Source organism: Notolabrus celidotus, chromosome 12 (assembly GCF_009762535.1).
Source record: "Notolabrus celidotus isolate fNotCel1 chromosome 12, fNotCel1.pri, whole genome shotgun sequence".
Taxonomy (NCBI): domain Eukaryota; kingdom Metazoa; phylum Chordata; class Actinopteri; order Labriformes; family Labridae; genus Notolabrus; species Notolabrus celidotus.
Genome location: NC_048283.1, coordinates 24,820,685 through 25,072,584, shown reverse-complemented (window position 1 = coordinate 25,072,584; position 251,900 = coordinate 24,820,685). Strand labels below are relative to the sequence as shown.

General features: G+C 41.7%; 5 protein-coding genes and 1 long non-coding RNA gene across 13 annotated transcripts; 3 read left to right on the top strand and 3 right to left on the bottom strand.

The window, feature by feature from the left end:
* Positions 1 to 28,535: 28,535 nt before the first annotated feature.
* Positions 28,536 to 48,494, bottom strand: pomgnt2 (protein O-linked mannose N-acetylglucosaminyltransferase 2 (beta 1,4-)). The gene is made up of 2 exons (XM_034698260.1): positions 48,155 to 48,494; positions 28,536 to 33,731 (listed from the first exon to the last, which is right to left on the bottom strand). Exon 2 carries the CDS (start codon positions 33,641 to 33,643, stop codon positions 31,904 to 31,906), a length of 1,740 nt encoding a protein of 579 aa, XP_034554151.1. The 5' UTR covers positions 33,644 to 33,731; positions 48,155 to 48,494; the 3' UTR covers positions 28,536 to 31,903.
* Positions 48,495 to 52,618: 4,124 nt separating this feature from the next.
* snrka (SNF related kinase a) lies at positions 52,619 to 95,216 on the top strand. 3 transcript variants are annotated; one of them, XM_034697357.1, is made up of 8 exons: positions 52,619 to 52,795; positions 54,391 to 55,104; positions 72,879 to 73,020; positions 82,058 to 82,270; positions 86,306 to 86,440; positions 89,914 to 90,115; positions 90,619 to 90,728; positions 90,811 to 95,216. In XM_034697357.1, exons 2-8 carry the CDS (start codon positions 54,516 to 54,518, stop codon positions 92,000 to 92,002), a joined length of 2,583 nt encoding a protein of 860 aa, XP_034553248.1. In that variant the 5' UTR covers positions 52,619 to 52,795; positions 54,391 to 54,515; the 3' UTR covers positions 92,003 to 95,216. The 3 variants fall into 3 exon arrangements, with proteins under 3 accessions (XP_034553248.1, XP_034553247.1, XP_034553246.1); XM_034697356.1 differs by having other exon boundaries at positions 52,619 to 52,856; XM_034697355.1 differs by having other exon boundaries at positions 52,619 to 52,867.
* Positions 95,217 to 97,397: 2,181 nt separating this feature from the next.
* Positions 97,398 to 146,924, bottom strand: ano10a (anoctamin 10a). 3 transcript variants are annotated; one of them, XM_034697365.1, is made up of 15 exons: positions 146,826 to 146,922; positions 145,457 to 145,514; positions 143,485 to 143,645; positions 143,207 to 143,404; positions 141,641 to 141,775; positions 138,970 to 139,089; positions 138,596 to 138,780; positions 137,595 to 137,979; positions 124,551 to 124,606; positions 124,362 to 124,436; positions 122,422 to 122,610; positions 122,145 to 122,336; positions 121,438 to 121,566; positions 105,424 to 105,540; positions 97,398 to 99,104 (listed from the first exon to the last, which is right to left on the bottom strand). In XM_034697365.1, the coding sequence occupies exons 3-15, from the start codon at positions 143,618 to 143,620 to the stop codon at positions 99,063 to 99,065; spliced, it is 1,959 nt and encodes a 652-aa protein (XP_034553256.1). In that variant the 5' UTR covers positions 143,621 to 143,645; positions 145,457 to 145,514; positions 146,826 to 146,922; the 3' UTR covers positions 97,398 to 99,062. The 3 variants fall into 3 exon arrangements, with proteins under 3 accessions (XP_034553256.1, XP_034553257.1, XP_034553258.1); XM_034697366.1 differs by lacking the exon at positions 146,826 to 146,922 and having other exon boundaries at positions 145,457 to 145,631; XM_034697367.1 differs by lacking the exons at positions 97,398 to 99,104; positions 105,424 to 105,540 and adding an exon at positions 112,263 to 112,476 and having other exon boundaries at positions 146,826 to 146,924.
* Positions 130,192 to 132,977, bottom strand: LOC117822564 (GRIP and coiled-coil domain-containing protein 2-like). The gene has a single exon (XM_034697364.1). The coding sequence runs from the start codon at positions 132,572 to 132,574 to the stop codon at positions 130,280 to 130,282; it is 2,295 nt and encodes a 764-aa protein (XP_034553255.1). The 5' UTR covers positions 132,575 to 132,977; the 3' UTR covers positions 130,192 to 130,279.
* A 1,053-nt stretch (positions 146,925 to 147,977) lies between the features above and the next one.
* On the top strand, positions 147,978 to 161,457 carry abhd5a (abhydrolase domain containing 5a). Of its 4 annotated transcripts, none has more exons than XM_034696904.1 (9): positions 147,978 to 148,188; positions 148,710 to 148,790; positions 151,613 to 151,698; positions 151,798 to 152,173; positions 154,278 to 154,432; positions 154,527 to 154,638; positions 154,802 to 154,988; positions 156,605 to 156,701; positions 160,747 to 161,457. In XM_034696904.1, the coding sequence occupies exons 1-8, from the start codon at positions 148,157 to 148,159 to the stop codon at positions 156,692 to 156,694; spliced, it is 1,119 nt and encodes a 372-aa protein (XP_034552795.1). In that variant the 5' UTR covers positions 147,978 to 148,156; the 3' UTR covers positions 156,695 to 156,701; positions 160,747 to 161,457. The 4 variants fall into 4 exon arrangements, with proteins under 4 accessions (XP_034552795.1, XP_034552794.1, XP_034552793.1 ...); XM_034696903.1 differs by having other exon boundaries at positions 160,717 to 161,457; XM_034696905.1 differs by lacking the exon at positions 160,747 to 161,457 and adding an exon at positions 148,331 to 148,370 and having other exon boundaries at positions 148,127 to 148,188; positions 156,605 to 156,842.
* Positions 161,458 to 237,113: 75,656 nt separating this feature from the next.
* LOC117823332 lies at positions 237,114 to 238,627 on the top strand. The gene is made up of 2 exons (XR_004633369.1): positions 237,114 to 237,191; positions 238,355 to 238,627. It is a non-coding gene; the product is annotated as an uncharacterized LOC117823332 (long non-coding RNA).
* Positions 238,628 to 251,900: the final 13,273 nt, after the last annotated feature.

Sequence of the window (251,900 nt, the reverse complement as noted above, 5' to 3'; positions counted from 1 at the left end):
GCTCTAATTTCTCAACTTAGACTCGAGCAGTGATGACTCACTCCTTGACTCGGACTCGGACATTGCAAGACTCTGACTTATTTATTATTAGAAACTATTTCATTGGTTTCTTATTGGTACAAGGCCCTTATCGTTTATTTAGTCTCAAGCTGAGGCTTGCACATGTGTTCACCTGCATGTGACGTCAGTGCAAATTGCAAAAAAGAAACAAGCTCAAACTTTGACCCACATCTGTCCAGAATGCAGACAGAAATGTAGGTGAGACGCAAAAGTTATGGCCAAATTCCACCATATCGGTTCGTTCTGGCTGCGTCTCTGATCTGGCAGTTCAGAGTCCTCCAGAGCGGATACACAAGACTTCTACTTTTCCCAGATTTTGCACGACGCATCAATCTCAACAGAGCAGATGGAGCGGGACAGGAAGTCAGGCACAAAAAAAATATGAAAACATCCGGTTAATTTTCAGAATAAAACACTCTGTGTTATCACCAGATTGTATTTCACTTAAATACAACAACAAACCGTCACGATGAGCGGAGCCAGGCCTGGAGTCAACAGGTCAGAGGTTTTCAGAGGACCATAAAGACAACATGGATGAGGAGAGTAGGAGGAGAATCCTTGATTCAGTGATTGCTGCGTGAAAACCTCGGTCACATGACTCCAGCTGTCTGGCAGTCCTGCTCCGTGCTGCGTTCTGAAAGCGCAACCGGTGGGTGTTTGCGGATGAGCCGGACCGCAGCGTATCAGAGACGGATCTGGTGTGAGTCCAGTGAGACCCTGATGTCAGTGTTAGCCCGCCTACTGTAATGTTAGTGACAAAAAGTGACTCAACCACTGGGTCCAAGATGTTTGGTTGGAAACTATGCTGCTAAATATCGGGCATGTTGAATGCATTTTCAAGTTTATTAAGAAGAAGTGAGATGCACCTTTACACACGACACACAGTGCTGTAACGTCACCAATAACGTAAGTCTCCAGACAGGCTGACAGGATCAGTCTGAATCTAATGTCAATAAATGAAACGTGTTTTCTGAAAATCCAAAAGGTCTCTCACAGTCAGTCCAGGTTCATACTGTTCATAGTTTAAAGTGAAAAAGAGCTCGTCTTTTTAATTAATATTAACAACAAGTAGTCACCATGGATTTGGTGAAAAAGCTGCAAATAAACCACTCATAAGAAAGCCTCCTGTGTCTGTCTGTGCTTGGAGGGAAAGCTAAGTGCAGTGTTAGCTGATAGCCTTCTCCAGCTTTGTCCTCTTTTCCACTTTTGGTCCCATCGGTCCACGAAGGTAAACCAAAGGCCTCAAACACAAGTCACAAGATCAGTGTGTGATCTTACTATAGCTTCGTAATCTTCATTTACACAGTTAATGAGCCAGTGCTGTATTTAGCTTTGCATCATTGCAGACGCTACAGTCCTCGTTGTACTTGTCGTAGAATGGATTCCAGGTCCTGAAAAGATATGACGCATGTCTTCCCCCCACATCTCTCTCAATCTGTGCGTTCAAATAAATGCAAAAGTAATCCGAAAGAGTATAAATGTAAAGTCTAAATCACAGAGACTGCAATGAGAAATCGTCTGTAAGAAAGAAAAGTAAAAGTTGTTTGATTAAGTAAATGTTGTCTCAGTTATTTAAATGTTTTCTCACACTAACGCTGTAAAATATTTGAGTTCATTTGCACATTTCTCCGTGAGTGCATACATCAGAGAGAGAGGACAGAGAGAGAGAGCAGAGGAGACAGAGAAAGATAGATGGCAAACATAAACAGCCACTCATCCATGACTCATCCATAACAGCTATCATCATGGAGCATTATGGTGAAGGTCATTATCTGGCGCAGAGCGGAAAGAATGGACTATTGTAAGAGGCAGAGCAGCCACAGGTCTGTGCTGCAGCCTCATGTGAGTCACAGGCCGGCTCTCTGAGAAGCCATGAGGATCTGTTTCCTGCCTTATTAGGATTAATGCAAACTCTGAATGAGCATTGTTTTTAACCTGCTGACTACACCAAAGACTCATTTATATGATTGATATATAAACAACCTGACTCTTACTCATCTTACAAATTGCATGCTGTGCTAAAGTAATAGATCACTTTATACGTGCAGCTGATGTAAACATTACTCTGATGCATCTGTTGGTTTGTGGACTGCGGTTTTGAAGCCTCAGAGTTAATATTCAGACCTTTTAAAACATGAAGGTTGTTATGTGCTCCTCTCAGCCTCATTGCAGACTGTGATTGTGCTCACTCCAATCAGGGGCAGAGTACAAAGAGCAGGAGGGTGCACGGTGACGCCACTTTGCTCAAGTGCTCACTCTTTTGCTAGAAGGGTTGTGTTTCCTGAGCTTTGTAGTATTTTTGTAAATCAGAAAGGTAGATTGGCCTCTCTAAGGGGTGTAATTTTCCTTTGTTTGGCTCTCTTACTGATCTTCCGGCTGTGTAAGATGCTTGATTCTGATTGGTCAAAACCCCTTGACTATGGTTATTAACTTTCACTAACATGATCAACACCAGAGACAAAATGATCACACATCATGTCAAATCAATCAACGGAAAAGAGTTCAGGCACATTTTGCTTCTGCTTGTTGACACCATATGACCGTAAGGTGAGGTAAAACCATTAGCTTCCGTTAGCATCACAACAAGGTGGCTAAAACGTTAGCTTCGGTTAGCATGCTAAATCGACAGGCTACGGATGTTTTCATATTAGATCCCGTCCAGTAATATGTTCAAGGAGCGGAGCAGGTGAGAGAAACTTTAGTTTAGCGATCTCTACACAGAAAATTAACCCATGAGCGATGGTGATGATAGCAGCAAGGTTCAAAGTTGTGACATTTGTTTATCTTTAAAGGTGTGTGAACCGCAGAGCTCAGAGAAGGAGAGCTTAATGAGGACAGTTTTTAGTTCCATCGCTGTGGATCCCTGGGACTATTTTTAAAAACTGTGTACATCAATCAATTAAAATAAATAGAATAATCTTTAAATTCACTTTTTTTGACGACGTGTTTGTTTGTTAGGTTAGTAGTATATCCCATAACTACCTGCTAACCATACGCTATCCCTTACTTGTTGCTCCTCTCAACCTCTCGCCAATTTTTGGGGAAAGTAACAAAGGTGTTCAAGTATGATTCAAATACAACCAGACTTGTTTTGCAACCACCTGACAGAAATCTATTTTAAGGCACTTTCAAATGGGTTTAAATTTGAAGACAAGACGCTCCAGTCCACGTCTTATAGTCTGCAAGGAAGGTCACAAAAGGGAGGACGTGGAACAGACGCCCTGCACATGTGTTTGCTGTAAATGTGGCTGAGAAATACATAAAGACCCTCCTGATATGTGAGCTGTGAACCGTTTGGTTAACCTCTGTTTGGACCTGCTGGCAGTGAGAGGCATGACACATCACTATATATAGAAACGGCCCATCTTCTGGATGATGTCTGGTTTTCTTTTGTAGGTTACAGAGACTTTGGTCTGACTAAGTAGAGAAGGGGAGAGATAGAAGAGAGAAAAACTCTTTGTTGAGACCTTGATGGAGAAACAGAATGTGGACTATCACACTTTGGCATCAGTTTTTATTTATCTCTTCACACAAATCCCCGAAATACAGCCCACAGGTGTTACTGACAGTCTAAGAGGACAGGAGGGGGAATAAGTGCAGCTCGGGGAGAAGAGTAGCAGTGAAGGAGATCTATTTAAACTCTGCAGGCTGCATTTCTTCTTCTGCAGGTGTATCATCACATCATCAATGCACTTCAAAGACAGAGAGCTGTATGGTGGGGTTTTTTGAATAGTTGTGTACTGCACTGACTGACTTCTCATCTGGTTTTTGGCTCCACAAACAGTAGTCAGTCTCACAGAGGACCTAAACACTCTTCTCAACGTCTGCTCCATTTGTTTCCCTGGTAACATGAAGAACTCAGTTACCTGTTGCTGCTTCTTTCAACATTTGGACACAGCGAAAATAAAATACTGAGTTTGTACTGTAACATGAAGAGATGGCATTACAGAATGTATGCAACTTGCTGATAACTGGTTTTATGAAGAGAGGAGGTCAGCAAACATATGTCCTCCGGCACTAATTATTCCTCCTTTCCACAACCCATACTCATCCCTCCTTTCCTCGACCCCTAATTATCCCTCCTTTTCTTGACCCCTATTGATCCATCCTAACCTTGATCCTTACTTATCCCTCCTTTCCTCGGCCTCTACTTATCCCTCCTTTCCTCTGCCCCTACTTATCCCTGCTTTCCTTGACCCCTAATCATCCCTCCTTTCCTCAACCTGTAGTCATCCCTACTTACCTCGACCCCTACTAATCCATACTACCCATGACCCCTACTCATCCCCCCTTTCCTCGACCCCTACTCATCCCTCCTTTCCTCAACCCCTCATCATCCCTTCTTTCCTCTGTCCCTCCTCAGCCCTCCTTTCCTTGACCCCTTCTCATCCCTCCTTTCCTTGAACCCTACTCATTCCTGATTTCCTCAACCTCTACTTATCCCTCCTTTCCTTGACCTCTGCTCATCCCCACTTTCCTTGACCCCTATTTATTCCTCCTTTCCTCAACCCCTCCTCATCCTCCTTCCTTGATCCCTACTTATCCCTCCTTTCCTTGTCCCCTATTATCCCTCCTAACCTCAACTCCTACTCATTCCTCCTTTCCTCAACCCCTACTCATCCCATCCCCCTTTACCAAATTCAAAAAACGTCCAAACTGGCGAGGAACCTTTTCTGGTTGCAGGTAGAGTACCTTCTCTTTCATCTGTCATCTCCTTGGACATGTTTTGTGCTGCAGTAGAAATGCAAGATATTTTGTGATTGCATGCTAAACTTGGTACTCAATACTTGGTACTTTATTTAATGAAACATGCTTCTCTGCCATCCATTCATCCATCCATCCATTATCTATACCACATTTTCCCATTCAGGGTCACGGGGGGGGGGGGGGGGGGGGGGGGGCTGGAGTCAAGCCCAGCTTTCATTTGGCTAGAGGTGGGTGAACCATGTAGAGACAAACAACCATTCATACAATCACCTATGGATAATTCAGAGTGTGGATTCACCTGGAAAGCATATTTTTGGACTGCTGGAATAAGCTGGAGAGAACCCACGCATGCACAGGAAGAACATGCAAACTCCAGCCAAGCAAGGGATTCGAACCAGGAGGCTAACCCAGCCTGCAGCTTTGCTTTCCTCCTGAATATCCTCTAAAAATGATATTTTCCTGCGCTGCTTCTGCGTATGTCACACTTTTAAAAGTCAATCCTTTAATAGATCAACCTTTAAAAGGGGCCTAACTAAAATCCATGATGACACAAGGTCTTTGATTCTCCTCCTGAATACAAATGACAGTTAAACACGCTTCAGCAACACAGACATCTCATTTAAAAGATAATGTTACTACGATATAATGCAGTCTACATGTTTAGTTAAATAGATCTCTTTGTCATCATCTCACCTCTCTGCTCATAATAAATGTTTAAAGGCCTGAGTGTTTGAACTGTCTTAGTTACATTATTAATCATGTTTCTTCTTCTGTGTCTGCAAACAAACAGATTAAGTTCACAGCAGTGTGAATGTATTATTACACGTTGCGTCCAATCAAAGCTGCAGAATAAACTAGACTTCATTCAGAGAACCCAGCTCCACAGCCAGCATCTTCATCTTCATATGAACCCGCTCTCTGTCTCCACGATTACCGCTCCATTCATGCATCACGCTCTCGGCTGTAGTGATGACTGCTGCAAGCCGCCAGCCATTAACAGAATATTTACACACTCTCTGCTCGCGCCCATCAGCTAATAATGATGTTCTCGCAGCAGGCGACAGCACGCCATAAATAAAGGCCGCTGCAGAAAGCTCAGCTGCTCTCCAACTTCTAACCACAGAGCGGGGAAAGTGGATCAGAGGTAGGTCAGCGCCTCAAGCCTTTGCTGTTCTCTTTCTTCTTTAACACCCTGATATCTGTTCTCTTTCTCCTCTCTTATCTGTTTTCCTTTCAGCTTTTCTAAGCTCCGCGTTCCGAGCACTAAGTCCTGATGTTGGATGTGACTGCTCCACTCGCAGTATCTGAGACTGTGACGGGGCACAAGCTAACAAGTTTTGATTCAAGGCTTTAACGCCACATGTCCTTCTCTGACTGTTACAGTCTTTTTTACAACTTTCATTACAATGTGGAAAATGATGGAGCGCACGGGGAAGCTGCTCCAGTCACACAGTTTATTTTGTCTACTCACAACATATACCGCTCACAGTACGGCCTTGAAGCCTCTTTTTCAGCCGCTGTTTGTGCAGAGTAATAAATGACAAAGTCGATACAGAAACAGGGAAATGCACATTCATGCAGGGAATCAGTGATGATAGAAAAATATGAAGTAGTTCTTAAAACACTGTATTGTAAAAGCTCATAGTTTTAATATAATCTTAGTCATCTATACAGTGAGCTGCATCCTGAACAAAGGTGCAGTCAATATGTCATGTATGTTTAAAATGCAGATAGAGGTGTTTTATTGCATTATCGTGTTTTAACCAGAAGATGGTGCTCAAAGAAGAGAGTGAGAATGTCGAGTTTAGCAGCGTCACTTCATACAAATGTTGTCTTACATTAGTTTGTAATCATGCATTCAAAGAACACAGCAATACACTTACTAAACACCTGTAGTTGAGCACTGGTCTGGTTTGAACAGACTAGGGGTGTAACGATTCATCTACTACATTGTTGTATTGATTTATATTCCTATGATCCGACTACATCGATCAGTGCTCAGTGCTGGCCTTCTGGACGACATATATCGATCTAACATCGTTTTAAAAGGCAATAAATCGATTGTATTGACACTAAGAAATAACACATTGGATTTAAGCACGGCAGACTTTATATGGATGTGTTTTTTTTGCACTTTTAATGATAAAGACATTAAACATTACTCAATTCAGGCTGCCTGTCTGTGACATCATCACCACGCGCCAGCAGACAACAAAACATAGCATGGCGGATGGCAGAGGAGAAGCCGGCGAGCGAGAAATTATCAAGCCACCATTGCAGTCCAGTGTGTGGAAACACTTTGGCTTTTGCAAAGACGGAGATGTTCTAAATAAATCGCTCGCTGTTTGCAGGATATGTAAAGGTCAAGTAAAGTACCATGGCAACAACACAAATCTATCCAACCACCTACTAAGGCGTCATGGGATTTCACACAACGCCAACCGTCCAGGCACCTCTTGCAGCATTCAGCTGCAGCAGCAGTGCAAGGTAACATCAGCTCTGCAGAAGCCTCAGGCCTCGGCAGCCTTACAAGAAACAACAGGAATCTAGGACTGTCCAGTATCAAGGTATTTATTTTACAGTCACACTGGTTGAATTTTTGGCTTAAAAGTTACTGAATCGATTTGAAGTCACGGAATCGTTTCGGATCATATCGTTCTAAATGAAACAATATCGTCCTTTAATTGTATCGGCAACCACGAAACATGATACGAATTGAATCATTGTTAAAAAGAATCGTCACACCCCTAGAACAGACTATTCAGTTTGACGACACAAGTGACCAGCAGAGGGGAGTGATGTGAGTCTCTGCATATTGGTTGTGGACAGTGGATCCAGCTAACGCTTGAGCAGAGCTAATGTGACATCACCACGACATACCAAAGCAGTATAATTTGCTCAGTTTGGATCATTGTATTAAATCCTTGTGCCTTAAACTGGTTCTTAAATGTTTGCAAAACTTAGCACCAGAAATGTTGTGCAAATCTGTCACAGGACAACATAGCAGGAACACCCAGAGTGGTGACGGTATATTTGTTGTAGATATTCACCCTTTGGACTTCTTTTATTTTATACCACAGTTGTTATTGTATGCATGTTATTCTTTTTATTCCTGATATCTTTCTTTCTTCTTTTAACAAACTAAAAGCTGAACTAGGGACAAGAGATGGAAGCTAGCAACAGCTATAATCTCTATAGGAAGCATCAGTTACTACAGCTGTTTGAACAGGCAGAACTATGTCATTTTCACTGTCCCCATAAATTAAATTATATAATTATGAAATTAATAAATTGACTTGCACGGTCGGTCTGTTAATGGTGTTGTCACATGGTATCGCAAGCAGAGTCGTTGACCTAGTTCCTGAGAGTCGTTCAGGTCGTCAGTCATCTGTAGGTCGTTGGGGTCACATGATCATGTTAGCTCTTTTTTCAAGAGTATTTTTTTTTTGTGTACAAGATTTGCTCTAACAATGTCAGCTGTGGCCTATTGGGCTGTTCATATCACATGCCACAGAGTCTCCATACAGTTATCTTATAGCTGTGCAAACCAACAACTTCACAGTTTTAAGGTCTCCTGTATCTGAATGCTGTTAGCTCAAAAGTTAGAACACTTTCATGTACACATTTGGGGTAAATCCATCTGAGACAGTGTTTATGGAAAGCATGGACATGGTCGTCAGAAGACGAGGTATGAAAACTTAAAAAGGTCTTCACTGTTCTGTAAACTAATTTAAAAACCACTCCTCAGAAAAGAACCCCATGCTGCAAACATGCAGACCTGCTCCTCTGTTTAAAGCTCAGTCTTTAGATGACGGTGCTTTGGAGCAGATTAAAATCAAGACTAGAAACAGCGAGGACTAGAATACTAAATCTGTACATAATGTTAATTTTCTCAGCCCACACTTCTCCTCCTTGGTTACAGAGAGCATTAACTGTGGTGCTGTGGCAGACTGGGAGCCAGACAAAAAGAAAACCGGTTAAAGACTTCAGCTGCTTCCTGTCTCAAATTGAGTCAGCCTCCACCCATGAGCCTCAGCCTGTTCTCACTATGTGGGACATCACCACAATGCAGCATTAAAGCTATAAAAAATAATACTTGGGCTGGAAGAGGAGGAATGTGGTTTTCATTCTGCACAAAAAAAACAATTCACTGACATGAATGTCTAATCTTTATCCTCTCACACAGCTCTCACACACACAGTGTGTGTAACAGCTTTATCTGGGACTGAAGCACTGCAGTATGGATTCTCTCCTCCGACGTTCAGGTGAGCACACAGTGTGGTCCTTTGATACGACGCTGCTGCTGCTGCTACTGCTGCTGTGAAGATTCATGTGGAGTTGACTGCTGCTCTTCCTCTGCAGCTCCCTGTCAGGTCTTTACAGGTGAGCGACATGACGGGAGCTGACACATTAGCCCCCCACCTCGCTACGCATTAACCACATGCTGGCCTGCAGGGCAGACAGCAGAAGCTGACCTACAGCCTGCTGAATTACATTGGGTTCATGTGTGTCTGTGGTTGCTCTATTAAGTGCTGCACAGTTCAGACTCAGAGCAGCACAGACAGAATTACAGTACAGTATTTGAGTCAAAAATCATCTCAGTAATGCTTTCATTAAATAGAATACATGTCAATGCAACAATGTCAGAGGCCCTTAACTTAAAGATGTATGAATGTAGGTGCAATGTTAGTATTAAGTTTTATTGTCAAGGCCCTGAAGTGCAGTTAAAAATAATGAATATTTAATCAAATTAAATTCAAAAACTTTATGTCATACTTTAAGTCTATATACAAGACAAAAGAACATGATATGAGATTTTTAAAAAGCACATGAAATAATATATTCTTTTATTACTTTATTGTATTTTTTTTTCCATATTTTGCATTAACATTAAATTAAAATGACATAATAATGATAATAATTTAATGACACATACTCAAAACAACCAAATAAAACTAAGATGACAGAAAATAATAATAAACATAAATAGAATATTAAGTAATTAATTGATTTAAACATTTAAATAAAATAATATTACATTTTTTTATTTTAATTTTAAATAATCATACTTCACATTATCTATAAAAAAAGATATACACATAAGAAAAAATATACATAATAAAATAATTACCATGAAAAAAAAGATTATGCCAGTGTCCTTGTGTGTGTATTTTCATCCGTATTTCCCAACTCTATAGAGTTTCCTGTTTTATTTTGTAGTTCTCGCTCCCTGTGTGTCTGATTGAATTGACTTCCTGCCCTTGTGTGTTTCCCTCAGCTTTGATTACCCTCATAAGTTTCACTTGTGTCCTGTATCACACCTGTGTCTGATTACCTTGTGTGTATTTCTGTGTTGCCTCCTCTCTGTGTCAGTTCATTGAGACAGCTAGCATCACCTGCTAACTGCACCGAGGATCTATTATAAGGATGGTTTGAGTCTCAATGTTCATGCTACTTCTCTGTTACTTCATTTGCTTCATTTTCTTTGTGAAATAAATAAATACGGGAGTAAAATTATGTAACTTTTAACACATAATGCTGAATGATAATAGACGCACATTCACTCATCACTGTGAAATAAACTCTTGCCCTTCATCTAAACTGATGCCATTAGCAGAAACCTGCCTAAACAATCACATCCTTTGCTGTTTGGGAAAGCAGCCATGAAGTTCAAGCTCCTTAACGTGTCATTTGTTCCTGTCATGAGATCCTGAAAGGAGAGCAGATCACAGTCCTGAGTGGTATTAATAATGAAAAAAGCTCTCCTCCTGTGGAAAGCAGGCGGCTGAGTGACATGAAATCGCTTTGGCTCCTCTGGTCCAGTCTCAGAGTCCTGGCTATTGTTGCTTGAAGAGCTGCCAACCAGGTTGGCACAGCTGATGCTCCTGACTCCTGCACTGATCCTGTGTCTGCAGCATGGCAGCCTGTCAGCCTCTGACTTCACTGTTTCCTTAAAGCTGCTGATCCTGTGCCAGAGCAGCAGGTTATTATTCCACTTCTGCCCTCAGCACAGTGACATGCAGTCCAAACACTGAGGTCAGTGGGTGGATTATTTATTTATTTGTTCATCAGGTAGAATAAGCTTTGATAAGGCTTGATAAAAGTATGGATGACCAAAAAAAGAGTCTGAAAAAGAAGAAAGCCTAACATGTACACATTCCCTCTAAAAGTTTATCAAATCACATTCTCTCTCTCTCTCTCTCTCTCTCTCTCTCTCTCTCTCTCTCTCTCTCTCTCTTTGTGTGCAGTTATCATTAGAGAAAAGGAGACAAGATGTCAGAGCTCCCATCCTTTGGAACAACATCCCCAGGAGAACAGATTGGCCACTTCTTTATCTTCTTTTAAAATCACATTTCTATTGATGTGTCTTTACAGGAGATGTCATCTGAGCGTGTTTTAATCAAGAGGTTTTTATTCTTTTTCAGACTGTATCAAGCGAAGGATTTTATAATTGTATTCTATACTCGCATTTTATATTTCTCATTTTTTCATTGTTTTAATCCTTTAGTTTTTGTTGTTTTTATTCTTTCAACATTATTTTATTTCCTTTAATTTGTGCATTTTTTCCATTAGTGCAGCTTTGGATATCCTCTATCACTCCATCCTCCTCACCCGCCTTCAATCCTCCCTCGGTATCACTGGCACCGCCCTTTCCTGATTTAAATCTTACCTCTCTGACCGCCACCAGTTTATCAGCATAAACAACCTGAAGTCACGCACAGCCCCCCTCTGTCATTGTGTCCCCCAGGGTTCGGTGCTTGGTCCCCTCCTCTTCATCATCTACATGCTCCCCCTAGGTCACATTATACGCCGCCATGGCCTCCATTTCCATTGTTATGCCGACGACATCCAGCTTTACATTTCAACCACATCCATCACCGCTGCTTCCCACACCACCCTCACAAACTGCCTCACTGATATAAACTCCTGGATGCAAGCTAATTTCCTTAAACTCAATTGCAATGAATCAGAAATTCTTCTCATGGGCCCAAAATCCATCACTTCCACTTCTCACTCACCACTGACGAATCCACTGTTTCAACATCATCATTTTCGACCAGTCACTCAACTCTGAACATCACATCAACAATATTTCAAAAACTGCATTCTTCCACCTCAAAAACATCGCCCATCTCCACCCCTCCCTCTCCTTCACTGCTGCTGAAACACTCATCTACGCCTTCATCACCTCAAGACTTGATTATTGCAATAGCATACTACAGTTCACCCAACACTCTCCTCAAAAAATTACAATAGATACAAAACTCAGCTGCACGCCTCCTCACTCACTCCCGCCCCAGAGACCACATCACCCCAGTCCTCCATTGGCTTCCCATCATACAGTACAAGATCCTCCTCATCAGCTACAAAGCCCTCCATAATCTAGCTGCCTCCTACCTCACCGACCTTCTGCAGCCACACAATCCCACCCGCAACCTCCACTCCACCAATGCCAACCTCCTCACCCATCTCACCAAACCCAAGCACTGAACCTGGGGGGACAGGGGCTTCTCTTTCGCTGGCCCAACCCTCTGAAACTCTCTTCCCCAACACCTCAGCACCTCAGACCCTCTCCCTCACTCACCACATTCAAATCCGGACTCAAAACCCACCTATTTAGAAAGGCTTTAATTGATTGATTTATTTTATTTTATTTTAATTTTTTTGCTTTGTTTTCGTTTGCTTATATATATTGATTAATGTATGGCCTTTATTGTCTTTTAGTTTCTTTCTCATTTTTAACGCACTTTGTAACCCTCTTTTGAAAAGTACTTTATAAAAAAGATTATTATTATTAATATCATTATTAATAGAAAGAAGTGGAAAACAGCACAGAAAGTAGTGAGGGATTTTAAATGAACAAGGAGCTGATTGAAAGCGATGTCTATCAAATTGAAGGAAACAGACCTGGAGGAAACACAAACCACAACACGGTGTGAGCTCTGTCAGAGTTACAGGACTAGAGGAGTGAGAAGAAAACGCCCACAGAAAAGTTACAGGAAGAGGACCTTAAAGAAAAGAGAAACGCTAATGTTTAGACTTTCATTAAGGTCAATGAAACTTAGGGGCAGCTGTGGCTCAGTGTTGTGGGCTCGATCCCAGGTCCTGCAGTGCACATACCAGACTGTCCTTGGTCAAGACACTGAACCCCAAAGTGCCCTGCTGGCTGTGCCAAAGGTGGGAGGATGGGATTAATTAATACTGATGGCAGCCTCTAACATGAGTGTGTGAATGTGGTGTGAACAGGTGAAGGTGGGATATAATGTAAGAGTGCTTTGAGTGGTCAGATGACCATATATATATATATAGTCCATTTATTGTTTTTAACAGTAAAGCAGTATAATGTTAGGACCTTAAAGTGTGGAAAATATTAATTTGGTCAGCAAGAAAGCCAAAAAGAACACTGTTGCAATGGAAACACTACAAATAATCAAGTTAAGGGACATTTTTGAAATTGCATAATCAGTAAAATCCTCCATAAATTGACACCTGGTGTCAACTTGTTTGTATCTTTCGGTGGTAGCTGGTTATAAGACAGTTGATGTAGAGTGGGATTGCATCAGGGTCTCGCCGCCACCTGTCAGGATTCTATGTCACATAACTATCCACTAACTGTATCATAAATTATCTGCACTTATTACCCAGCTTTCTTCCTGATTTATCCGGTTGTGTAAGATGCTTGATTCTGATTGGTCAAACCCCCTTGACAATGGTTATTAACTTTCACTAACATGAGCAACACCAGAGGCAAACTGATCACACGTCATGTCAAATCAATCCACGGAAAAGAGTTCTGGCACATTTAGCTTCTTCTTGTTGACACCATAGACCGTACGGTGAGGTAAAACCGTTAGCTCCCATTAGCATCAAAACAATGTGGCTTAAACGTAAGCTTTGATTAGCAAGCTAAATCGGCATGCTACGGATACTCTCAGAGTGGATCCTGTCCAGCAATATTATCAATGAGTGGAGCAGGTGAGAGAAACTTTAGGTTACCGATCTCTACATAAAAACTTAAATCATGAGCGGTGGTGATGATAGCAGCAGGGTTCAAAGTTGTGACATTTGCCTCTTTTATTTTTAAAGGTGTGTGAACTGCAGAACTCAGAGACGAAGGAGAGCTGAATGAGGAGAGTTTCATGTTAAATCCACCACAACAGGCAGATAAGATGTGTCTGTATTTTAAGTCAGTAGCTGGTAATAAGCGGTGTCTTGTCTCACCCTGTCAGGACTCTATTTCCCATAACTACCTCCTAAGATAGTGGATATATTTGTGTCCTAGAAGCACATTGCTTTGAGCTTCATGCTGAAAATGAAAATCATATCAATACCACATTGTTCACTGTACATGCAGCACTTCCTCTGGATTATGTGGGTTAGATCGTTAGCTCTGATTCACCAAGAGTCTTTCAGTTACAGATTTATTTATGATGAAATTAACAGAAACCCCTCTGTTAGTCAGCGGCTCCATGTAAAATCTAAAAGCAATCAGCTGACCCTCTGATGATGTATGTGCCCCATTAAAGAGAGCGTGGGTATAATGAGTATTGTGTTTTTTTTACTTTTATTAATTTAGGTCACAGTTAGCAGTTGAATTATTCTATTGGTGCTCTAAATCAGTCCAAACTCTCCTCAGCTGGCTGCAGGCTGCAAACATTACAGAGGATCTACACAGGGATAAAACGGGGGAACTCACATGTACTACATACATCTCTGTGATGTGATTTATGAGCTTTGCTGTTCACTGGAATCTCTTCTGCAGCACGCCTCGCTCACTCACTCCTGACACACAGACACCTGCTGCACTCAGCGCCTCTCACCTGAGCAGCCCGGTTTGTCCTTAAGGAGTTTTTAGATCAAGATGAACTTAAAGTGTTTCAAAGAGGACTCTTCTTTTCCTTCAGCCTGAGGTCAGAAAGAGTAACAGCTGTGAGCGCTCTGTGAGGCTGCAGCTCAGAGGAACGGAGGAGAAGCAGATCACTGCTGCTCTTATGTGGCTCTGGTTTATGTTTCAATGACAAAAAGGAGCTGCTGCTCTCAACTGCGTTCGGTTTCAAACTATATTCCCTTTATTTTAATTTTTCACTATTTTGCCAACGGCAAAAAGCACGCCCTGATCCTAAACACTGTGTTCAACAACGTCTCCTTAGTTTTCACAGAACAGACTCTGAGATCCTCTGCAGCTGTTTTATCTAAATGAGAAAATTAGCAGCTTTTTTCACGATGCACCGGTGTCGTACTCGAGTCCAGGACTTGGACTCTGCACTTAGACTCGAGCACTGACTGCTAAGGACATGTATTGATAAAATACATGCCTAGTTCCAGGTCTAGGTCTAGTTTCCTTTTTAGTTCGAGTAGTCCTGACCAATCACATACCAACAGGTCTTCCCAACACATGTTATCCCCAGACTCTTTCCAAACAGAGCAGGTCTTGACTGTACTCTATGTTCTGTTATTAACAAGACCCAACATCAAGACAGGATAAGATCCAGTCTCATCAAAAAATAAAATGTGTTTTCTGCACATCCAAAAGATCCCATGCAGTCAGCAGGGTCATGAAGTGAACCCATTGGAGTGAGACAGCGGTCCACTTCATAAATCCTCAGGTAAGGGGGCTCGACCTGGAGATTGGACCCTGACTGGACCCTGGTTTCATCATACGACAACAAAGCTGCTTTGCAACAACACTATGTAACTCCCTCCCAGAGTCTGTATGGGATACAAAGCCTGTACTGCTAATATTTCTTGAATTCTTAACAATCTTGCATCATGCCATCCACCTATGCTGGAGCGTTTCTTTGTTTGCCAAACACAGAAAAAGTCAGACAGAGACTTGAGACAGTTCTGTTGACTTCTGCTCTGCTGCTCTTTAAATGTTTTCAAAAGGTGAGGTTATCTGAGTTATTGAAGGATGGAACGTCTGAATGTGTCCATGAAGCTTCGCCTGAGAGATGTATATATCTCAGCCTGTCGATCACATCAGCTCTGCTAAGAGCCGGTTTCACCCCCAGAGAGTGAACACCATGTTTCTCTCCTGCAAGGACACACACAGTCTCAGGCACTATTAGAGGAAACAAGAGGGTACTTAGAGGAGTTTGTTTGTTGTTGTGCTGAAACACAAAAGCTGCTGACTGGTTCGAAATGACTCTGCTGTAAAGAAAACTATAAAAACCCTCGACTACCCCAAGAGGCTCATCGTACAGGAGATGTAAACACATGCTGCAGACACAATTTCATAGAGAGATGTGAACAGGGGAAGAAGAGAGTTACTGCAAAGACAAAATATGTATTTGTCAGTGTTTTTAGTGTTAGAAGAAAAAGCAAAACAAACTGAGACGACATTCTCCAGAGTGTTTTGAGGAGGGGTTTAGGTTTTCAGTGTGGTACAGGGTCTAGTTCTATTAGTATAGTTCATGGAGTCCTGACCAATCACATACCAGCAGGTCGTCATGTATGAAAGAAAAGCAGTTTGTGTGGAGAGCAAAAGCAGGCAGGATGCAAATACTAATCCGAGTTTCAGTTTCTGACTCTCTGGGTTCAATCGATCAATCTTTATAAAGCGTCAAATCACAACAAATGTTATCCTCAGACTTTTTCAAAACATAGCAGGTCTAGACCGTACCCTATGTTCTATTATTAACAAAGACCCAACATCAAGCAGGATAAGATCCAGTCCCATCTTACACACAGGACTCAGTCTGATCTCATCTTAATCCACCATGAGCAGAGACCTTAGCAGCATTTAGCAATTTACAGTGGCAAGGACAAACTTCCTTTAACAGGCAGAAACCTCCAGCAGGACCAGACTCATGTTAGACACACATCTGCTGAGACCGTGTTGGAGAGAGGGATAGAGGGAGATGAAGAGAGAGAGATGATAGTGGAGAGACGGATAGTAGTAGTTATAACAGCTGGAGTCTGGCACGTCCACAGCAGCAGAGCTTCAGAGGAACCTACGAGACAAGGGAGCTCAGTGACTCCAAGGTCTATGGTTAGTGACTTTAATGGGACAGGAAGAGTTAAAGTAAGAGACAGGCAGACAGAGGAGAGAGAGTGAAAGACAGGATCCTGGTGTGTCAGTTCCCCCAGCAGTTTAAGCCTATAGCAGCATAACTAAGAGCTGGTCCAAGCCTGAGCCAACTCTAAACTATAAGCTTTATCAAAAAAGGAAAGTTTGAAGCCTACTCTTAAAAGCAGAGAGGGTGTCTGCCTCCCGGACCCTGACTAGTAGATGATTCCAAAGGAGAGGTGCCTGATAACTGAAGGTTCTACCTCCCATACAACTTTTAGAGACTTTAGCTACGATGAGCAGGCCTGCATGCTGGGAGCGTAGTGTTCTAGAGGGGTAATAGGGCACTATGATCTCTTTAAGATACAAATGCATCAGAAATGATTGACTCCATCTCCGTTTAACAAACTAACATGACGCTGATTGGTTCTGAGACTGATGTTTGTGCAGTTTAAGGTGCAAAATCAGCTCATGTTCATCTTTTCATGAGCATACTACATTCACACATCAGCCATTTCCCTCTGATGTCACATAGGGGATGGCAAGCTCAAATGCTGTCAACAATAGAATTACTTTTAGCTTTGCACAGAGACAGTGTCTGATTTAAGACAACAGCTAAAATCAGACACTGACAAATCAACACTTCTGTATGTATTTGATGACAAGATATAATATTAAAAACCTCATATTTCCATCCCTACATGTAAGCAAATGTATTATGAAACTATGCAAGTTACTGAGAGCTTATTATTATGTTGTTTCACCTTGAAATATAGTGCAGTGTCTGATTTAACTTGACCATTTAAGTGTCATTTAAGATGGGTTTGTATTTTGTGAAATCAAATGTTGGAATCTATATTTATAGGACCTACAAACTGAAACCTAGCAGTGCGACTAAGCCACTCACCCTGAATGTGCTCTCCAGAAAAAGGGCCATGGTGTGAATGCAGTGTCTTAGCAATTTTGCTATGTGACATAAATGTATGCACAAAATGGCATGATAGTCCATTTAAAGTTGTTGAGATGTTTTATTTCCGCCAATCAGAGGCATCAGTGGAGCTGCACGCCGTGAGCTCAGCTTAAATGTCAGAGCTCGATTTATGAAACGTCTTTAGGCTGGGATGCCGAGGACCAGTCTGCTCTGAAGAAGCATCTTATACTCCTCTTACAGTTTTTGACATTTCTTTTGCAGTCAGCCAAATGATTTTATGCACGGAGTATACTGAGGTAATACATTTGTCTGCCCACCCAGAGGTGTGTTTGCAGTGTTTTCCAGTCCGCAGGGAGACCTGAAAAACTGACCACATTTCAAGCACATGATTGTGTGTGAGGATGTGACTCAATCTTGTGTAACATTAAGAGAAGCACAGCTGAGTGAGGATTTATAATTTATAGTAAAATATTCAAGCAGAGCAGGTAAGACTCAGAGGTGAATATTCATAGCTGTGAACTGTAAGCTCTTATAAATCCTGTATTTATTTTAAAGATATTACTCAGACTCATTGTCCTACAATACTTCAGCACTTATTGCATGGACTAATCTCTCTTTTATTAATCATTCCATCAGTCTAAGCCAGGGTTTAAAGATTTATTAATCATCAACATCATTTAAGAGAGCTTTATCGCCCTCCCCGCCTGGCGGAGTTCATTCCCGGCCCTCTCGATTGTTTTTTGAGCTTCTTGGCGTCTTCATTCTTAAAGGAAAACATGAACACCATCCCCAGGGAACCTTTACCCTGCGCTCCCCTGCTTCTGATGGAAGAGTATGGAGATGTCAGCGCTGTGTGTGTGTGTGTGTGTGTGTGTGTGTGTGTGTGTGTGTGTGTGTGTGTGTGTGTGTGTGTGTGTGTGTGTTTGTGGATGAGGTAATGGTACACCACCTCATACCTTATTAATGCTGATGTCTCCGCACTGGCTCCCTGGGCTCAGAGGGTAAAATGTAGAGATGGATGGAGATTGCTCGCAGTGGATGCAGGAGAGTGGAGAGAAGAAAACAGGAAAGAGAAGTGGTGGCTGAATAACAACAGGAAACAAAACAGCAGAGAAGAGAAGAGAAGGAACATAGAAGAGGAAGAGAGGCAGGGCAGCTTTTCTCTGCAGCCATCCATCCTCATGAAGAGGTGAAGCCGGAGCTCGTTAGAAGCTGTCTCATTAACTACTGAACACACACATCCTCCCTCAGGTGCATCGCTAACAATGATGAGCAGCATATCACCATTATAACTCTCTCTCTCTCTCTCTTTCTCTCTCTCTCTCTCACACACACAGACACACACACACACACACACACAGGTACACACTGTCACAGCAGTAATGAGCGCAGGGATCTGTGTGTTCTCTAATTCTCATGCAGAGCTGAGGAATATGTGGGAAATAAAATGACAAAGCACCTCCATCTGTCTGCTCCAGAAAACCGCCTGATGAGCCGGTCAGACAACACAACACATTCATCACTTTGTTTCGTGACGTCATCGCTGCAGCTCCGGTGTGTGTGTGTGTGTGTGTGTGTGTGTGTGTGTGTGTGTTTGGTCCGAGTGGCACAGTGTCACAGGTCTTGGAGATGCCGTGTGGGCCTGACATGGAGAGGGAGAAGAGCTCACCGGATCGATCCTGTGATATTTCTCTTCTGTGTGCAATGATTCTCTGCTGGTGCACAGGCTGACAACGTGATGCAGTTTCTGAGAAGGTGACATGCACGAATGTTTGCTTTGCAGGTCGTTGATAGGCATCACTTCTGTTTCATGACCAGCTACAAGCTCAGAACTCTTCAAATCAGCATCTTCTGCAACACAGGTTAACAAAATGATCATGAAAGCTTGTGCATTTGCAGCATTTGGGAGTTTATGAATGACAGACAGTAGCTGGGACAGCTGGGGCTGTGTGCACAATGTTCACTGGTTCCTGCTGAGCTGTTAAAATAACAGAACAAACAAAGACTGCAGACTCTGAACCCTTGCAGTTTCCACTTTAACTTAAAGCATGAAGTACAGTTCAATCAGGAGCGACAAGAATTTGGAGAATGAAATGTTATCTGTTACAACTTGACAGAAGATCTTTGGCGTAGCGTAGGATGCCTGATCTTGGCAGCACAACTGCCTCTGACTTTTCGGAAACCAGGTGGAGATGAGTAAGTGGACGGGCGCACACATCAATAGTGAGAAGGAACTAGCTGGAGAGAGGGAGAGAGTCCTATTTAAAGAGACAGCAGAGAAGTGACAGGCTGACACTCAGGACGTGCCACCGTGCTATTGGAGGAGAAGCTAACATGGGACTTCCATCAGATCTATGTCTGGTCCGTCTCCAATCCACTGCGGTCCGGCTCCGTGCTCTCTCATCCGTCAACACCCACTGGTTGCGTTTTCAGAACGCAGCACAGAGCAGGAACGCTGGACAGCTGGAGTCATGTGACCGAGGTTTTCCCCGCTGCATTCACTGAATCAGGGATTGTCCTCTTCATCTCCTCGTCCATGTTGTCTTTATGGTCCTCTGAAAACCTCTGACCTGTTGACTCCAGGCCTGACTCCGCTCTAAATGACATTTTGTTGTCATAGTTAAGTTAAAATGGATCTAACGATAACGATATAGTGTTTGATTCTGAAAATTAAATTAATGTTTCATTTTGTTTTGCTCCATCTGCTCTGTTGAGATTGTTGCGTCGTGCTCTAGCATCAGGCAAAAATAGAAGTCTTGCGTATCTGATCCGCTGCGTTCCGACCTACTGGATCAGAGACGCAGCCGGAACGCGACGGAGTGGAGCCAGTGGGGGTTAACAGGATGACTAGAAAGAAACCTATCAGATCCAGTGCTGTGACGCATCGGAGACGGACCGGACACGGATCTGGTGGAATTTGGTCTTTAGAATGCCAGAGCATGCAGCTGGAAGAGGGTGAGCTAATGAGCAAGGCGGAGGAGAGTTAAACTACTTTTGCTGTGATTGCAGGTAGAGTCTTCCTGTCTGAACTTTAGAGCTTTATAAGTAGCTGACAGCACCAAAAAGCGTTAATGTGCCTTTCAAATGTGATCACTTCCTGTAGATCTTTACGATTAAGAGTGAAGGATAAGTTTTCCACTACAGGTAAACACAGAGAGGAGTTTAATATTATATCAAAGTGTGTGTAGTAAAGGGAGATGAAGTGGTGGCTAAAGCTCAAGCACTGAGCTACATGGTCTAAAGTAAAAGCAGCAAAGCACTTGGTACTCAGACAGAGTAACAGCAACAGAAGAAGAAGTAGGAGGAAAGACAAGTGTTCATGATCACACAGGTAGTATCAGAGTTAGCGGGAGTAACTTTGTTGTTAATGTATCTGCTATGCAGCTGCTTTATAACTAACAGCACAAGTTAGAACAAATCTCCATGTTTTTTGACATGCTTCGAGCTCAGTCCTTCAAACGTAATCTGATGAGAATAAAGCCAACAGATGGGATCAAATCTTTGTTTGTTTAATAGAAAACAAAACATGATTACCAAAGTGGATAAATTAAAATAACCCAATCTTGGTTTTATCTGGATAAAACCTCCTTTTGATGTTGTTGAAGGCTTTTCAGTGGGATTAGGATAACTCTGATCCAAGAGAACAGGATTATTCTGATACCAGCAGAGGGTTGGATTCAGGCTGGATTACAGAAACAAAATGTAGTAAAAGTGTGGAATTTAACTTGAAATTTTATTGCTCCATAAATCTCAACTGTACAAAAACAATGGATCATTTTCACACAAACTGAGGGTCCATAAAGGAATACTGTACTCTTTATCGACTGTTTGAATGAACTCAAACATCAAACAATGTAACCCGTCATCACAAGAACCCAAATTCAGAAAGAAGAACCCATGTTAGTCTTGTATTTCATGGTTCTGTTGTCTACTCTTCTTTGGTTCCCTTGCCTTCCCTGATGTTACCTGTTTTATTTTGTAAATGCTTTCTCCTTGTGGACTGACTTCCTGTGTTTCCCCCTCCTGTTAGCTAGATTAGTTTTTCCCTGAGTCTCGTTGTCACACCTGTGATTGATTTCCCTTTGTTCTTCTTGTGGATCTTCTGTTGGACATTTTAATTTATTTCTTTATCTCATGTATGTTTTAGTTCCAGTGCTTTTATATCTGTTGTTCTAGAACTTTTATAACTACATAGTATTTTATTAGTCTGCAGTTTGGTCCTCACTTTTGTGTTTTTCCTCAAGCTGTGACATTTATCTGAATCCTTAAACCGAAAAATATCCCACATTCCTCCACATCACCTGTTATCCACATGATTCTTTTCGTGGGAGCACATCTGTGTCTTTAGAAGGAAATTAAAGACCTTCATTTTTAATCTGGCTTTTTACTCTGAACGATTTACAGGTTTAGTCAAAGATTTTATTTACTTTAAAATATATATATATATTTTTGCTTTATTTAAATTTTACAAATTCTATTTATTTAAACATTTTACTCTATAGATTTTTTATTCTTATTATTTATTTTTATTCTATGTTATTATTTTTATCAACGGTTGCTTTCCATTTGTTCTTCTTATTATTTTTTTTTTACTTTTGTTGTGAAGCATTTTGGGCTGCATGCTTCTGTGTAAGACTATATAATATGTTATAGTCTTTATATGTTCAGATTCTGTTAAACTTTCATAGTTCATATTTCCATCTTGCCTCAGTGGAGGAGCTGTGACGTTTGATCACCTGTAATGTGAGAGATAACAGTGATAGACTTTATTCTGCAGGTTCTGTTGGTGTGATACGTTTTAAAAATAGTCATGTTCTGATGACAATTCTCCTGTTTCATGTTAATAGCAAGCGGCAACCTCCGGTCTAAAAATATGAGTCAATGCGGAAGTGTTAAAAGCTGCAGTTCATCGAGGATCCGCTTGAGGCTGGCTCTGGAAGTACCGGAAGTCACATACACATGAATGGGAAAAAGACGATCTTTGCAGCAGAAATAAACATGTTTACAGCCTGGTACAAAAGATGAGTGTAGTCTGAATAGCTAATTTCTTGATGTCCTCTCACTGTGAGGGGGGTGAATTTCTTTCCAACGTGGCAATTTCGAAGATATTGAGATTACGAGTCTTCCAATGAGAGGCACAGCTGCCTGCGGGAACACTGTAGCTGTTGGCTAGGAGGCTCAAAGCCTGCCTCTTTACGTCACACTGGTTCGACAGAAGCAATATGGCTGCGGCTGCCGATTGGCTTCAAAACAGCGTTCAGAAACAGATGGGTGACGTCACGGATACTATGTCCATGTTTTATACAGTCTACGGTTAATACTGAGAAAACTTTTGTTATTCCGCCGCTAGCATCAACAGAAACTCTTTAGCATGAACTTTAAACACTCCCTGCTCTGCCCAATCCCCCAAAGTCACCTTAACCTTTTAACACAGATCAAAGAGGGCCAACGAAAAATACAGAGCGAGACACCAGAAAGCTTAAGTCACAGTTCAAAGCACTGATGTGTGTGTGAGCACAAGAGAAAGAGTGAGCGAGGGAGAGATACAAAGAGTGATGAGGTAAGGAATGGAGAGTCAATGAGGCACAACCCTGACTTCAAACACATACAGATTAGCCTTACACCCCCCTCACAGCGGCACGGTGCTCCTGTGAGGAGTCAGAAACACAGTAATGAGTCCTCGCTCTCTTCTCGGTACGTCGTGAAGCTCTGCAGCAGCAGCATTGTGTGAATACAAAGCTCAGAGAAAAGCTCTGCTCACATAGAGTAGGTCACCGCTGAGAGCCGCTCAGGCCTGATTCGTTCTGATGTGAACATTTGTACCAATCATGAGAACAAGATAAATAATGGTGAGAAAAGAGAGAGGAGCAGGATTATCAGCAGTGTCCATGAGGAGGTCAACACAACAGCTGCTCTTCACTCGATGCTAACGAAACAAGCTGTGATCGTTGTGAGGGTTAGACCTTCTCCTGCTGTTACTTATTAGAATCAGAGCGCGTTTTATACATGGACACCTGAAAATTAAATACAATCAGAATCAGAATCAGAATCAGCTTTATTGGCCAGGTATGCTTGAACACACAAGGAATTTGACTTAGGTAAACTGTGCTCTCTTTGTACAAGGCATAAGAATAAGACATACAAAATAAAAAAAATTTAAAATGTAATAACAATAACATCAGCTATAAATACAAAAGAAAAACAAATAGGCATGACTAATATGTACAGACTAAAATAGTATGATAATAGTGCAGTGGTGAGTAGCAGAGGTAATTTTTAGATTTAAAAAATTGTAGTTAAACAATAAAATAAATAGAAATATGGAATTCTGCTTGGAGAATTGTTGCATTGTATATCTACATGTATATTTACAGAGAGTATTTATCTGACAGGTATGACACTGTTATGGTTTAGTGTTCATCAGAGTGACAGCCTGGGGGAAGAAACTGTTCTTATGGCGGGTTGTTTTGGCGCACAGTGATCTGTAGCGCCTGCCAGAGGGGAGGAGTTTGAAGAATTTGTGTCCAGGGTGTGAGGGGTCAGCGGTGATGCTACCTGCCCGTTTCTGGATGGGGGGCAGGTCGACACCTGAAATACTTCAGCCTGCTCTGAAATCTACAAGAAGTGATTGTCTCAGGTGGAAGAACATGATGCTGCTGTAGTCATAGATATCCAAGTCACTATAGCTGTGTCCCATTCTGCAGACTCTGACAAATCCATCCTACTTTTCCCGGCCTGCAAGGATACATGGGCTGCATCCTTCACAGCTCAACATATCCTGTGATTCTTTGCGTGCTAATTCAACTGAGACAACAGACTCTGAGCAGCAGAATAATCCACTGGTAATCATTCACATTTGGCTTACACTCAATGGAAAAGCTAGTGCCACCTCAAAACTTGAAAAGATCTTCAATTGATGGTGATGGCGGTGGTTCAGTCACGTGACTAAGTAGCTAGTTAGCCAGACAGCTATGTGACACAAGTTTAAGGGCAGGTACAGTTCAGTTTAACGAACAAATTCCACCAGAGCCGTGTCCGGTCCGTCTCCAATCCCTCACATCACTGGATCTGATCGGTTTCTATTCTAGTCAATGTATTAACTTCCACTGGATCCACTCCGTTGCGTTCCGGCTGTGTCTCTGATCCGGAAAGTTGGAGTCCTCCGGATCAGATACGCAAGACTTCTATTTTTGCCGGATGCCGGAACACAACGCATCAATCTCAACCAAGCAGATGGAGCGGGACAGGAAGTCAGGCTCCAAAACAAAATGAAAACATCCGGTTCATTTTCAGAATAAAACACTCTGTGTTATCACCAGATCGTATTTCACTTAACTACAACAACAAACCGTCATGATGAGCGGAGCCAGGCCTGGAGCCATCAGGTCAGAGGTTTTCAGAGGACCATAAAGACAACATGGATGAGGAGAGGAGGAGGAGAATCCTTGATTCAGTAATTTATGCAGGAAAACCTTGGTCACATGACTCCAGCTGTCTGGAAGTCCTGCTCTATGCTTGGCTCTGAAAACACAACCTGTTGAGTTTTGACGGACGAGAGAGCACAGAGCTAGGACACTGATCTGGTGGAAGTCCCGTGTGAGCGATCTAAGCACCCTACCAAATATGCATCCCTCGATGTATCCTACACCTGAATTGAAACACAGCTTGCGATAATCTGACACAATGAAGCCAGTATTGTCTCTATGCTGCGTATCTTTGAACATATTCACAGGGTTAACAAAAGTACAGAAAAGAACACCCTGGCGAGCAGAAAACAGCATGAGGCAGCCTTATTTGGCGCATGATGTTTGCAATGTAAGGTGTCATTCTTGCAGACATTTTAAAAAGACGTGCAGATCAAAAGTATGTTTGCATTTACTACTTAATGTCCTGCATTCTGTTGAAGATTTATGTGACCACGAGTTGCTTTTCTTATGTTTGTTTCTTCCTTGTTTTGTATCTTGATTTTTATTTCCTGTATTTTTTGGTAGTCCTTTGCCTTGTGTGCCTTGTTTACGTAACGTTCATAAGACCACTCCTCCCTTTTTTCTCTGCTGTTTTCATCAAATGTGACTGACTTCTCTCTGCACACTGATATGATCACAGCTATTCCTCCAGAGTCTGTGATTGCAGCTGCATGCCTACCTAGTGACGGTCTACTATCAAGAAACAACAGACCATCTGTATGAAATGTTGCTTCGTAACAACCAATCAGAATCAAGCACTGAACACAGCCATGTAATAAAACAACTTGCAGATGTGACAGCTGTTTTCATCACACTTTTATATTCCAGGTCTGTTTCTTTCTGGCTCTATCTCTCTCTTCCTGCAGCCCACAGGACTTCTGCAGGGTCAGGTGTCTGATGTGATCTGAGGGGAAAGATGTCTCGAATCCACTCGTGCTCTGTGAATGAAGATAAAGAGTGATTTAGGTTTGAACGAATGGTGCATGGCGAGGATGCATTACCGTCAGACAGAAGGAGAGGGGAGAGAAATATCAATCAGGTAAGGGGCCTAATTCAACGTTTATAGATCTGTTGTTTCAGAGATTAGCATCCGATCCCTCTAAAGCTTTTAGGGAACCGTTCAGTTTATAGTAATCCTGTAATAGTCTGTATATGTTTATCACCCTGTGGTAAAATATAAGAACACTACAATAAAAAGAAGCAGAAGAATTCACAGCCTGTCCCAGCCGCTGCGTGAACAGCAGAGCTAATGAAACACTGATGGAGAGCAGAGGAGAGAAAACAGGTTCATTTCATGTAATTTCAGCACTAACGATGATAAATAGACTCTGGAGAGTTAGTCAAATATTCAGCTCCTGCAAAGAAAATGAGAGCGGAGAAATCATTCCTGAGGCTTCTGAAAACACAACAACACTCCTGTCAGGTGTAAAACAATTCATCTGAGGCCCACATCCACTGAACACTGTTCACCTCTTTAAAGTCACTCACATTTAACTCCTTACCCACAGTGTAATAAATGTGGCTGATTTATGCTCCTCTACCGCACCCACACACACACACACACACACACACACACACACACACACACACACACACACACGGTCCATTACACAGCGGTCCATCTCTGGGTGCTGCTGTGGGCTGCCTCTGTTCCTGCTCCAGGGAAGGCCACTGTCACTTAGCCCTGCGCTGCCCATCTGCACCTGTCAGGCAGCATCTCGTCTCTGCGGTTAAGCTGGCAGAAAATAGCCCCGGGAGCAGAGAGCAGCGTGGGAACTGAGGAGAGAGGCTGACCGGGAAAGTCTGCCCATCGTCCTGGAGACCTGATATCTCCCTGTGAGCCGATGCTGTCGGCTTGTTCTCACTGAAGCATCTTCTCGTGCACCTCTGACAAAATATAGACACACGTTATATAAGATGAGCTCCCTGTATACACGGATTGGGGCCTAAATGAGGACTGTCCTGCCTGAATAGTATGGAAACTTTACATTTAGTCACAAATATGAACACCTTTAAACTTAAAAAAATATTTTTAATTTATTTTAATTAAATTGTATTCATCTATTTTTATTTTATTCTTTATATAAATCATTTCTTTTCTTTTCTATTTTTTGCACTATTATTCTTGTACTACTCTTGCTACAATGTCTGTGTTGCAGCAAACATCATAAAGAGAGGTCTGCAGTTTTGTGTCCCGAATGTAAAGCCTCTGGTAACCCAAACTGAACTTTAATCCATTTTTGAAATATGATCGGTTACGTTTTTGATAACTTTCTAATGCTAGGATAGGCGGGGTTAAGTTGGATATTTATTAAATAAATATCCAACCAAGCAGAAATGAAACACTGAGTCACGCCCATACATGTTCAATAAAACTACTCTGCTCCTGCTCAGACCGTCTCATGACATCTCAACCAGCTCTCCTCAGTGTTACCTTAGCTGTAATTCTTCTATTTTCCTACCTGCAGTGATTTGGGGAAACTTTGGGACATGGTTGAGTTGAGCCACGGCCGAGTAGCTACAGCAGTCTTGCATATGCTCCACTTATTTCCCCAGGACCGCTTTACTAACTTTCCCCAGGACCAGTTCACTAACTTTCCCCAGGACCAGTTCACTAACTTTCCCCAGGACCGGTTCACTAACTTTCCCCAGGACCAGTTCACTAACTTTCCCCAGGACCGCTTTACTAACTTTCCCCAGGACCGCTTTACTAACTTTCCCCAGGACCGCTTTACTAACTTTCCCCAGGACCGGTTCACTAACTTTCCCCAGGACCGGTTCACTAACTTTCCCCAGGACCGCTTTACTAACTTTCCCCAGGACCAGTTCCCTAACTTTCCCCAGTACCAGTTCACTAACTTTCCCCAGGACCAGTTCACTAACTTTCCCCAGGACCGGTTCACCAACTTTCTCTGAACAGCTCAGACTTTAGACAAACAGCTCCGTCTGACACCCACAGCCGAGCTCCTCTGCGTGCACATACTACACTTCAGCCTCCACTGCTCCGGGCGTACCATGGTCCTCAATGCCCGGGGATTACAAAGTGATAAAACTAATAAATGATACAAGTCCTGGCTCTGGAGTATTTTGTAACTCAGCACTCAGAGACCATTTGAAATTAATAATTTTCCAGAAACTTTAAGGTACAACCAAAAGGTCGAGGAACTTAATAATGAAATATAAACAGGTGCATAGACATGATTTTTTTATGCCTGTGAAGAACTAGTATGTGCTTTTATTTTGCAATGTGCCTCATTTAAGAAATGTAAACTATTAGTCACGTGTCTGCAGGCGGGACAGTAATAATGTTTCATTCTTAGGGATTTAAGTCATGTCACAAAATGTTCAGAGACAAGCGTTTATTGTAAGAAATAAGCTTCTTTATTCAATCACAGGTACTGAAAAAGAAACAAACTCTTGGCTAATGTAGAAAACAGACTCTCGATTCACTCAGCACACACAGGAGGACATCTCGCACGTATCTAAACCAACAATACAAACACACACATTTCTAAACCATTGCGTCTTTCACACAGCAAATAATCTCTTGAACATGCTTTGACAAACAGAACTGCATCTGAGAACTTCAGGGGAATAATGTCAGCGTGTGAAGACATGTAGGAGGATGTTTGGCAAAAGAAAAGAGAAGGATCGTCTAAGTCCAAATGGTTACAGAGATTCTCATAAAGGACATGACATCATCAAATTAAGGTTGGTGGCAGTGTTTTGTTTCACCCATAAACCGTCTGCTGCTACATCTCATCTCCCACGCACTGAAACCTCCAATTCAAATTCAGAGTCTAAAAGGGAACACAATTCTAGATACTAAGGAGCAGCACTTCATAACAAATGAGGCGACTCAGACAAAGTGAGCCGGCAATGAAACTTGTGTTTATTTTTTATTAAATGAATAACGGAGCAGGAGGAGAGGAGTAACTATCCGAGATTAAACAAAATTTTGAAAGCTCGTTGCAGAAAGTAAATGGGTTAATAAAACAGTAAGGCCCCCCTCCCCTTCATCCAGTTCATCATATCTGTGAGTGATATGCTGACAGATCATCTCAGCCACAATAAAGTGCAACTCTGGAGCAAACTGCACTGATGGGGCTTGTGATGTAGTTAAAAATCTGACATGGTCATAATTGCACAGAACATGTTGAACAGGTAATTTTCTCTTCATGATAGAAACACGAAGGTTCTCCTAATATGGAAACTAGTCTTTATTCCCTCATAATGCCCATGTCTCGATCATATTCAAATATTTGCTGTAATTTAGGTTTAAAGGTCATAATCAAAGGCTAAATCTTATACGAGGTGGAGCACAGCAGGCATAATGCACGGCAGCAGTGTCTGATGTGCAAAAGTGGGAAGCTTAAAAACTTTTCTGTCTTTTCTTGCAAATTTTTGACTTTATATATCTCACAAATTTGTGCTTTTTTTCTCAAATATTTGTGAGTTTACTCTTAGATAATTACTCTTCTTCTCTGGCTTAATTTCTTTAAAATTATTGCTAATGGGGTGCTGTTGGCCTTGCGGTCTAAGCTTGCCCCATATACAGTGGCTATAGTTCTTATCACAGAAGTCGCTGGTTCGAATCCCGGCTGTGACCGTGTCCTGCATGTCTTCCCCCGCTCTCTGCTTCCCACGTTTCCTGTCTCTCTTAAGCTGTCCTATTCATAAAGGGAAAAATGTAACTTAAATAAAATAAATTTTATATATACACATTTTTTTTTTAATGAATGGCCCTAATAATCCATCGTGGCTTTTTCCACAAAAGTGCCTAAGAGCTGGTTCCTTTAGGCTTCAGCCTGGCATATAGCTGCTAACTACCTACCTAACTTTCTAACATTTGAAGACTGGCAGGGAGATAACACGGTGACTTTGCATAAAACAAGTGTACAATCAACTCAGTGCAGCACATACGACTCACATGGGGCCTTTAAAAACACTACTCTTCAAACTAAGCTTATGTTGACACTTTCTGCAGTCTCATAACACTCTCACTTCTGAAATCAACATCAGACTCATTACATGCACACACTGCCTTCTTAAAGTGACAGGCTGGGACAGTGACAATAAAGATACGCCTGACAGGAAAAGTCAGGGTGCAGATTTGAGGCTTTTTTTTAATCTCTAACAAGCCAAATAATGAAACTAAACGCTAATGCTTGATCGGCTACACACATATATCTATTCTTTCAATTAAGAATTCAGAATAAGACTCTCCTGACCAGATACTAAGACTGGAAACTGTTTCTAACGTAACAAATTCACTCTACAGAAAATTACAATTAATACAGACGTAATTAGTGCCAATTAGAGAACAACAATTTCCTAGTGCAGTAAAATTAATGTGACGTATCTGTGGTTGCTGAAAAACACTTGTGTCTATTTCAAAATGCTCGTTAAAGGCACAGTGAGGAGTTTTCATGTGTTGATTCTGGCGCCCCCTTTGGATGAAACTGGTAGTGTTTTTTAAGCCCAATGACTACAGAATTTATTTTTAATCCTACTTTTCTTAAGTGTTGTTTTGTAGCTACGTCAAAGTGTGAAATGTAACATAACAAGGACTAAACTTTGTGAACTCTGACGTACCGGTTTGACGTTAGCCGTCACAGCCCGTGTCTTGATGTGAGCTCCTGTGTGTCGATAAATGACTGAATAATGTAAATATGCACACGGTCCAACTCTTTAGTCCTCAAAGAGAGGTGAAGCATAAACATTAAATCCTGTTCATAGACATTTAGCTCTTTTAGCTAGCAATGCACGGAGTTTCTCCGTCTGAAACGTCAACAGTTCATCTGTTTGATAATCCTGCTCCAGTATCAGCCATAAGGACCAAACATATCTGAAGAAGAAACTCCTCCTGCTTGATTACTTACTTCTCACTGACAAACTTTACCAAAAGAGCTCGAAACAGAGTCACTTAACGGGTGTACGAATATCGACATCTATCATGTAGGTCATAAAGAGACTAAAGAGACTCCTCACAGTACCTTAAATCACTCTGTAGTTTCATAATCTAAAAGTTTAGTGAGTATGGCGTTCATAAAACTCTTCCTTGACACATTTTTTTGTACGATACGTGAAATTCTAAGTAACATAAGAAGAATGACGTGATGGCATGAATGATGGTTGGCTGAAATCATGATGACAGAGTTGCTTTGGTTTTGGCTGGGTTCTGCAGAAAGAGGCGAATGTAGGTGAACTGAGCCACACGGGGAATCACACTCACACGGCAGACAAGTCAAAAAACATAAAAAAATCTTGCTATTCTAAAATCTCTCTTGCTCTCCACAGAAAAGCTATATTGCATACTGTAAAAGGTAAAGAACCAGTGTTCTGACTAAGACTAAAAAAACTTTATATATTATTCTGCACATAAATAAATCTGTGGATTTGAATTCTTGTAGACGGTTTAGCTCTCTCTTTCTTTGTAGGACAGGAAATATACTTAGTGAAAGTTCAGACCCTGTGCTTCAAGTGTTTTGCAGTTACTCCATGGCCAAACAAAAACCTCTCCATCAGAGTTCAGCAGCTCGTTCTCAGACTGGGGAGGTGTGCCACATCACCTCTCGCTGGACTTATTAAGCTTTACATGTTAATAATCTGGAACAGGCATGACTCCACTTCTCTGCACAGCAACCCAGACCAGCAGATGTTTGCTCTAGGTCCTGCACATGAGAACGTCTGCGAAAGGTCCCAGGAGGTTCTTGTTGAAGATGCATCTCACCCACACCAGGTAGGTGGTGAAGGGCTTGATGTTTTCTGAAAAGGTGTAGTTCGTTGGGGAAGGATATAAGGCATATAGGTGTTCTCTCCCTGCTCCTGGATCCACACTTCATACTTCACCTCCCTCACCTTCAGATACTTCAGATTCCAGGGGATCTGCCAGGAGACGGTGAGTTTAGCCTCGTGGCTGGTTTGCACTGAGGTCTGACACTGCGGTTCTCTGACCCGGCCCGGATGGACTACGCTTGCTGGTTTTGACTTTTTCATGCTGGGCTTGGTCTTCATTCCTTCTTTGAGGACTTCCAAGAAAGAGGGAATGTCCACCAGAGTGTCCTGGTAGATCCGGAAGAGCCACTCTGGGTTTCGGCAGCACAGGTGCCGTGGGACGTCTTTGCTGGTGAGTATCCGCTCCTGCTCCTCTTTGTCCAGCTGAGTGATGCCGCCTTGCTCCCACGGTCTGTCCGGGTGGGTGACGGTGTTCTCCTCCTTCGTGTTACTCCAGGAGATGTAGTGCAGGTCCATGCCTGGGAGGGAGGCGAGGGTTTTATAGGGAGTGTACTGCTCCGGGTTCACAGCAAACGGGAAGAGCTCCACGACGGTCGCTCGTCTGGGGAGAAAGAGTGAGGTGACGAGCTGAGCTCCATGCATGCTGACTAACATGGAAGCCCCACTGATCACCTGGACGATGCTGGGGAAAGACTGATCCTCCAGAGACACAGTGACCACCCTCATCTGAAACTCCTGAGCAAGCACCATGATCAGCTCCGCTTCGTTCAGGATCAGCCTCGTAGTTGAACGACTAAATACGACAATGTACTCGTCCTTTTTCTCCTTCTCATCTTCAGTGCTCGCTCCTTCCTTCTCTACCTCCTCCACCCCGGTGATGTTCATCTTCTCCATCAGGAACTTGCCAAACTGCCGGATCTCATTCCCAGACACCAACATGTTGGCTTTGGGTCCCTGCGGCTGGACGAACCCGTACTGGTACCAGGTGGTCATTTTGGACAGGCCGATGTAGGACTTGGTGAAACACATGAGCTTCCCAAAGTTCCTCAGCTGTTCTTTGAGGAGAGGCTGCTTGCTGCTGAGAAGTCTGTAGAGGTCGAAGTGAGGGCCTTCACTCCAGCCCTCCATGAAAACCAAACGCGCCTCATCGTCTAAGTCTGAATACTGCTGCATGGTGTAGTAGGCGGGGAGCAGGTCATCATGGAACACGTGCATCAGGTTGTCTGGATTAAACCGGTTAAATATCAGAGTTACATCTGGAACAAATACAGGCTTAGGCATAAACTTAAGAGTAGCAGCTGGGAGCTCTAAGAAGTTGAAGTACTGCGTGTTGTGGTCCTCTACGGAGGACAAGTCCAGCAGGGCGGGCTGGAAGCGCCTCGCCCCGAGGTTAGGCAGCATGACAGAAGAGTTAGAGTGGAAGAACACAAACTCTTCCGCCTCTGAGCTGTAGCAGAGGTAGTCGAAGCGGCAGATGCGGTCGGTGTGCATCTTTCCAGTGCAGACCATGCGGGTGCCGTGCTCCTGGAGAGCCTGCAGGGCGACATGATAGTCGATACGAGCCTGAGAAAGCTCCTGGGACTGCCGTGTCATGTGCAGCTCCTCCTCTAGCAGGGCAGTGTGCTCACTCAGCTTGGAGTACTTCCAAAGGAGCGCCGCAACGACAGAGACGAGCAGCCCGTTTAGGAGCGCACCCACGCTCATCCTGCAGCCTGCCACAGACGCACGCATCACTGCTGCAGCCCAGGACACACCTCCCGACTCCAACTGGCCTCCGACCTCAGACGGAGGCGACGAGACATCCACCACCGAGAAACAACTGTGGGCGGGGAGAAAGGAAGATGGAGAGAAAAATAATCATAAAGCAAACCTCAGAAATGTAAAGCCCTCATTACAAGCAGAGACAAAACACAACACTGCTATAATTAACAAATCAATAGTCGAGCCTATAACGCTGCGGTGCTCTTTATGTAAGCGGTACAATGTGGTGATACATCAGAGCAGGTTTCAGCTCTCACCTTTGGGAATGATAGCTGGTGGTTGTTTACCTTAGCGAGCAAATAAGACATTTTCCTAACCTTACATCTCCTGTCGCCCTCCCTGGATGTGTCGAGACAAATTACACTGTGAGGAGGAGAAAGGAACAAGAGCATTGCTCTAAACTCATCTGCATACTGAGAGAACAAGTGAGTCATTGAGGGACTCTAAATCAACCAACGGTTAACGGCCAGCAGCTGCCTGCAAACACGAGACAACTAGCATGCTAAATACCCATCTGAGGGCTAACTTACTTACCACGCAACTAAGGTTTCATGTTAATTAATTACTTGACAGCAACATGAAGTGTGCTTAGAATTCAGCATGCAGCTACACCCAGCTGAGAGGAGGAAGAGGGATGAGGGTTTTTTTCTGTGCTCGAGAGAAAACAGGATTTAGGGAGCCGGTCTTTGAAGCCGGCCTTCTGGCAGAAAGTAATCTAAATCAGATTTAACTCATCCAGAACAGGCATCTTAGTGAACAACGACACTGCAGCGCTAAATATTCATAAAAGCTGACACAAGCAACACAAGACTCAAGAGGAGACCGGTGGAACTCATGACTCTGTTTTACTATTATTCCTCATGACTCATGTTTAGGATTTACTCCTCTGTTTTCCTAACATATGCTCGTTCTCTCCTGGTGACACGGTCACTCTCTGTGATTAAAAAAGAGGAAACACAGAAGAGAGTCTGCACACTGAGTTAGTCCCTGCATCCTCTATCTGTGTCATGTAGGTTTTTTGGTAACAGCCCTTTCCTTTAGAAGATTAAGGGCGGCTCCTGAGTCTCCTCACCGAGTTCACTTTTCCCACTTGGTCGCAGATTAGGATCCATTCTTTCGCTCAGTGAAGGAAATACTGAACATGTCTCATCACTTCAGACACAAGTCAATACTGTGTTGAGATTTCATGAGAGAGATTAGCTCTCAGTGTGATTGTCAACAAAATAAAAGAGGAGAAGAAGAAGTTGTCACTGTTTCTATTTGACATTTGATGATGCACTTCAGCTCTATTGGCTGCAGGCGACGCAAATTATTGATCACACGAAGTCCCTCCAAGTGTTCAGTCTTTACTGGAAATATGCAGAAGGGAAATAGTGATCTGAAACATGTGAGCATTATATTATAAAACAATTCGTATATGCATGTATCAGTCCATCACTTTTCAGCTTCACTATCATCAGAATGAACGATGCACCGGTTTGAAAAGTTGCAAGATTTTGGGTGATTTTATTTTCTTGCAAAATCAAGATCAAGAACCCGAAATGAATCTCGAGGAGCAGTGAAAACCCAGCAAGGATAATATGTAGTTTTGAAGCACAGATGCATCTCATTTCAAGAAAAATAGAAGCTGGTCATGAGGATTACTCAGAAAAGATTTGTCCTCACATTCTCAAAAATTCATCTGCAGCTCGTCACGGCAGTAAACAAGCTGATGTTATTCTTCATGACAAAATGTCACGGACAGCGGATGTGAATCAAAGCAGCACAGACACCGTAAGCTGCAGCATCGCCTTGATGCTGACGCAGCACGCAGAATAAAGTGAAATGAATTGTGAAGAGTAAACTGTCAGTGAGACTAACATTAGGGCTGCATCCTGCATGCTCCCTCACTCCACAAGGACAAGGGCAGCGAAAGGTTAACAGTGCCAGCAGTGCTGCTTAAATCCTCTCACTGCACACTGGATCCCACGGGGACACATACCAATGCCCTCTGCAGTTTGCCCGAGCCGAGCAACCCAAAGCTTCAAAATGTCAAAGCCACTGCAAGAGACCACAGCACGCACTAAACGCCCTCATTTACATCGGCACATTCAACGGGTCCAAACACAGACCTGGACACGGGGAGCTGTTTCTGCTGTTTAAAAACATGCAGGTTCAAATCAACCTGAAGGAGACCACTTTTCTCCATTTGTGTGTGTGTGTGTGTGTGTGTGTGTGTGTGTGTGTGTGTGTGTGTGTGTGTGTCTGTGTGCACAAACACACACGTGTATCCGTATCCAGTCATTTAAACTGACCTTGAAGACAAGTGGCTGTCGCACTTGTCTGCTCGCTCCCTCACACTGCTGTTGTAGCTCGTCAGCAGTGTGAGGGAGCGAGCAGAGAAACTGCCTGGGAATAAAAAATTTCAAATTAAGAAAAGGTCACAGCAGTTCCAAAAATAATCAGATGTGAGATGAGATCTATCTCCTGAGCTCTGCTAACACCAGGGAATGCTCTCATATCCATATCCAATTTCCAAGTGTGTACGCTGTTAAATGACCCACTGATATTGTGTCCACTTCTCCCCGTTCTGACTCGTCTTTCGCTTCCATTTCATGTGTGATGGAGGTCCGCTCCCTCTGTGTGTGACCTACAGTCTGTGAGACAGAAGTGGAAGAAGACTTCACGATCCAGGGAGGCAGCGCAATGCATCACACTTAACCGACACACCGCTGGAGGGACGAATGGCACCACAACATGCAATAATGAAGAAAAGGCTTTGCACATCAACTTCAAGGGACAGGTGCGTAGGAGAGAAGTGAGAAAAAGCTCAAACAATTTGAGTTGCAAGAATCCCGCACACTGTCCACCTTGCAAATACAAAGTATAATGGCAACGTTTCATTAACAGTCCATTTCTGTGGCAGTCACATTAACTGGCACCGGGACAAGGTGCTGCTAGTAGCGGCCACTGACAGCGTCTGTCTCGATCTTTATGTCGGTGTTTCTGTGGTGTGGCGTGGCATGGCTGGCGTGGCGTGGCGTGGCGTGGCGTGGCGTGGCGTGGCGTGGCATGGCATGGCGTGGCATGGCGTGTGTTTACGTTTCACAGCCATGCTCAGTCTCTGGAAATACGTGTGTAGTAGTGTGAGATTCAGAAACAGAGAAAATCGCTGCGACTGTCCCTAATGTTTTCTTCTTCTTTTGCTATTTAATGCAGGTACCATTCTTCTTCTTCTGTTACTTAATGAGGTTAGAAAACACCTTTAAGACGCTCTGTAGCCACCGTCCGGCAGGAACAGCGCATTACAACCAGGCACCGGTAAAAACTATGAAAAAATGTACTTTTAAAATGAAAAAATATTCGGAGTAACTTCGATGAACGAGTGAACGAATATTCTAAAATCATTGCCTATCCCAAGATTTATCCATTATCTTGACCACTTATCCCGTCTTTGGATCACGGAGGACTGGCACCAATCCCAGAATACTTTGGGCGGAAGGCAGGGTACACCCTGGACAGGTCGCCAACCTATCACAGGGCAAACATGGAGAGACAGACAACAATTCAACAAATCAACAAATCTTACACACACTCACACCTAGGGGCAATTTAGAGTGATCAATGAACCTGATGAGCACACGTTGGACTGTGGGAGGAAGCCGGAGTATCCGGAGAGAACCCACGCATGCAAGGGGAGAACATGCAAACTCTACATAGAAAGGCGCCTGCCCAACCTGGGACTCAACCAGAAACCTTCTTGCATACCCCTTTTAGACAAACGCGAACCGGGTTGTATTTCTGGGCTTGTGCTCTCGCTGTTTCGGAGCTGGTTGAAGTCGCGAACCAACACGGCACCTGTTTGTTTTTCCGCCCACTCGAGCCCGTGGAAGAGGCACGTCATGACGTCAGATTCCTCGGCCGACCACTGCTTTGCCTTGGCTGCAGGAAAATGGTGGAAACACGTATGGTTTGTGTTTTTGATCACAGCAACCCTGCCCCTCGCCCCTGACGGGCTGTTCGCAGTTCTGGACAAGCAAGAGTTGGAGCCGCTCTGGAACCGTTTTTCCCAGCCTGGAGCCGGTTCACTCACAGTCGAAACGTGAAAAACGGTTTTCAATTGAGTGCCGGCTCCGAACCGGCCCTGAAACTGCCTTGGTCGAAAAGGGGAAACTGTGAGGCAATAGTGCTACCCACTGCACCACCATGCAGCCCGTTTTAAAGTTAAATTGATGGTCAGTGCTTTATTCACTTAATAACACGTTAACCTTGCATCATGAAAAACATTCTGCTCCAAAATAAAGGCCCTTCATTCAGGATCTAGGTCTGCCAGAACAACAGCTGTACGTTCCAGTAACAACAGCACTCTCAGCCCCCTCTTAGCCCAGTTACATCAACATCTGACTTTGTACTGACGATCATTTCCTAACAGGCTAATAATTACAAGAGATTTAATAAATGCATGGGCTTTGGGTTCTCAAAGGATGATGTCACCATGATGAAATTCATGCGCTGCTTTTGACACTAATTTTCTCGACGTTCAAATAAAGATTCAAAGCTGAGCACCCTCACTGCTGCACGACGCTGTGGCACACACACACATACACACACAAACAGGTTGATCTGGGCAGCATTTAAGGCCAGCAGGCAAGAGAGAAAACAGCACCTTTCTCAGCCACTCACCTCTGCATATGGATTTCACTGCCCATGAAAACTTGAGGCAGGAAGCTTACAAGTAGAAAACTTTCCCTTCAGCGGTCTGAGAGCATGCACAGACAGCTTTCATACATTCATGAATACTTACAATTAGTTTCAGCTTCTTTCATAGATTTAAACCTTGGAGCACAAAGTAGATCTGTCTGACCTTAAATATGAAATTAAGCACACAGATCATTTTATGCTCAAGGTTCGAGGTATCACAAAAGGATGCTGCAAATAAAGGTAAGAATCGAAGCAGGTGAACCTGAGTTACAGGCTGACACTACATAATTGCATCACATGAAAAATATTGAAAGAGCATCGCTTTTGATAGCCTTGTCTGTCTTGTAAACTTGGTCCTTATTTGTGAATATTCTGATAACTCTTACGGCCAAGGTCAACCAGATCCGTGTCCGGTCCATCTCTGATCCATCAAAGCACCGGATCTGATAGGTTTCTATTCTAGTCAATGTGTTAACTTCAACTGGATCAACTTAGTTGCTTCCGGCTGTCACAGGACCTCCACCAGATCTGCATCCGGTCCGTCTCCAATCCGCTGCAGTCTGGCTCTGTGCTCTCTCGTCCACCAACACCCACCGGTTGTGTTTTCAGCACGGAGCAGGACCACCAGACAGCTGGAGTCATGTGACAAAGGTTTTCCCGCTGTAATTACTGAAACAAGGATTCTCCTCTCCTCATCTATGTTGTCTTTATGGTCCTCTGAAAACCTCTGACCTGTTGACTCCAGGCCTGGCTCCGCTCATCATGACGGTTTGTTGTTGTAGTTAAGTGAAATACAATCTGGTGAGAACACAGAGTGTTTTATTCTGAAAATTAGCCGGATGTTTTCATTTTGTTTTGGTGCCTGACTTCCTGTCAGGCACCAAAATGCCTGATCTCTGTTGAGATCAAGCGGCAACCTCCGGTCTAAAAATATGAGTCAATGCGGAAGTGTTAAAAGCTGCAGTTCATCGAGAATCCGCTTGAGGCTGACTCCGGAAGTACCAGAAGTCACATACACATGAATGGGAAAAAGACGATCTTTACAGCAGAAATAAACATGTTTACAGCCTGGTACAAAAGACGAGTGTAGTCTGAATAGCTCATTTTTCGATGTGCTCTCACTGTGAGGGGGGTGAATTTTTTTCTAACACGGCAATTTCGAAGATATTGAGATTACTAGTCTTCAAATGAGAGGCACAGCTGCCTGCAGGAACACTGTAGCTGTTGGCTAGGAGACTCAAACTCCGCCTCTTTACGTCACACTGGCTTGACAGAAGCAATATGGCTCCCGCCGACGACTGGTCTCAAAACAGCGTTCAGAAACAGATGGGTGACGTCACGGATACTACGTCCATATTTTATACAGTCTATGGTTGAGATTGATGCGTCGTGCTCTGGCATCCGGCAAAAATATTAGTCTTGCGTATCTGATCCGGAGGGCTCCGACCTGCCAGATCAGAGACGCAGCTGGAACACAATGGAGTGGATCCAGAGGAAGTTAATACATTGACTAGAATAGAAACAGAATCAGCTCCAGTGCTGTGACGGATCGGAGACGGACTGGACACTGATCTGGTGGAATTTGGCAGTGTGTCTCTGATCCGGCCCTCCGAACTTCTATTTTAGCCGAATCCCGGTTTTCAGAGGACCATAAAGACAACATGGATGATGAGCGGAGGGGGAGAATCCTTGATTCAGTTTTCTCCGAGGGAAAACCTAGGTCACATGACTCCAGCTGTCCGGTGGTCCTGCTCCGTGCAAGCAGATCTGAGATGACCTCATGAGGTTTAATCAGAGTTACATAGGTGTCTTTCTGCATCCTTATAGGCCAGAAAGCAGCTTAATTTTCCTCTAAAACCGAGTTAACCCTTCTTTCCTGGTCCCCGTTTTCAATCTTTCACCATTCCTATACATCACTCTACAGTCCAAACATGTTTCATTGCATTTATTCAAATGTCAGACGTGAGGCCTTCAAGATTTAACAATGCAACACATGACAGTAAGACTTATCTCCCTCCTCCACATGGTGCACCTGAGTCTTCGTTGTGAGGCCTGTGTCACATGACTGGCTGGTGCAGCAGCAAGCTGAAGAAGCTGGGTGACGTGGCGTTGAGTCACGGGGCTGATGGGGGAACAAGTTAACTGGAAAGTCAAACGCACACACACACGCCAGCTGAAGCATCCAAACATGGTCATAACTCTGAGGTAAACACACACAAGAGTCCGTCAGTGAGCAACAAGGTAAAGACTATTAAATGTATCTTGCAGATGCTCATTCATTACACAGAATAGCTTCATGAGTGAATGGTGGAGGCAGCAGAAGAGCAGCGTTCTGTGAGGGCTACTTCAGGGTCACGATTCAATAAAACTCTCTCAAGTGCAAGCTCTCCTTTTGGACTTCAGGAGAAAGTCCACTGACCTGTAACTGTCGTGTTCCTTCACCCGTTTAATTCGTCATCATCTTCAATAAAAATCCCTTTAAGAGCATCACTCCCCCGCCTAAACTGTCTGTCACTGCTCTCTCCGCGCTGCCTTCCAGGCTGACACTGAAGCTCCAGCTTCCCCAGTGTTACTGGTTAGCATATCTGTTTGCTCTGGAGATGATAAGCACCCCGATGATGTGGTGGAAAGCGGCGCAGGGCAGCACAGAGAGTCTAATGCATTTTAATGAGAATCCTGGAAAGCCGAAGTGAGGGAGGGGAGCGGTGGCAGCCCATTCAGGCCCCCAGTGTTCATCATTTCTTGCAAATAACCATCCCCCTCTTTGGAGTTAATCTTCCCTCTTTCTCCACGTTTCTTTGCTGCATGTCTACCCTTCCACATCACCTTGGAGAGCCCTGCATGCCTGGTCACTAGAAGAACCAGGCAGGGAATTAGAGTCGTCCTTCTCCCTCCTGCTCTCTACCTGCTTTTCTTTTCACGGCTGCCTGATTGTTGATCTCTCCTGGCCGGGATGATGTGTCCTTATTCTTTGTCATCTTTATTCCTGGACCAAATGTGGCCTGTCAGGTTGGATCAAGCCGCCTGGAGCTCAGTGTGGCACTTTGGAGAATTAATGGCCCTGCAGCCATTATCGTGCAATACAAAGATAAGTCTCATGCCCCTCTCTCTCACTTAGCATTGCTTTCTCAGACATGTTCAGGCAGACATACACGCAAACACACACGCACGCAAGGTTCTGTTAAATGAATTTAGTGCAATACCATCCAGTCTAGCTGTGGAAGCTTAGCTGTCTTCTCTGTAATGAGTGGCAGTGAGTGTCAGAGAATGCCCCTAGTCTTTGTTAGACACATCGCATGTCTGACGACTCGCCTGAACCAAAGTGAGACTGATTACTCCTCTGATTGATCGCCCGCTACTTTATAACTTTTTCATCCTTTTCTATATCATTCTCCAACACCGGCCTGCTACGCCTCCTGAAATACAGCTCTCCCAGAGCATACAAGACTCTCTCCTCTCCCAGCGGATACAGGAGGAACTCAGGCTGATGTGGACGACCTGCAGACCAAGTGAAAGGGACACAATGAGAACACAAAGCTGGATGTGATGTTATCTTGAAGGTGTTTTCTAAATGCTAAAGCTTTCGGGTTGCTTCCACCGCTGCTGTCCATTTTGGAAACATTCGTAAACTGAGAGTTTGAGATTTTCACCTCATCAAACTTCATTTGGGACTCAGTGCCCAGAACAAAACCTCCTGCAGAGCATCCTCTGGTGTATGACTACTGTTACGTTTCAAACTAGCAGTGAAAATAGAACTTATTTTTATAAACAGTCTGCAGCAGATATAGTCAGATGATACCTTCCCTCAGCTGTACAGAGATGCTGCTTGAGGTTGCAGTAACTTTAGACTGACATCCTATTTCCACTAGATCCGTGTCCGGTCCGTCTCCGATTCGTCACAGCACCAGATCTGATAGGTTTCTATTCTAGTCAATGTGTTAACTTCCACTGGATCTGCTCATCAAATACGCAAGACTCCTATTTTTGCTGGATGCCGGAGCACGACGCATCAATCTGAACAGAGCAGATGGAGTGGGACAGGAAGTCAGGCACCAAAACAAAATGAAAACATCCGGTTAATTTTCAGAATAAAACACTCTGTGTTATCACCAGATTGTATTTCACTTAACTACAACAGCAAACCGTCATGATGAGCGGAGCCAGGCCTGGAGTCAACAGGTCAGAGGTTTTCAGATGATCATAAAGACAACATGGATGAGGAGAGGAGGAGGAGAATCATTGATTCAGTAATTATGGCGGTAAAACCTCGGTCACATGACTCCAGTTGTCGGCGGTCCTGCTCCGTGCTGAAAACACAACCGGGGGGTGTTGAGAAAGCAGGCACACCTCTAAATCCATTGTGAACCCTTCTTTCCTGTTCCCTGTTTCACCTTTCCTATCCATCATTATATGGTCTAAACATTGCATTAGTCACATGTCAGTAAGGCCTTAAAGATTTAACAATGCAACACATGACTTGACAAACCCTGGTCATCCTTTGTCCTCAAATGTAGAGTGATGTATTTGTATCTTCGGGAGCTTGGGAACAATCTTTGTTGGGGGCACTTGTTTTGCTCGGTGGTTGTATCATGCAGCCGGTGTACGGAGGCTAGAGTACTCGAAGCTCGGGTTCAGTTCTGACCTGCAGACCTTTAGAGAAAACAATTATAATTGGACCCTCGGACTGAGCTTGGGAAAGTTTCTAGAATTAAGTATGCAAACCACGAGTCAGACCACCAGGGCAAAGCAGGGTTTCTGAGGTGTACATCGATAACTAAACACCACAAATAAAGAAAACCTCCTTCCCTGCAGAGGAGGCTGAATAGATCTTAACTTATCTGGATGAAGCCTCTAAAAAGCAGCGTCTCCTGATCTTGCCACATTAGACAGGCTAAATAAAATATTGAGTCAGTTGGAAACCTGAATCTTTCGACGGTGTAAGTGCCTAAAAGCCTGCGAACCTCCTCACTGAAACATTACTGTGCAAGAATATAATTCGCTACAGCTCAGAGACTATCTTAGAAATCAACTTTACACAAGCACTGAATCGCTCTCTGACTTCTTAATAGAGTCTAAACCTGATAAGGATTTTAGTCCAGAGCCTGACAGTAATGGATCTGCAACAGACGAACAAATGAAGATTTATTCTCATGTTTAAAGGTAAGGTTGGTGACAATCATCACCATGAGTGGATTTAAGAGAACAGCTGTGTGGTGTGGAAGTTACCTGACCTGTGTAATTACTAGTTTGTTTTTTTAACGCTCCCTGTCCCATTAAAGTCACTAACCATAGACCTTTCTGGAATCCCTGAGCTCCCTTGTCTTGTAGGTTCCTCTGGATCTCTGCTGTAGACGGCCTGCTGCTGTGGACGTGCCAGACTCCATCTGTTATAACTACTACTACCCATCTCACCACCATCATCTCTCTCTCTCTTCATCTCCCTCTATCCCTCTCTCCAACTCAGTCTAATCAGATGTGTGTCCTGACATGAGTCTGGTCCTGCTGGAGGTTTCTGCCTGTTAAAGAAAGTTTGTCCTTGCCACTGTAACTTGCTAAATGCTCTGCTCATGGTGGATTAAGATGAGATCAGACTGAGTCCTGTCTGTAAAATGGGACTGGATCTTATCCTGTCTTGATGTTGGGTCATAAAAGGCAGAGAAAACATGGACAGCAATTTACAAATAAAATGATAACTAAGAGCAGCCTGTTGAGGTCACGTAGGAACAGACACAGCCCAGGACGACAACATTCTGTGATTAGATGAACCTCTTTCAGTTCCTTATTGAGGTCAACGTGCCAGAAATGCTGCCGTGCATTTGTTCAACATGTTGCTAAAGATTTAAGATGCAAGCAGCTTCTTTGAAAAGGCATTTCACAGTTTATAATTGTCATTGAGACATAGACGTGCACCTTTGTACAGTATGTTTGGATATCTTCTCATTCTAAGCTGTTTTTAACAACACACTGCAGCCCATACAGCGTGCGACTTCATCTACAGCGACACTTTTGAGAAGCCACGCGGCTCGGCTCTGCTCAGCAGGTAGCTGATGTGGAAATACATGAAAATCAGTTCCTTTAGAGTCACGACTCCCAGCGTATACTTTCCCCCCCTGAAAACGCAGGAGTATTCACAGAGGGTTCCCATGCAGACTCATCTTTTCCTGCACAAGTCAGCGTTTCAGTTTTGCGAAAAGTTGCAACGGACTGCTTTGAATTATTCCCAAAGACAAGAGCAGGAATGCAGATCAAAGTGAGGGAATAATGGGGAGAGCTCCTGGTGCATAGCATGAGACCCTGTTGAACGTCTCCACACAAAGCAGACATAAAAGAGGGCAGGGGAAACAAAGAAAGACAAACGTCAAATCCTGTGATGGGGAAAGAAGGTGTGAACAATATCACGTCTTCTTTTTCTATTTCTACTTCTGTCTCAGAACTTCATCATCAACATCGTCTGATGATTGTTTTGTCTCTGAAGGTGTCTGACAGTATTTTTAGTCCCTCAAAGCAGTCAGCTGATATTCACCCATCTGTTCGCTGGTCATTGTCGACGCTCTGACTGCAACCCAAGACACAAGAGTTCAGCATGTGATGCAAAGCTTCATTTCCATCTGATGAAGGCTAATCGATGCATTTTGGCCAATATGCTCCGTCATCTTTGCTCTTCTGTTTCCCCAAGCATCTTCAAATGAGATTGATCAGAACTCGATCCAGATCACCAAAAGAATTGAGAACACCTCTGACACCAATAACTTGTAGATTCTGCTTTGATTCACAGATATCTGATATAAAGACGGACAGGAGAACTCTGCAACGTCTGTAAACAGAATCCTTTTGAATGAGGCCTGAATTTTGAACCTCATTCAACACCAGGGAACTGACATGATGCACTTTAACTTAAATATTCTCTCTTCTGGTTGTTTCTGAGTACAACAGACTCACAGGATCACAAATACCAACAATAATATTCTGAAAGATAATCCGAAACTCCTGGGATGTGAAAAACATCTGAACTGGAGTAGAGGAACTGCAGTAACACATATATAACATTTATTATTACCACATATCTTCCACGGCAGTTGTTGCATTATCGCAGTGCAAACGAGGAGACCTGTAGTCAAACTCTCCAGTTTCAGTGCAGCATGCTGCAGATTATAATTAGGGATGATCATTTCAACGAAAACACTATCTGATAGGCACTGCTAACTATTGCAGACTATTCAAATATTTCCCCATTTTCTCTGCAATGTGAGGAGAGAGACTGTTCCGACATGCAGATATGAACATACGTATACATATGGATTGGATTATGATCTAGATTTCTACTTTTACCTCTAAACTTTGCACTGAACCTCATTTTTCAGGTATTTTTTCATAGACAGAACTCACTGTCGCTGCACAAGTCTGCGTTTTTCCTCCGCTTCTGAATCTCACACAGCCGCGCACATTTTACTGACAACTGGCACTGATGCTTTCCTTATATTATTAGTAGGGATGCACCAAAAATGAAAATTTTTGGACGAACCGAAAATGAGGGAAACCAAGAAACACCGAAAGAAACTATATGCCAGTTATAAGTACCATTGCATTTATGGCTGACTGTGTACTAACCTCACTAAAATCAAGGATCTCGTTGAACATATCAGACAACGAGGGTGTATGCCCCTCATCTGGTTCAGAGAGACCAGTCTTTTTTTCTGCGCTCTGTTCCCCCTTCTCCTGCGCTGTGCGCTTCTCCGTCTCCAAGCGGGTTCTCCGCATCCATCGTGGCCTGGATCATTTCTCAGTGAAACGTGTGCTGACAGACTCTAAGAGTGTACTTTTCATTGTTTTCACTCTGTGGTCCGCTCAACCTCTTTGCTTAGAAGATGCTTTAATGCTGCAGTTAAAGGAAGAACGGATGCAGACATGTTGGCCCTTATCCAGACAAGCGCATGCTGGCGTCATCAGAACATTCTGTTTCGGCCGTGTTGTTCCGGTGATAAAAGTATTTCGTCTGAAAACCGAAATGACACTTTTGGGCCATTTACGGTGGCCAAATTTTCGGTGCATCCATAGTTTATTAGAATCTTTAAATGTTAATATGGAAGTTTTTTGTTATATAGTAGCAAAAGAGAACAGCTTTAAGATGCCCTGCAACTCAGAAACCTTTTAAAAGAATACATTTTAAAGATGAGATTATAGTCACATGATCTATTCGATTGTATTTATTATTAAACGAGTATTCAGATATCACGACTCGACTAAGATATATTTTTGCACCTCTTTGCCTTTATTAATAGGACAGCTGTAGAGAGACAGAAAGCGTGAGGAGCACAGAGTGCTGCAAATTTTCACGGCTGGGAGTCAAACCGTGGAGACTAGGACTACAGCCTCTGTACACGGGCGCATGCTTAGACCACTAGGCCAATATGATGCTAACTTTCACAGTTGTCCCTCCACTTTTCTTCCTCTCTGTATTTGTCTTGTTTGCTGCTAATCTGCAATCAAGCCAAATACTCTGTCTGCAGGGTATAAGCCTGGCTCAGTCCTCCACTCATCACCAGATCGTTCGTTTACCGTGGTCCTCAGCTCAGGCCCTCTTTTAATGTGTTTTTATGAAATCCTTTCCCTTGAAAGAATCGAATCTCGTGTCTCCCTGGGACCAGATCTCCAGGACCACAAACAGCCACTCACCATCCATAAAGCACTGGACTGGACTCTACCTGTTGCAAGTTAAACCTTATTAAAACCGTTTTCAAGACTTCCTCCTCGCCTCCATTTGTGTCTGAACTGTGGGTCCTACTCTGGATTAAATACTAGAAAGCTGCAGGCACATAAATGAGCTTCAGTGAGGCAAGTGCTTCTACTTTAACTTCATTCACTCAGCGCTGATTGGAAGATTTGGTTTTAACCCAAGTACATTATTTAAATTAAATATCCACAGATAAAGTCCTTAAACTGGTGCACATGCAGTTTGTGGAAGAATAAATATTCATGCCCTCAAACACAGATCACTGTTGTCCATAATGATGTTTACTTTGAATAATTAATGACTGGAGGTCAGTTTTAAATCTTCATGTTGTAAACCAACCCATCACCTGTAGTGCTAAACACACACTGGTCAATGCATTTTAGGAAGGCACACGCGGTCCAGGGTGCAAGATTGAGATTTTGGTTTACCATTGTGCAAAAATACAATGGAGATAAGACAAAAATAACCCTGAACACTAAATCCAGACTAATCACAAACATTCATATTTTAATTGTTTTACTCACATGCACTGTCAGACTGTAATCTGGTCTATCAAAAAAGCTACCTGCAGATGTTTTTCTTCTGTTAGATTATGATTCCTTCACATCCTCTGCCTTAAATTGAACAAATACAGGAATAAAAACACACTAACATCTGCTTCTTTATGTTTTTTGGTCATGCACATTCATGCATATTTATAATGCATTCACAGCCATCCAAATACATTTTGGGACACTAGAAATGTAGGTTTCTGGGAGCAGCTCTGTTATGAAATATTCATTCATTCAATTGTTAATTAGATGGGAGTAGGCTATATTTTAAATAGTATTTTTAGAGAGCAGTATTAAAGCATCAAGGGAGATTTGTTGCATGAAAGAGTGTAATTTTTCAACACCGTTTGCTGTATTTATTTAGGTTTAACACACATCTATGTGCAGAGATTCAGCTGTCTGTCAGCTGGACACACTCCTCTGTGAGATGGACCCACAACAGCCCTGTGACAGTCACAATAATACCCATGCAGCCTGTTTTAGTTCTACATAAATCATCATGTGTGGAGAGGTTCTTACCTCAGGTCTCAGTGGAAATGTTGCTTTTGTCTCTGACGACAGTTGAAAGGTTAGCTCATCTCGGCAGCATCAGTGTGTCTCAGTAACGAGCCAGCCTTTAGCAGAGACGGTCCTGCACGGGAACACGAGACATGTAGTGGGAACGAAAAGCTCAACTCGGACGAAAACCGAGACTACTAGAGGAAAACAACGGCGGGTTCAGTCATTACATTCCCCGACACACCGCCGGGGCTGTTTGGGGTTGTTTACCAGCTAGCCTAGCTCTCAGTAAGCAGAGACAGAGAGCAGCTGCCTGGATACCGACTCCACTCTGCTGCTGTGTCAAGTCTCCACCTACCGCCGAGGGAAATCCCGCGCTCAGATCTCGCGATGACACTCGACCTCTCTAATTGTAACGTTTGCCATTGATAATTATTACATCCAGGGGATATTACTATGGAAGCAAATAGGTACCAAAATTAAAATGAAAAGGCAAATTAGAAAATCAAATTGCATTAACAGGAATTCTTATCAATTTTCCAAATGTAGGTGCATTATGTGACTATTATTATTACACTATATAATAATCAATAAATTATTTAACTATGATAATATTATTACACAGACGTAAAAGATACATGAAGAGCAGTTATTTATGGAACACAAAATATTACAATGTAATGAAATGCTTTTTTTAATGCTTCTTCTCAATGATGTCAAAATAAATATAATAATTATCAAAATAATAATAATACATATTGATTTTTGATAATAAAAAATCAAAATTAATAATGATGATAATAAAAGTAAACATAATCTTAATAATAATAACAATTATTTTAATATATATGTAATAATAACAATTATTATAATTATATTTATTTTGATAATACAAACATAATCATAATAATTATGTGATGGCAATTATATTATTATTATTTATTATTATTATTATATTATTATTATTATTATTATTTGTATTGATCATCTATTGGCAATATATTTAATATTATAAATTACTGATACCGGTTAACCTAAAGAAAATTAGAGTGGATGCATCTGTATCATGTTTAACTCATTTTAAATGACAAAAAACGTTTGCATATATCTCTAAACAGTGTTGCATTTAACCTCTTCCCAGCTTTTAATTTAATCATGCAGAACAAAAAAAAAATGTAAGTCTTCAGTACATTTCTAAAAGCATTGTTGAATGAGACTTGTAAATAAAACAAAATCCTCATCATCAAACCTTCCTAGGTGCCATAATGAACCCTCAATAGTTCCTGGTTCTGAAATTCCTTGTGAATTAAAATGGGGCTCAATAAATGTATATGAAATGTATATGTGTAGAGTTTCTCTCCACCATATTCCTCTGTATCCCTGGATGAGTTAACAATAACTCCTTTGTGGAGACAGTTTGTATGAGTGCAGAGTGGTGACATCAAAACCAAGCAACACTCCCATCTTGAGTCTGAAAAAAGAAAGCAAGGAACACTGCCAACAGTGGACCGTTCTGATATTCAAATCATATCTTCATTTATAGCATGTTGCATAAATCCCAGATCACTCTGTCTTGTTTGTTTATTGCTTGTTTTACAGCATTTCTTTTAAGTCTCTGAGTGGTATAGGATCTAACTGCTTTATTTTTTCAGTTTAAAGCACCTGCAGTTCTAACATCACTCCCAGTCATGTATTCTTTCTTTTTTTCTTTACATAACCGGATCTACTTTGTTTGCACTACAAAAACTTGACTGGTGGCATTATTGTTGGCTTTTTGCATGACTTTTTTGATATTGTAAATCAATGTGTGCGTGTTCTACTTCTACTTTATGCTTTCGGACACAGAATATATCATATCCTTAAAGGTAGCTAAACATTTGAAATATATCAGCCTATGGGAGTGCTGTACATTGCAGTCTCCTTCCTTGAAAAAATCGTATTATATTCTTTAATGGAGGCAGTTTGTACTGTCAGATACCTTAGCTGTATTCTTGTTTTTGCAACAGGAAAGCAAAAAATGCCTTCTACGTAATATTTTAAGAGTATGGGCCTCAGTAACAAGACTTTCTTTGTTGATTATTTATCATGTCATGCAAAAACTGAACACACAGAAGCTGCTGTGAGAAAAGGAATTAGCTACAGGGGAGCCTTAAACTAAAATAGTGTGTATTTGTGCAGGAGCATGAGTTTCTGTAGCTGTGACACAGTTACACAGTTTTGGTTACATTAATCTATAAGAAGAGTAAACACTCCGGGTTCAGTTAGAGGCCAAGACAGATTCTTTTATTATTTAGTCCATCACTAGATGTCACTGCACACCTTTTCTAAGAACACGGTCCGAACCTAACAGGAAATGAATGCATCGACTAAAACATGCTAGGTGAGTCTTGTGGTATGAAACGTACATTTTAAATGATTATCTTTACATCCAGTGCTCTAATGCTGTAGATTAGAATTCAAATACAGTGTATGCGGGTGATGCTTGCACGTGAATCTACGCATGTCTCAAAACTCTCCATCTTTAAACATGAATACAGGATCTTCATACCTTACCAATCATAATTCTTTGGTTGGTTTTATGTGACAGATTATTTCCTCCAGCATTCCCAATCAAAAGCATTGTTTGACGTCAGAGCTGAATGCGGTTGGTGATGCTCTTATGCTGCCTTCAAGGATCCTCGTAACTTTGGAGCTCCCGTACTGTATCCAAAACATTTCAGTGGCTTTGTATGCTTTCAAATATGAGACACAAAACATCAAAGTAAAACATGATCAGATATTTGGCTAATACAAAGAAAAGCAAAGTTAGCAAAAATAAACATTGAAAAACATGAAATAGAAATTAGAATATATATAAACATTATGTCAATCATGAAACCACACAAAATGTGCTTGTGTTACTTTGTTTTGCTTGTACAAATATTTAAAAAATGTCTTTTCTTCGCAAAATACAATTATATGACTCTGAAATGAAGCCAGTGTAATGAAATGATAAATAATATAATACTATTTTTCTTCAACCAGCACATCTTTGTATAATTGTATAAAGAAGTCAAGGGACAGCTCCAACACAGGTGTGCAATTGTTTCAGTAAGATATGATGTGAACGATCTATTAATTCCACAGCTGGAAAATGTACAGTTCTAACAGCAGCAAAGAATCACAAAATTAGATAGTAAAACAGACAACACAGTGTGCAGATAATTGAAATAATTTGGGCAAAGGATAAACTAACTTACAAAGAATAGTTGCACACAGTGCAACAAAAAAGATGAAATGTAATTTATTGCACATGAGTGATAAGAGGGATTATTTATCGACCACCTTTGAGTGTTTCTGAACTGGACAGCTGCAGGAAGGTAGGACTTGTTGTCTGTCTCCTTCACACACCTCAAGTGGATCAGTCTGTCGCTGATGGAGCTTCCCAGTGTTGTCACACCATGCAGAGTGAGGCAAACATTCTCCATGAGAGATGATAGCTTTGCCATAATCCTCCTGGGCTGAGTAGGTAGCACAGCCTTCATTATAATTCTGTTCTTTTCTTCAGCGCGATGTAGCTGCTCCAGCTGATTACTCCATAAAGTATGATGCCACTATTGAGTCATAAAATGTCCTCTGGAGTGCTCCTTGCACACCAAAGGACCTCAGTCTCCTCAGCAGATGGAGTCTGCTTGGGTCTTTCTTGTTTTGTCCTACAGTAAAAAGTCTAGCAAAAATAATGAAAAGTCTACAGACAGAGTATAGTATCAATGTCCTATCTTGTATTTTGAAAATAATGCTTTGCTGGATAACATCAATGTAGAAGTTTGAATCAGAAAACACAAAGCTTGTATTTCTGTCATGGTTGGCCTACTCATCATGACATATGTAATGTATAGAGTTTCACATTTAAAGTTTGTTTTATTTTTGGTTTGGTCCATAATCCATTCAAAATGTTCGATGCACATCTCACCAAGTTCACTATTGTCGGCATAATCTAACACATTTGGTAAACTAAATAGTCAAAAACATTTTAAAAGAAGTAAAATACAAGAAGGCTTTACAAAACATAACTAACTTAAATAGTATTGTGTTTTTGCAAAACTAACTACAATCAAATAAAATTATAAGGGTATTATGTTCAGTTTCCATCATCCTCAATCGATTTCATGCATACAATATTATACAGTAGATAATATAATATGCTATTTCTTTTCTGTCTGTAGTGGGTGGTAGTTTTTTTGTATATGCCCCTGAAAAGTATCCAACTTAAAAACCTAAACTAGAGCCATTCAAAACAAACTTAAACTTGGCATTAATGAAAAACTATACTCAACTAACAATAACAATCAATTCAAACTAAAGTGAAACTGAAAAACAAGTAAGAATCAAAACTAATGAAAAAATTCAGTGCATTCTAATGTTTAAATAATGACTCACTTGTTAAATGTCTTACTGTAATAACTGGGAAATTGTGATCGTCTTGTAAAATCCCGACCAGTTCCTCGGTCCATGAACGCAGCATTACAGCCCCACTCCTCGGCTGGGAGGAGAGCAGCGAGTCCGATTAGGACTGCCGCTACCGACGATGCGAAGCCTCGTTTTGCGGATGAACTCAAGGCATAGGCACCTCCTGAGTGCCGCGGTCACTTCGAAGAGGTCTCACTACCATAATTTACTGAGGTAACTGCAGTGAGCTTCGTTAGAGATCACCGGAAGGACCCAGGGACTCGGTAAAGACCAGGTACAGACCAGGTAAAGACCAGACTCGAGGAGGAGCTGGAGAGGAACTTTAGCTTGATGCTAACTCATGCTAGTTGTTGGAGGTTTAAACATTAACCGAGTGTTTGTTCGGTTATAGCTCCGAGAGGTGGCTGGTTAGAACAGTTTAATTCATAGTGATCTGTTGGGTGGTTTAGTTAGTAACATGTAATTTATATCGGTTATTAAAGGCGGTAGTAAAGGTTTGTGTATCAATCAATGAACACGGTGCTAGCCTCCGGGAGGCTAACAGGAGTAGTTTGTGCTGCCGCTGGGCCCAGTGTGCCTCCGACCTGTGAACTAGTCTGTGAAATTAAGCTGTGTGAGCAGAGCAGCAGCACATACATACAACATGGGATCAGCTACAGCTCTATGGAAGTTTACACGGTACTGTTTCTATTGTAGCAGCATGAGGCGGCACATCAGGAGAGAGTAGCTAACAGAGCTGCAGCATTCCTGTCACAACAAGCACAGCGAGCACAACGCCTCTGGGTGCAAACAGGAGACATGTGTGTAATGTTTTCATTGCTTGTTAACATAAATACTATTATAATCTAAATTATAAGTGTCTTAAAGCAGCAACGTGCTCTAGGGGGCGGGGGGGGGGAGGGAGGTCTGGTGTGGTAGATTTTACAAGGATTCAAGATTCAAGAAAGCTTTATTGCCAAGACAGTAAGGACACAACAAGACAGTAAGGACACAACAAGACAGTAAGGAGACAACAAGACAGTAAGGACACAACAAGACAGTAAGGAGACAGTAAGGGCACAACAAGGCAGTAAGGACAATACATATATAAACCTAAACACAAATCCAGAAGTTCAAAATAAAAATAATATCTGTACAAATAGGTATAGAAGTACTTAAAAGACATGAAATAAGTTAAATCAGCCTAAGCCAGAGTGCACATGTAGAAGATGAATATAATAATAAAATATGTTATAGAATAAATAACAATATTGCACATGGATATTGAGGTATTTGCACCAGAAATCAAAGATTGCACATGTATGTGAAATATCACAGGAGTCTTTAGTGGTTTACAGTGTGATTGTTCATTAGGGATACGGCCTGAGGGAAGAAGCTGCTTCAGTGCCGGGATGTTCTAGTGCTCAGAGTTCTGAAGCACCGACCGGAGGGCAGCAGGTCAAAGAGGTGGTGACCTGGGTGAGAGGGGTCTGTGAGGATTCTCCCCACCCTTTTCCTCATCCCCGAGGAGTACAGGTTCTGGAGGGAGGGCAGGGGGGTGCCGATGATCCTCTCAGCATTCCTGACTGTCCGTTGCAGTCTCCTCGTGTCTGATTTGGTAGCAGAACTGAACCAGACAGTGAGGGAAGAGCACAGGACAGACACAATGTCTGCAGAGTAGAACTGTTTCACAGCTCCTGTGGAAGGTTGAACTTCTAAGGATGCTAACATAGGAGATGTTTGAAATGATTTTGATTAATATTTTTCATACTCATAGTAATGTAGCATTTCAGTGCAACTAGTAATCATGTGTCTCCTCTCTCATTCAGGACGCTGGAGCCATGGGTTTCTCCCTCAGTCTTCGATGAATTAAGCTAAGCTGGACCCACGCAAATCAGACAACCTGCCCCGGCCCAAAGTGGGGGCTCCCCTGACCCCATCACCCTCTCCAGCGATGGCAGGCTTCAAGCGGGGCTACGATGGCAAGATTGCCGGCCTGTACGATCTGGATAAGACGCTGGGCCGTGGCCACTTCGCTGTGGTGAAGCTGGCTCGCCACGTCTTCACTGGTGAGAAAGTAGCGGTGAAGGTGATTGATAAGACTAAGCTGGACACTGTAGCCACAGGCCACCTTTTCCAGGAAGTCCGCTGCATGAAGCTGGTCCAGCACCCAAACATTGTGCGCTTGTATGAAGTTATAGACACTCAGACGAAGCTCTACCTCATCTTGGAGCTCGGCGATGGAGGGGACATGTTCGACTACATCATGAAACACGAGGAGGGTCTGAATGAAGAGCTGGCAAAGAAATATTTCGCTCAGATTGTGCATGCTATCTCCTACTGCCATCGGCTGCATGTTGTGCACAGGGACCTCAAACCTGAGAATGTGGTTTTCTTCGAGAAACAAGGACTGGTCAAACTCACCGACTTTGGATTCAGTAACAAGTTTCAGCCGGGGAAGAAGCTGACGACCAGTTGTGGTTCTCTGGCGTACTCTGCGCCTGAAATCCTGCTGGGTGATGAGTATGACGCTCCAGCTGTAGGTATGTAAAGAATTTCACTGAGTAGTGATGCTAAAGTGATGACATGTGTCACACTAATGATGAGAAAATGCCAAGTATTTACAGGGAAGAACAAACAGGCAGGATGTGGGTTAGATCTGTGATTCAGCTCAATTCTCGGAATCCGGTGCGTTCACATAGATGCGCCTGCTTTTGTGTCCTCCATACATGATCCGAACAATGTTTCCATTTTCCTTAAAGTGCATATGCCACAGAACAAGACATCTCTTTTAAAGTCACATTAAACCCAGCTCCGGCACAGTGGAGCACTGAGGTTGGCAAAGTGGCTAGCACCTGTTTCACACATTTTTGTCTCACCTTGCTGTAACACCTTTCTTGTTAGTGTGCTCATGGAGCCCGGACACGTGTTCACCGCAGCCTGCTTTGCCACGAATCGTACGCCGGGGCTGAATCTGCACGTTAGGACTGGCTGTAAATGTCAAACTGTGTGTTCGAGGAGCAGCATTTGACACTGATCATTTTGTAGGCCATGTGCTACAAGGTCAGCTACTAGTACTGATGTCTGTGGGTGTCCCATTGCACTAAATTAACTGGCTCATTGATTTTCTATGAGGGCCGACAGAGTGCAGGCAGGCAGATTGTGTGTCCGTCCATGACTGATATGATATCTTTCACATCAGGTGGCTTCAGTGATGGCAAAGACATGGGACCAAGGCGACACCTGAGTTTGATGATGACATGTGCTCAGTTAAGGAAGTGGGGTTGTTGGTGTGTGTGTAGGGAGTATGTGTGTAGAGAATGCTTTCGAAGGCAGTCGACTAGGTACTATTTCCTTCCTCTTTTTTTTAGTCACGGTTCTCACAAACTTAAGAGCTGTGGCGGATGCATTAAGGAAGCTGTGGTCACTTTCTCAAACTCAAACATTATCTCTCATCCTGAGAACATTGATATGGTATTTATTTAAAGCTAGGGTTTGTAGCCATGGAAAACTAGCATAAATTTGAATGTAGCATTTCCTCAGGACACATCATTTGTGTTTCTACGTCAACTCATGTCTCACTCAGCGGTGAGAAAACACCAAAACATTCTCATAGTGAAAGTTAAAAACACAAACAAACATGAAATGTACGCGCAGGAGGTGAGCAGAACGGCAGGATGGGATTTGATTGGTTTCATATTTTGGCTCCTGATGGCAGGGAATGGTTGGTGTTTTCCCAGGTTTACTCCGGCTGTAGATAGCAGCTTTTTTTCGCTCTTTTTTAAGAACACATTATGTATTGATTACCATCGGGACATAAAGATAATTTTAACCAGTATAACAAAAAGTGTATCTAAATCTGACTACTAACCCCAGCTCTGGCAGTAAAATAAGATCCTGATCAACATTTATAGTAAAATTGTCACGTTATCACAACATGACGGATACCTGAAGAAAGACGAGACTAGTTCTCAGTCAATCAATACACTGATTCTAAAGTTACATATTGTAGCTTCAAAGCTCTCGGACATCAAATCAACAGGTTCAAAGAATTTCACAGCTCATCATGAATTCAACAAAACCCCACAAGGCACGTAGTTATTGCCATACAGAATGCTAAATTAGCATGATACATTGAATCTAACATGCTAACAACAACAACAACAATATTCAGCGCAACTCACCGTGCAGTCTTACTGCAGACTCAAGGCAAGGAAGAGGGGATAAGCCGGCGGACTTCTATAGGTAAGTGTGAGGATAGCTAAGGCACACTGTAGCATTACACGCTGTATGTGGTGCTGCGAGCATGGTGATTGGCACGGCACCGGATCTGCTTTTCTATTCTAGTCCATGTGTTAACTGCCACTGGATCCGCTCCATTGCGTTCCAGCTGCGTCTCTGATCCAGCAGGTCGGATGCTGGAGCACGACGCATCAATCTCAACAAACAGCCATGATCAGCGGAGCCAGGCCTGGAGTCAACAGGTCAGAGGTTTTCAGAGGACCATAAAGACAACATGGATGAGGAGAGGAGGAGGAGAATTCTTGATTCAGTGATTACTGTGGGAAAACCTCGGTCACATGACTCCAGCTGTCCAGTGGTCTTGCCCTGTTCTGCCTTCTGAAAACGCAACCAGTGGGTTTTGATGGACGAGAGAGCACAGAGCCTGACCGCGGTGGATCAGAGACGGACTGGACACGGATCTGGTGGAGGTCCCGGGTTAGAGATGTGTGTTGCCTGTGTTGGTGCTTGTGATGCTGTGGTCACGGCCAATAGCCTTTTATGAGCGTAATGAGGTGTTTTGCACGACCTCCAAAAGAAAGACTCCTGTGAAGTGAAGCTACACTTGAGTTCAAACAGAGGTGCAACTTAATCTCTTGCACAACTTCAAACTACATTACTTGACATTTTTTTATATGCATGACAGCAGAGCCAGAATAAACTGCAGTGCAATGAGTGCTGAGGGTGATGCGATGCACCAGCTGATAGTGAAGAGAGGTCTAAGCTTGTATTAAGAGCTTTGTGCAGCATGTGTGCTTTAGGCTCACTTTCGCAGATGGAAAGCCCTTAAATTACCAAATCCTCCCTCTGAACAAGTAGCCATGCAGAGCTGTCTGGCAGGGCATGGCATCTGTACCAGAGTGCATCAGTGTGTCTCTGGAGAGCAGTCAGAGTGGCTCTTAATTGCAGCCCTGGTTACTCTTGGCTGCTGCCAGAAGATGAGAAGAACAGTTAATCCATGCGATTGTTTGGACCAGGACAGAGGGGTGCTCTGCTAAGCTAGATAAATGAGTTAGGAGGTGTGTTGTGAGTTAAGCCAAAGTTTTTAACTTCAGGACGGTGGCTCTTTCACTTAGATGACTTCCCTTATACCTTATGTGTCAATACCTGCGTGTTGTAAAGCCTATGTTTACTTTATTTTATTACCATAAGAGTGTATCCAGAGGAAACTGGAGGGATGGAGCTATAACTGTTATATAATCGTACCTTGTGCAGCTATTTACACTTGCTAATCTGTCCATGGTCATTTCTATTTTAATAAGCCTTTTCTCAGCTCCACGATATGTTTCAATGACTGCTGTTAGAAAGTTAACCCCAAGTGTAATACAGAGCTAACAGTTCATTAGCACAACCACTATGGATGTGAGAGGATGTGTGCTGCACTTTAAAAGGTTCTGCCCCTCTTGTGCTCTCTCGCCGGTCAACGCTCACCGGTTGCGTTTCCAGCACAGAGCAGGACCGCCGGACAGCTGGAGTCATGTGACCGAGGTTTTCCCCTCAGTAATCACTGAATCAAGGATTCTCCTCATCTTCTCCTCATCCATGTTGTCTTTATGGTCCTCTGAAAACCTCTGACCTGTTGACTCCAGGCCTGGCTCTGCTCATCATGACGGTTTGTTGTTGTAGTTAAGTGAAATATGATCTGGTGATAACACAGAGTGTTTTATTCTGAAAATTAACCGGATGTTTTCATTGTGTTTTGGTGCCTGACTTCCTGTCCCACTCCATCTGCTCTGTTGAGACTGAAGCGTCATGCATCTTGCAAAAATATAAGTCTTTTGGGTGCTGGTGGCCTAGTGGTCTAAGCACCCCACATACAGAGGCTATAGTCCTCGTCGCAGAGGTCACCGGTTCGACTCCCGGCCGCGACCATTTCCTGCATGTCTTGCCCCACTCACTACTCCCCACGTTTCCTGTCTCTCTTCAGCTGTCCTTTGTAATAAAGGCAAGAGTCCCAAAAAAGAACTTTAAAGAACTAGAAGTCTTGTGTATCTGATCCGGAGGGCTCCGACCTGCTGGATCAGAGATGCAACCGTAACGCAACAGAGCAGATCCAGAGGAACCTTGACTAGAATAGAAACCTATCAGATCTGTTGCAGTGACAGATCTGGTGGAATTAGTCTATATGATTGAGTCTGATGCACACAAACACATTCTCCTCTTGTAGTTAGTGAATGTAGCACACTGACCCACTACACCTCTTCCCTCCTTACTCATCTCTCAGCTGAGTTCAGCTCCAGGCCTCTGGCGTTTAATAATGACTGACCAGTACGGGAACGTGCGCATGCAGGCACACTGAGGCATACACAGTCTAATGCAGCTGTTATCCAGTCACTCACTGTTGCGTAACTCAGAGTCCCAGACTAACTGATTGACGGTGTGTAGGATTGGTATTTGGATGGACTGGTTCATCAGGTAGGATGACATTCAGCGGCTGGATGAAGCCACACAGTGCAGATCTGTTCATGTAGCATTATTTCCTATGTCTTTACTTGCACAGATATTTGGCTTTCTTAATGTACTTATTGTTAGGGGGGTCACAAATTAAGATAAAGCTTGTGCCATACAGTTATTGTATTGCAAGGGCCAAATATTAATACCTTAAGTCAACAATAATACGGCGCTTTAACAGATTTCCCTTCTAATTTGACTCCCAGCGTCACTTCATGACTCTTTGTTTTGGTGCTTTTACCTTAATCCTGCACTATACCTGTCAGGGCATTATGTGTTCCTCTATCAATCAGGTATCATGATGCATATGATCATGACAATTATCACAGAGTTGTTGTTCCATGATGAAATTGAGACGTTACGTTGATTGTACCAGCGGGACAGGTACGGAACAGATTTGCAGTAGCGATGTTGCTGTCACATATCTATCTTTGGTAAAGTGTTCTGTACTGTACAATGTCCATTTTAACAGATCAGCTGGTCAGTTTGGGGGTCCAAAGATGAGACATGATGTGGCAATCATCTGAGGTAACTGTATTGATCCAAAACAAAGGAAGAACTCTTTAGTGTGAGACGAGCCGAAAGAGAAAGAGAACACACTTTGTTTTAAGATGTTTTTTATATCTATGAAGCGTTATCTTTCCAGATGGTTGGGTACAGAAGTGCTCTTCAGCAAGTGTTAAAGCTGATTTGGCAAAAATCCTCCTTTAGATAACATGATCACTGCACAGGCAGTTGTCTCTGTGATGCACATGGGGTGTTAATGCCACATGTAACTGAGGCCAATATCTCCAGATGAACATGTTAACTCTGTAATATGACCAGTACACTCTTTGTTTTCATTTGGGAGAAGTCTAAGACGCAGCTTATACTTAGCATTACAGTCTGATGTGGGTGATCAGACGTCAGGTGACAACTTTAATTAACTCCAGGTATGAATGCTCGTCAATGCCTGCTGGGACTTGATCCATCCTGAGGTGGTCTGGAATTAATCCACATTGGTCTGGCAGTGTGTACGCTCATTTGTGCTAGGCCACATTAAGGACCGTTCAATCTCCCTGTGTGCAAAGTAACCAACTACCGGCTTCACATTGAAACACAAAAACTGAACTGATAAGTCCATCCCAAGTCCAGAAACACCATCATGGGGTAAGTCCGGCGTACATTAGCATTAAGCAAATTTTTTGTCAGACCCTGGAGCCCCATTGAGCATGAAGAGTCTTGGTGACTCCATCTTTTGAGGAACAAAGCTTGAAAATAGATGTCATTCATTGGTTCTGTCTCTTTGAACTCCATGCTGCTGGACTGTGATCATGAATGAATTATGATGGATGCTGATGGATCTTCATTTTGCACCCTGGTGTATAATTGTAGATATCGACTTCCTTTCATCTTCATAGAGTCCGAGGATGTCTGTAGTCAATCATTGTATCATTAGAGAGTAAAGCGATGGCTGCCAAACCTCTTTAATGCCTGTCATACCAGAGATGTTTGAACGTCAGAGTAGTCGAACTTTGTCTAAAAATACAAACTGTTTTTATTTTATCTCCTATCTCCGAGTGTGTGAAAGCAAGGTGTGAAGGTTACGGACAAGACAAAACATGGACCAAGGAGGTGTGTGATACCTGTGCACGTTACAGAGAGCTCACACTCGTCAAACAAACTGGAGCTTGGAGGTGAAACATGCTAGAACACGGAACAGGTTGCCTTGTGTTAGTAGAAAGCACCTCATTCTCTTCGCCTCATACACCTCCTTTACAGACATTTTTCAAGTCTGGAAGCTACGGCGAGACTACGGCCGTTCTTAACAACACAGGCATCTTTTAAAAGGTCTACACGTCTCAGACTCTGATTGGATGAACCAATTAACTTTCCATGCATAAACTTTTACTACCATTGTTAATGTTGGACCCAGAGAAGTGTTCAGGGTCTTTTAGTAGCTAAAATTTAAGGATAGAAAGTTCAGTCATTATCAGAAGGCTGCAGGGTTAAAACTGTGTGAGAAATTTTATTATTTTTAAATCAATAAAATCATAAAAAATCTATATTTGTGAAAATGTATTGCTTCATTATGTAAGTAGTTGTGGAGTTAGTGCAACAATGTATTGTGAGCTGGTTTTGAAAGTGAAAGATTGTCTTCAGGATGAGGCAAGACCCCCTAATGGTGTTAGATTCCTGCTAACCCTGTCAGGTTTCATTCTACTGTTACAACCTGCTCACTATTCACAATCTCTGATGTCAGATATAGATAAACTTGGAAGTGAAATGGTGAAAAAGGAATGGGACCTCAGTGGTTTTAGTGTTGAGTCAAGCGGCAACATCCAGTCTTAAAATATGAAGCTGATGCGGAATTGTTAGAAACTGCAGTTCATCGAGCGTCCACTAGAGGCACACACTGTACAGGCGGTTGATTGTTTGTAACTTGTTATTTTCGAAGGTATTAAACTTATGAGTTTTGCCAAAATAAGGGCACTTGATTGACAGGCGGGAACACTGTAGCTGTTAGCGAAAAGGCTAAAGGCCCGCCTCTGTACCTCACATTAGCTCAGACGAAGTTAGGTTGAGTTCAGCATTTCCAATATGGCACCGCCAATGATCGGCTTCTAAACAGCATTCAGGATACTGCATCCATATTTTTATACAGTCTATGGTTGAAACGAAATCTGGTTTAACCGTCCTGATATGGTCCAGTCCTTCAACACAGTCCCCTATTACTGGAACTGTGGCTGCTGTCATTTCAAGCTGCTTTCCTGCTTAATCAGAGCAAAACGCCTGAATGCAGAGTAGCAGAGGAAAAGATGCCAAGTGACAAATCCCACAGTCGCTAATTAAAGCATCATGGTGCCGCTGTAACACGGAGAGGAGGATGAGGAGGAGGAGGATGTGCTGGAGAAAGCAAATTAATGTGTTTTGGATTTTGAAAACAGGAGATTGAAACATTGCGGTGGTCTGAGGTGGAGTTCTGTTGCTCTGAGGAGTTTTTGATGGAGAATCTAGAGAAACTAGAGAGAGAAAGGGGGAAGGGAAGCAGAAGAGGAAAGAGGCTGTGTTACTGTTTCCTCTTGCAGCATTGTTTGTTGAGACAGAGATTGGAATGAAGGAGGACGATGCTGCTTTCCTCCTTTTTTTTTAACTCTGTATTTAAATCATCCCTGCTCTGATCATAAATTCTCCACTTAAATGTAAATGTTACAGTGGACCCCTGACTGCCAGCCTGTGCTCGGCATGTTGACACATATATCGATGTGCACGGCTGCCTTATTGTGTACCAATCTGTATGTGTGGACAGATTCGCCAGAGGGCCTGACAGAAGCACGTTTCAGTCTCTTAGCAACGAGTCGGCCAGGTGCGAGGTAGTACGCCTGTAGCCCTCGGGGGTCTCTGCCTCTGCTCTCTCCTCCTATCCATTTCTGGCACCGGCCTTACTTACCAGATATCTACCAACTGGAGAGAGAGTTAAACAATGCAAAGGTGATTTAAGATGACTAAATAAGAGATGAATGCAAAGTGAGTAGTACTAACCCCCTGAGGTTATTAAGTAAAGTATGTATGTGCTTTGTGCATGTGAGGAAGTGTATTATATGTCCTGGGTCAAGCTTCCTGACCTGCAATAAATGATGCATATTTATACATTTCAAAGTAAAAGCATAAAACTGCAAACGGAGCATGAAGTATATTTCATCTCTTTTCAGTCTTAAATCTGTCAGAATGAGATTTTAGATAGTTCACCAGTTCACACGCTCTCACCAGAGACTTCCACCACATCCTTGTCCGTTTTGGTGCCTGAAGTCTTGGGGCGCAGGTGGCCTAGCGGTCTAAGCGCCCTACGTACAGAGGCTGCAGTCCTTGTTGCAGGGGTTGCCGGCTCGATCCCCGGCTGGTTGACCATTTCCTGCATGTCTTCCTCTGCTCTCTGCTCCCCACATTTCCTGTCTCTCTTCAGTTGTCCTATCAAATAAAGGCAAAAAGGCCAAAAATATAACTTAAAAAAAAATAAAAATAGAAGTCTTGCGTATCTGGACTCCGACCTGCCAGATCAGACGCAGCCACAACGCAACAGAGCGGATCCAGTTGAAGTTAACACATTGACTAGAATAGAAACCTATCAAATCCGGTGCTGTGACGGATCAGGGACAAACTGGACTGGTGGAATTTGGCATGTGATAACCTGTGAGGCAATTCTCAGAATAAGATTTAAAAATGTTGTTGATTAAATAATTTATTGATAAGTTACCTTATAAAAGCACTGTTTAGTGACACAAGAGTGAGGGATTTTGGTCTCTTTCTTATGCACAGCAGATGAGCCACCCTCAGCCATCATGCTAATGGAAGACAACATGAGGCCAGAGATGCCTGCGAGAGAGCTGCTCTTTATTCTGAGGATCTGGCTCACATCCATATTCAGTAACAGAATGCTCTCAGTGCTGATCATGGAAAACTAGCTCACTTCTCCTCTCACTCACTCACTTTCTCTTCCATTGTCTCAATCACTCAAACACTTCTATATATACACACACATTATATAATATTGTGCTGAAACACATCCTTCTCTAATCAGTGAGACGCTGACGTGCTGTCTGCATCAGTGCAAACGGGCCGCTCCTGGATGCCAGGGCTCTTTTCAGCATCTGTTGCTCTTTCTCTAGCTGGCAGGATGAGGAGGAGAAATATGCCCCAGTGATACAATTAACATTTGTAAATACACTGGAAAAAATACCCACAAGCCACTGCAAAAGTGGAGCTGTAACTTTCTGCATGCTGGAAACCTTAGTCAGTCAGTGATGGGAGGATTTGGCTTTTGTTCCTGCCCTCTTGTATGTTGAGGTCAGGTTTGGTCTGCGTTTACCAGTTTACCTTTTGCACGCTGTCTCTTCCAGCAAGTCTAGTTTTCGATTGACTACTTTGTCAACTACAGATACTACTAATGGAAAACAGCATGACAAGCACCTTGAAAATAACACGGGACCAGACCTGTGTCCGATCTGTCTTCGATACGCCTGGCGGACAGCTGGAGTCATGTGACCGAGGTTTTCCCACTGTAATTACTGAATTAAGGATTCTCCTCCTCCTCTCCTCGTCCATGTTGTCTTTATGGTCCTCTGAAAACCTCTGACCCGTTGACTCCAGGCCTGACTCCGCTCATCATGGCGGTTTGTTGAGATTGATGCATCGTGCTCCGGCATCCGGTAAGAATAGAAATTGGTAAATGAATAAGACTGAAACAAGAAAGAAGATGGTGATCAATAAAACTACTTTTAAATAAAATCTAATCTATACAGTAAATTCAGTAAAATAAGTAAGAGTAGAAAGCAAAATAAAAAATACTTTAAAGTAAAGAAAAATCTGATAAATACAGGAAATAAATAGAAAATTAAAAAAATATATGTAACAAATATAAATTATAACAAGAGGGCCTTCGCTGACCTTGTCGGTGCTCGGGCCCTGATAATGCAGTCCAGGGCTAAAAAGAAATGACTCCAAATTAAAAGCCAGATTAAAAGGGTAAGTCTATGTTTGAGTAGTTTGTGTCAACAGTAGAACAACTCCAATTTGCCAACTCTATGAATTAAAGAAAACACCCTCAAACATTTTATGGCCTCAAGTCGACTAAAACATCAAAGACTCAACCTTGGTATTTTGAAGAACAGACTAAGTGCTCCAAACTCGCTTTGAAAGCAGAGATGTGCTGAATGAAGATTCAGACAAACCAGCAGAGGAGAGCAAAGTGCTCTACAGGCTGAGAACAGTAACAAGCAAAGCCTTTGGAAGAAGGGAGTCTGTCTTTCCAACAATCAGACCAGAAGAGAAAAGACTTTAAAACACTAACTCAGTGTTTGATGTTTGCCCTGTGTTACACTGTCTGGCATCATGCTGCCCTCCGTCTCTCTCTCGGCTCTCAGCTTCCATCAGAATCAGTTTTGGGGGTTGTGTTCACATACTGAAGAAGCCGTGTGTCACTGTGTCCTGTCTGCGAACGGAAGTCGCAAGAATACGGTCCTGAAAAAAGTTCTGTCTCAGTTTAGTTTCTCTCTCTCACCAACTCATGTTCCCTTTCTCCGTCTCTTGCGCTCTATTCTTTTAAACTTGCTGGGTAGTAAGTTATATAATATTGTTTAAGAGAATAAAATTAAACAAAACGTCTGGTAACATGTTCTAACTTACTTCATTTACTATTTTATTATGAAATGTATAGTGACAGATCAAGATTGAGAACCAGAGTCAAAGGCAAAGAAATGTATAATAAGTGAAAATCTTAAAAACAAAAAATATATTGAACTAAATAGTAAGTAATGATAATATTTAAATTAAACAAAATACATCAAAATAAAAATATGTAAAGCAATAATTAAATGAAAAATAAAAAATACATTGAAATAAAATAATTAATTATAATATTTAAAAATGAAAATGAAAAAATATATATTTTTAAGTAAAAAATAGAAAATACATCAAGAGAAAAATAAGTAATATTTATATAGAAAACAAAAAAGTAATAATATTAAAATAAAGAAAAAAATAATTGAAATAAAATTTAGTGATAATATTTTTAAAAAATACATAAAAAAAGATATGAATAATATATTAATAGAAAATAAAAATACATTAAAATAAAAATAATACAATAAAATTAATTAAGGATAAAAAATGAATCAGAATAAATAAATAAACTAATAAAGAAGGAGACAAACAGACAGACATGGGGGGTAACTTTGGCATAAGCTTGCATACTTTAGAATTCTTCTAACTAGTTTGATTTCAAAATCAAAAACACATTATTCAACGTAGCAGAGGTTTTGATTTGAACAGACGCAGTTGGCACATTTCTGCAGAACAAGCTGTCCAGAGTAGCAACATGTATTATAGATGGCAGTGCAGGAACTCACAATATAAGACGCAAAGTTATTGATAGTGCACAGTAATACATCGTGGCTTCTTTTATGAATGAATCTAAAACAGTGTGTTGATAAGACTAAATATCCAGAGTTTTTAGGTTGGGTAATACTCATGTTAAAGTAACCATGTGCTCTGTAAAGCAGGACAGCTGTCTCTTACATGTGGTGTATAGGTGGATCTGCTGCAGGTCTGAATGTGACAGAGAGAGATCTTAAGCACATCTACAGCTGTCACCCACAGAGCTCTCTCCTCTCAGTCTGCCTGCCTGCCTGACAGAACAGCTTCTGTTGATGTTTCTGAGGGTCCTGAAGAATGTCTGAGAGCTCTCCTGGTCGACAGGTCTGCACATGTTGGTGACAGACTGTTGAACTGTTGCTAATTATTGTTTGTTTGCTATAACCTTTTCTTATCGGTGAAAAGTCAGATCAGAATGGCTGCAACAATCGAGCACTACTTCCTGTTGACATAGATTTGATGTCATGGCAAAACATCCCAAATAGAAAATTCACATTACTGGTTCACTAATAAGATTAACTCCCTCTGCAGTGCTGCTTTGCTTTACTTTTAGCTTTTCTGGTCATGGAGCCTTTAAACTAGTGTTCTCATGACTCTATTTTGATTTAGTGTTTCGTCGCACATCTGTTTGATCCACCAAATGGGAGCGGTGTAGCGCTCTCTGCTGCTTTTTCCTGTTTACACTTGCTTTCTATTTTTGACAGCGCTGCTTTGGTCTGTGTGGGAATACACTGGTTTTAGTGGTGGGTGTGTTCATGCTGGATAAAGAACCAGAAGATTAAACACCCTACTTCTACTACTACTACTACTACTACTACTACTAAACATATCTTTGATAATACCTTAAACAAACGCTTGAAAGGCCTGGTGATTTGGTGAACAGTGCTGCATTCATGTGGTGCTTTTGTGGGCCTAACACTACATGTCAGCGTTCACTCGTTCACACATATTTTCACACACTGAGGGCGGAAGCTGCTGTACAGACTGCCAGGCTTTTAATCAGAATTGAATGTAATTTATCTGTATTTTTCCCAGTCTGTCTCTCTTGATTACTTCACTGATATATGAGAATATTTGCACATTGAATGATTTTAAAAGTACAGCTGAAACATGTTTCTATGCTCCTCATGTTCACTTTCACAGTTATACATAGAAGGATTCACGAGGCTCTACCCTGCATTAGTTCCTGTCTGACGCAGCTTGTGCCAGAACTAAACAAACAAAGAAGTTTGTCTTTCAGACAGCACTGTTATTGATATTAGCAAGCCCCCATCTTTTTCATGGAGCACTTTGTGTTAAAAGAAAGCACGCTTGAGTGCTGTTTAATGGTGATTGTCGCCGTAAGAGATCTGAATGAGGCTAAGGCCACCACACAATCCATCTGATATAAACTTAAACCTTTTTAGGGAGTGAGGATTGTTTGTTACTTTTGCAGTATAAATGGGTATTTCATGACAAAACGTTATTCGATAATCACTGGCGATTATTCGTGATCGAGTGGGATGAGGTGATGCTAGTAGCGAGTACTTGCAGCATCTGCCTCGGCCTTTATGTTGGTGTTTCTGTGACGCAGCAGCGTGCCATATATGTTCACTTTTTACAGCCGAGCCATGCTCAGTCTCTACAAATATCTCAGTTTCTGAATCTGACACGTTCCATTGACTGACTTTGATGTTTTGGACTTATTTTGCAGTTTAATGCAGTTAGCATTCTTCTTCTTCTGTTGTATAATGCAGTTAGCAAACAGCCTTAAGACGCTCCGTACCCACCGTCTGGCGGGAAAACCGTATTACAAACGTGAAAACGATGTAGATAGTACTTTAAAAAAGAGACAATATTTGCATTGACTCTTCAATTTTTAATAAGTGAACAAATATTCGAGCTTTCAAAATCATGTCCCATCCCTATTTTTCAGGAGTCGTGTAAAACGTCCATATGGAGAGAAACCATGAGACACATATGTCAACATGTATACCTTAGACTGATAAGCAAAAGATTTATGACAACTATGCCTCTTTTTTTTTTTTTAAAGTTATCTTTTTGGGCTTTTACACCTTTATTTATAGAGGAGAGGACAGTGGATAGTGTAGGAAACTGGGAGAGAGTGGGGGAATGACATGCGGAAAGGAGGCTGCAGGCTGGATTCGAACCTGGGCCACCTGCTACATGGGGGAGCAACTTAACCGGTAGGCCAAGTCCACACCCAACTAAGCCTCTTTTGTTAATCTTCATAAATATATTATATTTGCTAAAAAGCGAGACAACTGGTTGTAAACAAGATTTCTTTTTGTGATCCAATTTTTACTTTATTAATATGTATATACAGGTTGATACAAATGGTAGTTACAAGCAATATATTGAACAACGCAAGCAGCAACAGCTTGCGCCATGTACCCTGGCTGTTGAGAGTTCAAGGCACACAATATCTAAGTACATTAAAGGTGACATATCACGCTTTTTTCATCAATATATATTGGTCTAAGAGGTCCCCAAAACATGTCTTTAAAGTTTATGCTCAAAAAAACACTTTGAAATCAGATTTTGGCATGCCTGAAAAGCCCTCTTCTTTAGTCCTCCTCAGAGCACTGTTTTCTCTCTGACCACGCCCCCTCAGGAAGTGGATGTGCCTCGGCTCTCCAGCACATTGATCTAATGTTTACATGTTGGCTGAACATACACGGCTGCTCAGAGATCACGTTACTTCAACCCTCTGAATCTGATCCTGACGGAGAGGCGCCTGTAGCAGGACCTTTCTGAACGATTGGTCACAGATTTAGTGTTTCTTGTTGTTTTATTTATCAGTATGTAGACGTGTGTCTTGGTACACAGCTACGAACATGTAGCTATGTGGCTATGCTAACTAGCGCTAGCACTTATCCATGATAAATAAAAATCATCCACTAGATCTTCAAATCTGCAGACGTGGGAGTAAAACCGACCTTTGTGTTTATTAAGACAGCCTACAACTAGCATGCCTCCCTCCTAAGCTCCTTGTTAGCACACATTTGTGCAGGTAATGAAAAACGGGGGAGGGATTCAGTATTATTTTATACAGTCTATGGGCTGAACGAGCTCCGAGCTCTGACTCCGTGACAGACTGGATATCGTTGTTACGTAACAAAAACATGGAAGTCTGAAACGGCTCGTTTCACACACATTTACAGAAAGGTGTAGAAATCAGAACAGGGGCAGAATGGATTTTTTTCATTCTCGGGGGGTTTGTAGACATGCCAGGGACACATATTTCAGGTAGAGAACAAAACATGTGAGCTAAACAAGATTTCTGAACTTCAACATTATTCTCTAAGTTGTGAGTTTGACACTCGACAAATAGAAGTGCACAAAACATAAAGCCATGGCCAGGATATCTTAAATCAGTAGTCTAGATGTTCACTTACATTACTACAGCATGTCTGCAACGTCTTGAAAATGACTAAAAGTCATTAAATCAATCAAGTCCCAGTTACGAATAATCACAGAACAGATGCCAGGGACTATCGAATACTATTTTGGCTTCAGATGCCCATTCTTACTGTACAGGTCCATCCTCGGTTCAGCCACACTGGGTTTGAACTATCTGGTGAGTCTAGAAATGTCTTTAGCCGGTCATAAGCACTTGTATCAATCAATCAAAACCAAAACATTGAAGATATAGAGCTCAGACTTCAACCTTGAGCATAATTCAGAGCCAGTCTTCAGAGAGTCAGCACCTGTATGTCCACCCAGAACATCAAGTACATCATTTATGAGACTGCAGGTCTAATTTTATCAAGTGTTGCAGCTGAAACACGCACACACTCAGCTGCAGCAGCCTCCAAGTGAGGCGGAGGCAGAGCCTGATCTATGTTTGTCAACACATCGCAGCATCCTAATTGTTACACTAAGCAGCCAGGTGTACAGCGATGTCATGCTGTGTAACCTTTCTCTGCAGCCGTAATTAAGAAGGGAGAGGAGACATCCATGCATGCTGGAGGGAATCTCTCCAAAATATTCTGGATGAGCCTCCAGAAAATGTTGTTATGATTGCAGGTGTTTCTTAAACGGAGGTAGGGAGATAGTGACTGCACTGATGTATCTTTCATTCAGGCAATCATTAGCTAATTTTGTGGCCCCTGAAACACACTTAGCTTCAGTGTTACTAATGCCTTTCACTTTTGCCTCCATTCAGAGCAGATGCCCTCTGGATGTCAGACAGAAAACAAAATCATCCTCCCCGTGCTCTGCTTGTGGAAACTGTGCTTTCATAAGATGAGCCAAACCTGTGTGGACCTCGGCTTGGCTCAGCTGCTTCTTTATGCATGCAGTGTCCAGTGTTTATAGTGCCTTGTTATTTCACTCCTGCTGAGTGAATGTAAGAAAATGCAATTGGTTTAAAACATGCCTCAGGGACGGTCGTCTGCTCCTCTGCACCAGGCATGATATAGCAGGGACCTTGACCCTGGTGGCAGGATGAGAGAGACCATCACAGCCAGAAAAGAGCAAGAGTAGTAGGAGAAATTGTTCTTCTTTTAATTCAGGACTGTTGGCATTAGAGCATCAACCACGTTTAGATTAAGGTCTGAAATGAAAATGTTATTTCTTTAATCGCGTGTCCTAATTAAGCTGCTGGAGCATCTTGCTAAATGGAAATCCCAAAAACTCCAGTCCAGCCCCTCCTGCTCAGTCGTCTCTAATCAAACACGGCAGGCGAAGGCCTTCAATGCTGATACCAACACAGCAAAGTTGGGCCTAATATAAGACTTGCTTCATTTACAATGCATCTGATAGCTAACTTGGGGCGCTGCCTGTGGCTAAAAGCATTTTATAATCATGTGAAAGTCTTTATCTGCCCCCCAATTCAACTATTAAAAAAGTTTTCACAGTTAGTTTTTTTTTTTTACTATCTGGCACTTTCTCGTGCATCATCAGAGCTCCATTCTGCCAACCCATTAAGTATTGAGGGCATCTGAGCTGTAGAGCTTAATTAGAAAGTTACTTAAAAATCCTCATCATGGTAATTACTTCAGGGCTGCCAATATTTGACTGGAGCTGCTGTGATGTCTTTTTCCTCCCAGCCAGAGTCCGTTGGCTCTGCCTCTCAACTGATCAAGGGAGTGAGGATAGAAATCTTCAAATGTAGTCACAAATAGGACATGTATCCGTTCTCCTTTAAAAGACGTGCTTATGTGTGAGTGTTTAAGAGATAATGACAGCACAAACTGTACTAGTATGAAGGGGTTTCTGGATTTTTCAGACTGTGTGGTGTGGACCTCAAACCCTCTAGGAGGTAAAGTCAAATGTATCTAGAATCAACTCATTCATGACAGAGAAAAATATTGAAGTGATGTTTTACATTCAGCGAGTGATTGATGAGTGACGAATGTCCAGTTGATGAGAAGCTCTGGTGGCTGACAGTGTTTGGTGCTAAGAGCGCTGACGTGTTCAACCCTTGCGCTTGACTTCTTCAGTCGGGACTCTGATGCACGTCTTACTTTTACAATCATTTAAGCGTCCATATGATGTGACTTTAATAGTTGTGTGAATGTGTGGTGAATATCGGAAATGCTGAACCCAACTGCTGTCGAGCTAGTGTGAGGTAAAGAGGCAGGCTTTGAGCCTCCTCGCTAACAGCTACAGTGTTATACGCCCTTATTTTGGCAAAACTTGAAAATAAGCTATTCAGACCTAAACTGTTTTTTGAACCAGGCTGTAAACATGTTTATTTCTGCTGGAAAGATTGTCCTCTTTGAATGGGTGTGTATGTGGTTTCCCATACTTCTAGAGCCAGCCTCAAGTGGACACTTGAGGAACTGCAATTTTTTTTAAATTCTGCATTGGCTTTACTCCTCGTGTCCAGAGGTTGCCGCTTGGTTTCAGTAGATCAACACATCATATTTTCTTCTCCAGTTTCTGATGAACAGCTCACATCCAAGCTGCAGACAGTTGTACCTGCTGCGTCTGAGTTCACTGTCACTGTTTGTGTGAGATCAGCTCTGAATCAGATGTATTTGAGGGTACCGGCCGGTAACTGATCACAGCTGAACGGGCTGAAAATCGTCTCTTCCGAAACGCAAATACTCCACCCTTCCTTTGTATTAAGCCCTTCTCCTTTCCAGCTGTTTCTAAGACCTTATGAAGAAAGCAGGATTGGTTGAAATGCCATGAGAGAAAGAAGAAAAGAGGACAGGAAGGAACTTACTTTACTGTAGGACTTTTACTCTCCACTTCTCTGTTGTTAATAAACCGACTCTGAGTACATCCTGCTTCCCACGAATGTCTCGTGGTTTTCATTCATGACATCTTTTCCATCCTTGTCATCCCTTCTTTAGACGAAAGGAAAACATAGCAGGGGAGAAGCCTTGAAGGAAATATCATTTGTGGAATGAGATGTCTTTCCCTCTCAGGCATGACATGAGCTGATATCAATTAGTGATGACATCTTTACAGTGATGAGCTGTCAGTGCACTTTAAGTTCTCTGCTGCATTGATCGTTATCTCAGTCTACGTTCAATCAGATTATAAATTCTACAGACCAGAGGATAGGAGAGTATCCTCCCCAATGTTTCCTAATATCTGTTTCTTTTCTTGCAGCGGGGTGTGGTCACAGATCATTCATAATGTCATATTAAAAACAGAAGAATAAATTGTTTTTTTGCACGTGGATTTGAGAGTGCTCTGTGTGTTCCCTCTCTCTCAGATATCTGGAGTCTCGGTGTGATCCTGTTCATGTTGGTGTGCGGCCAGCCCCCCTTCCAGGAGGCTAACGACAGCGAGACCCTCACCATGATCATGGACTGTAAATACACTGTACCGGCCCACGTCTCCAGCGCCTGCAAAGAGTGAGTAACACACACACACATACACACACACACACACACACACACACACACACACACACACACACACACACACACACACACACACACACACACACACACACACACACACACACACACACACACACACAGCGTCCATACAGAGCTGCTTTGTCTGCTCTGTTGATGATGGACACTGAGAAAACACCAAAAACACTTCAGGGATTTCATCTTACTATAAGTTCCTTCTCTGTTTGGACTTTCCTATTCTGCCCCACACACCACTCTGTCCCCTTTCTGCATCGGTTGGCTTATCTCTGTTTTCTTCCTCCCACTTACTGTATGTGTGTTTTGGCAAACAGCCAATCACATTAGGCTGACATAACTGTCGTCTGCAGCCGAGGGCAATGACCTACAACCGTACTGTAGGAGCTGCAGCAGGGCCCTGGTTACAGTGTAGTTAAGCCACATTTGACCAGATTTGCTGTGAAGCCACCTCGCGCTCTACACCCACCACTCTGTAAAGGACATTTGATACGAGGGGGGCTGGGGAACAGAAGGTAGAGCTTGTCATTTACTATTTAGTAGGTCTGGGGGTTGACCCCGGGTTCCTCAAAGAGTGAGAGGGCAGGACACTGAAGCCAGAATTATTGACGTCTACCACACAAGGAAAAAAATGGACAGAGAGAAACTGCTCCTTAAGGTAGCGTTGTTGCAGAAAAAATATAATCTAAGACAAAGACAGAATAATAAATCATGTTGTTATAATAATAATAATAATAATAATAATAATAATAATAATAATAATAATAATAATAATGATAATAATTGATCAGATTTGTATAGCACCTTTCATGGTACTCAAGGTCGCTTTACCGAAAAAAAAAAGAAAGAAAGAAAAGCAAATAAATAAAACAGAACATTGTTGTATTGATATTTATATTTAAGACATTTATATTTACGTTTTTACAGCCAAATTAAAATATAGGGAGCATTTCAGACGTGGTTTGCCTGAGTTATGGTGGAAACAAACTTTGACATATAAAAATTCACAACTTAAATAAAAATAAATATTCAGAATTTTCTGCCACCCTTATGTACCCCATTCTTTCTTTATTTGAAGAATAAAAACATAAAAATAATATTTAATTATCTAATTTATTGAATGGCTACCTTTGAATTAAAAAAAGTGTTATAATTCTGTATGAAATATGACTTATAAAAACAATTCGGACTTAATGTAACAACAAAGTGCATCATGAATGTAACTGTGTGAAAATACAAACCAAGGAGACGAATTTTACATGTATTCCTCTGCTCCAGTCAGACTCCTTTTCTGAATTATCTGCGTAGTGCAGAGTCAGCCACACAGCAGCAGCCTCTCTGATTTATTCCAGGCCCTGCAGACCAGTTTGCTCCAGTAGCAGGCAGAGACCAAAACCCTTCAAGCACTTTGAGCGGCCCAGTTGCAGAGCAGTACAGTCCACACTAACAACAAGTAAGACGGTAAAGCACAGAATTTAGAAGTTGCGTCATTGCATGTGTGTTATAAATGACACTCTTAATTTTGTGCAAATTTATTCTGCACCAAATCAATTCATGATGCACTGAAGGATTACCTCTGCAAGAATTAATCAGAAAAATATTAATGATGGTAGTTTTTTTATTTTTTTAAGTCAGACCTAATCTGTTTCACAGAGGCCTTTTCTGTCTCAGGTTAATCACAGAGACTGTACGCTGTCCTCTGTTAACCTCTTTGATTACATTTTTCTTGAGTGTCAGAGCAGTGAAGGTGTAGTTTTACAACATGCATAGCTCTGAAGAGACTGGCAAAGACTAAAACTTTATAGAATGTGGATTGTTCTGATTTTGACACAAGTTACAGACAGCAACTATGAAGTTTGAGTGCACGCTGCTGAACCAGCTACATGATAACACTCTGAATCCATATGAACGATGAATGATCTGTGAAAAAGTTTGTATTTATGTTCATATCTGCATGCCAAATATTTGCTTTCTAATGTTGGCAGACAGATTACTGACGATGAATGGGTTCCATTGGCAAAAGTAGTAGCACCAGAGCCACGGTGCTCAAGACGATGTGAAGGCCAAATCTTTGTTTCCACTTCGACTGCACATCAGGGTATTTTTAGACACAGGAAATAAACCCTTATCTCCTTTGAGTCGAAGGAGAGATCTGACTAGATTGAAGTGTTAAGCTGAAGCAGCTGTGAGCAATCTGATGGGCTCTGACTTCAGAGCAGAGGAGCCATTTGTCACATGCTGTCTCCCAACTAGCTTGTATTTTTACCATGACAGTAACTGGTGCACCATCCACCCATATCACAATTTAGAATTTACAACCAGCATCTGCAGAGCCTCTTCTCCCCTAAAGGATTCATGGAGCTTCATCAAGTTCTCTTAAGATTTTCAATCAAAGAAATACCTGTGCAAGACTGGAAGAATCAAGCATATCAAAGTGATTATGTTTAGATAGGGTCATGAAAAACAAGAGGTTTGAATGATGTCACATCAAAATGGAAGCCAAGATAAATCATCTGGATAACTCATGTAAAGGTTGAGATTAAGCAGCAACCTCCTGTCTTAAAATATGGAGCCAATATGAGAGTGCTAAAAACTGCAGTTCCTCGAGTGTCCACTAGAGGCTGGCTACAGAAACACCAGAAACCACATACACACCAATACAAAGAGACAAGCTTTACAGCAGAAATAAACATGTTTACAGCCTGGTTCAAAAAACAGTTTAGGTCTGAATAGCTCATTTCTCTATCAGCACACTGTAGGGAGGTGAATTTTTTTGGAACTCTGTATTTTCGAAGATATTAAACTTACGAGTTAGTGCCCAAATATGGGAATGACTGACCTGATTGACCTGTAGCTGTTAGTGAAAAGGCTAAAGGCCCGCCTCTTTACCTCACACTAGCTTGACAGAACTTATTTTGAGTTCAGCATTTCCAATATGGCCACTGCCAACGATTGGCTTCAAAACAGTGCTTCAGGTACCAATGGGTGACGTCACAGATACTACGTCCATTTATTATACAGTCTATAATGCAACAAAAATAGTAAGTGGTGAATGCACAATGAAAATTAGCCTCTTTAATCTGCTATGTTTACATGACGGACCTTGGTGTTGGTGTTAAAGGATTCTTCAGTTTTTTTAAGTGGTATGGTATGAGATACTTATCAATAGTCAGCATCTTACCAACAGAGGAAAGCAGCCAGCACCGTCCATGTTTTGAGAAGCTGCTTGATTGCCAAGCTAACATTTGTCTCATTTCAAATGGAGCTGCAGCAAAAGAGAAAATGCATTCTGTTAATGGGCAACATATTTGCATTCTCCATTAATGTGCATTGTAACATCATCACAGGTGACAAACTGGTGTTTCAATGTTTGGGAGTAAGCACGGAGGTCACTGGAGGAACTCATGTTGGTTCAGTTGCATCTTCTCTCAGCATTGCTTATTGAGGAGCCGAGCTGGTACTCTGCCTTGCGTAGAAGAGCTGTGAAGAACAGAAACTGAAGACAGGCAAATAATGAAGAATTCTTTTTTGACTTTTCAAGATTTCCCTGAGAACAAAGCAAGGTTTGGTTGGCACAGGAGATTGAATGAAATGTACAGGAGGTGGAACAAAGGAACAAGGTCATGAAGAGTGAAAGGCGAAGGGTTAAAATGACTTGAAAGTTGAAGGAGTTCAAACCCTCCTTTGTTTGAGTCACACAGAGAAACCGGAGATCCAGAGACAGTGATACATCTCAAGACTTTATGAAATAGGTACAACATTGAGGCTCATTGACTCTTTCTTTTCAAACCTGTCTAATTTTTTCAGATTTACAGTTATCTAGTATTCATCCTATGCACTGTCTCTGAGGTATAACCTGTAGCACAAAGGCCCTTATCTAACGCATAAAGGTTTCTGTTTCAGAATAAAAAGGGAAAAGGAGTGAACATAACATGTTAATACAACAAAAACAAACTGAACCATATCACCAGAACTGTGACGTCTCTACCGTCTCCCTTGCTGAGTGTGGTCACAGCCAGAGAACTGCAGGTGAAACATAGCATTTTTGTGAAAAGGTTACAGGGGCAGGTTTCTTGAGTCTTCTACAGTACGTAATTCTACCTAACAGACTCTTTTGGTTTGAAGTTGGCTCAGTTTCAGACAAGTTCTAGATTTGCTGGGTTCGCCTTTCATGCTTGCTTCCTCCAGAAAGGTCCACAGTTGTGTACGCAGGCTGGGTCAACACACACTTCCCTGTCTCTTCATGTAGTTCGAGCTGTGCCTTGCGTGTGTGTGTCTGTGTGTGGTTGTATCCTTCTCTCTGCTCCCTGTTGACTCATCAAATTGCATTTACAGGACTCCCCTCATTAATTATTCAGCAGCTTGCTCACCCTGCTCTTTTGAGGCTTCATTTGTTTTTGTCATCCTTGATTTTAATTTTTGGGGCTCAGACATGATGTAAAATGTTTGTATTACACCCACCTTCTCTCACAGCCTCATCAGCACATGCACACAGACACAAACAGCAGCTCTTTCCATTGTTACAGTTTGACCTGTGAATGATGATCGCGTGGACTGAACCACTCAGAACGCCATGTTCCTGCATTTCATGTCACTACTGAGTGCATTCACACAAACACTCAACTCTCTGCTCTCTATTTGCATTAAACACATTACTGACTGAGATTCAGTCTTTCCATCGCCAGCTGATTTCTACGATTTGAATTTAGAAAACGTCCTCGGTTCTGTGCCTGACTTCTGCGTTGGTGGGATCCCTCACACACACACACATGAGGACACACTGTGTGTTTGGAGTGTGTGAACAAGCTGGTGTGTGAGTGTGTACAGTACAGCCTCTCTTTATTGATCCCCAGAGAACAAGAGAGAGAGGGAGAGGACAAGGGACAGCCATTTGTGGAGAAGGAAGTGTTTGTTAGAGTACCGCGTACACTGCGAGCTGAAGAGGGCTTCCCTTTGTGTTCGTGCTGCACCACCAGTGGGCCGACGGACGCCTGACACGTTACAGAGGCGCCAAGAGTGTGATGCATTGCACTTTTCATGGCCACACATAAGATATTCACGTGTTTACTTAGGTTTATTACACATTAACATGCTTTAAGTATGTGATTGTAAGTGGTCGGTGGGTGCCATATTGGAAATGCTGACTCAACCTAACTTCATCTGAGCTAGTGTGAGGTAAAGAGGCAGGCTTTTAGCCTTTATGATAACAGCTCAAGCGGCAACCTCTGGTCCCAAAATATGAAGGCTGCAGAAACATCGGAAACCACACACACACCAATTCAAAAAAATTGATTTGATTTTTTGATTTGAAAGTGTTTATTTAGACCATGTAAAAAAAACACAAAACGATATTTGCAGCAGAAATAAACATGTTTACAGCCTGGTTCAAAAAACATCTTGGGTCCAGGTAATTTCTCTATCGGCGCACACTGTAGGGGGCATCAATTTTTTTTCTAATACAACAGTTTTGAAGATATTAAGATTAAGAGTTTTGCCCAAAAAAGGACATGACTGACTTGACTGACAGGCTGGAACACATGGCTGTTGGCTAGGAGGCTCAAATTCCGCCCCTTTACCTCACGCTAAGTTTGGTTGAGTTCAGCATTACCAATATGACTCCCGCTGACGATTGGCTTCAAAACAGCGCTCAGGAACAGATGGGTGACATCATGGATACTACGACCATTATTTATATAGTCTATGTAACAGCTACAGGATGCCCGCCTGTCAATCAAGTCAGCCATGCCCATATTTTGGGAAAACTTGTAAGTTTAAAATCTTCAAAAATAACGAGTCATAAAAATATCCACCACCTGTTCAGTGTGTGCTGATAGAGAAATGAGCTATTCAGACCTAAACTGTTTTTTGAACCAGGCTGTAAACATGTTTATTTCTGCTGTCGTCTTCTTTGAATTGGTTTGTATTTGGTTTCTGGTTCTGCAGCCAGCCTAGTGGACACTCAATGAACTGCAGATTTTAGAACTTACGTTGCTTTAATTTCATTCCTGCTAATTCTCAATGACCATTGCTAGCTCTGGCAGGCTAACTGTAATCACATCAATGTTAGGAAGGAGTTTGGTAAGCATGACGTTGGTTTGTCTACTGTGGGAAAACCAAGAAAAGAGACGGAAACAACAGAGAAACCCACATTTAGGATGGAACACAAAGTAAACACTTATATAAACGCTGTAATGGATACCGACGTGTTTGAGGACTGATTCATGGAAAATAAACTCCAACAGACTCAGACGGTGACCAAGCAGAAGAACACTGATTCATGTGATCCTCTCCACCTTGTTTTTACTCCACCGTCAGTGGAAATGTTCAGAATAATGTGAGTAATAACAGCTAAGTTAGCTCACTTACAGAAGACCTCACACTGTGACTGTAACAGAGTATTTCCAGCAGTGAAATCATCTCATATAAGAGTAATGATGGAGTGACTAGACATGTAGTAGGACGGATAATGTGTGACACCTGCTGGGTCAGGTCTTTGGGTTCCATTCCACCAACTACCCGCTCATTATACATGATCACTTATGTAAACTATATGATTGATACAAGGATACATCTATGCAACTCTTTGATGATGTCTGCATGGTTATTAACCAACAAACCTGCTCAGCTCTCAGTGTGCCATCATTATGCAGAGAGTCTGGCCTTCCCTGCTGCCTCTATCTCCTCTCCACTGCTGGTTCTGGTCCTCAGGGAGCCGGGCTAGCTCTGACTAATCCCCAGCATGACTGTCAGTCAGCAGAGCACTGTTCTGCCCAGCCTGTTAGTGTGTAGCAGTCATTCCATAGTCTGCTCACACTTAGCTAAAACACACTCGGGGATTGGATGGAGTGGGAAAAAATGGATAGCGTAGAGCCAACGTGAAACACACAGAGATTCAGGGAGTGTGTGTGTGTGTGTGTGTGTGTGTGTGTGTGTGTGTGTGTGTGTGTGTGAGTGTGCGTGTGCGTGTGCGTGTGTGTATTGTGTGTGTGTGTGTGTGTGTGTGTGTGTGTGTGTGTGTGTCATCATTTAGAAACAGTACATTTTATTTGAAGCGACTATCCTATGCATGTGTCCCTTTTTAAGCCCATCATGTAGTCTGCACATGTCATACCACAGCATAATCCATACCCGTCTCCCTTTATATGCAGATGGCTGAGATGTCTTGCTCCTGCACATTTGATGATGCATTTCTCTGGTATTTATTTTAGCCTTTTAGATTTCACATCCCCCCTAATCCTGGGAAATTGCAATCTCAGCTTTCAACAGTGACATTTGTGAGGAATTTAAGCTGCGAGCTGACCCGCCGTAATTTGCGTCCTCTGCCCCCGTCAAAGCAGATGTATGGTACAGCCTGTGATTGTGCATTACACAACATATTTTCAATGCCTCCTTTTTTTTGCTTTTAACAACAAAATAGGTTTGATTGCTCTCCAACAGAGAGTCCTGAAACACAACACAACAAAGGATGTGTCCACTTAGGGAGATTTAGAGCAGATTCACAGAGCCTCTCGCAAATGACTGTCTGGACTGTAGACAAGTTTCATCTTCTCATATCAGTCAGGGTGTTTAGTATAGATGTCCCAAACATCGTCAGGATCAGTATGAGAGATGATCCATAAACTTAAAGCTGATCAAAATCTGATCCTTTCTTTACTCTCTTGTGTCAGCTGTCCACTCCGGAATTCTCACCTTTCACAAATCCGATGTGAAGCATGTCTCACTCTTATCGAAAAATGGACGTAGTATCCGTGACGTCACCCATCTGTTTCTGAAGCACTGTTTTGAAGTCGATCGTCGGTGGGTGCCATATTGGAAATGTTGAACTCGACCTAAATTTGTCCGAGCTAGTGTGAGGTAAAGAGGCAGGCCTTTAGCCTTTTCACTAACAGCTACAGGGGGCCTGCCTGTCAATCAAGTCAGCCACGCCCTTATTTAGGCAAACCTCGTAAGTTTAATATTTTCAAAAGTAATGAGATATAAATAAAGTCACCCCCCGTACAGTGTGCTGATAGAGAAATAAGCTATTCAGACCTAAACAGTTTTTTTAACCAGGCTGTAAACATGTTTACTTCTGCTGTAAAGATCGTCTTCTTTGAATGGGTGTGTATGTGGTTTCTGGTGTTTCTGCAGCCAGCCTCTAGTGGACACTCGAGGAACTGCATTTTTTAGCACTTCTGCATAGGATTCATATTTCAACACTGGAGGTTGCCGCTTGGTTAGAGCTCACTACTGATTCTTTTGCTGTGAGTGATCCTCCTGCTGGGTGCCTCACTCTCAAGTGGCCGTGCATAATTGTTATTCTCTCATGGTGGGCTGGTTTTCTGTGGTCCGGCCAACTTTCCCCTTCATTTTATTTTTGTTAAACTGTAGAGATGTGGCTGTTATAAAATACTGTGTGTTCTCTTAAAAATAAAGTGCAAATCTAAACTCTGAATTCCTGATTTGTTCTCTCCTGCTGCATCATATATCGTCTTTACAGCAGCAGGTTATAAACAGTCACAGTGAAGCAACACCTGACAATTCACCCTGAAACAACCTGAAGCGTATTTATTTTTCAACAAATAAGGCCCTGAGATGAAAAACATCAGATATACAAGCCTTGTTATCAGACTCCAAAACCGAAATAATTTAAAGCGACAATGCAGCACTTGTGGGGCAGCAGTGGTGTTAGGGAGTGTAGGGTCACACCAGTCACTCATCAATTGTCCTGACAACACGAGGCCTGACGGGTCTGTTCCCTCAGGGCTAAAGAGGTCAGGTGGTGGAGCAGGTGGAAACCTGGGAAGCACCATGAATGCAGACAGTGTCATCGAAACCAGCTTCATTTATTAGACCTCCTGTCATTCATGTAACCTTTTCTGAATTAGAGCGAGGAGTACATTCAGTTTGTAACAGTTTTTTAGGCTCCTCAGGCTTCTCAGTCAAACCACTTCTAAGTGTTGTGAAGTAATAACCGTTTGTTGTTTCTCTTTTTCCCCGTCCTCTCCCTCCCCTCCTTTCTCCTCACGGCCATCAGTCTGATAGATCGAATGCTTCAGAGGGATCCCAAGCGACGGGCCTCCCTAGAAGAGATCGAGACCCACGCCTGGCTGCAAGGAGTCGACCCGTCTCCGGCCACCAAATACAACACTCCCCTGGTCTCCCACAAGAATCTGTCAGAGGAGGAGCACAACAGCATCATCCAGCGCATGGTGCTCGGAGATATTGCGGACCGAGAGACCATTGTTGAGTAAGTTTTACTGCATTTATCTTTCTCTGTACAATAAACACTGGAGTACAGAGTGTTGTGCACAGGTATGTTTCTGCAGTCCTCAGGTCGAAACTAAGAGTCCATGTGGCATCCCTATTAGTTTTCTAAAGCCGACAAAATTTCAATGTATGTATCTTATTAAATGCCAAAAAACCTCTGTGTCTGAGGACATAAACAAGAATAGTCTGCGTTGTGTCAGAGCTTTGTGAGCTGTAGGTGTGACAGAGCCGAGCAGAGCAGAGACACACAGCCTTTCAGGATGAAGTGCAAACATGTTAGTGTGGAGGTTTGGACCTTTTTACCTCTAGAGCGTAAGACTGTGAAAAAATCAGAAAGTAACATCCTATTTCCCAGTGTCACTGCTTTGTTTTTATTGGCCATGCTTGTTGGACCATTACTGCGTCCTCTCTCTTTGGCTTACAGCAGCTTTAAGTCAAATATAAGCTTTCGTATATATTTTTTTGTAAACATATGGTTTATTGATTTTCATATTTTACATGGTATTCACAAAATGTATCAAAACATACAGAAAACACAAGGACCCCCCCCCCCCAATGTTGGCAGAATATTACACACATACAAAAAATAAATAAATAAATAAGAGTAATGCTTAAATTGTAGTTAATTGTTGAGTACATTTTCAGAAAATTCCAGACAAAACCTTAAAATAAATAAAATGACATAAAAAAAATAATAATAATAAGACAAGCAAAAAAAAGTATAAATACAAAATATAAATATACTGGCTCACATCTGAGTTTAGCTTTTGCAGTTTTAATGCAATCAGATAAAAAAATCATGTAGACTGTATTATTTCAAAGCCTTAATTTTAAAGCAGAGTCTCAGTCTTTGTTAAAAAGAGAATACAGCAGAACCTTTCCGCTTTGAAAACATCAAAATGTTGACATTTCATTCATTCATTTATAAATTTGCCTTTGAATTGTCTTTAGTTGAAGCACTACATACTTAAATATAATCTGAGACTTGTTTTGTAACGTGTGAACCTGCTGTGCTGTTGCTTAGTGCTGCTTTATTGGATCGCTTTGGAATCTTCACTTCAAATATCTTACCGCACAAAAAGCAAGCTAGCTTTTCTGCATATTTGCATACTTACATTTTAATTTCACCAAAAACATGTGAAACTTGTTTCAGTATTTAAGCATCCTGCATAATCTCTTTAATTGTTTGCATGCATGATTAAAGATCAAATCTATATGGCTGCACAGTTTTTGCAAGTTTGTTTTTTTGCAGGATATGCAAGAGCTCCATATTAATTATCTTATTCTGAGAGCAGTAAACACTCTTTAATGTGTTATCATACCCATGCATCTTCACTGCTAATCAACACAAACATATTTTAAAGTGTTTTTAAATCTTCCGCACAAAACCACCGAACAGAATTAATCTACTAATTAAGCTGTAAAAAAAAGAGATCTATATGCAAGTACCACGATCGTAGTCATACTTGTTTCAGTCTGTGCCTCATAAAATGTGAGTGAACCTGTTTCTCTTTTCCTTCCTCATACTTTCATGTGAGGAGACATAAAAGAAAAACACTTACACACCTCTGAAGCGTGCTAACAAACGTCTCATCTTCTCCCTGCAGCCACGAGAGAAACCCGGTGTGCTGCTACACGCTGAGAAAGAGCAAATAAAAGAGGGAACATCTGTTAAATTCAGAGTCATGATTTCTAGTTCACACTTGTTTCACGTTCACCTTTATCTTTCTTTATTGGATCCAAACACACGCACACACACACGTGAACACTTTGAACACTGGTACTCTCCATTTGCTCCTTTCACACCTCTCTCTTCCGTTCAGAGTTACAAAACCACGACACATCCGCCATGATGTATCTGTGTGCATATCAAATTGTGTGTGCTTGCATACTGACAGATGGCCTTACATGAGTGCCTCCTCTATAGAAGCTGTGATGCAGTGTGTGTAAGCTCAGAAGATAACAGTATGGAGAGATTGTAATGTCAGAGTGTGTTTGACATTGGGGTGGGTGATATACCAGTTTACTTACTGTCCCTGGTATCAGATTGCTAAAGTGATAAACACAGAGATTAGTTTTTGTGCACAAACTTGCAGACACACCAGCCCATCCTCATTTTTAACATTTATACGAGACCCGTTTTCCTCATATCCTCTTTGCAAACGTTAAAGTTGCAGTTTGCAGGAGTGTGTGATTGAGAGCTCAGCCTCTGTGGTATGCAGGTCTGGATCTGTGCTTATCTAAATACTGTGGTTAGCCGATAGACATCTCAAACCTGTCTACCGCATGTCGACTGTTGTCACAACTTGCAGGACAAGTCTGACTTTTAAACCTGTAGTAGAACAGTTCTGTGTTGATCCTCAGCAGCTCTTCTCTATCACTGTTTGTGTTTTCAACCTACCTGTGCTGCTGCTGAAACATGTCCAACATTTTAGCTGTGTTTAAATCACTTTCACTCCCTTCTTCCATTCAGAGTCTGATCAAGTTGAGACACATTATTTTATAATGACTTAAATTTACCCCAGGATAAAGTCATTTGTTTGCATGTATTGGATAGGAAAGCTGGAGAGAGACAGGAAACGTGGGGAGAGGAGAGTGGGGGGGAAGACATGCAGTAAATGGTAGAGGCCGGGAGTCGAACCTGCGACTGCTGGGACAAGGGTTTGACTCCCTCTATAGCCTCTGTATATGACGCACACTTAGATCGCTATGCCAACTGTGCCCAACTACATGTTTTTTTTTATAAGTTAAAGTCATCAAAGTTTGAGGAGCTACTCAAAAAGTTGAGTTGTCGATCACTAGAAAAATTCACGACTTCCTTCAGTTTAGTAAATAGCTTCGGCCATTTTTTAAAAACTGCCACAAATTTGTTGGATCCAGCTTCTTAATGTGATGACTTCCTGCTTTTCTCATCTGTTTTTTAATAAATTAAGTACAGTGTTGCCATAAAACCTAACAATTGATGACTCCCTCTTAAGCAGAAATTTAAAATTCTGTGAAGAATGTCAAATTGGTTTGCATCATGAGGCTAACACTAGAGGAGCTAGCACAACCAGCCTTCAGTCCTCCACATGCCTCTGCTGGTTCCTCATTGCTCTGGTGGAGTGGTTATATTCTAGATTAACCAGACACAGCCTACATACAAATTTATCTCCATTTACTAGATCAACATACTGACAAACCGCCTTTTCCAATCTGCTGATTCTGGTGCCTGCTAATGAGGATGATGACATTGAATCACTTAGTCCACTACACGTGTGCATCCCAAGTCTCAGCACTGTCTGCAGCACATTGAATTAGTTGACAGTGCATGATAAAGTTTAGTAGTTACCTGTCCTTTGAGTCATTTGAAGAGTCATTACGTTAAAAAAAGTCTGTTTGCATTCTAGTCCAAATTGAATTTGGGTGATCATTGGATGTACACATTTTAAAATCAAGAGCAGCATCAGTCTCATAAATCCCTCCACAGGTTGGGCTGTTTTTTTCACCCTTTTTTATATTGTTTTGAAAAGAAAACTTTATTTAAAGAGCGCCAAATCCCAACAAATGTTATCTGCAAACTCTTTCCAAACAGAGCAGGTCTAGACCGTACTCTATGTTCTATTATTAACAAAGACCCAACATCAAGGCCGGATGAGATCCAGTCCCATTTTACAGACAGGACTCAGTCTGATCTCATCTTAATCCACCATGAGCAGAGCACTTTGCAGCATTTAGCAAGTTACAGTGGCAAGGACAAACTTCCTTTAACAGACAGAAACCTCCTACAGGACCAGACTGATGTTAGACACACATCTGCTGAGACCGTGTTGGAGAGAGGGATAGAGGGAGATGAAGAGAGGGGGAGATGATAGTAGCAGGTCGTCTACAGCATGGCTGGTAAACAAAATCATCTCGTCCTGAGGATTTAGATGTTTTTATTAACGTGACATTTTTTGTTTATTCCTTTACATACGTCTTCAGTAAAATATGCTCTCCCTTTTTTAATGTTTATTCTGTGACTGTGTTGTTTCAGAGCCCTGGAGACCAACAAATACAACCACATCACAGCCACGTACTACCTGCTAGCTGAGCGGATCCTGAGGGAGAAGCAGGAGAAGGAAGTCCAGACCCGCTCCTCCAGCCCGAGCAACATCAAGGCCCACTTCAGGTAAAAACACCACCCTGCAGCAATAACAAGACGCGGTGACACAGCATGAAAAGATAATAGTTATGTGCTGTGGCCTGTGCAGAATCATTTTCTAAAGCAGAGCGTGAGTAAGAAATATCACTGCTCATCATTATAATGACTATCTGAGTCATAATGTGAGCGGAGGAGAAGAGGGTAATTGACCTCCCTCGCTCCACTGGCTCACACTGCTGCCTGTCTCTATCCACTTTGCATAGTTTAGCTAACGTTACCCAAGACTGTGCTGCATCTGTAAAGGTTGCATTTCCATTTCTGGGTTCACTTGGTTTCAGGAGGAGGGAAGGAGAGAGGAGAGGAAGCACTTTGCACCTTAAACATTTACAGTATTTAAAAATTAAGACGTGTAAGGTGTGTTTAGCCTCGCTGTATTCGTGTTAGCTTGACTCATTTGTTTTTATTTGCATTTGCGAAGCACAGCCAGAGAATATAAGGTGGGAAAACAACTCAGAATTTCATGGCGCCTTACCAGGAACTGCATCTGGTTTAATTTTACTGCTGCCTCCATCGTCTCAACACTACAATTCCTCTGATGGCCACTGAGATTCTGTTTATCAGAGCACCTGTCCATCATTTAGTTTCAGCATGTTGCACTTTTCAGAAGAAGAGGGACAGAGAAAGGCTTAAATATGTAGGACATCAGGATGCAGATTCGTCAGTGGTGTGTGTCTGACTGTCTGCAGGAAGAAGGAAGCAAGAGTCGAGTTAAAACCAGTCCTAGATGATGCAATTCAAAAACAACAGGTGAACCCATTGGTATGCACATTTCTTGCTAGTTTGCATATCTGTAGGATTTGAATCTGTGCATTCATCTTGTATTTAATTCTGCAGGATGAAAATGTAGTTTCTCTTGTACCTTAAATCCTCGCCCACTGGAATACTTTAAATTCTTCCCTCTCCAAAAGGTGAAAGTGACAAAAATTTGACTCCACTCCCTGAAGAAAAATCCTCCTTCATCCCTTTAGCTGCTGAAGTATTTCCTCTTTGATTCTCTGCCAACATTCTCCTCTTATAAGGAAGAGGAGAGCTGGACAGTGCACAGACATAAAAGGGAGGAGCGATGGAGGAGAGGAACAAATAAGGAAAGAGAGAAGCGAGGAGGACAGCTGGCTCGGCTCCCTCTACATTTCTCCCTCTGCTCTACGGAGGATGTTTTTACTCCAAGAAACTCTCCAAAGGAGCCAAAAAGAAGCATCATGGCAAACATTTTTAAGAGCCAAGGTTTATTTTTATTCTCGTAACCCTTCAGGAACAGAAGGGCTTGAGATATTAATTCAGCTGATATTAAAGGAAGCAGTCAGTGAAGGCAGCATGCTTTTGCTCCTCTCAGATATAAGAGGAAACATGTACGCTGGTATCCTCAGGCCTGCATGATCGCACCGTTGAAAAGTCTGAGTGATCGTGGCCGTGGCCTTCTCCTCTCTCCTCACGCTCCTCCTCTCTGCTCCCTCTGTGTCGGAGCAGCAGCCTCAGAATCCTCCTCTGAGCTGTGATCCACGTCCAGGAGATAGCGACTAATGTGTTTAAGAGAGACCTCTGCTCATTGGCTCACACTGACCCACATAGCGGGGGCTGTTTCATTACCAGGACAAAACACACATCCCCAAACCCGGATCATTCATAGGCTAGATAAAATTATGCTTAAACACAGGTTGTATGTACAGAGAGGAAGGCCTCTGTCAGATAGATTAAATGCAACTGTATATGTGTGTTTTGGCACTATCAAATAGAAACACACTATTATGAACTACTTTCTAATCACTGCTGGTGTGCTTAGTTTGATTTTGATGATTTAAAAGCTGAAGAAGAAGGATATATTTAGTCTCCCAGGTGTTTGTACGCAACATGCTCTGATGCAGACGTTAGCTGGAGTCAGCAGAGCAGTCATGTATGTGTGAAGCTAACAGCCGTGCCTCTCAGGTGATTGATATTTAACTGATTCCTGTGAGCAGTCAGGAGAGCGCTCAGGCTCGTTTTCACGTGTGGTTTAAACAGATCCGAAATTGATGATGTCATTATGGTTAATTCACTACATCACGTTCAGGACACTCAAGTGGTAGCCATCATAAATCAGGTTCTCCTGCAGAAGGTACGAGTCAGTGAATACAGGCAGAGCTGCAGAGTTTTTTAGAGTCAGCTGTGAAGATGTTGATCTTTAGTATAAGACCGGTATAGCCCAAGCAGCAACCTCGGGTCCTAAAATATGAAGCCCATGCGGAAGTGTTAAAAGTTGCAGTTCATCGAGCGTCCACTAGAGGCTGTCTGCAGAAACACCAGAAACCACATACACACCCATTCAAAGAAGATGATCTTTACAGCAAAAATAAACATGTTTACAGCCTGGTTCAAAAACTGTTTAGGTCTGAATAGCTCAATTATCTATCAGCACACTCTGTACGGGGGTGACTTTATTTATAACTCCTTATTTTGGAAGTTATTAAACTTACGAGTTTTGCCCAAATAAGGGCATGGATGACTTGATTGACAGGTGGGCACCCTGTAGCTGTTAGCGAAAGGGCTAAAGGCCCGCCTCTTTACCTCACACTAGCTCGACAGACGTTAGGTTGTGTTCAGCATTTCCAATATGGCTCCCGCTGACGATTGGTTTCAAAACAGCGCTTCCGAAACAGATGGGTGAAGTCACGGAGACTACATCCATTTATTATACAGTCCATGCACCACGTGATCACAGCCGAGAGTCAAACCTGTGACCAGGATGTTGAGGACAGTGAGATCTTTGTGTTTGTAACCTGTTGTGATTTCCTCCACTTCTTCTTCCTTCATAGTGCGTCACTCACAGATTGAACTGTCGCTGTGATGAGTCTCACGTTAGGTAACACACTTTGAATAATGCTGGTCTGTCAGCTCCTGGGTTTCAGTGTCTGTCCACTGAGTGTCTTCTGGTGAGCGAGGTCTGGGCCGACTGTGTTTAACCCGTGAATCATTTACTGTCAGTGAACAGAGGAGCTGTGTTTTAGCTAACAATAAAAACACATTGTGCAGCAGCAGCAGTGTGAGACAATGACGGATCCAAATGCTGAGTAACAGTCGGTATAATATCCTGAAATCAGAATCCCGGAGATGTAGTTGATGAAGTTAAGAGTCACAATAAATACAGTAGAAGACTTTTCTTCAGAGAGGTTGATTTATTCCTGCTTAATGGGTCAGAGGCAAATCGTAAAACATTTCCATATTTCAGTGGAGTAACTTTATGCAGCATCTTTGAAGTTGTGTGTAATCTCCCTCCCCTCTCCTCCCAAAGAGGCTATATCTGTCTGCATAATTCACCATGTGTAAATCAGGGAGGACATTTTTACAAGCTGATAAGGTCACAAGTTACTTGAGGAGAGAAGACACTGACTGCGAGTCTCACGTTGAAAAGTGAGCAGGTTTTGAATGAGTGCAGCGTTAAACCCCTCTCTGTGTTATCTCTGCAGGCAGTCATGGCCGACCAGAGTGGACATGCATCAGGACATAGAGGACAGTCTGGCAGCCTCCTCTATCTCCCACGCTGGAGGCCCACAGTCCCCGGCCCGCAGCGCAGAGAACCTGCTCAACGGACACCGCTCCAAAGGCCTGATGGAGCTGGGCAGGAGGGAGGAGATGACAGTGACCGACTCTGCAGGAGCGCCTCCACAGGTACACTCATCCTCATCACACCTGCGCGCTCTCTCTCTCCACTGCCACACTGAAATAAATCTGTCTCAGTTTGTTTCATGATTATGAAATCCTGAATGTACTGGATGGTTTTATTCCAACGCCTGGAGCTCATCTTTTTTGGATTATTTATGTCTCCACACGGGAGTCGCCCGTAGCTCGGAGCAGATTGTTTTCATGTTGTTTGACTATCAATCCGTTACATCTTAGTGACACCTGGAGGGATTCTTTTATCTGCTTTATTTGTATCTTTTATCAGTTTATAAAGGGATGTCATCAACAATCAATTTGGGAACAACTTCCCCTCAAGACCCCCGTTTTTTTCTCTGAAGAAGAGGTCGATTGACAATCACACGCTCTGAGAGAGAGAGAGAGAGAGATGTTCTCAGATGTTTTAACCCTCCTGTAAAGGATGTAAAATGCAACCTGACTGTTGAAGGTAAAGAACTCAGAGAGTATTCAAGGTTTCTTATCTTTCATTCCAGGGAGCCTGTGCAGCTGCCTCAGGTCCTGCTCCTGGGTCCAGTTCTGGGTCCATCAGGGCTCCACCGCCACAAGCCTCAGCTTCAACAAAGCAGCGAACCTGCCTGTTCAGGTCAGATTCGCTGATGTTCAGTTGAAGACATCCGTCATGGTGTCGTTGTTCTGTGATTAAATAAAGTTTCATGTGTTTACAGAGTGGAGGAAGACGAGGAGGAGGAGGACGAGCAGGACCCGTCCCCCCTCTCCACTCAGGTGATCCTGCGCCGTAAGCCTCCTTCCATCACCAACCGCCTTACCTCCAGGAAGAGCGCCCCGGTGCTCAACCAGATCTTCGAAGAGGAGGGGGAGTCAGACGATGACTTTGATATGGACGAGGGTTTGCCGCCAAAGCTCTCCCGACTGAAGATGAACATGGCCGGGAACACCGGCAACCTGAGCGCCGCGGCCGGCTCCTCCTCTTCCCCCGGGTCCACGCAGAAACGCTACCACCGCCGCAAGAGCCAGGGGAGGGGGTCGTCATGTTCCAGCTCAGAGACGAGCGACGACGACTCAGAAAGCCACCGCAGGCGTCTGGATAAAGACTCGGGGTTCGGGTACGGCTGGAACAGAAGGGACAGCAGCGAGGGGCCGCCGGGCAGCTCAGGGGGCAATGGGGGAGGCAGCAGCTCAGGCCCGAGTAAACCTCCAGGAGAGGGAGGGGGGGGCTCTGGACCGGACACGGGGAGTCCTCCAGGGGACGAGAATGGAGGAGGGGGTGGTGGTGGTGGAGGGGGGAGTGGGGGAGGCGGAGGGGGTAGTAAAGGTCAAGACAGCCCCTCCAGTTGTTGTAACAACAGTAGCACCACTAACCCCGCCCTCAACTCCATGTCCCGCTCGTCCCGCACCGCCAGCCGCAGCACCGAGCTGGTGGAGAGTCTGAAACTCATGAGTCTGTGCCTCAGCTCTCAGCTGCAGCACCACCGTGGGGGGCGGGGTGGTCGAGGCGGAGGCGGAGGAGGAGGAGCAGGAGGAGGAGGAGGAGGGGGAGGGGGGAAGTTTATCATTGACCCTAACAGCATCTCAGGAGGGAGCGTTAAAATCCAGGAGAAGTCCGCCTGGAGGATGTGCATCGGCTCCAATGGGAGCCTGGACACCATCACCCTCCCCACCACCAACCTGCCTCGAACCCACTCCGCCCCGCACCATCAACGCAAAACACCAACTCACGGCCCCTCTGGTCCGCCAGGCGGCAGGGACGCTCACAGCAACCTGAGTGCTTTGAAAAACGGCGTGCTTCAACTACCTCTGTGTGAGAAGACCATCTCCGTCAACATCCAGCGGGGCGGGGGCTCCAGGGACGGACTGCTCTGTACCTCGGCCCCCGCCAGCTGCTGCCAGGTCATCTGAGGCTCCAATTAGCTGTACACCAACTTCCTCCACCTCCCCCATATCCACATCATCACTTTGACCCTCTGTGTTCTTCTTTGTGTGTTTATCTGCAGCAGGTTTCTGACCTCATGTCGCAGCTTGATCAGCACACCTGCCTCCTGCTGCTGCCTCCGCTCCACTCCACCTCACCTTCACTTTAACTCTGCTTTCTTTGCTTTGCACACGTCATCCTAACCCCGACTCCCCTTCAAAGAAGTGCGTCTGATATGTTTTACTTTCATAATCAATCTGCTGTTTTAAAAACATATTACACTGATTTGAGCGGTGGTAGCAGACGTTAGAAGGTTCAACTGAGAGAATAAAAAATCTGAATGTTTCAAGATTAACAATTAATGAAGGAGAGAAAACTTTGGAGGAAGAGAAACAAACATTTAGTAGACCAAAAAAAAGTTAAAAATTTACAAAAATTCTAAAAAAATTAGAGAACACTACAAAAATATTAGTTTTTTTAGGTTCAGGAATAGTTTTTAAAAGTTTTTTATTTTTATTATAATCTTTATAAATCTTGATTTTGAACGCAAACTCTGAAGTTTTCATTCTAAAATTATAAATTAAAGAGCCCATCACAGATTCATCAGTCTTAGCTGTAACAGACGACACTCAGGCTGATTCCTTAGAGCTGTTTTCACCCTGCGTCCAGCAGAGTGGCTCTAACTCCAGATTTAGACACTCTTCAGAATCTGTCGCTTCTTTATTATGACGTTAAAAATTGTCTCCAGCCTCCTTATTTGTGCAAAATTGGTGCAAACATGTACAAAGTCTGTTTTTATTACAGCTCTAAAACTCTCATATTTGCAGCCGTTTTGTAATCAGTGACTTTTTACTCCTTATAGTTAATAACCTTGTCAGCCACATGTAGCATCAGTTATTCTTTTCCTTATCTTTGGAGTATTTCTGCTAGAGTGCTGAAATATTTTAGTATTGTAAAATTCTTGCTCAGCTCTTCAATGAATCCTTTAATTAAAAAAGCAGATTACAAAGTGCTTTACATGGGCAACAAAATTCAATTAATTCTATTAAGTCATAAAATTTCACTAAAATAACTTTAAAGGAATAAAATATTTTTTAAAACTGTTAAATTCAAATAAAATAAAATTAAAGTTGTCCCTAATATTTTTGGAGTGGCTCTAACTCCAGAATAAGACTCTCTAGAATTGTTTATTACAATGTTTGTTCATAAGATATTTAAAAAACAGCCTCCTTATTTGTGCAAAATTGGTGCAAACACTTAAGTTATATTTTTTTATTACAACTTACTTATGTTTGCAGTCATGTAGTGATCAATGACTTTTTTTCCTTTAAATTAATAACAGAATCGGCGAACGTAGACTCCAAAAGATCCCACAGCACCAAAGTTATCGCTTCCCTTCTCTTGTAAAGTTCTGACTCAGCTCTTGAAGGACAAAAACAGGTTACAAAGTGTTTTTACATGGGCAAGAAACTAAAGCCAGACAGTCATAAAATCACAAACGGCAAAATAAAGAAATAAAAAAATATTTTAAAGTCATAAAATCCCCCAAATAACTCAAAATTATTATTATTACTTTTTGTTTTAACTTTTAAATTCAAATTAAACTAAATTAAAGTTGTCCGTAATATTTTTGGTCACTTTAATTCCATTTGTTTTGGACTCAACATGACATTAACTCTTGAAACATCAGATGTTTTACTCACTCGGTCATCCTCGGAGGTGGTTGGTTCCAGTGCGGAGAGCTATAAGTGCTGCCACTCTAAAACGCCATGAGGTCAGTGTGTGTCCTGCAGCAGACAGAAGGAGGGCAGAGAAGCTCTCCATACTAACACTCCCACCACGCTTCCCCCTCTCACCTCCGCTCTGTGTCTGAATCTTTGACCACTTTTCATCATTTGGACTCCCGTCTGAACTCCGTGTTGCTCTCAGACAATCTGTTTCATGTTGTTTTACACTTTTTAAGATAATTTCTACTCATGTGGATTCAGTTTTTTTGTACTAACTGCAGCATCGATCTGTTCTCTGTCAAAACCCTTTAAATTTAAAAAGTGTCTTTTTTGAGGCATCGCATTAGAAACGGGACAGGACCTGATGTTTTATCAAAGTGTGTGTGTGTGCGTGTGTGTGTGTGCTCCTCAGAAAACAGGTGTCACTATTTATACTGTAGCAACACAATGCTAACCCCCTACAGGTTGAATACGTTACTGCTGACCATGTATTTAAAGCGTTATTTTTTTACTCATAACTCAGCGTTTTCGTCACATCTTCAGTATCCAAATGGTTCGTTCTGATTTTAACCTCCGCCGGCTTCTTGACAACAAACCTGCACCCACACGTCACCCAAAGCTCTCTGCACGTGTGGGTGCAGCGTGGCGACTCATGTATGTAGTATGAGTATGTATATATGGGATGTGGAAGAGTAAAAGTTTATTTTTAAAACTTGTACATTTCTTTGAGCGACCTGCTGTTTGGAACAAAGACAGCGGCGTCTGTGGAGCTCACATGAAAACAAAGCTTTTAAACGGCTGGCCAAGAGAGAACGACTGAACGAGACGACGGAGGGAAACTCTTTAAGGGCATTGGCAATAAGCTATATGTGTGTTGCAGCTATCTGTACAGAACTTTCTTTTTTTTCTTTCTTTTTGTAATGAATCCTTTTAACGGCCATATTGGACTGAAAAGAAAAAAAGGAAAGCTATGTTTTAAATATTTTTCCTCTTCGGTTGTCGTCTGAGTGTTCTTTTAAAAACTGTACATACTGATGTAAATATGGTGCTCTTTCTCTAGAACAGCCGAGTGAACCCTTTGGTGCATAGCTGTACAGTAATAGCCTTATAATAATAATAATAATAATAGTAATACTGTATGGGTGTCTCAGCTAAAAATACGCCGTGAGAGAAAAACAACACGGCTCTCTTCATACTGTCGGGTCTCTTTGACTGTCGTCTTACTCAGCTGTATCCAGGTGAATGACGTGCATGTGTTTCAATGTTTGACATTCAGTGACACGCAGGAAAGAGAGAGAGAGTCAGCCACAGAAATGTTACTGGACCAAAAAAACATCAGGAGAAGAAGAAAAAAAAGAGGAGGAGATGAAACTGACAGAGATATTCAGTGTATTATTCTGTAGTTGATACCTGTTGTCAGAAGTTACATATAGCTATGGTAATATCCAAAAATAAAATGTGGAGTACTGTCGCACATGTGGAGTCTTCATTTCTCGCTTCTATTCCTTTCTTGGTTCGACCTCCTGAAGCCGGTGAGATGGATGATACAATTTAATTGGATATCACTGCATTAAAAACAGACATGACTCTGTAGTGGAAGTCACTGCATTAAAAACAGGCATGACTCTGTAGTGGAAGTCACTGCATTAAATACAGACATGACTCTAGTGGAAGTCACTGCATTAAATACAGACATGACACTGTAGTGGAAGTCACTGCATTAAAAACAGGCATGACTCTGTAGTGGAAGTCACTGCATTAAAAACAGGCATGACTCTGTAGTGGAAGTCACTGCATTAAATACAGACATGACTCTGTAGTGGAAGTCACTGCATTAAATACAGACATGACACTGTAGTGGAAGTCACTGCATTAAAAACAGACATGACTGTAGTGGAAGTCACTGCATTAAAAACAGACATGACTAGTGGAAGTCACTGCATTAAAAACAGACATGACACTAGTGGAAGTCACTGCATTAAAAACAGACATGACTGTAGTGGAAGTCACTGCATTAAAAACAGGCATGACTCTGTAGTGGAAGTCACTGCATTAAAAACAGGCATGACTGTAGTGGAAGTCACTGCATTAAATACAGACATGACTCTGTAGTGGAAGTCACTGCATTAAATACAGACATGACACTGTAGTGGAAGTCACTGCATTAAAAACAGACATGACTGTAGTGGAAGTCACTGCATTAAAAACAGACATGACTAGTGGAAGTCACTGCATTAAAAACAGACATGACACTGTAGTGGAAGTCACTGCATTAAAAACAGACATGACTGTAGTGGAAGTCACTGCATTAAAAACAGACATGACTCTGTAGTGGAAGTCACTGCATTAAAAACAGACATGACTGTAGTGGAAGTCACTGCATTAAAAACAGACATGACTCTGTAGTGGAAGTCACTGCATTAAAAACAGACATGACTCTGTAGTGGAAGTCACTGCATTAAAAACAGACATGACTGTAGTGGAAGTCACTGCATTAAAAAAAGACATGACTGTAGTGGAAGTCACTGCATTAAAAACAGACATGACTGTAGTGGAAGTCACTGCATTAAAAACAGACATGACTCTGTAGTGGAAGTCACTGCATTAAAAACAGACATGACTGTAGTGGAAGTCACTGCATTAAAAACAGACATGACTCTGTAGTGGAAGTCACTGCATTAAAAACAGACATGACTCTGTAGTGGAAGTCACTGCATTAAAAACAGACATGACTGTAGTGGAAGTCACTGCATTAAAAACAGACATGACTGTAGTGGAAGTCACTGCATGTACTCATGACTTACAAAAACCATAGTCTGAACACAGTTGTCTGCAGCTTTCATAAAGTCAGTTTAAAACTGAACCATGGAAAGAGGAAAACATATGAACATGATACAGAACCACAGAGACTTCTCTGGACCTGAGCTTGTTGAAGATGAGCGAGAGGAGCGGGACCACCCGGCTTGTCATCAGCTCACAGTTCAAAGCCAGCATCCCTGATTGTATGGGGATCATAAGAGTCCATGACATGGTCAGCTTAAACATCTGTGAAGGCTGCATTAATGCTGAACAATATATACAGGTTTAAGAGCAACATATGCTGCCATCCAGACACTGACGTCTTCAGGAAGACTACATATTTCAACTACACAACACCAAACCACATTCTGCACGTGTTACAACAGGATGGCTCTGTAGTAGAAGAGTCCAGGTGCTGAACTGGCCTGCCTGCAGTCCTGACTCGTCATCTATGTCACCTTAATTTGTCACAACTTTTTAAAAGTGGTGTTGTAGAAATAGTTAAACAATGAACTGAGGGACGCTTAAATTTGGCAGTGCTCAGCACGGTAAGCCTTGGTGTCGTCACTTCACACCTGCAGCTTTAAAGCAGTACATTCAGGAGATAGTAGGCCATGTGGGTCAGAAACCCGAGGCTGGGATCCAGCTCTCTCAAGGTGTTGAAACGCTGTGACTTGTGATTTACAGGTTATACGACACTGAGGAGGTTCTACTTTATGTTTGGCACACTCAGCGAGCAGCTCCGACTCTCCGGAGCAGATGACACGCTGGGAGTTTAGTCCAAGTTGATCTTTTGATGAACTCACCTCGACTTTAACACACTTATATATAAAAAAGAAAACAGCAGGACACACACTTAATTTATTTATATATTTATTCACGCTACAGAGAGCCTCTTAGGTTCCAATCTACTTTATTCTTCATGACAGTCTCGTACAGTCGTGTGCATACAGAGGACTTTCTTTGAAGAGCATATAAAAACAAATATTCAGAAAGGCTTTGCATTTAAAGGCACAGGGGGTGTAACGAGTGCTTGGTTTAACTTCAAGTCAAGCTGAAGAAGCTAACAGATAATGTTACAAGTTATATGATAAAACCCTGTGTGTGAGACATGCTGAGACAAGACAGCCAAATGGTCTTCATCTCCTTTTAATGGAAAAGCAGAGAATCAAATGATTTCAACCTCAGCCGAACACTTATGAGATTTAATCACCTCGCAATACTTTCATCTTTAATATTTCACTTTGAAAACCATATATTTAGATGTTTTACTTAGGTTACGCTCTGATGATCATGTGATCCAGGAAAGAGTCTCTCCTTGGTAGCCCGTTTGCTTTCTTTTGATTGGATCACTTGGTTTGTATCCATTCTTAGAGGTTTAAAGTAACTTGAAGGGTCAGAAAAATGTCTGTCAAATCAGATTTCGATTAGAGGCTTCTTTCTCAAAACATCTGTATACGCCTTCACGATCCATGAATAATTACCACTAAAGGACTCATGATTAAAAAACAGTCTCCCAGCTCAGCTCACAGCCCTTCCTGACAACATGTGTCCACCGCAAACATGAACCCTTTGCATATTTTGAGTCTGCAACTGCGCCGTAATGCAGCTCACACGTTTATATTGTCATATTGATCCTTCAGCGGGGCAACACTGGAGTCAGAGTGTGATTTCACACTGCATACGTGATCCTGTCTTTTGCTGGCAGAAGGATAGGACGAGTCAGTCCCACCATGGTGCCTACGTGACATGATATGCATGAAGAGGAAAAGAGGCGTCTGTGGAAACTTCCAAAGATATGGTTTTCAAAGTAAAACACCATACTGTACGGATCATTACGGCCGCTATTTGTTTCATACTTGGAGTGCATAATCTGCGTCTGGTTACAAGCAGCTTAAATACTGAACAGCAGTCAGTGTAGGTTGACTTATCGTCATTTAAGTCAGAGTTGTTGGAAGAAGTCTTTGGTTAAGTTTGTTTATAGTGTGAGAGCTCAATAAAACTATTATTATTGGTGGACAAACCCTTAAAATTTGCATAATCCCAATCCAACACAGTACTGAGAGAACCTGATCCAAAGTGACAACAGTGGCTAAAGAAAAGAGGGAACTTCTCCGGGAACAGTCCCAGATATTTGGTACAGTATACTAGATCATGATACAGCATTCAAACGTGATTCAAACTAGAAAATCTATCCCATTTAACCCCACCAAGAATCCCAAACCCTGAAATAAAACCTCATTACAGTACAACTCGTTTAAAGACCATCACAACACACTCGGTGCGAGTCGTGTCTGGAACTTGGTCTGCTCCTCAGCTCAGTGAACGCTCTCCTCTTCGGTGATTCAGGGGGAAATGTTGCAGATAAAAGGCGTAAAGCTCGGCCCTTCATTCTCCAAAAATAACACCTGGTTTCTTGTTAATACATACATGTGATCGGGTGTCAGTGGAGGTGTAAACAAAAGTGTGATGCATTGAAGTCGCGGCGGTACGTCAGAATCTGTAGCTCCTCCTCTCCTCCTCACTGCTCGGTCTTGCTGAGCTCCGAAGCTTCAAGCATTTTCTGCAACACACAGAGAGAGAGAGAGAGAGAGAGAGAGAGAGAGAGAGAGAGAGAGAGAGAGAGAGAGAGAGAGAGAGAGAGAGAGAGAGAGGGAGAGGGAGAGGGAGAGAGAGACATGTGGATTTATTCTCTACAGGAAGGAGCAGTGTGTGCGTGTGTGTGTGTGTGACTTAAATAAATAAGGTAGAAGCTGCTGCAATCCATCCTGATTTTCCTGGAGCAGGGCTGGGCTGCACCAACACAGATCAGAGTTATGTTCCAATCAGAGCTCAGTGAAAGTGGGTTTAATATAAACTCTGCCAGAAACATAAAAAACTGAAAATTAAACATCTATGTTCAGAAAATAAAAGTTTAATGCGGAAACGAACTCTGGAATAATAATAAATTCACATTTGCCGAACATTTAGCGTGCTTTTTTACTTTTCACTCCCTTTCTGAGATGTTTTAGTGTCTTCTTTGCATTTCTTGAAAGCAACTACCAACATATTTCTCATCTTCTCATCTTATGAAATTATCACAAAACTTCAATTATTAGCCCCGGGCTTTATTTGATCCACTCTATAAACGCACCCGGCCTTTATTTGGGATAGGCCTCTATAAGAGGAAGGCTTTTAATAATTTTAGAACAAACTTTTGCCCAGCAATGACATGCTTTCTGTTGTTATTTCAGCCTTTATTTACATCTTCAAAGTCAGCACAAGAAGTGAAGTCCTCCCTGTTCCTCCTGTCACTAACAAGGTTTGTCACTAACGTGGCAGGACTCACCTGTCTGCAGAAACTGTAGCCTAGCTTGCGTGCTGTTTCTCCCTGAGGTTTCTCATTACAGGGGAGGAGCTGAGCGGCCTCTGTTACGGCTAGTACAATTACTAGTGACATAAAATTCATACAACCCCACTTCAAAAACACTGAAATGTCTCTGTAAGAATCCCATCTGAGAAATAAAGCCCTGAGAGGAGGAGACAGCAGAGCGAGGGGAACAAAACACCAATGAAAGTCCACACGTCTTTGAGCTTTGAACATTCCATTAATGGTAAGTTGAGGTAAACACAGAGTATTCTAATTACTGTATGTTCAGTCGATGTAGTACTCCTGACATCTTCGCTGTGCGTGGACCGATGTAAACAACTCCAGCAGTAAATCGTCGACACCTCCAGCTAACGCTAGCTTAGTCATAATGTCTGTTTTCATAGCCAGACACCTTCATCCTGAAGTTCTGGTGATAAAGTGTTCTTAGGTAAGTTAAGGAGAAGGTTAATATTTAGTGTCGAGACTTGAGATTGAACTTTTGGGAGGGAGAGACGTTTTTACACGTCTGAATGTCACTATGCTCCTTTTTCCCTCCAGGCTGTTGCAGTGGTCACGTGACTGAAAGCTATGAATTCCTTCTTTCCGGCGCTCTGCAGTCGTCTTTTATTTTCCATCTTTCTTGGACAGGAGTTCAAGTTTAGCTTTATGTTTCCTCTCCCTCTTTAAAGTCAATGGAAAAATATCTTTCTGTAGTTTTCTCTGTGCAGCATGGTGATCAGTAAACATGACATGCTGCAAAAAACATATGTATGTATACAGGCTTCTATTTGAGACCTGCTACTAATAGAGACCCAGCCTCTGATTGGCTCTGAAGTTTTACAGTGCTTAAATAACTCTGACACCAAACTTATTTACTGATATTTAGGACCAGAACCAGAATCATCAGGTTTGCTATTGAATAAAAAACACCTGATCGCTTTATGTAGAGAAAAAGCATCGTAGAGACTCTGGACAGTCTGTTGTGGTTAGAGTCCAGCTGAGACTCACAGTCGGATCACGGTATTGTGGGTCAAAGGCCGCTCAGTCCTCTCCTCAGGACACCACAGAGGTTGTGTAAACAGCTCCTCTATGTCCGCTGTTACCTTCTCCTCTCTGTGAACTCGAATGACATGCAGTCTGGAGCAGTGAGGGGTGCAGATGTTTGAGGCTGCAGGGTCTGGACAGTCTCCTGCAGAAGGAGTCTGTCAGGGACTAAGGAGGACCGGTCCTGTGGCTCACACAGGACACGTACGGCGACAGCAGACAGGTTTTGTTTGTATCTCTCTGCTGACAGCTCGCAGCTCGGAGAGGATCACGGGTCATCAGGAGCAGGACAGCAGAGCTCAACGCCTTCCATGCGGGCTGGAGTTACAGAGTAAGCAAAAACCTGATCCTGAGACCCAGATCGGATCTTTCCACAGCTGTCAAAACAGCACAAGTCTGTGTGCTGGGATTTTTCCACAAGGTCAGACAGGAGCAGAGTATAAGACAGAGTCCTCTGTGTTCACCGTGCTGCTCCAGCAGCTTCATAAATCACAGTCTTGACTTTGAAGACGCCCCCCTCGCTGGATGCTGATCTTGGCAGAGACGCTTTTTAATCAATTAGTTCCTTCATGCTTCTGGCAAAGCGGGCAAATTGGAAGTTATTAAAGTTTCTGATCCACAGACTGATTCAGGGCGGGCGGATTTGTGCTGACGCAGCCATTCAGCTTCAGCTCAGAGCAAAGAGGTAACACACAGACCGACTCTCCGAGAACACCAGGGGGCTTTAAAATCCTCCCATCGACAGGCAGGAGGACCGGATCCTTCCTCCAGAGCCGGATCCAGAAAATTAATGAGCGTAGATGTCAGGACGGTTAACCACAGCATGGTTTTAATTCGTCTTTAGACTGTTTGACACACACGTTAGAAAAACAGAGGCGAGACCACGGACAGGTGAGTCAATCACCTCGAATATCTTACAGTGTCACCTGTCAGTGGATGGGCAAGTCAACATTTTGTCCTTGAAGCCAATAAAATAGGTGATTGTGAGGATGCAAGTGACTTTGAAAAGAACCAAACTGACAACTGGGTCAGAGCATCTTCAAACTGCAGCTCTAGTGGGATGTTCCGGTCTGCAGGGGTCAGCTGTGACCAAAAGTGATCAAAGGAAGGAAAAACTAGTGAACCAGCAACAGAGCCATGGGCAGCCAAGACTCACTGATGTGCACAGGGTGTGAAGGCTGACCCCTGCCCTAAATCAGCTGTAAGGGGTGCAGAGCGTCAGAACTGGACCGCAGAGCGTCAGAACTGGACCGCAGAGCGTCAGAACTGGACCGCAGAGCGTCAGAACTGGACTGCAGAGCGTCAGAACTGGACCACAGAGCGTCAGAACTGGACCACAGAGCGATCAAGGAAGATGATCTGGAGGAACTCAACAAGTCCAGCATCTGTGGGATGAGCCACACAGCCAAGCCCAATCCATGGAGGCCCCACTTCACAGCTTCAGGGACTTAAAGGATCTGCTTCAGCACCTTGGCCTCCAGTGACGTCAGGTGCATAACTTCTTTAAGTTAAAAAAACAACAACAGAGAATGAGACCCCAGCTTAGCCAGGCCCCTCGAGCCACTGCAGAGCTCAGGTTACGGCACACCTGAGGCATCCTGCAGTATCTTCATCATGTTTCTTGACCTTTTTAAAAAAACAGAATATCAGCTGAACACAAAGACGTCACAACAATGAGAGGAAAAGAGTTTAAAGACGTGGCTATCATCTCTCTTTGTGAAGAGGAGCTGCTTTCATCAGTCATCAGACACTCGTACAAGTTGTGCAGCCGTACGTCTTTTCTAGGAAACACCCTGGCCTCTGTGCGGCATAGCTCGTGTTAACTACTTGGACATCCTTTTAAATGTCTGCTCTTGGACGACACCAAATGGAAAGTTGTCATCTGTTCTTCAGCGTCTCTAATGAAGTCAGGGCGGAGGTATGACATGAACGTGTGCCGTTGTGCTGTGACTGATCCAATCAGATGGCTCTGCAGAGGAAAGGGATTTGTAGCGGCCCAGGTTCAGCCAAGAAGGTCACTGATCAAGTGTCTCCTGCGGGAACGTGAGATCTCTGCACAAGTTTCCCCCTCCAATCTTAATCCTCCACGCTCTGCTGCGACTCTCTGCGTCTGCATTTCATTCAGCTGCATTAATGATCTTTAATACAACACAGGGGGAGAGGGCGACTTGTTGCATTTCAATCTAACACTCTGCTCTTATTTGCAAATGTCAGGAGGAGATGATACCTCACATAATCATTCAATCCCTCCACGCTCTTGTAGTTGCAGGTTGTCACACCTCATGCATGTTAAACAGATCTCCTGAATCCTGATCACATCCATCAAACCTGTTTTTCTGCACCTTCATAAATGTCATTAATCATATATGTGATGATCTGATGAGGCAGAGAAGTCGTCTTGTAATCAGTGAATCAAATTTAAACACTCAAGCTAGTCTCAGTTATTGTGTGCATGCATTAATGCTTTGTAGCGCTGAGTTAGTTTAAATGTCTCTGCAACAATCTGGTTATGTCATTTCCTCTTTACGTGATAACTACAGGAAGTGTTGAGCGATCGCTTCAGATTCACAGCAGAGTGAGAGGATGAAAACAAAGAGTCACAGCCGCCGTCTTTACACCCTTACTGGGGTTTTAGGTGTTGTCATGCTGACTCAAACAAAGCTTTGTGATGTTGAACTTTCTTAGCACAACCATCTGTTTGATGAGTTCGATGAGGTCATGCTGACTGTTAAATCCCAGAGAGCTGATTTTAATCTTTGTTATGACTGAGGATAAAGAACGATCTCCACGTTTCACCACAAAGTTAGATAAGAGACTCAGAAACAAACACTGCAGTTAGGATGAGGTGTCAGCGTTATGAACATAACTGTTATCAGTGACACACCAAACCGGTGTCCAAAGAGCTACTCACCCTGCATGGAGCTCTCTCTGCAGAACGTAGAGACAACAGAACAACACCGATCAAAACAAACACTGGATATTAAAATAGTGAGCTCTCTGGGTGTTTTAAAAAGTACACTTAAGTTTTTAATCTGGCTTTTAATTTGGAGTAATTTCTTTTTAGCCCAGGACTAAATTACAACCTTTATTACCATTGTTTCAGCATGCTTTTTATTTTTTATTTTAATCAATGTAAGTTTATGTTGTTTATTTTTTATTCTATTTTATTTGACTTAAATATAAATTATTTTATCCTATTGATTTTATTATAATTATTCTATCTTATCTTTTTGGTATTCATGTATCTGATTTGATTTGATTTATTTTATTGTTGGGATTTTATTTTATTTCTCTTTTCTATATATATATAAATGTATATACACAAGAAATGTATATGTACATAATATATATATGATTTTATATGATTGATTTTGTTGTAATAATTTTAATTTATATTTCTGGGATTTATCAGATTTCATTTGAATGATTTTATTCTTAATATTGTGTTATTATTTTGATTTTATTGTAATAATTGTATTTTCCATGTATGATTTTATTTTATCTATATTGTTTTTATTTTATTTTTTCTGGTATTTATCTGATTTAATTTTATTGTAATCATTTTATTTTCTATCTATCTGATTTTGTTTCATTTATTCCATTTTAATTATTTTGTTTTATTGTTCTGATACTTATCTTTTGTGAAGCACTCGGGGCTGCATGCTTGAATGTATGAAAGGTGTTATATAAATTAAAATGAGTTGAGAGATAGAGCTTCATCGTACAGCTTGTTGTATGCAAACTGCAGTTTCACCCTACAGAAGAGCATGTTAAAGATTGCAAAGTCCACGCTCAGCCTCTCTCTCGTGAAAGTAGACGTGATGATTCACGCGCTGTGCAGCAAAAGAAGTCTGTCAACAATAAGACCACGAGAGACAAACGATGAACTAAAGCCAAACAGCTCATCAGAGGAGCACTCAGCTCTGTCAGCCCACATCAAACAAATGGCTGCGGTGCTGAGAGAGCTAATGCTTTACTGCGGAGCCAGCCATATCAATACTATTAACATAACGCACAGCATTCATCTTCAGCAAAGTGGTCTGGGACAGACATCAGGAGCTCATTCTTAATGCTAAATGGGAAGCTATAGAACAGCAGAAGTAATGGACACATGCATGAGACCTGCACTCTCTGTGCTGTGCAGTGTGTGTGTGTGTGTGGCATGGGGGGGTTTGGTTAGGGAGGTGCAGCATCAACAAGCCCAGAAAGTACAATGTCCCTATATGCATATTTGTGTGTATAAAGATGTGTATGTTAACATGACATAATCTAGAGCTAGATTATATTAGCATTTTCCAAGTTTTGGGCTTCCTGCTATTATTATATATTTTTTAATGTGGGCCTAAATGGCGACAGATGAAACAGGAAGATGCAGCACTTTCCAAAACTCTGACTTTTTTGCTGTCAATGCTATTTCAATAAGTCAGAAAACGAAGTTGAGTTGCTTCTTCCCTCTGCCGATACAATCCAAGAACTCTCCAAGTTTTACCTTTTTCTTGAGTGCCTCCAGGGATTCAAACTCGAGGCGGGCCAGTTTGATCTGGATGTGTTTGGGGACATCCGGGATGAGGAAGGTCAGGATGAACTTGACGGCCAACAGCACGTGCTGAAATCACAAACAAAGAAACACAACAGGGATTAAATCCTTCAGAGTCTGTTTGATTTCATCTTTTATTTCGTTTTAGGAAACACAGGAAGGGGAACATGCTTTGAAAGAGAGATCAACGTAACTTGATTATGTTTTATGAGCTGGTGTCCTTCAAACAGAGCTCCAGACGGACTCTGTACGACCGGGTTTGAAGGTGAACGAGGACGAGACATAAATCAGTGACTCTGCACCGTTATAACAAAAATGACTGTATATTTAAAGTCCACTTTTAATAAACATCACTGTCAGAATCTGTCGTCGATATCAAAGATCAGCTGTTCACTAAAACACAGCTTCAGGAGTTGAGTGCATTTGGGGTACATTTTTCCTGCACCCCAAAAAACTACTATATCTTGTATTGAAGAGGAACAAATGGACAGGTACAGCTTACAATGAGAGTCAATGGCCAGAAGGCCAGAAATATGAGACCAATCAAATACTGTAGACACAGAACGAGTGCTGGGCGATATTAAAAAAGATGTTATCATGATAACATTTTTCATACTAATCGACATCAAAAATTTTCGAATTAAATATCAAATCATTCTTTCATATCATCTTAAAGGCAGATTTTTTTCTCCTGAGTGAAAGTTGAAGAAACAAGATGGTTTATTAGCTTGTATCTGGGATTTAGTTGCTTAGTTACCAGCCAAAATATCTTAACTAATGAAGTGTAGTGGCCTTTCTTGTCAAGCATGTTTTCACTCTGCTCTGAGCTGGTAGGTTCAGCGTTTTCTTCAGTCTCGCTGTAACTCCCCGCCTACCTCTCACCCTGCGACATGATAATCGTTCCATGCTGACTTCTGTTTAATGTTGGGTGGGAACTAGTGTTTAAGACACACTAGTGTCCCCCTTTGCAGTGGTTGGGCAGTGTAATTACAGCTTTGAATATATCAAGGATCTATTGAACATTTATTATATTTATAGTGAGAACAATAATATCACGATAATTATCGTTCTCATTTTATCGTCCAGCCCTACATAGAACATTTTGAATTCACATCTTTATTGCAGATTTTACATTTTACTCACTCACTATCAATATCAATGTACGACCTTAAGTCCCCCAAAAAGTTGGAAAGCTGCGTAAAATATTCACAAAAACAGATTTATATGATTTTTAAATCCTTTATCCTTTAATCCAAAATAGTGCGATGCCAACATATCAAATGTTGAACCTAAAAGATTATTAGAGTAAGATTAAAAGAGTAATATTGAAATCACTATCCTCTTGCTAATAGTGCAGTTTACCTATTACCCAAATGTTGCATAGTTTAGTTTAGTTTAGTTTTTTTAGTTTAGTTTATTTATCATTCATCGTGTCGAGCACCTTAAGGTGCCCAGCCCATATGGACTTACAAGACACTACAAAAACAAAACAAAATAGGAGCAACAACATAAGAAAAAAGAAAAAAAGAAGAGCAGTTACAATACTGCACATGTCCAACAATGACCTAAAGTAATTCAAAAGCACAGTGGCACACTTCAGACAATTGGCAGTGACAACAACTAAATCAGACAGAGCGTGCTCCTACACTGCTGAACGGCATTTAACACAAACTGAGCAAACTGAAACACTTTGTGAGTAAACAGGTACTGAAGTCGATATTCATCAGACATGGAAAACAAATCAGGACAGTTTTCTGATATTTTGTTGAAAAGGAGGCACCTGAGATCATGATATGAAGGACAGTAGAATAAAAAGTGCATTTAATTTTCAACTTCCTCCAGATCACACAAAGAACACTTTCTCTCTTCCTCTGGAAACGAGTGGAAGCGACCTGTTTCTAATGCCAGAGGAAGGATGCCACATCTCAGCTGAGCACAGACAGAGCTCTGAGCTCTGGTTAGGTTAAGAGTGACGTAAAGCTCCGGATGAAAAAATATTTTGAACAGACAATATGTTCTTAGTTAGGGCTTACACAGGACTTTTTTCTAACCATTTGTGTTTGTAAGTGTCAAATAGTTTTGTTTTAATCTGTCTCACACTACAAGTTAACTTGTTTCTAGAAATATATTGGAGACCTACCTTATCAAATATTTTCTCAAGCTCCGAGGTCCAGGTGTAGCTGTTAGAGTAATCCCAGTAGAACATTTGTTTAGTTAGCTGGTTGTCTAAAATACATATTGTGAAATGTATCAAAATTTTACATTCTTTTTGGAAATCATGGATGCTATGTTCTCTGCTCTAAAGTGGATCATGTGAAATGCACCCTGTTTGTTTTACACCATATTGTTTATTCATTTACATACAAAATATATTAATTAGGTTAGATGCCAACTAATAGCCCAGAAACCTTTTAGATCTGAGCTATTACCCAGAAGTCTTTGTTCCTCTTAGCCTCCCTTCTCAGGTTATCCCAAACAGCTGACTTGTACACACAAGAACCAGCAGAGTGTGTTTCCCCATGACTTGCATGTATGCACACACACCTGTGCCTGTCTATCTGGAGCACAGCCAGCTGCTATCACCTCTCTGATTCACTACCTTTCTGCTCATCACAGTAATGGAGTCTGGTGAGCTACAGAAGGAACAAATGATGTGAGAGAGAGCAGATAAAGGGCACACCGCTCCACAGAAAGCAGCTCCAGGCTGATTGAACAAAGTCGTTTGGATAAGATGAACGATCAGGATGTTCTGCTGGAGATATGTTCAGGGCAAATATTTCCTCCAACCAGACAAGCTACGATTACGAACGCTAATGTTATTATTAGCTGCCATCAGTCTATATGAAGCCCCGTTCACACGTGCACGAACTTCAGGTAAAGAGTCACGGTCAGCTGATGTGTGGATGCAGCAGGTTGTAGGAGTAGGAGGAGTTAGACTCTAAAAGTAGTATGGGAGGTAGAACCTTCAGTTATCAGGCCCCTCTCCTTTGAAACCATCTACCAGTCAGGGCCCAGGAGGCAGACACCCTCTCTACTTTTAAGAGTAGGCTTCAAACTGTCCTTTTTGATTATAGTTAAAGCTGGATCAGGCTTGGACCAGCTCTTAGTTATGCTGCTATAGGCTTAGACTGCCAGGGTGAACTGGCACACTGACACACTGGGATCCTATCTCACCCCCTTCCCCCCAACCCCCTCATCACTTACTTTAACTTTAACTGTCCCATTGAAAGTTACTTCGTCTTGAAGCAATCTACAGTGATGCCATAACAGTCCAGACTTTATGTAAAACCAGAACCCTCCCTCTAAAAACCCCAGGTCTCTCTTTGAATAAGCACAAACTGAAGTTTCGTCCTTCCCGTCAGCACAGCAGCTCCTCTAATTAACAAGCAGAGAAACCCTTGATCTTACCGACTTGTCATATTGATTGAAAGTGCACAATAAACTCTGCAGCCTTTAGTTGATTGCTTATGCAGTTCTGGGCTAATTTATATTTCTGAGTGCTGGGCAACACAAGGTCAGGTGGAGAGCGAGAGGACGCCCGGTGAAGACTGGAGGGACGATGTGACTTTGGATGTTTTTGTTCTTTTCAAGGTCCGAGTATAAATTGAGTTGTGGCTGACGAAGTGAAGGTGATCAGACTTCAGATTGAAAGGTTTGTCATCACCTGAGAAGCACTCTGCTCTTCAAATACATTTAAAGTTAAATTAAAAATCCTTTATATTGTTCTCTGATTTAGTAGCTAATAGAAAGACATTTTTGCCACAGTGTCAACAGGCATACGTAAAATGTGCTTGACACCTTTACAAGGATTGATTTGATATTTTAACAACTATCTTGAAATAACAGAGCGCTGCCGTGTCGAGCTCTTAACACAGCCGTGTGTTAAAACAGGAATAATAATCTCGATGCTTTAAGGACGCTGCTGCAACTGCTTCCTCTCTGTTCAGTATTCAGCACTTATTTCTGTTTCCATGGCACCCCTTCACTGTTAATTGGAAAATTAGCATTTCAGTCTAACTGATGAGGAACTACTAATTCTGCCTTTTTATGTGTGATCTGACACAAGCAGAATAAGTCATTAAAGCAGAGAATCTCTGGCACAGAATTAACACCAAAGTCAGGCTTCCCTTTCCTGAATACGGCGGAGGTAATGAAGCCGACGTGCTGAGAGAGGAGAGTCAGCGGGGCGCAGCAAAATAAGAGTAAATCCTCTGAGAGATGATGGAGTTTTGAAGCTCATCATGGTTAAACTCGTGTTTTCTATCCTGAGATTTCACCGGGATACGATCTGGACTTCATCAACATTCGGTCGACAAAGTTCTGTTTCTGCTGAGACGACAGGTTTTTCTCAGTCGACACAACATGCAGGCCTGTAGAGAGATCTCATGCAGTTGATGGTCTCTGCATAGACAAAGTGTGTCCAGCAAAAATGAGCCTTCCTGCATGCACAATCCAATAGATTAGTCTGTAAACAACTAATGTGATTTCTACTAATATCCATTTTTACAGAAGGTAGGAACCCTCTGTCTCTGGTCAGGTGTCCCAGCCATACGGAAAAACAGTATCTGAGGTGATAAGTTGCTGCTGAAGTCACACTTGGGTGTTTGTTTTCAGAAACATCTTCCAACATAGCAGACAATGAAGTCGGACTTCCACCAGATTCGTGTCTAGTCCGTCTCGATCAAGCTCTGTGCTCTCGAGCAGGACCTCCGGACAGCTGGAGTGATGTGACCGAGGTTTTCCCGCAGTAATTACTGAATCAAGGGTGTTCCTCCTCCTCTCCTCATCCATGTTGTCTTTATGGTCCTCTGAAAACCTCTGACCTGTTGACTCAAGGCCTGATAACACAGAGTGTTTTATTCTGAAAATGAACCGGATGTTCTCATTTTGTTTTGGTGCCTGACTTCCTGTCCCGCTCCATCTGCTCTGTTGAGATTGATGCGTCGTCCTTCGTCATCCGTCAAAAATAGAAGTCTTGTGTATCTGATCTGGAGGGCTCCGACCTGCCGGATCAGAGCTGGAACGCAACGGAGCGGATCCAGTGGAAGTTGAAACATTGACTAGAATAGAAACCTATCAGATCCGGTGCCGTGATGGACCGACATGGAGCTTTTTATGAGAGACAAAAGGACTGAGAGTTCAACTAGCAAAAATGACTTTGATTCATCAGACATGGTAATCATCAGTGGATCAATGAGGTCATCCAGGTGCAGCCTCTCAGTGGTCTCTACAGTGATTCTGATTCTTAAGATTTGGTCAGAAATTTCTGAGAAAACTCTGCCTGAGTCTAAGTGGACATCCACATCAGAATGATGACATTTCCTGGATGATTTTTTAAAACAGTATGTTCATTGGAAAAATCATGAGTACATGCATTGTCTCCTCCGTAATATCTGTTGTTATAAGCAGAATTAGGAGCGTGGCTAATTTGACTGACAGTTGGGCTGGTTGTGGCTGTTCACCAGGAGGATCTGCCATGGCTTCAACTCCACGTCTTTGCTTGATTAATTTTGCTAAATCCATCTTTAGGCATCATAACACCTCTCCAGAAACCACCAGGTGATATCAATGAGACTATGTCTGTTTAACACAGTCTCTAGTTTCTCCACCAGCTAATACCTGCAGAGTCAGAGAGTTATGTGACATAAGGTGAGGTTGAAAGATTAGCCTGTCTGGTACACTGAGTTCCAGACCCACAGTAAGATGTGCGTTAGGTTCGTTTAGTGGTGAGACCTGGTCTGGTGCTTCTGCAGCTGCTAGTGGGTGAATTTTAATCTGGTTATCTGAAAAACGTTGTAATGAGATTACTCTGCAGTGGGCTGCTGGAGACAGATTGACAAACCCACATGGAAGTGGTCTCCTTCAGAACAACATGCAGCTACACTATTATTTAACACTGTTAGTCCACTGTTAATGGACACCAGGGTAAAGTTTCTTTATCGAAAGTGCTGCTCGTGCATGTAGAGCAGGGGTTCCCAAAGTGTGAGTCGCGACACCCTGGGGGGTTGCGAGACACAAATGGGGGGTCGTGAGATGTCTTCCAGAATTTTTTTTTGACCCATTATAGTAAAAAAATATCGACAAAAATAGTAACTAAACTTGAAATAAAACCTTGAAAATAGAAAATGTAATGAGTTTTCTAACTTTCTTTTTGCCAGATGACTCCTAAGTTTAGGGTTAGTGAACAGCTAATTATCAAAAGCATCAGTAGCAGTAGGTTAATTCATAACGGCACAACAAACACAGCCACATGCTCATAGAGGTAGGCTCATTTTATGCAGACCAGCTAAATGAAGCCACATTAAATCACTTAGAGGGACATTGGGGGTCACAAGACTTTGGCACCAATATTTTGGGGGTCGCAGATTACAAAGTTTAGAAACCCCTGATGTAGAGGAAAAGGTCAGCACAGACCATAGACTGTATAAAATATGGACTTAGTATCCGTGACGTCACCCATCTGTTTCTGAAGCGCTGTTTTGAGGCCAATCAGTGGCGGCAATCATATTGGAAATGTTGAACTCAACATAACTGCTGTTGATTGAGTGTGAGGTAAAGAGGCGGGCTTTGAGCCTCCTAGCCAACAGCTACAGTGTTCCTGCCTGTCAATCAAGTCACCTGTGCCTCTCGTAATGGAAAACTCGTAATCTTAATATCTTAGAAATTGCTGTGTTATGAAAAAATTCACCCCCCGTACAGTGTGCCAATCTGGAAATGAGTTATGCAGACTACAATAGTTTTTTGTACCAGGCTGTAAACATGTTTATTTCTGCTGTAAAGTATCGGCTTGTGATGTGCAACTTTGTCCATAGGGGTGCCAAGAGAGACACAAACTGAAAGTTCCTCACAGGAGCGTTAAGAACCGGAAAGCAGTGGATCAGAGATGGACCGGATACGGATCTGGTGGAAGTCTGATGTCATTTTTTCTTGCCCTGATGGACAAACTCCAAAGAGGACACCTCGGCTGTTTTTTAAAGGCTCATCTCTGGAACATAAAATCTGACCCTAAAGACGAGAAATTCATCATTAAATACAATATTTTGTGGTTTTGTTGAATGGAAAAAGCTTTCTCTCAAATCACAGACAAACCCTTCACTCTACGGCTCGGTCTGGATCATGTCCATGTTCATTTTGGGTCTCTGTGAGCAGACACAGTTCACTGTCTCTGCTCTGTTGTTGTGCTGTAATGAAATGAGTAGATTATAGCAGACAGACCCATGACTCTGAGAGAAAGTCTCTGTCTGTTTCTGTAGCAGGCTGGCCGGTTGCCTGGTTACTGCTCACTGATGTGTGTAAGCCCTGTACAGTAATTACCCAGGTATCATAGCACTGCTGCTGGAAAGCGACGTGGCGCTGCCCTCCCTCTCTGCTGCCCACCTCCAGCACAACCCCATAACCGAGATAAGAGCGAGGGGCTGAATGATTTGATTTAACCCTCGCCTGTTTGAACCGGCTGTCTGTCTGTAAATAATTGAGATTAAAACAACAGCAGAGATAAAGACGAACCTCGAATCTAAAGACGTTGAATGACACAGCACACGTGTTTTTATCTGACTCTTTGTGGAGCAGAACAGCGTCCGAGGTCCTGTACTTTAAATGCATGCTCTCTCCAGGCCGTTAACAGCCTCAGATAAAAAGTGCCCGTCCAGCAGCGATATATTGGACACTGTGTCAATAAGCGACATCTGTGTGTATTGTGTGTAGCTCTCCTTTGGCACAGTAAACATTATACAACGCTGCTCTCATTATTCTTGTTGTCCCATCTCGTTTATAGCCTGCTTGCCCTGTTCTAGGAAATGTGCCGGATGGAAGCAGAGAGGAACGTGCTCAGATGTACAATCAGCTGGTGACTCAGGTTCATCATACACACACCTTCTCTCTCTCTCTCTCTCTCTCTCTCTCTCTCTCTCTCTCTCTCTCTCTCTCTCTCTCTCTCTCTCTCTCTCTCTCTCTCTCTCTCTCTCTCTCTCTCTCTCTCTCTCTCTCTCTCTCTCTCTCTCTCTCTCTCTCTCTCTCTCTCTCTCTCTCTCTCTCTCTCTCTCTCTCTCTCTACTGCTCCTCAAACTATCACTCCTCCTCTGGGCTCTTTGCTTCTGATCCTTCGTTCTGATTCACAGACTGAGCATTAGCAGTCACTTTGAATTCACCAGTTTGTTTGTGGCTGCACAATAAATCAGATTTGTTCCCTTAAATGGAATCTAAAATCCTTCTTTTGACCTCCAAAGCTCTTAATGGTCAGACACCTCGTAGTGCCCTATTACCCCTCTAGAACACTACACTACCAACATGCAGGCCTGCTCATTGACCTAAAGTCTCTAAAAGTAGTTTGGGAGGTAGAGCCTTCAGTTTTCAGGCCCCTCTCCTTTGGAATCATATACCAGTCAGGGTCCAGGAGGCAGACACCCTCTCCACGTTTAAGAGTAGGCTTCAAACTTTCCTTTTTGATAAAGCTTATAGTTAGAGCTGGCTCAGGCTTGGACCAGCTCTTAGTTATTCTACTATAAGCTTAGACTGACACCCTGAGATCCTATCTTTCCCTCTCTCCTCTCTCTTCCTGTCCCATTATAGTCACTAACCATAAACCTTTCTGGAGTCCCTGAGCTCCCATGTCTCGTAGGTTCCTCTGCTGCTGTGGACGTGCCAGACTCCAGCTGCTATAAGTATTACTATCTATCTCACCACTATTATCTCTCTCTCTTCATCTCCCTCTATCCCTCTCTCCAACACTCAGCAGATGTGTGTCTAACATGAGTCTGGTCCTGCTGGAGGTTTCTGCCTGTTAAAGGAAGTTTGTCCTTGCCGCTATTACTTGCTCAATGCTGCAAAGTGCTCTGCTCATGGTGGATTAAGATGAGATCAGACTGAGTCCTGTCTGTAAGATGGGACTGGATCTGATCCTGTCTTGTTGTTGGGTCTTTGTTAATAATAGAACATACAGTACGGTCTAGACCTGCTCTGTTTGGAAAGATTCTGAGGATAAAGTTTTATTGGGATTTGGCGCTGTACAGACAAAAAATGATGCAAAAATTCAAGCTTTCTCACTCAGCAGCATGAATTTAACCTTTAAGATCAACGCCTGAGTGTAACAGTTTTGCTGTCACATCATTTTTATGCACTTAAATGAAGTTAACACTAATTATCAGCCATTCCTTATCACATTTGAGCTAACTTAGAGGTGAAGAAACTACGTTTTGATCTCTAAATCATGAGGAGCAGCTGATAGATACAGAAACTGTAAGTTCAGTCAGATATCTCATGTTGGTTTTCTGCAACAACACAACATTGTGTGAGTTTGTCGGGGCAAAAACCTTATCTTTGCAGATGTATTTTATATGCAGACATTAAAGGAGTGATACTACAATATCTTGAACCTCTTAGCTGAAGCCTGCAGGGAGAAGCTGATGAAGTGGTGGAGCTGAAAGTATGAGCACACAACTAATGCAGGTCTGGGTTAGCAATGACAGAGCAGAGGGAGAGGCTGGGAGACTTGCAGCTTCAATAAACCACCAAACTTGGAGGATGCATCTGTCTGGTGATCGTGAGAAGGACGCATGGCAAGCGTGAAATCAATGCAGCTTGAGTTGGCTACCTAAAGGCATTGCTTTATTAGAGCTAAATGCTCTAATTTGCTTTTTTATGGATGAATCCTGTGTTATTATGTCTCCTAATCTGGTGCACACAGCACTGCAGGAGCTGCATCTGTCAACAGAGCTGTCAGTTATGTCACTACATTCATCTAAGAGCATCAAATAAATAATTATAACCAAACTTCATAAGGTTAGCATGAAAATAATTCACTTTAATGAAAGGAAATATGTTTAAGAACAACTTGTACTTTAATATTTACATCTGATTGATGTCCCCTCTGTTAGCATGGAGGCCTTTATGACCTCTCCTGCAGCCAGCCAGAGAGGGAGCTTTAAATGATTTGGCCTGACTTCTGGGGAGCTGCCATGTCGTCCATAAACAGTCTATGAGCAGAGCACATAGAAAGGTCCAGGATGCCATGGCAGGATGGATCACAGACCCACAAAGCCACACAGAAAAGAGAGAGTAATATCCGAACACACGCTGTGAGCTGCCCTCATTTCTCCGTGCTCACCAGTGCTCCACCTTACCTCCACTACTTATTCAGGTGAAAGGGGCAGAGTATAAGTCACAGAGAGAAAAATCAGCCCCAGGGCCAGTGTGCAGACTATAAAAAGTCATGTTCACTTCCTCTCTGCCCAGGAGACAGTCTGAAGGAGGCAGGGATGGATGAGAGGTGGCATGCGCCCTGTTAGCACCACAGAGCAGGACTCCTACCATCCACTCAGCTGAGGTTTTAATCAACAAGACTAAAAGCCTGCAGCTCTGCTCACAGCTCCCAGAAACATGAGACAAAAACCAAACAATACGGGCCACGTGTTGGGAGGAATATTGATGATTCAGTTAATTCAGCAGCCTTACTGGCACTGAGGTTACAAACATAAAGTTTGTCCTGAGGACGGCACTAAAAGTCAGAATGAGAAAAAAAAAAATTACCCCCTGCGATCATAAACAGGCTCGGTAAATCTAGTGAAAACCGGCCTCTTGAAGGTAATACTGAGTCCTAAAACCCAGAGCAAAGACAGATTACAGGACATGCTAATGACAGAGGAATGACACGTCTCTTTAGTCTCTTATGTTGCCTTTATATGACCTTTTATCTGCATTTACAGACCCAACAACTACGAGAGAAGATATCTGCTAAGACAGAGACTCCAGATAGGTTTATAAGAGATCTGAAAACGATGTTTTAGCTTCAGTATGTTCAGATAACAAGTTAGTTAAGTGCTCTGGATCTGTAACAAATTAAAGGTGACATATCATGCAAAATCGACCTTTTAATGGTTCTCTACCTGAAATATGTGTCCCTGGCATGTCTATAAACCCCCCGAAAATGAAAAAAATCCATTCTGCCCCTGTTCTGATTTCTCCACCTTTCTATAAATGTGTGCTGAAACGAGCCGTTTCAGTTTTCAGTGTTTTTCATGGAAAAGTGCTGGCGCTAGTTAGCATAGCCACATAGCTACATGTTCATTGCTGTGTACCAAGACCAGTCCCTCCAGGATTTCCCGGGATTTTTTTATGATTGTTGCAGCCCAAAAAGCCTGATTTTGCGACAGCTTTTTGAAAAAATTGCGGTGAAAGTTGCGATTTTTTTTTTTTGTTCTTTTCCCCCACATTCTTGATGTGGCCACTGTGACTGTATTTTGATTCTGTGGATTCACAGAAAAATGCCATGAAAGGGCTGTATTGCACATTTACGACAGTCCCTGAATGCACCTCGCAGCGACAGAGACACTTGACAGGCAGTTCACGGCACTCTGAAATGAATCTTTGATGACTATGAGTTGATCAAAACTTACTAAATGTGTCTGATGTATCACCAAACTGGATTAAATCAAACTGTAGACATGGAGCTTTTTACGGTGATGGCGGCAACAACGTCAAACCTCAAATAATAATCCCCCGGTTGTGTCTTTGTCACTAACGCACACCGGGGGTAAAAATCATCAATGTCGATGAGACAGATGCATGGAGGAGGGAGAGCTGGTTCATAAAGCACACCTGCTGCAGGTAGGTGACCAAGCGAACACTGAGCCCCTCAATCTATAAATAACAATGTTGTCATCGTCACTTGTCCCGCCTGCTGTCCCCTCTTTTCATCCATTCTCTGTGTGTGTTTTGCTGTTCAAAAGTGACGATCAAGTGAGGACTTACGTTTATGTTCCAAGGAAGTGAAATTGATGACAAAACCAATGACGTGCAGGGGCTGAGATTAAGGTAATTGGTCAAAGTTGCGAGAAAGTTGCGGTGATTGTATAAAATTGCAAGGCCGCAAAAAAATCGCGCTGATTGGTTGAATTCGCGTTGATAGTTGCGATCGCGAAAACGCAACTTCCTGGTGTTGTGACCAATCAGAAAGGTCCTGCTGCAGGCACCTCTCCGTCAGGATCAGATTCTGGATCAGATTCAGAGGGTTGAAGAAACGCGGGTCTGTGAGCAGCCGTGTATATTCAGCCAACATGTAAACATTAGATCAACCATGCTGGACAGCCGAGGCCACATCCACTTCCTGAGGGGGCGTGGTCAGAGAGCTCATTCTCAAGGCACAGACACAGAAAACAGTCTGTTCTGAGCAGGGCTGAAAAAGAGGGGTTTACAGGCATACCAAAATCTGATTTCAAAGTGTTTTTTTGAGCATAAACTTCAAAGACATGATTTGGGGACCTCTTAGACCAATATATTTTGATGAAAAAGAGCATAATATGTCACCTTTAATACAAACCAAGCTGAGAGTTTACCTCTGTGATACCTCTAGATTGGTATTTGTTGCTGTGTCTACGTGAGTGTCTTGAAGCTAGCAGCAGTCATATGTTGTTCAAGGTAGCGATATTACTGAGATATTAATGGATGATACTTTTCTACAGCAAACAGGCTTGAAACAGGTTCACTGCACACTTTTTAAAATCATATGTAAGGACCCAAACAGAGAAAAATACTATATTTGCACATCAGAACAAACAATAAATGACCCAGGTGTGCATACGTGATGAAAACATATCCCATGTTTAAAAGCTGTCCTGCATATCTTGCAAGTTGCTTCATAATGTTTGCCTCTTCTCTTGTCTTCTTCTAATAAGCTGCTATAAAAGCCATAGCTGTCATATAAACACACAAATCCACCAAAAAGAATATTAAACATTCATATGGTGCTATCCAGACGGTGTAGGTTTGACAATGTCAAATTAAGCGGCAACCTCTGGCTGTGAGAAATGAAGTAGTGCGGAAGTGTTAAAAACTGCAGTTCACCAAGTGTCCACTAGAGGATGTCTGCAGAAACACAGGAAACCACATACACACCCATTCAAAAATCTCTAAAGCAGAAATAAACATGATTACAGCTTGTTACAAAAAACTGTTTAGGTCTGAAGAGCTCATTTCTCTATAGGGGTATTATTTTTTTTAGAACTTGTTATATTTTAAAATATTAAGATTACGAATTTTGCATAATTAGAGGCACAGCTGAGTTGACCGACAGGCGGGAACCCTGTAGCTGTAAGCAAAGAGGCTAAAGGCCCGCCTCTTTACCTCACACTAGCTCGACAGAAGTTAGGTTGAGTCAGCATTTCCAATATGGCATTCACCAGCAATAGGCTTCAAAACGCTACTTAAGAAACAAATGAGTGACGTCACGGAGACTACGTTCATTTATTATACAGTCTATGATTAAAATTCAAGACCTCATGTGTAAAAATAGGACCTTTTTTTTACCTTCAAATTTTCTTAATCTAATGTATAACTTTTTAAGTTTTCCAAAGATCCAAGGGAACCGCTCCCCTTGGAGGTACTTCACTTTTTTTTATCAACTTTGGCGCCCCCTGTGGACAAAGTGCAAACTGCAGAGTGCAGAGGGAGATTTGTAATCAGTGTTTCCTAATCTCATTTGACAGTCAAGTGCATCACTTATGAAGGATAGCTGATATGGAACTTGTGGAAAAATGTTGCAGTTTTCCGACACCTACCCAACGCATGTGGTTTCAGACGTTGAAAATAACGATATAGAAAGAGTCGCTCCTCTTGTTTGAGGTATTGGTTGCTTTTTAAAGTCATATACAGACATCATTATTGATTTCAATGTGTTTCAAAACTAGCAAAAACTCCTTAGAGGAGCTTTAAACACATAATATGTTACAAAATGGGTCGACCATCCCGCCGCTCGTCGCCACCACTGCAGGTACAGACTCACTCTGTGGGAAACACTGGAGTCCTCATCGTAGGGCAGGGCTCGAGCTGAGAGTGAAAAAGACCCTCCAGTGAAGTAACAAGCTGTGAACCGCTATCGATAAAACACAAGAACACTGTCATCAAGCCGGCGGCTGCCACAGGGGAGTGTGTCGACTTTCTTTAAAGAGGCCTCCAGGGAGGCAGTGAGAAGATGAGGACCAGCTGAAGTCACTTGGTTGTTGATAATTACCGGGAAATGAGGATTTATATCTCTGAAACCGACAATAACAACAGAATAATGATGAAGAAATGCAGATGTGGGTTCAAGGGAGAGTATTCGGGTCTTATAGAGAGAGAGAGGATCATATCTCTCACTGAAGGAAGGTTTGATCAGTTTATCCCGCTGGCTGCTGAAGAAGAGAAATCACACACACTGGATTCTTTCCCACAAACAGAACAGGAGTTTATCATTCAGCTCTGTGTGAGCAGACCACGCGTTCAATCAGCCATGCAGACGATCAATATGACCCAGATTCTGCTTCAGCATCAGCAGAGACCCACCGCACAGCGAGGTACAGTACAGCTTTATGGAGTGTTTTACAGTCTGAGACAATAACTAGATGGTTAGAGCAATCATCCCTCAGGAGCTTGTTAAAGCAACACTAACATGCAAATGTTTGCTCTATGAATGTCCTAAAGAAGCCTCTGCACGCCGCATCACCCCTGTGTTCTGAGCAGCTACTCCGTTTCTCTGTTTGTGCTGTTATTTTCAGCTTTTTCTCTGGAGGCATGGTGTGTATGTGTGTGTTTGCACGCTGTGTTTTTGTCTGTATTCATGCCGTCTGAGTAGAACACAGAGCAAAGGGGGGCAGGATGATGCTAATGTTAATAGAGGACTCAGGAGGAGAATAATCTGGAGGGAAATTGTTGGATTTAACACAAACACAGAAGCTCAAACAATCATGAGCTGACAGGAATACACACGCCGCAAAAAACTACTTCTGCACATTGAATCTCTCTCTCTCTTTCTCTACCCCCTATAGTCTTTCATCCATTCTCTCCATCTCTCTCCTCCCCAGCCTCTCTGTCTCTCTCCATTAGTCACAGATCTCTGTGGATCTGGTTTGGACTCTAGCTCCATCTAGTGAGGGAAAATCCTCATCAGACAATCAACAACTGGAGTGTGGCTTTGGACAAACTATTTATACAGAAGCTTCTGAATTTGATGTAAACACTGCAGACTTTATAATAAAGGGACTTTGTTTCAGTGACATCACCCATTAGTTGAAGAGGAAGGGTTTTAAATGCTGACTCAACCTGATTTCTCACGAACCTGGAAGCTGAAAAAGAAGTGGAGCTGACCAGGCAAACAGCTACATCATGCTGCCTGTCAGTCAACTAAGCCACACCCCCTTTTTATGCAAATGAATGCACACCTCTCTGCTGTAACTTCTTTAAAAGAGGTGAACTAGAAAAACAAATTTACCCCATACAGCTTGTACGAATAAATAAATAAATATGCTGTTAAGATGTTTAATTTTGCAGTAAGAATCTGCATTTTAATATGAGTGTTAATGGGAATTCCTCCGCTTTGGAGCCAGCCCCTAGTGGACCCTTGAGGTACTGTAATTTTTTACACTTCACATTGGGTTTTTGTAGGTTGCTGTATGATAACAACTCATTCTCAGGTCAACTAGAAGCCCTGGCATAATAAAGTAAGACTGTACCCGACTCATATTCCCATCATCAGCACCATGCATAAAAAATGTGCAGCACTACATCTTTCTCGAGTTAGCCAGTTATGTAATGTCCTGTTTGTGTCATATGAGAGCTTTAAACAGAGGATCTGTCATACTCTATTTTTTACTGTTGCTGTTTTCATTTACTCCTGAAACTTTATGATTTAACAGAATTTCTTTTTTTGCATTCTTTCAAAATAAAAGCATGTGTATTATAAAGAGTAGGAGGAGGAAATCTCTCTAAGGCTTGAACACAAACAGGATTACTTAAAACCTCAAAAGAAGTGTTAAAAAATAATACCCAGCATCAGGAATCATACTCTCTTGTGCGCTCATAGAAAAACTGCTCCTTACAGGCTGGTTGTCCGGACTCCCAGACCAATATATTAATATCAATCCATATAAAATCAATCACAGCAGAAGGATAACTGAGCACAGTGAGCACCACACTACAGCCCTCTGTCATGTGACTCACCTCAATGGCCACTGTCCAGAAAATAAGCTGCTCCTCTGAACCCTGGAAGTAGGTCTTGACTTGTGGAGACATGCCGATCAGCGCACAGTTGGTCACAACGGCTATCACACTCATGGCCTCAAAGGCGAGCTGGACACACACACAGATAGACACACACACACACACACACACATACAGAAAACAGTCAATGATTTCACAGATAATGCAATCTGTTTATAATAAATAAAATAAATTAAAATACCTTAAAATAAAATAAATTAAAATGAAATAATATAAATTACAATAATTTAAAATAAGTTAAAATTAAATAAATTAAAATACCTTAAAATAAAATATAATAGTATAACTTAAAATAAGTTCAAATTAAATTAAATAATGTAAATTGAAATAAGTTAAAATAAGATAAGTTAAAATAAAACAAAAATAAAATAAATTGAAATAAGTTCAGATAAAATATTATAATTAAATAAGTGAAAAAATAAGGATAATTAAGGATATTAAAAAAATAATAATTAACTGTATCCTTTTGCACCACTCTCTTTATTTTATTCTGACAGGTATCGCTCAGAGGGACACTCAGACCCCTCAACTCCTCTGTCCTCACGTCTCCTCCTAACCTCTTCTCACAGGGTTAGGAAAGGAGGCTAGGAAAGGGCTGAATAAAGTACAAACTGAAAAATGACACAGCATCTTTTTGTGTGTCTCACCTGCCAGACTCCTATGTTTGCTGCCGGCTCAGAGAAGGGTCGTTTGAACACACGACACATCTTGAAAGCATCCGAGTAAACCTCAGTGATGTTGTTCAACACCACGAGGACGGCAGCCAGAGGGTAGACGCAGGAGAACAGGCTGACGTAACCGAACAGCAGGAACAGCTCCAGGTAGTCGTCAAATGTGCCCTGAGAGAAAGAAACAGAGAGACGTGGATTTACACACACACACATGATGCTTTTATCTGAGGTCCAGGTCCGACCATGAACTCACCAGGTACGTGCTCATGTCAGCCTCCAGTCGGACTTGATCCACCACAGGAAGCTCTTTGTCCTCCAGAGTTTTTCTCTTCTGGACTTTGCGCATCATCTTCTTGTTGCGTCTCCTCTGGAGCCAGTACGGCAGGAAGGCCTCCATGAACTGGTTCAGGATCTGACTGGTGATCAACAGAGTGGCCAGACTCTGGACGCAAGACAAGAAGAGAGTGAGAGGGAGACGACCAAAGAAGGAGATCTTTTTATAAAGATTTATTTTTATTCAACCTGATGCTGTTGGCTATTGATTTAACTTCGGCTTCAGAAGGGCTTTGAAGAGAGAAATGTAACCACTGATCTTCAATAAAATATATTAAATTAAAGGCACAGTGAGGAGTTTTCTTGTGTTGATTCTGTCGCCCCATTTGGATGAAACCTGCCGTGTTTTCTGGTATAAGGACTACATTTCCCAGAAGTACCGTCACCTACTGTGGTAAAGATGTTGCTCTTTAAGCATTCATTTGTTCTGCACAGATCTTCTTTTTAATCCTACTTTTCTTTGTTCAAGACAACTTTTATCAGGATGCAAAGTGATGAGGTAATGTGTTGATTTGTAGCTACATCAGATTATGAACTGTATCGTAACAAATACAACTCATTTAAGGTGAGCAGACGTACCAGTTAAACGTTACCGGTATCATGATGTGAGCTATGTCCCAATAAATGTCTGAATAATGTAAATAAGCCCACAGTATAGCTCTTTAATCCTCAAAGAGAAGTGAAACATTCACATGCTAGCATAAACATTAAATCCTGTTCATAGACATGTAGCTCTTTAAGCTAGCAAAGCCCTGGTTGTAGAGTTTCTCCGTCTGAAACTTCAACAGAAACTCCTCCTGCTTGATAATATTGATCCTATTGTTGCTTAGCGCCGCCTGAGTGGCTGCTTGTTGCAGCAGCTCTCTCTTCGTTGTTCTTTTTTTAACCTTTTTTTATATCGGTTTACTTATCTTTGTATTTGGAGCCTGTCATGACCTTTAATGACTCATTTGTTGGCCATCAACACCAAACTGGCTACGTTTGCAGTGGTGTTTTTGCTATTTTTGTTCCTGTCTGTGTTCGGAGATCCTGCGTGTTTCCATGGTAACATTGTTTATATACGAGATCAGCTGTTAGCTGCCCGTAGCATGTTGATGCTAAATGATGCTAGGGCCCATGTTCCCTGCGAGCTGAGAAGAAGGAGGCAAGGACGACGTGCTGGTACTGAGGTGCAAGCTAAAAAAGACGACATCGACCTGTCCTTCCACCCACCGTTATGGGGAATGTAAGATCTATCTACGATAAGGTGGACGAGCTAACCCAGGACCAGAGGGAATACTGGCAAAGTAGCATCATGCTAACAGAGCTAACACAGGGCACGAACGCCACATTGGAAGGATTTCACCTGCTGTGGGCGGACAGGATACAAGAGAGCAAGACTGAACCAGCTGGTGAAGAGGCCAGCTCAGTCCTGGACCCTGTGGAGGTGGTGGCTGACAGGAGAACCATGGCTTATCTGTTGTCTTTGATGAACATTTATATATATTCATATATTCTTGTTGAAATTCTTGTACTGTACACCTTTTTGTTTGCTGCTGTAACTCCATGAATTGCCCTGTTGTTGGACGAATAAAGGAGTATCTTATCTTATCTTACTTCTGTCAAACTTTAACAGCAGAGCTCGAAACAGAGATACTTTAGGGGAAGGGACGAATATCAAATCGTCCTTTTGTTGCAGAAAATCCGACCTGAACACAGCTTGTAAAAGTCCAAAAGTCTAAGTCACTAAAAACTCCTCACAGGGCCTTTTACGAAAAGGTCTAAGTATGTAACGATGCTTTCTGTAATTGTATCGGACACTTCAAATAACCTTCTTCTTAAATCGGGGAAGGTGAATTGGTGCTATGAGAGCAAGCCTACCTGTCTGAGCAGCACCATGTCCTGCATGACGAAGGCGATGTAGAACAGTGAGGCGAAACAGTTGAAGAAGTTGAACTATAGGAGAAAATATTGAGAAAACGATGGTAAACCAGGCTTCGGTACGAGAAGCTTCAGTGTGATCACTGAAGGATGAAAAAGGCAAGAAACATGAACATGACTCATACTCACGACTAATACTTTGAGGACCAGGTGGTTCTGATATGAAGACTCCAGTCTGTGATTCTCTGAAGACACAGAGGAGACAAATGAGCTGCAGAGATCTCAACGTCAAAGATGCATTCATGTGGATTCTCATAATCAGAGAAAGGAGTATCTGACTGGATTAAATTAACATGAAAACACTAACAATGGAAAGACTTTGGATGACATTCAGAGAATGAATGTTTTTTTTCCTGCAGTCCAGGTGTTTGCAGGTTTCCCTTATCAAACCACTCGACAGTTTGGGAGTAGCTTGAGCTGGAGGGACGTTTCAGCCGAACAGGTAGAACCAAACTTACAGGCATACCAAAATCTGATTTCAAAGTATTTTTTTGAGCAATCAACATTAAAGACATGTTTTGTGGACCTCTTAGACCAATATATTTTGATGAAAAAGAGCATAATATGTCACCTTTAACACCCCAGAAAGTGTTTATTGATTTAAGTGTTTAATCAGTTATTTTTTAACCTCTGATTTAAATTGAACTACTCAGTTTGAAAAGACCTCAAGAAAATAACAGATCAAATTGTACTAGATTGTAAGCTTCTTTCAAGGATTTGAATATATATATTTTTGTATATATGTATCAGTAATTTGGTGTTTTATTTTTTACATAATTTAGTTTCCAGCACAAATGGTCCCATAAATATTCACTAGAATGCAAGGAATTAAGAGTAAGGTGCTCAAAATTTCAGATTACAGAATAAAAAAATGCAGAAATCCATGTATAAAGAAATCATTTGTATTCCAAGAATATAATTCTTAATTTGTTTATTTTTTTTTTATTGATTTGTTTTAGGGCTATTTGAATTTAATCAAATATTTTGGGGCGATGGTAGGGCTGGGGTCTCACTCCTGGTTCTTCTGTCTCTGCTCCTTGTATTGGCGGCGACTGTGAGGAGTCATAAACTTCTTAAACCTCCTCCACAAAGAGACTTTCTCCATCTCGGGTCTTGACTCTACGATCTCGGGTGTTTCCTTGACCATCTCCGGGGTTGTCTGGATGTTTTCAGATGTCTCCTCGACCATGGCTGGAGCGTCTCCTTCGGCGTTGACCTGGATTGTATCTAATGTCAGGGAGGGCTCTGCCTTCTCCTCACACATCAGCGCCTTTATTTCCTCATGGAGACCCTCCACCTCTTGCTTTAGCACCTGGCTGACTTGCTCCTGATCTTCTAGTTTGGAGGCCAGCTTGAGGCAGCTTCTGGTCTTTTCTGTGAGCTGGTTCTTCAAGTGCTCCATCTGCTCTCTGTTTGTCTTCTCTATGCTGAAGGTCTCACTTTGCTGGTCCATGAGCTCCTGCTTCAGGGAGTCTTGTTCTCTCTTAAACCTTTCAATCAGCTTCCGGTCTTTGATGGACATTTCCTCAAGCTGATTCATGACCTCCTCCTTTTGTGTCTGGAGGCTGTCAGCCCTCAACATCTCAGCGTGCAGCCTGTTGTTTTGTTTTGAAAGGATATCTCGGAGCTCTTCAGTCTTGCTGTTATTTTCAGACTCCCCTGATGCTCTACTGAAGACCTCTTCCTGCAGGGCCTTCACCTTCAACTCCAGGGAAAGTTTCTGCTCCTCCAGCTCCTCAACCTGCTCTAGGTCTTGGTTGGCTACCTCTTCAAGCGTACACCAAAATTTCTCCAGTTCTTTGTGGAGGGTCTCATTTAATCCCTTTTCAATCTGCAGCTGGTTGTCTTTAAGTTCAACACTATCTTGAAGCTGTTGAATATTGTTTGGAAGAATTGTTTCCTCTGATGCTTTACTTAACACCTCTTCCTGCAGGGCCTTCACCTTCTCCTCCAGGGAAAGTTTCTCTGCCTTCAGTGTCTCAACCTGCTTCGGGTCTTGGCTGGCTACCTCTTCAAGCTTACACCTTAATGTTTCCTTTTCTTTTTGGAGGGTGTCAGCCCTGAGCCTTTCAGCCTGCAGCTGGTTGTTTTTACGTTCAACACTAGCTTGAAGCTTTTGAATCTCGTCTGTATTATCTGTTTCCTCTGATGCTTTACTCAACACCTCTTCCTGCAGGGCCTTCACCTTCTCTTCCAGGGAAAGTTTCTCTGCCTTCAGTGTCTCAACCTGGCTTGGGTCTTGGCTGGCTACCTCTTGAATGTTACATCTAAATGTCTCATTTTCTTTTTGGAGGGTGTCAGCCCTCAGCCTTTCAGCCTGCAGCTGATTGTTTTTATGTTCAACACTAGCTTGAAGCTTTTGAATCTTGTCTGTATTATCTGTTTCTTCTGATGCAATAGTCCAGACTTCTTCCTGCAGGGCCTTCACCTTCTCTTCCAGGGAAACTTTCTCTGCTTTCAATGTCTCAACCTGGTTTGGGTCTTGGCTGGCTTCCTCTTTAGGCATACACCTAAAATTATACAGTTCTTGTTGGAGGGTGTGGGTCCTGAACCTTTCAGCTCGCAGCTGCTTGTTAAGAGATGCAATGATATTTTGGAGTTCGTGCATCTTGGCAGCTTTTTTCGTTGCCTTAATGGTGGATTTATATGGAATTTTTGTCCATTGTCCAACCTCTTCAGAAGTAACTCCAGCCAGGTCTGAAGTACCATTCTCATCAGGGACCTCCTCGTCCTCCTCCACGTTGATTGGTTCTTCGGTTGGATCCCACATATAGAGCCTCAGCTTCTTCTTCATCTCTACCATCTCCGTCTTCATCGCCTTCTTTTCCTTCTCCTGAGCCCTCAGCTCCTTCTCTAAAGCCTCCATCTGCAGAGTGGTGGTGAGGTTTCTGCTTACTGCCTCATTCAGCAGGACCTCCATCTCCTCATTTGGTGCTTCTTTCTCTTTTGGTGCTTCTTTCTCTTTTGGTGCTTCTTTCTCAACTCTCGGGGTATTATCAGGCTCTGTGCCAGCCGGGAGTTGTGCGAGCTTTCTGTTTTGTGCAGAAATTACACCTAAGAGCTCCTCTTTGGTCTTCAGCGAGTAATAAAACATATCCTGTGGTACGCAGTAGGAAGGATTAAGGTGTTTTAGTTCTTCACTCATCCTCTTGATCTGCCTGTCACACTCGCTGTGAACCTCATCCACTGATGTGTCCCTGACGCTGGGTTTAGGTGGCACTGCTTTCTTCTTCATCTCTCTCTCCTTTATCAGAAGCAAGTCCAGTTCCTCAATGCGTTTTTTGAGACCTGCCTCCACCTCCCATCTTGGAGGGGGTCTCTGATATCCTGGGTTGTGGGCAGGATGGTTGTGGGGATGCTGGTGGCCTCCTTCACCCTTTTGGTAAAAGGTCCGGTGGTAGTGAACCGGGTGGCCTTTCTCCCCCCTTTGATAAGGCATCTTAGCTCCTGGCTGAGTGGGGCGCTGGATGCCGCTGTTGTTGCTTGTATTCGACATAGTGTTAACCTTCACCTTGTTGTCCATTACTAATCTGGGTAGAGTTAGTGTCTCGGATGTTGACAAGTTTGAAGTTAAAATAGTCTGCGTGCTGCGTGCTGCTGCTGATCACTGACTGTGTAAATAGTCTGTGTGCTGGGTGCTGCGATCACTGACTGTGTCTGGTATACATGGTTTACAGCTTGGTCAGTTATGACATCATAGTCCAATTCTACTACATTCTGCCTTTGATCTTGCTCAAGAGTTCCTGGCTTTGTGACTCACTTGTCATTTGTTTACTTTCAAACTATTCACTGGCGGCCATTTTGTTTATGAAAAGTTAGCACTTTTAATAAAAAAAATGGCCGCCACAGCACAAACATCAGAAATCAGAAATACTTTATTTATCCTTGGGGGGGGGGGGGGGGGGGGATTCAGTTGTTGCAGAATGCTCTCATACACATTATGAAAAGTCAAAATATCAATAGAAAGAAGGAATAAAATAAGATATAAATACGAATAAAATAATACAAATTGGATTAATAGTAAGTACAATATATTATAATATATATAATATATTTTAAACGTGCAATAATACTTCATCTCAGTTCATCCTTCTCTTCTTACGTGTGCAATACGTCTTTCTTCCCATCTTCCCAGTTCTGTTCTGTACATTGTTTATACCTAGGCTACAAGTCTGTGCACATTTTTCAACCCGTCATTGGTTTTGGAAATATTTGTAAATTTACTTATTTAGTTGTGTATATACGTTGTGTATATATTAGAGGTGTGAAAAAATATCGATACAGCAATATATCGCAATACTTTGGCCTTTGCTATAATATCGATATTTCAACTCTTAATATCGATTTTTTGCTAAATTAAAAATTCTTATTTTAGCCAAGTTGGAACTAAAACACAACTTCAGTATTTCAAAAACAATAAAGTGTAAAAGTTGTTTTCAATCAAATAGTTTTGATTTAATTTGTCCTTTCCATTTTGAGTAATATTGTGTCATTTACATATACACCATCTCTATTTTTTTCTTAGTTAACTGTGTAGAATATCGCAAAATATCATATCATGATATATCGTGATACTATCGTATCGTGACCCAAGTATCGTGATGCGTATCGTATCATGAGGTTCTTACCAATACTCACCCCTAGTATATATGTTGTGCATATATGTTGTAAGATATGCTTATTTTTACTTCTTTAGTTTTAATTGCTTATAACTTTTTAATAATTTCTATTTTATAGGCTCTTGTTTGCTTTATACTGTTTTGCACTGTCTACTTTGCTGCTGTAACACTTAAATGTCCCCGTTGTGGGACAAATAAAGGATATCTTATCTTATATACAGAAGCGCAGAATAGTTAGAGTTTGCTATGTACAAAAGCACTGGGAATGAAGGTATTATAGACAGGATGTTGAAGTGGCAGGGATATTGCACGGTGTATTGCACGGTTATTGCACATTGATATAGTTCTGTCATCAGAGAGAGGCGTTGTACAGTCTGATAGAATAGAATAGAATACTTTATTAGCTCATCTCCCATATGTCAACTCATCTCCCATTGGCTAGAGAGTTATGAACGTCAATGATGCATTCATGTGGATTCTCATAATCAGAGAAAGGAGTATCTGACTGGATTAAATTAACATGAAAACACTAACAATGGAAAGACTTTGGATGACATTCAGAGAATTAATGTTTTTTTTCCTGCAGTCCAGGTGTTTGCAGGTTTCCCTTATCAAACCACTCGACAGTTTGGGAGTAGCTTGAGCTGGAGGGACGTTTCAGCCGAACAGGTAGAACCAAACTTACAGGCATACCAAAATCTGATTTCAAAGTATTTTTTTGAGCAATCAACATTAAAGACATGTTTTGGGGACCTCTTAGACCAATATATTTTGATGAAAAAGAGCATAATATGTCACCTTTAACACCCCAGAAAGTGTTTATTGATTTAAGTGTTTAATCAGTTATTTTTTAACCTCTGATTTAAATTGAACTTCTCAGTTTGAAAAAGACCTCAAGAAAAATAACAGATCAAATTGTACTAGATTGTAAGCTTCTTTCAGGGATTTGAATATATATATTTTTGTATATATGTATCAGTAATTTGGTGTTTTATTTTTTACATAATTTAATTTCCAGCACAAATGGTCCCATAAATATTCACTAGAATGCAAGGAATTAAGAGTAAGGTGCTCAAAATTTCAGATTACAGAATAAAAAAATGCAGAAATCCATGTATAAAGAAATCATTTGTATTCCAAGAATATAATTCTTAATTTGTTTATTTTTTTTTTTATTGATTTGTTTTAGGGCTATTTGAATTTAATCAAATATTTTGGGGCGATGGTATGGCTGGGGTCTCACTCCTGGTTCTTCTGTCTGTGCTCCTTGTATTGGCGGCGACTGTGAGGAGTCATAAACTTCTTAAACCTCCTCCACAAAGAGACTTTCTCCATCTCGGGTCTTGACTCTACGATCTCGGGTGTTTCCTTGACCATCTCCGGGGTTGTCTGGATGTTTTCAGATGTCTCCTCGACCATGGCTGGAGCGTCTCCTTCGGCGTTGACCTGGATTGTATCTAATGTCAGGGAGGGCTCTGCCTTCTCCTCACACATCAGCGCCTTTATTTCCTCATGGAGACCCTCCACCTCTTGCTTTAGCACCTGGCTGACTTGCTCCTGATCTTCTAGTTTGGAGGCCAGCTTGAGGCAGCTTCTGGTCTTTTCTGTGAGCTGGTTCTTCAAGTGCTCCATCTGCTCTCTGTTTGTCTTCTCTATGCTGAAGGTCTCACTTTGCTGGTCCATGAGCTCCTGCTTCAGGGAGTCTTGTTCTCTCTTAAACCTTTCAATCAGCTTCCGGTCTTTGATGGACATTTCCTCAAGCTGATTCATGACCTCTTCCTTTTGTGTCTGGAGGCTGTCAGCCCTCAACATCTCAGCCTGCAGCCTGTTGTTTTGTTTTGAAAGGATATCTCGGAGCTCTTCAGTCTTGCTGTTATTTTCAGACTCCCCTGATGCTCTACTGAAGACCTCTTCCTGCAGGGCCTTCACCTTCAACTCCAGGGAAAGTTTCTGCTCCTCCAGCTCCTCAACCTGCTCTAGGTCTTGGTTGGCTACCTCTTCAAGCGTACACCAAAATTTCTCCAGTTCTTTGTGGAGGGTCTCATTTAATCCCTTTTCAATCTGCAGCTGGTTGTCTTTAAGTTCAACACTATCTTGAAGCTGTTGAATATTGTTTGGAAGAATTGTTTCCTCTGATGCTTTACTTAACACCTCTTCCTGCAGGGCCTTCACCTTCTCCTCCAGGGAAAGTTTCTCTGCCTTCAGTGTCTCAACGTGCTTCGGGTCTTGGCTGGCTACCTCTTCAAGCTTACACCTTAATGTTTCCTTTTCTTTTTGGAGGGTGTCAGCCCTGAGCCTTTCAGCCTGCAGCTGGTTGTTTTTACGTTCAACACTAGCTTGAAGCTTTTGAATCTCGTCTGTATTATCTGTTTCCTCTGATGCTTTACTCAACACCTCTTCCTGCAGGGCCTTCACCTTCTCTTCCAGGGAAAGTTTCTCTGCCTTCAGTGTCTCAACCTGGCTTGGGTCTTGGCTGGCTACCTCTTGAATGTTACATCTAAATGTCTCATTTTCTTTTTGGAGGGTGTCAGCCCTCAGCCTTTCAGCCTGCAGCTGATTGTTTTTATGTTCAACACTAGCTTGAAGCTTTTGAATCTTGTCTGTATTATCTGTTTCTTCTGATGCAATAGTCCAGACCTCTTCCTGCAGGGCCTTCACCTTCTCTTCCAGGGAAACTTTCTCTGCTTTCAATGTCTCAACCTGGTTTGGGTCTTGGCTGGCTTCCTCTTTAGGCATACACCTAAAATTATACAGTTCTTGTTGGAGGGTGTGGGTCCTGAACCTTTCAGCTCGCAGCTGCTTGTTAAGAGATGCAATGATATTTTGGAGTTCGTGCATCTTGGCAGCTTTTTTCGTTGCCTTAATGGTGGATTTATATGGAATTTTTGTCCATTGTCCAACCTCTTCAGAAGTAACTCCAGCCAGGTCTGAAGTACCATTCTCATCAGGGACCTCCTCGTCCTCCTCCACGTTGATTGGTTCTTCGGTTGGATCCCACATATAGAGCCTCAGCTTCTTCTTCATCTCTACCATCTCCGTCTTCATCGCCTTCTTTTCCTCCTCATGAGCCCTCAGCTCCTTCTCTAAGGCCTCCATCTGCAGAGTGGTGGTGAGGTTTCTGCTTACTGCCTCATTCAGCAGGACCTCCATCTCCTCATTTGGTGCTTCTTTCTCTTTTGGTGCTTCTTTCTCTTTTGGTGCTTCTTTCTCAACTCTCGGGGTATTATCAGGCTCTGCGCCAGCCGAGAGTTGTGCGAGCTTTCTGTTTTGTGCAGAAATTACACCTAAGAGCTCCTCTTTGGTCTTCAGCGAGTAATAAAACATATCCTGTGGTACGCAGTAGGAAGGATTAAGGTGTTTTAGTTCTTCACTCATCCTCTTGATCTGCCTGTCACACTCGCTGTGAACCTCATCCACTGATGTGTCCCTGACGCTGGGTTTAGGTGGCACTGCTTTCTTCTTCATCTCTCTCTCCTTTATCAGAAGCAAGTCCAGTTCCTCAATGCGTTTTTGAGACCTGCCTCCACCTCCCATCTTGGAGGGGGTCTCTGATATCCTGGATTTTGGGCAGGATGGTTGTGGGGATGCTGGTGGCCTCCTTCACCCTTTTGGTAAAAGGTCCGGTGGTAGTGAACCGGGTGGCCTTTCTCCCCCCTTTGATAAGGCATCTTAGCTCCTGGCTGAGTGGGGCGCTGGATGCCGCTGTTGTTGCTAGCATTCGACATAGTGTTAACCTTCACCTTGTTTTCCATTACTAATCTGGGTAGAGTTAGTGTCTCAGATGTTGACAAGTTTGAAGTTAAAATAGTCTGCGTGCTGCGTGCTGCGATCACTGACTGTGTAAATAGTCTGTGTGCTGGGTGCTGCGATCACTGACTGTGTCTGGTATACATGGTTTACAGCTTGGTCAGTTATGACATCATAGTCCAATTCTACTACATTCTGCCTTTGATCTTGCTCAAGAGTTCCTGGCTTTGTGACTCACTTGTCATTTGTTTACTTTCAAACTATTCACTGGCGGCCATTTTGTTTATGAAAAGTTAGCACTTTTAATAAACAAAATGGCCGCCACAGCACAAACATCAGAAATCAGAAATACTTTATTTATCCTTGGGGGGGGGGGGGGGGGGGGGGGGGGATTCAGTTGTTGCAGAATGCTCTCATACACATTATGAAAAGTCAAAATATCAATAGAAAGAAGGAATAAAATAAGATATAAATACGAATAAAATAATACAAATTGGATTAATAGTAAGTACAATATATTATAATATATATAATATATTTTAAACGTGCAATAAATACTTCATCTCAGTTCATCCTTCTCTTCTTACGTGTGCAATACGTCTTTCTTCCCATCTTCCCAGTTCTGTTCTGTACATTGTTTATACCTAGGCTACAAGTCTGTGCACATTTTTCAACCCGTCATTGGTTTTGGAAATATTTGTAAATTTACTTATTTAGTTGTGTATATACGTTGTGTATATATTAGAGGTGTGAAAAAATATCGATACAGCAATATATCGCAATACTTTGGCCTTTGCTATAATATCGATATTTCAAATCTTAATATCGATTTTTTGCTAAATTAAAAATTCTTATTTTAGCCAAGTTGGAACTAAAACACAACTTCAGTATTTCAAAAACAATAAAGTGTAAAAGTTGTTTTCAATCAAATAGTTTTGATTTAATTTGTCCTTTCCATTTTGAGTAATATTGTGTCATTTACATATACACCATCTCTATTTTTTTCTTAGTTAACTGTGTAGAATATCGCAAAATATCATATCATGATATATCGTGATACTATCGTATCGTGACCCAAGTATCGTGATGCGTATCGTATCATGAGGTTCTTACCAATACTCACCCCTAGTATATATGTTGTGCATATATGTTGTAAGATATGCTTATTTTTACTTCTTTAGTTTTAATTGATTAGAACTTTTTAATAATTTCTATTTTATAGGCTCTTGTTTGCTTTATACTGTTTTGCACTGTCTACTTTGCTGCTGTAACACTTAAATGTCCCCGTTGTGGGACAAATAAAGGATATCTTATCTTATATACAGAAGCGCAGAATAGTTAGAGTTTGCTATGTACAAAAGCACTGGGAATGAAGGTATTATAGACAGGATGTTGAAGTGGCAGGGATATTGCACAGTGTATTGCACGGTTATTGCACATTGATATAGTTCTGTCATCAGAGAGAGGCGTTGTACAGTCTGATAGAATAGAATAGAATACTTTATTAGCTCATCTCCCATATGTCAACTCATCTCCCATTGGCTAGAGAGTTATGAAGCCTGAAGCCTGATCTATACTTCTGCGTCAAATCGATGGCATAGCCTACGCCGGGGGTCCATGTAGCTCCCGTACCTACGCAGAGGCCTACACACGTAGCTGACGTGCACCTCCTCCAAAATGTAACTACGCGTAGAATCGACATGGACTGCAAGCCCTGTGATTGGTCCGCTCGGCGGCATTGTGTTTCCCCCATTTATATCACTTCCGGGATCCCGGATATCGGCCGCACATCGGCCGTGTATTTCATCTCCTCCTCTCTATTCTTCATGTTATCATGTCTGTATGATAAACAGCAACATGTATCAGCTGTAGATTATCATAACACGCTCTGAATCGCTGAGGAAAAGTAAACAGAGATCGTAGCGGGGCCAGAAATTTGTAACAGGTATAATATTACAGACATTTTATTAGTAATGCATTATATATATCAACGTCCTGGAGAGCCAAGGCCACATCCACTTCCAGAGGGGGCGTGGTCAGAGAGCTCATTCACATTTAAAGGCACAGACACAGAAAACAGCCTCTTCTGAGCAGGGCTGAAAAAGAGGGGTTTACAGCAGGGCTCTAAATTAACACCCGCCAACCTGCCAAATGCAGGTGAAAATTAATTTTGGCAGGTATTAAAAATAACTCACTAGCCAGCTTGGCCGGTGATAAATGAGGCACTACACCATCTATTTCGCGGAACGTGGGAGCGTGATTTCTATGGGAACACAACCGTCGAGGCTTCCGTACTTGGGAGGTCGGTGCGGTTTCATCTACACTGGGTTGGAAAAGTACAAACGAGATGTAAACCGAATTAAACTTTTAGCGTTTGAAATAGGTTGGGTTTGTTTTTTTAGAAAGATGATTGATGACAGGACTTACCCTGAAGACGATTGTTTTACTCCTGATTATTTTATTGAATGGATAGCGTTTGTGTGTGTGTGTGTGTGTGTGTGTGTGTGTGTGTGTGTGTGTGTGTGTGTGTGTGTGTGTGTGTGTGTGTGTGTGTGTGTGTGTGTGTAAGTGTGGGAGTGTGGGAGTGTGGGAGGGTCGGAGTGTGTGTGTGTGTGAATGTGGGAGGGTCGGAGTGTGTGTGTGTGTGGCAGCTGACCATTTAAGAACGTAGAACATTCATTCACATGAGATCAAAACCTGTCGGTACGTCTGGAGTTATTAATAACTAATGTAACACTCCGGTTTGCCCCGTGCGTAATTGTGCACAAGCCATTTCTTGCCCAGGCTGCGTGTTACAAAAGTTGATTGAAAACAATTGGTAGGTTAAACAGTGTGCGGTGTACGATACTGAATATTTTCCATCATCTGCATCTGACACAGGCGCAGGTTCGTCTGTGCCCCCTGCGCCCTGACAAAGACCTGGCTGATACGTGCTGCCGCTCCCCTCTTAGAGTACACAGAGACAGTTTCAGGCTGGGGTCTCCAGCGCAGCTTGTTTTGAGAGCGGCCACATGTTTGTTTGTTTTTATAGCGATCTTTAGGTCTGACATTTTCCCCCTGAATGTAAAGAATTGCTTTTATTAAGGCCCCTAAAAGTTTCATATCACGGATCAATAAGTTTGTTTTTAATCAAAGGATTTTTAAATCAAATGTTTTAACTTCAGCTGGAGTTCAGATTTCAAACCCACGTTGTTGACTGCTGCAGTGATTTCATCCAGACATGTTTTTTCTGATGGGAAAATGGAACTGATTTAGATGGGGGCTCTGAGTCAGAGACCGAAGACAGTTCGGAGAGCTCTGACGATGTTTAGCCTTTATATACTGTTCATATTTAAGCATTTCACAGTATCCCCCTCATAATTAGTATTTATACATAATGTATAGAAAATACATAATTTTGTGCATTATCTGCACTAAACCATGTAGAAAGTTGTAAAATATTTCCATTTTTGTATATTCAGGATCACATTAAGATAAATGGTCAAATTTCTAGCTAAAAATAAGTTTTTATGTTTTTCTTCTTTTTATGTACAAAAAATTTGGTCAAATTAGACCCTGAATAGTATGTAAGGGAGGGTTAATGAGTAATGAAATGTTAGGATAATTTTTGGATGTACTGAAGTTTCATTTTATACTTTTAATTGGACATACATTCCCAACTTCAGCTTAAGATTCATTTAAAGCTTTAGTTAGTAAAATTATCAAATTAATTCAGTGGCTCTAATAATCTGTATTTTTGCATGGAAAAAACAATTGGCTAGTGGAAAATCTGATTGGCTGGTATCTTTAGAAACTTACCAGCCACATTGGCTGGTGATCAGAAAAGGTAATTTAGAGCCCTGCATCACATACAGGAAAGTCAAGGATATGTCAGTCAAGCATTGGCTGTGCATGCTCACATGGACTTAAAGAGATCTCGTGACCAGGATAACTGAGAGAATATGCACAGTCAGGTTTAAAACACACACACCTCAGGCTGAATCTAAATATCATACTAAGACTGAGATCTTTCTGCAGCAGCCTGCGTTTGATAGCTGCATCTCATTCTCTTCCTTTCCCAGAAACATGTGCCTATGAGGGCTGGTTGTCTCCTTCAGTGGCTTCTCATGACTGCTTATTAAGACTCTGTAATGTCATTGAAATGTTGCTTTGATCCCAGGCTGCAGCTGAACACTGGGCCTCTTTCACCAACAGTTTCCACAAATGTTTCAAGGAGATTCTGAAGTTTTCTTATCTGGAGTTTGTTCTCAGCTAAGAAGAAGATTTATGAACACTAAGAACAAACTTATAAATGTTTGAGTGTTGATATTTGAGGGCAAAATGATCAATGATTGTGTTTTCCTTGATTTGGCACCTTTTTATTATCAAATGACTATTTATTGAAATGTTTATAGGTTTAAATTTCAGCATTCCTGACTGCACTCTACTTCTGTTTTTAACCCTATGTGATTTCTGAATACGTGCACACAGTCCTGCAATCCCATGACAATTTATGGGCATTTGAGGAAAGCTTACATACGTTGATTACATTAAACAAGCACAAGTTTTACCTTACAAAAACATGGCTTTCATCATCCTGCAGGCTTATTCTGCCTTCACTTCACTTAGGAACTACACAATGATGTTAAAAAGTGTCAGAGTGAGCAGCTACATGTATTTAAATTATGACACGTTTAGTTCATCAACTTGCTGATGGTCTGGTTTTCTCTTGGGGGTCATAAAGAGGCCTTTGCAGTAACTTCAGTCTGATTCATAACCAGCTTCAAACTTACAGATGAGTGTAGATTATATAACAATCACTACTCACCCCACTCAGTGAGATACTCAGCAGCGTATCTGTAGATGATGTTCATAATCTCAATGACCACGGCGTAGATGATACTCGGGATGTACAACAGAATCTCCGTCCAGAACGTGGGCTCCTCGTCGTGGATCTTCAGTGCCCACCCCTCCATCAGGAAGTAGATCATCATGACGTAGAGGGAGAGGTAGAGGCAGAGAAGGACGAAGGGCAGAGACACGAGGTAGACTCTTAGCTGCCGCTTGACGTTGGGGTAGAGCGGCTCCTCGCGGCCTGTCACGGGGTTGAACCCGAGGACGCCGTGGAAACCAGGCCGAGGTTCTTCGAAGGCCTTCTTCCTGCTCAGCGTGCCCCACTGGTAGGCGAGCGTGGCACTGCAGCGCTTCCATAACTGGAGGAGGAAAGTTTCAGCTTATCAGTTACTCAGATTTTACTACACAGTTACGTTTTCAAACTCCAATACAGAAAGCTCTGATGCTGCACTATCACTGGTCTATCTTTAATCTGTATTCAACCTGTTGACACTTTGGTGAAAATGTTAGAATAGAATGGGATAGAATGGAACGTAACGGAATACATCAAAACAGAACGGAACGGAACAGATCAAAGCAGAATGAAACCCAACAGATCAAAGCAGAACGGAATATAATATAATAGAATGCTTCTGATTGGTCAAGACCCCAGAACAATGGTGATTATTCTCAACATCGAAAGTGATGCTTGAGACAACTTGATCACACATCAAATAAATTAGTCTGTCTCATTACCCCTCTGCCTGTTGACACTGTGGTTAAAAAACAGCTTAAACCAGAAGAGGTAGTGATAACAGCAACAAAGTTCAAAGCTGAGACATTTGACTAATTTATGTTTAAATGTGTGTCAACGTCAAAGCTCTGAGGTGAAGGAGAGCTGCAGAGTAATGCGTCTGAAATTTGCATATTGTGAATTCTGTTTCGTAACTTTTTGAACCTTATTTGTTTAGCAGCAGGTTTAGTCACTGTTCATACCTCCAGGATAACGGTGCACCACACCAAGTTGAACGCTGCAAAGATGACATATTTGTCGTAGTCCTCCCAGTCGAACAGGTAGTAAGGCACTCCAACGAGAGCCATCGGCATCAGTGCAAAGGTGAAGTACTCCAGGAAGCCAAAGTAGAGGGCCTGACCCTCGCCAAAGTAGTGCCTGATGTCATCTGGGGGTTAGAGAACAGAGAAGGTAGTTGGACTATTAAATGAAAAGCACTCATTTGGAAGTGACAGGTACTTGAGCATATGGAGGGAGGGACAGCAAAAAGCTCCCACTGTAACGTGGACTATGTGCTTATCTCAGAGGGATGTCAGGAGAAAGACAAAGACAGATAATTTGTGCTTCTTCCACTCACCGAGCGGCTGCAGTGACAACTTCATCTTATTATACCAGGAGAACGAAAGTCTCTTGAGTTCTTCCTTTTCATGGAGGGGAAATATTTGGAACAGGATTCCTTTGGACTGCAGTCTGCGAACTAGGAAGAAAATAAAAACAAAATGTTAAGACATCATTTTTATTTTTGCTTTTCATGTTTTCAAACGCTGTAAAGCACTTTGAATTGCATTTGATTTGTATGAAAGGTGATATATAAATAAGCTCACGCTGGCCATGGTGGAGAAAACACTGATACAGGACGTAGTTTGGAGAAGCTGAGGTCTGAGTTATGTTGAAGATGTTTCACTGACTTTTGATTGACGTGAAAACAGCCCTGCAGCACGATTATCTCTCACTTCTGTTTGTCTGAACTTTCCCCACTGAATAAACATACGGCTTAATTTTTACACAATGCACTGTCTATAGCAATAATCCCCATTGTCTCACACAGAGGGACTAAACAGCAGCACATGAAAGCTCTATCACTTCATCTGCAGATACTTGAGTGCATCATTTGTCCAAAATGATTACATTCTGCTTTAACACGATTTGTCAGAATCCGGCGTTGAATAGAGGAACCGTATCTCCTGCTTGTTACTTCATTGCCTCCTTATCGCACTTTGAGAATATTTCTCTGCATTTGCATATTGATTGTTTCCATACGGCTGCCACAGAGAGAGAGAGAGAGAGAGAGAGAGAGAGAGAGAGAGAGAGAGAGAGAGAGAGAGAGAGAGAGAGAGAGAGAGAGAGAGAGAGAGAGAGAGAGAGAGAGAGAGAGAGAGAGAGAGGAAGGTACAGAGGCGTTGCTGTGTTCAGGGGAGGGGCTGTGCTGCCTTATTATATTATTAATGTTAGAATATGATTACTACTAAATAATGTCTATCGCAGAGAGGAGGAAAATTAAATGTGACAAAGCAGCAAAAGTATCAAACTGATGACAAAACCAGTAAATTTAGAATTGATTACGTCAGTTGTAACATCCAGTTATATTTATTACTGACTTTCTATTGTTTACAGTTAATTGGTTGCAGTTTGTTTAACAAACAATCATTACAATGATTAATTGGTTCATATATACTCGGCAGCTTTGGCGACAGAGACTAAAGTGGTTAATTCAGAGCAGCATTCAAAGTTTATTTTCATTCTCAATTGATTTATCTCGTTCAACTATTCATAGTTTAGTGAAAGTGAAAATAACTAACAGATTAAACATCTTTAAGTTTCTTCTTCTGTCAGTTAGACAGACAATAAAGGAGCAGAGCCCGGCGGATGGAGTAAAGTTGTAAGAATCTACATCCCGGACGAGCTCCCAATGTAGGGGGAAACCGGAGTGCAACAAAAATGAGCCCCCTTCCTCATTTGCAACGTGTCAGTGGTAGATTTTTGTTTGCTTTTGAGTGAGGACCTGTTTTTGATAGTGTTTATACCGTGTTAACTAAAGCAGTCCTTACAAAGAGGTAAGGAAAAGTTGCCTTTTTCTTTTGTGTGTTTGTTTTCTCCCGAGGTGTTCCCAGACAAGGTAAAAATTAACTCCTCAAAAGAAGTTTGGAAACGTTATTTCAGTCAATTATTTCTGTCCTTATTTTTTTTTATATATATATATATATATATATATAAAAAAATGTATTTCTATGTTCCCTTTTTCTTGTATTGTGTTATTTTGTTTTGGTTGTTTTGAGTTTGGGTTACTTTATTGTTATGTCATTTTTCATTGAATGTACGGGAAAATATGGAAAACAAATGCAACGCACTTGAAAGTACATTGGTTTGGAAAGTTGAAATTGTTTTCCATGCAATAAAGTAATTATTTATCTCCTTTAATAATACCAGTAGGTGTTTTGTTATATACCCTTGGAAAGCCTGTTTAGTCACCTGTACAAGGAGGTACAACTTGCAACGATCGTGCATTTGTGAAATGAACAACACAGCTAAACGTGTGGGTAGCACCTCCCAAAAAATGTGCCAAAATCCCCTGCAATATTCTCCTGTTGGTGTTCATGAAGGATGGTCCAGAGTGACCTACGTTAGAGGAGGTAATACAGGAAGCAACAAAGCTCTTTTCCTTACGTTTGGAGGATTCAAACAGGTCTTATCACAGCCGACACTCAACATTTTTGGGTTGTTTTACTCAGTCAAGAACCTTAATTTCCAAACAGGACTTGCAGAATGTCATGCAGAGTACAGGAGTTGTTGGTCTACCTCTTCCTTGTGGGTTTAGTTTGTGCTGTTGTGTGACTTTGTTGTTCTTAAACGTTCATTTAGACCAAATACATTATCATTTTTAAAACACATTAACACAAAATGACCAACTGATCAATGCAGTGGTACACGAGCAACTCCTGTTATCTCTGTTCATCTATTGAGTCTTGTTTGCCTCACACCACTTCAAGTAATGATGCTGTTTCTGATCAGAAAAGAAGAGTAAGCATCTTTGTTATAATATATTCAATTTAAGTTAAAAATCTGAACACGTGAGGGACTCAGGTTCAGGATTTTGTGTCACAGCTTCAGGATGAGGCAGTGGAAGTGCCCTTTAATGCTGAGGTATTCAAACTGCATATATGGTGAGTAGTTATAATTATGGTCTGACTGATTAGGGACCTGTTTGCATTGTCTAATCCAGTAACTTAAATTAAATAACAAACACTCACCAATGGATTTCCCGGGGTAGAGCTTGGCCGAGGTGTGTCCGGGTACATGCGTCTCATCTTTGGCTCTTAGAGTGTCCAGCTCGTGTTTGATGATGGACTGACACTCGGCCATACTGAGGAAGTCGTCTCCATCCCCTGCAGAGAAAACACACAGACGACATTTACAACAAGTAGTGTTACAGAGCACCTTATTCACCTTTACAGTCATCACTTCAAACCTATGAGTTACTCACATTCTGTCTCTTTAATATCTGCTCTTTGCTTTTTTAATGACAGTAAACAGAGCATTGTAGGAGAATAAACATGGCAGGCTGTGCAGTTTGAAAAGTCTTAACTTGTCAGCAAGTTTTTCAAGAGCCAAACCATCCATAGAGGTCTCCAGCTCTCCAAAACAAACACACCGGTTAACAAAACCAGTTGAAGAACTGAAGAAAGAAGCTTAAATATCCCTGTTGATATTTTTTGGGTTGTTGTTGTAAGGTTGAGGCTGAAATGTGCATCACTCTTGTTACATTTCTGACATGCAAAAGCTGTCAAATGAGAGTTGAGGTGGAGTATAATATTTTAAATTAAATAATCTATAAAAGTAAATCTAGAACAAAGGTTCCCAAAGTGTAAGTCAGGACCTCTGGTGGGTCTCAAGACACAAAATGGGGTCGTTAGATGTCTTTCAGAAATTCTTTTTTTTTTTAATTATCTAAAAATGTACGTTTTACCCATTATAGTAGAAAATATCTACAAAAATAGTAGCTAAATTTTAAATAAAACCTTGAAATAGAGAATGCAATGAGTTTACTGCCTTTCTTTTTGCCAGACTCCTAAGTTTAGGGTTAGTATGCAGTTAATTATCAAAAGCATCAGTAGCAGTAGGTTAATTCATAACGGCACAGGAAACACAGACACATGCTCATGTAGGTAGGCTAATTTTCTGCAGACCACCTAAATGAAGCCACATTAAATCACTTTGAGAGACAGTGGGGTCACAAGACTTTGGCACCAATATCTTCGGGGTCGAGGGCTGAAAAGTTTGGGAACCCCTGAGCTAGAACACTGATAATACTGGACTCACACAAAGTGTTTTACAACCTGTACTCATCCCTGCAAAGTGTCACACTGAGAGCTACAGAGCAGGTTAAAAAGCAACAAGAGGAGAGTTCTCTAGAAAAATCCTCCACAGGCATGCGCAGGACAAGAAGAGACACACTGCTTTATCCCCGGGGGGAAGTTTCTCAGATACTAAAACAGGTATTTTCACCTGGCCTTCATGCAGCCCCCACCTGAAGCCTTCTCAAACCTCCACTCTCTCACTCCAGGGTTTTCGGAGTAAAATGAAACACCTCAGGGTCAAATACAGACCCAGCTTTAAAGGCTAGAAAGGGTTAATTAGTCCCTGAATTTAATGCAGACTTTTACTGTTTTATATCTGTTTGATTCTTTTATTTTCTGTCTCATTTAAAACACTTTTTGTCCAACAAAACAATAAGTAATTGTCGTAGTAAGTCAGCAGATCGGAGGTATGTAGAGAGAAGTTGTGGGGTTGGTTTGAGAGAGGTCTCTGGACTCTACCTTTAAAGTCTTTGAAGTTGTTTTTGTTGGCCAAGGTGAAGCCTCTCATAGATCCATCGTTGTACTCCTTAAAGAAGCCGGTCTCCTCAGCACCAGCGAGCAGCCTCTGCCACGAAGCCCCCACCAGGAACACGTTGGGGTTCTCCTTCTCTTCAGAGTCCACTCCAGGGCCCATCTGCTCCACCAGCAGCTCCGCACCTACATCAGAAGAAACAACACTGAATGTAACAGCAGAAAAAGAGGGGACAGGTGAAGATGATCCACAATGAAGATCACACCTCCATTCTGCTGTTTGTCTCTGATCCTGCTCAGCAGCCATGCCACGGTCTCCTCAGCGGTGTCAGAGGCCAGCTCCACCACCACCAGAGGACAGAACCTGCAGCCGCTGCTGTCGACTGACGCCTCCGGCAGCATCTTCTCCTCTCACAGGCCTCCTGGACTACAAACATTGAAAGATGAGGATCTAATTTAACATTTGTAGAGATATAACAGCTGTGACACAAACATGAAACTTTGTACAGGTGTGATTAGAGATGAATATTCAAACGTAATGCTCCTGCACTTTTTTTCTGCAGGAATTCAAAAATCAAAACACACTTTTGATTGATTTAAAGAAAAAGATACACTGCCCGTCCAAAAAAAAGTTGCACACTTTAATATTTTGTTGGACCGCCTTTAGCTTTGAGTACGGCACGCATTCGCTGTGTCATCATTTCAATAAGCCTCTGCAATGTCACAACATTTATTTCCATCCAGAGTTGCATTCATTCTTCACCAAGATCTGTTATGATGGGAGAGTCGTTGCACAAATTTTTCTCCAGCACATCCCAAAGAGTCTCAATGGAGCTGAGGTCTGGACTCTGTGGTGGCCAATCCATGTGTGAGAATGAAGTCTCATGCTCCCTTAAGCACTCACTCATAATGAGAGCCGATGAATCCTGGCATTATCATCTTGAAATATGCCCATTCTAATACATCAGGTAAGAAACACCTTCAGTATACTCAGGTAGTCAGCTGACCTCATTCTTTGGGCGCATAACGTTGTTGACCCTAAACCCGACCAACTGCAGCAACCCCAGATCATAACACCGCCCCCACAGGCTTGTACAGGAGAAACTAGGCATGCTGGGTGCATCACTTCATTCGCCTCTCTTCTTACCTTGATGCACCATCACTCTGGAACAGGGTCAATCTGGATTTGTCAGACCACATGACCTCCTTCCACTGCTCCAGGGTCCAATCTTTATGCTCCCTAGAAAATCGCCTGAGATGTTTTCTTTGCTTGATGCAGGCCAATAATTTGACCTTTCTGAAACAGATTGACATCCTCTCCATGTCCTCTGACATGGTTGTTTAAGAAATGAGAAGCTACTCACCGCATCAGCTAGAGATAGTTAAGTTGTTGCTAGCTGAAATATATTCATCGCTGCAGTAATTATCTAATGGAAGGCTCTTACCCACTTGCTTTGGTAAATCCAAGTGGCAACTTTTTTTTTGGACAGGCAGTGTATTTAGAACAGTTGTATCGCTATTTGTTGTTTATTTTTCAGATTTTTTTTTAATGCATTGATGGCGACTGGATCCAAAAAGTTGCAAATATAACGTGTGGTTATGAAATAATAGAGAACGTTATGTTTCTGAAGATGCAAACATGCACATTTAGCTTGCTTTTTTAAAAATGAATTCTGGTTTTAAGAGAGGAAATCTCACTGAACAGAAAATTCCTGCTAGTTTGCAGAAATAAAGATTATTTATTAATCTAAGAAACTAAAATCTGCAGTTTTAGCCCCACATTTAGCAGATTTAATCCTTCGTTTGGACAAACTTTGGAACTTGGGGGCGCTAATGTGCTGAAATAGTGTCAGAGATCATCCTGAAGTCTGCATGAAGGGAATCAAAGATTCATTTGTGAAGAGCGGAGAGTGAGTCAAAGCTTTGTGACCCAGGGAAAGTAAAGTAAACACAGAGGCTTACACTAACAAGCTGCTTGAAGTGTAGAGTATAGGTCTGCGGCAACAAGGTGAATGAGTCTGCCTCACATATATTAATTTAGAGGGCAGCAGCCTCCTGATACAGTCTACTGACAGAAACAGCTGATCGACCATCTTGGCCAGCTCACAGGGAGGGAGGGGTCTCAGCAGGAGCGATGTTGTGAGGTGTACCAGAGGCTTTAGAGCAGACTGCCACACACTAATCTGTAGGGCTGCCGACCGCCTCGGATCTTACCCCCCAGGTCAGCCCGGTACTCACCCAGATCCGAGTCTCCTGTGTGTCTGCTGCGGCCGCGCGGTGGGGGGTGGGAGCCGATCTGAGGAAGGTCAGATCAGAGAGTTATCGACATGTCTGTGAAGTTAGGAATCTGACTGCAGCTGCACGGCGGAGGACTTTATGCTCCACGTCAGGAAGCGGCCCTCAGCTGTCACACCCACTGACGTCACACTCCTGCTCTGGACCTCTGAGCCAATCACTGCTGCGCGCACACGCTTCTAATATTATTATTATTATGAATGGATTAAACCACAGTCAGACCTTTTGTCTTTACTTTTTTTAAATTATTTTATTTTTAAGAATATCGCCTTATGGAATTAAGTGAAAGTTTCGATATAAGAGCTGTAAAAAACAAACAAACAAAATTAAATCAGATACATGCTTATTTTTTGTCATTTAATTTTTCTGTTTTTGTTAAGCAACACCGATCGACTTTACTTTCCCTGACTCGTTTCAAATAAGATATCGATCAATCATTTAATCGAAGGGAATGACTTTAGGACTCACACAAGTTTATCTTCCATCCAAAAAAACAATGCTTTAAATGTATGATACATCTAAGCCCTTATTTGACAGTCGTTGTCTTGTCTTGTTAAAAGATTCTAAATATAACAATTAAAAAAATACTCCAATGAGATAGGATATCAATGCATTTGTTGTGTAGATATATATTATATTATATTATCTTAATTCACACTTATATTGTATCTTGTCCTGATTATTGCAATGCAAAAAGAAAGAAACGTAAACAAAACTCTTCTCTAGTGTCTGAGCACAAAATTAAGGGCCCAAACTGAAGTTTTATTCACATTAGTGGCAATTAAATTAAAAAAAGTATCATTACTGTCATCATTAGTTTCAATTTTGGACTAAAAGAGACCAAATGTTTTTTTCTTTTTGTGGCTAAATTGAGCATATGATTTTCCAGATAGACCACAGTGTACTTTATAACCAAATTAAGATATAAATTAATTCAATTTAATTGAAAAAAAATAGCAATATTTGACCTTTTCTCATGTTTTGTGCAATGATCCACGTCTGAAGTTTGTCGTTTGAGACTACTTTATTCAACTACTAACTCTTAGCAATCATTGCCTTTATTTATTGATATTTAAAAACTGAAACTTGTAAAAAAAAAAAAAGACAGTTTGAATCTTAAGCAAACATTTCTATGTCTTAATGTTGTTAATGACTCATCAGTGCCATCGTAACCTCAGATTGGGCTTTAAGTGAGAACATAACATTAGAGCTCATTCACAGAGCTGTCAGGTTAAACAGAATCACTCTGTATCTCTGATTTGAAGCATGAAGTATTCGCAAAAGATACCATTGATGTAGTTTGGCTACTTACCAAAGCTCTCTCCAGCTGAGGAGCAGCAGTGTTTAGGTATCTGACAGCGAAACTACTTCCGCATTTCTTAACGTCCTGTAGCTGGGTGGGCTTGTTTTGTGTGTGAATGAGCCGTCATGGGCGGGGACTAAAACGTAATGCAGTTATTATCGCTTACGAAAACTAAAAAACTAATGAAAAATCAAAATGTATGTTTTTACAGAAATAGATTAAGAACAAAAAATGTGCTAACACTGCAGTGTTTTAAAAAAACACACAACTAAATTAAGTAAAATGAAATCAAACGTCTTCAACTTTCACTTTTATCTAATTATTTCATACATATATGTTTTATTTTTTATAGGTGATTGTGATTGTTTATTTTTAGTTTTTGAGTATATTTATTTTCGAAATTCTGAATGTTTTTATTATTTTCAATACACAATATTTTTCAGATCATTGTGGGGTCTCCCTGTAACAGGTAGACAATATTTAAAAATTAGTTGTTCAATCTTAAAAAAGAAAAATAGGAATTGGAAGTAAATCAGAAACCTTAACTAAACCATAAAACCGGAATTAAAGACGAGTTGAGGACAGCTTAGATAATATAATAACATGGGAAAAATAGTAATAATAATAATAATAATAATAATAATAATAATAATAATGATAATAATAATAATGATAATAATAATAACAACAATAATAGCAATAATAATAGTAATAATAGTAGTAATACCAATTATTATAAATATTATTTTTATTATCAAGATAAGATAAGATAATACTTTACAGGTCCCCGGAGGGAAATTGGGTCGTTGTAGCAACACAGACAAAAGCACAAATCAAGATATAAAGAAATATATAGACATACATTTAGATTAGTAAAACAAATAATAGAATACAATGATAATAATAATAATAATAATAATAATAATAATAATAATAATAATAATAATAATAATAGTAATTTAAAGTATATACAAATGTTACACATTTTGTAATTAGTTGTAGTTACAGGTAGTAGGCCAATATTATTCTGGGTATGTAATATGACTGTATGACGGTCACTGTTAGATTATATTATTGGTTTTACTATTGTTGTTATATTTCTTAAATCCCTATTTCTAATTTTTTTTTTTTTTTTTTTTTTAAAAGATCGCAAACTGAAAACAGAATGAAAATAAAAATCATTAATAAATTCCAAGCTGTTAAAACTTGGATTAATCTTCAGGCACCGCTCACTGGAGCTGCACTGAAATAAAATCAAACCCCCTTTCTTCCTGTCGCTTCGACGTCAGAGTCCCTGCTGTCACGTGACTGGAGTAGTTTCTCAGAGGTGTTGTTCCAGTATGGCCGAGCAAGCGGTGACAGGAGACAGAGGGTGAGTGTTTTCTCTTATTTCTACCTTTATTATAAACTTTGATCTTATTATCAAAGTCAAGTCTGAATGTCAGGAACATGTTGGTGTATAAATGAAACTGTGTGACTCCTTCTAACAGCTGTGTGTTGTTGTCAAACTTTAGCTGAGTTAGAGAAGTTACCCAAAGTCAGACACTTCACTAGGTAAGATAAATAAGTGAAAAAAGTGTCCCTTTAATGGCCTGTTTACATAGCACTGAGGGAGGAGTGTGTTTTTATATAGGAGAGGTCACTTTTCTGTGCTTTAACCTCTTTTGATGTAAGGTCAAATAAGATAAACTTCCATATAATGTGAATTAAAAACATTATTTGAAACTATACAGTTGATTTATCCTTTTATTCATGTCTTTAAAGTGTCAATTTCCCCTGAGAGAATAAATAAAGTAGTTGAATTGAGCCTCAGATCAGTGATAGTCTGTGCAGTAAACACTCAGTTGTTCTTTGCCCTCACACACCCTCTGTTTCGCTTTGCTCTGGCTGCAGGGTGGTGCACAGATTGCTGTCTGTTGTTGGTGCTGACGGTGTGGTGGACAGCATGTGGGGATACGTGGACACCACAATGAGGTGGGTGTGTTTATGTACTCACATTACACCTTGATTCAGCAGAGTGCGTAAGATGAGTGAGGCAGGACGGTCAGATTTACTGGACTTCTTTCTGCACCGCTGCTCTGATATTCAACCTGAGTACACCTGCAGCCCTCAGCGTGCAGAGAAGAGGCGTTATGGTGAAGGGACATGTTGCATCCTGCAGACAAACTTGTGAAGTCAAAGCTCTTGTGAGAAACTCTTGGGTTGTTTCACATTTTGCAAACTCTGTGGACATTAATGTCTCTGCTCCTTTCACCCTAACTACATGGAAATAATAATATATGATTATAGATTCTAGGTTTTGGTTGATGAAGAAGATCTAGAAATGCTTTGTGAAGGTTTTGAAACTTTCTTTGTTTTGTTCACATTATTAGAACTTCGACTGGAGCTTCAGTAAAACCTCTTTAATATGGAAAACCTAAAGCATCAGACAAACAGATAAACATGTTGTGATGACATTTTAAGAGTTTTAATCATATTGAGTTTATTATGCGATACCATCATACAGAGATTATTTAGGCTTAGATAAACATCAGCATGTCTAATGAGATGACGCGTGTGAAGATAAGCGAACAGTCGATGCAGATACAGTCATGATGAAGACATCAATATGACAGCGTGGTGATTGATGTGAAGATTAGAGTAGTGCAGTTTCGGTTCATGGTTTCTAAAAGCAGTGTCCTTAAACTTTTTTGTACCAACGATGGACACCAATTTTTAATATTTTGTCACCTATCTGATCAGGACTTTCAGATGTTAAGTACAGAACTTTCACTGACTCCATGACCATGATACTTTGACATTCTTTCAGTGTTATTTATGTATGAGGTTAAAGGGATATTTTAGTTTCTTTGAAGTGGGGTGGTTTGAGTTTTATGTCACTTGTAATCGTACTAGCCACAATGGATGCTGCTCATCTCGGCCCCTTTAATGAGAAACTTTAAGAATGGATATTTAACACAGGCTCTAATAGGTTTTCCATGGCTTTTGGAGCCAGCCTCTAGTGGACACTGGAGGAACTGCAGTTTTTTGAACTTCTTTGGCTTCATTTTTTCATAAACAGAGGTGATCCCAGTTTTTCCCTTCATCACACTTTTCTAAATTCCTTTTATTCTCCAGTCTTTACGTCTTTTGTCGATGTATGGCCCTGTCTGACATTGTTTTCTTTTAAAAGGTTATTTCAGGGCGCTGGTGGCCTATCGGTCTTAGCGGCCCACATGCAGAGGCTACAGTCCTCGAGGTTGCTGGTTCGACTCCCAACTCCCCACATTTCCTGTCCTATCAAATAAAGACATACAAGTCCAAAAATATAAAAAATAAAGGGAAATTTCAATAATTTTGAAGTGGGGTTGTATGAGTTTTATGTCACTAGTAATTGTACTATCCACAACTGATGCCACTCAGCTTGGCCCATTTAATGAGAAACTGCAGGGAGAAACTGCACCAAACTAGGCTACAGTTTCAGCAGACCGGGTCAGTTCTGCCACTAACTTAGCTAATTTTAAATGACTCTGACCCAAGCACTCGTCTTGGTTTAGGTGTATGCTGAACTGGGAAGAGCACGTCTGTGTTGCATCTGCAAATAACTCCAGTGCTCTCCTCTCTTCATTGGTTGCCCGTTCATGCCAGAGCAGATTTCAAAGTGCTGCTATTAACTTATAAAATAATAAATGTCACTGCAACCTCATATCTGACTGACCTCGTGGACTCATATGTGCCTGCTCGGGCACTTCGTTCTCAGGGGACTGGCTTTCTTAGTGTTCCCAAGGTCAGAAAGAAGACGGTCGGTGAGCCGGTGTTTTCTGTGGCATGGCTTGCGTGCTGTTTCTCATTAAAGGGGCCGAGCTGAGCGACATCCGTTGTGGCCCATAAAAGTACAAGTGACATAAAACTCAAACAAACCCACTTCAAAAACATTGAAATATCCCTTTAATAGAAAACAATGGCTGACAGGGATGTGCATAGACAAAATACGTAAAGACTGAAGGAGAAAACTTATTCAGAAAAGTGTGATGAGTAGGAAAACTGGGTTTAGCCATGCAGAGGTGCAAAAAACTGCAGTTCCTCCGGTGTGCACTAGAGGCTGACTCCAAAAGCCAAGGAAACCCCATTAGCGCCTGTATTAAATGTGCATTCTTGCTGCAGTCTTTAACATGTTAAAATAAATTGATGTAGTCTCCGTGTCGTTTTCTAAATGTGAAAAAAGGAAGATGTTTGACTTTTCCATAACTCCTTCTTTTGATAATATTAAAATGAGAAGTTGTGCATTTTAGTAGCGGGGCTCATTGACTCACAGGTGGTTTGTTGTAGTTGTGTACCTTGGAGCTTTGCCTCAACTTCACCTCTTTGCTTGCTTCTTGAGAAAAGAGAGACAACATTTCTTTTTTAGATATCACTCAAATTTTTTTCTGTACGATCTGTGAGTTTATTTTTATGGAGTGTCACAATCTTTTGACATTTTCACACGTATTAAAACTGTTTCCTTTCACAGTTTTGCAGCCTGATTATATTTTTACCACATTGGTCTCATCTTCAGTCCCTTTAATCACATTACGTCACCGTCTGTACAGTAAGGAAAGTACTGTCTGAACAGCTGATGCAGAGGTCATCACATGTGACGCTCTTAGGGCGCTCCTTATGCTATTTTTAACGCACTTTAGCTTAAAGTGTACATTGATTTGTTCTTGTATCTCTGTCTGCATCCCTGAAGCATGTCACCACCCTGCACTGACACCTTCTGTAGATCAGAAACTGTAACATTGAGATGATGCTCTGGTTTGGTTTTTCTGTCTGTGCAGGTGGTGCTGGATCCCTAACTGGCTGCCGTCATGGTGTCCCACCTCTCAGGTCCAGCTGCAGACTGCAGAGGACAAGATGCTGCGCTGTAAGCTAACATGTGACGCTCTGACTTTTGGAGCTTTGTTGCCTCGTTGTTGTTTATCTTCACATTCCTCTTTTTTCCTCGTCTTACTTTCTTCCCCAGGTGTCGACAGCATTTTCTCCAAACACTACACCCCCATCTCTAACGAGAACCACCTGTGGACCCTGACCCTGAGCAGTGACCACGTCAAACACAAAACCCCCATCGTTCTCCTGCACGGGTTTGGAGGTGGAGTGGGTCTTTGGGCTCAGAACCTGGAGGCGCTCTCTCAGCGTGGACCAGTCTATGCTGTGGACCTGCTGGGCTTCGGGCAGAGCAGCAGGCCTCAGTTCTCCAAGGACACCCAGGAGGCAGAGGAGCAGTTCGTGGAGTCCATAGAGCAGTGGAGGGCTGAAACAGGTCTGGAGTCCATGATACTGCTGGGACACAACCTGGGCGGATACCTGGCTGTGTCATACTCGATTAAATATCCACACAGGTGGGTGCAGTTTATGTGGTTTACCTTTTCTTACCGCCAAGAAACATGGATAAAGTCCAAATATTCGCTAAGTGGACTTTCTAACGGACAGAGAGATGTGCAGGATCTTTTTTGCTCAGGTCTATTTAATTAGATTAATTTTAAGTGGAGAGAATTGTGCACCAATCAGAGGAGCTCATTATTCTACATTTAATCAGACATGTAGAAGTCAGAAGTGATCAAATGTCAGCTTTAAAAAGTTGAAACAAGAATAAATAAGGGATGCATTAAGGTTCAAAATTAACGCTCTTTTGCTATTTTGTCCCTTTTGTGACACCTTAGTCAAGTTACCACAGTGTCTTCCTGCTTCCTGCTGCTTCCATTAAGGACAATAATGACACTACTACACTTTTAATCACAGTAGTGTAGTCGTGACAAAAATGTCACGACTACATTGAGTTTGAAAAAGCACCTACGAGGGAAGCATACAGGTACAGCAGAGACCCAAAACAGAGCAAAAAGGGAATCAAAATATAATTAATCTTAAATAAACAGATTTAAATAAATATTTGTGTTGCTCTGATGTGTAAATGAATTAATGAATCGCTGCCCCCCGGTGGTCAGAAGGCATATTACAGCAGGCACAACCTGCTGTATTAAATATTTAATCAGATTAAATTGTAGTGCATAAAATGGATTGAGCCAGTAAGTAAGGGGGTTTCATCAAGACCTGAAATAAAAAATCATAACGGTTAATACTGAAGAGAACAAAGAGTGAGGAGAACAGCGTCTGGACCTAGGGGTGTTTTGAATAATGAGACGACCCTTTCAGTGTTAACATGTCTGCAGCATTAAATGCCAGCATGTGTACTGGATACAGCTGTGGCAGAGCGCCTGTAGGTGCATGCAGCATGTGATAACAGTAGTGTCCTCTAAGCCTCTCTCCTCCCACAAGACTCTATCTCTCCTGAATCATCTCCTCTTGCTGCGTCTCTCAGCTTCCAGTGGGCACCGAGCTCTCCCCAAAGGAACGTCTGATAAAACGTCCTCAATCCCTTATCGCCCTCCTTCATCACGGATGCTAAAAAAATCCCTTTCTTTCTCCTCTTATTGTTATCTCACTGTTCTAAACGGCCTTTGAGTTAAAACATAAGATGCAGTTATTCACAGACATATTGTATGTCTTTGTTTAAGCTGAACTGTGCTTATTGTTCAAGTTGCCTGAAGAGAAAGTTTACACTTCAAAATAACAGATTACATACTGAGGAACTCAGTGTAATGTCAGACCATGTGATGCAGTCAGCATTGATTTTGGACCTCTGTTTTGTGTCCTCATTATAACCCAATGAGAGGAAGGTGAGGACTTGTCTTTTTTTACAAGCATAAACAAGCAGTGGCACCCTGAGCACCAGAGACCAAATGTAAAGTAAACACAATACAATTATAAAAATAGAAAATAAAAAGAAATAACAAATTAATTAATACATTAATAATAATAATAATAATAATAATAATAATGAGAGAAATTGAAAATGATTAAAGATAAAACAAAATACTACTACTACTACCACGAATAATCATAATAATAATAATCATAATCATAATCATAATCATAATCATAACAAAATAAGAATAAAATAAGAATAAAATAATAATAATAGTACAAATAATAATAATAATAGTACAAATAAGAGAAATGGAAAATATTTTTTTTAATTATTATTAAAATCAATGTTAATAATAGCAATAAGATACATGAAAATTAAATTCTGATAGATAAAAATAAACAAAATAATAATAATATAAATAATAATAAAATAAAATTAATTAATTAAAATAAAGATAAATGTAAAAAGTGATTCAGACAGCTTAAATTTGTTTTCTTTTGCAATAACTTTATTAGTTTGTTTAGGTGCAGGCACCAGAAGCAGTTAATGAGGAGGTCATTGTCTGGGCAAAAATAATTTGTCAGTGTTGTCTTCTGCTGCAAAAGACACAAAGCTGCAATGCGATGGTCATGCTTGCTGAGGCATGCGCTGCTTTGTCTTCTGGGAGCAACCATGCCATGTCATGTATTCTTCTTAAAAACTGAATATGTATTTACTTGTGTCTTTGTTCTGTACAGAGTGAAGCACATACTGCTGGTGGAGCCCTGGGGTTTTCCAGAGCGACCCAACACAGTGGAGGCAGACCGTCCCATCCCCGTGTGGATCAAAGCTTTAGGTGCCATGTTCAGTCCCTTCAACCCTCTGGCTGGCCTTAGAGTAGTCGGACCGCTCGGTAAGATCTGAGTCATTAGGTTTAAGATAAATAATAATCATTTCTTGATGGCAACTTGCATGTTTTTGACTCCTGAGTTTTCGTCCCCCTGTAGGTCCCACCCTGGTTCAGACCCTGAGACCCGACTTCAAGAAGAAATTCTCCTCCATGTTCAGTGACAACACAGTGTCTGAGTACATCTACCACCTGAACGTACAAACCCCCAGGTCTGTCTCTGTTTCCCTGTCGAGCCTCATTACTGCTGCTTACGTTCATAATTACCACAGAAACAATTAACTCATTCCGTTTGTTTCAGTCGTTTGAGAGAATTACCTCCTAATGCTACACCGTCAGTGTTCCCTGAGGTCGTTGTTCTTCTGTGTGTTTCAGTGGAGAAACAGCTTTTAAGAGTATGACCGTTCCCTACGGCTGGGCAAAGAGGCCAATGCTGCAGAGGATGGACAAGCTTCAATCTGAGATCCCCATCACCATCATCTACGGATCCCGATCCAGTATAGACAGCAACTCAGGCAGCACCATCAAAGAGATGAGGCCGAGCTCTCATGTGGAGATCATAGTAAGTTCATGAGTCGTTTTTAAAGTCTGAACTTGACATTAAAACACACAAACAGCTCAACACGTTCTTACTACGACTGTACAATTTGACCAAATGTAAGACTTATGTCAGCTAGGAGGCGTGAGGTAGCTGCAGCTCAGCTCCCGGCCCCCCAAAGCTCAGCTGAAGAGTGTTTAGCAAACTCTGAGTTTTCACATCAGATTGTTCTTTTCTGTGTTTGTTTACCAGTTTCAAGTATCAGGTAACTTTCTCTCAAGGGGAAGAAGGTGGCGGTAGCTCAGCTTGCAGCCCCCGAAGCTTAGCTGAAGACTGTTCAGCAGAATCTGAGTTATAACATAAATCGATTGTTCTGTGTTCTTTTTACTAGTTTTAATAACCAGGTAATTTTCTGTTAAGGAAGAGAAGCTGGCAGTAGCTCAGCTCGCAGCCTCCCAAAACTTGTTTGAATAGCACTTCATAGACTAAGTTTTAATACCAATTGTTCTATTTCAGGTATTCTTACTGATTTAGTTACCAGGTTATTTTCTTTTATGGAGAAGGAGAAAGAACAAGCTAGCAGCAGCTCAACTCACAGCCCTCAAAGCTTGGCTGAAGAGTGTTAAGCAGACTGAGTTTTAAGATTAAATTGATATATTCTGTGTTTTATTTACAAGTTTCAAGTACCAAGTCATTTTCTCTCAAAGGGAAGAAGGTGGCAGCAGCTCAGCTTGCAGCCTGCACAGCTTGTTTAGCTGACTCTAGTTATAAGATTAAATTGTTCTACTATGTGTTTTCTTTTACTAGTTTTAGTTACTAGGTGTTTTCTTTCAAGGGGAAGTAGAAAGAAGAAGCTACCAACAGCTCAGCTCGCAGCCCCTAATATCCTGTGTCTGCAGGAGAGAGAGATTTGATCAGTTTCGCCCAGTTTGTTTGAGGAGGAGCGGACCTCTGCTTATTATTCAGCTCTGGTTAAAAACCTTTGGAACGATGCACACTGAACGAACCGCAAAACAAGTGAAGCACTTTTCAGCAAGCTGCAGCTCAGCTAGCAGCTTGGTGCTACGTGTCATAACCCAGATTTTTACTATTAAGCAGATTATTTTAGTGTAGCTCTGACATTAAGGTCTCTGCTGACCCTGAACTGTTGTTTTTGGTTCTCATCTCATGATAGTTCTTCTTTGCCACTCAATAAGATTTGTTGTCGGTGGCAGTCTTAATAAAGGCCGGGTCAGTCACTGTTAGCAGGTTTTGGGAGCTAATGAATTACAGTTTTTGGCGTCACAGATATTTCACAATAGAGGATGTATTACAGACATTTCAGTTATCTCTATCTGTATCAAAACAACTTGGTGTATTACTGATTCCATGAACAGCTACTTCCCTACAGTAAGAAAAATCGTTTCATCATACAGAGACTCACTACTTTATTAATAAAGGTAAGCTGCAGCTTTTTGATATCAGATAGCATCAAGAGATGTTTTAACATGAAACTTTTCACTCCAACTTATAAAAGCAGTAAAGCAGAGACACAACTCTCTGCAGGAAAATCTATACTGTCTCTTAAAGCCTCTCTTTGAATACTGCCTCCTGGTTTAATCACCCACTTCCCTTCCTGTCCTCCATCTCCTGCTCTGCAGACGATACGTGGAGCCGGACACTATGTGTACGCTGACCAGCCTGAGGACTTCAACCACAGAGTTGTGCAAGTGTGTGAAAAGTTTGACTGAAGCAGAAGTGAGTCTGGTTACTGAACTCTGGGAAAAGGGGGAGCAAGATGAACATAGATCACTTTTACCGCCAGTGTGGAAACACAGGATCCCACTTCCTCATGCAGGGATGAGAGCTATTTGCACATAAAGACATTTAAAAGGAGCAGTTATGTGACTGTCATCATGTTATTTCACCACTGAGTTATTTTCCACTGAGTTAGTGAACACACGCTGACGTTATCAACGAGTCCCCTGCTAAATGCTCAATGACCAGCATTCTGTGGGCCTGTATCACATGCTCCTTTTACATTATACTGTGCAGCGCACACATACAGTAGGTGGTACCGCAGCCTCTTCGTCACTTGATTGAAGCATTAGTTATACTGAATTCTCTCACAATCGCCTCTCTCAAGTGCAGTGAAGAAAGAAGGCATTTGAAAACACTCTGCTTGACGCAAAACCACAAAGTGTTCAGTGAGACGAACGCAGCCTTTCAAAGTCCAACTAATTAAACTAATTCAAGAAGTGTCCCTTATATCATGTCAGAGGAGCTTGGATGTAAACAAACCTCTCTGTTAGGAGGACTCAACATTAAGGGCAGTAATTCATCACATGAAACAGTGATATCATATTGAGGCTCACTGTAACAGAATCAGTGTCATGAGTTCAGTCTCTCATGTGCTGAGCTGTTTGTGGTTTTCCATATGATACAGACAGGAAGTGTTCTGAATCAGCAGCTGTCGATTGATCTGCACCTCTTTTTAGAGTCTGACCTCTGTGCCTCTTTGATATCTAACATTTGTTTTAAATGCATAAATTAAATAGATACTTAAGGTGCATTTCAACCAAGAGTTCCGGGGTCTTTTAGCCAGAAGTACTTTACCCAGAACTAAAAGGTTTCCCTTAGCCCCCATTGTTGTCTGCGTTTCAACCACGGGCTGAAGTCCTGGGTAGATTATGCAAATCAGGTCAGTGACTATGGAGAAAAAAACTAGTAAATGCACTACACCACCAGACCAGTAGAGGGCAGTAAAACAAAGACGAATGCCATTCATCACAGATGACACCTGGCGCTGTTTTAGATGGTGCTATATTTCATCACAGATGGATTCACTGAATAAACACGTGAGAGGAGATAAGCGCGAGCAGCAAAGACGTTTCAACACGACTTTAAAATCGTTTTTAACGCAAGAAGCCTTGGCAGAGATCAGCCTGTGTTTTGATTTAAACAGCGACCCTGTTAACTGCCGACTTTCAGCTGGATGCATCCCTCATAAACGTCTTTAGACAATCATTAATTATCTGATGAGGATATTTTGAAATCTTAATAGAAATTAAACTAGTTTGCATTCCCAGGAACTCCCTCTGTGTTTCAACAGCTTTGTAAACTCCACAAACACTGACATGTTCAGCTGAAGGTCTCCAGTTTACAGGGTCACTTTTAAAACCGGAACACCAGGAGAGACGCATTTGCAGCTGGCTGAGAGAAGACTACTGTTACAAGCTGCTAAATCAAGAGAATCACAGCTTCTTCTTCTTTTGAAAAGTTCACACATACAAAAAAGATAGAACAAATAAAAACTAATGAAAGAAAGAGAAATCAAGTGAATCACAGATGTGTGTGATGTTAATGTGGACAGCAGGCAGAATAAAAACACTGGGGTTAATCTACCAATCAGACACGTTCAGCATTGCAGGCCCTGCCCCCCGAAAGTCCCAGGACCTTTGAAAAGTACTACCCCCCCAAGCAGGGGCTTTTTAGGGGGGAGATTATCTACCCCTGAACTAAATTTAGACCCTGGATCCACAGGTCGAAACGCACGTAGTTCCGGGGTAAAGTTCCTCCGGAGAAAAAACACCTTTAGATACTTAATTGAATGTTTGCAGCAGCCTCAATCACAGTCAGTACTCTGCATCAGCACTGAACATGAGAATATTTAAGTACATAAAGACACTAAAAATGTCTCTAAAACACACAAATGTTACATGAAATATATTAAAAGTGTCACAGTTTGCATATGAATGCATAATTAAATTATTTGTGGAAGCCTGGTATGTATAGGTATTTATAGTTTCTATGTCAACATAGTCTTTGTTTTCCTATGACTCACACGCAGCACACTGAGTGCTTGTGTGACGTTCTTTCAGCACACAGAGATCTCCTCAGCTGTGCCTGTCCTACAGTGTTCTGGTAAAAATATTCATCCTTGTCTAATGGGGATGCATCATTGTGTGAGGTATTTACCCTGCTAACAGACCTCTCCAATCCATAAATATTGTGCCATGAGCTGATATGTTTTTGTCACGTTGCATCGCTTTAGAGCAGGCAGGCTAGGAGGGCAGAAGAAGTCACCTGTTGGACGAACTGATGTGTTTTAATGGTGAAAGAAAATGTTGTTAGTGTGAAAGCTGAGAAAGATCAGAGACATGCAGTTTTTAGAACAAATTTTAGTGACATGTGAAGAGGAGAGACTTCTACCAACAATTAAAACACATCAAATCTCATAGCTCATCTCTGATTTTCACACTCAGTGCATCTCTTTTATTTATTTATTCATGTCACCATTTTCTCTTCCAAACCTTTAACACAGCAAGACACCTCTCAGGTAGAAAAGACAAAAAAATTATGGTCCTCCATTCTCAAACTGTGATCTAAATCCATCTATCTCCTGTGTTAATAACTTAAACATTTAAATACATTTTTTCCAGCTTATTTTTCAAATTTTGGCTTTTTTTCACCTGTGAAACATGCAGGGATCAGAAGGTGGAACATTATAAAATATATATTACCAGTCAAAATTTTGGACACACCTTCTCATTCAATGTTTTTTATTTATTTTAATTATTTGAAACACTGTAGATTAATACTGAAGACATAAAAACTATGAAAGAATATATATTGAATTATTAAATTCACACAAAAGTGTTAAACAAAGCAGAATATGTTTTATATTTTAGATTCTGTAAAGTAGACCCCTTTTTCCTTCATGACAGCTTTGCACACTCTTGGTATTCCCTCAGTCTGCTTCATGAAGTGGTCTCCTGGAATGGTTTCTAATTAACATGAGCCTTGTCAAGAGTTCATTTGTAGAAGGACTTGCCTTCTTAATGTGTTTGAGACCATCAGTTGTGTTGTTCAGAGGCAGGGTTAGTACACAATGGATAGTCCTATTTGACTACTGTTGTAGTCCAGATTATGGCAAAACCAGATTATTTCATAGTTTTGATGTCTTCAGGATTAATCTACAATGTTGAAGATAATCAAAATACATAAAAACCATTGAACGAGAAGGTGTGTCCAAAGTTTTGACTGGTAGTGTATGTTTTGGATCTTTGTTTTGATTTGTTTTGATTTGATTTAAAGTGATGTCTTTTTTCAAACATGTGAAAAAATTATAATAGCAAAATAGTTCAAGTAAAAATGAAAAAATGAACGAACAAACAAAATCAATTAATTTTTTTCAGCAAGTACGGACACATTTTAATTTACAACATTTTATTCAATAATTTCTGTTGTTGCATGAGTTAAAAAAAATATGTAAGGAAATAAAGAAGATGCTGACAACAGCTATTTTCACTACCTGTTAAGTGATACGTTTAGTTGGATTTGTTGTGTTTTTGTTCTTGCCTTTCCTGCCTCTCTGTCAAGGAAGAGAAGAGAAAAAAATATTTAGAGGCATTGTGGAGTTTTGGTTTGGCACCAATATAGTGTGCACTTATTTTACTTATGACGTCAATCTTTACTGTTGTCTGTAGGAGTAGCAGTATTATCAGATTCAGTAATCGGCACAACTTCCAGCTGAGCAGGGGGCTGGATGTCTTCTGTAATTTGTGTTATTAGAATCAGATTTTAACTTTGGATGCAGATTTACGACAGACCTTGACACCAAGCTGCGTGTAAAGATGTGTGGGTGATTCTGTAGCTTGCTCTGCACTCTGAACTTAAAGTCATCATCTCTTTATCTCTGCTTCATTGATTCTTGTTGTTGCTTTATAAAAACGTCTCCAATCATTTAAGGACAGAGCAAACCGAATCACAGTTTGTCTCTTTACCCCTGAATGGATTACAGAAAGGCCGACCAGGCACAGCACCGGATCCAAAAAGGAGCTTTTGCTTAAAGTGGTTGGTGACATTTCTCATTGGAAGGTTCATAAAGAGGTGCAAAACAACCCTAACCCTCGAAGGATAGACGCTAAACAACTGCAGAGAGGCGGAACGCTGCCACAAGAGGAGTAAACGATGCACAGAATGACCACAAAGAAACACAAAGAGACGCAGAACCACCAGCAGAAGACACAAATGTCTACAAACAATGCAAATGTGATGTAGTCTCTGGTGAAGAGGGTGTGGGGACCTTTTACATGCAGCGTCTCGGGGCTCGTCGTCTTGTAATGCCTTTGCCTTGAAGTCTGCAGAAGGAGAACTTCAGTGTAATTTAAAATAATCTACCTATCAGAGGAACCGGCAGCAAGCTGATCTCATTCCTCTACCTCCTCTGGTGCTATTTTAAAGATACTATACATCGTATTTGATTTCCATACCCGAGTGCTCTAATGTGATCTGTGTTTATGATATGAAAGGCAGAAACAGAGTTTAAGAAGGCTGGAGGGATGCATGAGGACTGAGGACTGCTTGCAAAGATTTATAGGGAAATGTTTCTGTATTTTGTTCTTGTGTTAGTCGCTTCATTCAGACGACTGTAGATTTGTTGAATATTGTTTTCTTCCCCACATGTTTCCATATTTCAAAATGCAAACACAATAAATGTTTGTTGTAGTATCTTCCCTCTCCTCTCTGTCCTTCATCACACGCGTGATGCTGCTCGAGCTGTGTTTGCATCATACGTCTAATCTGCAGCTCAACGCTCAGACTCTCCTCTCCTCTTATTTTGCTTTTTCATTTTAATGGACTAAGAGAAATCAATATTGTTACTTCAGCTCTCCTTATCATTTCAGAGCTGTCACGCTGAGAGAAATGAGCCCTGCATGCTTGTGCCTGCAGTTCTCCCCCTCTGCCACCAGAGGGCACTCACATGTAGATGGGAAAGTGATGCCATCTGTAAATCCTCTCTTTTGCTCTGATATCTTTGCTGAGTTCCACCTTTTTATGTAATTTGCAGTGAGAGCTGTCTGAGTCAAACATGTCATATGAGATTTGTTTGCACATTGCTGGTAACCTAAAGGGTATCTGAGGACAGCACAGCGCTCACTGCTCCGGCACAGTCAGCGGGAGACGTACCAAGGATGTTTCCATCCTGAGATCCGGCCTCAACATTAACACAGATATCGATTGTAAAAGACATCCTATCTGTTTTTATTCCCTCTGCTCTTTGATCGATGCAGAGGAAATATGCAAACTCATGGGAAAGTATTTCCGAGTCATGTGGAGCCTGCAGGGACATTATGTTCAACTCAGCTGTTTGGAGAATGATGGAGAAAGGTCTGATGAGGTCTCCTCTCTGCAGCTGTTGATTGGAAACAATTTAACTCTCATCATTTAATGCAAAGACTAAATCAGAACTTTATATTTATATCAGAATCACACATCATACACGGCTTATACTCACATGTGGACATTTGTCGCCTCACTTGACCGCTTAGCTCAGGAAAAGCTCACTAACTCTCCAAGAGCAGCTGAACTCTCAAACCTCCTTCATGTTAAACATCTCAATTCTCAGCCAGATATCAGCGACTGATCATACGACATGATAGTGTTTGTTTTGATCACTCACTTAGAATCATTGTTTGTGTACAAAAAGAAAAAGACTGAGACATTCTCTGCTGACAAAAATGGAGATGGAATAAACAACAGCAACCTCCCTTCATCGCAGCATCTCAACAAACCAGGTCTCAGAGGTTTGACATGTTGCTTCTACTTCTCCCTGCAGTGTGATCTGAACTTGTCCAGCTTTAGATTCAAAGAGATCTGAAATGTCACATCTGTGCGGATATTTGTTTTACGTGCAGCCTGCATCAAGAAGTTTTTGGTGACAAATAGAGGAGGATGACAGAATACAACTTTAACAAACAGGGAGAAGTGTAGAAAATTCTAACAATACAATCAAAAAAATAATAAATGCAAATGAAACAGAATAAAATGGAGAAACATTTGAGCAATAAATCTTTGTTATAGAGATTTAAAAAATGAAAAAAAAAAAAAAGCATTAAAGGAGGATAAAAGGGTTTATCAGTCAGGGTCCGGGAGGCAGACCCCCTCTCTACCTTTCAGAGTAGGCTTCAAACTTTCCATTTTGATCAAGCTTATAGTTCGAGCTGTCTCAGGCTTGGACCAGCTCTTAATTATGCTGGCTATTGGCTTAGACTGACACACTAGGACCCTATGCCTCTCCTCTGCCTGTCTCTTACTTTAACTCTCCCTGTCCCATTAAAGTTACTAACCATAGACCTTTCTGGAGTCCCTGAGCTCCCTTGTCTCGTAGGTTCCTCTGCTGCTGTGGACGTGCCTCCAGCTCCAGCTACAACCACTACATCTTGACAATTTGATGCACAACTTGTTCAAAATTAATGCATTATGTTACAGTGAAGAGTTCAAGCCCCAATGCTAAGCTAGGTTAACCTCCTGACCCCCCTGCAGGATTTTTTTATGCACGTTTGCATTCATCTGGGGTCCGTTTTGTGATATTACAGCCACCGTATTGACTCCAATATAAGACAATCCTTATTAGGTATTGGCCAAGACTTTAATGTATGCTACATAGAAACAAATGTATGATGCTCAGCTCCTTTGACAGTTCCTACTGATGAAAATTAGGTTGTAGCTCCCTGTATATCATCTCTCTCTCTCTCTCTCTCTCTCTCTCTCTCTCTCTTTATCAATTTCAATTCAATTCAATTCAAAGGGCTTTATTAGCATGGAAAACATACGTAATCATTGCTAAAGCTTAAAAAGAAATAAAACACAAAATGACAAACAATTACAGAATAATAAGATTAAATGTTAAACTAACAGAGCTGTATAGAAGAAAGAAAATATATGAATAATAATCTTTATCTCCGTCTATCCCTCTCTCCAACACGGTCTCAGCAGATGTGTGTCTAACATGAGTCTGGTTCTGCTGGAGGTTTCTGCCTGTTAAAGGAAGTTTGTCCTTGCCACTGTAACTTGCTAAATGTTGCAAAGTGCTCTGCTCATGGTGGATTAAGATGAGATCAGACTGAGTCCTGTCTGTAAAATGGGACTGGATCTTATCCTGTCTTGATGTTGGGTCTTTGTTAATAATAGAACATAGAGTACGGTCTAGACCTGCTCTGTTTGGAAAGAGTATTCAGATAATGTTTGTTGGGATTTGGCGATATATAAATAAAGATTGATTGATTAAAATAACAAATCAATAAATAATCAAAGAAATACATTGAAATTAATTAGTTAAATACAATGAAAAGCAAGTCTGTAAAAGTGAGTTTTAAGAAGAGACTTATAAGATGTCTCTGACTGCATCAGAGGAGACATGAGCTCAATATAAAGTTTAGAAATCAAGTTATATTAGTGTTTAGCTCATGCATTGCTTTCCAGTACTTCTGCATCTTTAAGCATCCCCAAAAATATGAAGACAGTTTCTGGATTTCTGAGTTGTGTAACGCCCTCTTTAAAGCTCTGAGAACACCTCACACATTAAAGAAAAGTGGAGAAAAGAAGCAGGACTAAAGCTGTCAGGGGAGGCACTGCAGGAGATCTGCAGTGTTTAATGGTCTTCAGCTGACTCCAGGGACTGTGGGAACATTACTGGAAAGCTATCATCAGGTGCTGTAAGACACTATATTGAGAAAAATACAGGGAAACATCATGTTGAGAGAGTGAGGCTCACTGGAGGCAAATCATTTATATACATACCGGGACTTTTATACTGAAATGGCATTCAAAATACGGTCAAGGGGGTCTCTATGTGGGTCAAAGAGGGGGCATGAAAAGCTGCCGCATGCGCTTTTGGAAGGAAGTCAAAATAATCACCAGACAGTTGCTACATTAGACAACTGGTCTGGAACAAGCTGCAGCCTCCGGTCTTAAAATATGAAGCCCATGCAGAAGTGCTTAAAACTGCAGTTCCCCGAGCGTCCACTTGAGGCTGGCTGCAGAAACACACCCATTCAAAGAGCCAATCTTTACAGCAGAAATAAACATGTTTCAAAAAACAGTTCATGTCTGAATAAATCATTTCTCTATCAGCACACACTGTACAGGGTGAATTATTTTATAACTCGTTATTTTTGAAGGATTTAAACTTACAAGTTTTGCCCAAATAAGGGCATGGCTGACTTGATTGACAGGAGGGCACTCTGTAGCTGTTAGCGAAAAGGCTAAAGGCCCGCCTCTTTACCTCACACTAGCTCGACAGACTTTAGGTTGAGCTCAGCATTTTACTTACTATCAACAAATATCTTATACCACCACACTTAAAAAAACCTGAGTATCCCTTTAAGTTGCTGTGTATCCTTTTTTTGCTTAACATTATTTTATTTTGAAAGGGCAAAAACTACACTTCTGGTAAATTGTAAAGTGTCTATAGGATCGACCCCAGAGGCAAATGCTTTTAAAATATTTTTAGATGATCAATAAATCTTGGAATCAAAACTGTTTTCAGTTTATACAACCACCAGACTTCCTTTAAACTAAGTAAGTGATTTTAGAGGAGGAAGAGTAGTTGATTTCAACATCATCATGGAGCATCATGTTCATTTCAACCACTCATGAAGTAGATCCATCTTTCCTATGTCCACATTTCGTTCCTTTCTTTCCTCGAAGCCTGACTTCTCATGAAGTCAGGGCGGTCCGAACCATTGGCCAAATTTTGCAACCCCATGGCATTTTGCCTTTTCAAAATAAAATTGGAATAAAAAAGAAGAGAAAGTAGTTCGCAAGCACTGAGGATATTATGCTTTTCTAACAGATATCTCACCATTATTTGTCAGGTCCCCTTCTTTCTCCCATCTTTACTTGGATACACTTTCATATCTGACCTTTGATATTTAGTTAGTTCTGAGTATAGTGTCCATGTCACCCATAAACATGTATTTATATTTCCTTATGTGCCTGATTCTTGTGTGAAATGCAAATAAAACCCTCTCAGACTGTAACCTCTTGCTTTATAACTGGCTTTAGTCGGATACCAGGCAATTAACTGTGAGCACACCTCGGGGCGCACACTCTGAAGCTACACTAACGCCACCCCTCCTCTGACACGAGAGCATCAAACACAACATGGCAGGGTGGAGCCTCCACAGACCTGTGAGTCAGCCGGCTGATGGAGAATATCCCACTGATGAATCACAGGATTTAATGCTGCAGCTGAGTCTTTGAACGCTCAGCCTGTCACAGGCAGAAAGGGACGAACTTATAGAGTCTTATTAGAGCCATTAGGAAGAATAAATCCTGAAATACTGAAAGTTAAATGTTTGAATGTAAAGAGGAATGACTGGAAGAGTTAAACAGATCATAGAAATTAAGGAAATTAGGACAGAAAGGAATAAGCGAGTATGATGAAAAAATCAGAGATAGAAAAAGAGAGTATTATTTGTTAATTTTTTCTGTATCATCTTTTTGCGACAAATATTTAATAGCGTTATTATTTTGTCCTTTTGATTATTAATGCAAAGATGTATGATTATTTATTTTTACTACCAGGCTTTCTTACTATTCTCCTGGCTGTGTTAAATACTTCATTCTGATTGGTCAGAATCCCTTGACAATGGTTATGAGCTCTGAATAAAAAAGGCAACGCAAGGGAATGCTGCTACAAGGCTTCCGCTTGCTCGAGTCAAACTCAGTATGTAGTATCAACTTGTTTGCATATTTAGTTTGTAGCTGGGTAATAAGCAGGATTATGTATAGTTAACAGGATGCAATCTCTTCAGGGTCAACAATACTCCGCTTTGCGTCAGACTCTTCTATGTGGCATAACCACAGACTAACTTTACATTCTCCTTTACTTAGAAAATGTCATTTATTGTAGTTCTCTAATGTTCCTTCTGTTTTACGTGAGCATACATGTCACTCAACTGTGACTGGAAATGTTTTCGCTATTCCATATTTATCAATTATTCTATTTTATCATTTTATATTTCAACTTTTTTATTGACTCATTTCTTATTTTACACTTTTTACTCATTGGTTTTTACTCTCGTTGCTTTCCTTTCACTGTTCCCTCATTCATCACAGATTTTTTCACATTTTTATGGCTCCTATGACTCCATACAGAGTTCATAAGTATCGATAATCCAGTCCAAATGGTGTCTCTGAGTCTCCGAGGTAATCAGGGACCAGGTATTTGCAGCTCAAATGTGAGCAGCAGATACATTTAAATACTTTTGTATGTCAGAGAAAAGAGCTGCACTCTCTCCGTCTTTTGGAAATTGTGGGTTTCGCTGTGTCATTCCATGAAGCTTCTCCAGCAGACAGCTTTTAAACAGCTCCTGTATAACCCTCTGATCTGAGCCTCAGTGTGCCCTGCTGTGCTGCTACTCACTGCAAACTGTGCTGTTCCATCGCTCATATGAGCCTCCACGGGGAAGAATGGAGCTGATTCGAACATAAATACAGCATGGTCCTTTTCTTTCTCCATCTATCTTATAACATGCAAAACGTAACCATCGGCCGGTCTGACTGAAGCTGCAAAAGACTCCCACCTGTCTTTAGTCTTTGTGAATTAGTGAAGTCATGACAGGTTGATTCATTTTCTTTATTTGGAGGATAGCTGAGAACAGACAGAGAGGGAGCAGCTGCTGTGTGTCATGTTTGCAGCAAATAAAGCTTTCCTTGAAATCCTTTTCTTCTCCTTGTTTTCTCTTCGAGCTACAAACGTCTTATAGATGCTCTTTAGATGTGTGCCAAACCGTGAGGCAACAAAGCAATGGGTTTAAAAAAAAAAAAAAGAAGAAGACTACGGGGCACATTAATAACAATACTGCTTCTGACTGACATACATAAAAAAAACCTATCCTGACCATAACTGAGTAAATCTATCATTTGTAGGTGAAGAGAGAGCATGTTTTCTGTAATGTATATTTTATTAAAGGGTTAGTTTGGTTGAGGTTCTCCTGGCTGACACACCAAATGTGTTGCAACATGAGCATGAACAAGTTACATCCATTGATTAATCTCCTTTAGAAGTATCCTGTGGCCCTCTTCCAAGTTACCACACAAGTCCAGATTTCCTGTGAGGTGTTATTAGAGCCCCATTTATTTAGCCTAAACACAGTCTGTTTACAGAAAGAATCGTTCCCAACCTTAATTGACCTTTTCAAAATCCTGGAAGTTATGTAAAAGTTTACACAACGACTAAAAGTTGAGTTTAAGGCCCGATATCTTACAACAATAGTTTGCAACTGACTGACATCGGACTTCAACCAGATCCGTACCCACTCTGTCTCCGATCTGCAGCCATCCAGCTCCAGACAGCTGGAGTCATGAGACCGAGGTTTTCTCGGGGTAATTCGTGAATTAAGGATTCTCCTCCTCCTCTCCTCATCCATGTTGTCTTTAAGATAAGATAAGATATACTTTATTGGTCCCCCATTGGGGGAAATTCTTTTGTTACAGCAGCTTACAACACGGCACAGGGGAATACAACAATGTACTAACATTAAAAAATATAATAATAATAATAATAATACCAATAACAAAGATAAAATAGAATAGAATAAAATAAAAATGAAATAGAATAAAATGAAATTAAATAAAATAGAATAAAATAAAATAAAGTAAAATTAAATAAAACATGGCAACTATTACAGATGTATACCCACTATGTACACTTCTATCTGATAAATAGATAAGGTAAGTTATTGCACCATAAAAATGCACCAGGTTATTTAAAAACAAACATACACAGTATGAAGAACAGTGCGATTCAGATTAAATAGCGGTTTATGGTCCTCTGAAAACCTCTGACATCCAGGCCGGATGTTTTCATTTTGTTTTTGTGTCTGACTTCCTGTCCTGCTCCATCTGCTCTGTTAAGATTGTCTCGTGCTCCGGCATCTGGTAAAAAATAGAAGTCTTGTGTATCTGATCTGGAGGGCTCCAACCTGCTGGATCAGACACGCAGCCAGAATGCAACTGAATGGATACAGAGGAAGTTAACACATTGACTAGAATAGAAACCTATCAGATCTGGTGCCGTGACGGATCAGAGTAGGACCGGATACGGATCTGGTCAGATTTGGATGTAAATGTTTAGTTCATGATGTGATACCAAACCCTCCAATATCAATAGCAGGTGTTTTACTCACATGGGATCCTGATCAGCCCCGCCCCTTCATTGAGAAACCGCCCGACTAGAATATAATACGCTACAGACAGGATAGATTGTTCAACATAACTAACAAAGACCCAACATCAAGACAGGATAAGATCCAGTCCCATCTTACAGACAGGACTCAGTCTGATCTCATCTTAATCCACCATGAGCAGAGCACTTTGCAGCATTTAGCAAGTTACAGTGACAAGGACAAACTTCCTTTAACAGGCAAAAACCTCCAGCAGGACCAGACTCATGTTAGAAACACATCTGCTGAGACCGTGTTGGAGAGAGGGATAGACGGAGATGACGAGAGAGAGATGATATACAGGAAGCTACAAGATAATTTTCATCAGTAGGATGAAGTAAAAGGAGCTGAGCATCATACATTTGTCTCTATATAGCGTAAACTGAAATCTCAGCCATGACCTTATTTGGGTCGTCTTACATTCAGATCAAGACGGTGGCTGTACTATCACAAAATGGATCCTAGTTGACTCAAAACATGTGCATAAAAATCTTTCTGCAGCAGGGTCAGGAGGTTAGCCTAGCTTAGCATTGAGGCTTGAAATCTTCACTGTAACATAATGCATTATTTTTTAACAAGTTGTGCATCAAATCAAATCCTCAAGATGTTGACTCTATAAATACAAAATTTGACGGACAAACTCCTGCACAGTGATTTATTTTGGCGTTAACAACGAGGCCCGTTTCCTCAAAGAATCTGAGCTTTAAATCTGCGGCACTATTTTACCTCAGTACATGAATCCGCTGCTAAATATACTCGTCTATAACAATGACTGGCTCAGTGATTGTGTCCAGCGTTGATATGAGTGAGCGGAGGAGGAGGAGGGGGAGGAAGAAAGGCATAGCAAGATGGACGAAGAGGAGGAGGCGGAGGAGGAGGAGGAGGAGAAAGACCTTTACTCTGGAGCACAGACCAGGCCAGACCAGGCTCGTCTTGTCTGGGTTGCTAGGAAACCGGCAAGGCGCCTGATCTAATTTATTAAATTCAGCCTCTCGCCTCGTCTGTATCTCTCTGTTTCTCTTCCTGTGTCTGTCTGTCTCGCTCACTTTCAGCCTCCATGCTGCTTTCCCTATCTGTCGTTATCTTTCCCACCCTCTAAGGCGCTTATCTTCCTCCCTTCCTCTTCTGACTCTTCCTCTGCCCCCCCCCCTCCCTATCTGTACTCTGTGTGTATATGTGTGTGTCTCTCTCTCTTTCTCTCTCTCACTCTCACTCTCTCTCTCTCTCTCTCTCCAGTCCTCCTTCCATCTCAGACCTCAGACAGCGTATCCTCTTAGGCTGTGCGGCAGTGCCACCCCCATATCTTTCACACCGAGCCATGAGTACCGCCCTCAGGCAGGCCAGACCTTCTGTGACTTACCAAGCAGACAAACACACATGTAAACACACTCACACACACACACACACACACACACACACACACACACACACACACACACACACACTACATTACCATTTAGACTGTGACTTTGTCTTGCTTTGCTCTTGGATGCCAGATTCATAAATGTTGATACATCAGCCTTTCACTACGAGGCACTCGTCGGTGCCTGAATTATTCAGCATCGCCATCACTATCCCCAGCCCGCTCGATGATCGTTCACTTTCGGAGATAATCGATAAAAAAGGACATAAACATGAATTTGATTTCTTTCACTTAATGGAAACACACGGAGCACAATGGCGCAGTAAATATACTGGGGAGTGTGGAGTTTTAGGCGATTCAGTCTTACATTTTCGAGAGAAGACAAAGAGACAAGTGTTTGGGGACAGCCAATGGTTTTAAAAGTAAAACCATCCAGGATCCTGTACCTTTAAACTGTAATAGCTGTGCAGCTTCCCTGAACTCTGTTACGCTACCTGTTTTTGTGGGATCAGGAATAAACAGGAGCTCCCTGTGAGGAAAGAGAGTGAGGAGGATTATCTGCTAAATCGTGAAAACCTTTGTATTTCACTTGATTCCAGCTATCGGTTGTACTAGGAAGTTAGCTCCACCCCCTTTAGCATATCTGGTTTCATCATTCAATGTACAGTCATGGCCAAAAGTTTTGAGAATGACACAACTATTAATTTCCACAAAGTCTGCTGTTTCAGTTTTTATAATGGCAATTTGCATATACTCCAGAATGTTATGAGGAGCGATCAGCTCAACTGCAATTAATTGCAAAGTCCCTCTTTGCCTTGAAAATTAACTTTATCACCAAAAACACATTTCCACTGCATTTCAGCCCTGCCACAAAAGGACCAGCTAACATAATTTCAATGACACACAGGTGTCACACACATTAACACAGGTGTGGGTGTTGATGAGGACAAGGCTGGCGATCAATCTGTCATGATTGAGTGACTGGACACTTTAAAAGGAAGATGGTGCATGACACCATTGTTCCTCATCTGTTAGCCATGGTTACCTGCAAGGAAACACGTGCAGCCATCATTGCATTACACAAAAAGGGCCTAACAGGGAAGTTTATAGCAGCGAGTAAGATTGCACTTCAGTCAACCGTCTATCCAATTATCAAGAACTTCAAGGAGAGAGGTTCAATTGTTGCCAAACAGGCTCCAGGGCGCCCAAGAAAGTCCAGCAAGCGCCAGGACCGTCTCCTGAAGGTGTTACAGCTGTGGGATCGGGCCGCCACCAGTGCAGAGCTTGCTCAGGAATGGCAGCAGGCAGGTGTGAGTGCATCTGCACGCACAGTGAGGCGAAGACTTTTGGAGGAAGGCCTGGTGTCAAGGAGGGCAGCAAAGAAGCCACTTCTCTCCAGTAAAAACATCAGGGACAGACTGATATTCTGCAGAAGGTACAGGGACTGGACTGCTGAGGACTGGGGTAAAGTCATTTTCTCTGATGAATCCCCTTTCCGATTGTTTGGGGCATCTGGAGGAAGGCTTGTTCGGAGAAGACGAGGTGAGCGCTACCATCAGTCCTGTCTCTTGCCAACAGTGAAGCATCCTGAGACCATTCATGTGTGGGGTTGCTTTTCGGTCAAGGGAGTGGGCTCTCTCACAATCTTGCCTAAAAACACAGCCATGAATAAAGAATGGTACCAGAACGTCCTCCGAGAGCAACTTCTCCCAACCATCCAAGGGCAGTTTGGTGATGAAGAATGCCTTTTCCAGCATGATGGAGCACCTTGCCATAAAGCAAAAGTCATAACAAAATGGCTCGGGGGACAAAACATTAAGATTTTGGGCCCTTGGCCAGGAAACTCCCAGATCTTAATCCCATTGAGAACTTGTGGTCAATCCTCAAGAGGCGGGTGGACAATCAAAAACCCACAAATTCTGACAAACTCCAAGCATTGATTATGCAAGAATGGACTGCCATCAGTCAGGATTTGGTCCAGAAGTTGATTGACAGCATGCCAGGGAGAATTGCAGAGGTCTTGAAAAAGAAGGGTGAACACTGCAAATATTGACTTATTGCATGAATTCTGTGTAATTCTCAATACAAGCTTTTGATACTTATGAAATGCTTCTAATTGTATTTCATTATACCATAGAAACATCTGACAAAAACACCTAAAAACCATGAAGCAGCAGACTTTGTGAAAATGTAATATTTGTGTCATTCTCAAAACTTTTGGCCATGACTGTAGATGAGCTCAAGCTTGTTTGATGACAACAGATTGGTGTGGCGTTTAAAGGGAACTCCCCCACGTGAAAATGTGCATCTTGGGCACTTCCATGCACCATAGTCTGTATAAAAAATGGACGTAGTATTTGTGATGTCACCCATCTGTTTCTGAAACGCTGGTTTGAGGCCAATCGTCTGTGGGTGCCATATTGCTGCTGTCGAGCGATTGTGACGTAAAGAGGCGGGCTTTGAGCCTCCTAGCCAACAGCTACAGTGTTCCCTCCTGTCAATCAAGTCAGATGTGCCTCTCATTGGAAAACTTGTAATCTTAATATCTTCGAAATTGCCGTGTTAGGAAAAAATGTACCCCCCGTACAGTGTGTGCCGATCAAGAAATGAACTATCCCGACTACACTTGTTTTTTGTACCAGGCTGTAAACATGTTTATTTCTGCTGTAAAGATCGGCTTTTTTGAATTGGTGTGTATGTGGTTTCTGGTGCTTCTGCAGCCAGCCTCAAGTGGATCCTCCATGAACTGCAGTTTTAAGCACTTCCGCGTTGGACTCGTATATTTAGACCGGAGGTTGCTGCTTGGCGTGCATGCGATTTGACGTGCAAATTTAGTGAGTACACAAAATTTCCACAAATAATGTAATCGTTCCTATTTGCTGTGAAAGCGACAAAACATTTAACTCACAAAACTTGCATGAAACAAATGTTCTTCCTGTTCATCTCACCCTTTTTCGCTAATGTGAGTCGAAATACTGCAGGACAAAGACTCGTCACAGAAACCGAGGACGAAGGGGAACTGTCTAAACTCGTATCTAACACAATATTCTAAATATTTGTAGACATGATTTGATTACCTGAGTATAAATTTGAACGTAAGCAGAACAGTGTTTTGGAAGCCAATGTGGAAGTGTTAAAAACTGCGGTTCATCAAGCGTCCGCTTGAGGCTGGCTCCGGAAGTACCAGAAACCACATACACACCAATTCAACAAAGCCGATCTTTACAGAAGAAATAAACATGTTTACAGCCTGGTACAAAAGACGAGTGTAGTCTGGAAAGCTCATTTCTCGATTGGCACACACTGTTGGGGGTGGGGGTTCATAACGCGTCAATTTTGAAGATATTAAGATTATGAGTTTTCCATTATGGGAGGCACAGCTGACTTGATTGACAGGCGGGAACACTGTAGCTGTTGGCTAGGAGGCTCAAAGCCCGCCTCTTTAGGTCACACTCAGTCGACAGCAGTTATGTTGAGTTCAGCATTTCCAATATGGCTGCCGCCAACAATTGGCCTCAAAACAGCGCTTCAGAAACAGATGGGTGACGTCACGGATACTATGTCCATTTTTTATACAGTCTATGGACAAGACAAAAAAAACACTGTGGGTAATCTACCAATCAGAAATGTTCAGGATTGCAGGCCCCACCCCCTAAAGTTTATGGACATTTGGAAAGTACCCTGAGCAGGGGCTTTTCAAGGGGGAGATAAACTACCCAAGAACAAAATTTGGAACCTGCTTCCTGCTGTCGAAACATACATAGTTCCTCAGAAGTTCCTGCCGTTAAAAAGCATCTTTAGCCCAACTTTTGACTGCTTGCTGCGTGATCCGCCATGATCCTCCTTGTACGACTTTGTTGACGTGCTGCATCACAAATGCACACAGCAGGTCCTGGCAGGCGAGTACAACTCTTCAATTTTGGTTTAATCCGGAGAGGTTTATGTCGCTGTTAAGAACTGAAAATCAGGTGCCGAATCTCAGGAGGTTGGAACCGGTTCTCGATACCCGAGCCTATTCAAGATGACGGTGACACAGCAACTTTCGCCACAGGTCAACACTGGTTGTGAGAAATGAAGAGAACACTTGGAAGGGAACATGGTGACTCATGTCACACACACAAACACACACACACACACACACACACAAATTGAGTGTGTGTGTGGGTTTGTGTGTGTGAACTGAATCACTTTACTCCCAGACTTCAGTTTTTTACCAAATATGTTGAAGCATCAGTGGAAAAATCTGCACAATCTCTCTCGCTCTCTCACAAACACACACACAAACACACACACCATCCTCGCTCTGCCCACATTGGGCCTGGCATGTTCATTATAACTGGATTCTCCAGTCTGAAGAAGGTAAAGGTGAACGAGACATCACACTGCAGTCAGCCACACTTACCCTCGTCACCCAACCGCCAGGAAAGAGGACAGTTATCCCGCGGGAGGAAATGTGGTTCTTCTCATCATGGAGGGTGTAGTCGATCGTGACCTAAGCAGAATGAGATCAGTGGCACCAGTGTATGCACATAAACCCCAGTCATCATTTTGTCAGCCACGGTGACACGGCAAACTGGGAGGTAGCCAAGAGGTGCTGCTACTCGCTCCAGGCCCCTGATGAGACATGAAGCCTGAAAATATCAAACACCCAGTCGTAACAGGGCCATTAAAACGCTTGTTAAACCAGAGTTTTCAGCTGTCCCTTCACCCATTTCATCCCATCATGGCTGGGGTCTGTGTGAATCATCAGCACCCTGAGGTGCGTATTCTGTGTGTATGACAGAAGCAGAGGGTGATGAAAAAGAGAAATAATACCCACCCACTGCCGTAATGCCCCCGGGGATCCGGAGGCTTGAACTAAATTCATATAAGAAGATGTAGTAGCTGGTGTGGGTGTGCTTCCATCTGTGTGTGTGTGTTTTTACAGTGTGAGTGTTCGGAGATCTGAAAGCCATAAGGTAGAAATTCAGCCGCCGCAGACTGAGTGATGGCAGGAACCTTGTATTGATGTTGAGCGAGCATATAGAGTTTTAAAATACTACAGTCACTCCTCTCTCCTCTTCATGCCCTCACCTGTGTGACCTCCTGGAGCACGTGGACTTCTTACACATCAGCTGGTAGAAAGCTGGATTGTTAATTTAAGGTCAGAGGAACCCACATTCAAGAGACTCAGACTCATGCTCACAGAGTGTATCAGGATTTTCTGTGTTTCGTCCTCTCATTGAGATCAGAATAACAGATGAACAGTAATCCAAGCATGTGAATGGCAGCTTGCTTAATGGCGCTGAATCCAAAAGAACCAGCTGTTGTATGCAGACCTGCTGTGAACGCCGTTAAAATACAAGATCGACTTCTATTTCCTTTTTGCAGAGAAATTATTCTGTGCTTTGGATCATTTTCTTTAAAGAAGGAGGTGCAAAACTTTGGACTTTGCATTCATGTATACAGGCTGAGTTGATCAGAGGTTGCATGCAGGTCAGATTTAGCCAGAGAGCCGCCCTTTGATTAGCCTGAATGTAGGCTATATAGATCATAGACTGTATAATAAATGGACGTAGTATCCGTGACGTCACCCATCTGTTTTAAAGCCCATCGTCGGCGGGTGCAATATTGGAAATGCTGAACACAACCAAACATCGTCCGAGCTAATGTGAGGTAAAGAGGCAGGCCTTTAGTCTTTTCACTAACAGCTACAGGATCCCTGCCTGTCAATCAAGTCAGCCACGCCCTTATTTGGGCAAAACTTGTATGTTTAACATCTTCAAAAACAAAGAGTTATAAATCAATTCACTCCCTGTACAGTATGTGATGATAGAGAAATAAGCAATTCATACCTGAACTGTTTTCTGAACCAGGCTCTAAACATGTTTATTTCTGCTGTAAAGATTGTCTTCTTTGAATGGGTGTGCATGTGGTCTACTGTGTTTCTGCAGCCAGCCTCTAGTGGACGCTCGATGAACTGCAGTTTTTAGCACTTTCACATCAGCTTCTTATTTGAAGACCGGAGGTTGCAGCTTGATATGGATAGATTTTAGCGCCGTGAGGATATGTTAAAATGCAAAACTGGAGCAACTTTGTGGACGTTTTTGCACTTGAACATCATGAGAAGAGTTGTTGTTTTCTTGAGCAGCATCTTTTTCTTTGCATGGCAAGAAAGAGCTTGTGACACATATCTGCCATTCAGTCTTATATTTTTACCTTGCACACCTGCAGCACTCACCCTGAGTTCTGCGTGTGCTGCTTCAGCAAATTCTTGTCGGTGTACTCCTTTTGGTTACAAACTGGTGAGGGTTTTATTCTCATCTTCTTAACGCTCCATATGCTGCATGACTTTGGTGCATCATTCTGCAAGATGGAGACACACAAGTTCCAGATTTGTTTAATTTTAAGACAGGAAACTCTCCCATTGATTATTTATGTCATCAGAATTAAAATAAAGATCAAGTAAACCTTCGTTTTTGAACAAACTGATGAGTGATTGCTCGTCTGACTAAAGTTGAATTAGGACTTGTCCGTGTCTCAGGCATTTTGTCTCTCTTCTTGTTTGTTTGTTTTCCTTCAGTTCACACAAACAACACAATCTTGCCACTTTAAAAGCCTTTAATGATGCCGGTATGTCAGGAGAGCATCACTGCTCCGCTGAACAACGCCTAGTTTGTCTCATTGTAATTCCTCACGACCGGCAGTACTGCCGAGTTCACAGAGAACTGTCAACCAGATTAATGAATTAGTTCACTGACCACACACACACACACTAACACACACAAACATACACAAACCCACCTCTCGTCTCACACGCATTTCACTTCAGTTTAAAAAGTTCACATCCAGGCGTGTGTCCTCGTTTGCTCAGACCTGCAGAGGAAACAGCTGCAGAGCCATGATGTTAGTGTGTATCAGGTTTCATCACTCTCATGCAGATGGGCTCTCATTCTGTTTGTAGTGTGCGCTGTCAGCAGCAAATTGTCACAATATTGCTCCTCAGTGTGTTTACGACCGTTATCAATAATGCTGCAACACACTGCAACCTGTTTCATCGTGTTCAATAACCTCGCTCGGAGCTGTGCAGCGTTGTTGCACATATTTAAAAGGTGCGTTATTGTTGGGTTTGGATGTTGCTTGATGCTCCGTCATTTATCATTCCAGTGTTATCACCAGAGTGCTTCTCAGTCTCCACACTCACAGATCCAGAGAGTGTGTGACTGTTTGGTTGACCTACAAAACTCTGAATGGGCAGGCACCTTAAAAAGCTCATAGTGCCCTATTACCACTCTAGATCACTCCGCTCCGTACATGTAGACCTGCTCATCGTACCTAAAGTCTCGAAAAGTAGTATGGGAGGTCGAGCTTTCAGGTATCAGGCCCCTCTCCTTTGGAATCATCTACCAGTCAGGGTTTGGGAGGCAGACACCCTCTCTACTTTTAAGAGTATGCTTCAAACTTTCCTTTTTGATAAAGCTTATAGTTAGAGCTGGCTCAGGCTTGGACCAGCTGCTATAGGCTTAGACAGCCAGGGGAACTGACACACTTTGATCCCCCCTCTCTGCCTGTCACTTACACAGGACTTTCACCAGATCCGTGTCCGGACCATCTCCAATCCGCTAAGGTCCTGATCCGTGCTCACTCGTCCCTTTTTCGGAACGCAGCAAGAAGCAGGACTGCCGGACAGCTGGAGTCATGTGGCTGAGGCTTTGCCGCGGTAATTACTGAATCAATGATTCTCCTCCTCCTCTCCTCGTCCATGTTGTCTTTATGGTCCTCTGAAAACCTCTGACCTGTTGACTCCAGGCCTTGCTCCGCTCATCATGACGGTTTGTTGTTGTAGTTAAGTGAAATACGATCTGGTGAGAACACAGACTGTTTTATTCTGAAAATTAACCGGATGTTTTCATTTTGTTTTTGTGTCTGACTTCCTGTCCTGCTCCATCTGCTCTGTTGAGATTGTCTCGTGCTCCGGCATCTGGTAAAAAATTGAAGTCTTGTGTATCTGATCCAGAGGGCTCCGACCTGCAGGATCAGAGACGCAGCCGGAACACAACAGAGTGGATCCAGTGGAAGTTAACACATTGCCTGGAATAGAAACCAGTCAATGTGATCTGGTCAGATCTGGTGCTGCGGACCAGATACGGAATTTGGCTGTGACTTTAACTCTTCCTGCCCCATTAAAGTCACTAACCATAGAACTTTCTGGAGTCCCTGAGCTCCCTTGTCTCGTAGGTTCCTCTGGATATCTGCCGTATACGGCCTGCTGCTGTTGATGTGCCAGACTCCAGCTGCTACAACTATTACTATCCATCTCACCACTATCATCTCTCTCTCTCTTTCTCTCTCTCTCTCTATCCCTCTCTCCAACACGGTCTCAGCAGATGTGTGTCTAACATGAGTCTGGTCCTGCTGGAGGTTTCTGCCTGTTAAAGGAAGTTTGTCCTTGCCACTGTAACTTGCTAAATGCTGCAAAGTGCTCTGCTCATAGTGGATTAAGATGAGATCATGTTCCACAGTGGGTTTATAAGATTAAAACAAAGTGTTTGTTTGTTTACAGCTGGGACACTTTGTGTTTTCTGCATTTGTGTTATAAGTTATTCAAGCCACTCGTATCTAAAAATAAGATCAACATCTTAGTCTTTTGGGGTTAACTCTCTGCTTCGTCTTTGAAAGATTTCTTCATAAATGTGTAAAAAATCCCTCCCAAAAATGAAGAGTCCGTGCTGTAACATTTGCTCCATGACTCTTAAGGAGTAAAGGCAGAAAGGTCATGCTTTGATAGATGTGATATCTGAGTGTGACTTGCCTGAAAAAACAACAACCACACAACAAAAGACAAGTTGTATCCCTGAAGGCTGCTTCTGGATGGATTTTCTCTTTAACTCCAAAATGCATTGGTTTCGATGCAGCTGTGGTTTCGTCCTGTTTTGACGACGGCTGTGTGAAGAGACTAAATCATCCAGAGGCCATCCTAGGTGGGATTTTACAGTTTGAAAGCATCACAGATGTCTACAAAAGCCTGAGCACAAACAGGCAACACAAGAATTAAGAGAAACACAAAAAGCATCTGGAGCAGGGGATGTATTTTTAACACCATCCACCCCCCTTTCTCTCTCTCTCTCTCTCTCTCTCTCTCTCTCTCTCTCTCTCTCTCTCTCTCTCTCTCTTTATCTTCTTTCATTTTCTTACCTTTTTCCCTCGGCCACCCCCTCCCCTCCCATCTATTCTTTCTTCTACAAATGGCAATGTGTTTTAGCACTGGTGGAAAAATACTGTTTGTTGCCCTGCGGATGTTGTTTGTGCCTCCCGCCCCACAGGACTGCTGGTCCTATTGTACACACACACACACACACACACACACACACACACACACACACACACATACACACACACGCACACATTCAGGTACCCACAGATTGTGCTCATGGCAGGCCTCAGCTGCTGTGACATGGCACAGGGAATATGAAAGCAGAGGAAGGAGAGAGAAACGCAGGGATGAATAGAAGAAAAGGGAAGAGGGGTGGGAAGGCTGCAAAGTGCCAAAAACGGAGAGAATGAATAGAAGAGGTGGCCGTGAAAAACAGATGGAGGGAAATCTATAAGGAGAAGAAATAGAGAGGGAGCGCTTAAAAGAGGAAAAGGGAGTGGAGAAGACGGAGAGAGAGGGAGCGGGAGAGATCTCGCATGCCAAAATCAATGTGAAGCTGGCTGCGTCGGGTTCTGAGCGAGCAGAGAGAAAACAGAAACAGGAGCCTAAAAATACCCTGCAACTATGATCTGCAGCAAACAAGGGAGGGGGGGATCCATAACACATGATGGCGATGATATTGTATAGCTGAAGAGGTGTGCAGTCACCCACTCCTGAGTCTGCGAGGTAAGGCACTCCCACGGCAGTGTTCCCACGTACACATGAGTCTCTTCACGGCAGCGATAATGATGATGATGATACACACTCGCTCACAGCACATCTGTCCGTCTGCACTGTCGTCCTTCAGTCTGGAACCGCTCAGGTGAGGCGTACTGAGAGCCCCCAAGCAGAGTTACCATAGTAACCAGGGGAGTCCCAGTTGTAAGTGTGGATGTTGGCAAGTGACAGATAGACAGGCAGGTGTGTAGGTAAATGCATGCTTCAGAGAGAGAGAGGGAGTCTCACACTGCAAACCAGAACCACCACCGAGGAGAGGACCTGCAACATCCTGTGCATGAATATAAGCGCTGAACACAGAGGAAACCTTTGATGTGAGATAAAAACGTGAGAGTTCAGGGTGTTAAATGGTTGTTTTAGTGCCCCATGCACACCAGATAAGAGAAGGTGACTCAGGAAGAGAAACAAAGCTCCAAATGAGGTCCAGCAACAGTCAGTTCCCCAAAACAGCCAATATGGAAATATTTTAACACAATGTTTTACATAACGTTACCCAGTAAAAACCACCAGACTTTGTGGGGGAGCTTTTCAGTATCTGGTGGCCAGGCCTCAACCTGTAGGGCCTACAAAAGACCCTCAAAACCCAATGCAGGTCTCACATATTGCAGGGGAAAGGAAGGGGGTTCAACTGCAGCAAAAGCCACGTGGCAGGCAAAGGTGAAAACCTTGCATACTTGTGAAGGTTTCACTAGCCGCTAAAGCTAGCTATCCAATATTGAAAATGAGGACTGAACACAGAGGAAACCTTTGATATGAGATAAAAACGTGAGAGTTCAGGGTGTTAAATGGTTATTTCAGTGCCCTGTGCACACCAGATAAGAGAAGGTGACTTAGTTATCTCGAGTACTGCCTGGATTTTCAGAAATAAAGCTCAAAATTAGGTCCTGTAACAGCCAGATTTCCAAAAAAGACAATATGGAAAGATTTGACCAAGATGTTTTGCATAACCTCGCCCAGTAAAAACCACCAGACTTGGTGGAGGAGCTTTCCAGTGTCTGGGGGTCAGGCCATGACCTGTAGGACCTACAAAAGACCCCACAAACCCAATGCAGGTCTCACATAATGCAGGCGAAAGATAGGGGTTTAAGGGTTTAGGTTTTTGTTTAGTGGTTTGTTTGTCTTGTTTTGTTGTGTAAGTGCAAGGAAAGCCACATAGCAGGCAAAGGTGAGAACCTTGTATATTTCTGAAGGTCTCTCTAGCCGCTAAAGCTAGCTATCCAACTAGCTAAACCGTTCTCGAGAGACTCCACGACAAAGTTGCTGACTTTCATGAAGTTTACTCAGGTTATCGTTTCTTTGTGAAACTGAAAACAATACAGAATTGACCTTATAAATGCAAACAATAAGGCAGATGACCAAACACTGCTCTAATGTAGCCGCATGGCACTAGCATTTAGCAAATCAATACAAATGAATGACAGAATAAGTGCTAGTATAGCGATTGCGGCTTAATTTAACAAAAATGGTTTCCTTATGTTTTAATGAATACAAAACAACATCAGGGCTCAATGTTTACACAACCTAGCAAACCTAATACTTAAAAAAGTTTCATTAGCGTGAAGGAATAAGACGAAACATGTGAACTACAAAATACACAAGGTGGCACTGTAACACAACAAACAAGCCAGACATCCTAAACAAATATTGTGAGGGGCACAATACTTGTATTTTGAAAGTAGCTCTTCATCTTGCTGGCAGTGAAGCAGCCAGAGCCGGAGTGGGAAGTGGAGCAGTGCTAACAAGACAAATCTGGGCTTACATGAAGGCAGAGGATGTTTTGGATCTGGGCTCTATCTTTCTCCAGGGCTGTAAATGTTTACAGGTGTCTGGTAGGAGTAGGAACACTCAGCAGCTGCTGTGTCTGGGGCCTTCATTTAAGGGCAGGCCTTTAATTTAATACTTTAGTACAAAACTCAGGCACAGCAAGGATGGAAGAATCTATGAAGTGTTCTAATTTAAGGCTACATCATTGCATATCAAACACAAATTACAAATTACAAATTACAAATTGGAACTTGCTTTGTGAGGTTAGACATCAAGGTCAACCAGAGGGGTATATTACGAAGCCGGATTTGCAGTTATCGAGGTAACTTCAGGGTTAACTCTGGATTTTCAGTACTACAAAGGTGGTTCACTCCTTATATAAATAACCATGGTTACTCATGCTGAAATCCTAACCTGCTCATGCTCAGGCTCAGAGATCAGTTTGGAGAAAACTCCACCCACTGACCAATCAGCTCGCTCGATCACAGAGCTCTGTGAGCTGATAGTGAGGGGAGGGGGGAGAACTGCGGTCAAGCCTGCAGTGGAGAAGAGACGGGTAGGATACTTTGTCTACCTGTTTGATTTTATATCTAAAATGCTGATGACAGTTATTGATTATCTTTCCTGACATCATATATAAACAGAGTCTGAAGTCAGATTATTCAGATGAAATCTTTTTAGGTTACTGTTTTAATTGTACAACTGCGCGTATTACTTTGAATCATGTTCTCATTTGTATTAGTCCTTTAACCAAAGCCCTCAGTTTGATACCACCAGGACTGCAGCTGAAATATTACGTCTAAAACTGTCACACACTGTCAGGGAATAAACAGAGTTATTATAGTCAGATATATCTGCACTAAGATGGGAAATAAGACGTCATTTGCGCATTCAAACAGTTTTTGTCTTATCCCTCAGTTCTTCCTTCATGTTTCAAACACAGCTGTGTTGAAGTTAATCTGGATTATGTGTTTAACTTAACTAATGTGGATGTGCTGACGATAGTCTCTCCGTGTCTGTGATTGGTCACATGTTGCCTTCTCCGCCCCGTTCATGTGAACGCGCTCAGGGTAATTCTGGATTGACTCATCATTGTTGATAACCAGCTTCGTGTGACAGTTTAGCACGATCTCCTTTGTTAGGTTCAGTGAAGCCGGATCAGGAGAAGATATCTGGGATATGTTGAACTCGCTTCGTAGTACACCCCTCAGGAAGGAGAGTAACAGTGACTCGGCGTTGACTCAGGATTCCTTTTTATTGATGGTTTACTACCTTTGGTGTAAGTGTCTCAACTCAACATCCCCCTAATACAGCAATTATTTACAAAAGGAGCTGATGAGATAAAAGAAAGCTGAAACATAAATTAGGAACAACAAATTATCTTCCAAGTTTTCCAGCTTCCAGTTAAACCCAGTATGAGAGCACAAAGCTTACTGTGCCAGAGGTAAGACTGATCTTTGATGTAAGGATCAGATTTTCTCTGATTCTCCTGATGGAAGCAGAGAGCTCTACGCTGATGACATCTACTGCAACTCCTGACTACAGAACAGGCCGAGCGTCCAACCACCTGATGACTCCACAGCAGGTGAGCTGGTTGCTCCTGCAAGTCCAACAAAAGAAACTAGTCCTTTTTTATTAACACCGAAAATTCCTCCTTTACAGTAACGCTGTACTTTTCACTCTTCCTAGACCGTACTAGATTTTAATGAGGTTTATAGTCACAGCAAATAGAGTGTTGTTGCTGCTGAAGATGAGTATGAAATGAAATGTAAGGCCCAGAGAAGTAAAACCACTAAATTAAGGGCTGCATCCTTTGAAGGGTTCATTTGAAGATAGACTGTGTCACAGGGGCAGGTCGAATCTGGTAGTTGCATACAGCCTGAGCTCTCTTGTGTGCCCTCGTGAGGTGTCCTCCAATAAGACGCGTGATGCATAGTCCAGTTTATTTACAATTATGCCTTTGACACACCTGGACGCCTAAGCGAACGCAAGGTCAAACAGCGAGTACACCTCCGGTCTCAGTGACCAGCAGAGGCGAGCGGCAAGGCTGGGTCTGCACCGTAAAAATGACTGTCACTAAATCACGTGTATGGAATGTTTTGTCGGGATGAAAAATGTTCCTGTTTTTTTCCACACAGGTTTTCAGGAGTGCAGTGCATGCAGGACATTGACTTAAAATCAATCAATCTTTTTTTCTATAGCGCCAAATCCCAACAAATGTTTTCTGAAGACTCTTCAAGATCCAGTCCCATCTTATAGACAGGACTCAGTCTGATCTCATCTTAACCCACCATGAGCAGAGCACTTTGCAGCATTTAGCAAGTTACAGTGGCAAGGACAAACTTCCTTTAACAGGCAAAAAACCTCCTGCAGAACCAGACTCATGTCAGACACACATCTGCTGAGACCGATTTGGAGAGAGGGATGGAGGAGGTTAAGAGAGATAGAGAGAGATAGAGAGAGAGAGAGAGAGAGAGAGATGTTGCCGCTGGAGTCTGGCACGTCCGTAGCCGTCTAAATGCTGTCATAGGTCGGCCATAAGCTAAATGTAATATCAGACTGCAGAGGAAGAGCTCAGAAGTTTTCCTGGTTCTTTACCAACAGCCTGCTGTTTGCACGAAATTCAATCAAGGTCACTGCTGTGGATCTGGCATGTGTTTCAATAACTCGACAAAACGTGTCACTCATTAGAGAGTGCAGATGGAACACATACCTGCCTCCTTTGTTTGGCTGAGCAGAGAGTTAATCAGTTGAAAAGAGAACCCCTCGTATTTGGACGCAACATGCTGGAAAGAATCAGACATTAATCTGTGCTCTGCCTCCCTGGCATCACTGTCATCTGAATGTGGAAGAGCTGTCTGCCGACTGAGGAGGCTGTTATAGAAGTGGAAGAGACAAGCAAAACAATCTTCTCACCAGATTATTGTTCGCCATTAGCTCAGCTCACAGGCGGAGATCTGCCTTCAGGAGTCGGTGGAGAGCAGAGAGATGAGTGAGCATTGGACTCCTAATTACTACTGATGTCACTCTGTGTCTGCTGGATGTGGACATATACAGCAGGAAACCAACAAGTCTACAGAACATGTTAGAGGATGGATTGTTTTCACCTTAAAATAATCTAACAATGACATGAGAATAATCCTTTAGAACATTTGATTTTGTGCTGAATTTGAATCTACGTATGCAAGAAACACGTCAAGCTAGATGCAACGAAAAGAAAATGGGCAAACCAAGCAATAGAAAGAGGAATGCTTTTCTGTAAATTGGCATTTTGAGACTAATATAATACCTTAATATAGCGAATATGCTCAAATTTGCCAAATGAGTGCACTGTTACATCAGTCTTCCACCAGATCCTTGTCCGGTCCATCTCCATGCTCTCGTCCGTCAACACCCACCGGCTGCGTTTTCAGAACGTTGACAGCTGGAGTCATGTGACCGGGGTTTTCCCACGGTAATTACTGAATCAAGGATTCTCCTCCTCCTCTCCTCATCCATGTTGTCTTTATGGTCCTCTGAAAAGCTCTGACCTGTTGACTCCAGGCCTGGCTCCGCTCATCAAGACGGTTTGTTGTTGTAGTGAAGTGAAATACGATATGGTGATAACACAGAGTGTTTTATTCTGAAAATGAACCGGATGTTTTCATTTTGTTTTGGTGCCTGACTTCCTGTCCCACTCCATCTGCTCTGTTGAGATTGATGCGTCGTGCTCCGGCATCCGGCAAAAATAGAAGTCTTGTGTATCTGATTCGGAGGGTTCCGACCAGCCGGATCAGAGACGCAGTCGGAACACAACGGAGCGGATCAATTGCAGGGTTCCCACGCATCCTGGAAAACCTGGAAAACAGTTGACCAGTTTTCCAGTACTGGAAAACACCTGGAAAATGGGAGAAAACGTAAAATGTCCTGGAAAATCACATATAGTCCTGGAAAATGATTCCAACTTGGCTGCGTGCGACCTGACCCTATTAACAAAACGCATCCCCATTCATTGAAAGTTGAGTGCACGCTGTGCTGGAAAAGACAGCGACACTGCACAACTTTTTTCACATCTTTTCTCCTTCACTTCATAATCATGCATTCACAGAAAACGTGGGTATATTGTCTAGTTTTATGGTACATTAACCTTGTAGAGTGCTTTTTTGATTCAAAGAGTCTTATATTTAAGTTATAGTGTGGCCAGAGGAGTCGGGCAGAGAGCTTGGGGGTCTGTGCCTCACAACTTTCTCTGCAGGCTGAGAGCTCAATTACCGTACTCTAGCTCAGTTGTTCTCACAGTGGGGTCCTGGGACCCCTGGGGGTCTGCGAACCATAGCGTGGGGGTCCGTGAAATAATTTGAATACATTTCTAGTAAATCATAAAATTGTGCTGTGTCATTACAAAACAGCATATACACCACTGTTATGATACCATTTAGTGGCTTGAAGGGATATGTGAGTCTTGCTACTGTTAATTTTCTGAAAGCGTTTAAGATCAATTACTTGAAAAGTATAAATGCTGTCATGTTGAGTCCACAAGGAATGAAATGACCCTTTGTTTTAAAGTATACAAGTGGTATTTACTTGATTCAAATTGAAGTGTTATCTGTTTATCACAGGTCTGAAGTATTTACATTGATGCGTTTTACAATACAAATAGTTCCAAGGGCAACTAAGAGTGCAAATGGTAGTAAGCATGTGCTTTAGTGATGGGAAGTTCGTCTCTTTTCAGAGAGCCGGCTCTTTTGACTCGGCCCCCAAAGAAGAGCCGTCTCTTTCGACTCCCGAACGGCTCTTAATTTAGGATCTTTTGTAGCCGTATATTTTACCTTAACTTTGCAAAAACTACTGGTTTGTGTTGAAAAGCCTTTAACATACAGTGTTTTAATGAGAAGACTTATAATTGCCCAATTGTGTGCATTTATTCTGTTACAAAATCATTATCACCCTGATCCTAGGGTTAGGGTTAGGGTTGTGATTAGGGATTATGATTAGGGTTAGGGTTGTGATTAGGGTTAGGGTTGTGGTTAGGGTTAGGGTTAGGGTTGTTATTAGGGTTAGGGTTAGGGTTGTGATTAGGGTTAGGGTTAGGGTTGTGATTAGGGTTAGGGTTAGGGTTGTTATTAGGGTTAGGGTTGTGATTAGGGTTAGGGTTAGGGTTGTGATTAGGGTTAGGGTTAGGGTTGTTATTAGGGTTAGGGTTAGGGTTGTGATTAGGGTTAGGGTTGTGATTAGGGTTAGGGTTGTGATTAGGGTTAGGGTTAGGGTTGTGATTAGGGTTAGGGTTAGGGTTGTGATTAGGGTTGTGATTAGGGTTAGGGTTGTGATTAGGGTTAGGGTTGTGGTTAGGGTTGTGATTAGGGTTAGGGTTGTGATTAGGGTTAGGGTTGTGATTAGGGTTTGGGTTAGGGTTAGGGTTGTGATAAGGGTTAGGGTTAGGGTTTGGGTAAGGATTAGGGTTGTGATTAGGGTTAGGGTTGTGATTAGGGTAAGGGTTGGGGTTGTGATTAGGGTTAGGATTAGGGTTAGGATTAGGGTTAGGGTTAGGGTTAGGATTAGGGTTAGAGTTAGGGTTAGGGTTAGGGTTAGGGTTAGGGTTTAGGGTTAGGGTTGTGATTAGGGTTAGGGTTAGGGTTGTGATTAGGGTTAGGGTTGTGATTAGGGTTAGGGTTGTGATTAGGGTTAGGGTTGTGATTAGGGTTAGGGTTGTGATTAGGGTTAGGGTTGTGGTTAGGGTTGTGATTAGGGTTAGGGTTAGGGTTGTGATTAGGGTTAGGGTTGTGATTAGGGTTTGGGTTAGGGTTAGGGTTGTGATAAGGGTTAGGGTTAGGGTTTGGGTAAGGATTAGGGTTGTGATTAGGGTAAGGGTTGGGGTTGTGATTAGGGTTAGGATTAGGGTTAGGATTAGGGTTAGGGTTAGGATTAGGGTTAGAGTTAGGGTTAGGGTTAGGATTAGGGTTAGGGTTAGGATTAGGGTTAGGGTTTAGGGTTAGGGTTAGGGTTAGGATTAGGGTTAGGGTTAGGATTAGGGTTAGGATAAGGGTTAGGTTTAGAACCAGAACTAAATTTAAGCATACAGAACCAGAACCAAACTCATGCAAACAGAACCAGAATCAAACTCAACCAGAACCGAACAAGAACAGAACCAGAACAGAACCAGAACAGAACCAGAACAGAACCAGACCCGAACCAGAACCAAACCGGAACCCTACAAGAACCGAACCAGAACAAAACCTAACCAGAACCGAACCAAACCGAACCAGAAACGAACCAGAGCCAAACCACACCTGAACCAGAACCGTACCAGAACTGAACCAGAACCGAACCGGAACCGAACCAGAACCGAACCAAAGCAGAACCGAACCAGAACCGTACCAGAACCGAACCACAACTGAATCAGACTTGAACCAGAACCAAACCAGAACCAAACCAGACCCGAACCAGAACCGTACCAGAACTGAACCGGAACCGAACCAGAACCGGATCCATACCAGAACCAAACCAGAACCAAACCAGAACCGAACCAGAACCGAACCAGAACCATACCAGAACCGAACCAGACTTGAACCAGACCCGAACCACAACCGTACCAGAACTGAGCTGGAACCGAACCAGAACCATACCAGAACCGAACCAAAACCGAACCAGAACCGTATCAGAACCGAACCAGAACCATACCAGAATTGAACCAGACTTGAACCAGAATCAAACCAGAACAGAACCGAACCAGAACCATACCAGAACAGAACCAGAACAGAACCAGAACCGAACTCAAGCAAACTGAACCAAAACCAGAACCAAACTCAAGCAAACTGAACCCTGCACCAAACTCGAGCAAACAGAACCAGAACCAGAACCAAACTCAAGTAAACAGAACCAGAACCAAACTCGAGCAAACATTATTAATGTCCTCAGGTTGGCATTGAGAAAAATCAGATGCCTCAGCTTGGATGGGCTGACCCGATTTCTCCTCTCAGTGAGTATTTGCCTGGTCTTCAAGAAGACTCTCTCTGAAGGAACAGATGAAGCCATGATACACAGCCTCGCCTCCTTCACCTGTATCCTATATCCTCACATATGATTGGCCGCATGGCCGCCATGCTGACCAATCAAAACAAAGTTCTGCTGTGAGCAGAGCTGGGGCTGAGCACTGTGAGAGCTAAGCAGCGACAGGAAAAAACTGGGAGCCGGCTCTCTCTTGATGCGAGCCGGCTCTTCTGATTCACTATAAAGCATCGGCTCTCAGAGCCGCAGCTTTTGATCATGACACATCACTAATGTGCTTAATCTGTGTTACAATTGTGAGGGGGCCTTGGACAATTTTCTCACCTGTAAGGGGTCCCTGGCTCCAAAAAGTTTGAGAACCCCTGCTCTAGCTAGCAGGAGTGGAAACTCCTGATAGTGAAAACAAACGGAACAAAAAGAGCGACACAGCTGCACAGAAACTCCACGTTGTAGACATCGCTGATCATAATAGACATCGCCATGCAGGAAGACAGTTTACATTTTTTAATTCTCTGAGAGATCTTCAAATACAGAGTGCGTCTTTACACCGGTGTGATTTTTTCAGAGTTTACGGTAACTCAATTAAAAAAACGTGACATTTGCTTTGTTTTATATCGACCACTAAGCAGGAAGAATATCATGATTAAGCAGGTATATTTTGAGTCTGAGTTGAGTTGAGAAACATTTGTGGCCATTTTTGTCATTCAGTTCTATTTAGGTCATTAATGCACTGATCCTCTGATCATTATTATTATTTCATTATTTCAATAAGGCAGCTTCCTGATTCCTTTGTTGGCTCTTTTGTTTTTTTCTTAGCTCATTTTATATTTTTTGAGAAAAGAGAAAGCTGAGATGAGAGTTGCCCATCATTGTTACTTGGTTGCACTAATAAAGTGAAGTGCTGTACATCTGTGTTTGCATTATTCTATTATCAATTTGCCATAATTTTTAAGTATGTAAGAGATGATTTCATTGATAGCCATAGACTACATGTCTTTCAATGTAGACCTCTACTGAGAGGAACATATTAGACTATTTAGGAACTAAATTAGGAACTAAATTTAGACTGTCATACCAGCTTGATCATCAATGAAAATGTCCTGGAAAATTATCTCTGGAAAAGAGTGGGAACCCTGAAGTGGAAGTTAACACATTGGCTGGAATAGAAACCAAGATCCAGTGCTGTTACAGATCGGAGATGGACTGGACAAGTACCTGGTAGAATTCGGCTGTAAGAAGACCTCAGAAGAAGAACACTTCCTTCTCTCATTCTTATTCTTGTGTTTGACCCTAACAGTCCCAAAGTCTGCATGTGCTCACCTTAATCATGCAGCTAAAACTTCTTTGTCTGCTTGTTAACTAATATTCATGTCAGGTGTGAACACATGACTATTCAAATGTGCAACAAGGCGTTGCTGAGGAAAGTGTGCATGCACAATTAACCTTAGCAGAGAGAGACAAACAGAATGAGAGTGGAACTGTTGACACGTTTAGAATACAGAAACCTGGAAATGCTGTCGCTCAGATTATGTTTCATCCACTGGCAATGAAATAGCTGCTCTGGACATCAATGTTCCTGCACCAAGGTTTCTGTGTGCGTGCGTGCGTGTGTGTGTGTGTAGGTGTGTGTGTAGGTGTGTATGTGTGTGTGTTTGTGTGTGTGTGTGTGTGCTCCAGACTTTATTAATTTGCTGTGCCAGTGACTCAGTGTCCATGTTTAATAGCTGTGTGGTTTTCTATGTTGCAACCCCCCGACACTTGAGTATTGAGCTGTGATTCAGACGACGTGTGACAATCAACTAAGAGAGGGAGAGAGAAAAATACCCACCCACCCGACACACAAACATGCACAGACTTCAACACACGGCTCAGAAACAGATGATTAATCCCTCAAACTGCAGGCGGTAGCCTCCAGTGAGTCTTTGTCGAGGTACTTACCAGTCTGTGAGTGTTTACAGTCGAAACAATCGGTGATGCTGCTGGACACTCAGCTGTATGACCCTGTTCAGCAACCAACCGGGCAGAAACTTCACAAATAAAGTCAGTGTGGAGGTGCAAAAATCTGCAGTACCCTGAGGGTCCATTTGAGGCTTGCTGCAGAAGCCAGAACACACCATTAGAGCTCATGTTAAAATGCTGTTTTTACAGCACTATTAAACATGTTAACGTTTTTGGTCTATAGCTCATTTCTTCATCTGTTACAGCTAATGGGTGACTTTTTTTCTGGAGTCTGGAGTTGAGCTCGACTACATTGAGCTCGACTACATCGATTGTCGAAGCCGGTTATGCTAAAAGGAGCGGAGCTAACTTGCTAGTACAACCAATAGCTGGAATCAAGGGACAGACAAAGTTTTTCACAATTTAGCAGATAATCCTTCTCACTCACTTTCCTTACAGTGAGCTCTTCTTTAATGTCACAAAGTTCAGGGACGCTGCACAGAGATACAATCAATTTGTACTATATTTTCCAGATGAATGAATCGAATAATTGCGCGAATAATTGGAGCGTTGTATACGTCGCAAATACGCACCATTTGTGAGTATGATTCACTTAATTTGCGCAAATTGCGCAATTTATGTTGCCAATTCATCTCATTCGTGCTGCCTGACCAGAACCCACGTCTACTCGTGTCTTCACATCTAATTCACTCATGCAAGTTATTTAATTTGTGTTTGGTGTGAATGCCACATAAGCATCATGGCATTATGAGGGACTCAATTTCTTGATTTGTACACACTTTGCAAGGGGTCAGTGTTTTATAACTCATCTGTTCTGGAGATAAGACTATGGGCCTGATCTACTAAGATCTCAAATAACGAGCGGTATATTGCGTGTGCAAACTAAAACATTGCACGTGCTATTTCTGGGCGTGTTGCGGGTGATGTTATTTTTTACTCTACCCATCACTTCTGCACAACTTCTGAGTACTCATTCTCCAAGTTAAAACTGATTAAAAACCCCTTGGAGGCCACGGTGGGACAGGAGAGACTGAGTGGACTTGCCACATTGTCCATTGAGAATGGCAGAGCAAAGAAAATGGACATACAGTGCATAGCGGACAACTCCGCAGAGCTTAAGGCTCCTTCAAACAGTGGTGAGTAGGCCAATTACTTCATATTGAGTTTTTGTTTGTATGTGATTTTGTGGGCCGCTGTGCCAATTTTACTGAACTTTATATCTGTTGATACAGTGGCCTACTGTGCTTTCATTAGTTGAAAAAGTGGGTGTCAGAATGATGCGGTCGCTATCCGTGGTGCTGAACAGCTTTGAATTTGTGTTGTTTTATTAATTTTTCATTACAAGAAAATGCAGTGTTGTAAGGAGTTTCTCCACAGGTGATATGTCATGGCTCCTTTTTGTGACTGCCATGTGTGCATAACGCTGTGCCAGTTTGCACCTGCCTTTCAAACATGCTAAATATAGATGCAAAAACACTGCGCACTATCTGCTTCAGGTTTAATAAATCGCATTGCATGTGCTAAATGATTACATTTGCATCTCCTCCTCCCAGTATTTTGTGTGTTCTGATGATCTACATGTATTCTGCATATTCATGAAGGCAAACATGCTAAATGGATAGCGAGTGCTATTTTGCTCATTCGAAAGACGCAATCCTCGGTGCTCCCAGTTAGTACGTCAGCTTTGCGTGCGTGCGCTATCAAGTTTGCACGTGTCTTTATACACACAAACCTTTAGTAGATCGGGCCCTAAGAGTCATGCATGGATTTACGTATTTACATGTGAGAGCAAAGGGACTGTATGCTGGGAGACTTAAGCCCCGCCTGAGCTCCACCTCCATGTCTGATTGTAGGCTGATCAAACATTTCCATGTTGGCCTCAAAACACCTCTTTGGAAACCAATTGGTGACATTGGTCACTGAGGCTATGTCCATAATTTACACAGTCTTTGTGCAGCCCGCAACACAATGTTAAAGGGGAACACCACCAATTTCACACATCTGATAAACGTGTGAAAAAAAATAATCTGGATATCAAACAGAAGAGTGAAAACTAAATCATCTTGGCGTGTCGAGAGAAACAGTGAGCCAAATAGAGCTTTGCAGACTGAAATCAGTCGCTACCATCATAACTCTCCTAAATCTCTGACTGCACTGTGAGCAACTGTGATGCATTGCAGCTCATTAAGCTATGAGGTTGGAGGCAAATGCAAACAGAGAGGCGATGCATAGGTTTGCTTTTCGAGTCCCCTCCTCTGAAAATAATTAACATGATGTTCAGAGAAACTTTTATTCTTCTAGCTTCTATTGATAAATCTAATATTTCATCAGCAATTAGTTTTAGGAATCATCTAATGGTCTTCATGAAGAATATCCTGTAAATATACTTTGTACACAGTGTTGCCAATTTGTTCCTTTTATAAGTCTTTCTGCCTAATTTGAAAAACGGCTGATTGCCTCATGAGGTCTGCCAACAATGCTCACCTCAATTTCCTCGTGTCGCCTTTTTGGCAAATCTCTGTTAGATTGTGAAGACTGGTTTTGTTGGAACAAATGGCCAGAAAAGAGTACAAGTCTTAATTTATTCTAATGTAATCTTCAGATGTTTTTCTGCTAACACAGCCGTTCAGTGACAGGATTGTTTCCCTGCTGCCTGCATGACACATTTGAAGAAGAATCACCCTGCTCCAAATTAAAAAAGCAGAAGGAGTCCATTATAAGTAATTACCTCCAAACATTAATGAGACTGCATCACAATAATGGACTAACCTGTTGCAGGGGAAGAGTTACTGACTGTGGAATCAGAGGGACTACTGTTTGAGCTGTGTAAATCAATCTATTTTTATCAGTAAATTATCTTTGAATATAATATGAAGAATATAAAGTTCATTTTATGCGTTTTATATACCATGTATACTGTTTTGTTTTGAAGCCAATCGTCAGCCATATTGGAAACGCTGAACACAACCAAATAGGGTCTAAGCTAGTGTGAGGTTAAGAGGCAAGCCCTTTGCCTTTTCGCTAACAGCTACAGGGTGACCACCTGTCAATTAAGTCAGCAATGCTCTTCTTTGGGCAAAACTCGTAAGTTTAATATCTTCAAAAGTGACGACGATAGAGAAATGAGCTATTCAGACGTAAACTGTTTTTGAACCAGGCTGTAAACATGTTTATTTCTGCTGTAAAGATCGTCTTTGTTAAATGGGTGTGTATGTGGTTTCCTGTGTTTCTGCAGCCAGCCTCTAGTAGACGCTCAAGGAACTGCAGTTTTAGCACTTCTGCATGGGCTTCATACTTTAAAGCAGGATGTTGCTGCCCGATTCAGCTGCATGAAGTCCAAAAAACTGCAGTTCATCAAGCGTCCACTTGAGGCTGGCTGCAGAAACACCGAAAACCACATACATACCCATTCAAAGAAGACTATATTTACAGCATTAATAAACATGTTAAAAACCTGGTTCAAAAAAGGATTTTGGTCTGAATAGCTCATTTCTCTATTAGCACACTCTGAATGGGGGGTGAATTTATTTGAGAATCATTAGTTTTGAAGATATTAAGGTTACAAGTTTCGCGTATAGGCGGACACACTGTTGCTGTTACCAAGGAGGCTCAAAGCCCGCCTCAAAACAACCTCTTACCCCGATGACCAAAGGTTAGGTTGAGTACACAACCAACATGACTTAGGATGTCAATAGGCTTCAAAACTAAGAAACAAATGGGTGACGTCACAGAGGCTATACGTCCATGTTTAACCAAGTCTACAGAGCAGGGAAGTGGAGAGAGAGAAGAGCCACAGGTTGGCATTGGGCTGGGTTCCTCTGTGCATGGGATGCATGACTTAACCACTAAGCTAAACTACACCTTGTCTATGCCTTTACTTTGTAGTCAGGTAATAAGCGGGATAATGTATAGTGAATGGGTGGATGCAGGGAATTCGCATTCGCATTCGAAGTTTTGAGGCGCTCCTCATTTTTTTTTAGGCCTTCCACTGAGATATTTTTCTTAGTCTTGGCAATTAGACTAAAAGTGAAAGTGTTTTTATTTGTCTTCCACATTTTTGGTCGACCACAAGTTTGTGAAACTAAGAACACTTGTAGAGTTCAAAGAAGTCTCAAAGAAACTTTCAAGCATGCTTTTTGAAAAGAACATTTTGGACTTCCTGAGGGGAAACAATCATCCCGGACAGTGAAATTCATCTAGAGTGAGCTCCAAAGACAGAGATAAATAATGCATCCTTCAGCAAGCGGTTGTTGGTTACTTTACTTTGTTTCTGAGCCAAAACTGTTAAAAAACATCATCGAGGGAAACTCAGTGGTTTTCCAAAAGGGAACACAGGTACAGCAGAAACACACCTTTGAAATCACACACACTAAAACATTGGCTTAGTCGAGCTTAGCACACACGTATTCCTCAAAACACAGCATCTGCTGTCAGACAGGATAATTACAAGGTGGAAGAAATCTGGAGTGTGCTGGGTTTAATTCTTTAAAACGCACACACACACACACACACACACACACACACACACACACACACACACACACGCATCGCTCCTTTTTAATTCTGTGCAGGCAGATAGAAACACAAATATGTGGACACTGTACAAACATGAGCATACACTCAAACAGTGTCTACTCCACACACACTCACAGGCACACAATACTCCACTGCAGCTCACTCCCTGCTGTGAGTGTTGACCCTGCAGGTGTAGGTTCAGTCTGAGGGCTCTGAGCTTTGGCCTCATTGCCTTGTCTGTGAGTCACTGGCTCGCCAACAAGTCTGCTCTCACACACACACATGCACGCACAGCCAAACCCACAAATACAGTGCAAGAACAAGCAGGAACACGTGATGATAAACATACAAATCGCTTCAGCTCCTCTGCATCTCCAAGTAATGTAAATGCATCAGTATGTGTGCATCACAGATCAGCTAAGTGTGCGTGTTCTGCATCAGTGTGTGTGTTTATGTGTGTGTGTAAGTGTGTGTGTTCCTGCCAGGCCTGCACTAATAGTCTTAATGCTTCCTGAGGAGTTGCCCAGAGCTGCATTAGCCTCTGGATGGGCCATTGATTTGACGCAAAGAGCTTCAGCCCTCCACCCTCCCCATCCCAACACACACACACAACCAGACACACACACACACTCCACCCATCCAGCCCCTTAAAGCTCTATATGGCCAAGGCTTCCTGTCTCGCGCCCACGGGGTTATCTCCCCAATGCAATTAAGGTGCTTTAAAAGTGCATTTTCAGGAAGAAGAAGCATGGGGGTAATGAGGGAGAGTGCTGGCTGGACAGCTCCGCCGCTGAGTGCGATGGGAAGCCCCCGCCACTCGCCAAGAGCACGGCCAGACGCTGAGATGGATGGACACACCCCGACTAAGAGGAGCGCAAAGGGGGGAGAGGAAATGGATACATTACTAAAGGGGGGGAAGTGTGTGTGAGTGTAATATAAGAAGGGTGGAGGGGCTTCTAGTGCAATAATACTTAAAGGAAAATAGGTTTTACTATCATCTTTTTTCTGCTACAGTAGACACACCTTGATCATTGTTGATGTGCCGATCAATATGCAATTCAAAGTTGATTATAGCATTCAACTAATAGGCTTTATTCGGATAGATTACTCCATCAGATGTCATATTCATCTATTTCAGGCCGAAGCCTGTCGATTTGTCTTTTCTGTGCGGTGAAACAGCCTCGTTGTTCTTTTCAGCCGATAACTCTGATAACAGCTCGCAGGCTCCTGCAGCCCGAGCATCAGAGTGAGAGATCAGATGAGCATTCAGGTTCTTTACTCTTTAGGAACTGAAGCAGTGGGAGGTTAGAGCTCAATTATGCACAAAATTATTACTTTTTTTTTTTTTTAATTAATGGATTCATTTTTTTAAAGGCTTATGTGGCCATTACATTTGAGAACACTGAGATATAATGACAATGATTATAATTAAAATAATGATAAAAATAATAATAAAAATAATAGAATAATAATAAGAGTAATAGTAGTAAAGATAATAAAATAATAATAATATTATCATTAGTATTATTTGTATTCATAAAAATAATGACAACAATTATAATAAAGTAATATCTATGATAATATGATAGTAATAATCATAATAATAATAATAATAATAATAATAAAGTAAAAATAATCATGATAAAATAATAATAACATTATTAAACTTATAGTAATAAAATAATAATAAATTATATTTATATTTATCATCATTATTTTTGTGTTAGTAATCACAAAATTAATTAAAAAAGAATTACGAACAATATTAAAAAGAATAATATTTTATTTGTATAGTATTTTTCAATGCTGGTAACAAATTGCTTCACTATGAGCAGTTAAAGCAAACAGGAAAACAAATTAAAGAAAGCAGACAATAAAACAGAATAAATGTATACATATTTGTAAAAGCAACAAACAAATAAAATCTAATTTAAAATTGAATTTAAATCACAGAATAAAAGCTTTTCTATAATTTTAAGTCAGGAAATATATCTCCACTGCCTCCCCTAACTTCAAATAGAAAAACTAAACGTTCAGATTCAGAAATGCCTGTCACCAACTTGTTCTACGGTGTTGTCAGTCACAAGCGTACAAGCACAAGGGTCATGATACCTTCTAAGACAAAGGATTAATGAGCAAATGTAGGTGTGCAGGTAGTGCTCCTGGGAGTTGTAGTGTCGTAGTGTTACATCAAAATTTGTTTTTTATTTCAGAAGCCTTTTGAAAAGGTAGCATTTATAAACTGTCCCGCAGCATCGTGGGTAATGTAGGAGCCATGTGTTGACTTCAATGAAGAAAGCATGAAATAAGAAAGGAGCTATCTCAGTCTCTGCATCAATGTCACGTTTATTTTAAACTACACCTGTGTGAAAACGATATATAAGGAGGGCGAGACTCTGGTGGGACTGTGATAATATTCTATACAATGAAAATGCTCCAAACAACAATGAATGTATGCTATTAAACTTCTGTGTATCAGACGGCTGTAATATCTCATTCCTTGGTGCCGCAGAGCTCCATTGTTGTCCAAAAGCTATTAAAAACAAACTGTTGCACTGAGTGACATCCTCCATTATTACACAAACATTCACACAGCACTTTATTGTAATATTCAATGTGTTTTAAACCAGCTCTGCAAACAGTCTCCAACTAACTTCTTCATTTTGTTTGAGTAACATTCGAAAGGAAACCAGAGTGAAGCTGTTTCAGAAATCACTGACGGTAATCTTTATTTGTTACTTATGCTCATACGAAGGTTTGCAGGACATTCACAATAAAAAACGCCCAGTTTAGAGACTTAATGTGCAAAAAACACCAAATTCTAGATCATACTCTATGTTCTATTATTAACAAAGACCCAACATCAAGACAGGATAAGATCCAGTCCCATCTTACAGACAGGGCTCAGTCTGATCTCATCTTAATCCACCATGAGCAGAGCACTTTGCAGCATTTAGCAAGTTACAGTGGCAAGGACAAACTTCAGGCAGAAACCACCAGCAGGACCAGACTCATGTAGGAATTAAGTGGAATTAAATTGGGGGTGAACCATGACCAAAGTTACATTTCTAACTCAGAGGTAAAGCAACTCATTCGAGAATACAAAGAAACCACAGTATATTTACTTACCTCATTAACTAACATAGACAGGTGAAAATGAGGTTAAATACATGGGGGGCTCATCTCTACACAATCTAACAAAAAAACACAAACATGATAGGGAGAGGAGGGAGATGCTCCCAGCTGATGGGACAGACCTTTGACCAAGCCTATCACCTGCTGAACTGAAGTATAACCGCCCAATTACTGCCAAATATCAAATGCACCGGTTAAAAGGGAGAGAGAGGCAGCAACAACCCACAGGCACATACAACACACACACTAATGAGTAAATATACTCCAGTATGAAACACACATTATGACCACAGTCGTCACAGAGGTGTGTTAAGAGTTTGTTTCAGGTTGGTGTCGTAAAACAATCTGATTGAGTTCAGGCAAAAAGATAATTTGTGAAGTTAAGGCAATGCTGTGGTATTTTTTGTTAGTACACATAGACTGTGTAAAAGTATGGCTAGCTGCGCATAGAGAAGCCAAAACCTTTAGATGTCCCCCTGGTAACTGACTGAGGGTCATGGCTGGAAGATGTGTGTCTAACATGAGTCTGATCCTGCTGGAGGTTTCTGCCAGTTAAAGGAAGTTTGTCCTTGCCACTGGAACTTGCTAAATGCTGCAAAGTGCTCTGCTCATGGTGGATTAAGATGAGATCAGACTGAGTCCTGTCTGTAAAATGGGACTGGATCTCATCCTGTCTTGATGTTGGAGATGGTCTGTAACCCCCCATGTCTTATGAGCATGTTTTGGCTCCAGTAGCCCAACAAATCAGCTATAAAGGAGGTATTTGTCTTCACTTCTCGCTGTAGGAGACGGAGGCGTGCTGTCCAAATGGATATATTGTGCATAAATGACCATGCATGACTTTTTTACAGGCGTGTAGTTATGAACTGGAGATGAGAACAGATATATTTTTGCAGCACTCAAACTGGTTTATCAATTACCCAACAAAGTGTTATTAGTTTTTGTAAATTAACTTCTCAGTACCCGACTAATTACCCTGGTGAATAGTGGGAAATAATCTGAATTGAAATTGACATAAAGCGATGAAGGCTTTATGTCTGTCATTATGTGGGTTTTCAGGTTGAAGCAGGCTCAGTAAAGTGGTGCGCCTGCATGTGCTCCACAGTAAGCCATTTCCCTGTCCAGATGATTTAGACACATTAGGGTTAATGGGCTAATTACTGCGGCTGCTCCAGCACACTCGCTGCATGTTATGCAATATCTGGGAGGACACAGACAATTGGGTTTGGGCATCTGACACTGACAGAGAATGTCTGTCTGTCTGCCTCCCTGCTGCCAGAAGCAGTCCTCCAGCACATTGCAGCAAACACCACACACTGTGACCAGGCTGGAGCACTCTGAAAAATATGGGAGCAATAAGCTCCACAGTGAGACTCTCCACCATCCAGTCTCTCCAGGATCAAGGCTACCTTCAGGCAGGACACAAAACTGGGCTGCTTGACAAAAGACTGGAAGGGAAACTGAAATGAGGCCTCATGTAATAACACAACCTTTTGCAAATGATTTACAAATAATAGCTCTGAAGTTTCGAGTAAAAGATTACAAAAGAAGAAGAGAAAGAGCTGAGAGCAACAGAGAGAGAAATGAGACAGACACAGCTGATGTCCCCAGGCTCAAATGAATCATAATGGCTTTTCAAGGAAGAAAAGAGCAGATATTTTAGCAAATGAAGGCAGGAAGAATGCTGCTGTGAAACTTTCTGTGTGTTCAGGAAAAGTAGGGAGATAAAAAGAAAAGACAGCAGGTAAGAAAGAGGAGGAAGGACAAGAGTAGACTCCAGATGAGGAGGAGGAGGGGGCGGTATTGCTAACACACTATAAGCTAATAAAGTGGGAGTACTCTCCTCCTAGTCTGCCTCTGGACCTGCTCTGCTGCTCTCAGTAAAACTGCTCTCTTTCTGCAATCAATAGCCCCATAATTTCACCCAAATAGCTGCCCCGGCTGCTGCGAAATGGCGACAAATCACGGGCACAGCAGCGGTGGTGGCAGCAGCATTGCCTCAGCGCACTCAGCCCCGAAGCTTTGACAAGGAGCCAAATATTCTGTTTATCTTCCTACAGATCTCTGAATGCAAACTGTGAATAGAATTTGTGAGAAAGAGAGGAGATCCGTGAGATGTAAGAAACAGGAAAAATAAAGGGTGGGCGCAGCAACACATATTTAGAAGGGACTTACAGGCGTGGAGGCAATGAGGCATTTTATACCAGCTGGCTTTGAAGCGAGCAGCGCTGTTTTGATTGCATTGTTAGGGCTTTGTTTGAGGTCCAGGCACATCTTCGGTGAGGAGCTGCGACGTTGTAGCCTATTTTGCGCTTTTGAAAAAATCCTCGGAGGAGTATTTCTTTCGTTCTGAGTCACACGTGTGTCATTTAAGTCTCACAGCACTTGAGTGAAGCCGAGCACATCCTGCATCATAATGATAATGAACAAAGAGAAAGAGTTCTTCTTCTTCTGCAGCAGCGAGATGTTAGCTGTGGACTGCTTGTTCTGGGCCTTACAGACACTGGAAGTCCTGTTTTGTTATGCACATGGCAGGGAGTCTCTAAAACAGTCTCACAAATTAGAATCTCTTTACTTTACTTTCAGAAAACCCATTCTTTTTTTTACTTTACATGGGCGTGACATATGCATGTGCCTCCACCAGCAGCGCACTGATCAGCTGCTCAGGTCTGCAGGCTTTGAGTGTTCACTTGAGGGTGGCTGCAAAAGCTAAAGAATCTCACTTAAGACCAGGTTAAATGCCCGTTTATAGCAAAATGTTTCAGCTAATATCTTTATTCATTTTGAAGATATTCAGGCTAAGAGTCTTGAAAAGATTTGCATGATTTGAGGTGCAGCTGAAATGTCTTGCAGGTAGGCGCGAGTTAGCTCTTAAGTAGGAGGCCAAAGGTGCATCGCTTTCCATAAGACTTCTAGACCACACACTTAACATTTGTCATAAATATTTCAAGGACACAGAAAATTGGAGGTTGGGCGACGTGAGCTGGCTGTCTTGGCGTTTCCTGTTTTGCAGAGAAATCAAAAATGAGAAAAGAAATGCACGTGAAATTCGGGTAACAAAGACGGTCATTGCTGCTGAAATGTTTGGTAGCCGTAAAAGTGCGCAACATCTGGTTGGTGATGCTTCCTAGTCTGCTCGGCGGTCCGACCTGGAATTGTAAATATCAAGCATGTTTGATATATACGATCCCAGGTCGTGGAGACTCCGACTCGGTTGGGGGCAGTAAAGTATAAATAATAGGTCATGACGAGCCTCAAATCAGGCCACGCCCCCAATCATTCAGGGTGGCAAATCAGACCCTAATCGTGGCCAGCCTGAGGCCTGGTTTATACTTCTGCATTGAATAGACGATGAAGCCTACACCCTGTGGTCCGCATAGCTCCCGTACCTAGGCAGAGGTATAGGCACGTAGCTGACACGCACCTCTTCCAAAATTGAACTACAAATCTAAGCGGACCGCAAACCCTGTGATTGGACCCCTCGGCGGCATTGCATTTCCTGCATTTACTGCACTTTCGCTGTTTATTTCATATCCTCTGACGTCTCCTCTCTATCCTTTCCTGTAATCATGTCTGTATGGTCAACAGCAACATGTATCAGCCTTGAATTAACATCATACGTTCGGAGTCGTAGCGATCGCAGTGGGGTCGAAAACAGATGACCCTGCTATCAGATAGACCACACCCTCAAGCGCTTTGGCGGAGAATTGCTGCGCGACACGGACTTATCGACGCACAAGCATATAGTGCTCACGTCCGCGTCAACCACTGCAGCGTAGCGTCAATGTAGAAGTATCACCCAGGCTTTAGTCTGCATTTCCAACATGGTGACTTTCATCCTTTGGCTTTAAAGCCATTCGTCAAAAAACAATAAGACGCAGTTTGAAGTTTTATTGTCACTCATATTTTACCAGAAGTCTAATGACACTCGTCATGAAAGATGACTCTCCTAATGCGTACGCTTTATTTTGCCAGTTGAAGCTAAATTTCCAACGACTTTAATGGAGCGACAGAGAAATCCATTCTTTCTCTAAGTAGATCTGTAGAGTCATGTTTTTTTTCTCCACCCCTGGGAAAACTTAACCCATCCTAATAGCATCTCAATCACATTTAGAGCTGTTACAGTGACCGTAACATGAGGCAGGAAGCAGGCCAATATGTCGGCAGTGGAGCTGGTGTTTTAAAGAGGAAGTGCTGCTCTGGGGGTCATTACAGAGCGTAAACCTGATATAGCTGTTAAAAGGCGGACACACCTCATAGGATTAGACATAAAACAGCACACACAAGCACAAAAGAGGACATGAAACAAGCTGCACATACAACAAGGAAGTAATAATGTGAAGCATCTATACCTCTGACAGCCTGAAGAGCTTACAGAATTCACTCTCTGACATGCTGCCTATTTTCTAAAATGAGTCTTGTCATTTGGTGCAGTGTATCCTCCGAGCCTCACAGCACACTCCCTGCATGCACAGACTTCATTATACAGACCCTCATATCAAAGGAGGTGACTGTTAGTACGCTGGAAAGAGAGACAATATGAATATAGAAGAATAATAGAAGAATTGTAGACTGTTAATAAGTATTATCATGATTATTGTAATGAGATTGTTTTAATCTGAACACACTTTTCATGCACGGATAGCTCTAAATAAAGATGTCTGTTTGCAGCCTGCCGTACTACCATGCACAGGCTGCTACAATGCATGTATGAGCTAACAAACTACATAAAAAACTGATAACTGCTTACATTTCCAAACATCAGTCAATTAAAGCAAGAATTAAACGCAGTGAAGAACTGGAAAACAAACTTATTTAAAAACCTGATGCAACAAACTAAGTAATACGCTTAGTTTACATTAAGCAGGAATTTAGGTGCGCCCACGTTTCACTCAACGCGGGCACACTCTTAATTTGTAAATGATAAGTCTGCAAAACTTAAAGGGGTAAGATTTATTCTACGGCAGCTGTCATGGATGGGGAAAATGATGAGTTACCGTCAGGTTATAATTATACCCAATTTAAGCTATTCAATCAGGAACCCAGGCCCAAGTGTCCATTCAGTGAACTGCACTTCTGTGTTGGCTTAATTTTTTAACACTCATATATAGTTTTGGTAAGAATACCAGATTACATGTAAACGAATCTCCCATGACAGATATTAAAATGAGGGATCTGTATTCAGGAGTCTGGATCTTTGGACTGGAAGTATTCTGGCTTAGATTTGTAGTTTGAGTAGTGGTGACCAATCATGTATCAGCAGGCGTTGGTGTCCACGGAAAGAAGTTAGTACAGAGAGAGGAAAAGAAAGCCTGACACAAACATTGCCAAAACCAACAAAGTTTTGGCAATGGTTGCTAAAAAAGCTGCACAAACGTGTGAAACCTGAAAGATCTTCAACCTCTTACCGTCTCTACGGGGACGTTTTCTGCTCTGTTACTGAAATGTCATTGCATTACAACCAGGTCGAAGTTTCATTATGAATGCACAAACACACTTCCAATCACATCATTCTGCTGAGAATGAGGCCGTTTATATTTTCTCTAATTCACAATAAAAACCCTTCAAGGTCTCTTCCAGCTTTTACTTCCTTTTAGAGGAAGGTACAAAAATCCCTTCCTCATCCCTCCATCCTTCTACCTCTCTCACCTTCATTTTTCTTCCCTGACTTTCCAACAGGTAAAATGCTGTGAAATTTTTTCATGCCGTGAAATATTCATATATGCAAGCAGGCCTGCACGGCTGCGTTTTACACCTACACACAGCACTGTGACGGGCAGACAGCCTGTTACACAATAAGAGGCTTCTCCCTGGAGAGGTCTACTAAAGGCTGGGAGTTAAATCTGAAATGGCTCGCTGTTAAGGAGGAAGGCTTGTTTTTGTTACAGAGGCAGATGAGGAGCGAGTGATTGAAGGCTGCAGAGAGGAGGAGGGTGGGAGGAGGATGATGGGAAGTGAGGAGAGAGGAGGGGTGGAGGATGATGAATATAACAAAAGCACTGTGGTTTAGGTTATGATAAAGTGTCACAAGTGCACAATAACGTGAGGATTATTCACTCTCTCCTGGACACATCATGCCGCGTCAGCCAATGAATTTTCATTCCTCAGTCTTGGAAATTTCCCCACTCTTATTCATTCTGTCAGAGCGAATGTAAAACAGCTGCTGAATGCTGAGCACCGGACGTTTATCAGGAGGTGGATTCTGATCGTTTCTGAGTCATGACCATGTTTCATACCTTTAAACAACACCTGAACATGTTGTGTTTCTGAGCATCAATGTGAATATATGGTGTGCATACTGGAGTTACAAATACCTAGCTGGCACATACCCTAATGCCTCAGGAAACGTAAATGGAATATTTAAAATTCATATACAATCTCAAAATGAAATGTGTAATCAAGCTTCAACAAAAATCTGAGTAAAAATAAACATCCACAACTATGAAAAAACTCTGTTCCAAAACAGCTTATTTTCCAGGTCTTTTCTCAGGACTGTGTGGGCATGGCCTAACTCTTTTACTGACAGTTCAAGACAGAGTTCACAGCCTGCATGTTTGAGCTGTCTGACTCTGAATCTAAAGACATAAAAACTCCATAATCTGAAAATGATTTATTTCAAATGGTCTTTGAGTGCTGGGTCACAAAACACTTCAGAATCAGAACTTCTATCATTTATTAGTTTTGTCACTCCGTAGTCTCCGGGGCATTAGGATCATGGGACGCCCGGAGCAGCGGAGGCTGAAGTGTAGTATGTGCATGCAGAGGAGCTCGGCTGCGGGTGTCAGACGGAGCTGTTTGTCTAAACTCTGAGCTGTTTGAGGAAAGTTAGTGAACTGGTCCTGGGGAAAGTTAGTGAACTGGTCCTGGGGAAAGTTAGTGAACTGGTCCTGGGGAAAGTCAGTGAAGCGGTCCTGAGGGAAATGAGCCCAGCATGTGCGGGACTGCTTTAGCCACTCGGCCGCGGCTGAACTCAATCGTGTCCCAAAGTTTCCCCAAATCACTCAGTTAGGAAAATAGAAGAATGACAACAAGCTGTCATCTTCACCGGTGGATGTGCAGACAGGGACACATGATCACAGCGGTGCAAAGAGCAAAGAGACAGCTATACAGACAGATTAAAGGCAGTACATGATTAGCAAACAAGCTAACAGCTAAGACAACACTGAGGGGAGCAGGCTGAGACGTCAGGAGACGGTCTGAGCAGGAACGGAGTAGTTTTGTTGAACATGTGTGCACGTGACTCAGTGTTTCATTTCTCATTGGTAGGATATTGATTATGTAATAAATATCAGGTTAAACCACCCCCCTTAAAACCCAGTGTGAAAACGTGAACTGAAATATCATAGGTAGAAAGTTTTTGTTGATTTAGGTTCCTAGGGCCTTGAAAGTGTGAAAGCTACAAACTCATTTTTAGGTTGTTGCCTTTTTTGATAAATGGCATAAAATGGGACAAAAGGGTTGACTTTTAAAAAATCAGGTGCAAGGTGATAAAAAAAAAACTCACTAACTCAATGCATCTACCAAAAAGATGCAAATGCTATGAAAGCTGTACAAAACTGTTGTGAGGGGAAATTTTACTGAAGAAACCTCGCCTCTGATTTCCTCGTGATGTAAATGAGAAATTGCTCGAGCTTTGACTTTAACGTCTCCGAGCTCGGGGCTGACGGTTTACCCTACCACATAATATGTTTGCAGAATGACACTGAAGCAGTTCCCCTACTGATTTGTACCTTGCAAGCAAACCACCCACCTGAACACATTCAAGTTAAACTATGCATGCAGGACATCATCCGACTTTATGTTGCATATTTTACAGCAGTTTCAGGCATCAACGTATTTATGTGAACATTTACTCACAGATGACTCTCTATAATAAGTAAATAAACATTAAAAAACAGAATTCAACACTATCTTAAACCTGGATGGATGATTAATTAAAAGCAACCCAGACGAAGACGACTTTATAATTGAGTGTATTAGATTATGGAACCATAAAAACGGTATGATGTCTGTGGTTATTGCTTTAAAATTAGATGGACATCTGCACAGCTGACTGAGGGAATGAAGGTAGTTAAACTATCTGGCTCACATTAAAGATTAAGCGCCGCAATAATGTACCTGCTGGCTTTAATGTTAGAGCGAAAAAATGTGGGGAATAGAAGAGGACGGCGGAGTACCAGGAGCGGATCAGTGGTCAGCAGAGTCGACCCAACTCTGGTAGGCAGACACCCGCTTGGACTAGCTCTTAGTTATGCTGCTCATGGTGGATTAAGATGAGATCAGACTTAGTCCTGTCTGTAAGATGGGACTGGATCTTATCCTGTCTTGATGTTGGGTCTTTGTTAATAATAGAACATAGAGTACGGTCTAGACCTGCTCTGTTTGGAAAGAGTTTTCTGTGTATGTTTTGGGGACATGGACAGAAACATGTCTTTAAGTTCACTAATTGCTCTGTTCTTGTGGGAAGTGGGAACATTTGAAGAAGCTGGTCGGCGTGGATGGCAGCATTATGTTGATACTGCTGACTTTCATTACATCCTGTACATTTTAGTTTCTCTTGCTGCGGATTTAGTGAGTTTGTTTGCTGCAGTTTTAGTTTTTAGGACACAGGGTTAAGCTGGTGCTGTAGTGAAAAGAAAAATCAGTGAAAAGAATGACAGTCGCCTCTGCTCTGACAGAAGAGAGCTGTTGTGAAGATTTCTATAAATAGTTTCAGTTGCTATTTTAAAAGCAGGACACACATTACAAACCAGGTTATAAAGTAAAAAAGGATGATGTAACAAATTATTCAACACCTCAAACATATCCCATTTACTCTGGATGAAATAGAAAGTCTAGCATTTTAAAACTGAACCTTATTTATTTATATATTGAGGGCTAATTCAATCAATCAATCACTCCTTATTTATTTGTTATTTGGCTTTGATCAATCAGAACAATTCCATTCTATTCTTTTTTTATTACATTCCGTTCTGTTCCATTCTATTCTAACGTTTTTACCACAGTGTCAACAGGTTAAATAAAGATTAAAGACAGCTCAGGGATAATGCAGCATCAAAGTGTACTTCGCTGGTGTTTGAAAACATAACTGTGTGCTGAAAGCTTAGTAACTGATGATGAGCTGAACCTTTCCTCCTCCAGTTATGGAAAAGCTGCAGCGCCATACTTGCCTACCAGTGGGGACATTTTACCACAGTGTAAACAGGCAGAGGGGGAATGTGACGGACTACTTTCAACAAATTGATTTGATATGACGTGTGATCAGGTTGTCTCAAGCATCAAAGCATTCCATTCTATTCTGCTTTGATGTATTCCGTTCCATTCTATTATAATGTTTTTACCACAGTGTCAACAGGCAGAGGGGGGATATGTCGTACTACTTTCTGTGGAGTGATTTGATATGACTTCTGTGATCAGGTTGTCTTTTGTGTTTCTTTCAAGCGGAAACCTCCGGTCTAAAAATATGAGGCCAATGCGGAAGTGCTAAAATCTGCAGTTCATCGAGGATCCGCTTGAGGCTGGCTCCAAGTACCAGAAACCACATACACACTAATCAAAAAAAGACGATCTTTACAGCAGAAATGAATGTTTACAGCCTGGTACAAAAACGAGTGTGGTCTGGAGAGCTCATTTCTCGATCAGCACACACTGTACGGGGGGTTGAAAAAGATATTAAGATTACAAAATTTCCATTATGAGAGGCACAGATGACTTGATTGACGGGCAGGAACACTGTAGCTGTTGGCCAGGAGGCTCAAAGTCCGACTCTTTGCGTTACACTAGCTCAGAAGTTATGCTGAGTTCAACATTTCTAATATGGCTGCCACCGACGAACACAGCGCTTCAGAAACAGATGGGTGACGTCACGGATACTACGTCCATTATTTATTCAGTCTATGGTTCCATTCCATTCTATTCTAATTTTTTTACCACAGTGTCAACAGAAAGAGGGGGAATGTGATTCTGGCTGCTGCAGTAATAAGTAAAAAAATTAAGAGGGTTATTAAGTACATTATCCCGCTTATTACCCGGCTACTAACTTAAAATACAAACATGTTGTCAAAAAACTTTGACTAAAGATGATTTTATGTACACAAAATGATTTATGTTTACAGTTTTTTAAATATAGTCTCAGTGATTCCACATCAGTTAGTGTTCCATGGTGATGGATTCTTATCTAGAAATAAACGAGGCAAATGTCACAACTTTGAACCCTGCTGCTATCATCACCACCGCTCATGGTTTAAGTTTCTGTGTAGAGATCGCTAACCTAAAGTTTCTCTCACCTGCTCCGCTCCTTCATCATAATGCTGGACAGGATCCAATATGTAAACATCCGTAGCCTGCTGATTTAGCATGCTAACTGAAGTCAACGTTTTACCCACATTGATTACCAATATAATGCTAACGGAAGCTAATGGTTTTACCTCACCTTACGGTATATGGTGTCAACAAGCAGAAGCTAAATGTGCCAGAACTCTTTTCTGTGGAATGATTTGACATGACGTGTGATCAGTTTGCCTCTGTGTTGCTCATGCTAGCGAAAGTTATTAACTGTCATCAAGGGGTTTTGACCAATCAGAATCAAACATCTTACACAAACGGATAAATCAGTAAGAGAGACGGGTAATAAAAAATATTATTAAATTGATGATGACACTGATGTATCAACATCTTACAAAGATACATCAGTAAGATTACAGGCAGATGTTTGACAGTCTTTTCTGAAATGTATCTGTAAAGAGGCTGAACTGGACAAGCATTGACATATATTTGGTGCATCAGTAATTATATTTGGAAGCAGATTCAAATAGAAACTCTGGCATCTTTGCATCACAGCGGATTAGACTACAAACTAACTTTGTAATGTTAGCAACTCTGACAAATCCGCAAACATGATTTTCCCTTCAATTCAATATCTTATATCCCAAATCTTTTTGGATAAGGTCCTGTCAAGTCGGCATGTGTGATCAGCGAGGATGACATAATCACATATTTCTGTACCTCTCACTTTATGGAAAAATCTTCTGGTGTCTGATCTGTGATCTTTATCACATCTGATATTCTTAGGGATTCAAAATCATGAGCAGACAATATCATGATAAGATTCTGAGTCTGATCAGATCTTTAAAAGTTTATGGATATGTGACATCCATAAACTTTTATAACACTGTTTCTTTTCGGGATTCACTTTGATTTGTCCTGAAAAAATGTGAGATACATAGCTGAGTTTCCAGGAGCATACAGGTGATATTGATTATAAAACCACCTGCTGACTGGTTAAGTGAACATAATAGACTCTAATCATCAGGTTTAAAATGTTGATGCATCAGTTATCTGAGCATCCGATTTATTTAACATTTCAGGTCTCATGCAGGGAGACCCTTGTCGTACACACACAGGCAAGAGATGGAGTATAAAAGAGGCAGAAAATTCAGCATGCATCCAGAAAGCTGCAGCTGTATTCAGACAGATGAGCAGAGAGCCGTGCAGCACTGATGGAAAGCGATCTCAACCGCAGAGCCCGGTGCTCATTGTGCTGCCTTGATTAAAGCCTTCAGCATCCAGTGGCTCAGTTAACATGCAGGGGAGTGGGAGCAAGCGAGGGAACCAGGGAGGGAGGGGAGGCAACCTGAAGAGACAGCGAGAAAAGAACAGAGTGCATGTGTATAAATGTGTACTCATCTATGGGAGCACTCGTGTGAGTGTGAGTGTGTGTGTGTGTGTGTGTGTGTGTGTGTGTGTGTGTGTGTGGAGAGAGAGGTAAGGGCACCTAAAGGAGACTTCTCATGGATGCAGACAACATGCAGCTGCACTCTGCTTCCTCGCTCAACAACCCAAAGTTGTCAGAGCTCTTCAAAGCCCCAGCTGCTTAATGCTGGGTGCACACACATAAATAGAGTGTGCATGTGTGTGCGTGTGTGTGTATGTGTGTGTGTACAGTATGCCAAAAGCCTCAGCAAGAGAAAACGACCCTTTTGACTTCATAAACATACATAAGCCTGTGTTTAAGTGTGTGACTCTGTATGTACAGTGTGCATGTGCGTGTGTGTGCGTGTGTGTGTCAGGGGACTGGTGGTGGTGAGGAGGAGGAGGAGAAGAGGCTAACAGCATATTAACAACACTAAGAGTAGGTGGGAAGAGAAGCTTACTGACTATTTTACAGCAATTAAACACCGCAGTCAGTTTTAGCCTATAGTCTGCTGCACCTCCCCCATCGCTCTTTGTGTCTCCCTCTTTTTTTATCTTTCTGTCTCTCCCTTTTCCTCCCTGATTTCCCTCTCTCTATGAATCTTTCCTCGTCTCCTCTCTCTCTCTCTCTGTGTGTCTCCGTGTAAACGTCTCCCTGATCCTCGCCTCTCTCCGGCTTTCTCTGCTGATGATTACACTTTTGATTTCCTGCTTCATGATGATGGCAGGGGAGGGTTTTTTTTTTAGGGCTGTTGCCATTATTCAAATCCTCCAACGTTAACAATCGAGGCTGCTGCTCATCTCGGAGGCTGTGCCGTTTAATTCTCTGATTGATGTGAGAAACAGGAGACAGTGTTAGTGCTTTTGTTTGCAATTTTATTGGTTTATTGATTTGTGATAGAAATAAAAGCTGATGAAATGTTTACTGAAACTGAAATAAATCACCATCTTTATTGACATTTATAGCGTTTTGTAATTTCTGTTCACGTTATCAAAACCAAATCATTTGTAAATATAAATTATAAAATATTTTCAGCCCTTACTCTTAATTTAAAATAGGATCACACCTGCCACACACCTGTAGCCATGATGCTAAACAGAGAATCAGTGATTTAATAACACATCAAAGTTACAGTCTTCATCAAAATGTAAATAGTGTACAGCAGGGGTTCCTCAAATTGTGGGTCAGGACCCCCTGGGGGGTCGCGAGACACCAATGGGGGGTCGCGAGATGTCTTCCAGTTTTTTTTAGTTTTTAAAAAAAATATAATTTCAACTTGCTTATTTACCTATTATTGTAAAAATGTAGACAAAAATACTAGTTACATTTGAAATAAAACCCTGCAAAAAAGTGAATTTAATCAGTTTTCTGCCTTTCTTTGTTGCCAGATGACTCCTAAAGTTAGGGTTATTTAACAGTTGATTAACAAAAGGATTAGTAGCAGCAGGTTAATTCACAGCAGCACAGAAAACACAGCCACATGTGCATGTAGCTAAACTAATTTTGAAGCAACATTTAACTACTTCGAGGGACAGTGGGGGTCACAAGTCTTACAGTATAGCACCTACAGTATATTTTGGGGGTCGAGGGCTGAAAAGTTTGGGAACCCTGATGTACAGGACTCAGGTGTCCTCTCTTATAGGGGGGAATTTCTACTTTTTTGTTAGCATGTTAGCAAGAGCAAGGTCTCTTATTTAAATTTTTTACAATGCACAAAGATATTAAATTTTTTTTTTACTCTATGGCATCGAAATAGAGAAGAACAAAGATTAAAAAAAGAGAGGCTTAACCTTTTTAACGTCAAAAATGTGCTCTCAAACGTTCCCACACTAGGATACATCAAGGCTTTGACACAAGATATTAAAGTTAATTCCGGCAAAATATGGGAAAACATCAACTATTAGAATGACATTCCCTTGACAAACATTAGTAGATGCATTGGTATGTATGGATATTTGTGTATGTATGTGAGTATGTGAGAACATATATATTTCTGCTGTGCAGTTATTTTGCTAACTTTTTGTTCTCTGGCCTTTAAGTAAAGTTTTTTTTGTTTAACTGAATTGAAAATGAATCAGTGAAAATAATGCAGACAGATGTATGGAGGTGGTGAGGATTTGTACCTGCAGAACACTTTCTGCAGACAAGTCATAAAGTTAACCTTGCACCCCTGTATTGCATAACTCCTGATTTGAACTAACAGACCCAAGAGGGGAAATATCCTGGGGTTTTTTTTGACAGTTCGCTCGAACTTCCTAAATGACGTCATCACTTAATTTGCATAATTGAAAATGTAATGGTTGCTGTAGGTGAGACGAGTAACAGGGGCGCCGTTTGCCTAGCGGTCTAAGCGTGCGCCTCACATACAGAGGCCATGTCGCAGCAGTCGCAGGTTTGATTCAAACCTCGACCATTTACTGCATGTCCTCCCCCTCTCTCTTTTCCCCACATTTCCTCTCTCTTCAGCTTTCGTGTCCATTAAAGGTGACAATGCCCAAAAATATAACTAAAAAAACAGCCTAAATATTATTATACTGACAAATAAACTTTTTCAGTCAATTCAGGGTCTTTTTTTTAATGCCATAATTCCAACTCTCCTGTTAGAATGTATGTATTGCTGCTGTGCAGTTATTGAGCTAACTTTTTGTTCTTACACCCTGGCTCTCTGGCCTTAAGATAAAGTTTTTTTTAATTGGATTGAAACTTCATCAGTCTTAATAATGCAGAGATACATGGAGGCGGTGCGGACAAGTAATAAAGTTAACCTGCACTCCTCAACAAACACAACCTGTCGTATGAATTCATTGCTCTTGTTTTGACAGAACAGACGCACAGAGGAGGGAATATCCTGGGTTTTGAGTGCCTGACGGTTCACATAATTTAGTCGCACGTTGTCTTGTGAACGAAAACAAATCTACTTTCTATTTATTAGTGTTATCAACTCCTCAGTGAGGAAAGTAGCTATAGATGTAATCTCTTGTAAAAAAAAAAAAAACAGCCTAAAAATGTTTATAACTACAAATGAACTTCTCTCTGTCAATTCATGTTTTATTTTTAAATGCCACAATTCAAACCCTTCTGCCATCCAGGCTTTGGACCGACAAAGTGACCAGAAAGAGACACATTCGTCAAATTATTCGGACCTGAAAAAAGGTAGTTGATGAACATTTATTGTTATAAATTCGACAATAAATAAACATCGACCTTTGAGCAGCTTTATTGTGGCACGTAACAACTAGTCTGTGTTTTTGGTGGTTGTATAAAGTTCCCTCATAGTAAGCTTAAAGTTTCCTAACCAGCTTTAACTCCACACAGCGGGGGTCGTGACGGAAGAAGGAGCTGAATAATTCTAGAAACTTTTTACATTAAAGAGAAACTAACATTTTTGGGGGGGTTTATTGCATAAACTTACCAAAGATCACAGTTAAAGTAATAAAGACTTTACAATCCAAACATCGTCTTACTGTATGTTGCTAATTTCCTTCTGTGAAACAAAACAAAGACAACAGCCGTCTTTGTTCTTCTCATACCTTCAAAAATAGACTCAAATTAAAACCTCACAGGGATAGTTGTTTCAAGGATTTGATTACAAAAAGTACAAAACTGCCTGTTTGCTTTGGTATGCATACCTGTATTGGTGCGTGTGCGTGTGCGTGTGTGTGTGTGTGTGTGTGTGTGAGAGAGAAGGTTTTCTTGCACGTGCCGGCCCACAGACATGCTCCAATGATTCAGACGCTCCTCAGTGCCAGACAGACCCGCTCTGATCCAACGTTCCTGTCTCTCAAAATCACAGCAAAGCCTCGCAGTTACAAACAGATGAAACACAACACCAAGGGAAATACCTTAATAAAATGTACATGTGATGTTCCTTTCATACGCTATATTATATTACAGGACAACAGAGATTTAATCTGTGCAGTGACTCTGCAGATGAACTCTGTGCTCTCTGATAACTCTGTTTCTCGTGTACGGTCAATGAAGCACTTCCAGAAACATCAATTAACAGAACATAATCACTCTGCAGGCCAGCTGCTCTAAACTTCTCTAGAACCATGTTAATATTTAAAGCAAATAAAAGCACTATAGTTGTGATTTATTAATCAGCATTGGTGCTCGTGCGGTTTAGTTAAGCCTCACGCTCGGTTCGCTGCAGACTGGAGGAAAGCGAGCTTCAGGACAGAGCCGGAGATGCCGTCTGACAGTTTATATGATGAAGAATACAGATGCAGTCAAACACAGTGTGCTTCTCAGTGGGCTCATTTGCAGCGCGGTGTGTTGCCAGACTTGATTGATTGCTTCCTTGGAGTTTCTTGAAACACATTCAGGCATTAAGCAGGAAAATTCAGCCCATCTTAAGTCCTTGAAATACAATTATTACTGCAACTTTTTAACGCTGCAGCTGCAGAATCACATGCATTAAGGCTTCGTGTTGCAATCCCTATCATGAGTGACTTCTTAGTCTCAAATATTTCAGTAAAATCCTTTCTTATACTCTCCTAAATGTATTTGCTTTATGAACGTTAATTGTGTTATTTAAACACATATTGTACACTTCACTGGGATCAGAGAAAGTGTTGTTTGCTTTATTCAGACGATATTTATGCAACAATGACAAAGCCAGCGTTGTAGCACTTGTTCTGATTTTCAGGACTCGTGACTCGACTTGAACTCAAGCACTGATGACTCAGACTTGAGCAATGACTGCATCAGGACTCTGACTTATTTATTGATACAGACTGTCTTAATGTTTACGTTAGTTAACAGACTCTCTGTCTTCATATCCTCAGAACAGCTAAGTTATAAAAATTATCACCCTCAAATAATATGTGCGGACAAAGAAATTAACTTTTCAGACCAAAAACTTTTTTGAAACAGGCTGTAAACATGTTAAATGCTTAGTTGTAACTTTAATAGACGTAATTCAAATAATTACTTTCTAAAAGTGTGGAAGCCGATTCTGACAGTGTTCAATAGGAGTTAACTGTGTGACCAATAATATTTACTGCTATAATCATGTTTATTTCCAAGATGCAAACTCACCTTTATTCAGTATATTAATCAATGATCTAGCCCACCAAATACATTTTTTGAATATGTTTTTTCTTTTTTATTGCTATACCATCCCTTCTTTCATTATTATACACAGTTCGTAGTTTTATTTTCTGTTTGCGCTAAAAAAAAATTGTTTTTGTTTTAAGTACTTAAAGCTAGGGTTGGTAGCCACAGTAAACTAGCATGAATTTGAATGTAGCATTTCCTCAGGACTCCGTCTAACCCCTCCCCCTCTGCCCCCCCTCCCCTCGGACGCCCCTGCTCATATGAACGAGCGCCGCTGATTCGCAACCATATGATCGTGACTGATTCAAAACTGGTCCTCAGCACATCGTTTCTGTTTTGCACTACGTCAACTCATGTCTCACTCAGCGGTAAGAAAACACCAAAACATTATCATAGTGAAAGTTAAAAACACAAACAAACATGAAATGTACACGCAGGAGGCGAGCAGAACAGCAGGACGGGATTTGATTGGTTTCATATTTTGGCTCCTGATGGCAGGGATTGGTTGGTGTTTTCCCAGGTTTACTCCGGCTGTAGATAGCGGCTTTTTTCACTCTTTTTTAAGAACACATTATGTATTGATTGCCATCGGGACATAAAAATAATTTTAATATTCCTTCAAGCTTAAAAACTGTCCGTCTTCAACCTTTCTCAAGCTGTGCTGCTCTCTGTGCAGCAGTCTCAATCTGTGGTCAGTTCAAGCTACAACATTTGATACCATTTTGTTACACATGTGATGAATCAGATCAGATGACAATCTGATCCGATCACTGATTTGATGCAGAAGAATAACAAAAAGTGTATCTAAATCTGACTACCAACCTCAGCTTTGAACTGTTATGAATCCCATGAATCTTTAGGAAGGAGGATGACAATCTGCCTTTATTATTTTTCATGGTGTCACTGGGTGTCTTGTGTCTTTTGTGTAAGTATATGCTAAGAAAACAAAAACGTTACAAATAACATATTCAAAATATATAAGTTGTCATTTTAAAATGGCTGTCAATGGGGATCCCCTGGCTTTTGCAGCCGGAATCCAGTGATGAAAACTAAGTTAAACACCCAAACAAAATAAGATACCAAATTTGGGGGTGCCTTTGAAACTTGCACCAACATTGCGGTCGATCTGTTTGCTTTAAGCTTATGTTTTTGTTCTCCCACAGTCAAGAAGTGTTGATTCTAGGGCCTCATGTTTTTGTTTTGTTTTTGTATTTATTTGGATAAGTTACACAATTACAGTTATTGATTAACTGGATAAAAAGGGAACATCAAGATATAGAAATGTTGATGTAAAAGACAACTTGACAAGAGCTCAGCCTGACCTTACAGGACACCGTACAAATGTCACTCCAGGACAATCCCGTCATTGTCCTGCGACGGAGAAGACATTCATTTATTTAATTACACCAAGTCCAGATCGATCATGTTGTATTATTCAGTGTCCTGACTCATGGAGGATCATTGTGTGTGTTGTTGCTGATGATGATGCTGATTATGATGGTAATGATGATAAGGACAATGCTGATAATTCTTATGACAATTACACTGATCACCATTCAGGCTGAATCACGCTGTATGACTGATAATGATTAAATATGCACAAACTGAGGCTGCTGTGCTTTTACGCTGAAAAGAGAGGGATGAAAAGATGTGAGAGGGGAGGCTGACTCACCGGCGGGTAAGGAGGTAAAGGAGCTGACAAGTGGACAGCTGGTGGCTGCTGTCTGCTGGCTGTCATATTAATGACGACTGAGACTCTGAGAAACCGGAAAGTTCCACCTGCAGCCTTCATAGAGGGGAGTTTGAATAACAAGTGCGCATAAGAGGATTCGCTTTTGCAATGACGGCTCACGCAACACTGACGGAAAGTTACAAGCAGTGCTAATATTGATGGGAAGTAATAAGTCCTTGTTAAAGGGCGGGTCAGTTCAGCCCAGAGAAAGCATCTGGAATGAGCACAGCTGATGTAATTCTCTGTGTTTCACCGTCAGCTTTACGACCCTCACTCTAATCACAATATCCAACTGTGATAAAACATTGCAGTCATCATTCATTAAACTACAGTAATGACCATCCATAAAGGGCATTTAAAGGTCATGTGACCTGGATCTAATGAAAACATTTATGAAAACCAGAAGAGTGATTACGCACATGTGCTGATGTGGCTTTAAGACTATCGTGTTTCCTCTCGGCCCTTGTTGAACAGAACACCTGAATCACTGTGGCAGAAACATGAGGACCCTGCTGAGGCTGCTTTTCTGTGCAAACACTGTACATAAAAAAATACACCATCGCCTTTCCCCGTCTGTAGAGGTCCATATTTGGACTACCAGCAATTCAATCAGGGCCCGGATCCTCTGTCAAGATGAGTGGAGTAGCTTGGTAAGATGAGCTTTGCTTTATTTGTAGCCATGACTGACAGGATGCAGGGGTAGGAAGTTGTTGTCATCAGTATTGGTTGATATAAATATGTATGGTTTACATATAAGGTATAATATACAGGTGTATAGTGAGCAGATTATTGAACACTTGATTCTGATTGGTCAAAACCCCATATATATGGTAATTAAATCTCAATAGCAAAGGTGACCCCAGGGACAACATTATCACACGTCACATCAAACGAATCCACAGAAAGTAGTCCGTCACTTTCCCCTCCGCCTGTTGACACTGTGGTAAAAATGTTAGTGTGATCTCAGGCTGGTCTTAAGAGTGGGGAAATAATGATAGTTAGTGGGCACAGATGTGAGAGCAGCCTGAGGAGCTACTGGACCCCAACCATCTCTGAGAGGGAAAAGTGGTTCTTGTGTCTTTAAGCTCTCCTTCCTTTTCTCCACTTCTTTCCTCTCTTTTCCTGGATTTCCTTCCAACAAACAACCAATGACAAAAACATCACTGTGCACTGACAGTTAGCCTGAGTCTGGTTAGAGCCACATCTGTAGCACGGTCTGTTCTTCATAGCAGAGGTGTGCTATCAAGACATAGCAGACCATCCATGAAATGATGCAAAGTAACAGCCAGACAAAGTGGAGTATACACAACTGTAATATGTATCTTAATCATTGTAATGGTCGGGAGGGGGGTTTGGCAGTGGCATTGACCCGTGGTTCATACCTATGAAGAATGGATGAGAAGAATAAAGAGACAAACATGGGTATAGTACGCGATACAGGAGCACTGAGGTCTACTTTGACCCCGGAAATCTGGATGAACTGAGGTATGGATTAAGGAGGAAGAGTCTGAACATTGACGACAAGTGAGTGGGCTGATAACCCTCCTGCAAGCACCTCCATGGTTCCTCCCTCGCCCAGACCAAACAGAGTATTTTGTGAGGAAAGTATAAACAGCAAGTTTGGAAATGATTAGATCCTGAATACTGGTAAAATTGAAATTTTGAAGATTTAGTGCATGATTTGAGTTTCTTCACTGTTAAAATAGGATTATCTGCCAACTTCATCAAGTTATTACAATGTTTGCTAAGCGCTTAAGTGATATTAATGATACATTCCACTGACACACATAGGGTAGTCAACTGCTTCCTTGTTGCTGCTGACAAAATCTGTTTTGTTTGTTTTGCTTCATTTTTGAGGAGCACCCCCTGCCGTCTCTGCAGCCCTCCCTCTGTGCTGGTGTCAAAAAAACACAAACATGGTGAAAATCAGTGCAGCTCTGTCTTCATGTCTGTTCATATTTGTCACTGCTTGCTGATCTTCATACTGCATGTTAATTTGTATTAGTGCATTGAGGTGTCCTGTACTGCATGAACGATTATAAAAAGGTTCAAAAGCTTCAGGAGTTTTAAAGCGATGTGAGGTGAAACAATAACACAGCAAGCTGACCAACTGACTTATTCCAGTCTTAAGAGCTAACAGAACAGCAGTGATCCACTTCCTGGAAAGAAGAGGAAACTAATGTCCCTACTAACTACCCTCTCATTCAACCAACGTCCACTGACATCATATCTGCGTCAGAGGACAGTCAAAGGAAGCTGTTGTTGCTTCAGACCACTAATATTCTGGGTCAAGCTGCATAGAGAAGATCGACCTGGAGAGGACGTCAGACACAGGAAGGACGATGAGCATCCAGTAAATCACGAAATAACACACTAGCGTATCAGCTCATATAGATATATTGTCTTGTACTAAACAGCCAGGAATCCGTGATCCACATTCACAGGACATTCAAGTCAGTATTTAGCAAGTTACAGTGGCAAGGAAAAACTTCCTTTAACAGGCAGAAACCTCCAGCAGGTCCAGACTCATGTTAGACACACATCTGCTAAGACCGTGTTAGGGAGAGGGATAGAGGGAGAGATGATAGTGGTGAGACGGATAGTAGTAGTTGTAGCAGCTGGGGTCTGGCACTTCCACAGCAGCAGGAAGTCTATGGCAGAGATCCAGAGGAACCTACCAGACAAGGGAGCTCAGGGACTCCAGAAAGGTCTATGGTTAGTAACTTTAATGGGACAGAAAGAGTTAAAGTAAGACAGGCTGACAGAGGAGAGAAGGGAAGACAGGATCCCAGTGTGTCAGTTCCCCCAGCAGTCTAAGCCTATAGCAGCATACTGTAACTAAGAGCTGGTCTAAGCCTGAGCCAGCTCTAACTATAAGCTTTTAAAAAAAAAAGAATGTTTTAAGCCTACTTTTAAAGTAGAGAGGGCGTCTACCTCCCCAAACCCCTGGCAGATGATTCCAAAGGAGAGGGGCCTGATAACTAAAGGCTCTACCTCCCATACTACTTTTAGAGACTTTAGTGATAGGGCGCTATGAGCTCTTTAAGATACAAAGCTGCCTGACTATTAAAAGCTTTGTAGGAAAAGAATACAAAACCATCCCGTAGCTGTCATTTAAATTTTGTTTGATGTGTGACACAGAACAATATGAATACTCTCACCGTAAGTCGTGACCTTTGTGAGAGTAACTCAAAAGATGAGCTGGTCTGAAAATAAAGAAACAAAAGTAATGTACAAGTGATTGTGTTTGTTTGCCAACTGTAAGACATGACACCATGATACATCACATATATGAAGATATCCACTTGATGCTGCTTCAGTTAATCTCTCCTCAGCTTTAATTGGTATGCCAGTGGCCTCTCCTCTCCTGTAGCTCTTACACGTCTTCCTCCTGTGTGTCCTGTATGACTCAGACACTCTGGGAAGAGCCTCTTGTAGTTCACCGTGGATGAATAGCAGTGATGAGGTTTTATTCTGACACATTTTCTCATCTCTCTTCTGTGGTATGAATATTAACACGGGCTATTTTAACTGACGTGTGGTCAAGGCTGAATTACTCGGAGAAATGCGTACAGTTCCATGAAGAGGGGTGGTGTAGGACTTTCGTTAACGAGCAAAATGAATGCATAATTTGAATAACGGCAAACAAATGTTGGCCTACCGTAACTCTAACAGGTTTTTAACCTAGACAGATCATGGTAAGTTTGACGGCCAAATTCCACCAGGTCCAAGTCCAGTCCATCTCCAGATCTGATAGGTTTCTATTCTAGTCAATGTATTAACTTCCACTGGATCCGCTCCGTTGTGTTCTGGCTGCGTCTCTGATCCGGCAGGTTGGAGTCCTCCGAATTAGATATGCAAGACTCCTATTTTTTTCTAATACAAACTCGTGGCCATTTTGTTTGCTTATACATTTACAGATTAGATTTTTCTGTGGCACTACTATGATTCCATAATATCCATGAACATGTTGGCAAACTTAGAAGTCAGAAAACATGCAGTGAGGTCAGTTATGTCCGTCTTAATGTGCAGCATTAACTCCTGTATGTATCTACACATCATTAAACTGTTATCCAGGAGATTTACATTAAAATGCCATTAAGGGGCTGAAGTCCCACCTCACTGTCTGTGTTGTGATTACATAAAAGAGCCACTATATTTACACACAACAATGCTAATGGACTAAGACAAGAGCAGTGTGGACGCAGGCGACACAGTAATAATGGACCGCCTGCTGATGGACTGTTGGTGTGCTGTTCTTATGTTTATGAAACGCAGCTTTCAAGTGAAACAGGTTGTGTTGTTAGAGTGGTTACCTGGACTTGTTGTGTGTACAGATGAGCAACCTGAAAGGGTTTCTTCCATTGACATTTCAACGATGGTCAACACGCTAACTTTAGCGTATGTGCTAAACAAAATGTTTGTGTTTCACAAACCCAGAGAGCCCTGCCACACTTACAATGTGTTGTTTTTATTATATGCAGGACCAAGATGCAGACAACTTAAAGATTTATTAAACAAAAGGGCAAATGGTGAAACAAAAATGTACTTGAAACAAAGCTCAGAAGGGTGGGTCTAAGAAGACACAGGTGAATCACAGGGCAGGCCACGCAATCGCTGAGGTGGGAAAACACACAAAGTTAGGAATTAAACTAAACTAAGGACCTACAAAATAAAACAAAAAACATGGGTAGTAAAAGAAACCAAGCATTAGCTCACAAAATAATTGAATGTTAAGCGCTGTATCTCTCTGCCTTCAATCAATCAATCAATCAATCAATCAATCAATCAAGCTGTATATATATAGGACCTTTCATACAAGTCAAATGCAACCCAAAGTGCTTTACAGCGATTGAAAACAAGGAAGCAGAAATAAAATAATGGCAAGAAAATATGACTAAAATAGAGACTAATGCACATCAACAACAATAAAATATGTGTGATTAAAATAAGTTAAAGCATCAAATTAATATTAAGAATATAGATAGTTAAAATAAATGAATTAAAAAGGGTAAGGATAAGAGTTGAAACTAAAATTAAGACTGAAAATATCAATTAAACAGAGTAGATAAATTAGAAAATCAATTAATGAATTAAAATGAAATAAACAGTTAAAATAAATAAAATAATAAACAACATTAAAATCAATATATTAGTAAAAGTAAGTAATACAATTTTCAAACCCTACATAAAAGCATGACTGAATAAATACGTCTTTAGTTTATCTCCAGCTCCTCTCAGATCCTCCGGCAGGCTGTTCCGTTGTCAAGGCGCGTAGTGGCTGAAAGCACCAAATGTTTTTGTTCTCTAGGAACAGCTGAAACTTGTATAGTTTTAGTTTCCTGTACAGTGACTTAAGTCTACATAAGCCTTCATTATTTTTAATTCTTCATGGAGGAAACGATACCGTTGTGCCATGTCTAAGGTATGCAATACTCAGTGTGTTGTAAGTTTAAGTGGTTATTGTTATTTAAAGTGTTTTCATTGACGTTTTTCTTTTTCTTTCTTCTGTGAGTGTTCCTCTTCCAAACAAGACAGCCACCATCAGCAGCCTTTGTTTGCTTCAAAAGTATCAAAATGTTAAATAAAACAAAATTAAATTGATTGTCTTTTCTAATAATTGGATTCAGGGCAGCTAACATTTGTTGGGAATCAAAGCTGACATTAAACCAGACAAACAATAGCAAGCGGTGAGGTCAGCAGCCGGGTGGGTTGTGACAAGGTTAGGTTATGAAAGCTGCATTAAAACCAAGTCAGGGATAATGTACAGTGAGGGGGACAAGGCACCCTGTTCAGTCTTTACTCCACCATTCTATCTATCATCATTAAAAATCCTAACTATATATAATACATCATGAATAATACATCAACACATGGCTTATCCAGGGAGAGTGACTTTGAGGTGGTTGGAACCGCCCTTCCTGCTTTTGTGTGTTTCCCTCCCTGATTGGTTTCACCTGTGTCCACACCTGTGTTGATTACTCTGTGTATGTAATTTCTCTATTTCCCACCTCCTAGGTTGGGTTATTCTCTCACATTGGGAAAAACTAAGGAAAGAGGACCCAAGTGGGCACCCTTAGTGATTGTTTTAAGGTCTGTCTTTTCGCCGATATTAAACTCAGGTGTGAAGTTTCAAAGAAATTTGAAGCATGAAGTCTGTTCTCGTGTTTCCTCCATCCTCTCTCCTCTGTCCTCCAAGCAGGGTTAATGTTGCGTTCACACCAAACGCGAATAAAATCATCCGTGCGAATAGATTACATGTAAAGTCAATGTAGAGGTCTGGCGGCGCGTATGAACTCGCTTCATTCGCATCTCCCAATTCACGCGAATGATGCAAATTCATTTGCACAAACGATTTGCGAGAGTTGAAATATCTGAACTCCAGCGAATCTATTGCAGCGCGATAGCCAATCAGCATGCAGATCACCCGGTTGTGTGTGGTGTGTGACGTCTGGACCAGCCGAGATTCCCTCTTCTGGAATATATGGGACACTTTGATTCTATCTCCGTGCAGCTTCCCCAAACTCTGTGACACTACCTGTTTTTATGGGATCAGGAATAAACAGGAGCACACGGTGAGGACAGAGAAGGATTATCTGGTGAGTTGTGAAAAACAGACAACAGACAGCTGTGGCGTGGGAACCTCCATCCCTCTCGCGTATATTCGCGTCTTGAGCACGCGTTTACACGCGGTTTTGACACGCGAATTGAGCAAGTCATTTGCGCGAATAGAGCGAGTAAACACAAAACATTCTCGCATCTGTATTTGTGCTGTTGTGATAGTTCACATTTGGTGTGTACGCACCATTAGAGTTTTGGGACTAAGGCTGTTTTGAAATGGCCTGCTACATTCTGCCTACAAATGCATACTGTGTTTGAATTTAGTATGTAGTCTGACTGTTCAGTTCGATCTGTTCTGCAGGATGCCAGACCAGCTGTAGATTGATTTCCGGTTTCGGAAAGCGGAAATAAACAACGGCCAAGCTGATAAGAGAAACTGCTTCTTTAGCATCACTTATGATTGAAAAAGTTAAGAAGTGGTTTATATTTAATTTAACACATTTCACAGCACCTGAAAAATGAGTATCCCCGATGAAAAAGAAGAAAAAAATAAAAAGCAGAATGAGCGCTGTACATTGTACGAAACAGTACCTGATGGAGACTGGTCCGATGCATACTGAGAATTTTTCCTGATCCGTACGACATCCGGGTAGTTTTGACATGCTGCAGATTTTGCTCTTGTTCACATACTACATACTACATTTTGGCCAAATCCATACGTACTAGTAGTATAGTAGGCGGTTTCAAAAATGTCTCAGTCAGCATCACATCAACACTTCCTTGTCACTCAATCACATGTCACAGAAGCAACCAATCAGAGGCTAGGATGTCCAAGCTTCAGGTAAACATAATGAGAACCACAGAAGTACAGTCAACATGTATTGGTCACAAACACAAGATGCTTTAGAAATAATTCTATTATTATAAATTCACAAACAATAGCATAAGCAAACCTGTATGTAAATAGTTCACTGTATAAATAGCATAATAATAATAAATACAGTATCATATTAAATTATATGAATTAATAATAAATTAAAGTACATAAATTGGCTTTCCTGTTAAAGTTTACAATGTCTGAGAACCTAATCCAAAAGAAAACACAAGGAAGACTTACTATTATTCAACCCAGGAGAGGAGAAACAGAGAAACTACATACACAGGGTAATGAACACAGGTGAGGACATAGGTGAAACAAATTATTTCAATCAAAAAGAAGGGAAACACACAAGAGCAGGAAGTAATACTACACAGGATACACAGGGATCAAAAACTTCAAAATAAAACAGGAAACAAACATCACTATGCTTAAATGTAAAGATTTCTTTTCCCAGAGTGACACTGGACTAGTCTCATATTTTTCAGTCGTACGTTCTTCTGCTCTGAAAGACTGTTTCTTTATAATCTCACTGACCTCCATTGTGTGGCAAAGACTTCAAGAATGCAAGGCTTTACATTCCTCGGAGCAGAAGAGCTCGCAAGGTTTTGTATGTAAAGCAAGAAATGAGGACAACCTTTGTCTTCTTCAGTCCTCTCTTTAAGCACCGTGTTTAACTCAAATATACAAACTGAAGTCAGAGAGCTGGGAACCGTTCTATCAGGCCGAACCTGACAATGATCACATTGATTACCTTTAAACGCTTCTCTCCATCAGGAAAGACTATTCTGCATCCTCTTTTTAATTTAAGTCATAGTTGAAGCCTTTAAAACATCCTTTATTTTGATCAGTCACACTTGAAATAATATCAAGTGATTGATCTCGATGTCAACACTTCTGCTTAGTCATTTGTGTGAATGTGCTTAAGAGTGTTTGCAAACTGGTAGTGTAAGAAACACTCTTTCTGTTTTGCACAAGTATTAAAATATTGTGAAAAACTTGACATATTTTCTGATGATTAAAATTTCGAATAAAACCAGGCCAAAGTAGCTGAGAAAAATGCTGTGAAGTGTGATGTTCTCACTTTGTAGCACAACATGAGCTCTCAGTTATCAGTCATCTAATGGCATGCCACTGTTTCTGAATGCTTCAGATTTCACGCATAAAATTCAAAAAAACTGTGGGTTGCTCTTTTAAAAATGAATAAAGAAATGCATACATTTCAAGATGTAGTAAAAGATAGATTGAAATCTCAATGCATGAATTGAATAAAAATGGTGGTTTGCTCCTTTAAAATATTGCCCTCAATGTACAGCAGTGTTGTTGTAAACAAGTCCAGATTTTCAGAACACACGTGACTTCCACCAGATCCGTGTCCAGTCCGTCTCCAATCCACTGCGGTCTGGCTCCGTGCTCTCTTGTACGCCGATTTTGGAACGCAGCGCGGCGCGGGACCACCTATCAGCTGGAGTCATGTGACCGAGGTTTTCCAGCTGTAATTACTGAATCAAAGATTCTCCTCCTCCTCTCCTCCTCCTAGTTGTCTTTATAGTCCTCTGAAAACCTCTGACCTGTTGACTCCAGGCCTGGCTCCGCTCATCATGACGGTTTGTTGTTGTAGTGAAGTGAAATACGATCTGGTGATAACACAGAGTGTTTTATTCTGAAAATTAACTGGATGTTTTCATTTTGTTTTGGTGCTTGACTTCCTATCCTGCTTCATCTGCTCTGTTGAGATTGATGCGTCATGCTCCAACGTCCAGCAAAAATAGAAGTATTGTATCTGATCCGTTGTGTTCCAACTTTCCGCATCAGAGACGCAACCGGAATGCAACGTAGCAGATCCAGTGGAAGTAAAATAGAAATCTTTCAGATCCGCTGCCGTGACGTCAGCACACACTGTACAGGGTGAATTTATTTAGAACTTATTATTTGTGAAGATATTAAACTTATGAGTTTTGCTCAAATAAGGGCATTGCTGACGTGATTGACATGGACACCCTGTAGCTGTTAGCAAAAAGGCTAAAGGCCTGCCTCTTTACCTCACATTTGCTTGGACGAAGTTAGGTTGAGTTCAGCATTTCCAATATGGCTCCCACCGATTGATCTGCTTTAGAACAACGCTTCAGAAACAGATGTGTGACATCACCAATACTACGTCTATTTGATATACAGTCTATGGTTGCACCCAGTCAAGTAAGCGAGACGCTAAAGTTAGCCTACTTAGTGTCATGAGTTGTTTTTTATAAGTTTTGTTGATGTCAAAAAATAATAAAATGACCCAGGGTAAGACAAGATCTGGGTCCTGGTCTGGACATGGTCCACAATTTACAAGAGAAGTGGATGTAGCCTCTTGCTTTCGAAAGTGAAGCCCATGTAGAAGTGCCCATAACCTGCATTCTTTCTTCCTAATATCCAGTAGGAGGCGACACCACTGGCCAACATATTCCATCAAGTCTTCTTCCGAACAGCGTGATGTCTATGTTGTAAATAAATTTTCCTTTTAAAGTAAAACACAATAAAACGAGGTACGCTTAAGGAGCTGTTGGCCTCTATTTGACAAGATGAATAATCAGATGATGATTCAGCAGTTTAATTATAATTAACCCCGTATACACTCATCCCTGACTCCTACAAAATAAGATGGCAGCAGCTCCTTGATGCCAAACATCAATCCACAAACCAATAGACCATGTACAGCGGCAATATCTGCTTTCTATTTACACTCTGAGACAATTGCAGGCAATGAATCACGTGGCGTGTACGATGAGCTGTCCAGCTAATATGAGAATGAGGGATCAGGGAGCGGCTCCTCTCACATTGACTCACTCACACAAAGACAGCAGCAGATGCAGGAAGCAGTCTGCCAACAGATGCACTCCTGATCCAGCTGCATACAAACACGCATGGCATTTGTATGTACAGTTTCACACACCTGTGATGGACAGATTCTTCATGCGCTGTGCTGCACCGAGTTGTCATTCGAGCTGTGATACTTCCTTTGCAAAATGCATCAGTGTTGTGTCTGAATGTGCAGATTTAGGAAACACTTCACATTAGTGAGTGGCATCCAGCAGGGTCACATCCCTCATGTTGAGCTGCTTAGCTTACCAAGCTGCTCATGAAGCTAATATAGGTTAATGACTCAATTTGCTTCACAGTGTAACGTTAAAAATTGGTTCCTGAGCTCCACATTGCTCCACATGGCGGCATGTAAATGGAGCTGTGTAGAATATGGCTGCAGCACGCTCAGCCTTGACTGCAGGGCTTCTTTGTGCATCTGCCAATCACTCAGCCTGTCAATATGAACCCTGGCGCCCATTAGCCTCGCTGTGTGGTGTCTGAAGCTGCAGGAATCTGCTGCATGCATACTCATAGAGAGTACAACATTAAATCTTTATCTTTATCTAAGGCTAAGAAAATAAGTGACCTATAATAACCTTTATACCAGTCAGAGAGTGAGACTAAATATTCCTCATGTTGGACTTTGAACCAAAGTTTCGGTGATGAAAAAAGGTTTAATTTGGATTTTAAACTTACACTTAATTTCAAAGTTTTGTTTTTTTTCTAAAGGGGAATATACGTTTATAACAGCTACTTGTCTCAAGACATAATTTTCTCTTTGAATTTCAAGAACTTCTATATTCTAGTGTTAAATGGACAACAGCAATCATTAGTCAGATGACATCTTTGATTTTCCGTAGTATTCGAAATCCGTGAGCAGGGAGCTCAACGCATTTTATTTCCTTACAAAGTCAGGGTTCCCATGCGTCCTGGAAAACCTGGAAAACAGTTGACCAGTTTTCCAGCACTGGAAAACACCTGGAAAATGGGAGAAAAAGTAAAATGTCCTGGAAAATCACATGTAGTCCTGGAAAATTATTCCAACATGGCTGCGTGCGACCTGACCCGATTAACAAAACACATCCCCATTCATTGAAAGTTGAGTGCAAGCTGTGCTGGAAAAGACAGCGACACTGCACAACTTTTTTCACATCTTTTCTCTTTCACTTCATAATCATGCATTCACAGAAAACGGGGGTATATTGTCTAGTTTTATGGTACATTAACCTTGTAGAGTGCTCTTTTAATTCAAAGAGTCTTATATTTAAGTTATAGTGTGGCCAGAGGAGTCGGGCAGAGAGCTTGGGGGTCTGTGCCTCACAACTTTCTCTGCAGGCTGAAAGCTCAATTACCATACTCTAGCTCAGTTGTTCTCACAGTGGGGTCCTGGGACCCCTGGGGGTCCGCGAACCATAGCGTGGGGGTCCGTGAAATAATTTGAATACATTTCTAATAAATAATAAAATTATGCTGTGTAATTACAAAACAGCATACACCATTGTTATGATACCATTTGGTGGCTCGAAGGGATATGTGAGTCTTGCTACTGTTAATTTTCTGAAAGCGTTTAAGATCAATTACTTGAAAAGTATAAATGCTGTCATGTTGAGTCCACAAGGAATGAAATGACCCTCTGTGTTAAAGTATACAAGTGGTATTTACTTGATTCAAATTGAAGTGTTATCTGTTTATCACTATGGTACAGGTCTGAAGTATTTACATTGATACGTTTTACAATACAAATAGTTCCAAGGGAAACTAAGAGTGCAAATGGTAGTAAGCATGTGCTTTAGTGACAGGAAGTTTGGCTCTTTTCAGAGAGCCGGCTCTTTTGACTCGGCTCCCAAAGTAGAACGGCTCTTAATTTAGGATCTCTTGTAGCCGTATATTTTACCTTAACTTTGCAAAAACTAATGGTCTGTGTTGAAAACCCTTTTACGTACTGTGTTTTTATAGAAGACTTATAATTGCCCAATTTTGTGCATTTATTCTGTTACAAAACCATTCTTACCCTGATCATAGGGTTAGGGTTAGGGTTGTGATTAGAAGCAGAACTTAAATATAGCAAACCCAACCAGACCGTAACCAGAGCCGAAACAGAACCGTACCAGAACTGAACCAGATCCGAACTGAAGCAGAACCGAACCAGAACCAAACCAGAACCGAACCGGAACCGAACCGTACCAGAACCAAACCAGAACCAAACTCAAGCAAAGAGAACCAGAAGTGGCCAACCAGAACCGAACCAGAACCGAATCTGAACCGAACCAGAACCGTAACAGAACTGAACCAGAACCAGAACAGAACCAGAACCGAATTCAAGCAAACAGAACCAGAACCAAACTCAAGCAAACAGAAATAGAACCAACTCAAGCAAACAGAACCAGAACCAAACTCGAGCAAACAGAGCCAGAACCAAATTTAAGCAAACAGAACCAGAACCAATTCAAGCAACGAGAACCAGAACCAAACTTGAGCAAACAGAAGGATTAGGGTTAGGGTTGTGATAAGGGTTAGAGTTAGGATTAGGGCTAGGGTTAGGATTAGGGTTAGGGTTATGATTAGGGTTAGGTTTAGGGTTAGGGTTATGATTAGGGGTTAGGGTTAGGATTAGGGTTAGGGTTAGGATTAGGATTAGGGTAAGTGTAAGGGTTAGAAGCAGAACTTAACTAGAGCAAACCAAACCAGAGCAGAAACGGTACCGAACCAGAACTGAACCGGATCCGAACCGTACCAGAACCGAACCGAATTGAAGCAAAGATAACCAGAACCGAACCTGAACCGAAACCAGAACCGTAACAGAACCGATTTCAAGCAAACAGAACCAGAACCAAACTCAAGCAAACAAAAAATAGAACCAACTCAAGCAAACAGAACCAGAACCAAACTCATGCAAACAGAAGGATTAGGGTTAGGGTTAGGATCAGGGTTAGGATTAGGGTTGGGGTTAGGGATGTGATTGGGGTTAAGGTTATGATAAGGGTTAGGGATAGGGTAACCGAACCAGAACCAGAACCGAACTCAAGAAAACAGAACCAGAACCAAAGCCAACCAGAACCAAACTCAAGCAATAAGAACCAGAATCAAACCAGAACCAGGGTTAGGGTTAGGGCTAGGGTTAGGGTTAGGATTAGGGTTAGGGTTAGGTTTAGCATTAGGGTTATGGTTAGGGTTATGATTAGGGTTATGATTAGGGTTATGATTAGGGTTAAGGTTATGATTAGGGTTGTGATTAGGGTTAGGATTGTGATTAGGGTTAGGGTTATGATTAGGGTTAGTGTTATGATTAGGGTTGTGATTAGGTTTAGGGTTATGATTAGGGTTAGTGTTATGATTAGTGTTGTGATTAGGGTTATGATTAGGGTTAGTGTTATGATTAGGATTGTGATTAGGGTTATGATTAGGGTTAGTGTAAGGTTAAGGATTAGGTTTAGGGTTGTGATTAGGGTTAAGGTTATGATTAGCGTTAGGGTTATGATTAGGGTTAAGGTTATGATTGGGGTTAGGGTTGTGGTTAGGGTTAGGATTAGGGTTAGTGTTAGGGTTATGATTAGGGTTAGGGTTATGATTAGGGTTAGTGTAAGGTTAAGTATTAGGTTTAGGGTTGTGATTAGGGTTATGATTAGGGTTAAGGTTATGATTATGGTTAGGATTAGAGTTATGGTTAGGGTTATGATTAGGGTTAGGGTTATGATTAGGGTTAGTGTAAGGTTAAGGATTAGGTTTAGGGTTGTGATTAGGGTTATGATTAGGTTTAGGGTTGTGATTAGGGTTAAGGTTATGATTAGGGTTAGGGTTGTGGTTAGGGTTAGGATTAGGGTTAGTGTTGGGTTATGATTAGGGTTAGGGCTAGGGTTAGGATTAGGGTAAGGGTTAGGGTTAGGGTTATGATTAGGGTTAGGGTTGGGTTAGCGTTAGGGTTGTCATTGGGGTTAAGGCATAGACTGTATAAAATATGGATGTAGTATCCGTGATGTCACCCATCTGTTCCTGAGAGCTGTTTTGAAGCAAATCGACGGCAGCAGCCATATTGTTAATGCGGAACTCAACCAGGCAGAGTGTGACGTAGTGTGAGCCCCTTAGCCAATGGCTGTGTGTTCCCGACCGGGAGTCACGTCAGTCATGTCCTTATTTGGGCAAAACTCGTAATCTTAATATCTTCTGAACCGTCACGTTAGAAAAAAATTCACCCCCCGTACAGTGTGTGCCATTAGAGAGATTAGCTTCATAGGGCCAAGCCGTTTTTTGAACCAGGCTGTAAACATGTTTATTAATGCTGCAAAGATCGTCTTTTTCCCATTCATATCTACGTAGTTTCCGGTGTTTCTGCAGCCAGCCTCAAGCAGATTCTCGATGTACTGCAGTTTATATCACTTCCGCATGGGCTTCATCGTTTGAGACCGGAGTTTGCGGCTTGGGTTAAGGTCATGATTAGGGTTAGGATTAAGGTTAGGGTGCGGGTTAGGGTTATGATAAGGGTTAGGGTTAGGATTAGGGTAAGGGTTAGAAGCAGAACTTAACTAAAGCAAACCCAACCAGACCCGAACCAAAGCAGAAACAAAACCATACCAGAACTGAACCAGAACCGAACCGGAACTGAACCGTACCAGAACCGAACAAAAACCGAACCAGAACCAGAACCAAACTCGAGCAAACAGAACCAGAACCAAACTCAAGCAACCTCAAGCCAATATCATGATTAAGCAGGTATATTTTGAGTCTGAGTTGAGTTGAGAAACATTTGTGGCCATTTTTGTAATTCAGTTCTATTTGGGTCATTAAAGCACTGATCCTCTGATCATTATTATTATTTAATTATTTCAGTAAGGCAGCTTCATGATTCCTTTGCAGGCTCTTTTGTTTTTTTCTTAGCTCATTTTATATTTTTTGAGAAAAGAGAAAGCTGAGATGTTGCCCATCATTGTTACTTGGTTGCACTAATAAAGTGAAGTGCTGTATGTCTGTGGTTGCATTATTCTATTATCAATTTGCCATAATTTTTAAGTATGTAAGAGATGATTTCATTGATAGCCATAGACTACATGTCTTTCAATGTAGACTTCCACTGAGAGGAACATATTAGACTATTTAGGAACTAAATTAGGAACTAAATTTAGACGGTCATACCAGCTGATCATCAATGAAAATGTCCTGGAAATGTCCTGGAAAATGATCTCTGGAAAAGAGTGGGAACCCTGAAAGTCATTCAACACGGCACTCTATGGGCTGTGATTTGTAAACAATAAGGTCTAGAGACGTTTTGAAGAGAGTAGCTTCCATTTTTCTGCAGAGTAAAACTAGAACTGTGAATGCTTGGGCAATTTGGCTTCAGAACTTGGACTCTGAAAAGTCCCTGAGCTCCCTTGTCTCATAGGTTCCTCTGGATCTCTGCCTGCTGCTGTGGACGTGCCAGACTCCAGCTGCTACAACTACTACTATCCGTCTCACCCATAAACTGTATGAAATATGGACGTAGAATCCGTGACGTCACCCATCTGTTTCTGAAGCGCAGTTTTGAGGCTAATCGTCGGCAGCAGCCATATTGCTGCTGTCGAGGGATTGTGACGTAAAGAGGCGGGCTTTGAGCCTCCTAGCCAACAGCTCCGGTGTTCCCGCCTGTCAGTCAAGTAAGCTGTTCCTCTCATAATGGAAAACTCGTAATCTAAATATCGTCAAAATTGTCGCCTTACCAAAAAATGTACCCCCTGTACAGTGTGTGCCGATCGAGAAATGAACTATCCAGACTATACTCGTCTTTTGTACCAGACTGTAAACATGTTTATTTCTGCTGCAAAGTTCGGCTTTTTTAAATTGGTGTGTATGTGGTTTCCGGTACATCTGGAGCCAGCCTCAAGCGGATCCTTGGCGAACTGCAGTTTTTAGCACTTCCGCGTTGGACTCGTATTTTTAGACCGGAGGTTGCCGCTTGGTCTCACCACTATCATCTCTCTCTCTTTTCATCTCCCTCTATCCCTCTCTCCAACACGGTCTCAGCAGATGTGTGTCTAACATGAGTCTGGTCCTGCTCAAGGTTTCTCAGAACATCCACCACACACCTCTGGGGTCAAATGTCCTCTTAACGGTTCCTGATTTGATTTAAAGGTTTTGACTTTCATGCTTCGTAGCTCTGTCTGAATCACAGCAGATGCATGTTATCAGTGCAATAAAGGGTTAAAATCTTGATCGCCTGACAGCACTGTTATTCAGCCTATGTCTAAGGGCTGCATATCTGCTTGCTACTTGGTTTTTGAAGGTTAGATGGCAACTGCTTCTGAAATAAGTTGCAAATAAAACTTGTAATTGGAGAGACTTCCTGCTTATGGTCATAGTTCTGAAGTTTCTTATGGTCACAATGTTTTAGACTCAAGCCAAGAGTGATAACATGTATTTGGTGGGTGATAGTGGACTACATTGTCTCTCTTAATGTTCAACACGCCTTCATTTCAGCATTCCATTTTAATCAGATAATAAATGTTTCAGATCGAAGGAAGTAAAAGTTAAAATTAATCAAGAAACCAAGAAGCCAAGAGAAGTGTGTCTTTGGGATCCTGTCTTTACCTCTCTCTCTCCTCTCTCTGCCTGTCTCTTACTTTAACTCTTCCTGTCCCATTACAGTTACTAACCATAGACCTTTCTGGAGTCCCTGAGCTCCCATGTCTCGTAGGTTCCTCTGATGCTGTGGATGTTCCAGACTCCAGCTGCTACAACTACTACTATCCGTATCACCACTATCATCTCTCTTTCTCTTCATCTCCCTCTATCCCTCTCTCCAACACGGTCTCAGTAGATGTGTGTCTTACATGAGTCTGGTCCTGCTGGAGGCTTCTGCCTGTTAAAGGAAGTTTGTCCTTACCACTGTAACTTGCTAAATGCTGCAAAGTGCTCTGCTCATGGTGGATTAAGATGAGATCAGAGGGTCCTGTCTGTAAAATGGGACTGGATCTTATCCTGTCTTGATGTTGGGTCTTTGTTGATAATAGAACATAGAGTACGGTGTAGACCTGCTCTGTTTGGAAAGAGTCTTCGTACTTATTGTGAAACCGTAAAGTCAGGAAAGACCCTCAAAACTTCTTAGAAGTTTAGATAAAGTTCTGAGTTCCTCCATCTCATCCATAACCTAGAAGCAAACTTTGTCTGTTCCATCCCCTGACTAGTTCACGTCACAGCTACAGCAGATGCTCTTTAGATAGGTTTATGTTTTAGTATCCTGGAAGTCTGGTGCCATGCAGATGCTCTTTAGATTGGTTTATGTTTTAGTATCCTGGAAGTCTGGTGCCATGCAGATGCTGTAGGTCCATGAATTGTTGGGATAAGAGCAGGCAGAGATTTTATTTAAGCGTGTCATGTGCCTACAAGTTAAAAAATTATCTCTGCTGAAGTCGATAAAGTTTATAACACAGAAACACAAACTGTCATGATGAATGTGTGTTACGATTCTGCAGATTCAGACATTGTTCTGCTTTTCATTTCAGAGGAAACACACACTCAACCAGGCCGACGCTGGAAACCAGCTGAAGAAAGCAGGAATGCTGTTCATTACACACACACACACACACACACACACACACACACACACACACACACACACACACACATACCTCTGCTTCACCTTCCTTCATGGTTCAGTGGACATTCATTCAATCACACCACCTTCACTCTTTTAGCATCACACTCACACACACACACACACACACCTTCGCACACAGACACATTTGCATATCCCTCTCCGTGGTTTGGAGGCAGCCTACTGTAACATATAGGTAAAACTCAGTCAATTACAGCAGATTAAAATGTGCTTACATGTATTAACACGGGCAGTTATGTGAAGCTATGACCCCATTCTTCCCACCACAGTATAGAGCACAGAAAATGCATGAAATTAGGAGTGTCAGTACTTCAAAGATGCATAAAAAGCAGAACTAAGCACTATTTTAATGCCCGATTATCATCAGTTTGAAATTATGAAGAAGAGGAGAGGTGGAGAAAGAACAAAGATGATCATTCTGAGAGTAACTACGACGTTCAAACTCTGTTAAATGTTTAAAACTTCACGTGTAAAGCATTCTGTCTGTTTATGATAATCACAGTGTTGATAAGTTAATCCTGTCTTAAAACATTAAACCAAGACTGATCTATGGAGGCCTAGAAGGTCGACTGCAAAGACTTGTCATGACACGAAAAAAAACGTCATTTATTTAAGACCAACATGTCCGTCAACCTTTTTAATTTCATGACACAGAGACAACGATGATCTAAGAACACATCATTAATACTACAAACCACGGCTCTAAATTTTCACCCGCCAAATACGGTCGAAAATTCACTTTGGAGGGTATTAAAAAAAACTCACTAGCCAGCTTGGCCAGTGATTAATGAGGCACTTTACCATCTATTTCGCGGGAAGCGTGAGTGCGGTTTCAATGGGAACGCAACCGACAAGGCTTCCGTACTAGAGAGGTGGGTGCGGTTTCATCTACACTGGGTTGAAAAAAGGATAAACACCGGTAAAAATACAAGTACAAACAAGATGTGGCGATGGTTGGGACAGACGGCCGTGAAGAGAAAGGATTGGCCTACCAAAGAGGTAGGGGAGGAGGAGGATATTGGACCTTGCAAAACGAAAAAAAGGAAGTTTAACTGTAAATGGCTAACTAGTCGTGAGTGGCTCAACGTAATGTTCTGTCAGGATTGCCGAATGTATGCTAAAGAAAAACACAAAACAAATAATTTCGTGATCAGGACTAATAATTTCAAAGTAGAAGCAGGAAAGGATTGTGAGAGTGCCTGAAGTCATCAGGAGAGCCTGAGGACGAAAACCGCCAAGACTTTTCGTATTGAAGAGAGTCTAGCTGGAAGGAGCCTTGCCTTAATGAAGACAATTGACAATTGTGCTCACCAGATATCAAAGATTTTGATCCACGCAAAGCCATAGAAATCTGACAGGGTGACAGTGTGCGCACACGCTGGCCACACTTTGTGAGAAAAAGGAAAAATTGAACTGATTTAGATGGGGGCTTTTAGTCAGAATCAGAAGACAGTTCTGAGAGCTCTGACGATGTTTAGCCTTTACATACAGCTCATATTCAAGCATTGCACAATATCCCCCTCATAATTAGTCTCTATAAAAAAATGTTTGTCTAATTTTAAGCATTATCTGCACTAAAACATGTTTAGAAAGTTGTAAAATATTTCCATTTTTGTATATTCAGGGTCACATTAAGACAAATCGTCAAATTTCTAGCTAAAAAGAAAAGTTTTAATGGGTTTTTTTTGTCTTTTTATGTACAAAAAATTGGTCAAATTAGACCCTGAGTAGTATGAAATGGCTAATGAGTAATGACATTTTAGGATCATTTTCTTATGTAATTAAGTTTCAGTTTATTTTAATTGGATATACATTCCCAACCTCAGTGAAAGATTAATTTAAAGCTTTAGTTAATACAATTATCAAATGGGTTTGTCCTTGTGTTTCATGCCTTGGTTCCTCCTTGTGTTTATTCTGGTTTAGTTATCCTTTGTCTCCCTTGAGTATTTAGTGATCCAGCTCTCTTGTTGTGTTTTCATAGCTTAGTCTTGTGTTTCCTGCTATATTTTGTAGTTCTGAATCCTTGTGTTTCCAGTTTAGTTTTACTTCATGCCCTTGTGTGTTTCCCTCCTTTTGTGATTCCCCTCATTAGTTTCACCTGTGTCCTGTTTTCACACCTGTGTTGATTACTCTGTGTATTTAATTCCCCTGTTTGCCCTGTCCCTTGTTGGATCATTGTTCGTCTTCCCCGTGTTCTCTGTTTCTTTTCGTGTGATCCCTATGCTATATTTGGATTTATTCTTGGACGTTTTTAGTAAGTTTTGTTGGTACTTTTTGTTAATTATTTATTTATTATTACCTTTTTATTTTAAAATCTGCACTTGGGTCTTCCTTAAGTCTGTCCTCTAACATGAAATTAATTGCTCAATTCGTGCAAAAATTGCGTGGACGTGAGTAGCCAGGACAAATTTTAGCGAGAGGTAGACAAGAACTCGTGTTTACTCGCATGGTTTTATTCGCGTTTGATGTGAACGCCTTATTTGGGATCGTAGTAAAAGTGCAATACAGGCAAAACTTTAGAGAACCAAACGTTAAGAGTGGCTTTTGTTTATATTTGTACATCAGCCTTGTTTCCTGTTTTATTTTGAAATTCTTACTGTGTGTTTTTCATGTTGTCTTATCTTTCACAATCATTTGTAGTTTAGTAGTAATTTTTGTAGTAGTCTCATCGTGTGTCCAGTCTACTTTTACTTCCTGTGTTTTTCCCTCCTGGGTGATTGCTTCTTGTTAGCTTCACCCTGTGTCTCGTTGTTGTCACACCTGTGTGTTTACTTTCCCAGTACTCTCTCCTTGCGATATTTCTCCTCGTCCTCCCTGTGGTTCTTCTTGTGTTTCTATGATCTTCAGTTGGACATTGTTGGATTCAGTTCCTGGACGTTTCAGTAAGACCTTCTGTTTACGTTTGAACACAAGTTATTAAACAGTGTTTTAGTTATCTGCACGTGAGTCCTCTTCCTTGGTTTTTACACGCGTGACATCAAAGAGACTAAAACTATGACATGTTTTCACCTCAAGACTAAGACTAAATCTAAAACAGCTGTGAAAATAAAAACTGTGCTGCTCTTAAATTTGATGGAGGGAGGTCGGCTGTGCATGCAAGAGTGATGCAAAGTTTCAGGAGCATGACCACACCTCAACTGCATCTCTCCTTGCTCTTTCTTTCTCACGTTCAGCATATTTGACTTCATATCTTTCTTTCATTGTATACGTAGGGCCCTAAGGACAGGTTCTGAAACTAAGGTGAATTCCCTAATAAGCTCCCTGTCTGCACAGACTCATCCTTACTTTGTGCACAGGATGAAATGTGCATAAAGTTAAAGAGATTCTGTAGAACTCCTAGAATGATGTGGATAAATGTCAGGAGTGCATTTCTTGTTTGAAACAGGACGATGGTTTGTGTTTTGTGTGTGGCTGCAGGTTCAAGCAGACCTGTTAGCATCCTGAGCGGCGTCTTCCTGAGCTGAAGGTAAAGATGAATGAACAACAATTTGAGCATCTGTGGGAGCGATGACAGCCCGCAGCGAGACAGACAGCCGGTCAGTCACCCGGAGACCTGACCTCCATCTTTCCCTGTCTCTCATCAGCTCACTCTCTGCCTCTCTCTCCGTCTAACACAATCTCTCACTAACAATCAGCGGCGCCGACTCTTCGGCTGGGTTATAACTTAAAGTAAACAGCCTCTCAGATTCATGACTGGGTTCTTTGTTCTCTGTTACCCTACATTTTATTTCTATACTTAAAAATATTTCCCAAGCCGAGCTGCTTCATTGATTCATTCTACAACCCTTCGAGGCATCCCTCCTCCCGTATCCATCCTCTATTCATGTCTCCTTTCACTCCCTTTCCTTTCCTCTTTCATTCCCACGCTTCCTCCCACTCTCTTTCCTTGTTTCCTTCCTTCCTCTCCTTCCCCACTTATTCCTCAAACCTCAATGCGCAGAGGATGTAGCGAGACAAGACCTCCCATCGTCGGTGGGAAAAAGGGAGAGACCATCGTCTCACAGACGGAGGGATGCAGCGAAGGTATACGTTAGAAGGCAGCAGTATATGTCTGTTCAGTCCTGCCTCCCCCTCCCCTCCCTGAGTCTCAACCGTCCCCCCCTCCACCCTCTCCCCCTTTCCTATGCCAGGGTGGTATGACCTGCTGGATTACAAAACAGCCCTCCCATGTGTCTGCCTGTTCTCTGTGCCAGCTGAGAGACAGCGATACCGAGCTCCTGGAGCGCTGGTGAGGGCGACAGAGAGGAGGAGAAGAAGAGGAGGAGGAGAGGGGGAGGGATGAGTGCAGAAGAAGGAGAGGAGTGGAAAGTGAAAACAGAAGTAGATTCAGAGCGAGGGAAGTTAAAGTGAGGAGAGGAAAGACAGGAGGGTGGAGGGAAGAGGAGGGAGTTTTGAGTGATAGTGAACATATTGTAGATGAAGCTTTGAGAGGAGCAGGACGCTGCGCTGTCAGAGCACCCTCAGGGACAGCCGGGGGTAAGTCACACACTACTCTGCTACACACACACACACGAACACACAACTCTGACTGTGAGGCCTGGGGGATACATTTCACACACACCGAAGTGTTCAAATTTCAGAGTTTGTGTGAAAAAAAAGATGCAGATGAAGTGATGTGATGCGGCCTCACCTGCAGGTCAGAGCTCCACCTCGCTCACAAAGAAGACAGGCAGGGACGCTGATTCGCCCACGTTTACCTGAGCTGCTCTTTGTGAGCCGGGTGAAACCAGGCGGGCCTTTTTAAAAGATATCGGGAGGTAAGAGCGGCTGACACGTCAGGAGACGGTGGTGTAAGGACGGCTGTGTGGAATCAATTTCATATGATGTTTGACGGGCTGTCATGGAATCATTATGCAACCCCCAGAGACAAAGAGATGCTTTAAGAAGCTGTGTGTGTGTCTTGGTTGTAGTTCTACACACTCCTCTCTTCTCTGTGCACAAATAGCTCAATTTCAACACAACCTCACAGTCTGGCCTCAAACCAGGTTACTGCAGTCATTTAAGGAATGTCTGCCGAATGTTCTCCAGGCTACGTCAGACACGGTGAAACTACAGTTGTGGGCGGTTTGTGAGGTGTTCGTTTGGCAGCACTGGAGATCCGATTGATTCGGGGGTGGCTGAGGATCGAGCAGGTTTTATTGTCTGAAGGAGAGGCACTTCCTCAGATTTAGTTGCTTTAACCCCCCTGAGCTGGAGGAATTACAGGAGAGGAAGAGGAGGAGGAGGGTGGTGGTCTCAGTCTCATGAGAGGAGAGGGGGGGGGGGCTCCTCCACAGCAGCCATATTAGCTCCATTACAGGTCTCAGGAGGACAGCTGGGTGACACAGGTCGCCATGGAGCCGAGCGGGTGGGGACCCCTGTGGATGTGGCTCACCTGGTCTGAAGACACCATTATGCTCCATCTTCCTCTCCTTCTTTCTCACTCTCCTCCGTGGAGCTTATTCCTCTCCAGCTGCATCATGAGACAAAGACAAAGTGCTGAAGATGCAGTCAGAAAAAGGCGGGGTCACTGCTCATTCCTCCCTCAATTATGTGGCTCAAATTTGTGCCTCGGAAAAACAGCTGACGTTGACATTCATGTGTGACAAAGACGGAGGTTTTTATTTGCTAATCCAGAACTTGACATCCCTCCTGACTTTAACTTCTGATGCATGAGACCGACACGAGAAGCAGATTTCAAAACCTGATCATGAAATTAGACGGAGCGCAACATGTTTGACTTTCATTTTTATCTGTTTGTTAGCACAGGCAGGCGACTGTGTGTGTGTGTGTGTGTGTGCATGTGTGTGTGTATGAGTGGCCATTACACAGGAGCTCATTAGTAGGCCAGCAGAGAGCAGGTACTGTACATGTACCAGCCGCCCCCCCAGGCCCTCTCTATCTGGGCTGATATTTCTGGACACACACACACACACACACACACACACACACACACACACACACACACACACACACACACACACACACACACACACACACACACACACACACTTCCTCTACTCTCTTGTTTTCTTTCAGCGTTTATCTTCTCGGTGATCTGTACATTTCCCCTCCTTCACTTAGCGGCTTCTTTTATGTGCTAATAATGGCCTGCAGCGCTGACACTGATTGCGTATGAGTTTGTGTGTTTGGCCGTTTTTTATGCCCTTAAGCCTCCGTGTTCACACATGCCGGCGTGCAAGACATAATTTGAATATCTAAACACACAAAGCGGTTTCTGTTTGCAACCATGAAATGCAACAAATTCTCCTCAGTTGTGAATCATTATCAGCGTGCATACTTGGAAGAATATCTCTGATGAGTTTGTGTCTCTGCTGCTTCGTCATCTCTCAGAGTCTGGAGGTAAACGAGAGCGAAGAGTTGGTCGAGTTCATCTCAGGAGTGAATCAAAGAGTTATTTTTACACAAAAGAGCTGAAATCAAAGACGACTCAATTATTCTGATGTGATTTGATGGGCTGTAATTCAATCTGCTGCTTTCTCACTAAACGCTTGGTCATCCTTCCCGGTCTCCACAAGGCTGCGAGGCGCCGGCCGAGTTAGCCGCGCTGTGGTCTCTCTGCAGAGGATATTGTGAAGTATCATCGCACACACAGCTGGCTCTTATGTTTCATATAGGAGCATTGTTTCTGTGTGCGTGTGTGTGTGTGTGTGTGTGTGTGTGTGTGTGTGAGCAGGCCAGTGCAGGAGGGCCGTGGTGTCCATGTAGTGTAGAGTGAGGGTCTTTGGGTGTGGCATGTGCTGAGGAAACCTTTCAACACAGCAGTTTGTGGAGTTTTTAATGGCCTGATTTTCTGCACGCTTCGATCAAGTGTATCATAGTTTCATTTGTTTGATTTTCTTAAATACAAAACATAAGATTATATAATACACCCACCTTCTTTTCATCACTGTTTTTCCACATTTAAAAATAGGAAAATATTAATTTATTTATTTAATTAGTCAAGTTTTGTATTTTATTTTGAAGGAGTATGATTTATTAAAGAGATATCAAGGTAAAATTTATACTTAGGACACCACACCTGCACACACTAGGCCACCATCCAATGGAAAATGAGCTTGACATATAAAAGGTGTTAAATATTTAAATGTATTTATTCCTGAAATATTTTAAAATTATATATGCTATCAAAACATAACTCCAACATGTGGAATATTTTTTAAATAATTTTAATACATTTTATTACTGTAGTCTTTGTGCCATACAGACAAGCAGTACATGGAACTCTTCATACGAGAAAGTCAATTTAAGATGCTTTAAAATGAGGAACTTGCGTAAAAAGAAGGGGAAGAAAATCAATGGTTAAGAGAAAAAGAAAAAGAATAAAACCTCTAAAAGGCTGGAAAATAATAGTAACCATAATAATGATAATAAGTCCAATAATAAGAGGGAAAATACCTGATATCTGCAGAAGTATTTTAGGATGAGGATCTTTTAAATCTCTCCTCGTGTCTCGGCAGAGCTGCAGGGTTTTGAACAAGCTGGCTGTAATTTACAGTTAGTAAAATGTGCATCAGCTGTTATTGAGTATTTAAAGACACCACAGGTGAGAGGTCGGTTTGTTTGAAGGTCGGCAGTTCATGCAGGGAGCAGCTAAGGGCGGATGAGCTGAACCGAGAGAAGGCCACTCTTTGACTCTTTAGTGAAACCAAACTCTTAAATCAAAGATCTGATCGTCTTAGAGATTTTGTTTAGTTTTTAATGTCATGCATCTTGTTGAGAAAGTTTGCATACAGGAACAGAAGGCATATCACTCTGGGGTCATTCTTTGCTTAGAATTAATTTAAATTTTATCAGGTGAAACATTTAAGGATCATATCTTGACTATGGATGATTTTGACCCCCCTGACAAACGACAAATTAATACTAATTAAGCCTTAGGATATTAAATGTACTTATACTTTATAATTCCTGATTATTGCAGCCTGTTGTTTGACATCCACTGCTCCAAAACCTCAAATCCAGTGATTCTTTTCAATTCTTGCAGGAATCTGGTTCCTTTATCTGGTGCATACATGGAGATTTTTGATGTAATTTATGTCACATTAAATAAAATATCCAGATATGCTCCCATGCCATATCTTTACATATCTAGACTCAGTAGCAGATATGTAGCATATCATCCCTCTGTCACTGAAGCATAAAATACTGAGTTAACATCAGAGATACAACGTGTGAGGTATTTAAAATATCAGTCACATCAGAGAAATATCTAAACTCCATATTCTGATGGAATCAAAGTGTTCTCACGCTGGAGAGCAGAGCTGCTGGATGCATCATATATGGATCATACTTCGGATTCTAAGGTGTTTTGTGCGGTGACCATTTTTGTAGTTTTGTTGCATTGAGCTATCAAGGCATGCTCAGATTGAACACCATGATTTATTCACTGTTTTGTCAACTTATATTAAAATGATGTATATCAAGGTGTTATGGGAATGGGAAGCAAACATGATATCAGGGTAAATTTGAGTGCATTAACAAAATGTTCTGAACACACACATCAATTCTCTGCAAAGCTCTGCTCAGGTGAAACCACATCCGCCGTTTCTTTTTATCAGCTGTTAACAATTAAAAACAAACAGTAGCACTGAATAAATAAACTCATATTTTTGAGAATATGAATTAAATATTAAGAATTCATGTCACCTTTGTGGACTATTCCTTTTAGTTTAATCTGTTTCTTCTGGTCTTTGAAGAAGGTTAGGCTCAGTGGAGCTTAGCATTTGCTTTAATTTGGACATCTTCTTGACACTGTGACTGAATTTGGATAATTTTAATAACTATCACATGTTAATTTATACTGGACAATGACCACCACTGTGTCTTTTTGTGTTTTCACATTATTTTTTATTATTAAATGTACATTTCATGGAACACCCTGCGCTACCTCAATGTGCAGTATTCAGAGCAATCAACATATCCAGTCCTGTCTCCATATTTTGTTTGTTTGTTTGTTGTTCACACTACTTCCTCGTCTTTGCACAGAAACCTCAGATATATGCAAGATCTCCAGATGACTGACGATAAAGTTTGAGTTGAGTTGATTAGGACGAAAGTACGGAAGCCCTAAAAGGACATGATTAAATACAATTTATTTTCTCTGTTTTCTCAAGTTAACAAGAAAAATAAGTCAAGATCTTGAGAAGACTGGGAAAATAAAATGTATTTAATCATGTCCTTTAAGGGCTTCAGTACTTAACATAGAAGTAGCATATATATACATATGGTAACCACTTCAGGTAATATGAAAAGGCCAGGCATTAGTTTCTTTAATTGTTTTTCTCACAAACATTGTTTAGAAAATTTTGCCTCAGAGACATTTATCTTACAGGTTGAAGATCAAAAACAAGCTTTGTTCTCTGGATAAAATGAGATAAATGATCCCATTATCACGAGATAACAAGCTTAGTTATCTCTTGATAACGAAAACAGAGAAATTAAAATGTATTTTATCATGTCCTTTTAGGGCTTCTGTACAAAAGGAAGCAAAAGTCGCCAGCACACCCCTTTTTTTATGAATTTATTTATTTCCATCTCAAGAAAATAAATATAGTACGGAAGCATCACATCTTAAACTGCTCTGTGCATGAGACTCATAACAAATTCTAAGAACATAACATGCTGATGATTCTGGTTTTTGTCACATGCTCAGCGGTCACATGACTATTTCACTCCTAACCACACACACACACACACACACACACACACACACATGCCTGAATGAACTTCCCATATTTTTTAACGTCTCAGAAAAGACGAGGAAGTGATAATGAACAAGTTTATGAAGATGTTTCTACGCATGATGATTGAAGTCATAAGTATAAGAAGTAGGAAATGTAAAGCCATTTAAATGAACAATCAATCTTTATTTATAAAGCGCCAAATCCCAGCAAATGTTATCCTCAGACTCTTTCCAAACAGAGCAGGTCTAGACCGTACTCTATGTTCCATTATTAACAAAGACCCAACATCAAGACAGGATAAGATCCAGTCCCAGGACACAGTCTGATCTCATCTTAATCCACCATGAGCAGAGCACTTTGCAGCATTTAGCAGTTCCAGTGGCAAGGACAAACTTCCTTTAACAGGCAGAAACCTCCAGCAGGACCAGACTCATGTTAGACACACATCTGCTGAGACCGTGTTGGAGAGAGTTTAATTCCTGAGAAATGGAGCTGCATGCTTTTCACGTGACGATTAACCTTCAATGCAAACATCAGAATGTACAGAGTGTGTGTGTGTGTGTGTGTATGTGTGTGTGTGTGTGTGTGTGTGTGTGTGTGTGTGTGTGTGTGTGTGTGTGTGTGTGTGTGTGTGACTTAGTGGACGTTTCAGCTCTTTGTTCTCCATCACAGAGTTGATAACAAAGACAGTCACCAACAAATTTAATTTGATTTTTTAATGAGCGCTTTAACACATCTGTACTCCGACTATTGTTGAGCAAATGAGTCGGGTGCAGACTGGAACAAGCTGAGATTTCACTTTGAGTGTGTTTTTAATAATTGCAGATGTGAATTAATTTGCTTTTTTTTTTCTTTTTTTTTTGATTTAATTACACATCCTTTAAAAACGTGTTCGACTTAACTATTAGGAGAGAATTACAGAATATAAGAAGGCAGTTTCATTAATTCAGTCTCATTATTAGAAGATAAAATGAAAAGTGTCTTATGAATCAGACATGTAAAAGTTAAATATCACTTTGAGCATAATTTAACATTATAAATTAACATTATATGATCATATGAGACAGTCTTTTGTGCAGACTGTGCAGGTGCTCCTTACTCTTTAATGGACTCTGGTGTTAGCAGTGTGTGTGTGCAGAGAAAGAGAGAAAGCACACATGCATGCACAGCACACTCTCAGGTGTGTGTGTGCGTGTGTGTGTGCGTGTTTACATATTCTTAATTACTTAGACAGATTGTAAATGTTGCTCCGACAGACTCCTGACTGAACAACCTTTTCTGTTTTCACAGCAGCGCCCCGAACAAACACAGCAGGTATGCACACTTACATTTTAACCCACACACACTCGAGCTCTGAAAGGAAGCCTTGCACTGTTTCTGAGATTTACGTCCGTGTGCGCTGCAATAAGAGTTACAAGTCTGCACAGTCAGAGAACACAGACGGGTAAATTGGCTGAGCTGAAACACCTTCAGTCAGCAGAAAGGACCTGAGCGGCCTGGATCAGACCAACTGTCACATGAATCCTCTTACTTCTTTAAAATGAGGGTGATCTATGTGGTGTAATAATGCAAAGAGTAGGAAGTAGCCTGGTTCACTGAATCGTCCTCCCTCTGCCATGACTTCCTCCCCTCATAGAGAGCAGATATTGCAAATCCAGACTCTGATTCCTCACATGTCCTCATCAGCCCTGTGTTTAAACATCCAGCAGCCTCCTATCCCGTAGTAATGGCACCATTACCAGACATCAATAATGCAGAGGGGGTAAGTACACCGAGCCCTGCTGCCCCTCAGGACTCATAGATCGGACTGAGAGATGTTTCGTCCCCGGTGGACGAGGCTGTAAAGGTGCCTGTTTGTTTATCCCGACACCTAACCCCAGAGGCTTAAAACACGTGTTAATCTACACACACACACACACATATATATATGTTTATAAAAGAGTGTGTATGGCAGCACTAAAACAGTCTCCACAAAAAGCTGAGGAGGAAGAGGCAGTGGAAAGACACACCACATGCTCTCACATGCATCCATGCGTCGTGCATCACACACATCACATGATCACACGGCTGTGAGTGGGAGTCTTTGTGTGCTGGGAGTATATAGGAGTGGAGGATGAGTGTGGGTGTGTGTGTGTGTGTGTGTGTGTGCTGGAATTCCTGGAGAAGAGGGAGGCGGCAACAAGGTAGACTGTTGATGCTGCATGTTTTTTAGCCAGACAGACACTGTGAGAATGTGTGTGTGTGTGTGTGTGTGAGTGTGAGTGTGAGTGTGTGTCAGAGAGTGAGAGAGTGCTACTCCTACATGTTTCCATCCAGACAGAGCTACGCGGCCGTGTGTGGGAGGGGTTACGAGAACAATGATGGGTTCTCGTTTCTCCCTCCTCACACATGGTGTGTGAGCGCATGGGAGCGCATGTGTGATGGTTGTGTGTGTTTGTGTGTGTGTTCGTGTGAGTGTGTAAAGCAGTGGACTCTCACATGTGGCTGTGGAACTGAAAGGTAAGCTGTTTTCTCTCTTTGTCTCGATGTGCTGGATTCTTCCCGTGATCATGACATGTTTTTATAATCGCTCCCAAAACTGAGACTTCTTCTTCTTCTGTCTTTTTACGTGTAGATATCTGAGTGCTGACTCTCGAGGTGATGTGCAATAACTGTACGCTCTTTTTGTCTTTGTTCCCATCATCTGACCTGCAGTTAGCGCCAGCTCACCTCACTCTACTTTGAGCACTTTGTTACTTAGAGAGGGTTTGAATACATTAAAGAGCTTATTGGCTCACAGTAACTCCATCATCCACTCCTACCATTTGTCATGTGTCACTTTGATGTGTGTGTACACCGGCTGTGTGCTGCAACAAACCCTCAGAGATAATGCACCCTCACTCCCAATTTGTCAGAACGGTTTACGAGCGGGTTCCCTGAGGATACACCCTCCATTTTTCATTGTCTTCCCACGCTTCCAACACACACGCGCACTCGTAAAAACAGGAGTGCACACATGTAGAATCAGATGTAGAGAATATGTATGCATCTCACACAGCGGCGGCTGCGTTTCATTTCCATATCAAAGATTGTCTCCCACCAAAGGAGCGGTAATGGGCGGTAAACTTTCCATTATAATTTTGTTGCAGGCTAATATTAGCTTCTGGCTGTGCGTTGGATGACAGGAGAGGAAGAGCAAGAAGAGGGGGAGGAAGACAGGGATGAGGGGGAGAGAGAGGGGGCTGAAAGGTAAAGGGTTAGAAGAGGAGGTGAAGATGAAACTGAAGAAGGGCAGCACACAAAGGAGTTAGGATGACGGAGAACGAAAGAGGAGGAGAGTCAGTGTGGAGGATTTTCACACGCCTGGTTGCTCCCTGTAGACAGCAACCCTGCCCCCCAACCCACCCCCCAAAACACACTCTCCCTCTCTCTCACATACACACACACACACACACACACACACACACACACACACACACACACACACAAACTGAAACCACATCTCTGTGCTCCCTCCCCCCCAGCCGAGTGTATGGACGGCAGGCAGGCAGGCAGGCAGGCGTAGCGGCCCTTTGTTTGACATATAGCTGCACACAAAGGCATGTGAACCTGAAACACACACACACACTCTCGCATCAGGACCACTTCTGATTGGCTCAAACCAAGCTTTATTCTGATGCTGTAGAAACCATCGAACAATGCTTCTGGTTAAACTGCAAACACAGTTTATGTTTCACTTTGAATCCCTGATTGTTAAGTGAATTCATGGACTTGAGTTATGATGATGCTGCTGCTTTCAGAGCAGCTGTACAAGACCTTTGTTTCTCCTCAGACAAAAGACTCTAGAGAGCACATCAGCCCGCTTTGAGCCCGCTCCTCCTGAGGCGATGTGACTCGACTCTCGGCGGGGTTCTTGTAGAGACATGACATGAGTCGTTAGGCTGACGGCACAGTTTCCAACAATTATTCTTTGTCTCCAGTTTTTGGATGCAGAAACCAGTCAGCGTCGGCGGGGGAGAGGGGGTCTGACACGTATAGATGTAGAGTAAATGCAGCAGTGAACAAAGCAGGAAGGTTTGTGCAGAATCTGGCGTCTGGTAGGAATGTGATTGATGCACCGGGTGTGTGTTTTTGATCAAAACATTTATGGGTTAAATGAAGTTAAGTGCATTGCCCAGTCTGACTGCAGCAGCAGCATCCACTCACACTGAAATAAAAGAACTGATAAACCCTCCACTTATGCCTGTTAGTGTCCCCGTGCCTCAGGGACCCGGGCTGAAGAAAGTCCCCTGACTTTTATGAGAGATTAACCTCACCGTGACAGAGCAGCCATCTTTGTTTACCGTCAGGAGACACTTCTCGCTCCCAGGGAATTTAACAGGAGACAAAGAAGCAGACTGATAGACAAAGAGGGAGAGAAATATGGCAGCAGAAGAATATCACACTTCTTCTTTAAAAGCTTCTTCCATATTTCAGGGTGAACCTTTCAATGAGATGACAAGCTTTCTGCAGGAATCTGTGCTAAATGGATTTCACACCACACTCCTCGCAACAGGGGATTTAGGGCGCTGGCGGGCAAAGGAGCAATATCTGCCACCGGAATGTCAGCACTTTCCAATCCGCCATTTGAACTGCAAAACACTGTGGAAAACACCGAACAAGACAGTTCACGGCTTTAGCCCCGCTCGGCTCCAAGAGACTGCAGCAGAGAAATTAGGAATAAAAAGCAGCATGCAGGTATTTTAACGCGATAAAAGCAGAGAATAAAACTAAAAGAGACAGACTAGGTTTAAGTCTGGAGGTATACACGACGTGGAAAGCAATTCTATTTATGAAAGCTACAGTCTTTGTGAGCGCGAGGGAGCCAAATCTTGCATTTTTCAATATGGAAGTTATTACCACAGCGCTTAATCCCACACACTGTGCTTAGCTACTTAGCGAGGGAAAAAAAGAGTGTGTATGTTGAGGGAAGGGGGGGCTTTAATTCCAGCTGAGGATGGCAGGTATGTTAAAAGCAGATAAAACGAGACATTAATTGAGTGACAGAGCTCGCTAGTGGGTTTTATCAGAGGTTGTGTGTGCGTGGATTTACGTGTGAGGTCTTAGTGGGTCCCTTCTCTTCTTCTCTGAGTTTTCACGTGGTTTTCATCCAAGCTGTGAGGATGGAGGGAGGGGGCATAAGGTTGAGGAGAGGTGAACCAGGTGCACGATTTGCTTCAAGAGCATCAGCATAACGGTGTTTCTGAAAGCCTCTTGATCTTGACACAAACTTGAAATCAGAGGGCTTTGAGGAGCCACTAGGGGGGTTTCAGGAACAGAGGCCCGTGTTTGTCACTTCTCTAAAGATGGGGCTGATTTCTGTGGAGGTCCTCAGATTCTAACATGCAGAACAAACATTGATCCGTTCAGCTTTTCTCTACAGAGGGCGTGCGATGCACAGATCGAGCGGTTACTATTGTTTGCGAGTCGATACTCAAACGTTCTTGTCACTTCAAAGTGTTGCGGTTGAAAGCTAATGCACGGAGCTATTCAAGGCCCGATGTGAGCGCGCGTGCACGAGCGTCACGAGCAGCCTCTGTCTGGTGCTTTTAGCAGGGCTGTGAGGACACATTTGCTTTCATTTGAGGTGCAGACTGAGGTAATTTTGACCAGACCCTGGAGCCTCTGCGCTCATCTTTCTATTCCAATCTCTTTTTTAGGCTGCCCTAATTCCTTATCCTCGTTTCTGGTGGAGGAGGAGGAGGAGGAGGAGGAGGAGGAGGAGGTGAGGGATTGTTGGAGCACGCAGCACAAGCATTCAGCAGCACTTCTGCAGGTGCTTTCAAACGTAATGCACCTAAAAGTGTTCCTATCAGGCGTCATGGACTGAATACCAATCAGACACCTTTGCAAGCTTAAAGGGTTATTACACTCAAAACTACGACAGACTCTTTGTGCACCTGATTCCAGACGTCCGTATTGTTTGCATACATTTTATCCTTTGTGCTGTGAAATCTGCAGCTTTTGTCGATAACGTTTGATGTACATTAGTGTGCCACACAAACATGTTCATCAAATATAGTGACATATTCTGGGGATGGAGATGATCTTGATACTAAAGATCGCTGTTTGCTGATCTGAAATGATAAAGATAATTGCTGAAGTGTAACTTTCGTAACTTTGGGGTTTGATGATTTCAAGAATAGAAGGAATTTGAAGATTCAAAAAAGTACTTAAATCATTTCTAGAGAACACAGCGTTGCTTTTCCTGATTAAAATATCCAAACACTTTTGCACATTATTAGAAGGAATATATACTTTCACTTTTGCAGAATCTTTTCTTAAAATGTCTTTTCTTTTTTGTACAATTTTTTATATTTTTGCCACATTTTCAGTATTTCATTTTTTTTTTTGCAGCATACCTTAATAAGAACACCTTTACCAAAGCTTTAAAAGATTATTGGGGTATGAATAACCTTTAAATTTGAAGGCTGCAGACTTTTCCTCATTACAGATTTCTGGATGAAGCAAAAACATTCATTTCTTCTAATAAAAATATAGTAAAATTATATTAAATATTATACAATACAATATTAACAATTATGTATTATAATTATTAGTTTATTATTATCATTAATATAAATATTATTATTATTATTATTATTATCATTATTATACAAAAGAAAATGTATTTAGTTAAAAAAAACAACTTGTGTTCTTTTCATTTTGGTAGAGGAAGAATAATCAGACCGCAGCAGGTGTATCTAAGAAAATATGTTTTATATATTTAATATATCATGTTAATGTTAAATCATGTTTTTTAATATTTGAATTCAGGTTAACAAAAATGAAAATTTAAGCAGTCCAGGTATCAGGTTAATTTCTCTGTTGTTGAGGTTTTTGTGAGACAGGTTGAAGGAGAGACGGATTCTGTGCATGATGTCAGACAGTCGATGTTTTAGTTTGTCAAACAAACTTTAATGTAAAGTTTGACTTAAAGCAGAGTTTACAGAGAACGGCAGATTAATATGTAATTACATTTAAAGCCTTTGCATTCAAAAAGCAATCACTCTGCCTTTGCTATTCAAACAGTTTATTCATCAGGTTTTATTGTGGCGGCTCTTGTTTTGACTGTTTCTATTGTTGCAGCCATTAAACACACATAATGGATATTTTACCATAAAGCAGATAAACGTATAATCATTATTTTAACGTGCTCAAAAATAATAATTTACTGAATAAAAGGACTTCAGCTGCAACACTGAACATAAAGCTGAACATCCCACTTCTTTTATTGTTTTATTTCAGAGTACATCAGT

Bases quoted from the DNA above. Each gene is read 5' to 3' on its own strand.
- pomgnt2 (XM_034698260.1), bottom strand. From the start codon at position 33,643: ATGCGTGCGTCTGTGGCAGGCTGCAGGATGAGCGTGGGTGCGCTCCTA.
- abhd5a (XM_034696904.1), top strand. From the start codon at position 148,157: ATGGCCGAGCAAGCGGTGACAGGAGACAGAGG. The intron at 148,791-151,612 runs GTGGGTGTGTTT...CTGTCTGTGCAG, and splicing joins TACGTGGACACCACAATGAG to GTGGTGCTGGATCCCTAACT. The intron at 154,989-156,604 runs GTAAGTTCATGA...CCTGCTCTGCAG, and splicing joins GCTCTCATGTGGAGATCATA to ACGATACGTGGAGCCGGACA.
- snrka (XM_034697357.1), top strand. From the start codon at position 54,516: ATGGCAGGCTTCAAGCGGGGCTACGATGGCAAGATTGCCGGCCTGTAC. The intron at 86,441-89,913 runs GTAAAAACACCA...TTATCTCTGCAG, and splicing joins AACATCAAGGCCCACTTCAG to GCAGTCATGGCCGACCAGAG. The intron at 90,729-90,810 runs GTCAGATTCGCT...ATGTGTTTACAG, and splicing joins CAGCGAACCTGCCTGTTCAG to AGTGGAGGAAGACGAGGAGG.
- ano10a (XM_034697365.1), bottom strand. From the start codon at position 143,620: ATGCTGCCGGAGGCGTCAGTCGACAGCAGCGGCTGCAGGTTCTGTCCT. The intron at 141,776-143,206 runs GTAGAGTCCAGA...TTTTCTCTGCAG, and splicing joins CAACTTCAAAGACTTTAAAG to GGGATGGAGACGACTTCCTC. The intron at 121,567-122,144 runs GTGAGACACACA...GTGTGTGTCCAG, and splicing joins CAAACATAGGAGTCTGGCAG to CTCGCCTTTGAGGCCATGAG.
- LOC117822564 (XM_034697364.1), bottom strand. From the start codon at position 132,574: ATGGGAGGTGGAGGCAGGTCTCAAAAACGCATTGAGGAACTGGACTTG.